Genomic DNA, 205538 nt, shown 5'->3' with positions numbered 1-205538 from the left:
CCGTGAGTTTTGTACATATTCGACAGGCAATCGAGGTATTTTTCAGAGGAAACGATGATTTTCTATCTCCCAAACCGGAACAGGTGGTCCGTTTAATCCGCGTCGAATACCTTCGCGATCTCTCGTACCAAAGTCAATTTGTTCCGAGAAATCGAGGCGACAGGAAAGTACGATTAAGACAGGAAATTCGATCGAACTGATACTGACCGTAACGTTTCATAACCCTCTATAATCTGACGCAGGTGTGTCAAACTCGATTACGTAGAGCTGCTTGACCCTTTATCCGCGCCATTTTAACGCTGAAAATGTCCCCCCGGTCAGAGATGGGTAAAATTATTCGTTATTTAATGCAAAATGATCATAAAATAACATAAAATAATCGCATAGTTATATTTCCATCGAGCAACGATCCAAAGGAAGAATTTAATTGTTAAATGGAATGAACGTTACGAATAAATATTTCTGTACAATGGTTGCAATTCGTTATCGTTCGAATAAAATTCTGTCCATCTCTGACCTCGGTATAGGAATATTTTGTTATAGAGAATGTTTTTACATTACCTTCATTTAGTGATTTTAGCAAATAATTACTTGCAAATATCAAGTAAATTATTATTATTATTTTACGATGAATTATGAAACACCGGCATAGAAAACATTCCAAATTGTTCGACTCCTCCAGTATGCTTATACGTTGCAACAAAGGTTCTGTTCCGTAGGAATATATCTTTAGCAAAGTTATTTTTTAAAAATTGAAAAATGTACGTAGAGGAACGTACGGGATTGCAGTGTGCATCGCTGCACGTTATAGTAATATTCCTACAATAGAATTACGTAACAAAGTGTGTGTTGAATAGCCGTGCGTGTAATTTACAGTCTAATGTAATTAGTTCTAATGTGTAAACGAATGGATGGGTGGTCAGAGTGTTTACGATTCTATAAACGCAAGACAAAGTATTTCACAAGAAACATCACGCCTGATTAACTTTTTTTTTTATGGTTTCGAGAACCAAGAAACGGTACTTTAAAGGTCGCTAAGGCATTTTTGCATATTTTTGATCGTGTCCATTATGAATGACATCGACGTGCATTCGTTCATGTGTAATAATATGCTTCTAACACGGCATTTGATTTTTAATGTGTAACATAAAACAATACGTGGCTGTTGTCAGGTTATCTCTTGACAATGATGCATTGTTTTTTGCGAAAAGCCGTATGTAATCGTGTCTACTAAATATGCACTCTAGGTAAAGCGTGTAAAATAAATGATAGTTCGAATAGAAAATTCTAGTAAAATAACGGATCGGACGAGCATCTGTGAATGACGAGTTTGACATGGCCAACCTGACGATATTTTCCAAGTTTTCTAATTCACCGAAAGGTCTAAGCGTCGCTCGAAATCGAAATCCGTCACTTTCATATTTTATAGATATTTTTTTAGGAATCTTTTTACATAATGTTTGTATTACTAAGGAAACATCTATATCTTACTAGATCTTCTATAGACCATACTTGAGAAGTAAACTTAAGTGTGTAACTGTATCGTTAGCTGTAGTTGCCGGCGAGGGCAGTCTCAAGTATGCACGTCGAGTGTGTCAAAAATACGATCAAAATTAAATTACGGGGCGTTTCACGATCGATAAAAGATCCTTTTCTCTTATCGTTTATGAAACTTTCCGTCGCGGTGGCGGATTTCGATTTTACAATTTGATTCTTAGTTTCTGTACAAAGCAACGTCCGCGAACGGCTATGTATCCTTCTTCTCCGCGACTCTGTAATTACGATTTATTTCGAGTAATCAACAACTCCGATTATACAGGGTTAAATTAAGGGACCATTCTACCTTGTAGGCACGAAAAATACATGTCTTTTGTGATTTTTTTTTTTACGGGCTATTAAAGAGCGATTAATTCCGGTTTTCGTAGATACATTTATTATATATTTAGCTATATTTACGAATTTTTGCAGCGCATAATATCTATTGATTACGCTGTGTTTGTTGATCAACAAACAACAGTTTTTACGAATGGCGCCCGACTGTGTATGTGATATCTTGCGAACAAGTTGTCCAAAATCCAAAATCCAACGATATTCTTAATATAGATGAGTGTGATTGTAGCATGAACTAGGATCTTTTCAAAAAAACAAAAAATGGCAAAATGGTAGCTATTTTACGAAGAAATACTGAATATTTTCATATATTCGGCTGCCTTTTTGTTAATAAAAGAAAAACTATTGCATATATCGCAATTATCCTAGTTCATGCTACAGGGAGACCAGTTCTAAAGATACTGTATAAATTACCTGTTGATATCTTGAATAGTTTCTTTGTTATCACATACGCAGTGCTGAAAAATGTAGTTTCGAGGAAAACAGCTTTTAATATTTGGTAGATATATTTTCGAGACTACGTGCTAAAAGAAAATGAAAAAACAATTCAATTTTTTTTAATCACACAAAGCAGAAAGGCAACTTAAAGTTTTAGGTCAGTTCATTTAAGTACATTTAAGTACATTTCAGCAGGCTATAACTTTGTTAGTTTTTCAAATTTCAATTTAATATTTGGTAGATATATTTTTGAGACTACGTGCTAAAAGAAAACGCAAAAAAAAAACTCGATTTTTTAAATCCCACAAAGTAGAAAGGCCCCTTAAGCATACACGGTCTCCATACTTGTACAACGAAATTGCAAAGTTCAGTTTAAGCGCGAACAAAGTTCCAAGAAAAAACTACATAATCCCGACGCGACACGCATAAAACTTGCGATGTTGAAAACGATCAGAGCCCAACGATCGAAGAAAATAAAAAGGAAACAAGGAGAATAATGAAATCAACAAGAAAGCGGAAACGGTAGTTAAGGGAAACAAAGATTAATCGAAATTATATAAAGGACTAACGAAAAGACGTTCCAACAGTTGTACATAGATTAATTGCCGTAGGATCGATCGAAAACCAATGTGACCTGAAATTAACGCGTTGTCGTTCGCCGTGACGACGCGAGAGCGACCTGTTTCGAGCGTTTACGAAATATCCTAAGCGGGATCGAAATCAATTGGCCGCATCGATTTTTTGCTCACCGTCGCGTATCGAACGATAGAAAACGCGACACTGGCTGGAAGTACGCGATCGAGACACGGGCCCCGGCGGCCATTTGTATTCGATCCAGCTGCAAACAGCGTTTGAATTAAGCGAGCGTTTTGTCGGTACTGTTAACATTTGTATAAACATTAGCGTGTACGCGGACCGCGAGACTGGCGTCCGCGATGGGATATTGAAATTTTCTATCGCAAATGAGAACAAATAATAATTAATTGGAACAAACCGATAGCACGTAAACGTAAAGTAAACGCGACGCGGGCTGACGCGTTGCAATATACCACTATGTTAACAATGAAGATTAATATACGATAATATTTAAGGAACTTCAGACGAGTATATGTCAGATAAAAAATAAAAACAAAATGTTATCGTTGTGTCTTCATAGAAAAAAAAAAAGAAATATGATTGACTCGTCGACGACGCGAATCCTCGAATCGACGACCCCTTCGCGAGTTCCTTCTTGGCTTTATAGTTGATCCGGAGGGATTCTGAAAGTCTAAAACCGTACCTAGAACTACCGAGCTTGCGACATCGAGACGATCCCTTATTTTCGATACGCGCAACGTTTACGTTCCAGCGAGACAGATTCATCAGGATAAGTTGATTTTCGATGGACGAATCGTGGACGATGCTTTCGAACGACGATTGTGATCCGTTACAGAACAACCACGATACTTATGTGCCCGATCGATGACCAATTCCACAGTACTGACGTACGTAATGCTTTCTTGCGACGGACACGCATCTCTTTGCACGTGTTTAGTACGTAACTTTCATGAGGATTTACCATATCGGTCTGTAGCGATTCGACCCTTTTGTAGTTCCAAAATCGGTAAAACTGAACGGAACTCTGCCGTTGGCTGTCTCTCAATTTCCGGAGCAACGGTATTTAATATTTTCGACAAATACGATTGAGTTAAATGTGGCATGTCGAGTCTAGACACTACAGAATCGATCCACCGTGCACTGTTTATTTGAACCGAGCAAAAATTTGGTAATAATTTTACAAAGTCCAGTGTCAGAGTTAAAGGAACATTGTTCTCTGATAAATCAGATCAAAATGCAAGTCTTGCTGAAAAACGTATGAAAACACGACGAGGTTGCGATAAACGAAAGGGACGATTCATCGGGAAATTTCTTACTTCGTAATTCGATCAAAGATTCGTAGACTAGAGTTTAAAATCGGTAATTAGAGACACGAACGAGGGATGATTGTCCAAGTAAAAGTGTAGTGCATCTATTTGATGTATGTAAAAGACTTCTAAAAGTATCCTAAAGTCAGTTTCTTGCGCAGGCGTTGAAGTCACTCGTTCGACTCTTACGTGTTTTTCGTTTGTAGGAACTGAAACGCAAAAGGGAAGAACAAATTCGGTCTCGGCTCAAATTGTTACTCGTTACTGTAATTATTTCGTTAATTGATAAATGGACGACCAAACTGTGCAGGATCATCCAGAAAACAATGTTTACGATTGAAACTTCTTCTAGATTTCAACGTGCACTATCGACGCGAACTAACGTTTACAGGTTGCATCCCCCCTTTTGATCGAACGTAACGCATACTAATCGCGACGGAAACTGTTTTCATTTTGTCGAAACTCGAACATTGAGGGCCCGGCGTTAACAGTGTCGTTGAGCTCGTTTTAACAGTAAGAATTAAATTTAATTCTCGACCACGAAAGGAACTACGAACGGCTGTACGAAATGTAAAATAATAAGAGCAGAAAAACAGAGAGAGAATGTACCTATATCTATTCTATACGTGACACGTTGTCACGCGACGCGTGCATGTAAATTTATTATAAATAAATTATTATAAAGCAGCAAACACTTTTACTGACACGTCAACTGTTACGATTTATTCTCTGAACATGCACTCCCTTTGATTCGACTATTTAGATTCGTGCGTGTATATGTATAATAACGTGTGCGATCGATAGATTTCGTTACGAAACGATTTTCCGTTTCTTTTATAGAAAAACTGTGCGCGCATAGACCTGTCTAAGTAATTTATAAATATAATACTTTGAATTAACAAATGTACACGGGCTGTTTCTTAAAAGAATTCAACGAAAAAGTTTCGTTTCATGATTTATTTCGTTGGTGTGAAATGAAAAAAAAAAACAAAGTATCATATTGATAAACTTAAAAATAAAGAAATAAATTTTACATAATACAGTTAACTACAATTTATTCTTATCTTCTGCAATATAGAGAAGGTTTTATATTGTATATTTAATTTTCCATTTGATTTTAATTTCAAGCTTTGGCCTGTGGGTGACTATGCGGGGCAAATAAAACACGCACGCTGTTACTAGGGGTCGTGTCTTTTTATTTCATACGGAACCCCCGCGACTCTATCCGTTATCCAACTAACACTTTTCGCGTTTTCGAACCATCAATGCCCGGTATCCCGATCGCGGACATTAACTTGAGACTATATGTACGTCAATTTAATCAATAAACAGTGTCTAAAGCTTATTATTATAATAACTACAGTCTATAAGTGAAAGAAAGTGTGACCCATCGGTGGTACATGATTTGCAGAACCATCTATGGCAAAACGCCCAAGTTTGTCGTGGAATAGTTCGTTATTTTCAACGATAGATTCAGACTCTATGCCAAATTAAACTAATATCACAGACGAGGTATATGAATAGACCTTTCACCACAGACGAGATATATGAATAGACCTTTCACCTTATGGACTTTCGCCACAGACGAGATATATGAATAGACCTTTCACCTTATGGACTTTCGCCACAGACGAGATATATGAATAGACCTTTCACGTAATGTAATTTTTCGGCCGAAGTTTCTGGGGTCCCGGGACCCCATTACCATTTTCGTGTCACTCTCAACGTTATCAACAGATTCAGAAATTAACACAAGATTAACGATGATCAACAATGACTAGCTTATGGTCACTAGTGGTCAACAGTGAGGTTGACATCGAGGTCAGCATTCCAGTGAGGAGCCAGAAATGGTCAAGAGGTGGGACCAATCGAAATAGTTTCTTCGTAGACAAGCCAGTCTTAACTGTTAACTCCAGCTTTGGCTCTGACTGGTCTCCCCACCCTTCCATCACCTTAGACGTATAAGCAGGGTCACTGCGAAAAATTCTTCAGTCGCGTCGCGGATTCGGGAGTGTACAAATCGCCTGAAGTGAACCGGGGACCTCTGCTGGCCGCTGCTGACCACTACTGGCCAGCGCTGACCATGGCTGACCAGGGATGACCAATACTGACCACTACTGACCACTAGTGACCAGTGCCGGACGGTGATGACTACGGTAAGAACTGTTTAAAAATTCTCTCCCCTCTTCTATTCTATCGTTTGATACCAATTTCGTTTCAATGAATTGATTTTGCCTTGCTTGCCTAACTGACGTTGCTATAATATGAATATTTTCTTATTTTACAGCTGATCCAGTGGTAACTACCCTATATACTGACAACAAGTAGTAAGTCCACTCCACTTATTTATATTTTATTATTTTTATTTGTTTGTTTGATGTGAATTCAACTTTATTTATGTATCTGACTGCTTTGATATGTATAATATTGCAAGATATAATAATGTAATATTATATTCTTGCTCGAATTCTCGTAACATTCTACGGAGATACTTTGTTTGATTTTTCCATTTCGTTTGATTGTTTGGTGTTGATTCAACTTGGTGTCTCGATGACACTGATGAATATAACAATGCCCCTTTTGACATGTATAACATGGTGTCAATGCATATACCATGTTTGCTTCGATGACACTGATGAATATAAGATGTTTATTTTTACGTTTCAGCTTAAATTCTTGTAACATATTACCAATATACTCTGTTCAATTCCCTTTAGCTAGGTGATAGATCATTTTTAAGTGTTTAAGAACCTCTTTTTTAATACCTCAGCTTACAATGATGTTTCAGAGAAGCGATAAGTCTACCGGGCCAAACATGAACAAGACGTCTCAAAGATGTGATAAGTCTACCGGACCTATGGACCTTGGACCTTTTGGCACGCACAGTTGGAAATTAAATCGTAAGGCAAGGGGTTAAACAAAATAATTGCTCGGTACAATTAAACTAGACTTAAGCTTCGACTGGTTGTATACGTGCTACCTTTGGCAAGTGTAGTGACCGCGGGTATGAATGTTACCCGTGAATAGTAACACATGTATATTGTTTTATCTAAGTATCTTTTGTTTAAAATTATAATCTTCTTGCACACCGCGATTTTCAAGATGACGAGTGTCATAGTAGATTCATTTTTAATTTGACACTGATTTTAAAATGAATATATAATGAGTACATATACATATATGAATAGTACAACTTCCTCTCGTTCGCTTGTTCTCTGGTTCTCGCTTTCCGAGATTATGTCTCGACCGAAAGGATCGGAGAGTTTTGCTCGATCACCTCTGTTTGATAGAATGAAACATGTGACGCCTGTGTAGTAGGTGTGATAGCTCTTACCGCTTCAACCCCGGTGCAGCTTGGTTCAGCTTAAGTGGGGCCTCGCCGAGCGCATATATTCTCCTCTTTATACGGAAAAGAGAATGACCTCCGGCGAGAGTTCCTGACCCATATCCGTTCTCGAGTACTAAGCGGGTCCTGTTGTGACCGTGTGTCCTCCAGGGCCCGGCGGTTGTACGTAGAGAGGCCCGATAGACGTGGGTCAGGGGCGCGACTTGCTTTTCTGATAATCAAGGCCGGGGGGGATCAATCTGATACCCACACTCACTGCACGCTTATGAGCACGTGTCGCGTCGCGTTTTATTCAAGCGTGCGATGCTTTTACACGCCGCAATTTTCAATATGACAAATATCGTAATATCGATCGAAAGTAGAGTCATGATTTTAATATCATTTATAATACTTATAATTATATTAACTTTAGAACGAGTGTCAAATTAGTAGCTTCCGATTGTTCTTTACATTCTTCGATAATTAAATTCATTTTCATAATTTAGTCGACGACTTTGGGTATCTTCGATATCGAGGATACCCAAAGTCTTTCTTTACTTATTAAAATATATCATTAGATTTACGTGCAAGAAGATATTTCGCGATAAATATATTTTAGAGTCAAAGTAACCTCGTATATTATCTACTATTTTTACTTTGTCACTGCACTTGCCTGTAGTTGTAGTATTTGTAGTTTTACTGATTCAGTGTTGTTCTCTTACTAATCTATTAAACAAGTTTCTGTTACAGAGCATATTCCTATGGAAGTTTTAGGTCTATAAAGGTAACAATTAAGAATTCTTACAATTTTGTTTGATATTGCTTTGTTCGTGTTTCAGGAAATCATCGTGGGATAAATAGAAGATAGAAGAAAGAAGAAAGAAGAATGTATTTCATGTATTTTGTTTCAAATTGCTCAATTTATGTTTTAATAATTTAGGTTTATAGTTAGGTAGAATGTAACAGTATGTTTCAGGAAATCTTCGTCGAAGGATCAACAAGGAAGAATATATTTACTATGTATTTTGTTAGATGATTAGATAGGTAGGATGTAAATGAATTTAGATTTATAGTTAGGCAGGAGTTTGATTTTCTATATTAATCATTATATCAGGCAGGCAATATTTTGGTCTATTTCTCTGTTTTGTTGATGAGAATTTAGAAACAAATTCTTTCTCAAAAATTCTTTCGTTGATTGTTTACATCGTTGATTGCACTTTCGTTTGTTTCTTCTTCGACCAACGATTGTTGGTCACAGATTTTTATTAATGGAGGGTGGTTGGGAATCGGTTAGGGCGGGTCTCCATTCGCAGCAACCTCCTCGTGGTGAGACCTGGGTAATATTATTTAGCGTTTAATTAATAATCGTATCACTCTTAGCTGGGTAATGCAATTATTAATTAAAAACTAAATATTATTAGCAAATTGGCTGCGATCCGCTTTGCATAGGTCATCATAAATATAGAGCTTCTTCGCTAGGCTAGTTTTGATTCTCATTGATTCATCAAAGATTCTAGAGTGTTGTCACAGATGTGGTATAGAAGTAGATCCTTCATCCAATTTATTTTTGCGGCCTATTTTTGTGGGGTCTCGAAACCACATTACCATTTTCGTGTCTTTTGCAACGTTACCAACAGATTCAGAAATGAATTTTAATCTCTTCCATAGTCACCTCACATGTATTTACGCAACCACAGACGAGATCTGTGGCCGTGTCTACCACAGACGAGATATATGAATAGACCTTTCACCTTATGGACTTTCGCGGCCGAATCTGACTGCCATACCGACCTGAAAATTCGGAACTGATTTTAGCGGCCTCTTCTCATGGATGGCGGTCAGTTGAGAAACTAGGCACTGAATTAGTATTGATGGGCAGTCAGCTGAGTGTGTGCCTAAATACATGTGAGTTGATTATGGGAGGGATTGAAAAAGACAGTGCAGTATTATCAGACGGCAGACCCGTGCCCAAAGGGAGCTGCCCCACCACTTACACACACTAATGCCAACCTCCTTGTATATGAGTTCTGGCGTTTCGTATCTCTTCGAGGATTCGAGAAAGGCGGCGAATATCAGTCTATCCTTCTTGCTCTTAACACAGCCGAAATTCGATCTCGCATAATCTCGAGCCGAGATTCTCGACTGCCCAGGCATTTTTGACTTTCCGACCTATGTAGCCGTATACAATGTATAAGCAAAATACACAGTCTGATTAAACTGATTTCGAGTCGCAAATACGTTTCTGCCGAGTTATTTTTTTAATAAATGATGTATTACAATTTAAAATAAAAAATAGAGAATTTGCGGTGTACGTATCAATGAAATACATCCTTAGGAATTTTAATAATCTTGAAAAAATAATAAAATTTATGTAATTTTATTTTCTGTCTCACTTCCTCTTGTGTTAATTTCTGAATTTGTTGATAACGTTGCGAGTGACACGAAAATGGTAATGGGGTCCCGGGACCCCAGAAACTCCGGCCGAAAAATTACATTACGTGAAAGGTCTATTCATATATCTCGTCTGTGGGCGTGTCTACCCCCTTTAAACCTTCAGTCGGTAACGTAGAGTGCAACCCCGACCATAGAAATCGCACCTGTCGCCACAAAATAATGATATAGTCAATAATTGTGTGATAAATCTCTCTACTAGTCCATACTATGATAATGATAACCATTACTTTATTTTATAAGATACAAATTTTGTGAAAAGAATAACGGGTAATCTATGACCATTATTATATTTAGCTCACATTTCTGGGAATTCATAAGTACTCTTATCTCTTGTTTTGTAAGTCAATAAACTTTTAAATTCAAAGATTAATCCATTAAATGAGTCTGGCACCTGTAGCCTTCAGAATTACTATTTTTTTATTTTTTTTATTTTGAGCACTATGTGAGGATAGCCAAACATTTTTAAGGCCTTCAAAATAGAAAAATAGGAACGATTTCCGAACAGGTTTTTTTGTAATGTCAACAAAAGATCATTGCAATTAATTAATTTTAAAAATGGCTACAAATAAATTATTAAATACAAATATATTATTTTATAATGATAATATTCAGAATATATACTTTTGTAAATACTGCTTATTATACACTTTTTGTATTCTTTATGCTTTAATATATTGTAATGCTTGCTGTAAGTTCATATTTAGAAATATTCTAATGTATTTACTATAATACTGACATATCAAATATATGTTATTTAACCGAAATATTGAAAATGTTAGTCACATGTATCAAAATTAATTTTAGAAACATAATGAGATATATTTAACAAATAATAACGTAATTCTGGAACTAATAATATTTATTTTGTACTTTACATGTGACCTGTATACGTGCACCCCCTACTGTTAATTAGGTGTACTAGTGACGCCAATGGCGGACGAAGCCCGTTTGAGACGCTAAAATATGTTTCTCGAACTCCTATTTACGCACAAATTTCATTACAATTGTGAAACAAGTAAAATTAATTCGTGATACTCTTGAAAATTCATTGTTTTATTAGTGACAAAAAAGTGGTGATATTGTTTGTTTTAAGCGTGTGTTGGCAGGTGTAACTGTGTGTGCACGAAGGAGACGCTACGAGAACGGACATAGAAGGTACGTTCACCTTTATCCTTTTGAATCTTTATTTTTATAGTATTTAAATTTCACGTCTCTTAATACACCCTATTTTTCACTTTGAAGTAATTTAATTGGTGATATGTATGTAATGGGTTCAATTGGAATTCGGGAAAGTATGTATTCGTAAAAAAATAGCATTATGTAGGTTTTTTTCAATTAATTTTTCAGTTGATATAAACAAAAATATAAATTATAGTGGTAAGAGAGAGTTCAAATATTTCTTAGTAATTATCATCTTAAAATAATATGCGTGTAATATTATCTGTTACTTAAATATACGCTAAATATTCAGTTTTATATAGTATACATTATGTGCTTAGAATTATGTATATTACGATTTGTGCAATGGATAAGTTATTAAATAATTACATGTAAATATTCTAAGAAACGTTTTATTTTACATTTTATGGATAACCACAATAAGTGTTGCTTTTATTATCGTAACAAAACCATCTAAACACAAAGGGGATTTATATATATTGTCAAATGTGTTTTAAATTATATATTTGGAAGATGAAATTTATTTAAAGCATTATATTTATTCCCAATTACAATTTCATACGCACTATGACGTTGTTAAAGTAATTGTCACATGGGTTTCCCAATTTCCCAACTTTATTATGCGACTTGAGACTTTTCCTTATCTGTATGTTATATGATTATTAAGAGATACATCAATACTACTTCCTTTGATTAAAAAAATGTGTGTAGGAAAAACCTAATGACATACTTAGAAACATACGTAATATCTTTTTTTTACTGAAATGTTAAATTGAAGATTAAAATTTAATTAAGCATGTTGTGCGAAACGATTGGAAACCAAAAACAGATATTATGAAGAAACAAAATTGAATCTTCATGGAATTCAAACCTTGGTCATCTAGATTGTAGTTCGGGATATTATAATGTCGATTGTAACTACAGTTAAAATCCGTTCTATGTTAATAGTTACCTCAAAATTTTAAAAGTTTAAATTTTTACATATTTGAAGCCATTTTTTATGTTCATCATTCTCTATACTTTACTCTCTGTCCTATCCAAAAAACGCCTGTCTAAATCGTAAACACCCCTTGTAAGATTTGAATATTTAGCATAGTAAGCATGCAGAAATATTATAATCGCATTTGTTAATCATACATGTTTGTACAGATCAACTCAATGCATTTAAGGCGGTGGTCGTAAAATTTTGTCAAATTTCCTCTTTTATTTGTGTTTAAAATGTATAGAGAAAAATTTTTGTTACATTGATTTTAATTAATTCAAAATTGAGTTATATTGATTCATTGAATATAAATGTATCGAATTATTAATAAATGATCCCAATACTAAATTTTAGTCTAAGAAAATTATACAAATGTTACTTGGATTTCTTTAATTTCCTATTTCGTAATAAATTATTTGTATTGTACAACAGGGTGAATGTAATTTATTTAATTTTGCAAACATTTAATTTAGATAGGGATCATTTATTAAGTAAGATAAGTGGTATATAGTATAATCTCTTCAAGGTTAATAGATGTCATTGGCCAAGATCAGTTAACATTTTAGTTTGCTTTATACCAAGCACTTTGTCCCTGAAAATATTAATACACATAGTTAAGTTTTGATAATCATTGTATTCGTAGAAATAGATATTTTATTTAAATTGTGAAAAAAGAATTTTTGCAATTATTGACTTAAAACATTCCTTTTCCAAGCTAACAGGTTTTTTTTAGAAGCTTACTTTCTTGTCTATTTAACCTTTTGCACTCGATCATCTACCACTAATTTAAACAAACTTTCTTATGAATAGTATGATACGCATAGTATGATAATTTTCCGCATATGTATTTTGTCCTTTACAGGGTGTTCGGCTACCACTGGAAAAAATTTACATGAGCGATTCTGGAGGCCAAAATAATACGAAAATCGAGAATACCAATTTGTTGATAGGGGCTTTGTTAAAAAGTTATTAGCGTTTGAAGTTTCGCCCATACTGAATTTTTTTCTCGAAAATGCACAGGATTTCGGAGATATGTCTATTGACCAAAAATGATTGCAATTGACCCCTGTAACCGAAAATAATTTTTTTAGAACGATTTGAAATTTTTTAATTTTGTCGAAAAAATTCACACCTCGAATTTTTTTCCAGAAAGTGAATAAGATTTCGGGGGTATGTCTATTCATAAAAAATGATTGTAATTGGCCCCGCAAACGAAAATAATTTTTCCAGAGTGCTTTGAAACTTTTCAATTTCGCCGAAAAATTTAGGCACCTACTCGAATTTTTTTCTTGAAAGGGAGTAGGATTTCGGGGGTATATGTATTCACCAAAAATGATTGTAATTGACCTCCGTAACCAAAAATAATTTTTCCAGAATGATTTGAAACTTTTTAATTTAATTTTTTAATTACTTTTTAGCGAAGCCTCATTCAAGAAATTTATACTCTTGATTTTCGTCTTATTTTGGCCTCTGGAATCTCCCATTAAAATTTTTCCCAGGAGTGACCGAACACCCTGTATAATCACTTTAAAAAAATGTCATTGTGTTCCCTTAGAAAGTAGATCCAAATTCTTTGCTAGGTGTCTCTTCAAATGGAACAGCCGAGTGTAAAGGGTTAATATTGTAATAGTTAAACAATTCAAAAAGTTATTAAGTATCTAGTTAATCAATGTGTAGAACGATAGAATTGTCGTGGCACATTTCGGACAATCGTTGTTGATTTCAGTTAAAAGGCGCGCCCTTGAACGATCAGTTCGAGGAAAGGTCGATTCGAGAGAATCGGGTATAATCGTCATAAAGGAGTTTGTTTGTTTGTGATAAGATGCCTGGCTTTACCACAGGGTAACAGATACGATAACAGGCTCTATGAAGCCCATATATGTGACCAGTTGAAATGGGAGCATAGCGTGTCTCTCGATTTCTCCGTTCGAAACGTTCCTGGAATCCTCTCTGAAATATGTAGTCCTCGATCCATCGATGAACGACCCATTCGGTTCTATACAGTAACCTTTATGCTTCTAGTCTATAATTTTTACCTTGCAGAAAGCCTTCTAATTTACGTGGTTAGAATGCAACGTTATAAAACCAATCGTAATCCTTGGAAAACAATAATTACAAATTGCTTGGAAATATTGCAATATATTTAGAGTTGCTGCAACAACCGTAACATTCAAGTACTTTGAAATTCGAGCGAAGTAAAACTCATTTTATCACGATGAACTGAGATCTCGACTGATCAACTAATTTTTAACTTAAATTTTTTGTACTTCCCTGAATAATCTGCTTAAAATGTTCCAGCATATCACCTTGACTATTCATTTTCTTGTCGAGTATTAAAACAGTTCTATTTTCACATTTCACGCATAAGTGAAAATGAAACAACAGTCACTGCTGTTGTAACGGTTACATTATCGGACTCCAAAATTGAATGGGCGCTTTTAACCTCTTGACGTACTATTTAATCCCACATAATTTGTCAAACCTATATTATTTAATTTTTTTTTAAATTTGTTCGTACAAGGAATGCCCACGAGAAAAAAGTAGATTTGTTTTATGAATACTTTGTAACTGTAAAAATGTTGTTGATTTTAATACATAAGATTCTATGACGAGAGAATATGATTGTGAAACTTGACATCAAGAACTTATAACGAGTCAGACTCGTCATTGTACGGCAAGGGGTTAATCGTGACCAAGTGTAAAATTTGAAAGATCGTATATGTGAATAAATTCTACAATAAGCAGTGTTCAACACTCGATCGATTTTATAAAATATTGAAACACCGAGGGAGGAATCGAGGAGCTGTTAAAGTCTCGGAGGAGCGATTTCTGTAGAATTCAAGTTACCACGAAATCTCTCCCGCCAAGGGTTCCATAAATGCACAATAGGACATATGTCCCTTAATAACGAAATGGGTCTCCACTCATTGTTCCGGAAACATAAAAGCTTTCTGGAAATATTACGATCAGAAAGACACGCGTGGAGCTTAACGTATTGTTACAATGAGAATGTAGCAATGTATGTACTGTTATTTGTCTTCCAAAGACTTTGAAAGAACTTAATATTTTAATACAATTACGTTTTACGAGTTCTTAAACCGAACACTGACACATTTAAATATTTTATGCGAAGATCGCAATTAGAATAAACGTTGATCATTTAACGGTTAATAATGTTGTGGTGCACTTAAAAGGTGTTCGTCCATCACAGGATATGAATGCCTGCGTTAAAGAAACGACACATGGTCTGTTAGGATACATGTTTCAGTCGCATGACTCACTGCCAGGTGTTCCTCTTTCGCGCCCTGAGTAGCGTCAGCAGGCAACGTTTTCCTTATGGTACAGGATTCCTTAACATTCATAGTTTACGAGTATCAATTTTGCTAATTATAATACATTTTCCATTAATAGTTCTCGCAAATATACATATAAGACAATATTATTCCTACATCACATTTAATTATTTTTTTAACGCAACTGAGTTTAGTAACTTTTTTGTTAAAAAAGTTGGAGGTTCAATTTTTATTTTTATAGATAAATTGTTATGTATAAAAAAATCTTATTCAGAATTGTGCTTAATTACCTTCTTGCAGTTAAATTTTCCAAGTAAATATATTTATTATTGTTGTAATTAAATGGCATAAGTTTTGCATTAATGTCATGTTAATTTTGAAAGCATACAAATTATGCAAATTAGTATAGTTGTTAATTGATTTAAAGCAAATTTTTTAAAATTTGTTCAAAATACACGATATACTATAAAATTGTTCTACAGTGACGTACACAAAATTACGAATACAATCTTATTTTCGAAATATTTGAACAACGTTCAACGGTTTTTATATAAACGTATATTACCAAGAAAAGTATCAAAAAATGTTCACAGCAAATATCGTAAAATTCTTGAAAGAAGATAAGTTTTTAGATAAGATTTCAATATTTTCAGCGAAATTGTCTAAACTAATAAATAAAACTAAAGTATATTGGATTTAGGAGATCGGAGAATTCATAAAATGTTTGAAAGGATGGTTGGTAGAGGGAGTAACGTATTTTGTTAAGAGAAACTCGTATTGTGCGACCAACTGGATTCTTACGGATTTATTCTTGGAAACGAACAAGAATAACGTGTCTTAGGTACGCGCCTGCCCCAAATCTCTCTGTTTCCGTTCTCTCTAGGCCTCTGTGTGCCTTCTTTTCTTTCTCTCTTTCCCTCTTTTTTCGTCTCTTTCCCTATCAGAATTCTACATCAATCGTCAGATACGTCTATCACTTTCTCTTTGTTTCTTTGCATCTTAATGAACGTCCTCCGAGAGAATTTGAAAACTCTAGATACATATTCAAAAGAAGTTCAATAAACAAAAAATTAATATTAATATTTTACTGTACGCATTAAGCGTTATTATTTCTAGGTAAAACGATATTGTAAATAGAGGATAAATATACAATTTTTTTTTACATAAATACATACGCTATAACAAATCTTATTTATTTTAACATACTTATTAGATCAATATCCTTCTTTTTTTCTGAAATTGTAATTTTCTTTGTCTTGCACACGTAAACAGACTATTTTAATCGCATTGCAATTTTACAAAAATTATTAAAACTATTTGGAACTGTTTTTATTATACTAAAACATTCCTTTGTCTGAATAACAGTTTATGAAATGTTTGCCAATATCGAGAGTATCAAGAGGTGGGAGTCAGTTTGGCAGCAGCAATCGATTGGCGGCCAAGATCGTAAGTGTGCGTCGTCAAATTATCGGAATTCGTGACGTTTCGACGAGAGGCCCACGGAAATACGAACTCGTAAGCGAGAATGATGACGTGATAGCGCAGACGAGTCGCACGTAAACCAGTTAAAAGGAATCCATTTTTCTGCGAGGTATGTGCGACGGAGCACATGCAGTAGCGATGGCTTTAAGTCTTAGCACTAGAAATGCATTCGTTTATTATAAAACTGGACATGCCCTGTTACAGTATCACGTTGTTATCATTCGTTATGTAACGAAATTATTTTAATTTATAGTAATACTAGTTGCCCGCAAATACCCATTATCATAGAGTTATTTGACTCTCTGTTATCAACATATCATTATTGACATTCTACATAATATTATAAATAGAAAATGTAGAAAATACGTATCACTTGTTAGCAGTTCGTGTGAATTGTTTGAATAAAAATACTAGTTTGCCAACTCTAAAAATTACTGATAAACGAATGAATTTTGCTTATAATAATAATTACGGTATTGGCAGTAATGATGATACATATATTTGGACATCATATCTGCATTTTGGCAATTACTTTTTAAATATTATACGTTAAAAAATTGAATAATAAAATTTTGTTATCCTAATTGCTTACCGCATGTACATTTAATTATACAATAAATTCTCATGAAAATATATCACTAATATTTGTACCTGTATCCATTTGTGCCATACATATGCAAAGCTTTAGTATGAAACTTCAATTTGAGGAATGCAGTTGCTAGACAATTTTATCAAATTTATATAATATTCGGATCCAATCATAAAACTGTATCACTGTGTGATTTGCTTCATAAATATTCGTTTGACATTAACAGTGTATGCAATTGAAGATCAGCTTGTGTTAATTTTATATTTGTTTAAAAAAACTTTTTTTTTTTTAATATTCAATAATACCATCCCATTTATGTATACAGTTTTTTAAAATTGCTATTAGCTATACAATTTGTTAAGCTACTTATAATGATGTATACACATTTACTGACAAAATTGAACGTACACCTAAGTTAGCAATGATGATTGCCAAAAAAATAAACAAAAATGAATATTTTCAAAAGTAAAAACACAATATACATATATTGTATTTGGATAAAAGCAAATTTATACATTTATCACTAAACGTAAAAATCCTATTATTTCATCATCACAAAATTGAGCGTGCAGTTTTAAGTATTCGAAAACTGAGTTTTGTTTTAATAAATAATCGTTTCGCGAAAGTCGAACGAGTTCAGCAAAAATAACACAATTCCAACAATCAAGCACAGCGGGAGTTCGATTATGTTATGGAAATGTATGCCAGCCAACAGAGTTGGTAATATTGAATTTATCGAAACAACCATGGTATCAAAACTATTGAAAACACCGCCACAATCACTGGATATTACTCCAATTGAGCTGTTGTTGCAGGAATTAAAATTAAAATTAAGTTAATTGCAGATTAGCAGTAGATCAGACGCAAAAGCGAAGATTGAGGAAATATGGAAAATTTTTCCGAGTTTAACAACAAAAAACCTAGTCGAGTTGATGCCTAGACATTTAAAGGCAGTTATAGATGGACAAGGTTACGCAACAAGATATTAAAATTACGTTTAAGTTTGTTATTTTTGTATAATTTAATATTTGTACGCTCAATTTTGTGATGATGAAATAAGAGCATTTTTATGTTTAGTGCTAAATATAGATAAACAGTTCATTTTATTAAAAATTCATTTAAAGAATTGATCGTTAAAATATCCAAATACAATATACATAAAAAATGTTCGTTTTAGTTCATTTTCTCGCCAATCATCATCGCTAACTTAGGTTTACGTTTAATTTTGTGAGTAACTGTAGTAATAAAATGCTTTAGAGTATCAAGGTATTTACAATTGCAATTTTTTATAAATATGTTGTTTGCTACAGTTAGTTTTGAGCAAGAGGAATAGTTGCATTTTCTTTGCTGTTGTCGGTATTGTAGCCATTGCTAAAAAGGTGTTCTTAATGCTGCTTCAACGAGTTTTCCACGATTTCCACCACCACTGGCAGTTGGATCACGTGTTTACCCCCAGTCCGCCTCTCTGCAAGAGCAATTATAGATTCATTCAGAGGTAGCAGCGCCAGTGCTGTCCCGACTCTCGTGACATAGGGATTATTTTTGTGATCTGTTAACATTTCATTTTTCGAACGTTAGAAAATAAACGTGTTGTGGGAAAATTTGTACTACTCGTTATTGAGGTATCCTTCGCGTTGCCACGCAAATATAAAAGTTCGAGTATTTCTATTGTGATTCGAGGGAAAATTATTTTTAGCATTACTTCGAACTATTTTCAAAACGTGAGGTGAAAGTGGAGGTGTCTTTTTGGAGAAAGTTTCTTAGGGAGATTTCTTCCCGATTGACGTAAAATTACAGAAATAATTTCGGTAAGCAAGCTTCTCGGAAACTCAGTAACGTTTCTGTACTCCTTTTTGTGACAGTTCAGCTGTGTTGTCATTTTCCTCCTCGAACTTTCGTTCTTGATAAATTGTGCACAGGTTTCAACGATTCAACTATGTTATTTTAATGTATCTTGCTATTGTCTGCAGTACATGCCAGCGATTGTTTTAAAGGTCATATTTCTTAGAATGACGTAAACTTAACGTCCATTAAATAAATTCTATGTTTTAGCAAGAAAATATGTTACAATTTTATGTCCTTTATATAATATTTCTATTCCTAAAAGATTTAAGGTTTCAGTAAATCCATAACAACAGGAATGAGTCACACCGTGTTGTTTTTTAGTCTGATCTGTTTTTATACAAAACAAATTTTTAACAGACAGTAAAAAAACCTGAAACCAAGACCTTATGATTTTTCAAAACGTCACACGACATCCTAATTTTAAAATACCGACAAACTACCTTTTTGCTAAATTTTATTTGCAAAGAATATTTATTAATATTTTCAGTAGTTGTAGAAAGTGTCGTTACAATATTATGCTGAAAATATTCAAGAAACTTTAGTAATTTAATTTAATAACATTTTCTATCAAACTGTATCTACTATTGTTCGAAAAGAGTTATTGAATCTATTTCAATATATTCTTTTCGAAAAGATCATTGTAAATAATAAATCTATAAGAACACAAAAATTACACTCATTGTTATAATTCTGTTTTGTTGTGATAAAAAATGTTAACTTTATTAATGACCAGAAATTGACGTTTTAAATATTTTAATAACAAAAGACGATCATACACGGAAGCAGGTTCATTTCCCCGAAGCCTTGTAAAATAAAATTCACGCTTATCTGTAAGAGATAAAATCCGTGTTACCACTCATTCGGGGAACCTCTTCTCATTTATACTTGCTGGAAATCTTGCCGATAACGAGGCCAACTACAGTATCATTCAGTAATGATGACTGTTAAATTACAGTTCACAAGAATCTATTTATTTTAATCGCATACAATTTCATTCGATCGTTCTTGAAATCTCGGTTATATTTTTTTTCATTTAGAGATAATTATTTTCACACGCGTTTAATATTTCTGCATTCATATTTTTTAACTGTCAGGCTGTCATTTTTAAATAACTATCGTTTGCCATTGCTGATCATTTACGTAAATTTTACATTACAACTAAAATTATGTAATTTCAATTTGTGATTTGTCTTTTTAAGAACTAAAGTTATTAATAAAAATTGTTGCAATTTCAAAAAATTACATCTATAAAAATATATTAACCTTTGCCAATGTGCGTCGAATTAAGCATTTAGTTTTCATCGAAAGTTATTAATTTGTCGAGGAATTATTTGCAGTTTCAAAACTGTGTGGCGACTGAATATTTATGATTGTATTTAGAAATTAACGTTGAAAATTGGTAATAACGTGGAAACTTGTAATGCTAAAATCATGTCGATGTCATCCAGTGTTGTCCGTCGATCGTGATTCCTGAACAGACCTGTAACCCAAGGGCCGTAGAGGCATCGATGAAGTTGACCAGTAAAATTAGCATTCGCTACGGCGAACTGTATTTCGCTGGCGTACACAGGTCATCAGCCCAGTTCGTCGTTTTCCAAGAAGACGAATTTCTAGCTAGACCCCTCGAAACAGGGTAGGCCCCCGAACCCTTCTTCCGATTTATGATGCTTTCAAACCACCTTGTAACTACGAACGTGCATCGTAAAACTCGTTCGTTGTTTCTTCTTAAAATTTATGTACTTCTCCAGTCCTCGGTTATCGATGCATATACATACATATTTCAGCAGAATAACCATTTATCAATATTAATTCGTCGACTTGATAATTTTTACTCATTTATATGATAATTTTAACGCGCTATGTAATATTTATACGTTTTGATTATGTTTGTTGTAACGTCTTTTCAACAATTTTGTTATTTAATTCAAATATTAGTTTATTTGTTTGTAATACACTTCTTGTTATACTATCAACACGTTTTCTTTTAAATGTTTCTTAATCAATTAGTTGTATAGATACGTATTTTGTTAAATACTTTTATTCGTTTTTCTCTCTATTTAAAAGTGTATAAATATATTAGCTGCTTTATAATTATCTCATTTATAATTTGTAGTATATTGTTTTTAAAGTATATTCGAAGTATAAGGAGAAGTATTCGCATGAATTTCTTCTAATTTTGTGGTCCTCCGTCAGGGCCTCGTTCTATTTCCTCAAATAAAACTACGACGTTCACAATTCCGCGAAGCCCCTCTTTGCTCGAAGATTTTTTTATCTCTCCTCTTTCGTCATTTCCACTCTCTTTAGCATTCCAATGACAAAAGGGAACTAAAGATAGGACATAGTGATAAATAAAAGGTAAAGATTAATGAATATTAAAATGCAAATGTTAGCCGGAGAGTATCTGTATAAATTTCAAACACTATAAATAGCCGATAGACACGATATTTCAATGACCGACATATTTAAAAGAGAAACTGAAAATGAGAACAGATCGATAAATATTTCGAAGGCAATTTATAGAGATTTCTAATCCATTTATTGCTATTAAAATGTATTCTGATTTACTTGAAACGGTTACATAACAATGAGATACAGCAAAAGTAAAAAATGTGTATATAAAAAATTGTTATGTAAAAATGGAGAGAAGAAGGCAAAGTGGATAATTTGTAATGAAAATAAGAAACGATGTGATAAGTGGTCTCAGAAAGAAGTTCAGGAACTTAAAAGCTAGATTGTGAATGATAGTACATATTCAGCAATAAATGAAATAGTTGGTTGCTATTAAATGTGAACAGCAACAGCAGATTTATCGTTTCATTACAATGTTAAAAATAATATACTCTCCTAAGGTCTTATGTGTATACATATCTATATATCACTGTTGTTTAATTTTTATATTGCGTATCAATCTTGGATTGACGATTATTATTTCAGAGAAGTCTCGACAACAAAGTTAGCTTGCGTCATGAAATGAAACAATTCCGTATTTGATTACTTCACGTTTCTACGAAATAATATTTGACGATACCTGTAATTTACGACCATGAACAATATTTGATCAGCATTGTTCGTACGCAGTATTTAACTGCGATGAAAAATATAATTGTACTTCAATTATTATGCAAAGAAATACAAAATTGGTTGCTGATTATATATAATACTTTTATATATAATAGATAATACTTTCCATTTAAATATTAAAATTATTAAAACGTTGTGAATACCGATTATATGGCTGTTAAATGAATTTTGCTTGGACTTGTCAATTTGTGATGAAATATAACTCAAAATTTTATTATTGATGCAACATACTTCTTGAAATGAAAATAGAATATATTTGTACCTTTTACCAATAAATAACTAAGTATTATTTACATCTTTCAAATTAAATTTAAACCTTCAAAGTTCAAAAATAACCCGAAATTTACTTAAATATGTAAGAAACGAAAATAATTTTCTTGTCTTACATCTAGTATTTTTAATAATTTGAAAATCGACACGTTTTCTTTACAACGTTACTCCAAAATAAAAGTAATATGTTTCAGAACTATATAATCAAATCTCTAACTAAGTATATATCATTTTTCATTTTTCGGTATCTTTTTCTTTCATCGAATCAGACGTATTATAATTTAAGTTCGACTATTTCTTTTGCAATTGGAGTCGAACGTCCCAAAAAAATCTTTATTGTTGTCACACGTTCTTATATTTAATTTACATCGTAACTTTGTCTATTGATTTGAGAATCAAGGGACTCTGAAGAACATCAAGAATCTTTTGGTAGAAACGTTTACAGGGTTCCGAGTAATACCAATTTGTCGATGACGCGATGTGAAATCGTTTCTCCAAATCGGCATAGACAGCCGTTCCTTTTATTCGACACAATGAATATTTATTCTTTTGTTAACCGTGACACGACAATTCTGGTGAAAGTGTTTCATATAGCGGAATATTGCGTTGCAAGAAAAATATTGATTCCTTTTTATGATCTTATTCCCGGCAGCGACTGGCTAAAAGTTTATTATCAATACAATAACATTTTTCATTTGTTTTATGAAAAATAAAATTAACACAATATTATTGGCATGTTTTATCATCAGGTAAACTTCAAATTTGTGTAAGATATTCACAGTAAAGTTTTTTCATGGCAAAGAATATTTATTTTGTGTATAAAGACATATTCTACAAAAAGAAAAGACAAAGTGACGAAATAAGAATAACCAAAGATTATAGAGTTACAGATATTCACATTTAAATTTCATTCCAGTGTTTGATAAAAATTGTTTCTACAAAATAAAATTATTTCGTTTTATCGTTTAAATTGATATTTTATAAGTAATGCGTTGTGAATTTTTATTTTATTATTTATTTTGTAAATTATTTAAATCGTTAGATTTTTAATTTACTTCACATTTTCAATATATATGCTTATTCAAGTTCAATATGTATGAGATTCATCTCGCCTGAAATGAACAAATATTTAGAAAAAGCTTTGAATATGTTTAACGAATACAAGGAAACCAGTAGTCGGGGAAGTGGAATGAGGTGGTTGGTTGCGAGTGAGAGTGCGGTACGTGGTAGGGTAGGGGGAGGGGGGAGCAGTGAGAGTAGTAGTGGGGAGTGCGAGAGGCCAAGAACAACTTCTAAATGGGGGCTTGGCCTTCTAACGTTGCGAAACGTTCGTGGAAAAGCGGCTCTGTGCCGCTTTACTAACACTCGGATGTCTCTATGCCACGTGGCCCATTAAAACACAATGAGAAAGGAAGGCGACTGTGGTGCCCGCGACAATGTCGAAAGAGATTCGTCTCTATTCCTGTCGAGATCACCGGAGAATGCAACACCTGGTCATAAACTCTGAACCGTGGTGTCGTACGTGGAAGTTGGAACACAATGTTTGGTCGATTTCTTAAATAACCCCGTGTGATACTAGCAAGGTAAACGTACTCTTATGTCAACAAATGATTCGAACGGTCGTAAGATATTCATGAAAATTCGATGTACGTTCGTTAGTCGAATCTTTCGTTCCAATATCATTTTACAAGCATACGCAGTGTATTCCTTTCTCTTGTGTAGCATGGAATGTACGAACGTGCAAATTCCTTTTGACGGTCAGAGATGTGTTCATGGATAATTATCATGAATTATAAATAAAGGCAATTCTCTATTAACAGTTATGTGATATGTAACGTAGTTAATGTCGTCGTGATGCAGAAAGCATTTGTAATCGTTTGACGCCAATGGCCATAGCGGATACATTGGTCGGCTGATACTCCGACTGCATCGAAAAACTTTATAATCTTAAACTGTTATTTACTAAAAATGTATCACTGGATTTCGAGAATAAATTTTTATACCTGTAAACAATATTTTACACAGTTTATTCGAATACTTATGGAGTTTCGATAATACCATCTGGCATTTCAGTCGCGCAACAACTAAAAGTTTGTCGAGAAAGAGATGCATATGGCGTGTCATATTTTAAACAACAAAAATTAATACTGTATAATATACTATTTAGTGACAATATATCGTGGGCCAAATTTTACTGAAACTTGACTGCGCAGGTGATCGTTAATTTGAGCTATTTTCATAAATTATTACTTGTCAGTTGTAAAGAAACTGAATATAATTGATTTGACTCTATTTGAAGTCTTTTGTTTACTGCGCAACGCAGAATCTACAGCTGTTAATGAACATTCCTAGAATACAAATTACTGGCACGAAACGTTTTATTCTTGGAAGAACCCTGACGTACATCATTCTAAATTTAATTTACAAATCGATCGAATATAGTAATTGACAGAGATATTGAGAAAGGAATATTTATTTATTTTTTTAAGTCGGTTTTAGTTTTCGTTCTTCGTATATAAAATAAATAATTAATTTTCATTTATTAAAAAAGATTAAACATTTGTAAATTGAAATATGTGTTTAAATTCACGGAAGCTAGAATTATATGTATTAAATGTATTTCAATTTCAATAGTGAATGTTAAAAGCTAAAAATCAAATACGATTAAAACGAAAATGAATTTCAAATTAAAATCGAAATACGTAATACAGTCTAAATTCGAATAACATTTACTGGTCGTATTAAAATCACAAGTATAGTACATATCTGTATTTTTAGTTGGAATAGTTGTTCATGGAAAATGACTTGCGTAATGCATTAAATTACGTACATTATCTGAGTCAATTACAAATAATTATGTATAACGAATGGCTGAAGTATAAAAAGTAATTCTGTTCCTTTATAAAATTAGTATTTATTTTCGTATATTTCGTTATACATTTGAATAATTTTTTTATATTTTCGTCGTATTTAATTTAAATTAGGTAATGAAACAGACATTTAGTGATTAGTGTACATGTATATTTTACTATATTTAATATTATAATTTTATCATTTGTTTGTATATCACATTAAAACATTCCAACACAATGAAATATGCTTCAACCAATTAATAAATGTTCTTTATTCGCAATTAGTGCATTCATTATAGTTTTCATCTTCTTCCATAGTAGTCATTATTAGAACTGGATTTGTTTGCAGGACCAGATTTTTGTACATAGTATTTAATTTGAAGAAAATTGTGTAACAAAACTTAATTTAAAGATTTTGTACTAATCCACTAACGTGTAATAAATATCTTTAAAGTTAATTTTTAATTCACTTTATAATATATTCTTTACATACAAAAAATATACCTTTTAGATGTTAGGATAGAGTTCATGATCAAATATTTTTTAAAAGAAGTTTTACATGTAACCTCATATGCTATTTTTAACAGTTCTAAGAACTTACGTGTGATCAAAATCTTATATATGCTTTTTTATTTCAGATTCAAGACTGTGTTATGCTAAAAATAACATAACTGCACAAAATGCTGACAGTGATGTGTCCAAACTGTCGTCACCGGTTTCCAGCTCCAGGTTGTTGCGAGCCTCAAAGAATGGAAAAAGATAATGCTTTAATTCATCCAACAACCTGTTACTATGGTGGCCTTTTGGTTCCTAAGGGGTACACCAGTGGTGGTGGCTGTTTCATAAATGCTCCAACTATTATTCATAGTCAACCTATTATAAATTCCTTTAACTATCCATCGATGGCATTAGATTTGGAAAAACCAAGAACTGACAAACAAAAGAATGGTGTCCTCCAAAGATCTGAAAAGAATGCTCGTATTCTTGGATTTCCAATAATTAATGAAGATATTGGAAAGAATCAAAATTCTGGGTGTCAAATCACAACAAGCAGCGAATTAACTGGTGGAAGTGTAACAATAGCGACACCAAGCATACAGTCTGGGGGTTGTTTAATTCAAAGCACAGATTCTGGAATCCTTATGCAAACGCCGCACGTAGAAATCCGTCCAAAACTATCTGGTGGTGGATGTTTTGTGCAAAATACATTATCAGCTGAAAATCAAGAAGTTTCGACCACACTTCCAGAACCAAAAGAAAATACAGATTGTAATGACAGAATGATTTTATTACCGCCAAGTGGATGTCAAGAATTGCCAGGAACTCGAAGAAATATCCTACCACAAAAGACAGAAGGAAAAACTACAGCAGCAAACCTCACAGGAGGGAGCAATGAAAAGCCAGTTCTCTCAAATTTTCAAGTTACCAGCATGCCAATGATGCAATTCCAAACCAAAAGTGCTCAGAAAAATGAACAAGAATTAGAGCAAGGAAAAAACTTAAATTGCTGCTGTAATCACGTTCAAAATCTTTACCACATTAAATCGAATAGCCCTCGAGTTTCTGAAAATCGTAATTCCATGCTCTTAGACTCTGATTCAGGAGTTCAAATTCAAGTGAATGCAACTGTACAGATACCTGCAAATTTAGGACAGTGCACAGTGAATATCACTGCATCTACCACAAATTCCCCTAGTTCCTTATCAAGTATAGCTTCAAGGACTAGAAATAATTTTAATGGTGGAGGTTTGGTACAGGAAAATGAGGTTCAGAATAATGAAGAAAATTTTGAAGACAGGAGAGACAGAACCCCAACTACACCAGTTTCATGGATAATGCCTTGTCCCTGGAGTTTTGATAGTTACATGATAGACAGAGATGCAGCTAGACTTTGCGAAGTTAAAAGACTTCTACAAACTTGTGGTTGGTACCATGAAGGGCTTAGTTGGCAACAAAGTGAAAATTTATTGAAGAATGCTGCAATTGGACGATGGTTAATGAGAGACAGTTCCGATATCAGATATACGTTTGCTGTATCTGTACAAACTGCTAGGGGGCCTACTTCTGTTAGAGTTCACTATTTTGTGGGACAGTTCCGATTAGATGCTGAGCCGAGACTTGCTTTCGCAATTCCACTCTTTGACTGTCCAATCAAAATGCTAGAATACTATGTAGAATATTCAAAAAGCGTTGATGAGCATAGAAAGGAGGTTTGGGTAGATTATAGTGGTCAACTTTATAGTGAAATTTATTTGACAAAACCTTTAATTAAGGAAGTTAGGTCTCTTAGTCATTTGGCCAGACTCGTTGTTAATAGGTGCAAACTGTCGACTGAACACTTGCCACCACTAATTAAAAATTACCTTGCAGAATATCCGTACACTCTTTGAGAAATTATTTTTAATGTTATTCTTCTGATTTCTGGAGTTATCTATTGACTTTTTCAAAGTTTTATAATTTATTTAATAAATTAATCAATGACATAATGTTAAAATTAATATATATGGACAATATTTATACAGAAATTCAATAATTGAAATGCTTGGAGATAATATTTCTATTTCAGTTTTCGTAAATTAGTAGAAATAGAATATTTAGTAAAATAACTTAGATTAAAGACATAAATCAAATTAAAACTATAGTGCAAATTAATAGATATATAAAACGTTAGTTCCAGAAATCAGAAATTCTCAAGAATATCTTTATTTTTATATATTTTAGAATAACTCATGTCGGAATCTGTATTGGCAATGTAATTTAAAATACTAAGTGTAACTAGTGGAATTTTCGAAGTTACACTTCTCTATATCTTATTTATCGATTGAAAACTGTTTACAATATTTCATTACAAGAAGTTCTGTAACGTTAAGTTAACCAACGAGTTTGAAAGTTAGATGAAGGTATGTAATTTTTTTCGTAGTCAGCAAAGCATAATATTAAAAGATTGATTATTTAACCGAGTTCATCATTTGAAATGTAATCTGGGAATAGAATACCATTTACATATTCTGCTCAGATTAATCAAAATTTTAGATAAGTTTATTTTTTCATTACCCTTAGAAGTCGAGCCGCTTACGAGAAAACGTAAGTTCGTGGCTAAATATCATTTCATATATAATATCTTACATTTCTTAAATTATTTAAGGTAAAATGTTCCAAAGAAAAGCATTATTTGATCTTTTTATCTGAAGATGTTTTGTTTATAAAAGAAATTACAAATTTTGAGAATTATTGGATGCCTCCAATACATTAGAACTTTTCGTGTAAATGTAAAACTCAGGACAAATGGCTTAATTCACCTATAATAAAGCCTGATTATAACAATAGAAATTCATTTCAATGTTCTATGAATAATTGCATTAGTAATTTGTTTATATGCGACGAAAGATTTATGGAATCATGAATTCAGCTTATGGATCTAAGATTTCTTTTAAATTTCGTGTCACTACAATGAATATTTGGACATGAGCGGATACAGTTTGTACTCTAAGGGTTAACGATTAAAAAAATCGGTTTTAAGTTTTCCTTATATTTAAAATGTTTTGCGATCGCAACTTTTTGAAAAGCGAGTTTATAAAACATTAAGGAATAAGTATATAGACATGAAGTGGAGTTATGCATGAATTTTTCTGTCGTGAAATTATAATCGGAATTATATTTTAAGAAATATTTGAGAACAGAAGCATTGGACGCTATCTTCATAATACGATAGTTTTAAAACTTAAAATATGTATTAGTAAGAATTTCACGTAGAACTCGGTCGTTTCTGATATTTTTGAGCAATGATTAGCAATATATGATTAGCAGAGTTGCAAACCATTGCTCTAAACTTAAACTGTTTAGAAACAGTAAGAATGATATTAAATTGGCTTCAACGAAGAAATCATGAGGCAGTATTAGGTTGGATGCAGACGAACGACTTTTCCCGTTGTGGGGTCGCAGCGTTTCTATGGTTTTCCTTGTCTTGCAATTGAAAACAACCAAAATAGCTATAAACGCTGATCTTGTCTGACTTCGTTGTTTTAATTGCAAAACAAGGAAAAACATAAAAACACCGCTCGTCTGCATCGTGCCTTAGAAGTTAACGAATCAGCTTGATTCTTCATTTGTCAATAATGGTGGTAACGGAATCAGTGACGTAGCTAAAGTTTGTGCCACCCGGGGCGGCTCTTGGGTTTGTCTTCTCCTTATAAGAACACAATACATATAAAACATTCTGAAAGAATTAACTACAATTTCTACAAAGTTATTTTTCTTGCCTCTTCATTAATAAAATTTTCAATGGCGCGTTCAAGGTCTATTTCGCCTGTCAATCGAAGCCAAATCAATGTCAACTAATGCCCCAACCCAACAATACTTACCAATATACTCTTAAATCACTTAACTAACAAAATATTAACGCTTAATAAGTGCTGCCCCAAAATAGTGCCACTCGGGACAGACTGCACCTCTAGCTACGCTACTGAACAGAATAAGAAAGCGAGTAATCTTTTAAAAATGAATTATAAATGTACAAAATAATTCCATGGGGTGAAAAATTGATAAATAATAATTTTTTATACACTTTCTGATAGTTCGTCTAAATCGTCTGTAAACTATAAAATGCCACTTATAAGGAGAAATCTCAATGCTTACTACTAATCTTTTAACGAACTTTTGCATAATGATAGGGCTTGAAATGCTAAAGCTAATGATATATGTTTCCAAGGTGTAATCGATTAATAGTTTAAGAAATGTTTAACGTTAAAATTTTGATATGGTCGATGTATTGTTTTATAAACAATATTAAGAGTTAAGTGTGTAGCATAAGTAGTGTTAGTATATGGCTATCAGAAACCTGCTTTCATAACTGTTTTTATTATACATATTTTAGAATCTACATTTAAATATTAGGTAAAGAATCTTTTAAAAGTCCAAATTATATTTGATTAATATTTTTATTGCCATTTTTACCAGTTTAGATCATATTTATCATAAACATACAAAATAAAGGAATTTGAAAATATCTTACAATATGTAGTCTAAATGTAAATTTTATCACCATAACTAAAATATGTGTAAGAAGAAATATGAGATGTTCATAGTATTTGAAATTTTCATGTTTATAAACAAAAAGAGCATTGTTCTGGTAAGCATATGGCTATATTAATTGCGCCACGTGCTTATCTTTTAGTGCTGCTTATAGAAGACTAGGAAAGACCCTCTTAAAACTAAAATAAAATATCTCTTAGACTATTAACCTTCTGGCGACGGGTCACGTATAACCCATTACTTAGAACTGTTTTATCTCAGAGTCGGGCTATGTGTTTATATTATGCTACATAATTACAGTGCTATATAATTAAAAAATAGAAGTCGTTTACATCGTTTACACAAAAAGCTGTGCTCATGTGTCATCTGCGATTCAACGACTAGCTTTTCATCAACGACTTTGAGTTGTTACATTGATGTTATTCTTCTCTACTTCGATGTAAATCGAACTTTGTAAACATCGTATTTATCGTTAGTCTCAGCATTTCAAGCTTTATCATCGCGCTGAAAGATCGTTAAGATGTAAGCGTCACACCTCGATACCTCTCCTTATTAATATGTCGTAAATAAACGTCTGACTTTTGTAAATATTGAATAAAACAAAATGAATATTTTATTACATGCGATTCGTGTAAAGAAGCAAAGATAACATGGAAACAATGAAAATGATGTAAGCTAGAAATCTCACATTCATCTAGTACTATATAGTCCGATAATAATAAAGTAAATATTGAATGATTATTCTTCATATTAAAGAAAATTTGTTGTGTAGGAAGGAAAATAGTTAATAAATTAACGATACCCTAAAGAAGGAACAAAACTTTGCAAACGAATCAAATGCAAAAATTAATTTAATCTTGCTGTTTATCAGCGAATTTGTTTAAATGGGAGCGCACAAACGCTCAGTTGTATGAGAAGAAATTTTAGATGTGTGTGCGTTAAAGAAATCTTTGTATGGGTGTATATAAAAGTAAGGAGTATGATGATCGAAATGTCGATCGTTCGTAAAACTACGGTTGATATATTTTTGTAAGCAAGAATCAACGGCTTTCTCAAAGCAAATGCGATTTTTCTAATAGGAAATGTTATACAGGGTGTTTAAAAAATCGTGCTCCGTTAGATACAATTATTCGACGGAATTGCATCATTTGAAATGTTTACTATATCACGATGTTGCATTTTTCTGTAGAATTAATTGCTTTTTACTTGAGACACCCCGTATAAATTTATATAGGATTGCTTGTTCATTGTCTCTATATTAGAGATAATCTTTAAATTGTCAATGTACCTACCCTTCGTAGACCACTTCCAAACAGGAATACTTAATACGAGAGAATTACCTCTTGTATTAATAGTGGAATATACTTTTTAAAATATTTATTAGATTCTTGAAAGATAATGTAAAATTGATTTATACTTTACATACATAACCTAAAATTGTTTTGTAGCAAGTTTTTAGTTCTTGGGGCGTCTGTTCACAAATGTCAACAGGTATTGTGAGTAGCGGGTAATTCGCGGTAGAATATTTATAAATGCAGTCTTCTGTAAACTACAGACAAACTAAAGTATATGGTAAAGTCATCATATGCTTTGTTGCGCAAACTGTAATACTGCCTGCTGGCCACAATAGAATGCGGATGCTTTATTGTTTAACGAGTACTAATTACTAATATTTTACGATTTTTGTGTTATTTTGTAGTTGGATTGCGAAGGGTTATTTCTTTTCGATTTTTCCAATTCTAAGAGTCGAATCAAAGACGTATGTTTATCGTTGGAAACTGCCACTCAACGAATCCTACGGTTTCATGTTTTATACTGCGATTATAACAATGTATAATATGACAAGTTAAATTATTAAATAATTATTTATTACCAGGAAATTGTAATCAAATTTTATTTACATTCTGTATAATCAAATTTAGCTCCCTTCTAAATATACTTTGACGTAATTTATTATTTAATTAATCAATTTAAAGCTACTTTTTTCTGTAAATTTATAATTTTACACTAGTGTGTATATAAAAATATAATTTAGTTTAGTTTAAGTTTAGAATTCGCAGTATCATTTTCATTCTACAATATTAAAAGTTGTGGTTGTTATAGTTTCTTGTTTAATGATTCTTCTAAAAAAGATGCCATTGGCTTTCGTACAGAGGGAAAAAAGTAGCTTCATTAGGAAGGGTGTACTTTAAGCAGGAACTAGGAAGAAATCAACATCTTGATAAATAAAGAAATGGCAAAAGGTTAAATTTTTAATTTATATTTTTTAGCTTTTTCTTCTGCTCAGGATATTACAAAAAAAAAATAGTAAAACTTAATTTTTAAGAATCTCTAATTCCGGCAACAAAGGCGTGTCTGTTAGACGTTCTCTCCGAATGGGAGATAATGGGAATAAAAAAAAATTTCTTTTTTTCCAATAATTAAAAGATGATCTGGAGGTCTTAAAACGTGTATTTCCGTAAAATAAATTTTACAAAATTTTTTTCATTATGGATACTTTGCTTATGTACGCCTACATAGGTCGGAGAGTAAAAATGCCTGGGCAGTCGAGAATCTCGGCTCGAGAATCCAAATCGTATGCCGTTGACGGGAGGTCGGATTTCAGTTGTTAAGAGCGAGAAGGCAAATGTGAGCCTTTCTCTCTCGACTCCCACGAGGCGGTCCGAAATTACTTCGAGCAGCTTCGGAGAATCGAGAAAGAGGGCATGCGTCAGTTTGCCTTTGTCGACTTTCCGAAACTCCACGAGCTCACGTACGCGTATCTGGTATGTTGAGTAGGGCACCCGATGGTGCTTTTCTGGCACTTCTGCCTCTGGCTCATGTACACGTGGCTCATGCGGTAGTGTATGCCTGCTATCCTCACCACTCCGTTAGACGCTAAGGAAGTTCGTCGTCACTATTGTCAATTTCGATGCACTCAATTATGCCCGATCTGACCACACTGGGCCACACTGATGGCAGTCAGATTGGGCCACGAAAGTCCATAAGGTGAAAGATCTACTCGTATACCTCGTCTGTGACCTTACGTTGAATGAGATTCAACCTGCCTTATGAAAATCCAGAAGGGTATATCAAAACTCGCCCGACAAGATTTTCACAGAGAGGCTGAATGCCATTTCCAATACACAATGTTGTGCACAAAAATCACCCTTACACGAGAATACACGCCCCACGATTGTCCACAATGTCCACGAGTGTCCACAAATAAAATACATAAAGGATATAAAAATAATGGGAACAAAACAGCAGCAATATAGAAAAATTTCAATAATTATGCAAGTTATTATTGTTGTTCAAACTATATATATATCTGCTGTCTCCGTCGCTGCGTAGACGCTAAGGAAGTTCGTCGTTTCTAGTGTCGACGACGATGCACTCAATTATGCCACTTCTGGCCATAGTGGCGGGACGCTGTTCGGCATCTCTGACTCCAATTACCTCTATATAAATATTGTTATGAAGTATTTGATTACATATTATGCATTAATTATTCCCTTCCTGAATATATTTTTCAAAAATACATTTTTATTTTTTTTGTGTGACTTAAGTAAAACAGTTCTGAATGGATAAAAATAACCTGTCACTCATTACCGGTAATTAGTAGTAACTATTCTCAAAGTAAGTGCAGAACATGTTTTTTTTATTCGTAATTTGTACATAACAGGCCATATTTTTCAATGTGTTTTAACACTTTGTGGTCAGAGTTAACATCTTGTTATAGTTATTTCATGCCTAAATAGTTATTTTCGCAATTATTATACAGGATTTCAGTGTTTTAACTTTTCATGATCTAGACACGGATATGTTTAAACTAATATTATCTATCGTAACTAAAACATATGCTAATGTATAACAAAACAGTATTTTTATTTTCTCACAAGGAATATCATGGTACTATTCCCTTAATTTTTTTACTAAACCTTTTGAAGATGTTTGTGAAATGATTTTTAATAAAGTTATAAAACAATTTAATCCACCTTTTCCCAATTCTTAAATAAAAAATGTTAAAGTTTTTCTGGTTTTACAGATGCAGTATATACTATGTATAGTAACACATTATTGGAGGTGGGCTGAAACCTAATTTTTAATTTCACATAACCTAAATGTGAAATTATTACAAAGGAGAAATATCGAACAAAGAATTATTCAAGAAACCCTTTATTCTAAAAAATTGAATACTATAATGCTACAGAAAAATAATTTAATATAAAATGCAACTATAATGCAGACAACTTCAAATGTAAATATTAACAAGATTGTACCACTTAAAACGGTTAATATGGAGAGTCCATCAATTAATGAAAATGAAAATTCTTCTGTTATACAAAACTCACCTAGTTCAGACTCAGCGAGTACTGAACAAAGTAATTTGACAGAAGCCTCTACTCCGCAAAATAGTTCTCCAAAATTAGGTAATCGTAAGAAATTGTATACTGATACAAATTCACCAATTGATATTGCTTATCCGATATACAATAATATGAATAGAACATTTGAAACTAAACAAGAGTTACATCCTGCATTACATAACAGATTAAGCATTATAAGAAGGTATAGAATTTACAGAAGAAATAAGAAAAAACGCTTGTATATCTTTAACAACATGTTCTCCTTTCTCAACAATGTCAACAATGATAAGCAATTTGTTGCAAAAAAGAAAAGACCCATAAAGAATCGAAATTATTCAAACGAAATTATACCAGCATTAAATGTTTCACAGAAATGTGGTGCCTCGCTGATCACAAATTTTAAAATTGTAAATAATCTTGTAACTAATCACAATTTAACAGAAAGAAATTATCAGTGTACGGATAAATATTTGTCAACCAATCAATATCTAAGTACGGAAAATAATAAAGTAAGTAAATTCAACAATTCAGAATTGAATTTGAAAATATTTAATACAAAACAATGTCAACAATCTCATGATGCAACAAAAAAAATAACAGTTCGTTTAAAACGACTATCTCAAGACGACATACAGAAATACAAAAAGTCAAACGAGGCAGTGACAAGTTCAAACAATTTAAATTTGGTAGTCCGTTTAGAACGACTATCCAATTGCGATGTACAGAAGCACAAAAAGTCAAATAAGAAAGTGCCAAATTTAAGAAATTTAAATGTTGTAGTTCGTTTAAAGCGACTATCCAAATCTGATGTACAGAAGTACATGAAGTCTAATAAGAAAACAACAAGTTGAAGGAATTTTAGAATTGTTACGTTAATTTCAATAAAAAAAGAGTTGTAACAAAACCAATCTCATGAATTTTAGTCACCACAATCTCTGATGTATTTTGGTGATAAAACTACATCTTCTTCAATTCAGACTTCGCTTTGACCGGCTATCAAACAAAGATTAGCTGATAGATCATTTTCCAAATTATCTTATTTTCATAAAACAGTAAAATGATTTAAACGCTATTTGTATACGAAATTGTGATTTTCTTACATACTATCTGCAAAGAATAATACATTATTAGTTTTGTACAAATAGAGCAAAAGTTGAAATATATATTTTATGGAAACCATACCTTTTACTTAGTGTGACCATAACTTCTAATAATATTAGTGATATAATGTATTTAATATTTGAATAACAGTTTAAGAGTTGTACAAATGCTATATCGAAAAGCTGTTTTTTAATGTTATATTTTTAATGTATTAAAATACTTGGTTTTAATTGATTACAAATGAGTACATATTTATGGCGTGGGTGTACACCCCCGTCCATAGATATGTGGATGTTTCCCACCTATAATTCATAAATAATATACAATGTGAATTATTACGATAAAACGATGTATGTTAACAAATTCTATTTTAATTATATAATTAGTAACATATAATAGTATTAAATTAAGTGATTCGATTATTTAAGAATGTATTGCGGTCTAGAATTTCGAAAAAATCGAGCTTTTTTTATTTCATTTTTTTAAAGTGTACTATTTAGCAAATATACACACATATGTACAAAACCATTTGCTTCAGTTTGTGCAAATGTCGTATGTGTAATGATGCAACACTGTAGCGGCAGGTATCCTTTTTCCTCTACATCGTTTTCGACTTCTATTATTTGCTTGAGAAACCCCGCCTAAAAAGATTTGAATTCTCGAGCCGAGATTCTCGACTGCCCAGGCATAATGAAAAAAAATTTTGTAAAATTTATTTTACGGAAATACACGTTTTAAGACTCCCTGATCATATTTTAATTATTGAAAAAAAAGAAATTTTTTTTTATTATTTCCATGTATGAGCGTACATATGTACATATATTATTAATACGATTTGTCAAATTCAAAATACTTTAAGATTGAAAATTAATAAATTAAAATGAGAGTCCACTCTTTGCCAGTATTGTACACGCTGTGGTATTTTTCAATAAGAAGAGTTCTTATTTTTATAACATAAACAAAACAGTAGAATTAATAGTTGCGGAAATTAATTAATAATGATTTTCCTCGATATGTTTTGAGATAACTGTTAGAAAATCGAAGTAAGCGAGCATTAATTATTTTTTCACGTTTTATTGTAAAAATAATTTTACTCGAAGTTAAAATAGAAAGCAAAATGGAAGTATGCTTTTTTTAAATAAGTTTAAAATTAACAACTTTTTAATGTTTAAATCTGCCACTTTTATCATTTACGGAAATTATCTCAGATCGTTAAAATTTATTTATGATAATGATGATGAGATTGTAGATTATTGTCCAAAGTTTAAACGTGTTAAGTTTACGTATGTTCGATTACATATTACATAAATTTAATCGTCATCGCATTAATATCACACTTTAAATTGCAATTTTTGAATTCCTATAGTTTGTCAATCAAATAACGTTTAAACTATTTCAAGAGGTTGATCAAGTTAGTATTATAATTTAAATATTATCTAGAAAAAAATATTTATTTAATTTTAAACTACAAAATTACTTAAACAACGGTGGCAAAGCAAGAAGAAACTATCTGTACCATTTTAAGTATAAATAATAAACCTAACCTTGAAAAGTATAGTAAAATGCTACATTCCTCTAAAAGATATTACTATTTTAAAGTAAGGACACATGAATATTGAGTTAAATTTAACACAATTTATAGAAAGCTAATTTATGCATATATATACTAAACATGAAGTTTAACATTTTACTTATCCATTACGTATTTTTCATTTTATTTATTTTTTTTTCAAAATAAATGAATCGTTTAGATAATTATAATTTATTAATTTAAAAAAAATATAAATATTAATTTTGCACATATTAACATTGGCTATCCTGTTAGGGAATTATTTACTAAGCCGTAAACCACTCGCATCGGAAAATATTTCCGGATTGTATTAATATAAAATTTGAAATTTTACTTGCAATATATTACTACCAAGAATTAAAAAGTTTCTAAAACCGACTGTTTCGTAACCAGAATCGATATAACTGGTTTCAATCCCTGGTCATTGCTCCCTAATATGCTTGTCAATTCAAATTTACAAATTTTTATAATAAGTACACCTATTCCTTAAACATGTCTATATAAAATAATAATTTTTGTAATTATTTAACTTTATGTACATTTTATTAAAATAAGATATGTCTCTAGCATGGCTGCAATTAATTTTAAAACACTTAATGACGACGATGTCAATGAATTTTTCAATTCTTTTGATACTGTACTTACCGATTGCGATGGTAAGTCTTATTCGATAAATGTATTTCTCTGTAATAATAAAATGTAAAGTAATAATAATTGTACATTTTAGGTGTACTTTGGATAGATATGAGACCCATGAAAAATGCTACGCAAGTTATAAGCACCTTTCTTGAGCTTGGTAAAAGAGTTTTTTACGTAACTAACAACAGTACAAAGTCTAGAGAAGAGTTTGTAGAAAAATGTAAAACATTAAATTTCGAAGCTACTAAGGATAATATTTTGTGTACTGCAAATTTGTCTGCCTGTTATTTACAAGATTTGGGTTTTAATAAGAAAGTTTATATTATAGGATCGAAAGGCAAGAATTATATTTTTGTTGTATCATTATAACATTGTACAACCGACAATGAATATTATATTTCAATGTATAATAAGTATTGTAATTATGATAATTTGTATTACAGCTATTGCAAAAGAATTGACAGAAGTTGGTATTTCACATACTGGTGTAGGACCAGATTCTATCATCGAAAACGTTCCATATAGAGCTTTTAAAAAAGATCCTGAAGTAGGTGCAGTTATAGTCGGTTTTGACGAGCACTTTAATTACCCCAAGATGGTAAAGGCAGCCTCATATTTAAACGATCCTAATGTACATTTTATTGGCACAAATACAGACGAAAGATTCCCTGCTGCTAACAATGTTATTATACCTGGTACTTATAATTTACAGTACTTCTCGGTTCTGCGCATATTTAATTAAAATTCTGATAAACAAATCTCTTATTACAGGTACTGGAAGTTTGGTGCGATGCATAGAAAGTTGTGCGGAAAGAAAAGCTGTTATAATGGGCAAACCAGAATCTTATATAGCAGATTTATTGAAAAAAAAATATAATGTAAATCCTAAACGTACATTAATGATCGGAGATCGGCATAATACAGATATACTACTTGGAACTCGTTGTGGCTTTAAAACATTATTAGTCTTAACAGGTGTTAGTAAATTACATCATATCACTAAATGGAAACGTTCAAAGTGTCCAGAGGAAAAAGAATACATTCCTGATTATTATATCAATACAATTGGAGATCTATTACCGTATTTAGAAAAGTTCAAGTGCAAAACTATAACACCTAGTACCTAAAAGTAACCTAATTTCATAGTATGATTAAAATAATATTACTAGAAATAGTTATTGGATTCCTTATTAAAAATAATACGTAATTTATTATACGGGTATTAATTACATACTGTGATCGCATTTATTTATGTCGAAAATACACGTGACAAAGTATGAAATAGTGTGTGTGTTAATATATATATATAATACACCAGAAATATATGTATGTGTAATTCTAGTTTGACGAACAGATTGTTTTGTTTAACCTTCTTCCTCGTACAAAACTGTGTTTTTTTTGTTTCATTCCATCAAATGTTATATGTATGTATCATTTTATTGCTTCCCCTTAGGGTTACAAGGACTCCTTATCTTACACTCTTCTCTACAAACCTTCCTTAATCTAACTTATCCTACTCTTGCACTACCGCTCCGCATGCTTCTCCCCCTCTCTCTCGCTCCGCTCGCTCTTAGCCTATTTAGCCTACTTAGCCTACTTATCCTACTAGCCTAATCAAATGTTATATGTTGAATCTGTTTTTGAATATGTGATTTAAATAAATTAACAGAATTATGTTTTACATCGAATACGTTTTAGTAGCAATTAGTAAATAATTTAAATCTGAAATAAAGGTTATCATAAGTAATAAAAAGTGTCACTTCGTTCCCACAGTGGTACTAATATAGTTTAATAGTCATCAATTGTATTTATTGGTAGTTATGAATGGAAAAGGAACAATTTATACGTCCTATTACGTAATAGGCAAACAAGGTCATGTAATAATTCATACTTTATCTAGGATCTTTTCAGTTGTGCAGTAGTTGATGAAGTGTGTACTTTGTGTGTAGAATAGAAGATAGTTTTATATTGATTTGAAGAATTGTGTTTGTAATTAATTACAAAATGGCAACAAAAAACATAACATCATTGTCTAAAGAGGAATTCAAAAATTTAATAGATTCAATTGATGTCATTCTGTCAGATTGTGATGGTGAGTAATTATTTTGTGTAAAATAATTTTTCTGATATAAGTGAAAAATAATAAATATTACATTATGTTATTCTTAATGCGGTACCTTCAAAATTCATTGTATTTAGTAAGTCAAGAATAAAAGTTAACAGAAAACAATTTTATGTACATGTATAATGTTGTAAGTGGTGTTTTAATCTCAGTAAACTTTAGGCGTGTTATGGAGAGAAACCGAGGTAATACAGGACTCACCTGAAACAGTAAATAAATTTAAACAGCTGGGTAAAAAATTCTTTTATATAACAAATAATAACACGAAAACTAGATCCGAATTCGTAGAAAAATGTAAAGGACTTAAGTATTATGCAACAATGGTGAGTAAAATTTATTTGTTAAGTTTTGCAATTAAAAAGGATATTTATTATACAAAATACTTTATAATTATGTTTTAGGAAGAAATAGTGTGCACATCATTTTTGGCTGCAGTGTATCTCAAAGAAAAGAAATTTGATAAAAAGGCGTATGTAGTCGGCAGTATAGGTATTACTAAAGAGTTAGACGAGGAGGGTATCAAACATACTGGTATTGGAGTGAGTTTCCTACCATAAAATCCGTTATCTGCTTTTAATGTAGATTGACTATGTAATGAATTTACTTTTTTATTACAGCCTGATGTTATGGATGGCGACGAAGTAGAAATGGTACAAAATTTCAAGCCTGATCCAGAAGTTGGGGCAGTTATCGTTGGTTTTGATAAATACTTTTCTTTGCCCAAGCTTGTAAAAGCAGCTACTTATTTGCAAAATCCAAATGTTCACTTTATAGGCACAAATTGTGATACAGAAAGACCTTCGCCAAATAATAATAAATTCCCAGGTTGATATACACTCATTTAAATTGATTTTATATAAAATTCAAATGTAGATTCATATAGAACTTAGAGAATAATATTTGCATATATTTTATTATGCAGGAACTGGCTGTTTTATAAAGACTATAGAAGCAGCATCAGATAGAACAGCAATAACGCTTGGAAAACCAGAATCTTTCGTGAGTGAATATATAATCAAGAAATATGGTTTGAATCCTGCAAGAACACTCATGATTGGCGATAAGTAACTATCACATACTATAATGATTATTTATAATAGTGAGTGATTCAGTTCTTAAAAACGTAATTATCTTATTTCAGTCGGAACACCGATATTCTTCTTGGAAAACGTTGTGGATTTAAAACACTTCTTGTGTTAACAGGCATTACATCACAAAACGATGTAGATGCCATGAATTCACCTAATGCGGATTCTAAAAATTTAATAATTCCGGATTATTATGCAGATCAGTTAGGTGATGTGCTAAAAATGATTGAAAAATCTTAATGATGTTTGATGCAAAATCAACAGTTTCAGCACAATTCGATAATATTTAGACAAATCTTATGCATTAATCTATTCAAATATGAGATATATAATGGGTCTGTCTCTCTTTGTTTCTATTTTTTAATTAGTTATAAATAACATCTTTAATTTGACAATTTGATATAATTATTTAAAATTATTTCTGCTTAAATAGAAATTCCTTAGATGTGTGTACTGAACTTGATGCAAAAATTATTTCATTTTTATGACAATATTATACAACAAATGTGTTCCTATTATCTAAAATAGAATTATTAATAGTTACCGAAACATTAATACAGTATTTATTCGTTAAGAGCTCCGCTTGACTTACAATATAAGAATTCGGTACTCTACTTGCGAAGGCAAAAGCTAGATAGAATAAGAGCAAGTCAGAGAGTCTGAAAACGGACGAAAAGTTCGCAGCATGCAAAAGACGGTACTCAAACGGCCTACAGTGGGGCATTCGCATGCCAAACGCGGTAAAAAAAAACATATTACGACCGAAATGTACGTATTTATCTCTTTCCTCGCACAATTCCATTAATATAATTGCTCTTGTTATATGTTTTCATTATCTTTATGTGTTGTAAAATACAGCACATTTAATTCACTTGAAGCTTTAACATTTTCTACAATAACTATTCTAGATAACAATACAGTATTATGGAAAAATCAGGTATATATGTTACCTTTTATAAATAATTTACAAATTATTATACAATACAATATTTCTACATTTTAGTGTGTGTGTATATACATATATACAATGTAAACATGTATATGTATATACTGTACCAAAGCAACGATTTGTCTTTGTAACTTCTCCAGTAACAGTCAATTTCTAAATTTTTTTTATTTGAGGATATTAGTCTGAAATTACTTTTTTCAGTGCTTGGCATGCAGTTACCCCACTGTGTAACAGAACGAGACAAAATGACGGTGCTTCGTCTGTCTCATATTATTTCTTGCTTGCTTTCAATCTCTCTAATTTTATCCTATTACATCACGCTTTTACTTTTGGCAAGTAAGTAGCAAGAAATGATACGCTTGAAATCATGTTCTTTATATGTTAACAGCTCGCGCTGGTCTCGAGCCAAATACAGTACTGTATTTTAGTTTTTCTTATTAAACACAACGTGATATAGTACAAATATATAAAAAGATTTGTAATGTTATTTTTCTGGTTCTCAATTTCTATTTTTGTAATGATATTTAGAAACAGAAAATTTGCCAAAGAATAACAGTATATATACATTTATGGTTATCGTTCAAATGATCATTTTATCGATAATTCGTGCGCTTAAGTGTTGCAGTGATACGATAATTGCATGCATTGTATGTGTAGTGAATGACCAATTGTGTTAATTATGGTATAAATTTGCGTACAATTTAGTACTGTGAAGTATTATTTATGTAATCGTTTTCATACGTATCTGTATATTGTAATGAAAAAATGCGATTTTATTTCGTTTGAATAAATAGAATATTTCTTAATTAGTAAATTGAATAATATTAAATGTTTCTTGCCCTTGAAATAAATTAAAATCTCGGAAATAACGAATATTGCGATAAAGTTTATTTACATTATCGTTCTGACGAAGTAATAAACGACAGAATCAGTGGTGTTCAAGCTTTCGATTATATTTTAACCAATTAATAAATTGAATTGCACAATTTAATTACTCATTTAAACAACCGAAAAGGAGTCAGTGTGTTAATATAATTGGGTTTTACGTAGAAACCAATATATGATCGGTAAGAAGACAGATTTTTTAAAACATTAAAACTATTTTCGGATCATAAAAGACGATGCATTTGCATTGTATGGAAAACACTGTCGCAAACAAACTGTACGCTACTGCAGAATTGTAATTCTTTTGCTGTTTAGTTTGTAGGACATACGAATGAGACAAACTATTCAGTCAAGTGGAAATATACAGGGTGTTCGGCCACCCCCCGGAAAAATTTTAATGGGAGATTCTAGGGGCCAAAATAATACGAAAATCAAGAATACCAATCTGTTGATCGAAGCTTCGTTAAAAAGTTATTAACGTTTAAAGTTCCGCCTGTAGAACGGCAATCTATGAACAGCTGCGTGCGCGTGATAGTGGTTCTCATTCAGCATGAGAAACACTACTTACTGACGTATCGACAGTTTTACAGTTTTATGAATGAGAACCACTATCTACAGGCGAAACATTAAACGTTAATAACTTTTTAACGAAGCTTCGATCAACAAATTGGTATTCTTGATTTTCGTTTTATTTTTGCCCCTAGAATCTCCCATTAAAATTTTTCCCAGGGGTGGCCGAACACCCTGTATGTTTATACGTATACTATTTGTATATTCTCTCTAATTATACTATATTCCGACATGATAAGCAAGAAATTCAAAAACACGGACACAGACGAGGAGATGTTTCGTACGCCGGAACCGGAACGAAGAATTTCAAATCAACAAGAGACCATTACTCAACTTTTTTTAAATATGCCTAATCCAGCTGAAGCCGAAATCGAGAATGATCTTCGGAATGATAGTATATGTATATAATGTTTTTATGGACTGTTTGTAACAAATACAATAAATATTAATGATAAATAAGTAGTCGTTGTTTGAACCATTGTTCCTGATTTTATTTATCAGTGACAGAGTTTATTTATAGTAGTAATATTTATAATAGCATCGACTTTACCGATTGAAAGATTTTCTACAGTTTGGATGTATATTACAATGGATTGACCATTAAGTGTTTTATTAACCATATTTATATTGCAATTATATAAATTATTGTAACGGTTATTACATTAATATTTTCACTGCAGTAGTTAAATGAATATTATGTAAATTACAAACTTGATGCCACATAGTTTTGAGCGTTCTAATACAATGATAATTATCTAATCAATTTCAAGTTTCTTGAAACTTCCTTCGACTCCAAAGAGATCGGTCGCTGTTTTCCCTTTACCCGATCTCAATGACTCATTAACACGTTTCGTTCGTTCTTCCTCTAGGAACCAATCACGATTATCTTCGAGCATTTTGATACCATATGTGTGCAGTTCTAAGGTTGGTCCGGCTTTTCCACCAATTTCATTTGGCAGTGCATCCACAGGAATAAATTGTGCTAAAGTCTCCAAGCTTGTGTGCGTATGGAACTGAATATTATACAAATATATGTAATCGTATTCATTGATGATGCAATTTATCCATTATTCATTTTTCTATACATATCAGGGTGAGGCACTTAGGACCAGCCACCCGAATAACTTGGCTGCTATTGGTGACAGGAAAAAATGCATCAGGCAAAAATTATTTGGTATCGAGGGGCTGATGTTACTAGTTTTTTAATAGGTGGAGGCATCAAGGTGATATGACGGTCATCTCTGTTTTTTAAATGAAACGGTATGTTTTTTTACTTACATTCTTATAGACTATTTCAAGACGAATACAATGACCTGGTCTGGGTTAAGCCAATTGTGATGGAAAATAATTTACTTTGAGGAAATGGTCAAGGACCGTTGATTTATTTATCTATCAGTAATATACAACTGATACAAGTGTTCAAAATAGTGACCTTGAACATTGATGCATGCTCTTAAGCGTTGCTTCAGTTGTGTTTATCGCGACACAAGCTCTCCTTACACGCTCTTTCATATCTTCTTTGGTTGATGGTATTTCATTATACACTTGCTGTTTTAATTTTGGGTAATGAGCTGTTTTTGATTAAAGTTTTATTTATGGACAAAGCAGCAAGTGGATAATGAAATGCCAGCAACCAAAGAAGATATGAAAGAGCGTAAGAAGAGCTTGTGTTCATTAATGTTCAAGGTCACCATTTTGAACACTTGTGTCAGTCGTGTGTTACTGTTAGATAAATAAATCAACGTTGCTTGGTCATTTCCTCAAAGTAAATTATTTTCCATCACATTTGGCTTAACCCAGATCAGGAATGACCTTTCCATAGGGCAGTGTATTCGTCTTGAAATAATCTATCAGAGTGTAAGTAAAAAAACATACAGTTCCATCTAAAAAAACAGAGATGACTTTCATATCTCCTTGATGCCTCCACCTATCAAAAAACTAGTTTTTGCCTGATGCATTTTTTCCTATCACCAATAGCAGCCAAGTTATTCAGATGGCCGGTATTAAGTGCCTCACCCTGTATATTGAAATTGAACAAAACAATGAAAAACAAAAAATGGAAATAAGAATATTCACAGTACGTAATAATATGTATTATAACGTTATACGTTACCATATCCAATAATTCTTTCTTCATGAATGGCTTCATCATGCTGAGTATCACGTCCATCACTGGTGTAATGTTCATGAAGTGAAATCCTTTTAGGCGAACTGGCAGTCCTTCTTGCAAAAAGTAAAGGTACTTCTTCAACCCCATAGGACTCAATCGAGCAGCATGGCCGAAGACAACATCCTTTATGTCGAACAGTATTACGTGCCCCGGCATTGTACCCTCCTTGCATAGCCATAAATCTACGATCATGCTCAAATATTTCATTGCATCGTTGTAGACGTAATTCGAGGGATCGCGATCGATCAATGTCCCATAAAGAATTGCGTAACCCTCGTCTGTTTTCTTATCCAAAACCTGGATGGTTCTACGGCATATTTCGAAATCGCCAAAATTAGGTAAATAGTTGCATGTTGAGACGGACTTATTGATTATCGGTATCTTAATCATAAAATTGTTAGGTGGATGCTAAAGTTTTAGTATATTTATCGTTAAATAGTACACGAGTTATATCGGTACCGTGAAACATCGTGCATGTAGCTGCCAATTAAAGTAATATATAACGAGGATAATTGTTGTCGTGAGAACGAGAAACAATGACTATAAAAGAAGAGAACAACAAATCGCGTTTTCTTCTATTATATATATATCGCTATAAGCTTTTGGTACCAAAGTTCAATTCTTAGTACATTCGATGTTAAGTATCAGGTACGATATGCGAATTTATTTTAAAGTCATTAAATGAAATGAAAAATAATATCTTTCTTCGTTTCTTTCGAGAACTTGTGGGCCACAGTTTGAGAAACACAGTTCCAGAACATACGCTCCTCTGTGAGAGTCATCTCAATTAGCGATGAAACAGCAATTTCTCAAATAGCAATTAGACGTTTCGATTATATACAGCTCACGTCAGAATTTCGAGGCGAAGTTGCATTATTTAACAATTACCGTGGTCGAAGAAAAACATAAACAGTATGTAAAGTATAGATATAAAATAGAATTCTTTACAGACATTCACCTATTGAATTACATAATTACATAAAATATTGTAATTTTGTATTGCTTATCTTTTTTCTGTTTTTACATTATGTTTCAATTCACGAGGAGTTGCGGATAGAAAGGACGAGCTCGACAAAGACGCGTTCTAAACATTTTTATTTTACTCAAATGTATTGGTAATTATTTATATTTTTATTGAGTTCGCGCTTATGAAAAATGGTAAAACGCAACGCGTCATATTTATTGAAAAGTTTAACTTGACCTACTTCAGAAAAATACATATTTCAATGATCTCAGATGAATAATAAATAGTTAGATAATAAGTAATACATTTCTAAAATAATACTCACACTGTTTGAAAGGCTTTCCTCAAATCTTTCTGTTGTAAGGGATCTCTGTTCGAAAAAAATTCGGGTACATGTGACTTTACCGTATAATACGTTTCGATAGTTGCTTTTGTGGGTTCCATTCGATAATAGTTACTATGGAAAAATAACGCCAACTCGGCGTCCGATATTTTTGGTAAATGAGGCTGTTTCTTGTACCAATCCCTCAATGCTTGTATATCTTCTTCTTTTAAGTCCGGATTCTTCTTCAATTCTTCTTCGTACGTCACTGGCTTTATTGTAGGCATCTTGACTTACTTAAAACATTATATACAGTTTTTAGTTTAATTTTCACAAATTTAGAACTTGCGTTGAATTTCGTGAAAACGTACATACTACTATAATTATTACATGATGCTAATTCGAATTGCTATATTTTTATTACGAACTCGTTCTAAAAATAATTGAATAACGATTCCTAAATAATTGTTTCAAAACTTGTCGCAATTTATGTAATATATTAATATTAACAATATGTTATACATTTTAAATACAGTGGTAACGATGTTTCATTTTTTTTTTCTTTTTTAATGAATTTATCAAATTGATATTTTTACCTTTGTACTTTTCTAAACCCTTCGATTGAAACTAAAACGAAGTATAAAAATTATAGCACTTCTGTACCGGAAGAATATGATTTCGAGATGTTCGAGCCAACAGCTTGAATATGACTGAGCTCTACGTACATTTAAGCACTTCGAGCTCTTCAAATGCGAAAGAATGATTTAATACCATACAATCGCGTGTAGCGTGACAGCGGAGATCATCAGACATGCCGTGTCAAATTGCATATTTAAAACTGACATGAAAATCGTTGTATGATAATAAAGAAAATGTTGCAATAACAAATATATTTTCCTATGGTTGTGAGTAAAATTACGTATGCAAGGCGGGTTCTAGAAACTAGGACAAACTGTAAGCACTTTTCCAAGCAAATGTACAAAAAATTCGTAAATGAAAAAATATCGAATTCTTCGCGCGAAACCACCTTTGGACTTGTTTTTTTAAAAATTAAACCGTGTATTTGTTTAACATTAATCGATTCGAAATTTTGCTTATAAAAGTGCTAATGCATAACTATTGAAAACGTAACATCTTACGAAATATTTTATATTTTATATTTGCATTCGATAGTTCAATTGTCATCTTGAAATTCTGTTGATCATTCTACATCACGTAACATCGATGACCATGAAACACATCAGGTAGGTAATCGATGTGATTTGTAAATAGTTTCATTAGGTTTATGATACGTTTGCGTCTTGGGTGCACTTGTTTCCCAGTATTTTCGATACAAGTGGCTTCAAAACTTAAGAAAATTATTGCAGTAATCAACCATTATATTCTCGCTGCGAAGTGTATACTTTTTAATATTTGCCCTTTCAAGTTTTCTTTCCTCTTTTCAAAAACAGAACCTTGCGTTTTTATTAATTTAACGAAAGACGGAGATGCAACTATTCTTTTACTCTCATAAAAGATAGTGTTATTAGTTTTTAAACATTTACTCCTACGACATAGTCTGCTACCAATCTCTACGGGGTTGTCTAGATAGTCACCTTTACTATACTGACTGACCACTGAGATCACTGAGTAAAATGTTAAAAAGATCATGCATCAAATTGTTAAATCAAGAAAGCTTTAATCTTCCGCTTCGTGATGGTTGTAATGGTCATTGATTGTTCGATGGTCAACAGTGGTTAATTTATGGTCATTGATGGTCAGCAATGGTTAGCTTATGGCCATTGATGGCCAACAATAAAATTCACCAGCCAAAATAGTTCTTTTGCAAACCAAACAGTCTTAACTGTTAACTAATTTTGCGACTCCCCACCCTTCCATTATCTTAGAAAGGGGTATAAGTAAGGCTACTGCTGACGAATTCTTTAGTATTCCTGGGACGTCCAGGGGGATCGGATCTCGCGAGTCGGGAGTCTACCTCTGGCCATTAGGGAATCGCTAACCGTTGCTGACCATTGATGGTCACCAATGACGGTTGCTGACCACCAATAACCACTCATTAATATTTGTTACAAGTAGTAAGTTTATTTTATTTGATTGTTTGGTGTCGATTCAACTTTGTTTGTCTATCCAATTTTGTTCGATTATTGTGAATGTTTCTTTTCTCTATTTCTACTTCTGCATTATTTATCGAATTGGTATGATTGTTTTAATATGTATAACATTGGTTTTAAATGATAATGAAGTATTGTGTTGATCCATGTACCGTGTTTCCATACTATTTCATGAATTTTTATGATACTGATCACAATACAATTTGTAGTTTTTCGTCATTGCTCAAATTCTTGTAATATTTTGCTGACATACTTAGTTCAATCGATTGGTATTTTTATGTCGACGTTATGTGTGAAATTGTTTTGATGTTGTCACTAGATATATGTATGATAATAAAATTTTACCCAATGAGAAATTTCTCGTTTCAAAGAATTTGTTGCTTCTTAGGCTGATGTACCTAGCATCATCGTCTGTCGATTAATTAAAATTTTCACTTTGTAGTTATTTCTGAAAATCTTGTGAATTTTTAACTGAGTATACTGCTAATAGAATAGGACTTATAATAATATGTATCATTTAACTTATTAGCATTTTCACTTTTTTATCGTGTGTCAATTTTCTACATTTCTTTAGGTATGTTTAACATCGAGGAAATAATTGTATTCTGTGTATGAAATTTCTCAATTTCGTAGCTTGTCCATCTAATAAAGACTTTTCTACGTTTGCTAACTTTACCAATTTCAGTAATTCAATCGACTACTGGTTCTTTTATCAGATCGATAATGATCAGTATTCGATCCTTTCTTTTGATAAAAACGCAAAGATCGAACTCGCTGTATCCAAAACCAAGAATCCGTCAGAATAAAAGTTCTTCGTAACTGTTTTCAACCTCTGTTTCAGAACATCCAATATGGCGGAGCCACGTGGCTGACCAGCGTACACAATCACCTCACTTACCTTCAAATTAATAATATGTTTTAACCACAGCTTTCGATTCTGGGCCGATAATCCGTTGGTTTTAATATTAGTAGGCGTAAAAAGTAAACACGACGCATCTGAAACACTACGCACTGGATAAACTTAACTTTAACAAATATATGCTTTTATTGTACTATTCGTATACAATAAATACAAATTTTTTGTAAGATCTGCTGGACGAAACAAAAGTCACTTAACGTATAGGAAATAATCTTAACAAATTATGAACCATTATTAGTTCACCATAAATTTCTTCTTTGAGCGAGCGAAATTTAAAAGTTTAAATTGATTTTAATCTATTTCAAGTTTCTTGAAAGTCCCTTCGACACCGAAAAGTTCATTCGCAGTCTTGCTTTTACCGATACGCAAAGATTCGTCCACCGCGGCCAATTTTTCTTCTTCGATGAACCATTCTCGTTTACTATCGATTTCCTTTATTTGATCGCTGTGTATTTTCGATATCGGTCCCGCCTTTCCGCCGACCTCGTTCGGGAGCACGTCGAGAGAAATGAACTCTTCCAACGTTTTCAAGGACGAATGTAAATGTATCTGAAATTAATAGAATTTAAAAAAAATAGTGGCCTTGATTTTTTTACAGTAAAAGTATTTTTATTTTTAATTTTTCATATTGCTGTTTCTAGCTTTTGTCCGAAACAGTTTTTTGTCAGACTATTAGAAGCGTCACGCGCAAAGAAATTGAACTTGTTACGTGCATTGAACAAAAACTAAATTAATTTCGACAAATTTGAATAGCTTGTGTCGCGGATCTAATTAATGCATTTCTCACCATGTTCCACAATTCGCTCTTCATGAAAGGTTTCGCCATGTTCATCACCAAGTCCATCACCGGTGGAGTGTTGATGAAATGTATCCCTTTCAAACGAACAGGTATCGCTTCCTGAACGTACATCACTAGCTTCTTCATACCCATAGGGCTTATTCGACCCACATGACCCAATGACACGTTCGCCGAGTCACCGATAAAAATGTATCCGTCGCAGGTACCAGTCTTCAGGCCCACCAAATCGGACACCATGAAGAACGACTTGGTGACATCTTCGAAGGAATAGTGAATCGGATCGGAGTCCACCAATTTTCCGAAAAGTATCTTATGACCTTGTTTCGATAACTCTGGTAGTCCAGTGATGACTCTGCATGAGAGGACCAGAAGCTAATTAATTTAAAACTCAATATTTAGTTTTCTAGTGCGTAATTTTCTGATGTTCTAAACATTCAACATGGCGCTGAAGAGCGTGTTGCACGTGGGATGAACAGAGTTGGACGTGTTGTTGCAAATTGACACCCAAGAATAAAATCCATACAGTTAATTTGGAGTCAAGATGGGCCCCATCCTCGGAGATAAGCCTTTGAGAGGGCTGATAATTCTAGGTCACGGTAGATTGATGAAACCAGAGGGTAGATAACTGTTTAAGGAGGACTTTGAACCGCTGAGTGGCAAGCAGACTGCGAATCTTTATGCAAATTCATGTTTTTTATTAATATCAACCCCTAAATATAACAATTCGTATCTTACTTTAATTATTTCTTATAGTTTTGTATATCAAAATTAAAATTTCTCGTAAATACATAAACATCCGCAGTCTAGTGTTAAGTGAAAGCTTGTAAACTCAAAGGTGTGGACATACAAAGCTGGAAACCTGTTTAATCGTATTAGCGTAGGAGGAAGTTCGGTCATCTGGCTCCGTCAGGTGCACAAACTCATAATGAGGAGCAATTGAACGCAAAAGCTTTACTAGTAGTTAAGAAACTGGTGTTATGTTCGATTGTCCAAGTCTTGTCCTTGTTTGAGTTGCTGATAAACTACAGACTCAACCAGACAGGAAAGACCCAAAAAAGTCCTTACCCTTTCTATCTCCAACCATCGTAAGATATCCAAATAACGTAAATATACGACGATGCGTATTTGTGTGGGAATCAATGGACGAATGAATGATTCTTTAAACATTTATCAGTGATAATCATAAACAGTGATCGAGTCTGTCGTGAGTAACTGTGGGAGCGCAGAGTAATGAGCGAGCTAGGACGCGAATAATAAGTCTTTCATTAGCTATAAGTCAGGACTGCACAACTGGCCACAGGCTATCGCGTTTATTCCGTTTGCTTCGTCCATAGCATTATAGCTAATCGTGGAATCTGTACTGATAGCGGGAACATCTTTTAAGCGAATCAGTTCGTAACTGGTCGACGATATTAAGCAAAAAAACCAATCGTATTTATAATTAGGAGAACTTACGCGAGATTGAAAGCCTGACGCAATTCTTTCGAGCCCAAAGGGTTCCTCATCGAGAAAAACTCCGGAACGTGAGATCTAATAGTGAAGAAGTTCTCCGCCGTGGTCTTCGCCGCTTCCATGCTGTAATAATTACTGTGCAAAAACAATATCAGGTGCAGATCCGAGACCTTGGGCAGGTGTTGTTGCTTGTCGCACCATTCCCTCAGCATCTCTATATCCGAAACCTTTATTTCCGGATTCTTCTTCAGTTCCTCCTCCAACGAGAACGGATAGGGCAGGGACAGCATCCTCTTGGTAGCCATAGCTCTTGGAATCACGCTGCAAACAATAGACGCGAAATAAAGGATCGCGTCTTGATAGAACCGAGTTTTTTGTTTACTAGTGTCGGTGCTCGTGACGATCCGCCGGGTGTCCTTGAATCGTTAAACTTTTAACTAGTCATCATTGAACCGCGACCGACACGCACTCCGAACAATATCCGTTCACCTGATGCGGAAATACAGTTGTCCACGCAACGTACGATTCCTCCGGCGGCTGACAGGACAATCCCGTTTTTCCTGGCGGTCGGCCTAGACTCTCGGCGAAGACTGACGTCTTGATTTTAATTCATATCACAAATTAATCGCTACCTGAACCGGTGTGCGTGAAGTTACGGAAGCAAAGCTGACCCGTTCCAACGTTTCCATTAAGTCGCGTGTACGCTAGTTACGCGGTTAGCAACCGCTCCTTTGCTAATGCTAACTGTATCCCACTCGTTCTCACTGCTTCCTGTTCATTCTAACTACACTACCGCTCATAAGTACGTGGACACTTCCTTAGTTCTTATATCTACCTGAAAAAAATTATGATATCTTTGGTAAATTTGATTACTTTGCGTGTATTCTAGCTCGTACAGTATTAGAGAAGATATTTGAGTAATAATTTATTAAATATCTCACCGATAACTATAAAAAATTATTATATTTCCTTTTCGTCTACGTATCCGCCGCGTGCTTTTATGACCGCGTTTACCAGTCGTGGCATCCTGGCTACTAACTTTTTCATTATTTCTATATCAATGAGGTTCCACTCAGAATGTAACATTTCCCACAAATGTTTTTCTGTCTTGGGACATCGTTTTCGAACTTGTCTATCTATGTGATCCCATAGTTTTTCTATGGCATTCAAATCGGGCGATTGGGCTGGCCATACCATCATTTTCACTTCAAAATTCTCTTGCAATTGCAGTAAATAATTTCTACATATTGTAGAAGTGTGCTTCGGGTCATTGTCGTGCATAAATGTAAAATTGTGGCCAATTATGCGATGTCCAGATGGAATTGCATGTTCTCTCAGAATGTTCAAATACCATTCTTTTCTTAAAATTCCGTTTATTTTTACTAAATCTCCAGTCATATTGTTCCCAAAGCATCCCCATACCATCACAGAACGACCCCCATGCTTAACTGTGGCCACTACACAATTGTCATTTAGTTTTTCAGAAACTTTTCGGCGCACAAAAACACGTCGCTTGGAGCCAAACACTTCGAACTTCGATTCGTCAGACCATAACACCTTGTCCCAGTCTTCCAGTGCCCAATTTTTATGGCATTTAGCCCACTGAAGCCTCTTTTTCTTATTTTGTTTTTTTAACAATGGTTTTTTCACTGCAACACAGCCTCTAAGACCGCCCTCCTTAAGACGCCTTTTCACTGTCGAAACCGAAATTGTGCGGTCCCTATAATTATTAATTTCTGCAGTTATTTCGGGGGCTGCATCTTTCCTATTTCTTTTACTTATACATAGTTATAATATGACGATCTTCTGCCTCACAATGAAACTTTGTACACTTATAAAGCAGCCAAAAATAATCGACACGTATGTTTTTTTAGCTGCGGTAACTCGAGTTTAAGGGGTGAAACCACCCCTTGAAATTTTGGCTCGAAACGGCTATCTCGAAAACGGAAAGACATACAAAAAAATTGTTAATGGGCGAGGTTGATGGTTTCTTATGTACAATAACATAGTGTTAAAAAATTTAAAAAAATACAATTTGTTTATAACAAAAAAAAATTTATTAACTTAATTTTTCATTTTATTGATATTTTCATAATGACAAAAAATGACGAGCATTTTATTCCAAATCCATTGGTATGCGATTTTTTAAAATTGCCTCCTACAGTTTTGCAGATTTTGATGATTTACATCTTGCGCGCACATCCATTATGGTAGTAACCGTTCTAACTTTGATTTTAATGAAGCACTGTAGGCTTGCACTAAATCAAAGTTAGAACGGCTACTACCATAATGGATGTGCGCGCAAGATGTAAATCATCAAAATCTGCAAAACTGTAAGAGGCAATTTTAAAATATTACATACCAATGGATTTGGAAAAGTTCGGCCACCCTTGGGAAAAATTTTAATGGGAGATTCTAGAGGCCAAAATAAGACGAAAATCAAGAATATCAATTTGTTGATTGAGCCTTCGTTAAAAAGTTATTAAAAAATTAAATTAAAAAATTTCAAATCCTCCAGGAAAAAATTATTTTCGGTTGCGGGGGCCAATTACAATCATTTTTGGTCAATACATATACCCACGAAATCCTACGCACTTTCGAGAAAAAAATTCCTAATCGAAAATGTAATTTATGGCCAGAAATGTTGTCCGAAAATTTCATGCGGATCTTTAAAATGTCATAACTTCTGAACGGATTGAAGGATTTTAATTTTCAAAAATGCAAACGACGCGTATTTTAATCAAGAATACGTAGAAATCGCAAAAATATGCAAAAAGTTGATCCTTGACCCCGCAAAATGAGAAAAACCCCATAAAAATGGTCCAATCTTCAAACAGCCTTAATTCCTACAATAGTGAATATATTTCAATGAAACTTTTTTCTGAAGTAGAGCTCATAGGTACCTACAAAAAAGTATTGGCCAACTTTTTTGTAGGGCGTCAAACAAAATTATTAAAAATGAAAAACGAATTTTTAAGAAAAATCTTGAGGTGCCTAAATTTTTCAGCGAAAAAAAAAAATTTCAAATCGTTCTAAAAAAATTATTTTCAGTTGCGGGAGTCAATTTCAATCATTTTTGGTCAATATATATACCCCCGAAATCCTACGCACTTTTGAGAAAAAAATTCGAGAATATGTGAAATTTTTCAACAAAATTAAAAAATTTCAAACCATTCTGAAAAAATTATTTTCGGTTGCAGGGGTCGATTACAATCATTTTTGGTCATTACACATTCCCCCGAAATCTTGGGCATTTCGGAGAAAAAAATTCAGTACGGGCGGAACTTTAAACGTTAATAATTTCTTAACGAAGCCTCCATCAACAAATTGGTATTCTTGTATTTTTCCCGATTTTGTCCTCTAGAAGTAGTGCAAGCCTACAGTGCTTCATTAAAATCAAAGTTAGAACGGCTACTACCATAATGGATGTGCGCGCAAGATGTAAATCATCAAAATCTGCAAAACTGTAGGAGGCAATTTTAAAAAATCGCATACCAATGGATTTGGAATAAAATGCTCGTCATTTTTTGTCATTATGAAAATTTCAATAAAATGAAAAATTAAGTTAATAAATTTTTTTTTGTTATAAACAAATTGTATTTTTTTAAATTTTTTAACACCATGTTATTGTACATAAGAAACCATCAACCTCGCCCATTAACAATTTTTTTGTATGTCTTTCCGTTTTCGAGATAGCCGTTTCGAGCCAAAACTTCAAGGGGTGGTTTCACCCCTTAAACTCGAGTTACCGCAGCTAAAAAAAAATACGTGTCGATTATTTTTGGCTGCTTTATAAGTGTACAAAGTTTCATCAAAATCGAAGCCGGACCGTTCGCGATGGTTCCTTGTCAGTTGTTTTTGTGGATCTTCCAGGTCTTTTTACAGAGGAACAAACTCTTGTAACACTGAACCTATTGATGCTGTAGCTCACACAAGACTTCGAAACTCCTACTTTTTCGGCAATATTCCTTATAGAATACCCTCCTTTCGATAAAGTAACTATTTTCGTACGCATTTCGACGCTTATTTCGCTTCTTTTCGTGCCCATCGTGCTCTTCCAAGTATTTAAACTGAACTGATCTAGGCAGATCACCAGAGTGATCGCTGTGCTCTTATCTAACAGTCTTTCGTTTCGAATTACATTTCCAAATATTTATGCTACCCTGAAGAAGGCAACAGACCTCGCTCAAGTGGTGCAGCCATCGTAAACTGCGAGAAAATAGCCTTACAAACCGTACGCACGCAACGAAATATAACGCAGCTTTCCACCCATCGGATTGACTTTTATTTATTTAAGTAAATTGCATAACTAAATTGTTAAATTAGTACAACTAGAATACATTACATACATATACCTAATAGAATTTAGCAACAAACATTATTTAATAATCGAAATATACATTATATATCACAAATTTCGTGAACGCGTTAAGTGTCCACATACTTATGTGCGGCAGTGAAAAGTATCGATACTAGTAGTCTTTACAATCGCGTGTAAATTGAGAATAAAAGACCGATAGTTTATTAAGTTTTAGATACCGCTGGTTCGGTGTTGATCGACGCGTTGCAAGAACTACCTTGACTCGACCTAGTGCAAGAAGAGGAGAGAGTATTGCTACCGCAAGGGAAGGTGTTGCTGAGAATCGAAATATGTCAATCAGATGTATTTAAGGATTATACATTCTTTAACACTTTGACTGCCACGTCACCCATATATGGGTGGCGGAACTTTTGGAACTGAAACAATTACAATTCTCAAGTTGAAATGTTAAAGAGAATAATTTTGAACAGGCTTCATAAGTTTTACCGAGGTTACGAAAGTAACAAGTACGACAAGTTTTAAGTTATGTAATTTACAATTGTCTAAAATCAAAGTTTCGATCTCATAAATAATTGTACGGTTTTAGACTGGCAGTCAACGTGTTAAACTTTTACGTAAAAGCTTAGGTCTTGATTCAGTTAGCTCTAATTGGGCTCTAAAGTAGATTGAAACTGATCCTAATTTTATCAAACAAATCATCTTTATTCAGTACGCAAAATTGTCAGAGAAGAGATGCTAAGCCTTGGGACAATAGTCGAGAGACTTTCGACGTGCAACTGTCGTCTGGCCGCCAAGACCTTGCGTCTCGACGCCATTACAGTTTCTCTGTTGGACCACAGTGGCATCAGAACTACCGACAATTATGGTATATTTATTCGTATCAAAGAAATTACAGCGATAGAAACTTAAAGAAATGTATAATGCAATGGAAACAAATATTTATCCTTTCTCGTTATAAAAAACTGCGATTTTGCAAGAATTCAATTTGTATTAGACATAACGAATGGGCCATTTTACCCATTTCAGTTGTTTTGGTGTTAAGTCTCTCGTTTATTCCAACAAACTACAAACCGTTTTCATTATTAGTGAGATGAAGTCTGACTTGTGCGCTAGAGTCATCGAAAATTCGATTTATCGTATTCAATCTACCAAACGCAATTGTGGTGGTCATTTAATGGCGAAAACACAGTAAGCACCAGATTATTATAGTAATTCATTTTATTTCAATTCAAAGTTAAAATATTTCACAATGAATAAATAAAAATTGTTCTCCTCGGTCGATCGAATATCTACTGTTCGAATAAAATTTTGTTCCTTTTTTCTAAAATAACTTCACGTCTGTTCGCGTTAATTAATTTTCACGGGGGTAGATCGGAAATTATGAAAGCATCCGCCGACATGAAAGAAGTATTCACAGACACGAAAGAATCGCGATGCTTTCTAATTTAATCATTTTCTGATCTAATTCCCCCCGTTGGTTTCATTTTAGAAACGTACGTTTCTGCCGCATGGCCACCCATGAAATGTTTCGGAAGGCGGCGCACTATACAATATACGTAGTACTCTACAATATTGTGTGAAATAATGTGAACACTGGTTATTGCATTAGAAAAATACTTTATTCGTCATAAAAGCAGCTTTATGAAAAAATACAATATGGTACGTTGACTTTCTAATAAGGAATACAGGGTGTTCGGCCACCCCTGGAAAAAATTTTAATCGGGAATTTTAGAGACCGAAATAAGACGAAAATCAAGAATATCAATTTCTTGGCTGCGGCTTCGTTAAAAAGTTATTAACAATTAAATTAAAAAATTTCAAATCGTTCTGGAAAAATTATTTTCGGTAGCGGGGGTCAATTACAATCATTTTTGGTGAATACATATACCTTCGAAATCCTACCCACTTTCGAGATAAAAAATCGGGTAGATGCAGAAATTTTTCGACAAAAAAAATTTTCAAATCATTCTAAAAAAAATATTTTCGGTTGCGGGAGTCAATTACAATCATTTTTGGTGAATAGGCATACCCCCGAATTCTTGCGCATTTTCGAGAAAAAAATTCAGTACGTGTGGAACTTTAAATGTTAATAACTTTTTAACGAAGCCTCCATCAACAAATTGGTATTCTTGATTTTCGTCTTATTTTGGCCTCTAGAATCACGTATTAAAATTTTTCCCAGAGGTGGCCGAACACTCTGTATATCCTTCTTTGAGAAAAATGAATTTTTCTACCCTTCTCGGCATGGCATTAATTAACTTCTGACAATTTTTTAACATTTGCTAATCGAGGAACCAAACCTAGTTTACTCTGCTTCTGTTATTTTTTTTTATTGGTTTAATCCATCTGAAAAACTCTGGCCTTGTATACATTCCTCAGATTCAAATCGAACAAATTTCCAGGCGAAACCAAATAACTTGGTCTTTTCTCTCGAAAATACCGCTGCATAAACTTCGATGCGTGTAATATATTTTTAGAATTTTTATTTGCTCCAATTTATAGACAAAAGCTAGCAGTACGTTTGATAAAAAGCGCAATATTATTTCGCCCCCAATTTGCTAATTGAATTCATTAATAAGACTTATCTGGCAGATCTTACCATAATTATAACATTAATTATTTGATAGTTAATTACACATAACATTCACCCACTTTGTTCCTTTTTACAAAACTGTAATTCCTTTCTCATTTAATAACGAGCTTCGATAGTATCTTTAATATTAATAATATTAACGACATTGATTTCAAAATTATTTGTACCAGATTTATAGTTGAATTTAAAAATTGTATTACTTATGTAACACGTTCATTTCATAATCGTTTTATGAATACATAAATAGGATATACGGCGTAATAAAAGTACAACGTGATTCATCAATCTTATATTTTTTTTTTTTATTCATTCCATTTACAGCCAAATACATTTATACTAATTGACTTAGTACAGTCTTTGAGGTGGTCCCATGGAAGATTTTATGTGAAGCGAACGCACGTTCTGCCAATGTTTCTTTAGCAATGAAACCAGGAAGTTAATTGAAAGGTGTACATTTTGTACCAATTCATCCGGAGACATTTCCACGTGTCCTACAGCTACTGATAGACACAATACCTGGGAACAAATGCATTAAATTACAATTTTTATAATATAATACTTTGTTTAATATTAACTATATGTTATATTAAACATTTAATTGTTTAATTGTTTTTCTGCTGCAAATATCCGCGCACAAATATACTTATTAAAAGTAGCGACTGACGCCCATGTAAATGGACATTTACTCTTTATAAAAATTAAAATTATTATAAATACAAGATCGAGCGCAAATAGAGTTGAGTTGACTGTTTATACAAGTTACATTGATATATAATTGCTAACAATTTTTTAAATTACAAAGCATACCTTTTTCATTTGAAACTTTATTGTAGCTTTCACTTCATCAATTTTTCCAACCATTGATTCCTGGTGCGACAAAAGACCAGGGAATTTACCAGCCTTGTTAAGACCAGGACCAAGAATACGTGGAATCTGTTTGATTAAAGATTCACTGGCCAAGAAAGCATCATACTTCTTAGCTAAAAAAAAATAGAAGATTGGTTAACGTTTGATTTATAACATCAAAACGCGAAATTAAGAATAAGTTAAAAACGTGTCTCAACACGGATTGAGGTATGAAGCATAGAAACGCAACACCCTCACCTAGTGAAGAATTTAATCTTCTTCCATTCGACAACCACAGCTATAAGGATATTTAAGTAACAATGGTGCTTTTTTGGAAGACAAAATACCGCATTTATAAAATTACGATTTTCTAATTACCTAGTTTCTTAACAAGCTTTTTGTTCTTGTTCAATTTCTTCAATGCTTCAGCATCCATATATGGAATATTATTAGCTTTAGCTTCGTCACAATGTTGCTGATCACCCAGAACACAAACTTGCATTTTTGGCCTTGGTATATTCTTCAATCTTTAATAAAGACAATTTAGATAATTACTTGCAATGGCAGTGTCTTTAATAATATTATATTTTTATATCTTTAACAAAATTTAGCCTTGATTCGGATATTATAAAACAATATACAAAACACTATATTAGTCAATTGATTTTTAAAGAGTTGCAAATACAATCATCAAAGTCAATGTTCTCAGCAATGTAACAAATGATCCACATAAATCATTCGGATAATACATGCAATAAATTGTACCATCACAGAACATGGGTTTCAATAATTGAATCAATTTAATTTTCACCACATTATATATTAACTTACCAGCAGGACCATAAGTCATGATCCTGTAATAAAAATAATGGTAATAAAACCTCCCCAATTTATTTAAGACCCTGGGTGAAGGTCCGCTTAGGTAAAACCCAGCTTCCTGACTTTACATGAGACAATCTTTCCGGGTATTAGCGAAAAAAAGGAACTTTACTAATAAACATTAAATGCCGAAAAGAATCCTCAATGTCAGGTAGAAACATACTTGACGGTGCCTGAGAAACGTTTGTCTTTTTGCGGATCATAATTCTTCAAACCAATTTGGAGTTCCACAGTTTCTAAGAATTTCCTTTTTTTATCTTGCGAGTTTTGAATGACAGAGTTTACACACTCGTAGAGTGTTTCACGCGATACTTTGGACCTGTTGGATAAAATCATTTTCCTAAGTAAAGTTACAATTACAATATTTCAAGATAAAAACAAATATAAAACGATAGAAATTGATAAAAAAAATCATATTATGTAATTTTATAAACAATTTTGCAAAATATTACGAACAGGCGTACGGGTACATACAAGATTGTAACAAAATGCAAGGCACCACGAGGTACGAAAATTAAACCACTATAATGTCCGAAATCATTTTTATCTGATAAAAATATTAGTAACCACTTTCGAATTATATATTAAGAGAAACATTTTTAACAAAAACGAACAACTAACTCGCCAGATTGTTAAAATATGGATAGATTAAATACTCACGTCATTTCAACTGTGGTAGAAGACGAACACCGGACTAGACAACCGACCGATAGCCCGTCTCAAACCGGAAAGAAACGTTGTTATGCGGAGTGCGGCGTGTGGCCAGTGAACAGTGATGGACATTCGTGGGAATTTTGATCATGCGCACTGAAGCGCTTCAGTGCGCATGATCACTGCCGTATACACTTCACTAGAATTTAGGGTACCGTTGGATCCCAGTAAGGAACAAAATTTAAGGAAGTTACAGGGAAAGCGACAAAAACAAAAAATTTCCTCTTAATCTACGTGAGTATAGTTAGAGAAATACGTAGGGGATTTTCGATAAGTTAATTTTTGTGTGATTGGCAAGCATTTGAAGTAGAAAGTTCAATTTTGTATAAAACATGGGAATTCCCAACATGCATCTCCTTTTGCGCTAAAGATACATCTATGGTAGCGGACGACAAGTAGCTGTGACGTCAGCTTACGAATGCGCAGAAAGGAATCCTACGAGGGAAAATTCCAGTGCGCATGACCAAAATTCCCACGATGTCCATCACTGCGTGTGGCAAGAAGCAGATATTACGTTTGTACAAGGAATTTATCTGTGTAGATAGGAACACGTACGGTTATTTTAAGATCTCGTATTGTAGTTCATTAAATTGACACATGTGGCGCACCAGTAATATGCAGGATGAACAGTGATGCCAGATTGAGCACCGGGTGCACTATTCACACTATGCCAGATCACGCGTACGTGAGCTCGTGGAGTTTCGGAGAGTCGACAAAGGCAAACCGACACATGCCCTCTTTCTCGAAGGCTCACATTTGCCTTCTCGCTCTTGGACAACTGAAATTCGACCTCACGTCAATGGCATTTCAGATATCACTTCTGATACATCTGGCAAAGTATAACCATTACTGCTAGCTACTGCCAGCCTCTCGTAGCTTCTGCTGGCTTCTGCTGGCCACTGCTGACCACACCTGATACTTTCGACAACGTATAACGATTACTACTGGTTACTGCCAGCCTCTCCCAGCCTCTGTTGGCCTCTCCTGACCTCCGCTTATATTTCGGACAACGTATGACAATTACGACTGACTTCTGCCAACCTCCGTTGGCCTCTGTTGACCATTGCTGATCTCTACATGCCTTTACTGGTGGCTAACTTGAGTTATCAGGTAATGTCATAAAATTGTTTTACTTAGTTATACCCTTTTTTACCTGAAGTATAAGGTACGACTAAATGTACTTTTGAATTTTCCTACAGTCCTCCGATGGCCTCTGCTGACCGCTGCTGACCACTTCTGATACTTCTGACAACGTATAACGATTACTACGGGCTACTGCCAACGTCTCCCGGCCTTTACTGGCTTCTGCTGGCCTCTGCTGACCGCCGCTTATATTTCTGGCAACGTATAACGATTACTACTGACTTCTGCCAGCCACCGCTGGCCTCTGCTGACCGCTGCTGACCACTCCTGTTACTTCTGACAACGTATAGCGATTACAACGTGCTATTGCCTGCCCCTGCTGGTCTCTGCTTGCCTCTGCTGTCCCCTGCTGTCCCTTGCTGGCCACTGCTGACCAACGCTAACCTTTGTTGACAATTTCTGATATGATGTATATATATTAAAGCCTTGTATAATGTAAATCTATGGCAATAAATTATATAATTTAACAGAATTCTATGTGTTCTCATCATTTTTACCTTTCTTTTCCTCTCCAAATCATTGCCTTAGTTTTAAGAGACCGTTTTTCCGGTTAAAATTGGATTCCCAAACTGTGAACCAGCTGGAAAGTCCTGAAACGACTGGAAAGTACTGAAACAACCGGAAAGTCCTGAAACGACTGGGAAGTCCTGAAACTCCTTTGGAAGTCCCGGACCAGCTGGAAAGTCCTGAAACAATTGGAAAGCCCTGAAACAACTGGGAAGTCCTGGAATTTCTTGGAAACCCTGAATTTTTAGCAAAGTTCTGAGTTTCAGGACTTCCTAGTGGGTTCAGGGAAACCACGGAGTTTCAGGGAGTCTTATAACTAAGGTAATGATTTGGAGAGGAAAAGAAAGGTAAAAAATGATGAGAACACATAGAATTCTTTGTAATTATATCATTTATTGCCATAGATTTACATTATACAATGTTTTAATACATATATATCATGGCAGAAGTTGTTAACAAGGTTCAGCAGTGGTCAGCAGTGGTCAGCAGAGGTCAGCAGGGGTCAGCAGGGGACAGCAAAGGCTTGCAGAGGCAAGCAGAGACCAGCAGGGGCAAGCAGTAACATGTAGTAATCGTCACACATTGTCGGAAGCATCGGTGGTGGCCAGCGGAGGCCAGCGGAGGCCAGCAGTGGCAAGGAGTGGCAAGCAGAGACCAGCAGGGGCAAGCAGTGGCAAGTTGTAATCGTTATACGTTGTCGGAAGCATCAGGGGTGGTTAGCAGTGGTCAACGGAGGCCAGCGGAGGTTGGCAGAAGTCAGTCGTAATTGTTATACGTCGTCAGAAATATAAGCGGAGGTCAGGAGAGGCTGGGAGAGGCTGGGAGAGGCTGGCAGTAACCAGTAGTAATCGTTATACGTTGTCGGAAGTATCAAGTGTGGTCAGCAGTGGTTAGTAGTGGCCAGCAGAGGCAGACAGAAGCCCGCACATGTTGGCAGAGGTTAGCAGAGGCCAGCAGAAGCCAGCAGAGGCTGCGAGAGGCTGGCAGTAGCCAGCAGTAATGGTTATACGTTGCCAGATATATCAGAAGTGATATCTGAAATGATATACATATGTACGCTCACATATAGGAATAATAAAAATGAATTTATTTTTGTTCAATAATTCAAATATGATGAGGGTGTCTTAAAACGTGTATTTCCGTAAGAAAAATTTCACCAAATTTTTTTCGTTATAGTACCTTGCATATGTGCGCCTACATAGGTCGGAAAGTAAAAAATACCTGGCCAGTTGAGACTTGGAATCGTATACCGTCGACGTGAATCGAGAAAGGGGGCATGTGCCAGTTTGCCTTTGTCGACTCTCCGAAACTCCACGAGCTCACGTACGCGTGATCTGGCATAGTGTGAGTAGTGCACCCGGTGCTCAATCTGGCATCACTGTATGTGCATTACCGTTTTCTAAATGCACGTTGTTCAAAAAGCGACACATCTGGTTTACTAATATACTGCATGCTATTTTGTCCTAACCTTAAAAGTAAACAACTGTAATCAGTGTGGCCAGATCGGGCATAATTGAGTGCATCGAAATCGACAACAGTGACGACGAACTTCCTTAGCGTCTAACGGAATGGTGGGGATAGCAGGCATACGCTACCGCACGAGCCACGTGTACGTGAGCTCGGCGCTTGCGCACAACTTCGGGAAATCGATAAAGAACGCTAGTGTGAGCCTTTCCTTCTTGCTCTTGTAAAAGACAAAACAACTGAAATACGATCTCGCGATAAGTGGCATACGATTCCAAGTCTCGACTGCCCCAGCATTTTTACTTTCCGACCTATATGTAAGGTATAAGGAAATTTATAAAGTATCATAATGAAAAAAATTTTGAAGTTTTTTTTTAGCGGAAATACACGTTTTAGGACCCCCTGATCATATTGTGACTATTGAAAAAAAGACATTTTTTTTGTTCCTCAACGACTAACAATAAGTGAATTTCAATAACGAAAAAAATATTTCGAAATTTTTTTTTAGCGGAAATACACGTTTTAGGACCCCCTCATCATATTGTGACTACTACAAAAAAACATATTTTTTTTTTGTTCCTATGCTATTGACATGATTGCGTCTAAACGGCTGAATGAATTTCAATGAAACTTAACATTTAAGTTTTATGTTCTCGTTTTAAGGTCTCATTATATTTTAAGCGTGATCAGCTCCCATATAATGATGATTATACGTTTTTAGTTTTATAATTATTTCGATACATACACATCATTTGTAACAAATTTTTAAAGCGATTTATATAAATCTTAAGAAGGATTAAGATCAAATATATTTTTCTCCTATCTTTCCTAGACAGGAAAAATTAAACGAAATCTTATGCCTTGCATACCTACCTAAACCACATAAAAAACGTATTCCACAAATATTTTAGAATAATGTTGTTCAAAGCAGTCTTACTCGTAAAGGGTTAATTAAGGGTTAATTAAAATGAAAAACCACTCTTAGCCAGTACCGTGCACGCTACAAAAATAGATTACTACTGACTTTTCCCACTATGTTTTTTAATAACCGTATCAAATTGTTACACACAATCAAATGTTATATATTTGACTTAACTTTACATAACAAAATAATTGTAACGATAGGTAAAAGAATAACGTGCACGCTACCGTTCAATGGAAACCACGGGAAGGTGGTGGTCACTTCCATCAGGAGGGAAATGTAAAAAATTGTTATTTCTTTGTAACATTATCACATGCCGTATATTAAAATGTTTTTATTAATGTAATGAAATTACAATATAATGAAAAACTAACTCGTGAATGCATTAATTTTTATTAATATACACACGAGCCATAAAAATGGAAAAATGATATAATTGTTTACATTTCCAAAGGATGGGATGTCGGGATAGGACGTTTGCGATTAAGCTGGCACGTTATGTCGTGCATTGTTGCTCTTACGGTACCGTGACGTAAGTGTAACAAGGCGCGACATTCTACGTCATAGCCACACTATCTACAGCAAGCAATTTCACTAACTAAAAATATACGGCAAAATATAAGCAAATAAATGAAGAAAAAAAATGATAGTTAGAGCAAGCAGAATAGTATTTACAGCAAGCGAAATACGTAAAAAGAGTAACAACACGAGACAAATTGAACGACTATTTACATATTAGCGATGTCCAAAAAAAAATATTTTGGACATCACTAACAAGACTGCGGTTGCAGTGTAAGCGCTTTCGCGTGACGTTATGGCACATACATGCATCACACCTTGTTGCGCCTACGTCACGGTACCGTTGACGTAACAAGACCAGTCTACCGCGACGTCGCATGAAAATGTTTATACTGTCATTGCAGCCTAATAGTACGAATTTACTAAAGAGCTTTTCTCTGGAGAGAAAAATCTCTCTAGAGAAAAGCTCTGTAGTAAATCGGTACCTTAATTTTCGTCATATGACGTAGCGGGAAAATTCTCAAAGTTATTGTCATATGTTGCGTTTAATCTTAAATTACACTTTTGCTTCTTAGCAAATCTATGATATAAATTTTTGGAATACAATAGAGCTAGATGATCGTCATCTACCTCCATGGGTTGAGAGTTTTCCCTCTGCGCCTTTAACGAAGATTTCACAACGCAAATAGAGTTGACGCTGGCCGAAGAAAGTTTATTCCGTTTCTTTGTTTTTATGTCAGGTAACATGGAAAACAATCTTTCTGCATCGGCATTGGAATTTGGAAGTGATCTAATTGTATTTACTAATTCAGGAAATTTAATTTTATAGTCCAAATTTCGCGTTAATAAAATTGTTTTCCAGAAACCATCGAATTTCATCTCGATAAGCGTCTGTCTACCTTTCGTTGTAAATTCCAAAGGCAATACTGACCATTCTGTTTGCAGTCCTTCTTCGTCGAAACCGCCGAATTTCTTAGCGATTAAGAGAACATTTCTGAAGGAAATGTCTCTATTTGTATCATTTAATATAAAAGTTGGTTCAAAAACATACAACATGCTAAGAATTGCTCGACGAAGACATGCTCGTTTGCAGCTGTAATATAAAACATTAAACAATTTTTCCTTACGGTTTCTACGATGTCGGACTTGCCTTCTGCATTCAGTTGATGCAGAAAATTAAGACACTCTGTTCCTAAATTTATACTATTAAATGGAAGTTGATTTTCGACTACAGAAAAATTCATCATTCTTACTAAATCTATGTGTTTCAAAAGCTGCGGTTTCAGAAAATTGCGTAATATATCGCATAAAAGTTCTGCCGCAGTCTTTTGAAGCAAATGAATTCTTGTCTCTTGAGTTTGAAAGAAAATGCTAAATTTATAAAAAAACTCAAGAGCGTAATTTAGAAAATAAAGATATGCTTTGGCCTCTGGATTTTGCATCGAGATTAACAGACGTTCCCCGGACTCTGATTTCTCGCTTATTGTCAATTCTTGCAAAAAAAGCAATACAGAGTCCCAATTCTCTAAAAGTGTAACTACGGATGTATAATGCGATAACCATCGCGTAGAACACAATTTTAAAATTTTTCTGTCGGTTGTTTGAAAACATTGCTGAAATTCGCGGAATATAGCCGAACGTTTGGGACTACTGTATATGAAAGTTGCTACTTTTCGTAACAACTCCTCGCATATGTCTGGAATGGTATTGCACGCTTCGCGCACTACCATTGCAGACAGATGACATGGACAGCGGACAGTCAAAAATTTGTCCCTGCATTTTGTTGCAAGCTTTGTCATAAAGGACGAGTGTCGCCCTGTCATGACAGCAGCGTTGTCACATGACAACGCGACAATATTTTCGAACGGAATTTCTCTTTCTATCATGGCAATTTCAAATGTTTTATATAAATTATCTGCGTCACAATTTCTGGCATCAAGATGTAATAATTCTACCAATTCCGTTCGAACATCCAAAGTCTCGGGTGCAACATAACGAACAAGAAACGTCATCCATTTCTCGTTGGTCGAGTCGGATGTTTCGTCAATATAAATAGAAAATTTAGTGTTTTGTAAAACACTAGAAATACGTTTTGTTTCTAAAGGATACAAAACGTTTGATATAATATTTGAACACTTTGTTCGACCGAACGACATATGTTTCAAGACATCAGGATCTTGCCCAATGTCTTTGAAAACTTCAAGAATCGTCTCTGCGGTTCGATACGGAATATTTTTTTCGGCTATTAATTTGGCAAATTTGATTTCCGCGGATTTTATCCTTTCATCCAACGACAGAGGCGATTCTTCGGATTGCGTCGTAAAATTATTATTCAAATTGTCTGCGTTATCGTTACTCTTTTTATAATTCTCAATGTGACACTGAGAATCTGCATGATTATAAATCGTCGATAATCGACATGAAAATTGATTGTTGCAAACCGAACAGAACCACGAATAAGGGTCGCCATCGACTTTATGCAACCATGGCTTGAAATAATCATTCTCAAGCCATTGAGGCATAAAAGTCCTTTTAGAAGTACTATTTTTTTTATGACACCCAGATTCTCCGTGTCTATACACGTTTGAGGAACCGCAAGAATAAGACTTATTGCATAAAGTACAATAAAAACGACTTCTATCATGGGGTACTGCACGTATCCATGATTTAAATCTATGATCATTTATCCATGAAGATAAAAAACCGCGCTTACACTTATTCTTCGATTTCACAACCGTTTCCATGATATAAAAGCAGAAAAGCGAAAGAACAGAAAATTACAGAATACCTACGCGAAAGCTTTTTTTCAATTTAAATGTCTCAGAATGACCTACGGCACGTACGAAATAAAGTTCTATTGAATGAATAGCAGTATATAGACGACAATTTAATATATTTCATTTTGCAGAAATGAATTTAGAGGGGAATCAAAAAAAAAGGAAAGAAGAATATAGACGTTCTAATATATGGCATGTGATAATGTTACAAAGAAATAACAATTTTTTACATTTCCCTCCTGATGGAAGTGACCACCACCTTCCCGTGGTTTCCATTGAACGGTAGCGTGCACGTTATTCTTTTACCTATCGTTACAATTATTTTGTTATGTAAAGTTAAGTCAAATATATAACATTTGATTGTGTGTAACAATTTGATACGGTTATTAAAAAACATAGTGGGAAAAGTCAGTAGTAATCTATTTTTGTAGCGTGCACGGTACTGGCTAAGAGTGGTTTTTCATTTTAATTAACCCTTAATTAACCCTTTACGAGTAAGACTGCTTTGAACAACATTATTCTAAAATATTTGTGGAATACGTTTTTTATGTGGTTTAGGTAGGTATGCAAGGCATAAGATTTCGTTTAATTTTTCCTGTCTAGGAAAGATAGGAGAAAAATATATTTGATCTTAATCCTTCTTAAGATTTATATAAATCGCTTTAAAAATTTGTTACAAATGATGTGTATGTATCGAAATAATTATAAAACTAAAAACGTATAATCATCATTATATGGGAGCTGATCACGCTTAAAATATCATGAGACCTTAAAACGAGAACATAAAACTTAAATGTTAAGTTTCATTGAAATTCATTCAGCCGTTTAGACGCAATCATGTCAATAGCATAGGAACAAAAAAAAAATGTTTTTTTGTAGTAGTCACAATATGATGAGGGGGTCCTAAAACGTGTATTTCCGCTAAAAAAAAATTTCGAAATATTTTTTTCGTTATTGAAATTCACTTATTGTTAGTCGTTGAGGAACAAAAAAAATGTCTTTTTTTCAATAGTCACAATATGATCAGGGGGTCCTAAAACGTGTATTTCCGCTAAAAAAAAATTTCAAAATTTTTTTTCATTATGATACTTTATAAATTTCCTTATACCTTACATATAGGTCGGAAAGTAAAAATGCTGGGGCAGTCGAGACTTGGAATCGTATGCCGATTATCGCGAGGTCGTATTTCAGCTGTTTCTCTTTTACAAGAGCAAGAAGGAAAGGCTCACACTAGCGTTCTTTATTGATTTGCCGAAGTTGTGCGAAGTGCCGAGCTCACGTACACGTGGCTCGTGCGGTAGTATATGCCTGCTATCCCCACCATTCCGTTAGACGCTAAGGAAGTTCGTCGTCACTGTTGTCGATTTCGATGCACTCAATTATGCCAGATCTGGCCACACTGACTGTAATAGCATGTTATTCAATGGCATGAACGTTTTACATCTTATAAGATTTATGTGTGTTAAGCTAGATTAATTTATAGCAATTACTGTGAATATTATCAATTATCGAATTGTAATATATTACTGTTGAAGTGGATGTACAACATGCAGAATACAAATTATAGTGCGTAATGTTGTATATTTTATTGTTAACGATAAATGTTAAATAAAGTTATTTCCTATAAATTCTAATTAACATTTTTACGAATACAACAGAAAATAGGGGTGACAAAAAGAAACTCTCTTGGATCTACAGAAAGAAAACGAAATTACAGAAGTCTAATAAATCAACAGAAAATAGAAATAATGATACAGACGAAAATAAGAAGCCTAGAATTATTGTGCGTAATTTATCGTTTAAGGTTGGTATTTTTTATAATAATAAAGTGTGAAAGTTAAAATAATGTATTTGTATTGCCATATTTATGTTTATTACCTTGTGTTATTAGGCAACGGAAAATGACATCAGAAAGTTTTATGAACCATTTGGTCAAATAGAAGAAATAAATGTTCTAAAACGTGAGGATGGTACCTTAGTAGGATGTTGTTTCATTCAATTTAAAAAGTTAGAGGATGCATCAAAAGCAATATTTAATACACACAAGAAAGAATTTCATGGTAATATTTTACTCTGATTATTTATAATAGAGTCAATCTGATAATTATCTTGTTGAAGGGAATATGGTACTGAATGTTTTGGAGTAAATAAATATTTGTTGTTCACTTTTAGTAAATTATTATTTTAAAATTATAAAAATCTAAATACCTATTAAAATATATTTTTAGGTAGAGTAATAAGCAGTAGTTGGGCAGTTCCAAAATCTAAATATTGTGAAAAATTGCAAGAATTTAAAAAAAATTCAGAAAATACAGAAAATTACAATGCAGAGAAATATGAAGAAAAAGAACAAGAAGAAGAAGAAGAAGAAGAAGAAGAAGAACCATTTAAAAGGGAGGAGTTTATAAAAAGAAAGCAAGAAAGGAGAAAAGCTCTGAAGGAAAAAAATCGTAAAAAAAGAGCAAGGATTGTGATAAGAAATTTGTCTTTTCAGGTAAGAGATGGTTCTAAATGCATTGTGTCTAATTCATTCCCATATATTCGTATCATTCGTTATTATCATTTCAGGTGACAGAAGAAAACTTAAAAGAACATTTTTCTCAGTACGGAACAATAGAAGAAATAAAGCTTCTAAAAAGAGGCGATGGGAAACACGTCGGATGCGCATTTCTGCAATTCGAACTTGTACAAAGCGCAGCAAAGGCCATACATTATGCCAATTTGCAACCGCTTTTAAATAGACCTATCGTCGTTGATTGGGCAGTGCCCAAGAATAAGTTTTCTAAGGACGATTCAGAGAATGTAAAAGACGATGTAGAAGTAAAAATAGAAAAGGAAAGCGATACGGAAGAAGCGCACGAAGAATTAGGTAGGTGAGTAATTTTTTTGTTACTACGTTATAAAACTATTTTTTTACACCGTACATCGATTTTTTTTTTTTTATGTTATAGCAGTGATAAAGAATGTGTAGATGCCGCAGGGAATAACGAATCCGATAGTGAAGATATAACATCGGAAAATGAGGACGTTATTTCAGATGAGAAACTATTGGAAGATGACGAAGTATCCGTAGATGATCAAAAAGAAGATATGGATGAACAAACAGAAACAAAAGATGTAAAGGAAACAAAACTTCCACGATACGAGTCTCACGACGTTTCGGAGGGGAAGACCATATTTTTAAAAAATTTACCATTTTCTGTGAAAAACGAACAATTGAAAAATTACATGCAACGATTTGGACCCGTTTATTATGCACTTGTATGCATGGATCCGCTCACTGAATATTCAAAGGGTACGGCTTTTGTTAAATTCAAGGTAAATATTTATAACGGATGTTTAATAGTTATTTTAATATACGAATTTTCATAAAAATTTTATGACAGAATGTTGAGGATGCTGACAAATGTCTGTCAGCAGGAAAGGAGTTAGAAATAGAGGATCAAATAGTCGAAGCACAAAAGGCGATAGACAGAAACGAAATCACCAATAAAGCAAATTTGAAGCAGGTTAAATACAAAGATTCCAGAAATTTGTATCTGGTGAAAGAAGGAGGTAATGCAATATAAAGTTTCGATTATACTTCGGTAAGTCAATAAATTTTGATTTTTTAGTTATATTGGCTGGAAGTCCAGCTGCTTCTGGAGTATCAGCAGCAGATATGGCGAAACGATTACAAATAGAACAATGGAAATCACAGATATTACGAAATTTTAATATGTTTGTATCGAGGGCTCGACTAGTGGTTCACAATATACCACCTACTTTGGACGATGCTAAGCTCAGAAAAATTTTCGAAAAATATGGCCCAACAAACGCAATTATTAGAGAGGTATCCTTAAATCCAAATATTGCATACATGTTGATTGTACAAAAAAAGACTAAGAATTGATTTTATAAAGGCACGTGTCATGCGAAATCTCAAAGACATTGATACGAAAGGAGTAGGAAAATCGAAGGAGTATGGATTTGTTTCATTTACAAAACACGAAGACGCGCTTCAAGCTCTGAGAAGCGTAAATAATAATCCGAATGTATTTACTCCAAAAAAGGTATGCGTAGCAAGTAATTTTGTAATATTTCAAATATCTTTTTCACAAATTCTTGAATTTAAAACTATACAATCTTGTCTTTTCTTTTAAAAAGAGACCGATAGTGTCTTTTTCGATAGAAAATCGGATTATGGTGAACGCTAAACGAAGAAGAGTTGAAAAAAGTCGCGAGAACAATCCTCTTTGGTCGGGAAATAAAATAAAAAGGAAAGGAGAAGACACAAATGTAGAAGTTTCCACGAAAAAGTTGAAACCTGGGAAAGCAGACGAGTTGAACAAGAAACCATACGCTGGAATGGTTGGGAAACCGGGCGAAAATAAATTACGTTCGAAATTTAAGTTGAAAACCCAAGCAAAGTTACATAACGAGACGGTGAAGAAAGAGAAAAAATTAAACAAATCTTCTAAGAAGTTACAAGAAAAAAGAAAACAGAGGAATGAAAATAAAAAAGTAGTTAAGGTAAGCAGCACTGTAATTATATCAGTGTACCACCTATTAACGCGAACTAGAATTATTGATAGCATTAATCGCGTGTTTCTCTTTACAGCCAAAACAAAGAACAAAGACAAACGCAGCTGACGCAAATTTAGATAATCTTGTAAATATATATAGGGACAAATTACAATCTATAGAATTGAGAAAGTCTAAATGGTACGAATCACAGGATTGAACTATTCGTGTATAGTAAACATTAAAAAGCTATTAAAAGGTTACTTGTCTCTGTTTGTAATGTAAGAATAATAATGTTTCAATATGTTTAAGTTTCATGTAATTATATTCAATAGAATTTTCGGTAAAAAAATTTGCTACGGTCTTAATTATACGTCTGACAAAATAGACAGTGTCTAGAAACATAAGGAAAAAAGTAAGTATTTATATTTAGTTTCGAGTTTCGATATCTCGCAATGTTCCGGTTCCGGATCCGGATTCGGGTTTTGGGTTTTAATGCAGAGAGAACATTTATCGATGTTAATTGAATTTGTAATAAGTTGTATGTAAATAATCATTTAGAAAACCCCTCTGGCCAAATTAAATGCTTGTGAAGTTTGATCTACTTTGTAAAACACTGGTTGACGTTCTGTAGGGGTTAGGATATATGTCTAACGCTTTGAAAGAAATATCGAATGAAAGTAGACAGGGATCTGCGTGGTAAATTACACGTAACGAAGAGTTCTTTCAAAATACACGAGTTTCGATAAATTCAAGTTTCCCCTCTTTGTGATTTCCTCCCACTTCGAGTTGTCCCTTTCTTTGAGACGACTATCATGCTTGAATAGTGTTTAACAGTTGGCGGGAATCGTTGAAGAATAAAAGTGTATCTCTTACCTTAGTTCTGATCGAGAGTGTTCCCATTCGTAAAGTATTCATTGTGCGCGATACACGTACCCAGAAAATCGACTATAAAACTCGTTATGCGTGATAGTTAATTTTAAACAACGTGGTCGAATGTCATACAAACTGGTTAATAAATTAATTTACCCGAATTTTATCTTTACCGAAATCACTGATTGCGATAGCATGTTCGTGTCATTTGAGAACGAACGTTTCGAACGACAGCACGTAGACTTATAATTGTGTCGTATTAAACTTTAGTTATAAGCGAAGAAGAATTTCGTTCGTATTGTGTAAGTACCAACAGATTCGTATTAAAAAATTACGTTTTACAAGAACATTGTTAGGGAAAAGTTAAAAATTATCCTTGGGGTAGTAAATTGATATAATCGCATCGTTCTTTCGTCGCGAATGTAAATTGCATTAAATAAATAATACAGTTGCAAATTAAGCAGAGTCCTTAACCTTTTCGCCGTTGAATTGATCGGCGATCAGGAATTTCTTTAACGCTGAATTAACTTCACAATTTATTTGTTAATAATCGTACATATACTTATTACTAGAACTACCGACAATTATAGTGTATTTATTTATACCAAAGAAATTAAAACACTAGATACACAAAGAAATGTGTAATACAATAGAAATAAGTGTTTATTCATTTTCTTACGGAAAATTGCAGTAAATTTTCAAAAATTCGGTCAAGTAAATTTATTAGAAATTATGACTGGGTCATTTTGACTACTTTTGGTAGTTCTAGTGTTGTATATGAAAGTTAAAAAAAAGTGAATGAAATATAAAAATTTATGATTGTACTTGTAAATACGAACTTTAATTCGATTGCACGAAAGGATGGTTGATCAAATGAAGAGCATTGTGTCATTTAGATCGCAAGTGTCAATGACGTTAAGTAAACGCAATAATAATTAGAGTATTTACGAAACAAAAACTTGGCCAAGGTAACGTTACCGCGTGTATAATAACGATGCAATTAATTTCTACATTAATCTACTGAATATCGAAATGCAAAGGTTGAACTGATTGGTTAATCTATTTGAATAAAATGGTAATGGACAGAAATTTTGTCGTTTGTCTGTTTCCTTTCATCTCTGCGTAGAACTGGGAAAGTTCAAGGTAGAAAGTTCGAAACTAAGTATTGTCTGACGACTTTTTATGGTTAACATAGAATAGAAGCTGTAAGGTATCGCCATTTATACTTCGAACGGGCTATAATTTTAAGGCCCATTAAAAATATGTCCTGATCATTAAATTTAAAAAGAAATAAAATTTAAGTGCAAATATTTCAAAGTGTATTATAAACTTAATATTTCAGTTAAAATTTGTTTGTATATTTGAAACAGCTCGCTATTTAAAAATAGCGTGACGGTACATTGCCGTCAACCGACTGCAAAGTGTTAATTATGCCAAATACAGAAAGTAAATTGTACATTATAAGTAATATCCTTTTTCCTGTTGCTCGATCAAGATCGAGGGTCGTTATGTTAGGACATGGTACCGATTCTGTTCCAAAGAAAAATAAGATGGCGTCAGGACAATGAAACTAAATTATGACTGTATTTTCCTTCTTCGTATTCGTTCATTCGTAACATGTACGTCGATTGATTTCTCGTTGACAGCGTGTTGCAAGACCAGGTCAAGTGTCGTAAGAAAGGATCGTAGGGTATAATTGAAAAATGTCGTAAAACGGAGTGCACTTACATAGAAGAATAGGGACGTAAAGTTTATTACCACTCTTTACGAAAATAAAATACTTAAATGTCTTCGGTCGATCAAAGGTTACAGCAATTTGTAAATACATAATAATTGCTTCGGATCCTCTCTCTACGAATTTAAAAAAATAAATATTACATTCTTTGAATTTCCTAATCTTGCAAAAGATTTCTTTATGGGAAGCGAATAAGGTTCTTCGCTAAATATAAGTATATTTACATACCCGTACAGATATTTCTCTTTTATCATTTAAGCATTTATTAACCTTTTGGATCTACCGACTTGGCTATAAAGACTTATACATGGAGGCAAAGAGTGTGGGAATTGTTGATTAACTTTCTTTCTACTATTTTTCATTTCGATATCGAGTCGAAAAAGATGCTTCTCCATTTACAATCAATTACTCTTTGATTTCATTAATTTTTCTGAGATAAAAGAAACGGTAAGAAACTTTTATTTAAATTTGGCAAAGATAGAGAAAGTTATGTTGGGGCGTACACTCGAAAGGAACGTGATTCTCTGACATACGAACATCAGAAAAAAATATTCTTTTTTTTATTTTATTAATTATATATTTTTTCAATTTTCAACTATATAACAATGAAAATCTATTTAAAATATTTTCACCTAAAATATACACAAAAACAATTATGCAGCAGTTTCTATTCCATCGTTTCTCTAGCTGTGTATTCGCTTAAATAACCTACTGTTTTATTTTTTCTACGTTAAATGAATATACGCGCTTCGTTTAAAAATCTCATACCTTCAATAACTCTGAATAGTGGAAGCAGATATCTTCAATAAAAAGAACATAAGCAGTCTTTACATATAGTTACGAATTGTTTTTGTGTATATTTTAGGTGAAAATATTTTTAAATATTTTAAATAGATTTTCCTTATTATATAGTTGAAAATTGAAAAAATATATAATTAATAAAATAAAAAAAAGATGTGCCTTAAACGGGGCGCGAATTAGTATCAAAAAGTTTGCAGTGTATCCACAGTTAAGCACCTTACTCACTGCACTATCGTACCTCTTGCAAATACTGCTGATACTTTTAAATATAACGCACATAGTACCTTTAATTTGGTGACTTATTTTTGTTTTTCTATTCTATACATCGTTCTATTCAACATAGAATTGTTTAAAACCATAGAATATGGTTATCCATTAAAGGGAATACAAAAATTCAAAGTATAAGTTGCTGTTTCACGCGAAAAACGCCGAAAAAATCGGTTTTTGATTTTTCCTACTACGGCACATCCTGCCAAAAAATCTGAAAAAATTCAGGGACACAACCAATGACAATATGCGTTTACAGTAATTATATAAATCCAGTGTCTCGAAAGCTTCAATACGAAATCGGTATTTTTCTGCGTTTTTAATTTTTCACACCTAGAATTTGGAATCGCAAAATCGGAAAAAATTTTCAAACACGTATCTCAATAACCACAATGCACCAGATTTTTTTCATAATTTTCGTACTCGATTAAATAGGGGAAATAGGCACAAATTCGTTAATGCGGATTTTCCCAATAACTACCCTTCCGAATAAGATAGAGGGTTGAAATTTGGCACAGAATATTTTTTTCTGATGTTCTATAGATGGATCCATCGTATGTGAAATTTGGTTCGAGGGTACATTTGACCCCCTTATTTGGCTATACCTTTTACCGTGATCTCTTTTTGTTTCAGAATAAAAATGAGCGGTAATGTCGCTAGATCGTTAACGCACGGTATCAAACGGACGACTCAAATTCTTCGAACGATAGAAACTTTGGCAACGGAGATCGAAGAACAAGATTTGTCGCGATATCGTCCTTATTCCGACATTCCTGGACCAAAGCCCATTCCTCTTTTGGGCAACACGTGGCGATTCATACCGTTCATAGGTAGTTTTCATTCGACACTGTCCGAATATAACTTTCATTACCATTAAGACTCACACAGTCGTGCAACTCTGAATAAATCGAGTTAAAGGAAACCGTGGGGCATTAAAATTGTATAAAAAGATACCATGTAAAACTAGGAATACTTATTTGATAATAAACGCGCAGATCTAATTGTATAAATCCGCCATACTATGATTTACAGTAAAATAAATCATACGTGCATACATCTTCGCGTAAAGAGAAATTAGGGAGAGGAGAACTTAATATTTAATATGTAAATGCACACGTACTTATAAAATATGTATAAGAACATAAACGAGGACGCAACCTGTATCCACGAATTCGTATAATTCGAGGACGTGCTGCACGGTGAAAAAAATTTACATATACCAGATACACAGTACTTAATTACTTTCTATTTAGAAAAGATTGAAAGAAATGCGTGGGAGGGAATTTATGGAAGGCTTCAACTCGTATATTCGTTTAAGCATTCCGTTTGTCTTGGATCTCTGCGTTAATACGAATGCATTCGTTATTGCGACTACATTTTCGCAAGTACATTTTTAATAAACCGTATGCCCGTTTTACCAGGTGATTTCCAGATTCAGGCTGTGGATCAAGTGTCGAAGAGACTATACAAAGAGTACGGTGACATCGTGAAAATGGAAGGCTTGATCGGCAGACCGGACATGGTTTTCATTTACGACGCGAACGAGATCGAGCGTATCTTCAGGCAAGAGGATAGGATGCCGTACAGGCCGTCGATGCCTTCATTGAATTATTATAAACACGTGCTTCGAGAGGAGTTCTTTCGCGGAAACGCCGGTGTGATCGCCGTGTAAGTTTCAAACTGATCGTTTAAAAAAAAACACATATGCGTATGATTCCTGTAAACGGTTAAAAGTAAAAGCGACGATACGTATGCAATCGGACATGGGTGATCTTGGTTTTACTATATTTACGAATCCCATTTGGTATAATGGGCAAACATTGACATTGCGAACGATGTTACTGAAAGTATGCGCTTGGCAAACTAGTAAAATAGCAAATATTTGTCTCTTCCGTTGAATACACGCGCTTGGAGTGTACCGGGAGTGCGTTAGAATATCGCTACTTTCATGTTAAATGGTTTGCATTATCCTCGATACTTCTCTTTACGAATCGTCGTTTATTTATACGTTTCAATTTTCAATATCCCACTGATTTCTGTTACGGAAACTAGGGTGGACTTGCGTGTTACGCACGCTGTGCACGTTTCGCGACCCGGTTGAAAGTAAATCTTGCGCAAAACATGGGTGCACAGTTAGGTTGTCGCTTCCTGCATGACAGCTAGTATTGCAATTCCCCCGATACATCCTGCTACGACCAGTATACGTTTACCAAAAAGTGCATCGGTGTTAGATTTCGGTTCTATCGCGCGACTCTGATTTCTCTTTACACGGTACATTGACTGAAAGCTATTATAGGAAAGGCTGTTGGAGTAAATCGAAACCGTAACGCGACACTAGAACTTGCTAGGTTTAAAAATAATAAAAGAAAAAAATAGTTTCGCGATATAATATACGTGACTTTTTCAGACACGGCGAGGATTGGTACAATTTCCGTAGCAAGGTGCAGCAGGTGATGTTGCAACCGCGAACAGCAAGAATGTACATTTCTGCTATGGAGGAGGCGAGTTTGGCATTCCTTCAAAGGTCCGCCGTCAAATGTTGTTATTTAAAGTGCTACCTTTCATTCTTCCCTGCTACTTTTTCTTTTCCTCGATGACATCGGTGGCCTGTTGCTAAATCGACCTCGTCGTGTTTTCAGAATAACGAAAATACGAGACGATAACGACGAGGTGCCCAGCGACTTCCTCAACGAGATCCACAAATGGTCCCTGGAGTGTGAGTAGAAAGCAACGAGAAGTGGAACGCACTTTGTCGTTCTAAATCTCATTCGGTACTAATTGAATTGGACTGTTAGTTTGATCTGGTATGCTTATGCAGACGTCTGGTGCAAGATTGAATATGAAGAATAGTTAGAGTCTTAATCTTCCAGATAATTTCTTATTCTTCATTATTGAGTAACATAGAGTAGCGTAGCGTGTAGCAATGGAACATCAACTACTAGGGGCTATTTCCGTCATCAGCTGTTCGCTGTCTTCGTTGAGCGAAAGGTGTCCCGGATTCGAACCCCTGTTTAAGGCGAACTTACTCCATTCCTTCCCTAATTGCACAATAGCGAAAATAACCGTACAACCGAGAAATCGGCGCGCAGTGTTCCTTGAAGAAATTTCCTCCGACTCGCTTCCAACAGACTCTCTGTGGTTACACGAACTCATTAAACGTGTACTTTCCACGCGATTTTCTAATTAGAAGCAACGATTTAAATCTTGCCCTTGTCTTGTTACGCAAGATACAATTTTTTTTTAAACCCGACACTCGTAGTTTTGCGAAGGGTAGGAGGCTATATAAATTCTGTAAGAAGTGTCCCTTCCTAATTTTAAATAAAAATGATATTTTGGAATTGTCTTTCGTAGCCATCGCGCGCGTAGCGCTGGACGTTCGATTGGGTTGTTTGGACGACGACGCGAACATGGAAACTCAGAAGTTAATAGACGCAGTCAGCACGTTCTTTGTGAACGTGGGAATCTTAGAACTGAAGATACCGTTCTGGAAACTGTTCAATACGCCCACGTGGTTGCAGTACGTGAAAGCGCTGGACACTATCGTGAGGTAAAATAAAATTCAACGGACTTAAAGACAAGGAAAGATAATTAATTCTGATTCTCAGCACAACTTCGAAGTTTACTTCCGCTGCTCTGTCGAGGATAAAGGAAGCAACCGACTCCGATAAGGAGCCATCCCTTCTCGAGAGAGTGTTAGCATTGGAAAACGACACGAAGCTGGCCACTATACTGTCTCTTGATTTATTTTTGGTTGGGATTGATACTGTGAGTGTCTTGAAACGTGTCCTAACCGCGTTCGTTCATAAGTTGGAACTTGAATAAATTCTGTTCGTAGACTTCAAATGCTGTGGCATCGGTGTTGTATCAATTAGCACTTCACCCGGACAAGCAAGACATTGCTTTCAAGGAAGTATGCGACGTGCTACCGAGCAAAGACATTCAGCTCGAGGGGAACCACTTGGATCGGTTCAAGTATTTGAAAGCTTGCATCAAGGAGACTTTGAGGTTCGCGCGTTAACTAATCCTAATCCTTTAAAGCGTTAGTTGTAACCGTCGCTTCTTAATCTCTTTGATTGCGGCCGGGTCGAAACAGGCTTCTACAATAATAATACCTTCTTCCTTTCTTCCGATCAGAATGTATCCAGTTGTTATTGGCAATGGCCGATGTATGACCAAAGACACAATAATCAGCGGATATCGAGTACCCAAAGGCGTAAGAAACGATTTTTTTCCCCTCCTCCATACTTTTACTATTACGTTTTTCAAGGGGCAAGGAGTTTCTTTAACGACTGCTTTATTTGCCCGATCAGGTTCAAGTGGTCTTTCAACATTACGTGATAAGCAATCTTGACAAGTACTTTCCACGGAGCAAGGAATTCCTTCCGGAGAGATGGCTGGAAACTAACGGCGTGCGTCATAATTTTGCGTCACTTCCTTACGGCTACGGGAGAAGAATGTGTCTCGGTAGACGTTTCGCCGACCTCGAGATGCTGATCGTCATTAGCAAGGTAATACGCATGCACAAAATGAATCATTTGTAAAGTTAGCTCCCCGTTTAACACTTTGACTGCCACGTCACCCATATATGGGCGACAGAAATTTTAACAGTAGAACTGTAATAATGAATTCTCAAGTTGAAATGTTAAAGAAAATAAATTTTAATGAAGTTACGAAAGCAACTACTACGACAACAATTTAAGTTGCGTAGTTTACAATTGCCTAAAATGAAAGTTTTGGTCCCGTAAACAATTTTAGGATTTTAGACTGGCAGTCAACGTGTTAAACGCGTCGAGCATAAATCCGCCGCCGCATCTAGCGACCAACAAGAGCTTTGAAACGAGAACGACGCCATATTCGGCGAGATTTCTCCGCGTTCTGAGAAATAGTTTAATAACCGGGAATTGCAATTCGGTGTAACGCGCGGAGCTAGTAAATGACACGGAAAGAGAAACCGTCTACCATTTTGGAGTTTTATTGCCGACATACCCGATGCTTACCTTAAACGTAGATCCCCGTTAGTTTCACGGCGGTCACAGTGAATGGCCGCGAACAATAAAAGTCCTGCCCAGCCGACTGAATGCTTTACTCTTTATTACGGGGACACGCTAGGACTCCTACGGTGTCATTAATCTGTCACTTCGATGCCGCGATAAACCGTAGAATTACCTGAGTTTCGCGCAGACCTCGAGCCTACTTTTCCTTCTTAACTTTAATTTCGGCAATTAAAATGTTTACAAAGATTTGCCGGACGTACAGCGACGGCTATTTAAAATTGCACGCGATAGTATCCGAACGTTTGTTAACCAAACTGTCAACGAATGAAATTCCCACGTTGTATACAAAAATAAACTGTCTTTAATGAATCTATCTCAAACCCCCATTAATTACCGAGGCCACGATGGTCGGGAATGAGCATAGTAAAACGGTATGAGAGCGTAAAACCAACAATAGAATACAAAATTCACGAGTTTCGCATTCTTCTATATTTTGTATATAGGTAACATGCTTGGTACAATCTATAAAAAAGTACAAAAAAATTACGTTCTTATTACTATGCTAATATTTCTGGAAATCATTTGGACAAACATACTAGAGCTAATCGCTACGATTTATTTTGATCGTTCGATAATAACGATTATTTGTTTCAGATTTTGCAACGCTATAAGTTAGAATATCATCACGAGAAACTGGAGTATTATATAAATCCTATGTACACGCCTAAAGGACCCTTAAAGTTGAAATTCGTCGATAGATAATAGACTATAGGGACGCTTCCCGTACTATACACGAAATGTGTAGTATTTGTTTCATATGTACATAAATAAAAAAGTGAATTCGTCCACGAATGTCTGTTGCGTGCCGCATCCACGTGAAAATATTCGGTATATCCAGAGAGCACTTTGATCATTGTTCCCATCCCTAACGGGAAACATGAATTTCGATTATCTTGGTATCAGTTTGAATTTAAGTTCACCGTCGGGAGCGTACATAAACGTGACCTTGTACTTCAACGGTTCATGATGATACTCCAGCTTGTAAGATCGTATCAGCTGACAATTAACGAAAAGGGCATTATTCGCACACATATTAATGATATTCTTAACGTGATAAATAATAAAAATCTGTATTTCTAGCATTAACCATCACAAATAACTAACGAACACTAAATAGAAATCATTTAGAAAATATAACGAGAGAATCTATTAGCAATGGCAAAGAAAGGTACTTTTACATACCTTAGAAAGCAGCACTTGCATTTCTAAATCGGCAAATCTTCTACCTAAACACATGCGAGCGCCATGACCGAAAGGTAAAGACGCGAAAGGATGCAATATCTCGTTGGCGGATTGTTTGATCCACCTCATCGGCTTAAACGTTTTGGCGTTTGTTACGTACTCCTCCATGTTTCCAGTTACAACTGTCGGGAATACAACTTGTACCTACGATGCATAATGTTAACGTTAATATTTAGAAAACATTTTTACGCTGGATTCGCAAACATCGATTGCACATGTTTGTATCGAAACCGAGGTAATGGTACCAAGTCGTAACAACCGTTAGGGTCGTTACGAGTTCATTACTTACTCCTTTCGGTACTCTGTAGCCGCAAATTATGGTGTCGTTTTGCAATGTTCTACCGTTTCCAATGACGGTAGAATATACTCTGCAATGTAAAATTGTAAATCGTATTTTTATAACTTGGTAGTGTAATTTAAGTATACAAATAAATTTTTTAAAATATTCCTGGGTCTATGGAAATTTACTACTCGAGTAGTTTATAAATATTAATTAGTTACTTCATACCTGAAAACTTCGCGGATGAAGGCTTTCATATAAATTGCCTGATCAAGATGGCTCGTAGTTAGAGAAACGGATGGATCGGGAAGAATTTGCACAAGTTCTTGATAAATTTTTTCCTGCTCTTCCGGTCTAGTTGCTAGTTGATACAATATCGAACATACGGCCATCGATATCTGCAATATGATATTACTAATTAATAGACACGAATATTTTTCTTATCGTATTTTCCACCTACTGTGTCTATCCCGACCAAAATTAAGTCCAAAGCGAGAATGTACGCCATTTTGGGATCAGTTTCTTTGGCCAAGATCCTTTCCACCAAAGACAAATCGGATTCATCCACGGCCTGTTTAGTTTTCAGCCTTTCTATCGCCGCGTCGATATATTTCATACACACTCTGAAAAATATTGAACAAAAATCTATAATTATGTTCAAATTAGGGGAATAATTATAATTCAACTCACTCGACAAAGTAGTCCATATTGCGTAGATATCGAGTCCAAAGAGGCGTGGGTATATATCTCCAATAAGGAGCTTTCAATTCGAGCACGGCCACGTTTCTCAAAGCATATTTTGCCGCGTCGATGATTTTCTGTGGTTCTGAGTCCGGAGTCAGAGTCCCGCCTAAGCACCCTAATCTAACGTCAAGAGCAACTCGACCTATACCTGTGCAATTTTATTTTACCAGATAGTATCGTAATATTTGAAACTATACAAGACGCGATCTCATGCATATAAATGTAATTGCTTAACACGATCAAAATATCTATTCCAATGACTTTATAATTCAAGAATGTATTTCAGCCTGTTATGTAAATTAAATATTTCTTTTAAGTTTGGTTCTTCCTATTAAACTAAAGTAAATTGCTTGGAAATATTATGTCGCTTGTCCTAAGCAGTGTGCTTTATTGGATTGGATAAATTTATACGAACATTCTAAAGCCCATTTGTGTATCTCGTTGTCAAAATCTCCTGGCAGTTCTCCATCCTCTCCTACAATTTCTTCGATCCTAATCAAGACGATTCGTTATTTTATTCATAAGTTAGTTATGTACAACTTTGAGCAACGCGTTGCTCAAAAGATCTGACATTTTTGTTAAACGCAGACCCGCTCTCGGGGCTCCAAGGTTTCACGCGCCAATTAAAATTAACTCCAAGATACAAGGTCGCTCGAAATACCTTTTTATAAAGTCGACGGTGACCACCTCGATCGGGCTTATGTACTTTCTAACCGTCTGCGGCTGAAGAACTGGTTTTTGGACTCTCGTCCGGAATTCACGCCAAGGTTCACCGTGTCTAAAAACATGCATATCATACATTATGTCATTCGTGATTCGCGCGATGCCTCTTACTTTTATGACGAACGATGACGGCACGTTTGAAGGTCAAGGAAAACAAGATATAGAATTCGAGTAATGCAGAGAAAAAAAATGACAATTCTGTTTCCATTCTTTATCGACTATTTGCAAGTCAACCTGCTAAACACTGCGCGTGCAAATCTGGCAAATACATATCGTAGCAGCTGAGAATAAGCTAACAAGGACATTTTCCAGTTTCGAGCCTTGAACTAAATAATTCCGCTTTGCACCCAGACGATAATTGAACAGCGAAACGTGTTTCCCAATTTGGTCGAATCCCCGTGTAACACGACATCTTTCAGAAACGTGACCGCCGTGTTGTACGGGGTTGACTGTACGCGTTTTTTTTACTCACACTCCGACAACTCCGGGCAAACTCCCGAAGAAGTCCTTCCTGACGACGCTCTTGTAATGCACCAAACACGGCATCGACGGTCTGAAGGGCGTCGGTCCTTCCTGTCTGTAGATCTTCTCGATCTCGTCGGCGTCGTAAACGAACAATAGATCCGGTCGACCTATTAAACCGGTCAAACGAACGATCTTTCCGTATTCGTCGTAGAACATCTGCGACACTTTGGCCGTGTCGGAGATTTGGTACTGCCCGATCACCGGAAACAGCCGCCAGGTATTTCCGAGGATCGGGATCGGTTTTGGTCCCGGTATCTCCTCGTACGGTCTGGCCTGGCTCACGATATCGTGATCCAGCACGCAATCCCTCGTCGAGGTCACTGCACCTGCACCTAACGCATAGGAAAACTTACGTCAAACGCTTCCTGCATTCGCGATCGAGTTTAGATCGATCAAATCTTGCTTTCTTCCAACTTTCAAAACTACTTCACAGTCAATCGCGGTTACAAACGAGGCTACGGGGACACAAACTTCCCTTGTTGCTCGAACTAACTCTGCTGTCCAAATTTGAATCGTTTGAAGCGATTAACTATTGCTTTATAACTTCTGCGAGTAACTGTACGCTATTGTAGATCGTGGATTTAACCGCGGTTTGTTGTGCGTTTCACGTGCTGTTTCGAATAATTGGGGAATCACGCGGCTGTGGGGAAATCAGAAGAACGTGTCGAGCATCGAAAACGAAATGAATTCTTTAACGCTCGATCGTCGGTTACACTTTTTACACGTTCTGCCACGAACACGTAATACGATATTTGCTGACCGTACTTATGCTAGGTGTTAATATCCGAGGATTCGTTTAACGTCTTGTTAGGTCAGTTTGTATGCTGTGAAACATGCGAACGCACGGTATATGGGTCAATTCAATGGTGTTTTTATCGATCGTTTTATTCCTGCAGCATGGAAATTGGGCTACATTCTATAATAATGATTTTCAGGAATTATTATGCTTCGAATCCATCGTTAGATTTGGGGATATAATAATGTTAGAGATCGTTCGTAAGAGAGTGACGGTATTTTATTACCTGAGCACAGAGCTCGTCGTAGGATATCCTGACCTTGTGAAAGTCGACATTTAAAGATGAATAGCATCTGGCGATTCATTCTGCGGAAAAATAAAATCGAAAGTTAATCTACGAATTTCCATACTTTTCCATACTACGATATCTTCAATATAATTACCAATACCCTTTACGTTCATTACAGGAAACGTTTAAATATATCAAACCTCCCGTATTTAGTCCTAAGAACTTCCCCTAATTACAGACCCAATCGTCAATACTGATTACCCTCCAACTGCTACCTGCTATTTAATCCCTGCAATAATGGTCACAACGGTACCCTTACCTGGAACAGGCCCAAAAATTGTCCGTTTCCTTTTCCACGTCTTCTTCTGTACCGTTATCGAGGAGTATGTTTCACAGAAAATAATAATAGCATGTCGAGCCTAATTGCGTTTACCATTCAAAATGGCACTAACCAGAGATCGTCGCGCGTTTTTAACACCTGCGACCGAGGGACGTGCGACGCTTAGGTATACAACCAAACAACGCGGATGCACCCACTAGGTGGTGATGCACTCTTTAAAGAAGTCCTATCGTAAATGGGCCCACATAGTATAGCTACCTAAGGCGATCTCCCCACCTTCGATGGATCTCCCTCCAATGGATTAACGGTCCGAATTCTCTGCTCCGCGATGGTACACCCGCTGTTCGAGGAGTCACTTTCACAAGGTGAACATGCTCGAGTTCAATTTTCACTGACTTTCTCATTCGGCAAACGGTCAGGCACCCTGACAGTCACGCGAACATTCCATTTTACTGTAAATCGTCATATTTTTACGCCCATTTTTGACAATCCTTTAACAAGTAACTATCTCACGCATGACGAAATATTGATTGATATAAATAACTATGCTTCGTTTCTGCCGAATCGTATATGCGTGAGCTTTGTTCAAAGCATACAGATTTGCTTTTAAAGAAAATAACGTGGTCCCTGTATCGTTCGGTTGCGTATTTGTCTAATGTATATACCTCGCGGATTCGAATATTTATTTTAGGGTCGACGACAGTAAGAATACCTGCAATAAATCCCCCGACGCTCGTCGGGATCGACAAACAGTCGGTTCCGAAGATTTATTGTCTCCGGCGTCGCAGGTCATTTCAACGCAGCTTATAGTCTCGATTGACCGTGATTATCCTTACGACAACCTGGATTCTTCCATACCATAAATACATACCTCTCGAATTTTCCGGAAATTTTGTACAATGTTTCGGTTGGAAATAACGCGGAATTTTTAGAAATTGTCTGATATTGGCCTTTTTCCAATTTTTCTTTTCTCGTTTCTTTAATAAGTTCTTTTATAGTTTTGATAATCAGGGTCCTTCGTATTTTCGAGCCATGGATGGCTAAAGAACTCTTACACGCCTCGAACAGTTCTATTTAATCCAGTTAGGAGAAAGATTGCTCCTAAAATACTGCCTCCTACAATTCTTCATGGCGGACACTTCTAAAGATTTTCGTTTTCGTACGTAACACGAATTTTGCAATTACAACGTTACAATTTACTCGTTAGAGCGGACAATGATATTCGAATGCATAAGTAGTGGAAAGGGTATAGCCGAATAAGGGGGTCAAATGTACCCTTGAACCAAATTTCACATACGATGGATCCATCGATAGAACATCAGAAAAAAATATTCTGTGCCAAATTTCAACCCTCTATCTTATTCGGAAGGGTAGTTATTGGGAAAATCCGCATTAACGAATTTGTGCCTATTTCCCCTATTTAATCGAGTACGAAAATTATGAAAAAAATCTGGTGCATTGTGGTTATTGAGATACGTATTTCAGAATTTTTTCCGATTTTGCGATTCCAAATTCTAGATGTGAAAAATTAAAAACGCAGAAAAATACCGATTTCGTATTGAAGCTTTCGAGACACTGGATTTATATAATTACTGTAAACGCATATTGTCATTGGTTGTGCCCCTGAATTTTTTCAGATTTTTTGGCAGGATGTGCCGTAGTAGGAAAAATCAAAAACCGATTTTTTCGGCGTTTTTCGCGTGAAACAGCAACTTATACTTTGAATTTTTGTATTCCCTTTAATGGATAACCATATTCTATGGTTTTAAACAATTCTATGTTGAATAGAATGGTGTACAGAATAGAAAAACAAAACTGAGTCACCAAATTATAGGTGCTATGTGCGTTATATTCAAAAGTATCAGCAGTATTTGCAAGAGGTACGATAGTGCAGTGAGTAAGGTGCTTGACTGTGGATACACTGCAAACTTTTTGATACTAATTCGCGCCCCGTTTAAGGCACATCTTTTTTTTATTTTATTAATTATATATTTCTTTAATTTTCAACTATATAACAATGAAAATCTATTTAAAATATTTAAAAATATTTTCACCTAAAATATACACAAAAACAATTCGTAACTATATGTAAAGACTGCTCATGTTCTTTTTATTGAAGAAATCTGCTTCCACTATTCAGAGTTATTGAAGGTATGAGATTTTTAAACGAAGCGCGTATATTCATTTAAAATAGAAAAAATAAAACAGTAGGGTATTTAAGCGAATACACGGCTAGAGAAACGATGGAATAGAAACTGCTGCATAATTGTTTTTGTGTATATTTTAGGTGAAAATATTTTAAATAGATTTTCATTGTTATATAGTTGAAAATTGAAAAGATATATAATTAATAAAATAAAAAAAAGAATGTTTTTTTCTGATGATCCATCGTATGTAAAATTTGGTTCAAGGGTACATTTGACCCCCTTATTCGGCTATACCTTTTATTCGTACCATTTATAATAATTGTAAAATATTAAGGGGCTCGAGTAGGAACCTTCGTACGAAGGAAGGATGGGGTTCTCCGCGTTGCCAAAAATTCCCGGGGGTCGTGCCACTCGTGACCTTGGAGTGGGGGGGTCAATAGTGTCGCTTGTCTATATTAAAGGACCCGCAAGGGTAAGACGCTTGTTTGTGATAAACTGTTGACGCGAAATGTTGTCGTTCAATGCCTGTGCATCGATTCCTAAACGACCAGCTACATGACCAATAAAGTCTGACATACGTATTCGCAAACACGCGTGTAAAGCAACAGTCGTCCGTTGAAAGTTTAACAAATTGAGTTTCAACACGGTATCGTGGTTCTCCGCGGTGTTTAATTAAACAATGGCAATGTCGACGATGTGGATCAGAAACAACATGATCTTCTCCAGCAACCAAAGCGTAAGTGTTACGTGTAGTCGTTTTGTGCAGTTAATAGTGATTTAACGACGAAGAGAAGAATTTTATATATTATTCATACTTAATAATTTTCGATCCAAGTATTTCGTTTCCTTTTATTTAGAAGTCGATGAATCTATTTCTGACTACCTAAAAGATACAAATATTTAATGTAATCTTTAATCTAACCATTTACGTGTTTATTACATCGATTAGTGTCACGATTAATTTTTATTTAGTAACAGCAGTTTGAAATATAATTATTTGTCCGGAATATTGAAGGTAATTACTGTTTGTATCATAGCGTTAACTCTGTTTATAGGGTCGTAGCTATCGAATACATAAACATCTTCCGTCTAATTGAAACAGACCGTACGAAATTCAAGGAAACAGAAATATTATTCCTTCTACACGATATCCGTATAAATAGCGAAATACTGTTTTAGATAATGGGTGTACTATTGAAAATAAAATATTCACAGGACTTTGATTTTCAATTTTTTCAACAGGATAGGCAATTAACGGAAGCTGAATTGAAAGTTAAACGATCGCTGCAGAAGCTTTCCATTCCGGACTGGTATTTGAACAAGCGTTCGAATCCACCGAAAATACTCAGCAACATCGTTCCAGTGGAGTTTCGTCAATCGTCCTGGAAGAAACTCGGATCCAGGGATTCCACGATCAATTCGACGTCCACCAATCTATCAGGTATTTATAAATATCTTTAAAAGCTTATAAAAAATGAAGAACAGTGGCATTGTAGTACTTACGTCTTTCGATATCTAACGCGAGTCCAACGTCCAATTTCAGATTCATTTTCGTGGACAGAGGGGTGCAAGAACATCGAACCTCCGAACAAGCCTGAAATGAACACGCCCCCGCGACAACAAAAGTCCCCGGAAGCGAAACACCGGAAATCACCGACGTCCAAGTCCCCGACCGCCAGAAAAGAGCAACAGTCTTTCGGCACGACGATCCCGGAAGTGAGGCTACTGTCGAACAGCAAAACGTTCCCGAAAATGTCGCCATCGCGAAAACTAGAAAATATAAACATCGTTTTACATCCTGGACCACCAATTAACATTTCCAGCCACTTGGAAAAGGCAAAGGGCACCGAGAAGCCCAGATTCCGCGGCTCCGCGTCAAAGAAACAACCAACGGACGTCGCGAGCAAGAACAGCAACAACGATTGTTCGTTCAGGAACAGCGACTCGACAAAAAGGGACGAAACGTCGCGAAAGTCGCCGACGAACGAATCCAAGAACAGTCCTCGATCGTCGAAAATCGCGGACGAGGATTTGATAACACCGAAACCGAGAGCGTGTTTCAGAACGCGAGCCACCTCCACTCCCAGATTCACTCCGGCGAATCTCTTCTCGTCGACCATCATCGAGGAGAGTCCCAGAGAGAAGAAATCTCCGTCGCGCAGTATCCTAGAGAAGTCCTCGATCTTCGAAAGTAATTCGTCGCCCTCCAAGGCCAAGAAGCGATTGGAGAATGCTCGAAGACCGAAGAAGCTGTCCGAAAGTTTGCTCCAGAAGACCTCGATGTTCGAGGACCTCTCGAGAACGGGACTGTCCAGCGACCTGGAGATGTCGAGGTTCGGTGGATCGCACCCGATTTTTGAGAAGAACGTTAGTTCGATTGGTTCGATCCGCTCCGAGAATAACGGCCCGGCTCTGTTGACTACGAGGTCCTCGATGGTCCGCGAGCTGGTGAAGAAACTGGAAACGGCTCGTACTCCGGAGAAGACGCCGGTACCGACCTGGAAGGGCAGACGTTCACTTCCGGAGAAGATGCCCGATCGCTTCAAGACGCCGGTTCCCGCGCTGAGGAGGACCAGCCTCGGCGGCAGGACCGCGAACTCGGACTTGGAGTCGCCATTTTCCAAGTTCCTGGTCTCGAAGCGGAAGTCCGTAGACTTGGAGAAAGTGGTGAAGAACAAGCTGGCCGAGGAACATCCTCGAGACAAGAGCGACGTACGTAGGATCATCGAGATACTGATGGAGAAGCTGTCGAAACCGTCCGCGCCGTTGCATTGCGAGGACGCGGAACGGAACCACAACTTCGTGAGGAAGGTGGTGAACGCGCTGGAGAAAGGGGATCCGTCCATTCTCGAGGAGATGACGATGGGCGAGAGGAGCCGCGAGGACAGCGGAAGTTGCAGCGAATCGGTCTCGTTGAAGGACACGGACAGCAGCAGCGACTACGACCTCAGGTCGTCGAGCTTTAGAAGCGACAAGACCTTCAACCACGAGTTCAGGACGTCCAGGAAGTTTTCGGAAGCCGAAGAGATACCGCTCGAGGAGGAGTCCGTGTATTGGATACCGGTGACTAGGTGCAAACTACCACGGACCAGCTCGCTGTTGAGCCTGACGTCCAGGTTGTCCTCCAACGGATACTCGCCTTGCATCAGCCCTATAAAAAGCGACAGCGAATCAGGATCGCTTCCATGGTGTTCAACATTTAAAAGGGCAAACGCTCTGTCCAGAAAGCTGTTCAAGATCGACGAGACCGTGGTGATCGACTCGGGATACTCCGACAGGTCCGACCAGTCACCGGTTCGATGCTCCACGGCGGACAGCACTTGGTCCGAGTGCACGCAGATCGATTCCAGCACGGAGATCGAATCCATTCGATCGAAGAAATCTTTCAGACGCAGATCCATTCTTGACAACACGTACCGTGTTCGCTGTTAAGTAAGTTGTGTATCTCTATCGTGGTCTAAGATGATTCAAGATCTACAACATTGTAATCCATTGTTAGTAATAGCTAGGACACGAACGTTCGGAATTGAGAGCTCTAGTACCGCGTGTAGCATAATTTTTTAGATGTTTATTCTAATCACGAGTTGCGGAATGATACGTTTGGTTAATCTAGAAAATACTGATTACCGTGGCGAGCACCATTCAATTCTATTTTGTTACCTACCATTATAAAACAACACAAAGTAAAATAATCATACAAATAGTCGGATTTTATTATTATTTTATTTTATGTACATATCTGTATTATCTTTCTATTTCGCGAGCCACTGTAATTAGACGCGCGAACAATCAAAAAATATTTGTAAGATAGGCATAGTTTTGAGCAAAATGTAGGATACTCAATGTTTTGCAAATATTTTAATCACTTCTTCGATTATGCGTAAACTGTCTATTATCACGATACAATCGATCGAGACCTTTGTGATATTAGAATTCTCTTACGATACTTCCCTTGAGTACAAATGTCTTTGGAAACATTTTTTTGTATTCCTTTGTACTTCTTCGTTTCGAGGAGCGTTCCTCGTAAGTTAATGAATGTTTTTAAATATTCTATACTTGTTATTTTTATCTCCTTTACTTGTTGCAGAACTGTTTGCTACTTTAACGTTCCTTTTAAGAAAGAACGGCGAACTATCGCGTTGGATTGGAAACAGTGCGCGTTCCTTCTGAACAATGCGTCGTTCGAACAAGTCCTGACCAGAATTTGTACATTGTAAATAATAATAATAATACACGCTTGTGTAGTGTTTGGATAAAATTGTATCTACTATTGTTAAGAATTTTGAAATGCATGGTGTTTCATAGAAATTAACTCTAATCGTACTGGGGTGGAACTTTGAGCCGCGTGTTGCGTTTGAATAATTGCAGAGTCTGTAAATAAATCTATATAATAATGACATTCGTCGTTGCTATATGAATATTGCACAGACCCTACAATTGCTCTTTGTAAATGGCCCAAACCGCATAGTAATACAATTAGGGTTGAAAACAATATAAAACGATCGACGTAAATACATAATGAACATAGTTATAGCGTGGATTTTAATGTAGACTTATGGTGTGAATCTGGATCCGAATTTGTTACTGACATAGTATAGCGGAATACTATGCTGGTAAGCATGACTTCGCTTAAAGTATGGTGAATCGACAATGAGCGAAGAGTACCCTAACTTGAAGCGTTGTAGTCTGTAGAATGAGAGTAGAATGTAGTGTTAAGTTTGAAAGATCAGTTACCGTTTGCGCCGAAAAGCATTTCTTACTTAATAATGTTAATTAAGCCTACTGTTGAATGTTGATGTTAATTAAGCATTTTGCAAAAATATTTGAAACTCTATTAAATGAATAATTGCATCGAAGTTATTTTTGTAAATCGTGTCGAGCCATCTTATTTCTGTGGTCAACAGTTGCGCGCGCACATACTATTGTTAACAGACTCATGATACGAACTCGTGTGTCGAATTGTTAACTATCATTTAAAATTCCAGACACACGACTGTTTCTTATGTAGCGTGCGTATGAAAGCACACGGAATTTGTATGAATAAATAATCGCAAAGTTCAATTCTTTTGTTCCATATCCTCAAAGTCAAATTATAGATACATGGTGTTCTGGAAAAAATTTTAATCGGGAATTCTAGAGACCAAAATAAGACGAAAATCAAGAATATCAATTTCTTGGCTGAGGCTTCGTTAAAAAGTTATTAACAATTAAATTAAAAAATTTCAAATCGTTCTGGAAAAATTATTTTCGGTTGCGGGGGTCAATTACAATCATTTTTGGTGAATACATATACCTTCGAAATCCTACCCATTTTGGAGATAAAAAATCGGGTAGATGCAGAAATTTTTCGACAAAAAAAATTTTTCAAATCGTTCTAAAAAAATTATTTTCGGTTGCGGGAGTCAATTACAATTATTTTTGGTGAATAGACATACCCCCGAAATCTTACGCATTTTCGAGAAAAAAATTCAGTACTGGTGGAACTTTAAATGTTAATAACTTTTTAACGAAGCCTCTATCAACAAATTGGTATTCTTGATTTTTGTCTTATTTTGGCCTCTAGAATCCTCCATTAAAATTTTTCTCAGGGGTGGCCGAACACCCTGTATAAGTATAATCTTTGTTCGAAAGAAAAGATTAGAAAATATTTTAGGCTGTTGCTATAACCATCGGTTGTTTACGTTGCACGTATAGATCTATTATGATCATCGTGGCAGTCACCGTGTTGATGGAAAGAAGTTGAATTCATAATTACTTAATCATGTATAACATTTATTAACATCCACATGCATTATTCTTTCGCATATACTTTACGGATATATTACACAAATACTGAATACTTTTATCACTTAAGCAATTCTTTTAGAATACACTCTATTCCACATATTAAACGTTTGAAAATAATATTATTTTTTATTTTGCTCGCAGTGCATTACAAAATACTTTAACTATATGTATTTGATGATATAAGTAACTTTATCACGATAATTCCCAATAATCACTGATACAATTTGTTGAAACTCTAAGAATTGTTTTGAGAAAGCACAGGAAAATAATTTAACGACGAGAAATATATGTTCATCGACAAATATAAGAAACACAAACGTTACATTCAAAATCGTAAAACCGATCCACGAAATTTGGCGATATCTATGGAAGAAATTCGTGACTGTTAACGATTGGGAACCATTGGTTTATTGAGATCACACTTGCAGTTCTGAGATCGTGTTCAAGAATAGAGACAATTAGATTGTCTGTAGAAAAATATAGAATAGCAATAAAATCTATCTTCTAATGAAATACTGATTTACATCTTGAAAAAGATGTCAACTTCGCTGTACAATTTTGCATTATCTTTTTAAATACCAACTTCAATCATTCCGATACATCCGATCAAAATTAAATCTATTTTTCGTAATGAATGCTTGGTAAACTAAAAACATTAGGTTTCTCTATTCAACTATGCTGCTTTCGTTTTTAATATACTCGCTTATTATCACAGAGTTGAAACTCGAGCGAACAGAATTCAAACATAGATTAAATTAAGTTCAAAGTGAACCTATATTTTAACAAGAAAATATTTATAGGAGATTAATACCATAGAATATTTTTATAACAAATTCTGATAATTATTGTTCGCTTGCTGTGTGTATTCTAACACGTATCCACCTCAGCGGTGGATTGCGGATACAAAACAATGAAAAAAGTCCATATAACTACAATGCTGGAGAGAAGTATTAGCACAGCATAGCTGTTAGTATACAAATGCTTACAATTACTAAACAAATTGTTAAAAAAAAAAAATCTGACGTATTCGTAATATCTAATATCTAATATCTATCACAATTTATTACGTAACAAAAAAATAATGTAAATAAAGTAATACAGAAGATAATAACGAAAAATATATTGAGCATTTTATGTCATCAGTGACCACCATGATCGTTAACGTATTAAGGAGGTCTTTTTGAAGTTTTTTCTACCCTTTTTGCAGAGAAACCATACAACTTTTTCGGATTATCAAAAACTCAGACAACGTTTGGGCAATGTTTGGATAACATAGTTTTTTAGACGTTTATAATTAATGTTTCATCGATGTGATAAAATACCGTTTGGTCACAACGTTCATCAAATTTAGTGGTGGCGTGATGATAAGGCACTGGTGTTCTACGCTAATAGACCCGAGTTCGATTCCCAATCAATATAATTGATTTTTTTTTTTAACGATCCAAATTAATTAGATCTTACTTGTGAAAATGCATATTACGAATGTATACACGCTTCTTGCCTATAATATGTATTTTTCTCTTTTTATACATAATATGTAACTTATCATTTTTAATTTTTGTAATATTTATCTTTGAAGTTAGGAAAAATATAGATCTTATTTCCATTATGATATTATGAATTTACGAATAATATCCGTCGCTCATAATAATTGATGTCTGAAGTTCTTATCTACTAATTCATAATTAATGTAATTTAATTACATTCTTTTTGTAATTATATCCTAATTGCAATTACAAATTACATAAAATTCGAGAGAAATGTCCAGGACATTTCTAGATACGGAAAACAGGTGTGATATAGCGAATGACTCGTTACACGTGTAATGGGAATCTCTAGTTTGTATGAACTTGCGTCGTTGTTTTTGTATCCTCGATTTACCGCTACAATGGACCCCACATGTTAGAATCCACTTTACATCAGACCTGGACAAATTTTATTTAAAAAAAAAAATCGATATAAAAGTATCCAGGTCTGCATTATACATACATATTGCCTTTTCTATCTGCTTATTTTAAATAGAATTCTAATGTAGTTACAAACCCAAACATAACGCAGATACAATGGCAGCACACTTTCCCTTTCTTTCTCTCACTTTGACAATAATACATAGCATATCTTACAATGTCCATGTGAAGTTAAAATATAATGCGGAAGCATTACAATTACTAATTGAAAGAATAAATTATTTTAAGAATAGTCTAAAGGATCAAAAGGTTAGTTAACCCTGTACAATATTTATAACGAACAAGTAGAAATACATATTTCCACACATTGAATTTCAAACAATCTAGCAATATATTTAATCGCGTGTAAATAATAATAATTAGTAAACAGATATTGGTAATTATATAACAAATGTAAACAGTCTTTGCCGTAATTTCATTAGTTAGCAAATACTGTGGCTCTCTTTGCAGGAACTTATTGAATTGTAATGTACAGTTACGTGTAAATGATTTCTAAATTTAGATTTTTTTTGACAACATAAAGAGAAGCAAAGTACGTTTTCGAAATAAATCGTATACATACACTGGCACAAATCCATGAAATTGATCGTGGTTAATCTTTGACACATAACAAATTAAATGCTTCACATTTAGTAGGTACAGACTATTAAAATTTGTTATCAACATACTTTCTATGATTACACGTTTTAATTCACTGACGTTTACGCAAAAGCGTGAAAGTTGTTTAACTACGTAATAAATAAAATTTAATAATTTACTACATTATGGTAGTGAATTGTTACACCATGTACAAATTAACCATGAGATGACCAAATCGCTGCTGCAGACCTTGAAGATAACAAAAAGAGAATAATGTTAAAGTTTTTACACGACATTATCTTGTAATTTACGCTGCAGAAAAAAAAACAGATAGCATGCTTCGAAATCAATGTAACTTTTGTTCATCGAACATTACAAGTTCAATTTTTATTTTTATTATACTCCTATCTGCGAGAAAATTGTAAACGATGGAAAATATATTATTGATTGATTGAATGAATAAAATTTGAAAGGAAACGACACCAACTTATATTCCAACTCAATAGAATTTTTGGATTCAGTGAAACGTAAATTATCCGAACTAATAGAGAGACAATTTCGATAATGGATTGTTCCGATAATCGAGTTTGTTATGCTATATGTATATACTTGTATGTTCCATTCGTGTTCCGATAATCGACGTTCTACTGTGTTTTGTATGTTAATAATACGTAAAATATTCTAAGCAAGATAAGTAATTAATGTATTATAAACCTCTAAAATTTTGATTCAATGCATACCTTAGACATGATTCTGGCATTGCGTTTATTTGGTGCCATAACATTATTGCTAAGAAAATGCTCCAAGTGCGTAAAGGACATAACACGGTAGCTAACGTCCCATATGCCAACCAAAAGAAATAAGCCATATTTGCTTGCATTAGAATCAATAATATTATTGGTGTGTGTTGCCATAGAAGACAAACCTTCGATAACGACTTATTATCGGGTTTGCTAATAGTTTGTAACCTACAGAAGCATTTACCTTTTCAGTAACTATATTATTACACACATAATAATAAGTATCAGTCAAATGTAAACAATGAAACATAAACCATGTACAGTGAAATCTCCGTATCCGCAGATAATAGTGAACCTTCCGAATACTAAGCTTTCACTATATTGCATCTTACCGTTTATCCACCCTGTGTGCTAAGATTAACATGAGTGGTAAATGGAACGAAAATAATTGGAAACACCCATAAGCATAGGTAAAGGCACCGGGAAGGTAAGAATTTCCAACAAATGTTCCCCAAGCAAAAATTATACCGGTATGATCATCTATTACTTCACCAATGGCCCAAGGACCTGCAAAAATAAATATTCCATTAGAAAGACAATATTTATAGTGTATCAATTAATGGTAAAAAATGAATCATAGATTACTTACCAACGGTTAAATACAATGCATATAGTACCACTGGGAAAAAAAGGCGGTCAACGGTAGACAAGACCCACAATTTTCTGAACCACGAGTGAAAAAACTTTGTTCGAAATCGTGGTCGATGCATCTGCTTCCCTAATCAAAGAGATATTTTTATTTCCTACTTATATCTAAACATTTTAAAATTCGTTTCAATATTAAAATCAATGTATTTGCATTGTACTTACTTTCGCATAATATATGAAGGAAACGTAATAGACACAGGGGAACAACTAAGAAAGCCAATACTGTCCCGAATAAGAATTGAAACTGGGGGAAAAAGAACAGCATATTTATAAGTTGATCTTCAAATACAATTCTTGTATTTACTTACAATGTTGCTGGCATTGGACATGAGAATTATTCTGGGCAAAATACTGAATGATAAACGAGATCCATCAAGAGCAAATGGTTGAAACAATATTTTCTCTCTGCCATCGATATCTACGACTCGTACCTGTAATTAATTAATTTTATTGCCGAAATAAACATTCAGTTCAAGATTCCCAGACCCAGACCTAATGCAAAAGAAAATAAACACATTTTACTGAACTCGAATAGTGTGTATTCCATCTCTGTACTTTGTTGTATTCCATATTGAAGTATAGAGCGGCCCTTTAACGTGTTTACATTCCAACCAAGCAACATCATCCAGTTGAACTTGAACATCCTTTATTGGTACTGTTGAAAACGCCAGTACTCTATGAACAATAATACATGTTCGAATAAAACTCAACAGTGATATAACATTTCTATGCAATTGCAACGATATTCTATCATTCGGAATTAGCATTTTTTTTTTTTGTTTTTTCCCTATATTACGTCAAGTTTTGTTCCGAAGGCCAATGAAAATTAAATTTTTAAAAATAATTAATTAATATTCTTAATAGGAAACATATTTGAATATAAAGATGCATACCTAATGTGTGTAGATTTAAGAATCGACATTAAATTTTCTTTCCTGGGCATCATATACAAAGCATGTTTAGGATTGGTAATCAATACTACAGGCCATTCATCATGCTTCACATCAATAAAAGAGAACTGACCATGATCTATTGCTGCCAGACGATACCTAGAAATAAGCATGAATACAATAGCTATTCAATTTGTCTCTTTTTCTAAGAAAAAATAACACTCATTATAGACAGTTAAAAAAAATAATTTTGTGTGTACATTTTGGATCTGTCATTTTTGTTATTATTTTAATTTAATAAAAATTGTGTATGCAAAATTACTTGATCTGTACTCTATAGTCAACGAATGTCGGTACTCGAATTAAGTTAGAAATTAAGAATTTGGTATTCAATTTTAGAGTACTGTGATAAATATAAAATACAGATACTTTACATTCTGTTATCTTTCCAGTCTGCTAATTCTAGTTCAAGGAATCCAATTTGCTGTAGCGTGTACATATTAGGTACCGCTCCGCCAAGCATATGATAATGACCACAGAGATATACCATGCTTTCCTTGTGCCTGCCTTAAAGAATATTTTAAGATAGTCTTGGTTTTTTTTAGAAATGTGTTAAATTTATTATAATTTTAGAATAGTATATAAAAGAAATATATATTCCACTATTGCTTACCTATGAGATTTCTAACACCTGTATTTGTTTGAGAAAGTATACATGAAGTGGGATAGTGACCAAACCATATTATAAAATCTGCATTATTTTCCTGAGACTTATTCACTAGCCCATGTATACTTCTAATTTCTTGTTCATCTAATACACCAACAAAATTAAATGGTCTTCTTGGACCAGGTTTTAAGCAAGCATCTATCGCAATAAATGTGTATAATTCAGAACCAGTATTTATATTATACATATAAGACCGTGGGTGTTTTTTCCCTTGGATAGAATAGTTGGAATAATAATTATTTTTTGATTCAAGACTAACCACATTAAAGTTATCTGAAATCACATTGAATATAACATAAATATACAAATTCTTTATTATCAAAAACTGTGAAATTATGTCCAGTTAATTATGAAATGTACCATGATTGCCTCTCACATCTAACCATAAAGTTTTCTTGGTAACTTCTGTGTCATCTAAAATACGTTTGTAATGTTCCCATTCTTTTAATATTTGCTTTGATCCTGTTTCATCTTTGGCTTTTGCATCTGTGAGGTCCCCTGTTGCATTATGCCATTACATTATAGCAAGCATAAATGTTACAAATAAAATTTCTATATGCTAAATAAAACTTACCCGAAGCAAGCACAACAGATGGTTTAATGTTATCCACGGTCACATTACAGAATTCTTTTAATTCTACTATCCTAAATGGATCTTGAAATATACTTATATGTATATCTGATATCTAAGAACAATAAAGATTCTACTCAGACAACGTACAAAACGTAACATGAATTTTTCCAACGAATAATTTAATTTCCGAATACCTGTCGCGTACCTGTAAAAACCAGATCAAATGGTCGAACGACGTTCCAATGCTATAAAACTTTGGCCGTGACCATTCTGTCCTCACGTTTTTGTTAGACAAAGTATCGTCTAATACATGCGTATCAACATTGATCAGATCGGCAACATTCGCTACAAGTATCGACAGTATTAGTACAAAGACTAGAAGGACAACAGTGGATTTCGTTATTTTCATTTCCAAAGGGCCTCCGCAAATGCTTTACACAGCGATTTCCTTAGCGTTATCAAAATGACATGTACTTTTTTAGTAAACATTCGATCTTTTACCGAAGCCACCTGCTGTTTGTGTGCTTTTGATGTTTACAAAGTCCCTACGTCATAGGTTATATTCCGCGGCACGTGTGACACTTCGAACGACAAGATATATTGGAATAGGAAGACAATCTGGAATCTCGGTTTCTCATAATATTAACATTTTTCACGACCGATCGACAATCGTTCATCAACATGCATACACTGTTAACTCTCCAATCATTACAAAACGTCGAGGACCAAGATTCGCGATGTTTTGCGCATGACGGATCTACGCAGTGGTACTCATCAATGATTCTACTCAAACTAAAAATGTCGAACAATCAGGAGCGTAACAACGTTTTGCGAAGCTGTAATTAACGAATTAATGGATGTATAAAACGTATAAATATTTATAAAGCTAAAATACTTTCACATGCAAACACTAAAATATCCCTTGGGAACTTTACATTTACAATTATATCTCTAATCCGAGACCTTGTTATCAAAATTTAGACAATCAAATTTTCGCGGTTCAACATTTTGCATGCAGTTTTTAAATGTCGAGTACGTTACGTAATTAAGTATCCGAAATGTGCTCAAAGCAGGGTTACGATTATTCGAATATTTTAGTATTCAGATTAAGTATTTGAATTTTATTGGTATTCGAGTACTATTGATAAATTTCGAATAATTGCTTTACGTATGTTAATTCGCAGGGTTCCCTTGAGAAGGCGATACATTCCTGAGCAGCCTTTTTAAAATTAAATTATCATTTCAGAATTGAAAACCACTGAACCACGATAATTTTTCTTACTCGGCCGAGAACATCCGTGAGTGTTCGTGAGTGTTGCGTGTCGTGCCAATGTGTCTCGCTTAGGAAAAATAAGGGTACATACTTGCATAGTGCTCGGTAGTGACATATGTGACTAATTTTTAACCGAACTATATAATACGCTTATCCGTAATGTTCTAATTTTTCTCTTCTGACAGCGTCCATTCTATTTCCAATCGTACGTTCCTATCTACACTTTAATATTCTTACTATATCGTTACATTAAACGATTTTCTCGTAGAAATGACTGCATTCCCCGCAAAACGAATTAGACATTATACGCGTATATAACCTATATTCTTAACACATATATTGATTCAATCGTAACCCTTCCATAGGAAATGTACGTACATTCCATCATGTTAAATTTTTTGATTTACGTAAACCAATAAGTAAATATATATATATATATATATATATATGTATATATGCATATCTATATACGGATACGATAAATTCTATTAAAAAAAAAGTAATATTTATTGCTATAAATAAATGACATGTTTTGGTGCCGAAAAGAGATTTAAATTGATTTATATTAATAAGCTTATAACAGAAGCGATGCGAATATTTGTTTCGATGTGATATGCAGCAGATTGTGCCATTGATTAATCTTGTTCCACTAAAAATTTCATTCTTTTTACAAGTATTATTCGTTTTCATGCAAAAATAAAATATTACGTCGAATATGCTTTCTATAATAACTTGCGTACGATAGTTTGTATTGTTCGTTTACGAAGCATGGAATTCGAACGTGAAATTCCTTACAGTATAGAACATTAGAACGTGACACGAATAAATATCTTCGCCTCGATATTTACAATTAATCCATTGAAATTTTAATGCTCTTGTTTCGCTTAATTTCTGTTTAGTTTTTAAACGGTCGTACAACGATTAATCCGAATTTTGTACTTTCTTTCGAACGAAATAACTACAAACGAAAACTGTTTCTGTATTGTGAAAGAAACAGGTTATTTAAACTTGTGATTTTTTTCAATGATACCAGAGCGAAATACGAAATATTGTAAATATTTTGAAATCTGTGACCTCCAATAATTTTCCTGGGGTCATTTTAAAGAAATTGTGTTAATAATCTAAAGATTAAGCAGTCCCATATTTATAAGAAGCAGTGTATATTAGTAAATGAAGTTATAATCTGTTTTTCTTTTGGTTTTGATATTACAGATGGCATCTAGCGCGCTTGAAGAAAAAATCAATAAAATTAGGCAACAAAATGAAGAAATTAGAAGAAGATATGAGGTATATCTATCTGTTGCGTAAATATAATTACAATTGTATTGTAATATATTTTTAAAATCATTCGATATGTAGCTGTACCGTGTCACCTTATACTCAATGTACACTTAGCATTTATATTTGTTCTATAAATCATTTTCATTGTCAGGAAGTGGAAGAGGATAAAAAGAATGCAGCAAAATTAAATGCTTTGGTGCAAATGGTGCCATCGTCAGACTGGCCAGAAAGAAGGGAACCCCCAGAATTTTCAAATCCGCCTAAAACCAAACAAAAACCAGTCAAAGAAAAACAAGAGTACATACCACAATCTCACATTATCGAAGGAAAGAAGATACACACATTTGCTCAAGTATGTAACAAGATTTCATACAGAATTTATTAAAATGTATTGTATATAATCACTGCAATTATGTTAAACTTTTGTTTAAATAACTTAATAGTTTTTGCACTTTTTATTCAACTTTTTAAAAAAATATAATATATTATAGGGAGAAGGGCCACCACCAGATCCTAAATACAATTTTCTGGCTGATTCAGAGCGAGAAGAACCAGGCATGGAGCATGCAAAAGAAACTTCTGGAAATAGATCTCACAATAAAGTAATAAGAGGCAGTTTCAGGAAGAAAACTGGTGGAAGAGAGAGCACACAGAAAGTGTGTAATAATATTGTTTTTGTAAATTTAGTTACTTTTGTAAAATATAAAGAAATTTAACTTTATGCAGGATAATAAAGTATATAAAGGAAACTACAGGGATGACTCTCAACCAGGATATGATGCATGGAGAGCAGAACGGAATCGTATCGACGAAGATCGCATCAGCAGGCAAAGAACGGCGGAAGGCAATTGGCGCAGAGAATGGGATAATGATAAAGTATGATCGCACCTTCGTTCTATTTGGCAAAACATAAATAAATATATGTAAAACATAAATAAAAATTTTAAACATCACCAATTTCTTAAGACTTCTAACAGTATATCGTATCATCTGAGACACGGTTTTCAACTTCACGTTACAGATGCATATTATAGACGACGTAACGAAGAAAACAACAAGGCCCGTATTGGCAGACTTTACAAAGAAAGATCATAAAGACTCTGACAGGAGATACTATACGAATAGTATGTATCATCTGTAATTAATCTTCCTTGCATTGTATGAATTGCATTAATAAATCATATTCTTTGTAGATAATGAATATGCTAATCATACCCGAGGCGGAAGTCGCGGTTCTCATCGTGGTTCGTCGAAGAACTTTTACGGGAATTACGAGAACCGATCTCACAATACATACGATCAACATAGAAACAATGCAGCGATGCCAGCAAAAATTCCATTGTCTCCAACTTCGGAAGGAAGAACAGTTACTGCAACCGATAAAAGTATCAAGGTTACAGTTAATCAAAGCAACGTATCGAAAGGTCCGATGATGAGCGTCAAAGGTATTTTGTTAACTACATTTTATATAATCTTTTGCTAAAGTATTGAAATACATAAATGTTTGCCTTCTACCGAGAAAACATATGGTTTCCATTCTCCCGAATTTTGTTAGTTTTTTTCGTTAAAAAACCCAATATTTATGAACTACCAGTAAAAATGCTCGTGGTATTTATTTTCTTTTAATTGCCTTATGTTACTATAGTTTGTAAATTTTAGTGAACACGCCAAATATAGTTGGAACTGGGAGAGTCGGGCCACGACAGAGGTCTCGCGTTACGTATAGCAGCTATTTGGATACCGAAGCACCAATGTCAGAAGTTGAACCTTTCTTTCGTCAAAAGTCATTTGAGGATAAGTCAAAGGGAACCTATTTCAATAATCAGAAATCTCCTAATGTAAAAAGGTCTCAGTCTCTGAAAAAGAAGGACGGCGAATCAAAGTATTTATATAATCCGAGGAAAGAAATGAGAAAAGAAGATAGTGATACTAATTCTCAGAGGCACCATGAAAGCGAGGTTAGATCTTACGCGCAGAAAGATTTGCAAAAATCTCATTCTGCTAAATCGCCGAAGCTCATGAGAAGAAACGCAAATGCAATGAAACAGGATTCCTCGAACGAGAATGTCCCGAGCAAATCCGAAACTCGTGAATGCTTGAATAATGATTCAACGGAACATGAAAATAACGTTATAATTGAGAATAGCGAGACGTTAGAAACATTCAAATCCGCTCTAATGATTCATCATACTAAAGTATCTGATACAGACAGTGAAGAACAAACTGTTAAAAATGAGATTACAAGCGATACAGCAGCAAAACAGGAAACGGAAGAAACTTCTTTGACTACTTTGTCGCATATAGAAAATTTTGATGGTACTACCAAATATGATATAAATATAAACAGTCTCGAGAACGTAAGTGATTATTCGCAGTTGCTTGTAAATAATTTAACAGACGATTTACAAGAATGTAATATGTCTTCCGAGGCGTTGGTTCCGAATAATGTTAAGTGCGAAAAGGAACTTCTGCCAAATGAAAGCAATAACGTCTCCAACGATATCGTTGAGCTAGGAGAAGAAGCATTTTCGAACAAAGATAATCAGCAATCATTGGAACAAGTCAGCCAGGAACTTGTGCCAAACGAAAGCAATAATGTCTCTGACGATATCGTTAAGTTAAAAGAAGAAGGACTTTCGAGCAAAGATGATCAGCAGTTATTGGAACAAGTCAGCCAGGAACCTGTGCCAAACGAAAGCAATAATGTCTCTGACGATATCGTTAAACTAGGAGAAGAAGCACTTTCTAGCAAAGATGATCAGCAGTTATTGGAACAAGTCAGCCAGGAACCTGTGCCAAACGAAAGCAATAATGTCTCTGACGATATCGTTAAACTAGGAGAAGAAGCACTTTCTAGCAAAGATGATCAGCAGTTATTGGAACAAGTCAGCCAGGAACCTGTGCCAAACGAAAGCAATAATGTCCCTGACGATATCGTTAAACTAGGAGGAGAAGCACTTTCTAGCAAAAATGATCAGCAGTTATTGGAACAAATCAGCCAGGAACCTGTGCCAAACGAAAGCAATAATGTCTCTGACGATATCGTTAAACTAGGAGAAGAAGCACTTTCTAGCAAAAATGATCAGCAGTTATTGGAACAAATCAGCCAGGAACCTGTGCCAAACGAAAGCAATAATGTCTCTGACGATATCGTTAAACTAGGAGGAGAAGCACTTTCTAGCAAAAATGATCAGCAGTTATTGGAACAAGTCAGCCAGGAACCTGTGCCAAACGAAAGCAATAATGTCTCTGACGATATCGTTAAACTAGAAGGAGAAGCACTTTCTAGCAAAAATGATCAGCAGTTATTGGAACAAGTCAGCCAGGAACCTGTGCCAAACGAAAGCAATAATGTCTCTGACGATATCGTTAAACTAGGAGAAGAAGCACTTTCGAGCAAAGATGATCAGCAATCGTCGGAACAAGTCACTGAACAATTTGCAAATAATAACTTTGATGATATCATAAATGAAGATACCGAACAACGAAGTGCACTAGCGACAACCGATGCCGCTATTCTTTTGGAGATCGAAACATATTCTGTGATAGGAGCTAAGAATCAATCAATTAACAACGAGTTAATAGAGGAAAAAACACCGATCGTAGGTGAAAAAATAGATGAAAGCGTTGACAACTCTAATATAAACTTAAAAAACGCTGCAAATTCGAAAATAAATGCGGATAATATTCTTAGCGACGTGAACGTGAATGGAAATTCGACGGAAATGAATAAAGAGAAAACAGAAAAGATACAAGACGTGGAGGAAGAACTGTAAAATATTACAATAAGAAAACAGTATCAGTTATCAATAATACACTCAAATCGATTATATCGATACATTTTTTAGTATTGAAAACATTGTCGTAGCTCGCTTCTGTCGGAAATATTCTCCCGATACATAATCAGGAGTAGATTTTACGACAACGACAGACATCGTCACATTTCCTTTTAATTATTAGAATTTAAATTGTTACTTTTGAATTTCTTATCGTTCTTAAGCAATTTTCGAAAGCAGAAGAAAACTAACGTTTAATTTATTGATTCATTGTCGTCCATGAGAATTAGAAATATCGTCATAAATTGTTGAGTCTGTTGGTCAGGACTATTAAAAGATATTTTAGATACTTTCAAGACTACGCTTTCGGAATTCGCTGATTAACTAAGTGATACTAATTGCGCACAATCATATTGATGTTACTTGTTTAATCCTTTACGGCTTTACTTCTATCATTTTCCTACGATACTGTCGTTATAAACGAAAAGCTGTTTTTTTTTTCTTTGTTAAACACGTACTAACGAAATAATGTATGAATCCAACCGAAGTGTAATACTCTTTACGTTGTAAAAGATTTACTTTTATTTTTCTATTTTTGTGGGATGAAATTCCGCAAAGGATTTAACGCACTCAAAGTTAATTGTTACAGCGCTTTCGTGTACGTAGAAAACAAAATTATGACTTAAATTTCTGATATTTTGTATAAAATTCTACGACAATAGATCGCACTTGAATAATATTTTTATAATTGGCTATAATGATTAGCTATATATTAGACATTTATATGTGTATATCTTTTAAATATCCTAGAAGGAAAAAAAGAAGAAAAATTAACACGTCGATATCCCGAGAACTGTTGATTCAAAAGCAACAGTCACGTATAATATTCTAAACGGTACACTATGTTTATTTGATCTTAAATAAGGATCAATGTTATGATACTTTATAGTCTATACATATATATACATATTTATTTACATCTTTTTACTAAAAGATTATTTATTGTATGTTTCTTTTTTTTTTTATTATATAATATTTTTGTTAAGTTCTTGCTTTATGTTTTCAATTTTATTTACGACATGAGTAACTAATCGGCTAATGTATAAAAATCGCACCGCCACATATTAAGTAGAAAAGAAGGAATTATAAAAATAACTGAAAGATGAAGATAATTATGACTTATGGATCTGTCTATCTATGATCTTGCTTTTGCAAAAAAAGAAGAAATTAGCGAAATAAATTGTTAACCTTGGAAGTTTCTTTAATGAAATGTAACTACGTTTGCGTTTAAATTTTTAAATATTTCCACGCGTGAAATTATACGCATAAAATTTTCTTTTTTCTTTTCGATCGCTAATTTTTTTCAGCAAAATTGCATTATTTTCATATGTTAAGTGCCATCGTGATATTTCTTTTTTTTTTTTTTTTTTTTTTGGGGGTGCCATTACCGTTTTAAAACTGTTCCTCAAACATCTCTTCGCTATAATCCTCGATAAGATCGTCAGATTCTGTTACCAAAATTGGTGGTGCATAATCCAAAGCCTCCATCGAGTTTGTTATTCTCAGCCACAGTTTTCTATTTTTAAGATTATTCTAATACATGAAAAAAAAAATAAACAATAAAAGTTGTTAATACAGACGCATTGTCTATTCTTCTGTGGTTTGCAACGCCATTCAATATTGAAAATGAAACTTTTAATAAATTAAATAATGTTTCGAAATACGACTCACTTTTATCATTTCCCTATAACACTGACAAAACTCGTCGTATCTTCTAAGAGTCATGTTTAACAAACACAAATACCCCCATATATCTGGATTGCGATTATCGATTCGATTCGCTTCCGACAGTGCTGTTTCTGCCTCTTGAAACTCATTCAGCTTGAGCGAAGTACATATATTTAAAAAATTATGTTCTATCGATCGAAGCGTTTTAGTTTATTCAAAGAATTGTCTCTTACTTCGTAGCAGCTTATGCCAGCACCTAACCATGTTTGCGAAGTTGGTGAGAACTTGCATGCGCTCAGAAAAATTTTTTTCGCGCGTTCATAGTCACCAGCTTCGAAACAATGATACCCCAGTCTAAGAAATTATACTTATTAATACATTATGGGTTTTTCAAGTCATGGAAATGTTTAATGCGATTAAAATAGCATTAGTATTGTTGTTACCTCACTTCCACTAAATGCAAATTGTTAGGTCTATCAAACAACATGCGTGTAAATTCATAGCATTCTATAGCTTGTTCCTTGTTACCCAATTTTAAGTAGCAGTGACCCATTAGACTACCGATTGAATAATCCTACGAAAAATCGACATCAAGAATGAAACGAATCTATAGAATTTTAAATCGCATAAGTCAATGACACAAACCATTCCGTACGTGCATTTAATTTCTTCTAAATGAGAAAGCGCGTCTTCGAATCTACCAGACAAATAATGCTCCACCGCCATGTAGTACAGGAAATGAGTAGATCTATTAGAATTAGACATTTCCTCTGCCAATGCAATTCCTGCAAACTGTAAACGACCGGAATACAATATTTCAAAGAAGAAGAAATTAATGTTGGTAGCAATGTAACATCAATCAGTCCAGGTATATTGTTTTCAAAACTAATTTTTAGCTATAATTAAATATACTATACTTTATGTTAAATATGTTTTACTTCGCAGAGATTCAACTTCAATAGAAATTTTGTCGTCATCATGTAGACATTATTCTCGGGACAATGAAACGTGAACCAAGCGAGCGGTTCTTCGGTAAGTTTTATTACTTGATTCTTGTCTCTTATACATTTCTCTGCTACACGAAGCGTAAGATCTACTCCTGCAATATTGACAAACAATTGGATCTTATTAAATACATAGTTACATACACATTAAAAGCTACTTTACAATTCCACTGTCTGTAAAATGCCAGAGCGATGGAGGTTACCTGGATAATATTCTGTTCGCAAATAGAAAAGATGCAAAGTGGCCCAGCCCTCAAAAAATCTTGGGTAAAAATCTGTGATGGCTCTGAAGAATATTTCTGCCTGTTTGTATTCTTGTTCTTCGAACAGGATCATCGCGTAAAATAGTAATCTATAATCACTAGAATTTACTGTTTGCTCGTGATTAAAACTTATGTCTTGGGAATAATCAAAGACCAAGGACTTGCTTACGCGAACACATATTGCCTATTTAATGCGAGCGCTTCTAAGCAGCATTGTTTCGCGCGTTCGGTGTCACCGATCTTTTTAAGAAAAATCGCATACTTCGTCCAAGGTTCTGGGTCAGTCTTATACGTCGTTATTACCTGCAGAAAGAACGAACATTCAGTAAATTTTAATAAACCCAATTGTTTTAATTCAATAGTATAATCCACGCGGGGTACCAAAACATTATTTTAACATGTTTAGAATATTGCCTAGAAATAATAAAAATTTCGCATAAAGGTTGTGGGACAAGGAAAAAATTTTACTATTATTTTATGTTGAGTACATTAAACGGCAATATCTCGAACGTGAAAATATGCAACGCGCGGCGTGTGTCCTTTACTATTACAGAATAAACTGAGCAAAGCGTTTACTGTCGTGTAATAACGTTTCGCTTTATCCAAGTCTTCAAGCTCGTAAGCCTCTTCGGCGTAAAAATACAACAGTTTCGCATTCACGACGTGTGGCAGATCCTGAACGTGTCGGCCTTCGACGATTTTATTGATAGCTATGTGCATCTGTTCGACCAAGTACGTGTACACAGATGCGATGAAATTCTGCGAATAAAGTCGTTCGATATAGAAAACAGTATTATGTTCGCATATACAGATATGTGTATGTATATAGGTGTAAGTACTTGAGTTTTGTTGGAATCGATTAGGTTCAAAGGCATCCGGAACCTTTGATCTAGCAGCATAGTGACTTTCGCTTTCAATGTGTTACGTATAGATATATATATCCCAGTTTTATAAAGATATTGCATAAAGCACGTTAACTCGTCCTGAAATTTGCATATTTAACGTATTATTTTATTTTTCGATTTTAATTGACGTACACAGTGACGCTTGGTTAGTACAGTTAGGTCACCGACGACCCGCAACTATTTAAATCGTTTCGTTTCGTTTTGTACAGCGTAATAGATTTATCGATTTACCAATTTAGAATCGTAGCAGTATTTTCTCGGTTCTTTTTCTTCGTCGGTAGTCTTTCCAACGATTGTGAACGGCTCGGGATTCTTTTCATTTTCATCGCGAAAATCCTAGCTTGAAGAAGTAAAAATTTCCAATTGTAATATTTAAATCCCATTGATTGACATTTAACGATTTTCTAAGCATCTATATTTTATTCCTATGTTTTAGTATTTTATATTTTATACAATTCATACTCGATAACTTTCCGTGATAACCTCGGCCAATTTTTGAACGCAACACGTGTACTGTTGTTCTGCCACGTCACCGGTGTACACGTAGGGCGTTTTTTTTTCTATTCTCGGAATCAAAAGTTTCATCCTGTGAAAATATCATCCAACCTTACCTTTAATTGTATTGAGTTATACAAATAGTATAAAAATAAATAAATAATATAGCAACGATGGAATTTATAACGGTATTCACAAATTCGAGAAGTCTTGCATGATTCTACAAGAAACGAGAGGCCGATAGACTTCGATTTCGATTACAATAATGGTAGGTTCTCCAGTTTCTGACATCAACGGTGTGCTCGAGGGAACTTCCGCTTCGGATTGTTCCGACTGTGAATTCTAGAATTCAATGATTTCGTTACAAACAATTAAGTACACCGTCGTCATTTTTACTTTTGACGTTTTATGTTTCTTTTCTTTGTCCTTTGTCTCTCTGATCCGCGTTTCCGGAACAAAGATATTATTCTCGAGACCAACTTTTTCGGATATATCCGTGACATTATAAGTATACAATTGGCCTACGATCCGGGAACTTCCCTCTGCAAAAGGAAGAATTTTTCTTTCATGAACATTTCGTCGACGTCTTCGTGAATTAGTTTAAAAAATAACGCGGTTTACTTCCTGGGAAAAGAAGCTCCGAAACATCGACGTAGCACTGGTATAGTTGTGACTTCGGTAACGAGCTGACCTTAGACTTTGCCGAAGAGTTCTTCTCGTTCATTATGAATTGGAACGGCCAATATTTGTACCTTCAAATTTTGAATATCTTCGTTTACTAGATTTAATAGCGCTTTTAAGTAGCGCGTAATTAATACCTCATAATATGATTTTGCATCGCTTCGATTCCCGTTTTCCATAAAATACATCGATGTACGGCGTTCCATTCGATTCGTGGCGCGTCATTGCACACCATTTCCTAAAATACCAATAATAATTTTTAATATAGAATGTATTCTATAAGAACATCTATTGGCATAGACATTCGGAAATTCAATAATAATAGTACCGCCAAATTGATCTGCTTCTTAAACATATTCTTCACTCCCATAAAATCACAGTCCAGTTTATACTTGGACAGTCTGGATCTATTTTCAAGATTGTTCAATGTATTCCAACGCTTGGTCCTTTCGACGTCACGGAATTTCATCCATTTCCCATGCTCGAAAATTACATTTTCAGGGACCTAATATCAAACAATGAGTTTGTTAAACCACAGATTTATGAGCGGCAGTATGCGACAACCATCGTACCTCGGCATCTATGTACGCTATAGTGCCAGCTTTGTATTCCAAATTTTCCGTGAACGATTCTGGCAGATTGTAAATACTCTCCACCGTGATGTTAAGAAAATTCACGTTTTCGCTCGTTCGAATCAACGGTATACCATCTTGTAAAACATTTACCGTCAAAAGGGGGAGATTCTGCCACGGTGTTAGCGTACCGTCGTAAGAAAACTGTGGCGTTTCTAGTATCAGTTTCTCAGTGAAATATCGTTCGCCTAAAAAATTTGTATATTTTCTAACAAACGATCGTTACTTTAAAAAAATCACGGTCACCAAGTTTAACATTTTTAGATAAAAATTAACAGTAACAAGGTTCTCAGCACCTAATACTATCGGCATTAAATCGAGATTACAGATTCCCAATAATCTCGGCGTAAGTGTAGACGCAGACTTGGTAGTGAATATCGATCGTTTTTTAACTTCGGTGATAGAGACGGTAGAACGTTCTTCCTCTTCGTTTTCTGCGACATACTCAACCTTTACTGCAAGTAAAACATTACTTGCAAATAAAACAGATAAAATATACGTATGGTCTATTAAAACGAATAATTTTAATTTTTACTTAAAATTGGAGTCGATACAATTGAATCAAGACTTTCTCGGTCGTTTATAATAACTGGCAAGTAGACTACGAAATCGACGTCGTGAACTGATAATTTCTCCTCGCAATTTGCTTCCACGAATATAGGAGTACTTTCACCCAAAATAATTCCATTATGCTCCACTTTGAATGTCACCTGTATGTCGTCCTTTCTAATCTAAATTTTTCGAAAACTGTGACGTTATACGGAAAATGACGATTAATAAATAATTTTAAAGGTACAAAATTTCTGTCTAAAACAAAATAAAATTTTTAATTCGACTTGAAAGTTACGTTACAAATTTGAATAGCCAACGTTACATTTACGATCATTGGAAAACGAGTTTTTAATTTTGTTTATAAAACAGTTCTCGCCGAATACTTACTATATTTTCAATGGTATTTACAATTATTTCGAGTTTCTTCTCTGTTAACGAACTTTGTTGCAATAACGAATGCTCCATTTTATTGAAAAATGAAATCCTGATAATTAATGTAAAAAGCACCACGGTTCGGTGCTTCTGCTGTTTGAAAAACAAAAACAAAAAAAAAAACAAAGAACAAACTTCAAAAATTCACGATAAAATATGTGGTCGCATTATAATATTAATTTTATTACTTAATAATATATAATTTGTTCAATAAATTAGTATTACACGTATGCGCGATGTATTTATGATTAAATACGTACGATATATAAATACAAACATTATAAATAATTTATTACACTACTACGAGGGACGGTCAATCAATTGCACGGTTCGCTTGGTTATCACTTCAGTTCATAAAATATGAAATTGGATCGAATTCACCCATTCTGAGCAAGTTCCACGTTGTTTTATCGATTTGTACACAGCTATTTATGTATTTACATCGAAAACAGCGTCGTTTCTTTTGCGTTTATAAAATTTTTAATTGTATATTCAAATTATCTAGTATTTATTTTAAATTATCTCAAAAACCTTTGAAATGGAATCATTGCCATGAGCAATGTTTTCCTTTCTTCAAGGAAAATCATGTATAATTTTCTTCCTGCAACTCCTTGTAGAAGAGTTGGTGAAGTAAGAAAAGGTAAAAATTCTTTGAGATAATCTGCTTGAGTTAAAATTTTCAAGCTTGCCAACAAAAAACTTATAATTAATTGTTCAATAAAACTTAATATCGTTTCTTTACGTATATCACATTTTATTTTATTAACAGTATATAAAGACGAGCGCCTCTTCAAATGGGAAAAGGTGTAAAATAGAGTAACGATCTGTGAAATTTCTATATCCGAAGTTAAATTTTTATCTAATTAGTTCTGTATTACCAAATTTTATAAAGAACGCATTAAGAGGTTATAAATTGATGGTGCTTCGAAATCGTGTAAACTATTTGCACAGGTCAAGGCACTAAGATTCCAAGTTCAAGTGTCATGTCAGCAACAAATTTTATATTAAATCGAAAATCATAAAGAAGTATCGATCGATTAAATTTTTCGTTTATTATCATATTTAAAAAGTTTGTCTTTACACATTCTACTTTTACTATCTTCGCTATGCCTTCAGAGCAATGGCTACACTGCGTAATATAGGAAAGTTTATTTACACAATGTGAATTTCTTATATTCAGAGTTTCTTCGATTAAAACATATTTTCCGAAGAGAACAATTTTATAAAATGAAATCGGCAAATTCCTGAAAAATCTGAAACCGAAATTCGAAAACGAGTGTTAAGACAAGGTAGAATCTCATCCGGTACGAAAAATATATTCATAAAAATCCACGTTATGTAAATAAGCGTTTCTCATTTGAACGTAACGCGCGAGTATACTGCTTGTTGCACGGTATAAAAAGAAATGTACGAATGTACATTTGAGTATCAAAACGTTACAGACGGATATCAGTCGACTAGCAGTACGATCGTATTTTCTTCTTTTGCATGGCTAAACGTGCGATTAAATTCGTAGGAAAAAAAACCATAGATTCGTACCCGGAGAGAAATATCAGTGAGTGTGGAAAAAATTTCTCTCCGTGCGCTTTAGGTCTCGTCTAACGCGCTACTGGACGCGAAATAACAGTTCGAATTGACGGGCAACTCGATGGACGAAAACCGAGTGGCGCCACGCGTCTCGAAATCATTTCGATCTTATCGACCGCACGATCATTTTCAACGGAAACGATCAACTAAATTAAAGGGTCTTCAAGGTCTTCTCGATGTGCCTCAACGTTGTTTCCGGCACAGCGTCTGTCAACGCTTTTTGAAATCCTTCGTAGATCATCAGACATCGAAACATCCTTTTCGTATGGTTTCTGTGAAATTAGAATGAAATAACATTTCTTATCGGGGGAAAAAATCTTATCCTATGATTTTTCTTTTTTTTTTATTATAACAGTCAGGATCCATGGTAATACATATCATAAAAGACGTTTATGGTACTCCTTAAAACAGCCCCCTAAACATAAACCTGGATTATCCTTACACCCACTGCAAAAGTAATTAGTGTTTTTTCGTAATCCTTTAGCAAAACATTGTCTACATCTTTTCCTTTTTATTCTGTTTTGTTCGTCTCTTGATAACATTTCGGGTAAATGCTCATGTTGCAACAAAGTAGGAGGTATATTTTCTTGATTATTTTCGAATAAGAATGCATTAATAATGCATAGACGAAAATTGAAGAAGATTATCTTCTTTGTTGAAGGTGAGTATTTCGAATACAGAAAAAAAGAATTTAACAATAAAGTTTCTACAATATTTATCCATAATTTAATGTACCATTTAAATGTTCTTCTAACACAACTACAATAAAACAACATTTGATCCTTCTTGTAGATATCATCCATAAATGCATTATACTTATATAATGCTAAGGGCTTTTTATATTTTTCTTTTTTTTTATTTTCCAATTCTATAAAATCTGCATTAAATTCGCTCGAGATAAACAAAACGTCTTTTTTATCTTGAAATTTACCCATCATAATATTGTTTTTGTGACGAAATATCATTTCACCTTTTGCAAGCTTTGCCTTAACAACATGTATATTATTTCCATTTCTGAAGTTTTGTAAAGTGCCTGTGCAATAAGTTTTGGCATCAAGTAGTTGTTTAGATAATTCGAAACTGGTATAGAAACTATCCATATAGACAGAATGTCCTTTTTGTAGAAAATCTTCTAGTAAATGTAGAACTACTTTTGTTGCGTGTTTCTTGCCACCGCCATCGATACCGCTTCCTTTATACGCGTTGATTCGAAGAGTTATTCTCGAACTTTCTGTTAAAACATATAATTTGACACTGTATTTATATCTTTTACCAGGCATGTAATCTAGTTTGCCTCTCCAAGGAACTTGTGTCTCATGTATCGAAAGTTCTTTTAATGGATAATATACTTGTTTCATTTTATTATTGAAGTAATCAATAATTGGCTGTATCTTGTTCAAACTATTATTATCTTCGTTGTTTGAAGAGAAATGCAAAGAACTTAAAATTTCTTGAAACCTGTTCCTACTCATATGTTGCAAGAAACAAGTGAAATTAAACAGCCTCTGTGTACTCCAATAATTTTGTAATTGAGGACATTTAATTGTGCCCATATGTAATAGCAGACCAAGAAATATTTTAAACTCTGCTACTGTTAATTCTTTCCATTGATCACCTTTCCTGCTCTCTCCATATTTATTTGTTTCAATAACAATATTTGAGAAAAACGTCTTATCAAATAGCAGTTCAAAGAAATTATAAGGATCTGGTCCACCGGCTGAATACTTCAAACCAGCATCTTCTTGAAATTGAAATTTCTTGAATTTGCCATTGCACATCCATTTTCCATCATTTTCTATCACTTCTATACATTTATTTAATTCTTTACTCTCTGATTCACTGTTACTCTCACTTTCATTATCCATTTCTTCAGATATTGTTTCACTATCTTCATTATCTGTCTCTATAGGATTTGTACTCATGTTTTCCTGCCAATTTATTTCACTATCATCGCTATCATATATATTCATTCTCTGTCTTTTAGTTCGTTTAAGTGCCAATATAAAATCTTCACCTTCATCTTCACTGCTTAGAATTTGATATGTCGATGGTCCTGGTTGTGGATTATCCATTTTTAACTTGATCTTACAATTTATAGAAGTTTTGCTTTTTATACACCTTATTCTGCGATTCGTTTTTCTAATAGTATGACTTTCTAACAGTATGATCACTCTTTAAAATCTGACTGTTGCCACTGATCTCTGTACATGACCCACATGCTGCGTCATCGGTTAAATGAGCGTTGCATGACTCATGTGCTGAGTCATCGGTCTCTAATGCATTAAAGACGGGACGAATGTAAATAGTACTACTCACGTGATCTTCACGTGATTAAATTCCCATTGGTTTGCTGTGCAAACGCGTTTGTACGAGCCAAGGCTGTGTTATACTGTAATAGACCGAATGCTTCGTATTTTGTTGTATCGTGTTATTTTTTAAAAGTAGTTTTACTTATCTTATTTTTAATAGCGTTTTTATATCTTTTCTTTTAATGACAATTTGCATAAATATTTATTTATCGAAGATCTCTCTACTAATACGTTCCTGTCACAGATACTATGTGTGCACGTGACTCCGTTTAACTTGCACTCTATCTACATATATCTTGCATTTACAGGGTGATTCTAATAACTGGACTTTAAAGAAATCTCATGCATTTACCTGGCGTCCAGATTCCCATCGATCAACAATCTTGCACCCGTGTTGAGTAACTTATCTTTCACATCTTTTGGCAACATCATGGTGTGTTCTGGTCCAATTCGATCGACTATAGAGGCCAAAAGTCTGGCTGTCGTTGCCCTCACGATAGCGTTTTGATGACTAAATAAAGAAAAAGAATGAATTTATAACATGATCTTCCGATTCGAAGATCTTGTACCGAAACCGATATACTACCGAGTATCGAAATAAGTACCGGAATTATTCAATACATCGATATTTGACCAGAACTTTTATACAAAGGTCTGAAACAATTATTTTCGGGACTTATACAAGCCCTGGTTAAGGGAATCGTGAATTTTGTCATTAAATTTTGTCGCATGTCATAAGTCAATGCTGTCCAACATAAATTCCTGAAATTCTCCCTCTCTGTATCTGTTACTACAGTTCAGTTCTGTAATACGACGTGTACATATAGTGGGAGAAAGTCGTGTAAGCGGCGTAAGATATTCCACAGATAGCACTGCTTAATACTTTCATGGCCGCTGTCACGCATGCGTGATTTCATTCTGCCCAGCGGTTATCGGCCGGTGTCACGTATTCGTCACTTCGCTTACGCGGCTTTCTACTATATCGCTATTCACCGTAATTATCTCACGTTTGTTTAAGTTGAACTTTATTTCATAGATACATTCGTGCTTTTGTATATATTTCTTTTCAACAATCCTTAATAGCCTTCAATGCCCCACTTCAATCAGTCTAAAACTGTATTTTTTCTCGTTCATATTGCGTCGCTAACTTTTGTATTGTATACTAAGAGTTTAGAAAAATTTCAAAGTATCTTGAAAAATGTCGAGGGATACAGAAGAAATATATGCTGACCCCTTGTCGGATATTGATAGCGATACAGATAAAGTATCAATGTATAGTGATGAAGATTCCGATAGTGACAGTGACATAATGAGACGTGTTAGATCACAAGCACTACCATCATGGAATGACTCTGATGAAGATGAAAATAATCCAGATGATGAAAGTAAATGGTTGGAAATTGACATTAAACCAGAGTTTCACAATTTTATTGGACAATCTGGTGTACAGATACCTACAGAAGATTTAAATGATGTAAAAGCAGTTACAAAACTTGTTATTGGGGATGATTTAATGAATTTATTTGTTACAGAATCAAATAGATATCGTTATCAGAATAGCAGTAACAGTAGTACAGGTAAAAATAAAGAATGGACTGATATAAGCATTACAGAAATGAAGCAATTTCTAGGACTCATTATAGTAATGGGATTTGTGAAGAAATCTGAGAAAGATGAATATTGGTCCACAGACCCATTACTCTGTACACCAATCTTTGGAAACACAATGAGCAGAAACAGATTTCGCCAGATATGGAGATATTGGCACTTTAGTAACAATGATAATTGCCAAAATAGACTGGACAAAATTAGACCTGTTCTTACATATGTGACAGAGAAATTTCAAACAGTATATAAACCACAAAAAGAATTGTTTCTTGACGAAAATGTAATACCTTGGGGAGGAAGGCTCTCATCTCGTAAATATAATCCTGCAAAACTGATCAAATATGGCATACTAGTGCGAATGGTTTGTGAAGCAGTCTCTGGTTATATTTGTAAATTAGAAATATATTGCGCACAAGGAAAAACATTGCAAACTACAATTTTTTCCACATTACACCCGTTCTTAAATTTATGTCACCATATATATATGGACACTTACTATAATAGTACAAAAATTACAGAAAAATTGCTGGAATATGAAACAGGCGTTTGTGGAACTATAAGAAAAAACAGAGGTGTGCCAAATTGTTTGAAAAATGTAAATTTAAAAGAAAATACAACAGCGTACCGCAGGAAAAACAATACCCTTATTCAAGCATGGAAAACAAAAAAGAAGCTTGTATACATGATTTCTACAATACATTCTGCTGATATGGTTGAGATTATAAATCATAAAACACATGAAAAAATGTCTAAACCTATATGTGTGGCAGAGTATGATAAATATATGAAAAGTGTGGATCGTGCAGATCAATACCTTTCATATTATCCTATTCTTCGTAAAACAAAAAAATGGACAAAAAAAACCACATTGTATTTATTAAATTGTGCACTTTTTAATGCGTATATAATTTATACAAAACTATCAGGAAGCAATATGAGATATAAAAAATTTTTATTTGCTGTTGCCCGTGTATGGCTTGATTCTACACAAGAAACAACTGATGTTTATCCCAATGATCCAGAACCAAGTATGTTAAATGTCTCTATAATATTTGTACAAGACACACTGATTACTAATTACAATTTTTAAACAGGTACTTCTACTAAAAGAGCACCCAAATATGAACCAACTGGTAGGCTATGTTCAGATATGAAAAAACATAGAATTGTAAAAATTATGGGCCAAGGGAAAATAAAAAATCCCAGACGGCCCTGTAGAGTATGCACTGCAGCAAAAAAAAGAAGTTCTACAGCTTTCATGTGTTCATCTTGCGGAGTTCCTCTGCATGTAGGAAAATGTTTCCAGAATTATCACACACTATCAAAATACTAAGCTAATCAGCTAGCAATACTTATTTTCGTTACAAATTATGCAGGCGAAACTCGTCATTAGATAGAAAAAGTCCGTAGAGAAAAAGGTTATGGAACATTATTATACGGTTTATATTAAACACCTCTACTTCATACGGTGCTAGTTGTAATAGTTTCTAATTAAGGTGATTACGATGGTTTTTTTTTATATAGGACGATATGAAATAAATTAAAAAAGAAAGGATTAATATCATATTTACGACTTGACGATATGAAACCTAACCACACTACCAAATCCACTGTCATGAGGTTAATGGCTTACTTGAATGGCGGCCGGTTCAAAACGATTTTCCACTTTCTCAAAGTCCAATTCTAATTTTTCTTTTTTCTATAGTAGTTTCTTTATTCCTAGCATTCATTATGATAAAAACCTATAATTATTTAACTCTTCAGGTACGACATAACTTTCAATTTTATGTGATATGATAAAATTTGTCTTTAGGAGATAAAATTTGATTCGTAAACATAGAAATATATAGGGTTAAGGGGGTAGGCACGGCACGTGACCTCGCCGATTCGGCAGGTCGGTATTACAGCAGATATTCTATGCACAGAAATGGTAATACCATCAGATACGCTGCCGCCTAAAGAAATCAGAGGCAGCTGCTTGCTATTGCCATATACCATTCCGAACAGTGTGACCAATCGACAATAGTAACGGCGAACTTCCTTAGCGTCTAACAGAGTGGTGGGGATAGCAGGTATACATATCCTACTAACCCAGCCCTCGATTCTACGGCTGTATTTCGTTCATTTTTTCCTCGACTTTCGACGTTTATATTAATAAATGTGAACAGAATCTCGTTCGATTTTGACCAGAGCGCACTGCATTGGACCTTCCTCTTTCGAATGAGACCTCATCCGACCCAAAAGCTGCTCATATAAGGGCAAAATCTCTTATTTCGACATAATTGAGTACATCGAAATCGACAGTAATGACGGCGAACTTCCTTAGCGTCTAACGTAGTGAAATAAAGAACGCTAGTGTGAGCCTTTCCTTCTTGCTCTTGTAAAAGAGAAACAACTGAAATACGACCTCGCGATAAGCGGCATACGATTCCAAGCCTCGACTGCCCCAGCATTTTTACTTTCCGACCTATGTAAGGTACAATAAGGAAATTTATGAAGTATCATAATGTAAAAAAAATGTCGAAATTTTTTTTTAGCGGAAATACACGTTTTAGGACCCCCTGATCATATTGTGACTATTAAAAAAAAAGACTTTTTTTTTTGTTCCTATTACATATAAACGGCTGAATGAATTTCAATGAAACTTTACATTTCAGTTTTATGTTCTCGTTTCAAGGTCTGATTAGATTTTGAGCGTGATCAGCCCCCGGATAATGATGATTATACGACTTTTAGTTTTATAATTATTTCGATACATATACATTATTTGTAACAAATTTTGGCAATTATTTAGAAAAGGGGGAGGTCTCACCGATTTTGATGATTTTTGAATATGTTGTAAAAATCAACATTTTGAACAACTTTTTCCTATACATATAACCACCGCTGGCCTTATTTTTCGAGATTTTTCTTCAAAAAGATTGCTGCTACTGCAATGAATTTTGTCTATATGTACATGTCCGTGACTCTGTATGCGTCAGTCCACGACTTTTTTCCTCGACTTTCGACGTTTATATTAATAAATGTGAACAGAATCTCGTTCGATTTTGACCAGAGCGCACTGCATTGGACCTTCCTCTTTCGAATGAGACCTCATTCGACCCAAAAGCTGCTCATATAAGGGCAAAATCTCTTATTTCGAAACCCCCTATTTCGGGCCAAATTGTGTCGGTATACCGCGCGCTGCATTGCTCGTGCCTACCTCCTTCGGTGTCTTTCAATCATCGATTCATTTTTGCTCATTTATTATTAACAATAAATCCAATATAGAGTCTCCCACGAAGCGGGATCTATGCAGGTGATTCAGTATTGGAATCGTACAACTCTTTTAGTAGCCTAACCCATACCTCGATTCTGCGGCTGTATTTCGATCATTTTTTCCTCGACTTTCGACGTTTATATTAATAAATGTGAACAGAATCTCGTTCGATTTTGACCAGAGCGCACTGCATTGGACCTTCCTCTTTCGAATGAGACCTCATCCGACCGAAAAGCTGCTCATATAAGGACAAAATTTCTTGTTTCGAGAACCCATATTTCGGGCCGAATTGTGTCGGTATACCGCGCGCTGCATTGCTCGTGCCTACCTCCTTCGGTGTCTTTCAATCATCGATTCATTTTTGCTCATTTATTATTAACAATAAATCCAATATAGAGTCTCCCACGAAGCGGGATCTATGCAGGTGATTCAGTATTGGAATCGTACAACTCTTTTAGTAGCCTAACCCATACCTCGATTCTGCGGCTGTATTTCGATCATTTTTTCCTCGACTTTCGACGTTTATATTAATAAATGTGAACAGAATCTCGTTCGATTTTGACCAGAGCGCACTGCATTGGACCTTCCTCTTTCGAATGAGACCTCATTCGACCGAAAAGCTGCTCATATAAGGACAAAATTTCTTGTTTCGAGAACCCATATTTCGGGCCGAATTGTGTCGGTATACCGCACGCTGCATTGCTCGTGCCTACCTCCTTCGGTGTCTTTCAATCGTCGATTCATTTTTGCTCATTTATTATTTACAGTAAATCCAACACATACTCTCCCACGAAGCGTGTATATAAATGAAGAAGACTTTCGCGGCAATATTTTATTTTAATCAACATGCAACCCCACTCTAAAATCTTCCACAATAATGTTTCCAAAAAAACTTGATTACTATGCATTCATTTGAAAATTTTACTGTACAAAATAAAGTAACATTTATTTTCGTGAATAATGTAGGGTATGAAATTGTAGACAATAATGTAGCGAAAGGCTGCAATACTTACTTTGAATATTCGCTCAAGTAGAGAGGTAACGCGCGCGCGCTCTAGCCGGATTGGAAACATTTGAAAACCTGGAAAGTATTGTCAGACTCCAAACTCGCAAAACTATTGGCCGATTCAAAACTTGATCGATTCCGAGATCCATATGGAATCGATAACTTTCTGTAGTAATTTGTGCTTGACGATTATTAAATATTAAATGTGGGTAATTATTTAGATTACGGACGGTAACACCGATTTCGGTGATTTTTGAATATGTTATAGAAATCAACATTTTGAACAACTTTTTCCTATACATATAACCGCCGCTCAGCCTTAGTTTCAGAGATTTCTCTTCAAAAAGATCGCTGCTACTACATACAATGAATTCTATCTATACGTAAGTACATGCTGTGGCAGCGTGTGTGTAAGCGTTCAATCGCCGATTGTTCATTGTTTCTATAGATGCATCGAGGCGGCTGACAATGGGTGTGCCTAACGGCAGCCGGCATAAAAACATCTAACCCTTATAAACCTAATTATTCTACCTAGTAACTAATATAATGGATTAGGTCTGGGTTAGATTTTCTTATACCGGCCGCCGTAAGGCGGTCGGCCACGTATTCATTTTCTATTTCAATTTTCTCTATTGATATTATCAGAAGTGGGAAACATTTCATTATTCGATCATTAAAATCATATTGTCGATGGAAGAAGAATTCAGCTAAATAGCCTACATAATGTATTTGGCGAGTTCCATACTTCGGAATATTCGAACCATTGACAGCAATACAGAACTAGATTTAGCTTCACACATTGTGCATTATTTCTTGTCACAAACAAGAGAAAAAATCGGCGATCGTGGACTGACGCATACAGAGTCACGGACATGTACATATAGACAAAATTCATTGCAGTAGCAGCAATCTTTTTGAAGAAAAATCTCGAAAAATAAGGCCAAGCGGTGGTTATATGTATAGGAAAAAGTTGTTCAAAATGTTGATTTTTACAACATATTCAAAAATCATCAAAATCGGTGAGACCTCCCCCTTGTCTAAATAATGCCCAAAATTTGTTACAAATAATGTATATGTATCGAAATAATTATAAAACTAAAAGTCGTATAATCATCATTATCCGGGGGCTGATCACGCTCAAAATCTAATCAGACCTTGAAACGAGAACATAAAACTGAAATGTAAAGTTTCATTGAAATTCATTCAGCCGTTTATATGTAATAGGAACAAAAAAAAAGTCTTTTTTTTTAATAGTCACAATATGATCAGGGGGTCCTAAAACGTGTATTTCCGCTAAAAAAAATTTCGACATTTTTTTTACATTATGATACTTCATAAATTTCCTTATACCTTACATAGGTCGGAAAGTAAAAATGCTGGGGCAGTCGAGGCTTGGAATCGTATGCCGCTTATCGCGAGGTCGTATTTCAGTTGTTTCTCTTTTACAAGAGCAAGAAGGAAAGGCTCACACTAGCGTTCTTTATTTCACTACGTTAGACGCTAAGGAAGTTCGCCGTCATTACTGTCGATTTCGATGTACTCAATTATGTCGAAATAAGAGATTTTGCCCTTATATGAGCAGCTTTTGGGTCGGATGAGGTCTCATTCGAAAGAGGAAGGTCCAATGCAGTGCGCTCTGGTCAAAATCGAACGAGATTCTGTTCACATTTATTAATATAAACGTCGAAAGTCGAGGAAAAAATGAACGAAATACAGCCGCAGAATCGAGGTATGGGTTAGGGTACTAAAAGAGTTGTACGATTCCAATACTGAATCACCTGCATAGATCCCGCTTCGTGGGAGACTCTATGTTGGATTTATTGTTAATAATAAATGAGCAAAAATGAATCGACGATTGAAAGACACCGAAGGAGGTAGGCACGAGCAATGCAGCGCGCGGTATACCGACACAATTCGGCCCGAAATATGGGTTTTCGAAACAAGAAATTTTGTCCTTATATGAGCAGCTTTTCGGTCGGATGAGGTCTCATTCGAAAGAGGAAGGTCCAATGCAGTGCGCTCTGGTCAGAATCGAACGAGATTGTGTTCATATTTATTAATATCAACGTCGAAAGTCGAGAAAAAAATGAATGAAATACAGCCACAGAATCGAGGTCTTTTTAGGTTACTAAAAGAGTTGTACGATTCCAATACTGACCAGAGCGCGCTGCATTGGACCTTCCTCTTTCGAATGAGACGTCATCCGACACAAAAGCTGCTCATATAAGGACAAAATCTCTTATTTCGGAATTGCATTCCCACAAGCGAGTTCCGCCATTACATGGGTAATAGCAGAGCAAGTCACGTGACAAATTTAGTTCAGGCAGTCGCTACGAGATGGCGCCTAATCAAGAGGGCTGTGAAGGTGAAACCATACCAAAGTGAAGCGTTAGCTTCGATACATAGGCCCGTCGCCCCCCCCCCGAGAAAGCCAGATGCTGACAACCTAACCCATACTTCGATTCTGCGGCTGTATTTCGTTCATTTTTTCCTCGACTTTCGACGTTTATATTAATAAATGTGAACAGAATCACGTTCGATTTTGACCAGAGCGCACTGCATTGGACCTTCCTCTTTCGAATGAGACCTCATCCGACCCAAAAGCTGCTCATATAAGGGCAAAATCTCTTATTTCGACATAATTGAGTACATCGAAATCGACAGTAATGACGGCGAACTTCCTTAGCGTCTAACGTAGTGAAATAAAGAACGCTAGTGTGAGCCTTTCCTTCTTGCTCTTGTAAAAGAGAAACAACTGAAACACGACCTCGCGATAAGCGGCATACGATTCCAAGCCTCGACTGCCCCAGCATTTTTACTTTCCGACCTATGTAAGGTATAAGGAAATTTATGAAGTATCATAATGTAAAAAAAATGTCGAAATTTTTTTTTAGCGGAAATACACGTTTTAGGACCCCCTGATCATATTGTGACTATTAAAAAAAAAGACTTTTTTTTTGTTCCTATTACATATAAACGGCTGAATGAATTTCAATGAAACTTTACATTTCAGTTTTATGTTCTCGTTTCAAGGTCTGATTAGATTTTGAGCGTGATCAGCCCCCGGATAATGATGATTATACGACTTTTAGTTTTATAATTATTTCGATACATATACATTATTTGTAACAAATTTTGGGATTATTTAGACAAGGGGGAGGTCTCACCGATTTTGATGATTTTTGAATATGTTGTAAAAATCAACATTTTGAACAACTTTTTCCTATACATATAACCACCGCTTGGCCTTATTTTTCGAGATTTTTCTTCAAAAAGATTGCTGCTACTGCAATGAATTTTGTCTATATGTACATGTCCGTGACTCTGTATGCGTCAGTCCACGATCGCCGATTTTTTCTCTTGTTTGTGACAAGAAATAATGCACAATGTGTGAAGCTAAATCTAGTTCTGTATTGCTGTCAATGGTTCGAATATTCCGAAGTATGGAACTCGCCAAATACATTATGTAGGCTATTTAGCTGAATTCTTCTTCCATCGACAATATGATTTTAATGATCGAATAATGAAATGTTTCCCACTTCTGATAATATCAATAGAGAAAATTGAAATAGAAAATGAATACGTGGCCGACCGCCTTACGGCGGCCGGTATAAGAAAATCTAACCCAGACCTAATCCATTATATTAGTTACTAGGTAGAATAATTAGGTTTATAAGGGTTAGATGTTTTTATGCCGGCTGCCGTTAGGCACACCCATTGTCGGCCGCCTCGATGCATCTATAGAAACAATGAACAATCGGCGATTGAACGCTTACACACACGCTGCCACAGCATGTACTTACGTATAGATAGAATTCATTGTATGTAGTAGCAGCGATCTTTTTGAAGAGAAATCTCTGAAACTAAGGCTGAGCGGCGGTTATATGTATAGGAAAAAGTTGTTCAAAATGTTGATTTCTATAACATATTCAAAAATCACCGAAATCGGTGTTACCGTCCGTAATCTAAATAATTACCCACATTTAATATTTAATAATCGTCAAGCACAAATTACTACAGAAAGTTATCGATTCCATATGGATCTCGGAATCGATCAAGTTTTGAATCGGCCAATAGTTTTGCGAGTTTGGAGTCTGACAATACTTTCCAGGTTTTCAAATGTTTCCAATCCGGCTAGAGCGCGCACGCGTTACCTCTCTACTTGAGCGAATATTCAAAGTATGTATTGCAGCCTTTCGCTACATTATTGTCTACAATTTCATACCCTACATTATTCACGAAAATAAATGTTACTTTATTTTGTACAGTAAAATTTTCAAATGAATGCATAGTAATCAAGTTTTTTTGGAAACATTATTGTGGAAGATTTTAGAGTGGGGTTGCATGTTGATTAAAATAAAATATTGCCGCGAAAGTCTTCTTCATTTATATACACGCTTCGTGGGAGAGTATGTGTTGGATTTACTGTAAATAATAAATGAGCAAAAATGAATCGACGATTGAAAGACACCGAAGGAGGTAGGCACGAGCAATGCAGCGTGCGGTATACCGACACAATTCGGCCCGAAATATGGGTTCTCGAAACAAGAAATTTTGTCCTTATATGAGCAGCTTTTCGGTCGAATGAGGTCTCATTCGAAAGAGGAAGGTCCAATGCAGTGCGCTCTGGTCAAAATCGAACGAGATTGTGTTCACATTTATTAATATAAACGTCGAAAGTCGAGGAAAAAATGATCGAAATACAGCCGCAGAATCGAGGTATGGGTTAGGCTACTAAAAGAGTTGTACGATTCCAATACTGAATCACCTGCATAGATCCCGCTTCGTGGGAGACTCTATATTGGATTTATTGTTAATAATAAATGAGCAAAAATGAATCGATGATTGAAAGACACCGAAGGAGGTAGGCACGAGCAATGCAGCGCGCGGTATACCGACACAATTTGGCCCGAAATAGGGGGTTTCGAAATAAGAAATTTTGCCCTTATATGAGCAGCTTTTGGGTCGAATGAGGTCTCATTCGAAAGAGGAAGGTCCAATGCAGTGCGCTCTGGTCAAAATCGAACGAGATTCTGTTCACATTTATTAATATAAACGTCGAAAGTCGAGGAAAAAAGTCGTGGACTGACGCATACAGAGTCACGGACATGTACATATAGACAAAATTCATTGCAGTAGCAGCAATCTTTTTGAAGAAAAATCTCGAAAAATAAGGCCAAGCGGTGGTTATATGTATAGGAAAAAGTTGTTCAAAATGTTGATTTTTACAACATATTCAAAAATCATCAAAATCGGTGAGACCTCCCCCTTTTCTAAATAATTGCCAAAATTTGTTACAAATAATGTATATGTATCGAAATAATTATAAAACTAAAAGTCGTATAATCATCATTATCCGGGGGCTGATCACGCTCAAAATCTAATCAGACCTTGAAACGAGAACATAAAACTGAAATGTAAAGTTTCATTGAAATTCATTCAGCCGTTTATATGTAATAGGAACAAAAAAAAAGTCTTTTTTTTTAATAGTCACAATATGATCAGGGGGTCCTAAAACGTGTATTTCCGCTAAAAAAAAATTTCGACATTTTTTTTACATTATGATACTTCATTTTCCTTATTACCTTACATAGGTCGGAAAGTAAAAATGCTGGGGCAGTCGAGGCTTGGAATCGTATGCCGCTTATCGCGAGGTCGTATTTCAGTTGTTTCTCTTTTACAAGAGCAAGAAGGAAAGGCTCACACTAGCGTTCTTTATTTCACTACGTTAGACGCTAAGGAAGTTCGCCGTCATTACTGTCGATTTCGATGTACTCAATTATGTCGAAATAAGAGATTTTGCCCTTATATGAGCAGCTTTTGGGTCGGATGAGGTCTCATTCGAAAGAGGAAGGTCCAATGCAGTGCGCTCTGGTCAAAATCGAACGAGATTCTGTTCACATTTATTAATATAAACGTCGAAAGTCGAGGAAAAAATGAACGAAATACAGCCGTAGAATCGAGGGCTGGGTTAGTAGTATATGTATACCTGCTATCCCCACCACTCTGTTAGACGCTAAGGAAGTTCGCCGTTACTATTGTCGATTGGTCACACTGTTCGGAATGGTATATGGCAATAGCAAGCAGCTGCCTCTGATTTCTTTAGGCGGCAGCGTATCTGATGGTATTACCATTTCTGTGCAGAGAATATCTGCTGTAATACCGACCTGCCGAATCGGCGAGGTCACGTGCCGTGCCTACCCCCTTAAGTGCCAACAATTAACAAAGGATTGTGGATTAGCACACTGTATGGATATTGTACTTGAAGAGTTAAACTATTCAAATGATAATTAATTTACCTAGCACCTCGCTGGACAATCACACCGATCGTTTTATGAGGCGGAAGATACTCGGTCATGCGATCTAGAGCTGCATTGCTATCTGCTCGAAGAAATCGATTCGTGTCTGCTGTTCTGTGAAGCAGTGGTCCAGCTATGTCATCGAAATCCTGTTGGAAACAAATTCTTGCTAAAATGTAGCGATGGACGATAATAAGAGACGAAAATGACGATTAACAGTGACACGACAAAAGTGAATCAATTCTAACCCATAAAGTTCATTCTCTAATATTTAACAAGTTTGTTACGCGAGTCATAATGTTAATGAGTTATAATGAATTACCTGATCTATGCCGCGGATTTGCGAAGTAAAAATGTCGCTAGCGGCTAAGCAGGCAGCACGCGCGACCTGTGATCGAAGGCTTTTTATTTGCCGGCCTAAAAGTCGATTTATCGTCGCTGTGGTGGAAATGTCTAAGTACTCCGGTTGTTGCTTCGTTATTTGGGATAATGCCTTTAAGCCTTTCATAGTGACTTCCCTAAAACGGTGACCATAATATAAGTCTAAGGTTTGATATGCAGTTGTACCTCTAATTGTTTTAGAGATATAGCTTTTCCCAGTTGCATGGGGCACTATACTTTATTTGTAGACGTCGAGTACAAAAAAGATCAATTTGACACGAAACTGCGCATTTATTTATTTTAGCGATTTACCATTCTTTACTCTCGAGTTGAGCGAAACATTGTTGCACTATGGGCTTCATTTTTTCCGGCTTTACCAAACTTCCTTTGCTTCGGTATTTTCTCATCATGCGAGGTACTTTTGACGGCATTCGTTTGGTCAGATTAATCGGTTCTATAGTTGGAGTCTGAACATGGACATTGCAAATTTTTATATTATGTATGATATGCGGTATACGGTATTTTAGAAGATTTTTCTTATAAGCTCTTATACCTCGATTTTTAAAATTCCCGGTTCTGTGTTCGTTTCACTGGAACTGTCCCGACTTTGTCCATCGTCCAATAACGTATTACTCACGTTAGATTCGTTAATGAACTAGAATCGAATGTTTCAATCAATAGTGAAACACGAGTAGAATATGTATTTAATTTTATTGGAAAATTGCATACTCTGTGGGTATTATCATCATCATCGTCATCATCATTATCGTTTTCGATTAATTCAGCAGCAGTCTCTAGATGATTTTCAACATAATTGGCAGCCTCTGTGGAATGAGGTCTGGATGCAATAATGATCGTTTGTGATTCCATACTTTTCGATTCCCTGCGGGACTGACTCGGCTCCACTGATTCGACGAAGTCATCATCCGCAACGGGAGAAACTGCTCTCTCTTCGCTCGAATCTGCCGACTCTTTGTTTTCTAAGTCGAAACTCTATAAAGGGGTAAACATTTGGTTAATTACAACTTACAGTCCAACAATCATTTAGTTTCGATTTCAGTTAACTAACCAATTTACGCGAACTGCTGCACGAGTTACGCCTCGGTGACTTTAACGCTTCGAAATCGTTGGAACTCCGGCTCGACGATCGACTTGATTTTTTAGGGCTGCCGGATCTCCTCGAAGGCGATGTTTGCACTTCCTGAAAATCCGCGTGCAGATCGTCGGTAGACGCTTGTAAATTCTCACTCGTCAATATCCGTTCGTTCGATAAAACGGACACTATAGATCTTCGTCCCGCGCTCGCTCTCTCTTCCGTTCCTTCGGCGTCGTCGGAAGTACTGAATTCGCTACCGTTTTGATTTTCGCGACACTGCGAGTGTTCCGAATTCCGGGACGATGAGCGACTTTGGTTTCTCGATTTCGTTTCCTCCTCGCTGCTGCAGTCTTTGGAAGTTTCATCTTCGTTCGACGTGATCGTCGGCTCGGTTACAAGCTCGACTTTCTCATCCAACGTGATCTGAAAGCGAGGAAATTATTTCCAATATTAAAGGAAGCTTGCGATCGTGTTTGCCAATAATACTTACAATAAAATCGACTGTGTCCTGTTCAGGGGGACTCGATTGACCAGTAATAATGTCGAAAGCCGAGTCCACGTTAGGCCTTTCGGGACTAGACGATCTGCTTTCGCTGTCGTCTTGAGTATCGTGATTTTCTTGTCCGACGTGTTGCGCGCAATTATTTTCTAACGTATCCGACGACGACAGTTCCTGATCGTCTATCGAAAAGTAAACGAAATAATAAGAAAGTAATTCGTAACGAATAATTATATTCTAGTGGAATATTTTACGAATTTCATGTGACGATATTGTAGCGTTTCAAGCTTATTGTAAATTACATGGAAACCGAGATCTCGATCGAACTGCTTTTAGATAGGCTTGTTCGAGCGTGGTATGAACGTTACAGGCAAAATATTGATTTCGTCCCTGCGTTAGGTCTAATGCTTTGCTCGTCGTCCGAGGTTAAGAACCTCGCGTTCCAGTTAGTGTACTTTCGATCGCACTGGCTACTATCACAGGTCATTTTCTATCACTTTAACGATCAAAATTTTATTGTACGAACGCTCCAACGACTGTCCAATTGACGCCACGTACATCGTAGTCTATAAACAAATAACCGACTCCAGCGAACGCTACGTTCAAATCAATCGAGACTAGACAGCATTGTTCGTCCTTCGCGAAATCACTGTCGAGGTTGAATTTCATGCTTGTGTTGCGTGTAAGAGAATCGAGCAGAGTTAGGGGCTTTTTATTACGACCACCCAATTGATCCGAAAGATTAAACTCTTATTACTTGTACATAATTTAGTTGGGATATTTCAGAGTTTGCATTTAGGATAAAGATTCATAAGAATTTTTAATTTTAAATACCTTCGATTCGCGTCTCTATCGTATCCGGCGTCTGCACTCGGTAGCTCTCATCCGGTAAGAAGTGATGTTTGTTCTTTTCGTTGTACTCTTCTTCGTTCACAGCTTTATCTCTAAAACAAGAAATCGAACGATTCAAAATAATAAGCTTGCGTTTATTAGTCTCATGGGGCTCTCGGATGACTTCTAGAATGATTTCGAACACCGGCAAAGTTCGAATTTTTTGTAGTTTGCTTTTGATTGAAGGAAGCTACATAAACTATTGATGCTCGAGGTCGGTCGCGGCTCCGAAAGTCCTGCAAGGGTTAACGTCGCGTGGAAGTTTCTCTTGGCGCGCTTATAGGACTATCTTTCATGCATCAAATATGACGCTGATGAATGTCGAGGACAAAAGTGTTACAAACTCGCGTAAATACGATCGAGTGACACACGTGTGATTTCTTAAACTTCGAGCCTACGGTTTACGCGTTTAACACTAAATTCACGGAACTCGTAAATATTGTTTGTTAGTAATTTATGTTGAATTTCATTGATGTAACTGTCGACATGGAGGATTTCGATAGAAATATGTAAAAGGTGGTGGGAATGCTGGCGAATCTCTGTCAACCAAAACGTACATCGTATCGTTGCTGTTGTTTAATGTTAGTGGGATCACAGGCGTCGTATGAGCGGTTGTAACGATCGTTGAAATCGAATCTTCGTCCTCCCTCGCGACTCCCACCGATTGCCTACACCTAAACGCGCAAGGACAATAACGAAGAACCGCGTCTGCTATTTTGTATTCCCTTCTTCTGGATTTGGCAGTCTTTTCGTTGAAGTTCTGATCCTTTTCGGGCGAATTGGGGTCTCCGTCTTTGAAGACCGTGACCTTGTCGTTCTCCTTGGCCTCGTCGGGCCAAGTACAATACTTGAAGATCATTCTCGGCGTTGTTCCCTCATCGATCGCGATCGGGAGTCTTTGGTTTCGGGTAGGTGGTACCATTTACACAGTTCGCGAACATTATTCCCACGCAATTAGGTCGTTTCATTCTTCGCGGTTCACCGTTGTCGCGACTTAATCGAATGTTATTGTACAGTTAGCCTCTGACGACGGTTCTTGACACTCTCGTACCATCGCGTGTCACTTTTTTTCGGAAACATTACTCGGTTATTTGCCCCTCTATTACCCTGCGCGATTATAGTGATTAATATTGTTCTTAGACGTACAAATTTATTTGTTACAACGTTTATACAGTCTTTGAATTAACGATAGACGTTCTATCGATTATTACAGGGCAAAATTAATGGTGCAAATAGAGTCAGATAAGATGTGTATTGGAGGCTTCATTTTGGGGAAAAGTGCGTTCGAAAAATCAGTTCAGTCATCAAACAACCGTGAATAGTTTGCGCGATTAATTCATTCAGAAGCATTGTACGATGTTCGGCTACAGGTGTCAGACGTTGTAAAGGCTAATTCTACGTGCGAAAATAAAACAAAAATTAAGATAAAAATTAAACTTGGTATTAAACGGCCGAATAGATTTTAATAAAACTACGATACATCTACTTTTAATCTAACTGTTGGAAATATGTTGCTTGTAATTTTTTTATGCGTTACAGGACTATAATTTAAATAACCTTTCGTAATTTTAGAAACAAAATTTAAATTGCAACGCGGAAACAGAATTTGAATTTATAATTCCAATCGTACGCCTCTGAAACGAGATTCAAATTAACAATTCCATAACCGTTATTCCAAATGGATTTCATTACCATGCAAATTGCAAATAACAAAAAAAAATCGTCCCCTAAAACATTTCTAATTTCGCGAGTCTAAACGTATGCCAATTAAATTTCTACCTCGAACTTCTAGAGGTTGTTGTGCATTTCACGTTTATCTTGCTAAGGTTAACGAATGATCGATTAACAACCTGTTATGAAATGGACTATATCTGACGGGAGGACTGTAATTTAGACAGTCGAAGTTTCTGAACTTCGCGACACGAAATAGATGCATTTTCACGATTCGTAATAGCCGTTGCAATTAGTTGCCATTGCTACGATCACGGTAAAATTTGTTTAAATCGCGTATATTCCTTGCAACGATGCTTCTTCGGAAGAGATGTATGGTATGCTTCCGGCATATGAATTATTCCGATCTCTAAAAATATATACCAAGAAAGTTCTCGATATTTCTAGACAAAGTAGCAATTCCCTTTACTATGCTTCAGTTTTCTTTACAATCTTCTGAACCAACGACGTTCGATTATTCGTTGGAACCCGCTATAGTACATTAAATTACTTCGTAGCATTTCCATTTCCATTAAAAGTGAAAACTTTAAAGCATTCCTAAAACTAAAAGTGAAATAAAATTGATATATATATATATAAAATACAATATTAATTTCTACAACTTTATGTGGATGGAATCGATGCACATTACATATTAACTTCGTTAAATACAAATTAATATGCAATATACGATCCGAAGAAGGAACGAATTGCTGGTATTTACGATCGTGAATCGCTGTCAGTAACATTTAAAAGCGCACGATATCGGTTCGAAGAACAAACTCGATCGCCGATGGACGGTTTAATCGCAGAACTCACGGGATCGTTGATAAACATGCTTCCAAAGTATTCGAACGCGTTTAAGCGCGATCGAATGCAACGAGTCTATGCAACACGAAACGAACATTAATTTTCCTCGTGACGAGTAATTCCATCGTTGACGACTATTTTCGAAATAAATAAGTTCTCCAAGTTTCTTCGACGATCACTTTCCACGGTATTCGCGAAAGCAGAAAATCCAAAGGGGGCGAACAAGCGGAAACGAGCGTAATTTGCGACGACGCGACAAATGACGAGGTACGCACGACTGTGCCCCGTATAGACGTCGAGCGTCCCGACGCTGACCGCTGCCCCTTCCTTCCAGGTAAACCACCCACCTCCTCCCCCCCTCCTCCCCTACCTTTTCTCTCTTTTCCCTTCTACCATTTCACCTGTAACCACGCGATACCTTATCGAATGGCTATACACTGACCGTAACCACCCCCATCCCCCACCTACTCGGACGTTAGGGTGGAAACTTTACCTAGGCGTACGCGTTCCGAGGTGAAAATGACCAGGTGTTATTGACTGTTGCTATTTATTTCCCCTGTGCTGTCTTCTTCGCAGAAATGTTCGACGGCCATACGAATACCATGCGACATTTTTTATTAGGTCGTAGAATATTTTGAATATTTAGTTTTAAATTCGTCTTATCGGGCATGCAGATTCTACGTCGAAGTACAGCGTCCGCTGGAATTCTCCGGCTATCTTAATCGGGAGTTTCAATTAATATGCGTTTAGTATTCCTCGTTTTACTTGTTTAGAGCTCGGCGAAATCTAATTGCACTTTACGTGACTTCTCACGCGACGTTCGTAAATCAAGGGAAGAGAAACGAGATCAAGAATGTCTTCAGCATATCGCTTGCCCGTTTATTCATTCCATACGATTGTATTTTTAAGCGGTACCTCGTGCATAATCGCGACCCGTTGGCGTGCCCGTTCCAATTTTAACTTTAACGATTTTTTAAACAAAAGTCGATTTAAAATATATAAATAAAGTAAATTTCTCCGTTGTTAACCGGTAGTAATAAGGCATAAATTGTGTATACATATATAGAAATGAGTATCGCGCTACTGTGACGATAATACCCCCATAAAATTGACTGCGTCACCAGTTGGAGATAAGAAAAGACCCGTAGCAATATAAGCCATAAAATATGGTCTTCTATAGTTCTTCTCTCTTCCGTTTTTTTTCTTTCTACAAATAATATCCTGTACGAAGCCACGTTGGCTTCGAAAAGTAATCAATAACGAAATAGTTATATCGTTTGCTTACGATATTGGACTGTGGTAATAATTATACGCAACTATCTACGAATAGGTAATACAATATTCAAAATAATATTCATGCTTCTTTATATTTGTTCCGTACGCCAGCTTTTCAGTTACCGTACGAATATTATGAACATTGTCTTGTATATTGATCAACATATACTATTACAGTTGAGTTTATTTTAGGATACAATCGATCTCACGAGATGGCTGATAAGAAAAAAAAACCAAATAATATGTCTTGTGCGTGATCACGTACTTTTTGCCATCGAATCGATATTATTCTACTAAGAAATCGGTTAGAAAATAGTATATTACTTACATGTCGTACATAGACACCGCGTGCACTTCGTTTGAACCCGTTCTGGCGAATTGCTGGCGATGGTATAATTGCGATGGAGACAACGAGCGTAACCTTCTTCTGTAAGGAGCGTCGACGCATATCGCAGGAAAATGTTCGTTCGTCTGGGCGTCCGATGATATCAACTCGACGTCGTTAATTTTTTGCGCGGCCGCTTCCTTCGTCCTACGATAGAATCTTGCCTGTAACGCATTACGTGTCTGTCAAAATTACTCGATATCTAACTAAAACAAATGTTTACTTTTCATTGGCATGTTTAAAGTGCCAACGCAAATGTAAGGTACTAGGCACATCACGATCGACACTAAATTTACGGGCACTGATCGCACGTATATTTATTGATACCTTTCATGTTGACGATTATCTTACGATACGATTTTTCTTTAAATTAGAACATATATTCATGCCATTGCATCAATCAAATTCAACATAAGTTGTTAAAATATAATATTTATTCGTTCTGCAATTTTAAATATGGAATCAGACATCCGTCAAATTGACGGCTTCCGTAAATCTAGTGTTAAACACAGTTTGAAGCCAGTGATTGATGCTTACTCGCGATGGCGTGTTTCTATCGTTAATATCCTCTCTCTGGTTAAAATCTATCTTATTGTAAGTACGTGTCAATGGCGTAGGGGCCGTCTGTAACGTCCGAAAAGAATTTTCGTCCGCGAACCGTCCCTCTCGTTGCGTAATCGTGTTGTACCTGCAAAAAAAAAATGAAAAATATTAAAAGACTATTTTGTTACACGAAATAAATGCAGAATCACCCAGAATCGTTTCTGCGGATGAAGTTTATACGTACATATCGTGCATAACAAACGTTTGTTGCTTGATGCTTCTTGGCAACGATGGTTGATTACGTTCGATGGAATTCGAACGACCATATCTTGACCCGATGTCGGATCTCCTTTGACACCTATCCTTCTCCAAAAATTTTTGATAAAGCTTAGGGGCAACATCCGAAAACTCGCGACTCGTGTTCTCCGAAATATTCTGCAACATTAAATACGTTCTTAATTACCGCGCAGTTAACACTAACAATCATTTTTCCTAAATTAATTTTTTGTAACTTACATTGCAATCGGTGTTAGCGAAATTTTTAATCGAATGGTAGTAATGCGTGCTCGTACTGCTCTCCGGTTGATTTCTTTTTCTTCGAAACATAGTCCCTCTGGAAATGTATAGTATTAATCGTACAAACGGCGGTTAAATTTTTTGTTTAATCATCTATCGACGTTTTACTAACGATTAATACCTGACGTTTTCTTCTTGAGAATTTACGTGCCTGATGTCCTCTACGGCGTTTCTCAATAGTTTCCTCGATTGAGCGGCAGTTGATTCTATATTAGTAGATTTAAACAGCACTGGTATCCTGGATTCCGTTTTATTGGTATTTTCCTGTAATGCACGCTGCGTTATATTTTTTACGTTTTCTCACGCAGAAGGAAAACATTTCAAGAAACTTACGCTTCTTTCGAAATTCTCTTCGATAATATTCTGATAATTCGTGGATTCTCTTGTGGATGATGGAAGTCTCGTCTGATTCTTTGAGTTAAAATTAGAGCTAGTACCTTCGCCTAAACATGACAAGTTACCAAAATACAGGTTTTGCTGTCTAAATTAACTCGTTTACAGATCATATTCACTTTAAAAAAAAAACGATTACCATTTCGGACATTGGTGTTTACACCTCGAGTCGCTTGCTGGTTAGTTTCATCTTCGCATTGAAGGTCCTAAAAACGATACGCGCTGCGTTTATATCTTCTAAAGATATACTAGGTTCGTAACAATTAATAATAGAACAGTGTGAGATGTATAACCTGAAATAGTTTTAATAAATGCTTGAAATTTAAGCTGGACATGATATCGACTGGATATTATACGAGACGTTGACTGCCATCGGTACATTTCCACGATAAAAAAATAAAAATAAATCGTCGTTTCGAAAGGATTTTCTCGCACCGTTGATCCGATAAAGCGACCCCGTAAAGAACTTGAAAAATAAAAACGAAACGGATGATTTCGGTACACCGACTTGAAAGTCGTCGACGAATAACGCAAAACGATTAATCGTTCAAATCTAACGTAGGGTAGAATTTACAGTCTGAGAAACACCTTGTTTCCTTATTATTTGTTCGCGAGTCGTTTGTATACAATTATGATTTGCTCGACGATAAACGTTAAAAATACTGCTACTTATCCGGCGTGCGACTTATTTATTTAAATCGTAAATGCAGGGTGGAGAGTTGAGACTGTGATTTACAGATTACTCGAAGCTGCTTCGATATAATACGATTGTACCCTCACGAACACTGTTGACCTCGGAACACGCGAGAAAACGTCAACCTGGTCTTAAGCTTGCCCGGCTCCTTAGGCTTGCATTTCGATAATGGCCTCATCAAAATTGTTAATTGCCATTTGCATTTAACGCGACGATAATACACATACTGGAGCTATTGATTTGAACTCATTACCCAGCTACCGTTCATTGACGTCAAGAATGATAAAAATAGAACAGAGTCAGATTGTCCTAATATAATACTTACGATCGGTAGCGTAAATTTTATAACAGTCATACCTGGTCTTCCGTTGGAACTATTTGCCAAACCACAGGTTGATCCGACTTTGGTCGCATGCCCACTCCGAGAGCGACAAAATTAGGTCTATCAATCCATGGATTCTCACTGTAGTTTGCATGTTCGCTCCTGGAATAATTTAATTCGACGATTTAGTACTACGAGTTAAAGTCTTAAGAAACGTAATAATCCTCGAGTAAAGTTTTATAATCATTTCCTTGATATTATCACGTGTATTACGTTTCGAATATAAAATCTTTCTCGGTAATAAATTTTTCGTCAATAAACCTTAATTTGATAATAGTTAGTTGGGGTACAGTGATTCAGAGGCACGATATAATGCGGTATACACGTGTTGTAATAGTTATTGTAGTTTGAAAAAAACTTATGAATCCATTTGCAACGATGCCTGTGCAGTTTTATGATTCAGGATATTACCTTGGATGTTTTTCTGTTTCCGATTTCGTCGCTATAATTTGTCCTTTTGTGCGACCGATGCTGGGCGAAACCGAACCGCTTCCGGCCACGATCCAATCGACGTCAGGACCTGAAACAATTTTTATCAAACTCCTTATATATCTTCCTGTAATTTCCTTGCTTATCTCTAGAATTTTTAATTTCCAAAATGAGGATCGCTCAAGTAAAATAACCAACCTGTGGCTATTTGCACGGTGGGCGAAATTTGCAAGCCGTACATAACGAGACCATCGGCGGAGACCAGAGGCAACGATTTCCGTGCAAGCCGTGCTCTGATGGCAGACATCATCGCCTCTCCGTCGTGATATCCTTCCGACGCGCGTTTTCCAGCTGCTAATACTTCCTGCAAGCAAAAAAGTCCCTCCTAATATACTGCTCGACATAATCAGAAGATGTACAACATCTGTTACGTGACAATTCCCTCTTAACAAACTATCCTTCGACACCAACAGGAATAAACAAGTACCTCAGATTCGTAAATTTGCGCCAGGACAGCTAACGTATCCAGCGCAGCCTGTCGAACCCTGCGACGTCGATCTCTGACCATCTTGGCCACTTTATTTGCCACGGTGTCCACTTTGAATTCCGTGCTTGGGAACGTTACCAACGAGAAGATCAACAATTGCAGGGTGTTCTCCCTCGTCTGCGATAAACATAGTTTAACGATTGTTGGAGTGCAAAGGGCGCGCTTAAATATGGCTTCGAGAATTATGGATGTCACCTTTGCGTTTCTGGCATTCAAGCATTGTGGCTGCAGAAGCTGCTCCAAGAGAAGGGCCGGTCTAAGCCTCAGCATCGCGATCCTGGCCAGCTGAGCAGCGCTCGGGCCACCTTGTCTCGCTAAACCCCAGGCCAACTGTGGTAGTCTATTCTTCAGGGCGTCCTCGCTCACACCAGCTACGACTACCTAATACGATATTTGATAATTGAGAGTTAATAACTTTATGACTTTGGAAAAAATTGCTCGATAGCGATTATATTGGGTTGTTCAGGTGTGCATCCGGGCCCACGACTTCTCGAGTCCCCGACCGATCCATTGTTACAAAAGTCCTACGAAAATCAGAACCCCTAAAAGCGCAACATTTGCAGAGCACGTGAGTTGCCATCAGCCACTTTACCATTTTTTTTTTTTTGGACACACATTGTTTTCGACACCAGGGACCTCCGAAACTTTTCTCGAACGGAAGATTCCTACGCCGTGCACTTCCCCTTAGAGTTACAAATAATCACACCCACTACCACCGTCAACCACCAATCAGTCAAAATTTGTACACCCCCATCAGCAACATTTTCCACCGATAGCAACAGAACCGAGATTATGTAAACCGCGTGCACAGTAAAAAATGTCACTCTTTTCTTTGAAAAATCAACCTGAACATTCGAAATAAAGAACACACGAAATCACTGTCTCGGTGCATTACTTATACGAAATCTGCTCCGACGACATTAATTTGCCGGGTTCGCGACTTGAGAAATTTACGACTTCTTACAAGAAAGTTCGCGATCATATCCGGTACATGGGTTCCAGTTAAATAAATTGTTGGTTTTTCTCTCCTAAAAGAGAAAGTTTTGTATTGGAAAAACCATCGACGCGTATGTTGCGATTCGCGTTTCGTGATACAAGTCAAGAGGGTGCAGCTGTGTCCCTTCCTTGGCTTGTTTGGACAAAGTATAGGGCTGATTGGGTCTGAGGGTACGGGACGAATTTTTCGTCACTGACCTTTTCTTTCTGTATGTTTCTTTCAAACCGTGCAGACGCGCCTTCCAAGTGTTTCTAATAAAGCTTAGTTAAAAGTTATATCGTCCTAATTGTTTTTTTTTATTCCACTACCTATTTCTAATATAAATATATACAGAGAGGTCCACGCAATTGTTTCAAGTCATAACTCCGTTATTATTGCATTTACGAAAAAATGCCAAAGGAGAAAGATAAATGGTTCGAAGAGCACTACATCTGTAGGCCTTTAAATTTTGTTTAGATGCAGCAATGCATGTGCAATTAACAATTGCATCATTTCTTTAAATAGAAATGCATATTTTTTTTTTACACAGATCGATTCTTCTGTTCATTCTACGTAAAAAATAATTAGGGTATCATGGCAAAAAAATTATTAGATCTCGAGATATTATCAAAAAATGTCTTTATCGAAGAAGATACTCAAACACTTCATGACTATGTTGTAAAGGTAAACATCCTTTCGACATTGTTATCATAACAGAAACTGATTTGTACGAGTAAGCATTTCATCATTAAGTAGCAATTCACATATCGTAACTCGAATACGAAAACTAAGAATTTGAAAAAGTGCGGTTTCTAAAAAATAAGTTTTGCAATAACGTTATCGCAACAAATACATCGATACGTTGGCCAGCCCGTTCACCTGATTTAAGTCCCCTTGACTTTTTTCCGTGGGGTTATTTGAAAGATAGAATTTATTCAAATCCCATAGATTAATAATAATTAAACGCAGTTATGCAAACAATAAAAAAAACGTTATCAGAAATGTTTAGAATGTAATGGAGAAGCGTTTGAGCATCCTCTTCAATAAAGACATTGTTTGAAAATATCTCGAAATCTAATAATTCTTTTGCCATGGTACCCTAATTATTTTTTACGTAGAATGAACAGAAGAATCGATCTGTGTAAAAAAAAATATACATTTCTATTTAAAGAAATGATGCAATTGTTAATTGCACATGCACTGCCGCATTTAAAAAAATTTTAAAGGCCTACAGATGTAGTGCTCTTCGAACCATTTATCTTTCTCCTTTGGCATTTTTTCGTAAATGCAATAATAACGGAGTTATGACTTGAAACAATTGCGTGGACCACCCTGTATATTTTACATTGTGGTGTGGACGTTGCTGTTTTTAAATCACCGAAGAAATAGTTAAGAAAGCAATGGGCGATAATAAGTTAGCATTTAGATGGGTCTAGAGGTGCGAATTTACTGGTTGCAAAGGTACCTTTGCCACTGCGAGGCCTGCAGCAGCTACCCGACAGCTCCTTTCGCTGCCCAACACCGCATGCAAAAGAGATCCTAATCGCGGCTCTATCGCGATCAGCGCTGAAGACGTTCGCAAAGCCGATGCTACTCTCTCCAAGCCTCTGACACGAGCACGCCAATCTTCCTGAAACGAGATCGAATCGCGATTAATGGACCCGACACTCGTTGACTGTCGCGATATCGACGTATCATTGAAACGTATTTATCGTGCGCGCCAAAGAGTTCCGTAAGTTCATTGGAATTACGAAAAGTCAATGATATTGATCACTTCCGTGTAAATAGAGCCGAATCGGCAAGTGAATGCAAATGTTAGTGCATTGCATTCGGACTTGCTGCAACGATCGATAATGTTCGCTCGTCGGCTCCTGATTCTTATTCAACGACATCGCATATAAATGATAATTCCCGTACGAAAATTTTCGTGAATCGTGATCGACATATATTTTTTCCACGTCGATCGTGTTATCGGATTCCTCTGTTAACGTGCTGCGATAAGATTTTACTACTACAATTATAGATATAATTGCGCCGTCGTAAACAATTTTTATTGCTTATCAATCGACCCTCGTAATACCGATTCCCCGTTATTCGAGTTCTCCTCGGGTCTCTGACCGTTCTCTCGTGTCATCGCGAACAGTTTCGAACGAATACGAAATGCAAAACGCGGATATTACGAGGAGTTTTGAAGACGCCTCACGAGGCATTAGTCGGCGAGATTTAAACGACGCTGAAATCGCAATGGATTTGCATATACATCGAAACGACGATTTACTGGACCGACATGGCACGCAACGCGTTCTCTAATTATTTTCTTGTTACCCGCGAGCCGCCGTGCGTTTCCCTCTGCGGCTTCGATGCATATTGTGACACGGGGAAATCTCTCTCGTTTTTCATTCGCGGAATATTTATAGTGATCGCGCACGAGGACTGTTTCACCGTCGCGGCGCCACGTAGAAAACGAAACAGCATGCATAATGCATAATCGTAGCCGTTTCACTGCCGCGAAGATACGAACATCGCCGGGGTAAAATGTCACCTGGAAGTGTGATCAATCTACTTAATTAGACGACACGGGGAAAACACCCTAACAGAACGGATGCTCAAAGATTCCGCGGGCAAAGAAAACGAGGAATTAAAACGTCACGTTGACGCACGTTTTTCTCAGAGGAGAACGAACACGCTACAAAGTCGAAAGCATGGGACCAGCTGGGCTTGTTATTCATTCTTCGCGTAGCATGGACGGGGACAGATTTCGCGATTAATTATCTGTACAGGGTGTCCCACGCAACTGGGACAAAATTACATCTCTAAATTATCCAGCCCTTTCTTAATTTCTAAATATTATTTGATTACTGTTTTCGATCGTATCTATTTCCTTTTTTTTGATACCGATTCGATTTCACAATTTTCTACGTGAAAAACCGAGACGACGCAACCTTTCTACGTACAGCGAGGGAACGTAGAGGCGTTGAATCATTCATTTCCGTGTGAAACAATTTGTTTTACTTCAAAAAGGGTAGATTGGTCGTCACGGACGATCGATATTAGCGATCCTATTCACTTTTATAGTTCTTATTATACACAAAGCACCTGGCCACATTCATAGAGAAGCGTACGGCAGCCTTGAACTTCCGTTGAATGAAAGGCAGACGATTTCACGGTCATGAGACGTTCAACATTTCTCTCCGATAACGATAATCGCATAAACCATTCATTATTTTCGCTGAGAATACTATTCGTCAGCGTCGAATTACTAGCACGGCAAGAATATATTCCTAACAGTTTGTGGATGCCTGGTGTACAATTTTTGTATACTATTTTAACGAGTAATTTATTATCATTTTTTTAACGAAATATGTAGTTTCTAGTAATTTGTATTCTATTATTTCTGTTCGTCGATAGTATCGTATATGCTCGGTTTATAAAGAGTTGGATCGTAATAAAAATAAAAATTTCACCGCAAAGCTTCTCGCTACGGGTTCAGAGTACTATAGATCCTTCACTGTCAGAGCTCAACAGGAAACCGGTCAGTCAGTGTCTCGCCAGAAGGAAGAACGAATATTTACCTCGTTCTTCTCGCGAATGCACGCTTTTTCTACGAATTCCAAACCTAAACTACCCGTTTCGAGAAATGATTTAGCAGGGCGGAAATTCGTACGACGAGTTACAAACAATACTATCGTTCGTTCTTCTGATAAACGTGCGCGCCATGTTTAAGAACCGCCGGAGAGTCGTCGGTCGATTTTTGAAATGCATCGTCGTCTGCGGTTTGATGTTTTTTCTTTTAAAATTAACTGTTCTTCTCGTCGGCGAAGAGGATAAGCTGGTACCTACGATGGACGAATTGAAAAAATTAATGGTACGTGTATTGGAATACGTTAATCTATTACGATTAATATAATCTTTAAGTCCGACGTTTTAAAATTATCAACAAGCAAAGCATACCATTGATTCGAAACAGTATTATATTTTCCGAGGTTTGAATATTCTTGTTTAGGTCGAATCTGAAAATGACAATTCCCAACGGTTATTAACAGTGAAGAATACTTGCCGAAGATACAATCTCGGTGTATATAAAGAACCTGATAAACTTGCCGGCTTCAAGCACCCACCTGCGCCGCAATATGCTGTTTTTTATATAAGCAGGTTCGTTAGTATTCGAAACTCAATGAAATTCTAAATGGATTTAATAACGAAATGACGAGTACTATTAAACGTACGAAACAAATTTAATAACTTCGTCAAAAATCGAAGTTTTAATTAACTGCCCCGCTGCGACGTTATTTGTCAAACAGATCGCACAATCTATCATACTGTCCAATTTACAAAGCCGGTAGCACAACATGGATTTACAACTTATGTCTTCTAATGAACGTGCCCGAGCACGAGTTAAACAATGGAAAGGAGCAAATATCGACCATCGCAAGAAGGGTAATACCGGAACTCGAATATCCAGCAGCCGACGAGGTAAAGCTAAATCATTCTAAACACGCGTCGAGCTAAACATATTGAGCATTCGCCGGTCGACTCGGGAAATTAACTACACGGTCGGGTAACGTGACTGGAACCAAACGATCTTAAACAAAATTGGTACCGAGTTAAGGGGCCTTTCTACTTTGTGGGATTTAAAAAATCGAATTTTCTTTTTTGCATTGTCTTTCAGTATGTAGTCTCAAAAATATGTCCACCAAATATTAAATTGAAATTTGAAAAACTAACGAAGATATAGCCTGCTGTAAAGCTGTTTTTCTCGAAACTACATTTTTCGGAACTGCGTATGTGATAACTAGACTGCGGATCTTTATGCAAATTCACATTTTTATTAATAGAATTAATGAAACGGAAGCTTCGCAGAGGGCTGTCTCAACCCGTAAATATAATAATTCGTATTTTACTTTAAGTATTTCTTATATTTTTGCATATTAAATGCATTCTGTAGTTTTTTGAGGATTAAAATTTCCCATAAATGCATAAACATCCGCAGTCTAGTGATAACAAAAAAACTATTCAAGATATCAACATGAAATTTACACAGTATCTTTAGAACTGGTCTCCCTATAGCATGAACTAGGATTATTGCGATATATCCAATACTTTTTCTTTTATTAACAAAAAGGCAAGCGAATATATGAAAATATTCAGTATTTTTTCGTAAAATAACTGCCAGTTTGTCATTTTTTGTTTTTTTGAAAAGATCCTAGTTCATGCTATAACCACACTCATCTATAGTAAGAATATCGTTGGTTTTTGGATTTCGGGCGCCGTTCGTAAAAACTGCTGTTTGTTGATCAACAAAAACAGCGTAATCAATAGATATTATGCGTTGCAAAAATTCGTAAATATAGCTAAATATATAATAAATGCATTTACAAAACCCGGAATTAATCGCTCTTTAATAGCCCGCAAAAAAAATTATGAAGAAACATGTATTCTTCGTGCCTACAAGGTAGAATGGCCCCTGAAGGGAAACGTAGACCAAAGATAATAAGTCTTCAAAGATTTGATAGGGGAAAAGATTATCGATAAAAAGAATTGATTTTTCTTCGCGTAAAGGATAGTCGTCGAGTCACGTGCACGTGACAAACAGCCGTTAAAGCGTTAACAAAAGAAAACTGATGTAGGCTCTAAAAGCAACGAAGAAACTGCTCGTGGTAAGGCACCCATTTGAGAGATTACTGAGCGCATATCGCGATAAGCTGGAAAACTCCGTGGCTGGAAGGGAACACGGGACACTTCACTTTTATCGGAAATACGGCGTCAAGATTGTTCAAAAGTACCGCGGTGAGTCACGGCAAAATATCGATCGTGATATTCCTTTGGTCGTGCGAACGACTAACACAGAGTTCGTCACTCGTTCGCAGACAGGAATTTCACGGAACCGCGAGAGGATCAGGCGATCAAACGTGACGGTGTACCTCCGCCGGCTGGAATCGAGCCGACGTTCCGTGAATTTGTACGCTATTTGATCAACACCGACTTGGCTAGTTACGGGGACGATCATTGGATGCCCTATTACCTCTTCTGTACGCCGTGCATCGTCGATTATGATATTATCGCGAAGGTATGTTTAGATAACGACCCGTCAAGTGTCCTAAGCTCGGGTCCAAGTCGCGGCAATGAACGAGGGAGGTAGGCGTTCCAAGAATCGAGTACATATTCTTCATCCATTCGATCGATTCTAGTCCCTGTTTTATTTATGCACGGATTCGTTACATTTACGACGCTTTACAGGTTGAAACAATGTGGCGAGACCAGATTTACACGATCCATAAATTAGGCCTGCAAGAGGTAATTAAGCCAAGATGGCGACATAGCGGTGGTCACTCGAATGCATCGAGGATATATTTCAGTCAACTGAACAGAGATATGGTGCACAAGCTATACGGAAAATTCAAGCTGGATTTCGATCTTTTCGATTACTCGCCCAACGTTTATTATCGATACGCAACTTCCGTTTAAATTTTTTAATTAAAAAAAAAATAAATTGGACAACGATCTTGCCAGTTAAATTTCATTTTCATAAACGGCATTCTCTGTAAAAGAAACATCATAGATGGTTCGTAGACCCTGAGCGTTGTGTCGATCAACAGGATAACGTATAATGAGTTCGCAAAGAACCGTCTCGATTTCAATCGCGCTACCAGAACTTTTATACATCAGCGCTTCGTCTCGCTTTTCCCTAGTTCTTTCACCCCCGTTCCTTTTATTATATTTTTACTCGTCATTCTTTGTATTTGTAGACGAGTAAAACTTTCGAGAACGTCTTAGCAACGACACGTAGCCCTGAAAATTAATATAGTTCTTTAGCTCTTAATGAGTTATTCGTCACTGTTAACTTATTCCGAACGGTAGCTCTAAGGGTAGATTCAAAAGAAACCTTTGCCTCTATCACACTTTTACACAATTATGCAATTAGTCTCTGCCATGATACATACATGCTTGTTTCTAATTTGCATATCAGAGACGTTACAATGATAAAAACAATAATTTACAAACCTGTTTTGATTCCAAAAATGCTTCGAGACGGCGCCGAGGGACGTCAGAGTTAAACAATGCCGTGGTATTTCGTTTATCGTCGCGTTAATTAATGCGAGTCAAGGGGGAGCCATCGACTTCAGGACAGATCGTTCTGATACATTACAGCGAGGTAAGTAGGTCAATCGATTTTGTCAGCAAAAGTTCGTCGCGTGGCGTAACGTGATTTAAACTCCATCAATTAGGTCCACGTATGTATGCTTATCGGCTAAACACGTTTCTTTGTTTTTGCCGTCGAGTCTTCCGGCAATTTTTGTGCAGAACGCGTTCGACGTGTTCGTAAAAAATATAGAACGGATTCGATTGGCGTCGTTAAAACATCGAGAAATATTTTATGAACGAGAAGATTAGCACTAAACTTAATCGCGTAGACACAAAGTATTGCCATCTTGTATCGATCAGTGTTAGGAATACGATAGAACCTCGATTATTGCACGAGAATCTCCCTCGTTTAATGGTATCGACAAATGGAGGGGAGAGGTCGCTGAACACCGAATGAAATTGGGGTCGTAAGAAGTGACTGACTGTGCAGAATACAATCGAAAATCGAAGAAATCACGCAGATCTATCAAAGGAATTGGCTAACAGAGAAAAGAAAATTATTACACGCAAAATAAAAAGCCAACCAAATACTTTGGCTAGAAAACTCGTTGAAAGAATGACCATTCGATGAGTGAAAATTGGGAAAAAAAAACGTCACATCGCTTACTTTGTTGTGCAGATCCTCCAGTATTTCTTGATCGACCAGTCCCAATTCCTCCCAGCTCAATTCCTCCGACATAGTACCCGCCTCGCCAACATCGTTAACAGCACTGCCATTTTTCTCGATCACACTTGCGACCGTTTTATCTTGATCGCCATTCGTGGTTCGTTCGCCGGCATCGCCATTGCTCTCCCCGGTCGTCGCACAATTCTTCAATTTCGCAGCGTCCCGATTCGAAGCATTACTTTCGTCAATCTTCGAATCCCTCGCGAAAGATCCCTCGGCATTGTCGTCCTCCACGAAAGAACCAAACGTATCGTCCACTTTCTCTAATGGAACTATCTCCTCGGCGCTCTTCTTTTGCACGTTCCTAATTTCCTTTCTATCCTCCGACTCCGAATTCTCGGTTTTATTTTCGCTAAAAGCCTCGAAATTCGCTGAACTCCCAATACCCTGTCCACTCTGAACCAGCTTAACGGCTTCCTTCTTCGCCTCTTCGACTCTACCAGCGATCGGAGACACCCTAAAATTCTCGTTTTCCCCGTCCTTGTCCCTCTCTTCCTGTCGACTGTTCCTCCTCTTCCTCGGCTGTTCCACGGGCTTGTTAACGATCGGGCTGCTGGTCCTCGCGAGTATACTCTTCTTAGGGCTCAGCTCCGCGTTGTGCGTGTAAATTTCTCTCTTCGGGCTGCTAGAGACGGACCTGGCCGCTCTGGATGGCTTGCCAGATTCTTTGCGAGGACTACACGGCTGCGAGGATGGTCTCTTACGGGTGTTGGGCATCTTCGTCGCCGGGGAGACGGGGACCGGAATCCTGGTCTTCGGGGTCGCTTCGAGGGACTCCGTGTCGTCGCTGTCCGGGGTTCTAAGTTTAACTATTTCACCCCCAAAGTGCACCCTTCTCGGAGTCTTCCGTCTATCGGGGGAAGCGTCTTTGGTCTCGGCGTCGTTTCTCAGGTCCGTGCCGCTCTCGTCGTCCTGCTCATTCTCTTCCAAGATGGTCATCGTGATCGCCGTCTCTTCGTTGAATTTAATCTCGGTTTCCAGCACCACCCTAGCCGCCGGCATGACTCCGTTGTTAACCTCGTCCTCCTCTTCGGCGATGCCGGACGTGTCGCTGTCGCTCTCCCACTTCCGGTCCGGGTCTTTCGTATCCCCTTTCTCAACGCTTTTACCGTCGACGTCTATCCTCTTCCGAGCCCTCTTCGCGGACTTGACGTTATAGATCTTCGACAGGATCTCGATGTTCCGTTTCAGCTTGTTGTCGTAATCCTTCAAGTAGTTCTCAAACTCCTCCGTGCCCACGACGTCGTGGATCTTCATCAGCGACTTCAGTACGGCTTCCTGGTGCGGCACCTGAGCCAACCGGGACGCCAGAGCGATCGTCGTGTCCTTTACGAGACGTTCGCTGGGCGACGGGCTGCTGGACGAAGGGAACAACAAGGACGGAACGCTCAGAATCACCCCCGTGGTGACGTTCGTTTGGAAGGAGTCGCGCACTTCCGAACGGTTCAACCCATCCTGAAGAATCTGCAAGAAAACGTGCAAACCGATCGATGCGTGTATCGAATAGTGGGTGGGAGGAGGTAATCTACAAGGTCACCGCGTGCTCGGCGCTCGATTTATGCTCGTCCGAAATTTGGACGAGCGGATAATTGGTAATCGATTTAATCGTCAGCGGGTAACCTTGACGAAAGAACGAACGTCGACGTAAAGAGAACAACCGGTGGAACGCAGAATGAGTCGACTAACAAGAAAAGATACCAATCTGGATACTCGGAAACTTACTAAGCTTTTGGGAATGTGTAAAGCATACGTAACAATCAGCGAAATTTCCATGCTTCGTAATTGTACAACCCTGTTATTGAAACGGGGAATCCCACGCGTTTTGGGCGAAACAGAGACGAACAAAACAGAAGATTTAAGACTAAAGACCGTACCTTTTTGATCGTATTTTCCCTGTCGCGACTATGAATGAGAAAAACCCGTAAGGCGTCCAAAGCACCCTTGCGAACAGCCGGCGCCGGGTGGCCCAAATTATTGACCAGCTCTGGCACCACTGGTTGCATGACCTTGTCCACGATGTCAGCGTTCAAAGTCGGCAACACGTCTATGAGCACGCGAAGAGCGTGCTGTCGCACCTCCCATTCCGGATCACGCAGTCTCTCTGATATCTCCAGGAACGTGAGACGCGTGTCGACCTCGCTTGGAAATTTCCTAGTGCGCACCTGTCCGGGACAAATCGAAATTAGTCGGTCGTCGTTATACAGAACGACGGTTAATCTTGAAAAATGAAAACGCGTTACCCGGAGTTCGTGGATCTACAATTAGATAGAAAATAGTTAAGAAAATCCATCTTTTTGTTCTAGAGCATACAAAGTTTTGATATTTTATAAACCTCCAAGCCGATCATTTTGATATTTTATTTATCAGACTTGAACCGCAAACATGGTCGGTCGCAATACTGGCATTTCGATTGATCAGGTAACATGACTATACCAACCACGTGCTCCCAGAGAGGAGTGAGCTGTACAGGTTGCCCGTTCGATGAGGTCAATGTCATCTTTCGAGGAAGTCGTTGACGATGACCTCGACGAGACGGACTCGCAGGAGCTGAGTAGAAATCGAAAGGCGACGATCGGAGAATCGTCGAGGAATCCTTTTGGGGCTGCAGAAGCCCCGAATTCGTCGATCCTGTCATAGATGACGAGTTCTCGAAGCACTCGGACATACCACCCTACGTCTCGTCCCTGGAGAACCTTCACCATCGCCCTTGAAAATCGCTTTTCTAGTCCTTCGCCGTTCATCGGGTCACACGAGGATCAACCTAATCGACAGATTTACTAGATATACAGGGTGTTCGGCCGACCTTGGGAAAAATTTTAATGGGAGATTCTAAAGGCCTAAACAAGACAAAAATCAAGGATATTAATTTGTTGATTGAGGCTTAGTTAAAAAGTTATAGAAACATTTCCGGCCACACAGTGTATTTTCGGTAAAGAATTTTTTTCTCGAAAGTGCGTAGGAATTCGAGGGTATACCTATTCACCAAATATGATTGTAATTGACCCCTGCAATCGAAAATAATTTTTTTGAAACGATTTAAAATTTTTGTTTTTCGCCGAAAAATTTAGGGAACCTTGGGTCGATATTTCCTGAATATTCGTTTCTGATTTTTAGTAACTTTGTTTGACGCCCTACAGAAAATTTGTCTAATACTTTTTTATAGGTAACTACGAGTTCTACTTCAGAAAAAAGTTTCATTGAAATATATTCACTACTGTAGGAGTTAGGTATGTTTGAAAATTGGACCACTTTTATGGGGTTTTCCTCATTTTACAGGATCAAGGAACAACTTTTCCAAAATTTTCAGAATTTCTACATCTTTTTCACTAAAATACGCGTTGTTTGCTTTTTGAAACATTAAAATCCTCCAATCCGTTCAGAATGTTAACAGAGGTTTTAGAAATTTCAGGGTACCATTTCTAGCCTCACAATTTTTTTCTCGAATGTACGTAGGATTTCGGGGGTATGTGTATTGACAAAAAGTGATGGTAATTAGCCCCCCATAGCAAAAAATATTTTTTTTAGAACGATTTGAAATTTTTTTTTTGCCGAACAATTTACGTACTTACGAATTTTTTTTCTCAGAAGTGAATAGAATTTCAGGGGTACATCTATTCACCAAAAATGATTGTAATTGACCCCCGCAATCGAAAATAATTTTTTCAGAAGGATTTGAAATTTTTTAATAACTGTTTAACGAAGTTCAACGAAGAATTTCAACAAATTAATATTCTTGATTTTCGTCTTAGTTTGGCGTCTAGAATTTCCCATTAAAATTTTTCCCAGGGGTGACCGAACGGCCTGTATATAATTCTGTAAATGAGATTGTAAGAACAACTACGACAGCTGATACAATAGTACAAATTTCTTACAAGAAAGGTGAACAAAAGAAGAAACAAAACTAATTACGTACAGTAATTTCAATGATTTCTATAACTTTAATTTAGATTCCAGGCGAATCAATATGTTCAGCCTTAGGTCCTGACTTCCGCGTTAATCGATCAACGATATTCCCTTTCCTTCCGGCACATGCATTACGTACAAATGCATAAAATGATTGACATTAGTACGACTTTAACCACTTAGCAACTGACGCATCCCCAACTTCCGGTTTCAGTTACAGAATCAATCACAGTAGTCACGCAACGTGTATCAATATAAATTTAAGCATCTCTAGTGCACATAGGAACATCTTTTTCCCCTCGAATCGGTTCGATCGTTTACATTTTACACAAATCGCAAATACAATTCGTTGTAAAGAAAAACATACATCATTAGATAAGTAATTCCTTTTTGGTAGTGTAAGTCTTAAACTTCGAAGTATATATTATTCTTAACCAGGAATCCTAACTATTATGTATAGCGAAAATAAAGAAGAGGTTTTGGTTGAAATAGGTACGCATAAAACTACGGTCTCGGGTCTTGAAGAATAACTTTCCAGTTCGCCGTCTGTATGCTCGTTTAAACCTATCGTGAATTAAACGAGTAAAACATTTTTAATCAAGCAGTGAAATTTTCGGCGCATAATTTTCGTTTCGTTCGTTACGAACATTTATCTGGCCCGGTAGCCGATATTTTTAAGAGTAAAAAAGGAACGAATCGAGGCGAAGTCGCAAAGTTTATCATCGAATCTCGCGACACGAACCCCGCATAAAAGTAGTACACACGAAAGGCGATTGCATAATCCAAAGAAAACGTGCGTGCGTCTGGAAAGTCCGGAGAGGAAGGGGTTGTCCTCTTACGAGGCCGCATAGGGTGAATACTTATCCATCGTACTTAACTTAACTCGATCTAGCGTACTTTTTTTATTCGAGTAGTCCTTTTTATTCGAATGCAAGACAGACTGAATATTCATTGTAAAATTGTTTAATTACTACGTTGATTGCCACGGCAATTTACCAAGTCTAGAGATGTCCTCGACATTTGTTCAAATTGTAGTATAAAATGGAGAAATATTCGATAATTCAATGGTGTACCTCTTATTTATCTAATGATAGCAGCATTATGCCATTATGACAGTGTTTTCATACTACATTTGTACATAGTTATAAATTCCATCTGTAATGAATTAGCAATTGCTATTAAATAAATTATATACAGTAAAATTTGGAACATTAAATACTCTCGAAAAACAACTTCAATCAAAGTTCCTCATGAAATTACCTAGTATACCTACATATAATCGGTTTATCATATTTCAGTACACGACCATTAAGAGCGAAAATCGATATAAATCAATAACATCGTTAAAATCTGATTTACGTTGTCAAAAATGAAATTACGAACATAACTCTTTTACTGCCCGTTTGGCGCCTTTTTACCAATACACTTTCCTTTCAGCTTATTTATCACGTGATCGTAAATCTGTTACATCCACGTAAATCGACAACACTATCGAAATTAATTTACACAAATGATAATATGTACATAGAGAGAAATGTGTATTTGCATCGCTATAACCCTTATCGTTCGTGGACTAGTAAATAATAATAAACAATCTTGGTTGATAAATTACATAAATCTTTTTACTCTAAATTGTCACAATCGCGGTAACATTGTTTTGTACATGAAGAGTATACAGTCTATTTCGTTCGACAGCAATATATATTTTCTACGCGTATGAATACTTTTAATTGCAAAATGAGCCCCTCGAAAATCAAACTGATTAACTCCAAGAAACATGATACAGAAGTTGATGTTACAAATATTATGTGAACGTTATCTCTTAAAATTTTGTTAAAATTAAGAAATTTACAGGAAGTAGAGTTAAACAATTCGGTTTCTAAAAGGTTCAAATTACAATGCTACTAAATTATTACAAATTAATACGTTTGAACGTACAACAATAATTGACTTACTCGTGCCAGCGTGCACAGAATGGACTGTACATTTTCACTGCAACGGCACACATATCACAGTTTCCACATCTATAAGCCGGTTCACTGTATCGTACGCGTTTTTCGTTTCATTTCGAACACAGATTCGATGACAAGCGGCGCGACAATCGAAACAATCATCCGACAGGAAATTCACTCGACGACGGCCGACATGTGACTGCCGCTACTCGATTCTCGAAGCAAGGTGGTTTTGCAGGTAATATCGACCACCCTCTCCCCACTTCTCTAAAAATGATCTTCTACAGGCGCATATGTATATTCTAATCACCGACGGAACCACAGAAACAACGGTCCTCGGTAAAGGTAAATACGATCGACAGGGACAGGTACATCCAATCCATCTTTCGTAAACTGGACAAAATGGTTCGGTCGATATTTCACAAATCAAAGTTTTCCCGCCAATTAAAATTACGTTACGTTTTGATATCATCGGTTCGAAAACTTGCGTCTATACAAATAACAGAAACATTGACTAATGAGTTTACTGTTCGAATAATTGGTTTCTTATGGAAATATTACAACAGGTACAAACTTCGGTTAAATAATATCGAAGCTATACGCGTTCAAATAGTAGTTACCTTAAGTTAATGTTTTCATAGGGTCTATTCTAACGGTGCACTCATATGCACGAACGTTGTAAATAAGAACGAACCGTTCAACGGCAAATGACAAAATAATGTATGTTTTAGTCATTAAAACAAAATATATAAAACATGCGTTGTATTCAAATTAATTTTAAACAAATAAAAAAGGAAATGTACAGTTGTACGACTTCGTTACGACCACACCTTGCTCAAACTTAGTTTTATTTCTTTTTAAGTAATGATGATTTCAATGTGTCAGCAGTATTTCGTTTGGGTGTGAAAGCACATGTTGTTTTCAGTTTGAAATCATTTTAATAACGCGTAAACATTTATAACTTTATGTTCTTTTTTCAACGAAAACTATCAAAATAAACGCATGCATTATGTATTTTCTTCTAATGGTTAAATAAACGTACATTATTTTACTATTTATAATTAAATATGTACATATTAATAGAGCACGTATAGAAACACTTAAAATTTTTTCTCGAATATACACAACTGTACCTTGAACTGCGTCATAAAAATTCTTCGATTATTGCTTATAACGTGACGTTTGTTTATATATAAATATAAAATAACCTCGGAAAGAAGGGTATGTTTTACGCTCTTATGATTACGTTTTTTTTTGTACTACAAACATTTTGTACTGGATTTTGTGAATATAATATCACTGCATAGCTCACCATAGCAATGGAAAGCACTGTATTCATATGAATAGGAATACTGAATATGAACCAACTTAAAATAGCAGTGAACACCAGCTCTAGTGCGCTTGCAAAAGTCTTTACTATCGAATTCAAATTTTTCAAGAAGAAACTTGTAATTATTCCAATTCCTGTATTATTCAGCATAATTAAAATAACTTTCGGTTGCAGAAGTATACTGGCATCAACATTACTAAACATATCAGATATGTCACTTTTCGAGATAAAGATTACTAGAAGAATAATAAGATTCCAAAAAATACTATCACTGTACATAAATACATTCTGTACAAAAATATTAATTTTCGCTCTGTCTTTAAGTAAATATTCAGTGTATACTCCAGCCAGACAGGAGCAAATTGTCTGAAAAAATTCAAATATTAATGTTTAATTTTATCAATGGTACACGATAAGCAATATAGTCAAACTTACCTGAACAAATATGAAAATTATATTACTATTTAAATTAAGTTTGGTATTAAATATACTGGCATCAAAATCCAAATCTATGTGTTTTACCATGCATCCAATGGTTAATATTATTAGCGAAAACCATTGTTTTACAGACAGTTTTTGATTAAAAACAACCTAAAAGACATAATGCTTGTAAAAAATATATTTTTACTTTAACATAAGATGCAAAGAAAATTTTCTAGAACATACTTGGAAAATAATTCCTGTCACAACAACACGAAATTGCAATAAAATGTAATAAGTTGTTGGATCAAATGCAGCCAAATTGATAAATGCCAGATTATTGTATAAACAATATAGAAATGAAGGTATCATGTACAGTAGTAGCACTAGAATAAAAAAATAAAATATTAAACATTATTCTTTTCATATATTCAATACGTTATAAAAATATAATTATTATTTGGAGGAATTGATTAAGTAAAGTTTTATTCGTACGATAGTAACACAACAGTCCAATATTAAATTAATTGAACAGCTGTTCAAATATGTTTCATACAAAGGTGACTAATTACTGATATATCTTATCTTGTACTCAGTTTATTTTACGTATTTGCTCCACTAGCTGAAACCGCTTAATTATTAAAAAAATTTCATTGTAGATTCAAAGTATGATTTTATAATGATGGAATAATTTTAATTTTGTGGATAATACCTACTTACCTCTTTTATTCTCTCCTATGCTTTCACAAAGATTTGCAATACTATTACTAAAAGGAAAATGAAAATTAAACTGTTCCAATATAAAATTCATACTAATAACAAAATTTAAACTACATAGATTGTTATACATACTCTTTACAATACAAGATTGTTGAAGCAATCAACTTCAATACTTCTGTTATCAACACCACCATAATAATATTGAATTCATAGGATCCATTTCTCTGTGACCAGGTTACAATAATACCTGAAATAAAAATAATCTTGCAGTATATGTCATATGTCAGAAGTTAATTGTTCAATTTGATTAACTTCAACATTAATATGAAGAACAACAAATATAAACAAACACTTTATAAATGTTCAAACTTATACATACTAATAATATTGTAACACTCACGTTCAAAGCCGGTAAAATAATATATGCTTTGTTAACGATAATTACATGAAATTTTATATTCGTTCTATCTGAACGTCGTTATTGCTTCTGTTTAACAATTACTAGCTAATATATTACATGGAAAAAGAATAAATATAAAAACTTAACCACACATATATACCTTGATTTACGTAAAGTGCCATATACGAAATAAAAATGGCGGGACTCCATCTTCCCGGGAATAACTCTCCCCAATTGATGGAACCCATCGCGAACTCTTCTTACTCAATCTTGTTATGTTAAGGACATTCATTCGTGAAGCACTTATCACGATAGTTCCTTCCCACTGGAAAAGCTTGATAAGAACTGAAATCATAAACCGTGATAAGCGCCCATCATTCGCCCTGAAATTCAATTGAACACTACACTTCGTTCGACGAGAATAGGCAGCATGTGTCTATCAGTCGACTGTGAACATGTACGTTCAATCTGCTTCGTCGCTTCAACCAACTTTAAATAATGTTATTATTCTTCTGCATAATTATATATTTTATTTTACAATTTCTTAAAAACACTTAAACGCATTCGTAATGCATTACATAAAATTTATTTACATATAACTGAAAACTTGTATTTAAGTGCTTTACAATACACTACAATTTTTTAAAATTCTAATCATTTTTGTAGTTAATAACTATCCCGCTATTTGCGTTCATTACTCATTGTGGAAGCACCTAAATAGAAAATTTCTAATATACACAGAATTCGTTATACATACCATGAAATATATTACAATTTACTATTGTTACAAGTATTAACAATGCTGATAATATCTACAAGATTTAAGGTTTCGATAGGTTTATTAAACATGTTTCAAACTATCTATTTATTACAATTTGAAACACAGAATAATGTTTAATTTACATTAAAAAATAATTTCCTTTATACTATACCAATGAAATTACAACCATGTAAAAAAATCTATTGGCAATTTATATATAAATTAACTATTATTGCAAACAGTATTGCCTGAAAATACAAAAAGGCAGTGCAACAATGTGCACAAGAACTTATGACATCAATTTTTTTAATTTGCTAGTACTAGTATATTTCTAGTAATTAATAGAAAAAGAATTGTACCATGTGATTGTTTAAATATATATATATCAGAAAAAGACAGGGATATTTTTAATACGACAGATTTTTGTATGAATTATACACATATTTTTGAAAGATCGTAAATCGTAAATTTTTAAAATTCTTCGAAATAGAATCAGGCAGTGTAATAGGTATGCCAGCAAAATGATGATATTGTTTATTTTTCAATATATTTTGTACCTTTTGTAAATATTTTATAAAGACATGTATTGCAATACTATATACTATAAAATGCAAGTCTGTAATCATTTATATATGTATATAATATTTCTCGAATCATATTACATTAGGACCAATTATCAGTTCGTTATGAAGTATAAATATTACATATTAATGAATCCCGAAAATGCTGTGATAGCGTGTGATTCGAAGTTTTTATGCATCCCGTCAAAAAAAGAATGAATTTTTAATGTTCATACATATCGACACCACGTTATGAATCATATTTATATAGAGAAATCAGCAATATCCTTATCCCATGGCACATTACATTCCATCATATATATTCATATCAATGAATAATTTGCAGAGTCCATTACCTTTCCTATTCTTTTTATTGTAAGGCCACCGTTTAGCCACATGTGAAAGAAAAACTTACCTCAGAATTATTAACGCTTATTATGACATTATTGGATAAAAGAAATGCTAAAAATGCTTTTCATAGAAATTGTACGTTTTTAAAAACTGTAAAAAGTGCATGAAAAACCGCAAGCGTAAATATAATTTATGAAAGTAACGGCTTAATAAAATTACCAAAATTGTTAAATACAGCTACAAATCATGTTTGGCTATATTATTATTAATGACATCATGTGAATCAGTTTTATATATAAAACGCTCGAGTTACTTTTAAATTTGTTCTTCTATAGACTATTCTCTGTAATTATCTTAACATTACACGTTGTATTTGTAGTACCATTTAATTAAGGACATTATAAACAATCAAATGAATAAAAATGTTCGTTCTTACATTTGCTTTAGAATACTTTTTCTAAAATAAATTCAATCTTATCGCATCTGTACACATCGTACCTAAACCATTGTACATATTATAAAGCTTATTAAGATGAATTTAATGTTTTTAATTGTTTCAAAATCTGTTGAGTGATCAATTTAGTAGCCTCGCTTGCATTAGGAATAAGAAATTTATCCATATCTGAAATTACTGTATCGTAATATTGTGTTGTACCGTATTTAAACGTGATCAAATCCGACTGTTGCTTCTTAGATGTTATTTTAACAATACTTGTTAATGGACGTTTGACAATTACATGTGCCGCGCCTTTCCTTTCTGGTATTTCCCGGAGCACCACGAGGTGAGTATCGGTAACCAAAAGTACACTGAAAACATTAATTAAAAATGTACATCTCTGCTTTTATTTATTTCAATTCAATATGTTTCAATTTTACTAAATTATTCACCTATCACAGAGATCTCCGTTAACTTTCACTTCTTGACATTTAAAGGAATGTAATAACTTTGGATCCTTCATCCAATGTTGAATAGATACTACTTCAATGGGTTCTTCGCTTTCATTATTTGTCATTGTCATATCTACAACACAACATACGCATACAATACATCAGTGTGCTTGGTCGATACGTTAAAATATTTTATCGCTCGAACAACTAATTTATTTTAGACTCGTGTATTTAACAATTGAAAAAATATAAAATAAGATATACCTAATTCCTGATCGTCGTCTATGCTAAATACAGGGCCCATTTTCTTTTGCCGTTTAACGTATTCTAAGTCTTTGCCATTTCTATTATCCACGTTATTATGAACACTTGCTGATGGATTAACAATATAATCAAATAACTTTCCTTTCACTTTCTTAATCTTTCCCAAGAAGTCGGAATTATTATTCTTGACTTTAGCAGGACTTGTTTCGTTAGAATTTGTTTCAGATATATTAGCATTGCATACTAAACAATGTTGTGAATTATGATCAACGAGACTAGAAACAACCTCATCGCCGAAATATTCGTGTATAGCTGAAACAAAATACAAATACCGTTCAAAACGATACGATCGATTTCTATTAATTTTATAACCTCAAATACAATTCTCTCTTACCTTGATATCCCGCCGTAACCATGCTAACATATTGGGTATGCTTTTGTAAAAACGATGCAACCACCATATGTGTATAACGATCTTCTTCTTGCCTACCACTTCCTAAGAAACAAAGATGTTCACCCCCGGCTTGTGATCCAACAGCTAGTGCTTGTCGTTGTGCCTGCAACAATCCTTGCACCGCTGTAGCAAAAGCAGCAGGTTCTTGAAGCATCTGAAATTTTATTTTCAGAATTTAATAAAATATTACCACAAAATCGAAAAAAAAAAAAAAAAAGGAAACACGAAACATACTAAATTACAATCTAGATGAAATGCAGTGGGCAGATGTCCTGCATTGTACTGCTCCGCTGGTCTACAATCCACTAGAAAAAATCTAACCGATTCAACGGAAGTGCTAGATGCGGATGGAGTTTCAATAGAATTTTCAACCAATTCTTGAGCTGATACAGGCAAACAGAGCGCATGCGATATATATTTTTCGTCAAAACTCTCCCCGAACATAATAGGATCTAAGTCCTGTTTAAAAGACGACGGTGTCTTCATTGCATAATATTGTGCTAATGAGCAAAAATCTGTTACGTCTTCTGCTTCCACGGCCGAAGGCATAGCAGCTATTGCATCGATTATACTCTGCTTATCATTATCTTTCATACTTAAAATTTGCTCCCTGCACAGAACAGTAAGTTTTGTAAATTTTATAAAAAAAATATATATCTATGGAAGTAAAATATCTAAGTGTAAATTTCATACTTCTTACCTAGCATTTATTACCATGATAAGCGACAGAAATAACATAAAAAACGGGTCGACTTGCATAAAGTATAAATCCCACATCGTGCAAACAGCCGGTAGCGAACAAACGCCAGCGAAAAGAGTAGTCACCCATCCTTTTGTATATTGATCAGGAGATACTCTTTTTGTATCCAAAAAAGAACATAATTCTGGTTCATGGTAAAGTAATAGTAATCTTAGTACAGAACTGTATGTTTCACCTCTAGAAGTATACAAAAAAAATAACTGCATTAAGACGACATTAATACATTCGTTCCTATTAAAATAATCTTAAGCATGAAATATTGTACCTAGGAATATAAATATCTATTATCGCTTCAAATAAATTATATGTTTCACTACGCGGAAGTTTTAAAGCTATTAAAGGACCCAGCAACTCTATCCATCCATTTCCTCTTTTATATTCTTTCTCTTTACTTTTACAATAAAATGTTAAAATAGACTCTAAATCAGAAACAACGGAAACTTTATCTTCGTCATCATTTCCTAACTTTGCTGCAACAAACATAGTACAATTATAATATTTTCATAAACCAGTTTCGTACATGAATCATTGCATCAATTAAAGATAAAATATTTCAACTTACCAACTAATTGTTGACAATCATCACGAATAATATTCTGTTCAGGTAAATCAAAGACTTCATTAAAATTATTTAATTGATTACCCCGATCCATAACATCTAAACAGGCCTGCCATACATCAGACCTTAAATTCGTAGGAACCGATTGTCCCTTGCAAATTGCATATATATCGGATGCAGATGGTGGTTCAGTATCGAGAAGAGCTGCTTCCAGCTCCAGAATCCTAATAGATTTAACTTCTTATAGTAAAATAGTAATTCATCAGATTTAATATGGAATGATTCTTCTGTCGAATGTCCCAAAAGTAACCAATACCATAGCAATAACCTTTGATATCACTATAACGATTCATTAAGCAAGTTACAACTTCTGAAACATTGTAATGACTATGGAGTCAGCTACTTTTAGGACTACCAATGTAAAAATTATCTTATATACTTTTAACTTTTTTAATTTCATCATACAGTTTGTATCTGTTTAACTTTCTATGGATAGACATTTTGGGACACAAATATTATGAAAACACAAAAAAGTAATATGCATCTAAAAATTACTGTATTCACTGCACAAATATTATTTAATTAAATTAATTTGTGTTCATTTATGGCAACAAGATTCTAAAGAAATTTTCTAAAGAATTAAAAAGCAAAAGTATGATGTTCAATATATGCAGACATCATCTGCAAAGGATTAATATAATTAACAATGATTAATTTCATGTTGGCTTTCCTTCAAAATAATATTTGCATAAAGTAATTATCTGTAAACATACGCTCAGAACAAATATTAATTAACTTCTCTGAAAACGTCAGTTGCATGTTTTTGCCAACCAAAAATAGATTAAGATAACATTTAAGAAACAGAACGATACATCAAATTTGCACGCAATAATATGTATGTTTGCTTATTTTTAGTACGCTAATATTTTCTAATATTCGAGGAAACTGGTGGTGGTACAATACCGTAGTAATTTGAACTTAAATTAGGAGAAAACTAGTTGAAATGTAGAGCTGATGGAATAAGAATAATCAAAATTCACGGGTAGTAAAATGATTTCACCTCGGTTTAAAAAGATACGAAAAAATTTTTAAATCAGCTCACCAGGTGTTTTCATCTTCTTGTAGTGCCATTTTGGTAAACGTCACACTCTTATAGAGATGTGTTAAATAACGAATGTTACATGTACGTTACAATTTTCTACAATGTAATAAACGTTTTCGATCACTTAGCATTCTTTTACGGATTTCATCGCTTTCATGACATTTCTCGCGCTTTGCGTTCTCTTTGAAATTCAATGATCTATAGATATCACTGTGGACAATACTTCGCTCCTGTTGACAGACCGTTGCCATTTTTCAAGGAAAGTTTCGTACATGCGCTAAAAGAGGCGCGAATATTAGACGGCGTATGTATTTACTTTGGCAATTTTCTGTTAATAAATCTAATAAACATAATCGATATCAAAGATTTAAAGCCAATATTGTATCAGTAATGGTAATCTCTTTGATTGATGATACCCAAATATTTAAGATTTATTTTAACAATATTGTACGCTAACCCAAGTTTTTCAAAAACGGAGACTCGTCCTGAAAATTTGTTTCTATATTTTCAACTTATTTCATCTGAAGAAATCATTCATTATTAGATTTTATCGCGTATTTTGAAACATATGAATGTTTTACCCAACTATACTTTTTTCTCGTGAGTCATGACTCATGAGTCGTGACTGTTAATCTAGTTCAGCGCCATTTGCGTAACGGAGAAAATTCATACTAAATGCATCTTTGGAATGCATGAATTCCAGTACAGTTAGATTGCGATTCCTGTGGATCTTTACTTTCTGCGTTTATTGCACAAATCCCTGATCTTTCCTTCTTTTCGGCGGATCGCTACACGTGTTGGTTTTTGTACCGCTGCTCGAACGCCAAGCCCGGGGCTCCCCAGTCCCCGCGCGGCACCAGCCATCGTTGTTTTCTAGGACGGCGTGGCGATCGCCTCCCTAGATCCGCATGTGGCAACGCCATCACCGCCCAATCGGAAAACCGCGCCGCACTCTGCCGACACTGCGACGCCACACATCCAGAGATGCTAGAAATGCACCATCGGGTGCCCTACTCACACATGCCGGATACGCGTACGTGAGCTCGTGGAGTTTCGGAAAGTCGACAAAGGCAAACTGACGCATGCCCTCTTTCTCGATTCTCCGAAACTGCCCGAAGTAATTTCGGACGCCTCGTGGGAGTCGAGAGAGAAAGGCTCACATTTGCCTTCTCGCTCTTAACAACTGAATACGATTCGTATGCCGTTGACGGGAGGTCGGATTTCAGTTGTTAGAGCGAGAAGGCAAATGTGAGCCTTTCTCTCTCGACTCCCACGAGGCGTCCGAAATTACTTCGGGCAGTTTCGGAGAATCGAGAAAGAGGGCATGCGTCAGTTTGCCTTTGTCGACTTTCCGAAACTCCACGAGCTCACGTACGCGTATCCGGCATGTGTGAGTTTGCACCCGACGGTGCTTTTCTGGCACCTCTGCGACACATCTATGCATCAGCTTCTTTGGGGATTCGTCTGCAAGTGACCGCGGTGATATGCTGGCGTGGTTACTGGACTTCACGTTAGTTCTTACTGTTTATTTCCGTGTCAGTAAGATTTGAAGAAAATCACGGGAAGAACGTAGCTCGTATCTCGCAGAAACAGTGAAGTATTTGTAAAAAATGACGGGTGTAAGTGGAGCAGCCAGCATAACCGGCAGTCCGTTGTCAAAATGGCAACTCGCACTAGCTGTTGGTGCGCCGGTTGCCTTGGGCCTCGGTTATATATATTACAAGAACGCCAATAAGCCAGTATCGAAACCTAATCGTGGTAAATTGAAAAGCAACTCAAAGGAAAATGGTACATCGGCTGCTGACAAACAAATCTCTATCGATGTTGATTGTCCACCGAATACTGCAACCAATTTTGAAATTGAGGTTAGAAATATTTTTATCGTATTCCGAACGATAAATCGATTAGTGCAGATACCTACTTATAATCTAGATTTCGAATATTTTCAAAGTACAATGGTCAACGAAAGTATCCGAACTCTTAGATTTGTGATTATTAACACACCAAACGTATACGTTAAACCGATGTGTTTAAAACAATATGATGTCTATATCTATATGTAGCAAGAGGTAATAAGGCTTTTCTGAAAATTATAAGTTTAAGGGTTTGAATACTTTCATCAGCCACTGTTTACTAGATACTGTAATTGTACTGTAATTTAGTTTTTCTTTTTTTTTATGTATTAAATTACAATAGATTGGAATCTGAAATGATTTCTATATTATACGTCTGTAACTACAAAAATACCACGTATCAAAAGTGAATGTATTATATATCATAGTCACCATTGGAGAAAGCTCAACGATTTAAAAACAAAGGAAACGATTATTTCAATACTGGAAGATACGACGAAGCAATAGTGCAGTACAATAATGCAATCGATACCTGTCCTGTGGAGAACACTGATGATTTAGCTACATTTTACCAAAACAGAGCTGCTGCCTATGAACAACTGGTAATATTGTTTTTATTATTAATTGATAATTATACAATTGTTATAATTATAATGGTATGTTACAGAAAAAGTACAGTGGAGTGAAAGCAGATTGCACAAAAGCTTTAGAATTAAAACCAAGGTATGCAAAAGCATTATTACGTAGAGCACGAGCATTGGAACACTATAATGATTTAGAAGCAGCTTTAGAGGATGTCACAGCTGCTTGTTTTGTGGGAGCCTTCACTAACAAGACGGCGGTGGTAATGGCAGACAGGCTCTTGGAACAATTAGGTACACTATGTATTAAATAATAAATTTATCATTAAAATAAATATAAAATTCTAAGTATAAATATGAAACTTTTCGAACTTCTTTTCAGGTAAAAAGCACGCGATTCAATATTCGTCACATATGAAGCATATAATGCCTAGTAAACATTTCATTAAAAATTATATTAATAGTTTCCATTATGATCCTGTTTTTACAATGCTTCAAAACGACGACGACGACAACAGTAATATATCTCCGTAAGCATTACAAAATATGTATTATTTGTTATTATTATTCAGAGTTTTATAATAATTTATATTTTTTCATTATCGACCTCTCACAACCATTTGATTTTTAGGAGTTTCGCAAAAATTTTAAAATGTGTAAAGGAGCAAAAATATGACGACGTAATACCACTTTGTACAGAAGAGATCGATAGTTCCGATCCAGATACATTGCCACACAAAATGCAAGCGTTACTTCTACGAGCTACGTTTTACCTTTTACAAGCGCAGTATGACGCTGCGATCGAAGATTTTGGAACAATTATAAACAGCGACAATGTTTCAAAGGACATTAAAGTAAATGCCTTAATAAAACGTGGTAGTTTGTATATGCAGGTAGAACGTCCTGAGATAAGTTTGTCCGATTTTGATTTGGCCGTCGAACTCAATCCTGATTGTAGCGATATTTACTCGCTCAAAGGACAGGTAATCGATTATTATCGATAAGTTTATATGCGACATTATATATAAAAATTAATTATACAAAATCATGATACGATTGCAGGTAAATATGCGTACAGATAATATTGAGGAAGCCAGAGAAAACTTTAAAAAAGCTGTTGAACTTAATCCCAATTTTGGGGTGGCATATGTACAAAAATGCTATACAGACTATCATTATGGCATGATGAAGAAAGACATGGGAATGGTAGTAGATGCTTTGAATGATTTTGAAAAGGCGTTTGAAAAATTCCCAAACTGCATCGACTGTTACATTCTATTTGCACAGGTATAAATAAATATATTACACTTTATACTTATTAATATAAATATAACAATAACTATAAATTTAATACATATTTTCCTAATGCAGATATTATCAGAAAAAGAAGAATATTATAAAGCAGATACTTATTTTGCTACAGCAATGGAGATAGATCCTAATGATGCTCTAATCTATGTACATAGAGGTTGGTTACAATTGAAATGGAAAGGTGATGTGAATAAAGGTATTGAATATATCAATAAAGCTATACAATTAGATGATAAATGTGAATTTGGATATGAAGCCTTAGCAACGATTGAAGCTCAGAGGCAAGTTAATACTTTTAAAATGTATATATTTATTTGAAAATTTGTGTTATCTGTAAATTTAAATTTTGTACTTACAGAGGAAATCTAGAAGAAGCAATACCATTATTCAACAAGGCGTTGGCGCTCTGCCGTACCAATACGGAGCTTATACACATGTTCAGCTTAATAGACGTCACAAAAACGCAACTTGCATTAAAAGAAAAAGGTTTTGAAACATTATTAAATATACGGACTGTTTCATAAATTTTCATAAAAGCTGTATCGATTAAAGTCAAAATTTCAAATAAAAGATATGTATAGTTACCAGAAGTAAAGAATGAAATTTTATATAAGATTTTAATAGAAATTTCATAATATCACGCTTGTGAATTGTTCTCACAGTTGTATACATATATATTTTATTTAGTTGAATTTAAAAGTCTTGCTTCATTTGTTAAAGAAATTTAAAGTATATGTTTACAACCGGTTGTCATTATTTTACGACTGTTTCTTCGTTTCGATATTTTCTAGAGTAAATTTAACCAGACAAAACTTCTGACAATTGCATTTATATAATACTTGTTTTATTTTTGTTAGATATAAGGTACAGCGATATGACGCCTGTTGTCGATTTAATTATTCAACGTTACAAATTTGTATTAACATGTACTTCTACAAAGATCATGATCATGAAAATCCTATTTGCAACATTTATTATTTACCTATGTTGTGAATCAATCTAAAATTTGTATTCGTATTGTTATTTGTGAATCAAATTTGCCCAATTTTGCCTTTGGTTTGTGCAACCTACTACGTTCATCCGGGCAAGTAACAAAGCCCGTAAAATAGAGAGCTGTTTCGTTATAAGTTGCTCTTATCGAACAGACGACTTACAACGAGATAATATTGTACTTTGTAGATAAAACATATAAAACATTTTTAATTGATCCATGTAAAATTCATGTATGTCAACATTAATATTATTGTTGTATTATTACATATTTTATTTTATTATATTACAACCTGATACTCAGTATCATGACATCTATAACTGTAGGCCAATATGACTGGTAAACTGGAAAGGAACATATTTATTTCCTGAGAAAAGTACAATACTATTTACACTGCTTGCAACGATTATTAAATGTACAATTACATTAATAATAAATGCGTCACCTTGAAAGTACTTATATATGTATAAAAAAATTCTTATATAAAAAAAAATCTGATGGCCAACATATTGTCTTATTATGAAACGATGATACAGTTTTATAAGATGATGATATATACATATATATGTATTTATATACCCTGGTTTTAAACATGTGCCTTCTCAAACATCATAAAATATCGAAGCAAGAGGGTACCTTATGACGAATGCCAATAAACTGCAAATAATCTACAACATTAATGGTATTTTAAAAATTCTTACATAAGGAACCATCGAATGTTAATTTTTTCTGAATTATCCTACAATTTTCGAAGCCTTACCTGAATTAACAATAAGATGCATGTGAGCGTAGATTCTTTAATTGGGCCAGTTTTAATTAATACGAAATTAATCAAAGTGAAATTATTGCAAGTAACAACGCCTCTCTCGTCTTCTCGCCAATTTACGATATATAATTTTCTAAATATCCACGTTACGAGTTTACCTAAAAGAAAGTTCACGCGCTAATAAATTAATAAATAGAAAATACAAAGAAATTAACTTTAAAAAATATATAAAATTTTTAAAATGTATTCTCATACCAATAACACCAATATCTTTTTTATTAAATGATGTACTGCTGATTTCCAATTTGTCTATTTCTTTATTGTATCTGTAAACAAACGTGCCCATAAACCGATTTGAACATCGGTTTAAAAAAAAAACTGTTTATTACAATACTTACTTCGGTAATCTGTGTCTAGGGCAGGGAACAAAGTGAAATAATTGCGGTACGCTATAAAGGAAATTAATTATTTGTGGAATGAAAAATAGTAAAGTTGTCTTGCTAAAGTGTCCGATAATGCCAACAACAGCAAACGTCATTCCAGATAAATAACAAAACGTATCACCTACAAATATCTGTGCTGGGTACCTTGAACAACGAATAATTACATATTTTTTTTTAAATGCCTATCATTGTTTTGTAGTTTTTTTATTCAAAACAAAGTTATACTCGTCTAATTATGAACGTAGGAACGCTCAATAATGCGTTTTAATCGTAGGTTTTCAAATGCATTTTGTATATGCTGTTGAAGTTGGACAAAATTGTACCGTATCTTAGAACAGGTTTGACGAACTTCCCCGCCGCGGGCTACACAACTTCCCCTTCAGCGATTTCCCCACTATCAAGAATGCAAACGGCGAGAATAACGGTGTGTGTGCAAAGTTTGAGCGTGATAAGGATGCATGTGGCTGTGTTACGAAAATCAGCGATCAAGTAGGAGGAAAGGGCCCGTAGACCACAAGTAAGTACCTAGTCAGGTCTGCTTGGCATATGACTGGTTGGGAATCATAGTGGTGTAAGTCACACTGGACTGTTTCTCATGAAACGGTGTTTTGCGTTTATTGTTTTTACAAAATTTCATATACATATACACTTGTGTCAATGATTTTTGTGACTCGCTGTATATGTATAGTCTGTCCGCTCTCAGGCATTGCTATAGTTATACACCGCACTGTATTATATGAGAATTATGGCGCTCATAACAAATGAGTTAGGGCGGTATGAAACGCGTGCGCCTTAGAAGGATCCGCGATCGCGCTTGCCGACGATTCAGTAAAAGAGTGTGTGGGAGAAGCATTCGGGCGTGGTTTTTCAGCTCGTCCGCTCTCAGGGAGACAGCCTAAGAAGGCGAAAGGATTTCGATAGATCGGCGGCGGACATGTACGAGCTAAGGATCGGACTCGCTGTGGAGAGTTGAAAATATGTGGCATTATGCGGAAACCAATTTTACAAGTAGCAAAACGTCGAAGGTCGGCTAGAAGACACGCTGTTTCGTTTACTGAAGAAGTTTATTAACGAGTGATCGTGGCCATTTAAGAATTAAATGGCACGCCGGGGAGCGGTGACGTCCCGGTTTAAACGTCACGACGAAAAGGCGTTCACATCAACGTTAGCCTCAGACTATATCGTGAGTTTGTACACAAAATTACGTAAAACCTTGATATCCGTCGATTAACATTTGAGAAACTTTACGAATGCGGAAGGAGAAACTATATAATAATTTTTTCACATGCAGTTCTCGTGTAATGCGCATTTTTTCAACGCGTGTAAAGTGATTTTCGTTGTTTTACTAGTATGAAAATGATTTTTAAAAAGTAGCTAACTTACGTACAAGTGGAAGCGACAAATTATACATATGAACTTGAATTAATCACTATACGATGTATCATCAACAAGTTAAAACTTCGTTCCGTAGACACGTACATCGATTATATACACACTTTTGGATGGGCCTCTCTCGTAACAAAAATGTTGCAATCGCAATAAAATTTTTATAAGACTATAAAATGAGCAACTGACAAACTAAAGCGAAGACGGCAGTGCGATGCAGCCCCGCCTAGATGGGAAACTAGCCTTGCTATATACACTGTTAGTCTTACAAGTTCTTATTGTTATGATTTATGTTGCTACAACTCCGCCTTCAGAGTTAACTTTATCGACGACACATACCTCTGTCACATTCGTAAAATTTGAAGAGCCTCAGGTAAGATTTCATCGGCTATCAAATATTATATGTAACATTTTATCATTTACTTCTAACTCGTACAATATGTTACAGGAATCTCAAATTCAACAAATCGATCGTATAAAGTTTCCCATCTATCAGACAATCAACAGGGAAGTAGTACTAAAAGATGTCAAAACTTTTGAGCTGTTTGATACATACAATCGTACCATTTGTTGGAAATACGGGGTGAATAATCAGAAAATGAGAAATGGAGAAGATCTCCAAAAATGCATTTGCACTCAAGGATGGCATGGATCAGACTGTGGTCAACCAGAAGTTGTCTGGAGGGCAATTATGGCATCGAAACAAAATATTAAACTAAGACATCGGAAGATAGCTAGACGTATTATTCATACATTTTTTCTGAATGAATATAATTCAGCAACTGCAGAGGTGATAGTAGAAGAACTATACAATGTAGTGGATCTTTTTGTAATCTGTGATTTCAGTAATGCAGAGGATAATTTTCATCATAAGCTACTTAAAGGTTTATTGCAACAAGAACAGAAAAAGATTTTATATATTAATATAGCAACAAAGGTGCACAAGCCGTTAAGAGTAGTGTCTATGTACGTCTGGGAGAAAATAAAGACTGTAGTACGAAATTTAAAGGACGACGATATTTATGTAACGACTGAATCGGAACAAATATTAAACTCCAGGGCATTAATGTTCCTTAAGGTATATAATGGATGGCCCCAACCTATTGGTTTTAGATTAAGATGGTCCGTTTATGGATTCTTTTGGCAACATCCGCTTAAAACAACGATAACGGTTGGTGCGTGTACAATTGGATTAATGCGGGAAGTTTACCGATCGAATTCGATCACGTTGGAACAACTAGAAGGAGACTTAAGTGAAAGAGATAGTCTAGGTCTAGTGATAGGAGACTTAAATCATTATGGTGGATGGTATTGTTATCTGTGCCAGGCACCGGCAAATATTATAACTAGTCTGCACAATAAAGTTAAATCCAAAGAAATTCAAATAAAAAAAACTATTGACATACCATTCATTGAGGACCTAATAGGAAGCGGATTGTGGTTAGACGGGAAAACTAATCTCCTAAGAGTCTCTAAATCTCGGGACCTCTATTTTGCGCCTGAAACAATACTTAATAATACATGGAAGTACGACTGGCTGGTAGAAAATTTTTATGCTAAATTAGACTATTATTGACATACTGATCGCACCCGACTGTGATATTAATTCATACTCAATATTCAATGTAAACTATACAATATTGTACTGAATTTATATACCAAAATAATATGTTGATTGAATTGTGAATAATAAATGATTTATACGTATAAGTTACAAAGAAACCAAGAATCTGTAATTGTTTTTCTTATTCAAATGTAGACTTTAAATCAGGCATGTCGAATACAGTAGTGCCTACTTAAGTGTCCGCACTCGGGACCGGCCGCGAACGTTTAAATGGGCATGGTTACTTCTCAGAATTCAACGGAGATTAGGAAAGGGGATAAGTGCGAGTGAAATACGATAGCTTGCACCCGAAACCATATATGTACCTACATATTGTATACAATGTATTGATAACGACCGGCGTCAAGTTACGTTCGACACGCTCGATGTTCGAAGCTGCTTGGCTTCCAAGAATTGATGGAGATAACCGCGGACGTTTAAGTGGGCACTACTGTACATACCCCAATTCATTACATTTAATAAGTCATTTAACTTTTTGCAGAATGTAATAAAAAGTAAACTATCTGGAAGGTAAAGTTTAATTGATCTACATATGGTCAAGATTAATTTGATACACGGATCATGTTGCCAATTAACTTAAATATCATTATATCTTTCATCGATTCTGAAGTTAATATGGGTTTAAGGTTTGATACCAAAGTTTAATATTTTGGTGTCTGTAAGATAATGGCAAGTATTTAAAAAGAACAAAAATATGAAGTATAAATGGAAAAATGTGGAATACCCTGTACATTAGTTTGCCTAATTTATGTATAACTTACCAATTGAATTTAAGTAAGCCCAATGAAGTAGCTATATATGGAAGCATAAAATATAATGAGAACTGATGTGCTTTCCAAAGGTCTCCTGATAGTTCTATGATATTGAAAGCAAGAATGCTTATTGAAATTATTAAGCTTTGTCCAACTTCTAAACCATTTATGCCAGCCAATATATTTATTGCATTTGTGCAGAATACTGCCAACATCCCCATGTATATATAGTAAAATATCCATAGATCCACAGACATACCAAACCAAAATCTTAAGGGTTTTGGCACAATTATTAATGTAGAATTGAAATTAACGTAATACACCATTAAAAGTGGCAAGGAGGCAATAGTTGGTAGCAATAATTTGTGCCGCCAACGAAGATCCAAAACATCATCAGCAAAACCCAAAAGTAGCATACAACATATTGAAAGTAGAGCAGCCAAAAAGTCCATGAACTGTAATTCAAATTTAGTAAATTATCATATTTTATTTGTAAGACTTAACCATAATTAACTTATTTAATATAAATATGTCCTATGTAATAAATTATTCATTGCATACCTCGTTATAAGGGAAGTTTACACGATTGAATATATAATTTGTAAATGGTATAGGAATAAACAGAAAGAGTGTTATAAGAAAAAGGCATCCACTGACAACACCAAATGCCTCTGGTCTGTAAAAAAATTCCAATGTGCAAGTTACCTGAACGCTGTCCGCTGTAGGCAAAGGTGGAACAAGAAAAATATCATGTGACATCAAAACTTCACTTACACTTTTTCACCACCACTTTTATTCATATCAATCCCGTATAGGTTAGCTTTAATAAACATATCTTTTATCCTCGGTATTAAACGTACGGTTAAAAAATACGCACTGACTGACATTGCGAGGTTAACTAAGAGCGGAAAAATGAAATTCCAAGCGTTCTCGTTGTGCTTCATATTGAACGTTTCGAAAAAAGAATGGCTTTGAAAATACAAAAACAAAATGTAGATACCACAGCGAACGATCGACGTGGTCTCACGCAAATATTACCAATTATTTGTTGTCTTTAATACCAGATAACACAGGTGCAATGACGTCTTTCGAAACAGCAAGCAAACAGAAATTTAAACGGATCGCGCGTGTTTATGGTTATAAGATAGAATAGAAAAAAGAATCGATTGTAAAATTATATTCGGTTTGGCGTGTAAAATTTCAATGAAATTAAACGAATAACGAAATAATAACGTTAAACATTTCGGTTTATTCAATTCTATTCTATATGTGAAGTATCTAGGTATATTTATTAATAAATTAGTATATTATATTTTACGTTACAGATAAAAATTTCGATTTTTATACTGTCGCGAAGGTTCTCACGGATTAAAGAAATTCCAAAGGTAGAAGAAAATTTCGTTTAACTGTTTTATCGTAATTCTATCCTCTGTTTTTGATCAATATTAATTTCTTTTTTTATCAATATATGTATAGATTGGCTTATGAAGTGTACGTGTGTTTTTTCTAAACATGAATTAGATAATATGGCTTTGTAATTATGAAATAATTTCTTAAGTACCGATCATTAATTTATAATTCTTTCTTTCAATAACGTGTCCTCGACTGTGTTGACATCGTTTTTCATATATCTCGATTCTAAGCAGAAAATCGAATATTTTTAGTTACTTTTCGTAATCACCTAACCTAAATTTGTCAAATACAAACTATATTTGTTTTCATGTGCAATTTATATTACTGATACAAAGTTATACGTGTACTACGCATAAAATTTCCATCTAGTTTTATTTCTTTTTTCCGACATTAGTACCGTAAATCTAATACCACATTTTTTTTTTCTACTGTCAGTTGCTTATTTCGTGCCGATGGATAGTCAAAAGCAAACAGACGAGATCATTGCACTAGGAAGTATTTATAATGCAGAAGAATTTTCATACCACGAGGAAAATGGTACTTATCAATGCAGTTTCAAGATATTCATAAATCTTCCTACGAACTACACGGTAACTTACAAGGATTCTAGACAGCCAGAAGAACCTTTGCAAAAGATCAAAGTATCGCATTTACCACCTTTAACGCTGCACATCATTTTACCCGAAGATTATCCTTCCATATCGCCGCCGAGATTTACTTTGGCTTCGTCATGGTTGCGTATCACGTTATTAGCCGAATTGTGTAGAAAATTAGATGATCTCTGGGAGGAAAACAAAGGACAAGAAATTTTGTTTATATGGATAGGCTTCATACAAGATGAGATCTTGGAATTTTTGAATATACAAGAAAGTGTTAATATAAATCATGCGTATACACGTTATAAGAAGACTTTGGAAAAGAAACAAGTCATTCAGGAAAATGAAATAATAGATGTAGAGAAACTATGTGTTATCGAGAATACAAAGAAGGAAGTGAAAACTCTAAATAAAACTCAATATTTGAGTAAAAAGAATGTTGTACACAAATGCTATGATAAGCGAGCTATTTTAGATTGCCCCATTGATAGGAATCCTATTCAAGCATTGATTGATTACAGTGAAGAACGCGAACACATTGAATTCCAGAAAAGCTTCTACACTTGTAAGATATGTTTTGTGGATATAATGGGAAAACAATGTACACAGTTTTTGCCATGTTCTCACGTATTTTGTAAGGAATGTATAAGGAGTTACCTCAGGGTAAAGATCAAAGATGGAAATGTACGAAATATCTGTTGTCCTGATGAAAAATGTACTTCCGAAACAACTCCTGCTCAGGTAATCTCTTTCCTTCATTCTTTTATTTGCAGAATTAAAGTTCAATTAAATACTTTATGCTTACCATCATTTGTTAGTTTAGTACAATTGTATTTAGAGTTTTATCAAAATTTTCAGATAAAAGATCTAGTAAGTACAGACTTATTTGCAAAATATGATTCTATACTACTGAGTGTCACATTAAATACTATGATGGATATAGTATATTGTCCAAGACGTAGTTGTCAATATCCAGTTACTCGTGAACTAAATGAACAAATGGCAAATTGTCCAGTGTGTCAATACGCATTTTGCATTTACTGCAAAATGGTGTACCATGGTATAGAACCATGTAAAGTCTACTCTGGTATGTTAATCTTCTGATGTATGTAAATTTGACTAATACTGTTTTAAAACCCTTTATCTTATCCATAAATTGTGAAATATACTGTACATGTATTTTTATGTAATATATATTTTATAAGTTTTAAGCTACATATGTATAAGTAAAAGAAATTACATTGTAGCTGAAACACAACGGTTGGTAACTGAATATCAAGAAGCCTCTAATGATAAGAAGCTTCAGATGGAACAGCGCTACGGTAAAAAACAGCTTCAATCTTTAGTAGACAATGCCATGTCTGAGAATTGGATTAAAAGTAATAGTCAGAAGTGTCCTAAATGTAATGCTGCTATCGAGGTATTATAAACTGTTTATGTTTGCATAGAGAGTGAAGTATTTAAAACCGGCGAAAATAAAATTTAAGAGGGACTAATTAAAAATTGATCATCATCCAAGCTGTGGCCAAATCCTCTAGGACAAAGTTCTATTCATTCATTATGATATTAAAAATGGCATAATTCAATAATTATACAAAATCCTTCTTCAGTAAATTATTCCGGTGGTCTGTTTTAAATACCTCATTCAGCATATTTATATTTTACACAATGAATTGTTGATTAACACAAAGTTATGTTGAGATGCACTTACTGACTTTTCAGAAATTAGATGGTTGCAACAAAATGGTATGCTGGCATTGTAACACGTTCTTTTGTTGGTTATGCGGTGATATTCTTAACCGTGAAGCGCCATACGAACATTTTCTAGATATGGGTTCGAAATGTTATAACATGTTACATTACGGAATATTACATGAGGAAGAAATTGAAGAAGATAACAATTTCTTTGAATTTCCATATAATTTGAATTACGAGTCGGAAGACGACAATTAACATCAGGAGTTTGTAATATAAAATTGAAATAAACAAAACAGTAATAATACATTCAGAAATTTAGCAGCCATTGTTAATTTTCGAACGAATATGTTCATTTTTTACTCATTTTTGCAGTGCAAAAAAAGTGAAACATTTCCATTGGAATCGACCTCTAATTGTATAATTCTTTCTAGAAATCCTGTAATTTTTTAACGTCTCGTATATTTATAAGTGTTTGTGCCTGTACAAAAAAGAATGTATGTATATTTTCGTTAAGTTTATTATATAAATACCATGCAAAGTTTAGAGCATTATTTTGTAAACTGTTTTCTTAAAGTAATCTATTCTTTCGTAAAAAATTTGTATATGTTTGAAAATGGCCGGTTTGAACAAGATGGGCCGCGTTCTTGGCCGTCACGAGGTTTCGACCGGCACGCAGAAAATCGACGCGTGCGCCCAAAATTGGTTTTGACGCATCGCGCAGTGGGAGCGGCAGCGATTCTCTCTAGCACAAAGCGTGCCCGTCGTGGCGGCCAAGAAATGAGCTAATTCTTGAACAGTATAAAATATGAATATGCGATTTTGAACCGTATCGAACCGTATATTGTATCTACGAAAAATGTAGTACGATTAATGATTTAAGGTTATGATTACCAAGTAATTGCACAATAATTATTCAAGTTTACCGATTTATAATTCCGATTATATGGTAATTATAGTCATAAATCGCAAACAGAATATATTTCATCCGATTGTTTTGAACTACGATATAAAATTATAAATATTGTAATCTATACTCTATAGCAAATTAATAAATAATTATCTTATAGAAAGGTTTCGCATGTATTAAATTTACGAATGTGTTATTGATAGAAATTCACTTTCTTTATTGGAAAAAAAGGGTGTATCAAAAAGTCATTTAATATTCTTCAGCACCCTCTCCTTCACCTTCAGCAGAATCCATTCCAACTTCTTCGTAATCTTTCTCGAGAGCAGCAAGATCTTCACGAGCTTCAGAGAATTCACCTTCTTCCATACCCTCGCCAACATACCAGTGGACGAATGCTCGTTTGGCATACATCAAATCAAATTTGTGATCGAGACGAGCCCAGGCCTCTGCAATAGCCGTAGTGTTTGACAACATGCAAACAGCACGTTGCACCTTTGCAAGATCACCACCGGGCACCACGGTCGGAGGCTGGTAATTAATGCCAACTTTGAATCCAGTGGGACACCAATCAACAAACTGAATGGTGCGTTTGGTTTTAATAGTGGCGATTGCCGCGTTTACGTCCTTTGGTACCACATCGCCTCTGTACAACATACAACAAGCCATGTATTTCCCGTGACGCGGATCGCACTTCACCATCTGGTTAGCTGGCTCGAAACACGCGTTCGTAATCTCTGATACAGAGAGCTGTTCGTGATATGCCTTCTCCGCTGAAATGACTGGTGCATACGTTACCAATGGGAAGTGAATTCTGGGATAAGGAACTAAATTAGTTTGGAATTCAGTCAGATCGACGTTAAGAGCACCGTCGAATCGCAGAGAAGCTGTAATGGAGGACACAATTTGGCCGATCAGTCTGTTCAAATTCGTGTAAGTAGGTCTTTCGATATCTAGATTACGACGACAAATATCGTAAATGGCTTCGTTGTCAACCATAAATGCGCAGTCGGAATGTTCAAGCGTGGTATGCGTGGTGAGAATTGAATTGTACGGTTCTACAACCGCGGTAGAGACTTGTGGGGCAGGATAAATAGCGAATTCCAATTTGGATTTTTTGCCATAATCAACGGAAAGACGTTCCATTAAAAGGGAAGTGAATCCAGAACCAGTACCACCTCCGAACGAGTGAAAAATGAGGAAACCTTGAAGGCCAGTACATTGATCAGCCAATTTACGAATTCGATCCAACACGAGATCAACAATTTCTTTTCCAATCGTGTAATGACCGCGAGCATAGTTATTTGCCGCGTCTTCTTTGCCGGTGATCAACTGTTCCGGATGGAATAGCTGACGATAAGTACCAGTGCGTACTTCGTCTAAAAAATAAAAAATGTTTTGATTAAATTTCATATATTATCATTTAAATTTGATATAACTAAAGTTACAAATGAAATCAAAAATATTTACCAACGACTGTAGGTTCCAAATCAATGAAGACTGCCCTAGGTACATGTTTTCCTGCGCCTGTCTCACTGAAGAAGGTGTTGAAACTGTCATCACCTCCGCCAATAGTTTTGTCAGATGGCATTTGACCATCAGGCTGGATGCCATGTTCCAGGCAATATAATTCCCAACACGCATTACCAATCTGTACTCCAGCTTGTCCAACGTGAACCGAGATACACTCACGCTAAAATAAAATTATAAAATCTATTAAATCCATTCGAAACAAAATTATTAATTTATGAGGATAAAACTTGAAGCTATTAAATTATTTAAATCATCGTACGAATAAAATATAAAAATTATATAAATGAATAAAGTTAGAATTATCGTAATTAAATAATTAAGTTAAAAAAATGTTTAAAAATATATAATATATGTAACTAATATAGGAAGCCGGCCGGCACTTAACCGTTACAAAATGGCTGCTTGTTCCTACGCTGATATTACTTTTTTATCTTTACATCCAATATCGATAAAGAAAATAAAAAACTTACCATTTTGTATTGTAAAGTGAAGCGTCAAAATTCGTAAAAAATAAAATATAAATGGATGAGAAGGCGTCGACAGTTGGCTAAAGCAAGTAATGGAGCTTTCGCTAACAACTATAACGTTTCCACCCAAGTTTCACAGACAGAATGCTTCTAAGGACGTTGCAACGGGTATTTATACCCTCGGTAATCGGCTTCTTCAACGCGTTCTGATTGGTCGTCGATGGCCTCATTCCCTTTCGTGATTGGTGTTTTTTCGACCGCAGTACCCACGAACGACTGAACGTACGGACCTTATACGGAAAATATAGTCCCAATAATAACGACATAATCGCTTATTTCATTGACATTAACGCAACATATTCATTCATTATCTCTCACGAAATTAATATCAAAACGAATTAATTTTTAATCGTAATAACTCGACTACAACGTGAAATAATGTAGGCAATTTTGACGAAAATGCAGTCGCTATGGGCGATGGTTTCTTCCATATTTGGATCGTACATCTTGATTGGTGACTCACGTAATTTATCTGCCAGTTTTGTAACAAAACATGTATTACGGCACTATATTGATAAAAAAAATAATTAAACTTGAATATATTATGTTGTACGAATTAATACTTTAAGGTACCTAACTATTTTCATTACCTTTTCATTCTTTATTAACCGATTTCTGTTAATTGCACACATGTATGTACATGTATGTATATATATGCCATGTACATAATTTATAATTGATAGATGTGTCAAGTTCTGATTATTGCTCTGTGTTCAGATATATCATTTTTCTGTGAAAATAACTTAGTTTATATGTCAGCTTGCAATAAGAAACATAATGTCTGACGTGATTGCCATTTTCGTATTAAACTACGTATGAATATTGATTTATATAAATTTATTTCGTATAAGAATGATCAAATTCGTAGGATTCATTGATATGTAATTATTATTTAATGTTTAGTAGAGAAGTTAAATATTACAAAGTGCATTTCTGAAACAATATTCTGTGACTGTAACACATTAAAATTAGCCCATTTAAAGTATACTGATAAAATATATCGCTATTATTCATTTCTCATTGTTAAAGTTTAATGCATGTACAAAAATTAAACGAAGACATGCAATTTAACAAACTATAAGGGGTTTGCAATATTTGGATTGCATACACCCATATTAAGTATTGATCTCGTCTCCGTATACTGGGTGTTCCAAAAGCATGTTGCTACAATTAAAACTACAATGTAGCGCCAACGTTTTTATAGTATTAATCGACAGTAACGATTCTGTTGTTAAATTTATTAAAAAAAATATTTGATGAACGTAATAACTAAAGTTAAAAAAACATGCTAATGAAAATGAAATAATACTATGAAATATTTTTGAGATCGGCGCATTAACTTCGGTAGATTGATTATGCGATGAATTGAAGTTGATCTACTTCCTCTCCATGAGCACAGACCGTATCCGCTCTCTACTCTTGATTCTGCGATCTTACCTTACTGTGGTTTCTGACCTCTTTAAAGTTTCATAGTTCTTTCAGTCTTAAGAAACTGTTCAACTGTAAAATCATGTGATAAACGTAGTTTACATTCTTGTATTTTAAAAACGTATATAGAATAACATCTAGTTTTACTATTTAAAAACAGTATGTTTTAACGAAATAATAGTTTCCGTTCATATTCTACGTGAATGCATAAAGAACAAGGACCTATATGTATAAGCATGTATGTATGCATCTTGTCATGGTCGAATAGGACAGCTGGACGACGGTTAAGTGTTTCACTGATGCATACATATACATATGTATGTATGCAGGTACTTATATTCCCTCGTAAGACTTAAACGATTTAATAGTGTCGATTAACTAAAGATCGCAATTCATTGTGTAAGTATAGGGACGAATATAATAAAAAATCTATATAAATATTAGATCGGTACTTCAACAATTTTTTAAGAAATACCATAACTCATGCGTTCAAATTTTTCAAAAGAAACTAAATCGATAGTTGACACTTTACAAACAAGTTATACATATGTATGTATGTAGTTGTAAATCAGTGCTGTTCAACGGCATCTTGTTTTCCGTTTTACTAGTAAGGAAACCATAATTTTTTGTTACGATTACAAAATTTGTCATTAATGATTACAAAAATTAAGTGCTGTTTTTTTCATCATATTAATTGTACTTATAAGAGTATGTTAGATTTTGGTTTGTACAATTTATAAGGTTTATTTGATATTTTAAATAAAACAGTTTAGGTTAACGGTAACTGAATAGGTGGCAGTAAATGAGTCATTTACCCTTCGCATGTTTCTACAAATGGAAACGAATTACATACTATAATATTATATACCTGCACATGTAATATACATACGTACAAAAAGTTAGGTTACGTACACACGAAAAGAGCGTTACAATTGCTAGGCAACCCTTCAATGTAAACAAATAAATGATAAACGTATTTTCAGTTGTGTTCACATTTTCGTGGTAAACTGAAATAGTTTTTAACATGTCTACTCAGGATATTGATTTTATTAAAGGATATGCACAACACGAAGAAAATAAGAAAGAGCAAGATTTAAGTGTCTGTTACGCATATCCTATTATAAATAAAATAGATAAAACTGATGTTTTAACAGAAAATAGCAAAAGTCCGCGGGAATTAAGTCAGAAATCTACATTAATCGAAGATGGATTATATGTTTCCGATAGTCCTTTTATTTATAATGACGTTGAACCTTCTCAGTTTAATAATTTGAATATTTTAGAATATCAATCTAAACGTAAATTCTGTGGGAAACTTGTAGAGATTGTAGTTCGCGAGGTCAACATTAATACTTCAGGAGATCAATCTGATACAATTGAAATCACATTCATCTACTTATTATTTAAGAACAAAATTATATGTAAAGCAAACAGCCCATTCAATAGAAAATTACACAAGTTATTGATTAAAACTTCGGAATGTAATAATTTTTCTATACAAGTATATGCCAAAGGTGGGCAGTCTAGTATATTACCATTGCCATTACCTAAACGTAATGTTGAAAACAATAAAGTGGAAATAGATTTTGCAATAAGCAACAATTTTGGTAGAATATATGCTGGAACAGTAATGTGCACAATTACTTTAAGCGATTATGGTGAAAAAGAACAAGAATCCTACACAACACATCTTTATAAATTAAGTAATGACCCAAATGATCCACAAAACATTATGTCCTTGCTCAGACCATCCAAGAATCTTCTCAGAAAAGAAGTAACATATTTTTTATTAGAAAATCCAGCATTATCTTTCAATGTTGATTCTCAATCTGCTATTTCTAAGAATGTTCAAGTAGAAGAAGCAAAATCACCAGATATAGTTGTAATGGAACAATCTGCATTTTCTTTACTTGATATGCCATTTAGGAATCTATTTCAAACTAATCGACCATTAGAACCATTATCTAGTACTCATAGACACAATGCAATAGAAAGAACAGTTCTGGCTGTTACTATACTGAGAGGAATAGAAATACCAATTAGGGAAGAATCTGCACTGGTGCAACCATTCATTGAAGTTGAATGGGGTAATACGATTCATGCAACATCTGTGGCAGAAGGCCCAGCACCTGTATGGCAACAAACAATGCATTTTGAGTTGCCAAAACAAAATGATGAATACTGTATAAAATTTCGTTTATATGATCAGCATCCTGTTTGGGGTCAACAGTGGTTAGGTGAAACTAGAATTCCTCTTGAACATCATAGAAATCATCAAGAGCTTGAACGATGGATTGTATTATCACCTTTATTTAGTCCATTGTTATTATTTGGTTATATACAAGCTAGCCCTGGTCAATCGTATACTCGCATTTATGTCTTAATTAAAACAGAACATCTGAATAGTTTAAAGTTTGTTGAAAGTACTACCATACATACATTGTTGAAGGGAATTCCACGGTGCCTTGCCACACCATACAAAATTAATGGTTTGGAAAACCCAAAGGATGTGGCAAGATTAGTGATGCTTTTATCACCATTGCCAGCTCATTATGGACCAATCACACCTCGTCAAGCATTAAACATAAAGAAAGTCGATCACTATGGAAGAGCAGCACTACTTGCAGCACTATTACAGAGTTTTGGTTTACAAATATATGTTTTATTAGGTATGTAACAGTATCATGTATTTTTAATTTAACAAATTTTAATTATACAATCGATACAATAGGGTCATCACAAATAAGTAAATGGACTGCATTTGTTCTAAGTATTAGTGAAAATGGAATATACACGTTATGGGATCCAGAAATTGGAAGTTATCATAAATTGGATGATAGTCATTGTCCCTTAACTAAGGTGTCTCGTTTAATTAATCAGTTTGGTGTTAGTATAATAGATTTGACAATAAAATTTAAAATAATATACATGTTTAATATTACGAATAATATATTTATAGATATGGGAAAATTTGCAAAAATCTATTTTACCTCATAATCTCAAGTATGATGTAAAATCGAGTAAAGACTGGCGACCTATTGATTCTATTATTTTAACAAAAACCGATCATACTGTACAAACGTTAGAATTAAGTATTACAGACGAGGAGGTGAAACAAATTAAAAAAGCGACCGCGGATATAGAACAACGCTTGAAAGATAAATTAGCCGATTGGCGTAGCACAGCTGGCATAACAACAATATTTAATCGACATGCAACGACCCTTTTACGAAATTTTATTTCGAATATAGAACCTTCCTCGGAGCCACAGTTAGATAAGAGAGATTTGAAACAGTTATACAGAGCTTATCATGTTCATGGTTTTGTATTAAATAAACGTGAATGCGGTATAGACGATTTGACCGAACAGTTGTACGCAACAAAAATTCATAACATAACCGGTCCTGTTGAATTTGCTCTAGTGTGTCATATACAGCTATACATTGGAAAAATCTGTTCAATGTGGTTGGCTGTTATAATTCTTAGAAGTCGAGATTAAATCATTCATATGTCAGTGTATTTGTTTATTACATACTTATATACTCCATTAAAATTGGTATTACAATGTATACAAAGGAGGATAAATAGTTGGTATTTATCACAAAAAGAAATTCTTCAAAAAGTATTGCTTCGGATACAAACTTCTAAAGGTGTACTTTTATTAAAATTTTTCATATAAGAAAATATGTGACAAAATGTCACATAAAAAGGTAATAATGAAAGTTCTTTAGAAAACGCTAGTATGCTACGATTTTTTGTCAGCAATCGTTTCGATAGACACGTGGAACTGTTAAAGGTAATATTTTTAATAAAAAAGTACAAAGTTTCGATAAACGATATAGTCAAAGAATACTACAATTTTTTGTAATTATGTAGCTTTCTTATTATCGAGTTATTTATATTAATAATGTGCGTTATTTGTACATAAAAACAAAAGTTTATTACACGCTATTGTATTATGAATTTCTCATAAAAAAATTTGAACTTTTACAATATTGACTTGTGTAAATGTAATATCAACTTCGTGTAAATGTTTTCAGTTCTCAAAAGTATTCTATTTTCAGCATTACATTTTCTGACGAAAATTATGTATAAGCAACAAATATATTTACATAGTAACAATTTTTAGTTCAATTTCAATACATACGCATATTATAATGATAACATACAACATACTGTACTTAAAACATTATTAACATCCTTTTGACATCTGATTTTATTATCTGTTGTTTTACAGTTTTCTATCTCGAATGGAAAAGGTTTGATGAACAAACACCGTTGGGAATAAATATAATGCATTTCGTTTGATCTTTTGCATTGCGCAGCAATGCCATTTTTATAACAATTGTAATTTTTCCTTACATATTGCGACAATAATAAAACGTATTAACAATACTATATTACTTAAGGGTTGTAGAAATAGTTGAATCAAACAGACGCGTGCAAACAGATACGATTGACTTTCGGACGATCGTGATCGTATATCCTCCCAGTTGTATTTTTACTCGAAACTGGGTATACAAATTTTTCATGAGAATGTCAGGCATGTTCCATTTTTACGAAACTTTGATTTGTGCGACATGTTTACGTTTCTCAACGAACGTAGAACAATTTTGTTGTATTCAAATTTCATTGTTCTAATCTGTTCCGTTAAAACGACTAAAATTCGTTCATTATGTTATATTTACGTTATGTGTGTGTAATTCCTGTGTAAAATCATCGTAGAAAAATGTTTACTTATATAAACGTTTATCAAACTAATCTAATTTATCTAATCGATAAAATTTGAATAAAATAATTGACGCGAATTCGTGAATGTTTCCATTTTTTAAACAAACAGATCTTTGAGCAAAATTAACGACGAATGTATTTTATTACTCTATAAATGCCTAGGAAAAATTCATTAAATAATAAGACTCTTCTATAGATACAACGTTAGGCATGTGATTTGCAAAATGCATATGATTTTTTTTTCACAACGCGTGCATCTTGATTAATAGTTCACGGTTGTGTTAAAATGTCTTTTTTTCTCATTTATTTGAAAAGATCGTTCGTAAGATATCTTTATAGGATATTTCAAAAGTATATGTAAATACTTAAGTATTATTACTTAGTATTAAGTATTTACGTGTATTTCTGAAACACTCTCTACATATATCACGGTACGATGTTAACTAGACGTCGAATGTGCAAATGTAGGTAACTTACAACCTTAACGTGACCGTCAACACTTGAATTCTAATATTACATCTACCGCGTGAAAACAAAATCTAAAGACAGCCCCCGCCTCGACGATCCTTTTTTATTATGTTTCTTTACAAGGCAGATTTTAACCGTCGACCATCAAAAGATTGCTTATTTTAAATTTACGTTACGCAACGCTATCGTACTCGATCACATTTGATCTCACAACTCTTCTTTTGACGACTAAACTGCTATGCAGGATGGCCAAAGGTACCTATCCGTTTTGGCGAAACAGAGTAAACCTCAAACGAATATCATAATGACGCGATTAACCTCTTCTCGTTCTATTTAACTCGACAAAATCCGGGCCCAAACGGTAGGCGTCAACGTGCGGTAAACAGAACAGACTGTCACTAAACTGTTTTGTAACAGAGATTAGAAGAATCGTGACCAACTCTTATGGCGTACCGATAGGAACTAAAACTCAATCACGATCGTGATTTGCTGTCCGCGAGCCTGGCTCGTGATGTTTCCGTTTGGCCCGACCTTCTATTCGTAAATCTGGCTCGTCATATTCATGCTTGGGCCAAAATCTTCATCACAAGTCAGACTCGTTAAAGTACGGGAAGGGGTTAACGAGTCTGGCTCGCTAAATGGCACGGGAAGAGGTTAATATGTTTACTTTGATGTCTACGTGCAAGTATTTGGACTGTATTTCTATTATTTTTATAGTAACGCATTGAAGGAATCAAACTTGTGGACATTAGAAAAGAAACGACAAAAAATGTCATAAATCGACGACGAAATTCGTGAGCCGTTGAATAAATTCGAAAAATGTACGACGACAATTTCGTACTTGATATTGAAGAAGTTTTGCTTCCAACAAAATGGTTAAAAAAATAATGGTAATTATTTAGAGAAGGTGGGGTCTCACCGATTTCGATGATTTTTTAATATGTTGTAGAAATCAAGATTTTGAACAACTTTTTCCTATATTTAAAAATCAAACGTTAGTATTTTCTATAAAAATATACGTATAATCAGATCTTATAGACATTTGTTTGTCTTTTTGCCCTGCTTTACCAAAATAGAGAAGAACCTTTGAGACACCTGATACACTCGACTAACTTGTATTTACAATACCTTGGAACAGTGATTCGCCTAACTTTGTGTTGCTGATCCAAGAGTAAACAAAATCGCAGGCCGGTAAGTTTACAATCGCATTATATTAGTTCGCTAGAGAAATCCGATATTTCTGAAACGTTACAGCGTTTCAAAAGTCATCTCGATCACGAAAGTATTTCGGTTTCGGAGGTAATCGTTACCAACACCGATATCTTCGTGAATTTCTATATTCATTTCTCTTCTCTTCGAATCTTTCTATAACTTGCGGCTCGAACGACAGTGTTGGTTTAAGGAAGAACTTAGGAAATGCGTTGTTCATTGAGTCTTTTTAGCCACGCCGTTCGCGTGTCCATTAGCGTGACCATTTGCGATTTTTCCGTTGCAAATTGCTCCGTCGGTAACTTCCTTCTTCGATTGTAGTTTCGCTTTCAGTTTTCCTAACTGCCTTTCCGCGTAAGCTTGCTTGCCCTGTACAGTCGATGTTTAATGTTAATTAATTGTGTATCGTGTACGAAAGGTTATTTGTAATTTTAATTATCGATTGCTTTTTAATAAATTCGAGGGCTATTCGTTGAGACCCTAATGGTTTAATAACATGAAAATGAATATGCATTTACTGCAATACGGTAATGCAGTTTAACTTTTTTAAGATCTAGAAGCCAACAGTGTAAGTTAAATTTATTAACTCAATAAAACAAAAAGTGAGGAAAAGTAATTAAAATATAAAATTTTTAAAAATTCAAAGAGTTAATCGACTAGCTTGCGAACGGATCATGTGTGTAAATGCGTTGATATATCGTAGGTGTCGCCACTTTGGAGTCGTTACCTTTGCGATGTACGCTTTGGCGTAGAAGTTGCCGAACAGAACGATGAAGGAGATCATGTAAATGACGAGAGCGTATTGCATCCAAAGCGGGAAGTCGCATCCCGATCGAATACCGTTGATGCCGAGGATTAAGGCAGTGGTGAACTGTATCAGTTGAAGAATGGTCAGATATTTTTTCCACCAAAGATATTTAGCCACGGATGGTCCAAGCGCCGCCAATCCGTAATAGGAGTACATGAGGACGTGAATGAAGCTGTTCACCATTGCTGGCAGGAAAGCTGCAAGATAAGTAAATTGTCAAATCACCGATCACCCCATCCAATCACCCGAGAAGCTTGTTTTCTCACAAGTACGTTCGAAGATGAAAGATTGCCCGCGCTTCAGTAGCAAAAAAAAAAGAAGCATTTCATGTGAAAGGGTACTTACTCGATCCACTCGGGACCCATTTGATACCAATCCACCATAACGAAAACATGGTGGAGTGGTGGTAGACGTGAAGGAAGCTTAACTGATTGTCCTTCTTCCGTAGAATGAAGAAGAACGTATCACAGAACTCTAGAAGCTTGCTGAAGTAATACCACCAAACAGCATGAGCGATCTACGCGAAAAAAGAAATAAATTTAAGAAAATTATCATTTATTTTCCTGACCATTATCATCAGAGCGTATATGTACACGGTAAGGAACATCAATGGTAAAAATTTTTTAGTAGATCGTTAGTTACTACTGCAAATAATGTTATACGAAAAGTTAATTTTGTACATTCTTCCGAAGGGTTAACGATCGAGTATGTTTCAATATGCGTTGTTAATAAGTTTGATAAAAGAGAGTTTGTTATTTGTAGGCCTAATGTTTTTAACGTACCTGCAATTCGTCAGGACGCGTCACGTGCCTGATTGGTTGGCATACGTAGCTGTAACGTAACCTAGTAGACGCTACGAACAACTGTAAATAATAATTGTAAAAATTAATACGTAAATTGGGGATAAGAGTGAAATGCGTTGAAGTTATTTGAAGGGTGAAAATGAGGCAAATACCTGAATGGCGATGTACGCATTGAGACAGGCCATCGTAAGGTTATAGGGTACGAGAGCCCACGTTAGCTTGAAGGCTTTTCGATTTCTCATGATTTTCGGCCCGGCCCATACAATGAGCAGGTACAGCATCGTGTATATCAAAGTTGGTTTTGGTGAGTCGACCAGCAGCCATCCTCTCGTTCGTTCATCTATATGCCAAGACAAATTGTACGTTTTAAGGTTATATTGATTTTTCACGGTTCATCAAACTTTCAAATCGCCGTACTGAAAAATTACAAATACATGACATATCAGGTTTTGCAATTCGATCACAGAACTGTCCGTATGAATAAATCACTATACGCGGCTTCCTTTCGACAGCCATTTAGAATAAAATTTCGCTCATCTCTATTTTACGATAATATTATCACAAAATTCTAGTACCGGTGACGTAAACATCGTTCGATTAAATTTATATTGTCAATTTTGAGATAAATAAAATGTTCGAGCGTACTTTCTATGTAAATTCGTTCGAACCGGTCATAAATTTAAATAATTCGACACTGGATTTTTCGTCGATACATCGAATTCTCTTCGAAGTTTAATTTATCGATACGTACGAATTCGACAAATTTTTTATAAATTTCATCGCCGAATGTAAATAGCAAGGCATTGTAGCTTACCGGCAAGAGATAGCGTCCAGAGGTAGTAATCGTAGGCGTCATTTACTAAAATCGCTGTGGAATTAATTAGGTTTGCCATTGCCTGGAACAGAATCATAACAAGATTTATTTTAGAAACAGTTCTGCAACCGTTGAAAACGAGCGCAGCGCGAGAATGTTTTTAGCGACGGTAAACTATACATTTTCCTTATCTTTTATTTATATTTAATCGTGTAGCGTAGCAGTAATTTGTCGTATTTATTTCAAAGTACAATCGATAGAGAAAGATAATGACGATTACAATGTAAACGGCGGAGAGTAATATGCATCTTGCAACTGTTTTTTTATCGATAAATTATGCTAATCAATACTACTTATATTATTGTGTGGTTCTTGAGTGCTGGAGTGCTGTTATTATACCTAACTTCAAATAGATATTTGAACACTTAGCGCGTCGCGTAGAGTTTTGATAAATATTTGACTACGCGCCGACGAGTATGTCGGCAAATATTCGATATATGTATAAAAATCGCTGCCTGCAAAGACAGACGAACGCTGGGTCATATCGATCCTTGATAAAATTTTCATTTTATTCAGGTTTCCGTTTTCTGGAATTTTATTATTAGTAGAAACTATAAGAATTATTCGAGAGGCGTGCGTGAACGTAGAGATAAAACGGAAAGTATAATCGACGAATTAATAAATGCGTACGAAGCTTTCTTCGGTGTGGCGCGATGCACTATCATTAGCCCGTCACTTAATGGTTATTTCTTCTACGTGTACATTATCCGGTCGTTCACTCAAAGATGGAAGCGTCATGTGTAACTTTCACATTACCGTGGAACCTAATGCCATATCACGCGCTATCTGCGGGAAAACATGTTTCGTACAATCTTTCCGTGCAGCTTGGATTTCGATTTGTTCGATGCTCCACGATCACGGCTGCTGGAATGTCTACTTTCATTTGCGGTCTGGCTATTGCCATGATCTTGTGGCAAGTGCAAGTGCACGTCCCCCTAGCAACGACTTAGCTTTCATCTAGTTTCGGATTTAACTGACACGCGCTGCTAGACACACGCACACACACGAGGTTGTACCGTCTAACCGGTTCGAATCGTATCGTTCGAACGCGTAGAGATTTAAATGAAGAATGGAAGAACAAATTATGTCAAACGTACTAAGATTTTACAGATTGTAAAGGACCACATTCTACGTAGGAACGGCATTTTAAATATAATCCCGTTTGGATCGATTCATTTGAATACTAAGAAAATGTTTCATACAAAAGTTATATCGTTAACGGTAGAGGGCATATGAATGCCAAGGTATACCTGCAGTAGAATGGAGAAAGTCCTTTGAGGTAAATATGTTGAGGACGAGATTGAGAAAAGTGAAAGATAACTATAATAAGTAGACGACAATTTGAAGGACAGAAATTACGACAGCCTGAGGGGCAATACTATAAGTAGAGGTTATAGAATTCACGTGCAATCGACTTTTCACGGAAACCAGCACAACAATATTAATAGAGGACAATTCGGAAGGCAATTGGACAGTCTCGAAGTGGTACTGTTACTAACGTTTCGACGCATTTCTTTCGAGCTATTTGAATTCGTATAATTACGGATCATTTTGAAGATAACTAAACACAAATGAATTGAAACGCCAGTAACTTATGAAAGACTGTATAATTGTCTTCCTTACATTCGCGTAATGAATTTCTGAAGAAAGCTTCCATGAAAGTCCAATTGCACGATACAGATTTTGAAAGAAAGTTAATTATCATAAGAGATATTCTAACTTTCAGTTTTCAGACCGTGCACCATTTCAATCGTGTTTACAAACATCAGAGGTTCGTTAATTTGTATAGAATACTCTATTTGTTTATTATTTGAAGATTCTCGTGAATAAAATTATTTCTCAAAAATATAGTTAGTGACTTTTTAGACACAAACTGATAGAATTTTCTATTTTCAAAGCAATTAGAAGCGATGAAAAAGCAGTGAGGCCATTTTAGCAATTAATTTGAGTAAAACGTTGGCTTCTCTGTTACTAAATCATCCGAGGTTGTTGCTGTGCAATACATTTCATCGACGTTATCTTCCCAATTAGTAGTCGCGAGTCAGCCACGATGTGATTCTTTATTGATCTAAACGTACATACATCATTCTTATACAATGACACTGGTTTTCCAACAGCCCGTCCACGATGCGAGAATGATTCCGGTGAAAGTTCGATAAATCAATTCATAATCTCTGAAAGCTAAGTGAAATCATCCGTGAATTAGTTCTTTTATTCGGTATTGTAACGACTCGTTGATTTGCATTTTAATGATCGACGCACGATAGGAGATATTTATCATTAAAAGACAAATTAATAAACGAATACGTATATTTCTCTTTTTCAATATTTCAATTACGCAAATAATTTTTGTTTTCTGTAACAGGTAACGTTTGTTATTCGAGTGGAATAATGGATTTCGAGATGACCCAGTGCTCAAGTTTGGGTTCGTTCGAACCAAAGGTAATATTAATGGAAAATTGTTTATGCAAACCTTGTACAAGACGAATTACGTTATGTTTTATGTTCAAATTATAACGACAGTGATAAAATAAAACGTCACCCATTAGACCACTGTGAGCTCCCACGCGATTTACCACCCCGTTGGTTATTCGGGGCCCCTTAAATCGTAATAAGTAACGAGGGAGCTGTACGAACTCGAATCCTATGCGGAAACGCGGTACGAAGAGTCAACGAACCAGTATTGTATAAACCTCCTGGATCAACAAACAGCAATAGAACGTGGCTATCAACGATAGGATAAAAAGCATAGTCTATCTATGTATACATAGGATAAAACGTTAAGAAGCCCAGCTCTTAGAGTTCAAGGTCCAAACCTTGGGAGTTCGTAGCATTCATAGTTCGAGTCGCGACCCCCAAAGCTCAGGACTCGGGACTCGTTTTACCGATACTACATCGAACCGATACCGTCCAAGCCAGTTTTGGATGGATAGTAAAAAGAATGATAAATCTTACCTCGGGCGATGCCTGGAATCGTCAGGCACCTACAGCCGGAATTGGCCACTGAGCTTCTCTCTCACCTTGCTCGCGAACGTACGGACACAGATACGAGAGGTATAACGACGATCGAACGGTACTCGAGGCGCACGACGGATCGCCTGCACGGTGTCAAAGGAACATGACCCGTTGTGAATCTAACCGTGTATCAGGTGACACCAGCCACGGTGTCGCCTGCGACTGAATACGAATAATATTAATCTCCGTCGGTTCCCGTATTCACTGCGACGAAGAAGGATCGTGATACGAGAAGGTCGATCGGCAAAGTGGCAGCGCTTTCTGCCAGTTTCGCCGGACCGCTTTATAACTTTGGTCTGCGGAGGTTTCGGTATCCACCATCGGTGTCCTACCGCGGTGGTTGGCCTGTACACGGTGGTGGTACGATTTCCAAAGGCATAAACGCGAACGAGGCCACAAGCTGGCCGGGTGGTGGGATCGATCGTGGGGATAGATCGTTCAGGAATCGGTCAAGACGAAACTATCGACCACCGCCGCTCTGCTGCTGCTGCTGCTGGATCCTCTCTCCCTCTCCGTCACCTTCAAACGATCCACCTATGAACGAAGGAATCCCCCTCGACACTTGCTATCCGTTGCCCACCACTTAGGCTAGGACGAAAACGGCCATCGGCGCGGGGGGGCCCGTTTGTGTAACACCGGCTACACGGCGAAACATCAACGCGTGTCCTCGATTCCAACGGACCCAGAACGAGAGAGGAGGCGACGGAACGACTGTGTACCATGGGCATTTTGGATGCTTCGAACGACACTGCGCGATTTCGGTACTTTCGATATTCTCGGTACAGATAATCGGGTTATGCACGAACGCGTTTCCTGGATTTTCAAGTTCAGTTTCATCGATCAGCTTTTGGGTCGCGACACAGTACAGGCATCCCTCGTATAATACGATACAAGTTAGGCCATGCAAAACAATATACTGGTACAAAACGTAAGGTTACATTCCAAAAGTTAACAAAAACATGCTATTTTTGTCATAACTGAAAGTTCATTAACTTTAACGTTTGATGCTGATGTAGTCGTTGTCATGTTATATATCTCCTTTTACAATATCTTTTCTGTGACATAAGTCTTCTAAGAATAAGTAAACATTAAGCAGAAAGCTGTATCTTATAGTTTCAGATCGAAGGTCGCGTCGTGTCTGAGAAGTTAACCCCTTAACGCTCGTGCCTCTGACGTGTACGGTCGCAGAGATTCAAAGATGGCGGACCGGAAGTCACACCTGTACGTTTCAAGCCCGTGTATCTTTGTAACGAAGCTTTGGATCGAAAAACGGTAAAGTACTTTTCGATATATATCGGCACGATGAACCCTTTCCATCCCTCTTCTAAGAGACCACAAAGAGATGTCTAATAAAATCCCGCTAAATCGATACTGACCATATTTATATCAATGTCAAACTGCTACCGATTGCATGAATGAAAAATAAGATCTTAGGCGTTCGATTCGCAGTTAGCGATAGGTTACCTAACTGAGGAGGAATTGAGGATAATTAAAAGTAACATCAAAATTTCGTTTAATGGTTCATAAATAGTGACAAGATATCGGTTGTAAGCACCTTGTCAACAAGAAAAAACTTGTTTATACTATCACAGAAATGCAAGTAAGACACATCGTCGGTCTTACTTTATCAGTTGAGAGTTTTTTGCTCTGTGGTGTGTGATTTTAGAAAATGACACGAGGATCATGGTGCGTGTCTAGTGATGGCCATAAGAATACTTCTAATGGCTTCATACTAAAACTTAAGGTCTAAACTTCGATCGGTTATTTGTTTTCTTACGTGTTAATTTATTAAACACATAACCATGTGTCGAAACGTCGACTGATTTATTAAATTATCATACAGTACTCTTCGATTTTCAAATAAAGTTACACAATACGTTTATAGAATAATGAAACAATAATTCGACGAAACTTCTGGGCGTTAGGTTTATAGAATACAGTCGAGTTTGGTTGTAACGAGCAAAAAGTCATAATGGATGTTAATTTTTATATCAATAACCAGTGTTCACGGTTGTTCAATAATCGAAGTATATATATACTTTGGTATTCTCTGTATTCCAATCATCCACTGTACGAAAAATAGTTTACTGCGTGGCGTTTTCGAATAAAATTTTCCTGTTCGCTCGTCTCCGTTTGTGTATAACATAAAGTGTGTTGTATCGGATACATGGTAATACAAAATATCATTAAACGGCTAGTTTGCATTCTTAAACAGGCCTAGCATACAAGGAATGCGTTTGTTTATGAGAGGCGGCGTCACTTATGAAATGACCTAATAGAAAGCAAAACGGTACTTTAACGAAGCAACGGACCAGCTCTCGAAAAGATTTATGACCCGGAGAGTCGATCTTAAGTACCAATATCCAGCATCGAGATCAGTTTAATCGAATGACCTTGACGCGTATTAAGAAATTTTAACGAATACAATGCGCAAGGTGCAGAGAAAAATAGTTTCAGTTTCAAATTTAAAGACCAACTTTAGTTTTTGATTTTTCTAACTTCTTTTTTATCGTTTGACACTCCATAACTCTATAGTTCACGCACAATTTGTAATGTGGTTCTATTGTTTATCAAATTGTTAGGCAGTTACCTCTCAATTAATAACTACGACAATGTGCGAGTACATGATTGTATAGTTATCAATGTCATCGACATGTAAACGGTACACGTTACAAAGGATCGATCTTGCGTACACAGTTGCTTTCTCTATGTGATCGAAATCTGGTATCTATACAAGGTGTCTCGAAAATTCCAATACTATTGAAAACGTGGATTCGTAGAAATTCTTTTAAACAAATATATTTATTTCAATCAATTAATTATAACTATCTTAGCATCGATCAATATATTTCCGTCCTCCGTAAATAATATATATTTATGTACTTCGATCACCGACCTGTCGAACATACAGTTTCGCTGCAATAAATAATATTCAAACGATCGAGAATATTTTACGTTCTCTAACCTGACGCAACCTCTTTACACGATGATCGTGCAGTTAAATTTTTAATTGGTGGAAAACTGTATTTCCAGGATACTTAATTTGAAATATGTGAATAGCAAGAATTAAAAAATAAACTAGTGAAATTAGTTATTGCCACTAGCAGGCGTTAATGGCTTAACGAGATGCATCTTGTGTCATTTATTGCAGAATATTATCGAAACAAACACTGTTTAAATTTACTACGTTGTCGTTACGAAAGGTGTGAACGTATGTACGTACGATGTAAAAATTAATAGGAGGAATATACAAGGTGTCTCGGAAATACACGATACTTTGGGGGGTGCATTTTTAGGGACGCTAAAATAAATAAAAATGTGTTAGTTTTGTTAATTGACTAGGTGATACGTGAGATTCATAGAATTCTCGTGGAATTTTACGACGCGAGGATGTAAATATGGATCCAAGAGAAAGCGATGCATGGCGTAAAAGTCGTCTGTCTTCTTCGAGGGACAGATTAAAACGGGTCAGTGGTCAGTTAGCCGTGAAACACGTTTCCAAATATTCGAATACATTCACCGAAAAAACTTTGGCCTAACGTTACCTTTCGCCTGCATGTCGATCGTCGCTTGCACCTAATTGGCTCGTTCGAAATTCGCAGGTGGACGTGAAATTCTTTAGTCACACCAGGGCTGGTCGCCTATAGGGGCAGGCTCCAGCTGTTAAATCATCTTCAAGTTTAATAAAGTCATCATGGGTGGGTCAAAAGTATTCCACAGATAGATTGAAGCGACGTTTGAAAAGGTGGCTTCCATAACTGTAGGACCAGAAGACAAATTACACGGTTTGTTCCGAGAATGCCATAGCGTTTTTTTGTAAAAATATCATTTGTGGCACCATTCATCGAGATCAGAGTCATATTCTTTTGAATGAAGATTCGCTTATAACTGTACGAAGCAAGTGTCGTTAACCGTGGCGCCACGAACGATCAGTATCTTTTCGTTAACTATGGCGCAAGAAACTAAGACATCAGTTTGTGCTACTTAATGGCTTGAAAATATGTCGTAGCTCCAAACTATTCGTGGTATTCTGATTTGGACAATTTCTTTCTATTGCAGAGCCGTCTGGAAACCGATTAATTTTCGTTGGGAACGTCTCTTCGTCAGATTACAGGAAGCGTCTAAAAAATCGTGGCGACAGTTACGTGCCACGCCTTGTATACTCTGTGCTTGAGGGTTTGGCCTATTTTTCGTCTCTAATTAAAACTTTTTGTGGCGAGTACACTTGTTGGTTCATTCAGAGTTTTCCGGCCTATAATTAAGCGTTTCGTGCGGTGTAAAGCAAACGAAAGATGGGCTTTAAACGTATGGTAAACGGACAAGGAAAATCGCGATTCATTTTTCGGGATTGTCGAATCTCTGTGATTTTTAATCGCATCTTTACGAACGTCGACTCTTTCTTTTTAACATTTTTTACTCGCAAAGTGAAATCGATGCACATGCACGACACCGATTTTATATTTTTCTTTTTCTTAAAAAATATGAATATGTATGAAACTATGAATGCCCTGTCATACAAGAAAAAATGTAGTTTCATGTAAATTAGTATGACACCTCTGCGATAGAAATATTAGTACCATTTGTTAAAGAATGACGTAAGAGTTCTTTAAGACTCGAGGCTTTAGACACAGTATATCCGTTAGGCAAATAGAATCTGAAGAACTTTTGGAAAGTGTTCTTCAACGATTTTACGCTGAATTGCTTTTCAGGTATTCTTTTTACAAATTATGCGTTTAATTGATTCCAGGGCGAAACAAATTGGAATAAAATAGTCAAGGTCTTTTAAACTTGACACGACATTGTCCCAGGGCTGTAAAAGTCAAGACAGAAGGCTTGTTTGACCTTACGATCGATTGGCAGGAGGAGACGTGTCTCTTCCAGAGGCCACCAAACGGACGCGAAGGAAAACCTGTTCTTGATTGGCCTCTCCGCATCATTTAGTGGGCCAACTGGTCTGAATCTTTCGAGTGGGGCTGCGTCAACAGGTAGATGTTCAGTCTTTACGATCGCCTCCGTGTTCCTCGATTCACCCTTCTTATTGTGCCCACGGGAAAAAGTTCTTTCCCTTCTCCCGATGGAGGAAAGAAGAAAAAGGACCAACGAAATCTGGCCTACGAGCGGAGAAAGCGAGCCTCTGGTTGCTTTCGTCCATGCACGTACTCCTGCACGATGCCTGCGTGACTTTTTTTTCTGCGTCACCCTTCGGTCCGCGACTCATTTTTGCTCCATCGTGGAAATCTCGGTCACGGAAACCTTCGTCGACGGACGTTTCTCGTACAATCTTCGAACTTGCGTTTTAACCCCTCGGGTACGACGCGACTTTCAATCCCCAACAATACGATAAAACTGGTTGTGTAAATTTAATTAGTGATGTTTCAAAGAGTTCTCTCCTAGAAAATAATTAGCTACTGTAGCTACTGTTGCTGCTGCAAGCTTATAGGAAGATGTCAACGACTATAGAAAATGTGGAAGACCGTATAATGTAACCTGAAATGCGATAACATCCATATCAAACCGGTTCAGTGTACAAATAGCAGTTCAATGTCACCGTTTTGAACCCATAAATCAGAACTTGAAACACGAGGATGCAAATTTCTGTACGTTCCATCGGAAACACAATGTCTGACCTGAACCAGGCTACCTGAATGTCGTCGCTAATTGGGACTGTGGAATTTAAACATTGTCAAAAGACCCCGATATTCGCAAGGTTATTTCTTCGAGGTTTGGATTAGCTACACACCTCGTAGATTCCAGTAGCTATCAATGGTGTTTCGATCGATAAAAATTTTTGTTTCTCCGAGTTAGGGAAATGTTGAGGTAAACCTCGAAGAATAGAGAGGTATCGATAGATGTTTGGATAGCCTGGAGCAAACTTTCTCCGTAATTTCCGGTCCTCTCTCCCACGCGGAGTCGTGAAGCAGGTGTCGTGCCAGGTATCAATGCAAATAACTGTTATTAGCCTATGAAAAGCCATACATATACCAAAGAACCCAATTACGAATATCTTACTAATTTTGTCACACGAGTGTTGGCAAGCCTCTTATCCACCTAATTTCAATCAAGGTCATAATCCTTCCATACGCTTTAACACTTTGACAGCCGTACGCTTTTCACGATTTAACTTAAACTTTTATCGTTTCTGCAATATCAAAATCGCGATACAAATTTACATCTAAGGTCTTTTAATACCTTGGACATCAATTAATGTTGGCATGTATCGCGTGACCTTCCTATCTTTAATACTATAGAATCACTATACCGATATGTACAATCACGTGATCAATTTGTCACTCGTCCGATAGAGAATAGAAAGCTGCATGGACTGTTTCAGTGACGCGGCGATCTAATACAGTGATACTTAAACTTCTTAAGCTCGTTGTCTCTTTTTCACCGTACCCCTTTTTTTCAATTATGACTAATTATAATGCAAAACAATGAGCAGTAAAATTTCAGTGTCGATAGTTTTATGATTTAATAGCATCGGGTTAAACGACTGTGATTTTATGATGTTTAAATATGATGTCTACGAAGAGTTAGAGTTACAATCGCATAGGAGGATTAACCTTGTTGCAACGCTCAATTTTTCTTTCTATGGTTTTTTTTTGTATTTGTAACTAACCCGGAAGACCCATCCTAATCGCGTGATGCAATGCTTGCAATTAAAATATCGGCAATTACGTGCACAGTTAGCAATTTTCTCTGTAAATAATTTACGGGTACAAGGAAAATCTCGTTAAGATTACGACATCGTGTTCTACCTTTTCGAAGATGTAGGACCACGGAATGCCACGCGTTACACGACCTCGTTCATCCAGGTGAAAGAAATATGTTTTACGTTCTCCGTTTCTTGCGTCAGTAGCGTAACTAAGGGTGTACATTTGTGGCTTTGAGAAGCAATTAATTATTACTATAACTCGTAACTCAAGGTGGCCGTTTTCTTAGAGTCCAAGCTGTCAACTATGACTCCTTCGATAACAAAAACAGAATACGGATTAGAATTGACCCACCTTTTTCGACGAACCGTTAAAAAGGCTATGCCATAAATGGGCCCCAGAGTTACTGGTCACGCCACTAACGAAATGATTTATTTTACGGCACTCAAACGCGCTCCAGTTCAATACTTTTTATCGTTACACGTACTTACGTACACCAACCATCGTGTAAAACATTTATGTTTTGTTTAAAGAACAAGATGAAAACCATAGTCGCCGATATAGGGCATGATATTATTCTTGATTTATTCCAGTTTCTGTTCGTGGGTCATATATAATAATTTACGACACAGGCAAGAACTTGCCTTTCATATACAGGGTGGTCTATTATTTGTTTCGAAGGGGCAGGCGTAAGAACGTTTATAAAATGTAATGTGCAATGTTCATTCTCGATTGTATTACGATTATTAGGTCACACTGTGTATTTCCATAATTTCCGAAGAATTGGGAGAACTTGTTTCTTAATGAACAAGGATCTCGAGCAGATCTCCGTTTTAGAAATTACAATCGATCTTTATCTCCACCGGGAACAGCTGCCGTATTTACCTTTTCTCCCGAAGACATTTCGGTCATCTTGATACTATAGTTGTTGACACACATTTTGTTGAATCGTCATCACGTATCGCGGAAACGAATGTTGCGGAATGTTGGCCGCGCGTACATTTATGAAATAATATTTGACGTGTTCGTCAAACATTTGTCGAACGTTAAGAGTGTTCCGGGAAACGAATATGCCCCTAAGCGTGAACGTTTCTTTGTTTGAAAATCGTCAAACTTGGCTCGTTATTAAAAAAAAATCGTACGAATCCACGCTGGCGCTTGTAATAATCCGAAGAACATTGTTGCATCCTCGTTTCGCGTATCTTTCAAACGAGTGTCGGTTGCCCGTTTTACGGAATTGTTAGATAAAAGACCTGGTATTTGTCGACACATCGTCAATTTTGCAATTACAAGTATACTACGTAATCTTTACTTTCGCCTTCTTCGTTGATACAGGCCGAAGCACCTAATCTTATCGCCTCGGAAATCTCAGTTTCCTTCGATAATACGTAAATATGCTCGACGAGGAATTATTTGATCTGGAAAGGCAAATATTTTCATTGGCTAATTAATTTCCACAAGATTATATTTTATAATTAAATTGTTTAGTAATCAAATTTCATCGATTTCTTTCGCCGTTCTGTATACAAACGTATTTAAGTACTTATTTATTTTTTATCCGAGCACTTTGTTCACTACGCAAAAACAAAAACAAAACGTCCGTACAGGAAGTGTACCAGACACGGTGAAAGGTTGAAATTCAACGAATAACGCTGTTTTACAACCTAACCCAAATAAAGATATATGGCCATTAAAAAAAGCAATGCTTTACGAGATAATTTATATTGTCTAGCACGCGTTACAACGTTTTATCATAAATATTTGAACGTTTTAATTTTTAGTTTCTTATTATAATTTTTAGATTTTTCTAAACATTCCTAGAATATTTTAAATACTGATATTATCTAAATTCACGAAAGTCTACAGTGTTTAATTATTGTACGAAACGTTGGTTAGATTTTATTTATATGCGTTTCTATTATATTATTTTCCACGTACTCCAAGTATAAAGTAACGTTGGAGAGAGTGCAACGTAAATTTCTAAAATTTGCATTCTATAAAACGCATACTAGTATGTCCCAGTTAGATCGCGACTATACTATACAATATTAAGCATGCTTAACGTGTCAACATAGGCGGACCGCTACATAGCAATAAATTAAATTTTTTTTTTTAAACATTAATGGACACATCAGATTTTTACCCTTATTAAGCCTCATTAACTTTCACGCGCCATCTCAACGCTCGAGGAGAAATCCAATTTTCTACCGTATAACTCATAAAAGCTAAGCATAGGTCTCGCGAACCAATTAATCGCATTGTTTCCCGCATGAACAATTATGTTAATAATTCGAATTTCTTTCTCAGTTCCGTGCAATTTTTCAAGACCACGTTATGCAAGATATTACGTCCCGATATTAGAACGACTTCATTATAGACGCAATGTCGCGTACCAGGCGATTCTAAAAACTAGAACAAGCTATAGCTCTTTTCCAGACAGAGAAATATTTGAATCCTGTAATGGAAACTCTTGTCTCGCGATACAAAATTGTCCTCTCTAATTTATAACTAGACTGCGGATGTTTATGCATTTATGGGAAATTTTAATCCTCAAAAATCTACAGAATGCATTTAATATGCAAAAATATAAGAAATACTTAAAGTAAGATACGAATTATTATATTTAGGGGTTGAGACAGCCCTCTGCGAATCTTCCGTTTCATTAATTCTATTAATAAAAATGTGAATTTGCATAAAGATCCCCAGTCTATTTATAACATACTAGCTTTTGCTACCATTTTCGTAATTAACGTCCAAAAAAAACCTTCATAACGACACCCATACCGATATTTAGGCGTATTTACACCATTGCAACGGTTTAGTGATAAGATAATAATTACGTACTTACATGTTTCATTTGAAGTTTCTAGATCCATTTACGGAAATAAGGCAACTTTAATGCGAATTAAGTGTCCCATACAAACATTGCAACCCCTTTTCACCCTTTCAGAGGTTGAATTAAATCCGACCACAAATAAAATATTCCTCATACAAACGTTGCAGCCCCTTAGGGGTTGAATTTCGGAATATCCTTTCTTATTTCTTGTATACATCATAAAGGAAACCTCTGTGCAAAACTTCAGCTTTTTATGTCCAAGGGCTTAGCCTGGGCGTTGATTAGTCAATGAGCCAGGCCTTTCATTTTATATAAATATATATATATAGATAGATAGATAGAAGATAGACTACAAAAGAGAAGTGTGGATGAAATAACTAACTGTGCCTATTAATTTTCTAATCTATCGACAATTACATGGACAATTTTTTCAGTTCGCGTCGAATCTGTATACGATCGCTGTTCGCTGCTCGCGCGAGAATGGACCAAAAGCTACCTAATCGTGGCTGACGGTTTCGAAACTCTTATCGCGAATCGTATCTAAATTATCTCACGAGTAAAACTGCTTTCCAGCGGCGCGTTCCTATGATAGATGATGGCCGTCGAGGACTTGTCTGCGAACGAAGGGAAAAGTTGTCAGATAGAGAGTGGTTGCACTACCTTTCTCCCTCATCGCCGAGCCAGGCCCGTGTCTATCGTAATCATCGGAATGCACCGAGTCGTCAGCCGTGAAACTGTTAACGTTATCATTCAACGATTAACGGATGGCGGGCGAGGGAAAACGACCGTAGCTGATAAGAGCGTCATCCGAGAGTTTCACAAACTGTCATTTGTCAGGTAATCTCGATAAGATAGGGAATCTCGAGGACAAAAGTACGACGAAACGTATCGATATGAATCAGAAAACGAGGATACAGTAGCGTACAAATATCGAAGGCTGCCTCTATTAATGATCGACTGTCTTCGAATTTTTAGAATTATTACTTCGCTGGTGAGGATTTCGTGTCTCATAAAACAACTACTAATAGCATTACTGTCGTAAAAACGCATTTTTATAGGTGGAAACAAGAATTTCTCGCACATCGTAAACATCACCCTCGGGTACAATCTTTATTGCTCCGTGCAGTACTCACCGTATAAGTTTCGTGATATGAAATTAGCTTTACCTATCTATGTATACCTTTTTAATATCTGCACAACGAAGTACAGTAAATTCACGACAAAGTGGGTTAGTTGTTCGAGTGATCGTGCATGCCTTAGTTATCAGGAACTTGGCATTGGTATTTTTTAATATTAAGAAAGCGAATTGCATTTTATAGGATAATATAATGTTGTTAATTCCGTGCATGACTTCCGTTTCAAGCATTTTTGGCATTAAGTACCTCGGTTTAAAAACCCGTTATCTTGACCCTTTTCCAGTTTTCAAATGTGCCGGCACTGCAAAAGACTGTATAAATTCTACAATCTGATAAACTTTTTTCATTAACCAGTCCCGTACAATACAGTTACATTTACGTGTGTTGTTATCAAAAGCAAATAAAAATTTTTTGATTATTTCTAGCATTATTGATCGGCTGTGCAAGATTTCTGTATCGATCTTCTCGGATCCGCTGGCGTCGAGCATCCGACACTATTAAATTTCACTTTCTGAGAGTATCTAGACTGGAAATGATACATCGTACATGACTTGCAACATCTCGTTATCGTTACAGTTAACCCTGAGTGGTTTAACGATCAGTGGTAACCGTAGAAAAGGAAACTTGACGAAAAAAGAAGAATGATCGAAGGAAAAGAGCAATTTCGCATAAGCGTTCAGCCGACGTTAGTTATTGGAAAAGTATAAGTCGTACGGCCGAGGACTAGTTTCGATGCTTTTTATTTAAGAAG

At 35.3% G+C, this 205538-nt stretch overlaps 27 protein-coding genes across 43 annotated transcripts; 14 read left to right on the top strand and 13 right to left on the bottom strand.

Annotated features, from left to right (window-relative positions):
* Positions 1-19056: 19056 nt before the first annotated feature.
* Positions 19057-28088, top strand: LOC122401452. 2 transcript variants are annotated; one of them, XM_043403580.1, is made up of 2 exons: positions 19057-19344; positions 26223-28088. In XM_043403580.1, exon 2 carries the CDS (start codon positions 26265-26267, stop codon positions 27972-27974), a length of 1710 nt encoding a protein of 569 aa, XP_043259515.1. In that variant the 5' UTR covers positions 19057-19344; positions 26223-26264; the 3' UTR covers positions 27975-28088. The 2 variants fall into 2 exon arrangements, with proteins under 2 accessions (XP_043259515.1, XP_043259516.1); XM_043403581.1 differs by lacking the exon at positions 19057-19344 and adding an exon at positions 23997-24315.
* A 5962-nt stretch (positions 28089-34050) lies between these two features.
* Positions 34051-36743, top strand: LOC122401466 (protein PFF0380w-like). 2 transcript variants are annotated; one of them, XM_043403608.1, is made up of 2 exons: positions 34051-34233; positions 34643-36743. In XM_043403608.1, the coding sequence occupies exon 2, from the start codon at positions 34838-34840 to the stop codon at positions 35813-35815; it is 978 nt and encodes a 325-aa protein (XP_043259543.1). In that variant the 5' UTR covers positions 34051-34233; positions 34643-34837; the 3' UTR covers positions 35816-36743. The 2 variants fall into 2 exon arrangements, with proteins under 2 accessions (XP_043259543.1, XP_043259544.1); XM_043403609.1 differs by lacking the exon at positions 34051-34233 and adding an exon at positions 34366-34506.
* Positions 36744-37319: 576 nt separating this feature from the next.
* On the top strand, positions 37320-39798 carry LOC122401464 (glycerol-3-phosphate phosphatase). Of its 2 annotated transcripts, none has more exons than XM_043403606.1 (5): positions 37320-37476; positions 38203-38291; positions 38363-38611; positions 38718-38969; positions 39046-39798. In XM_043403606.1, exons 2-5 carry the CDS (start codon positions 38204-38206, stop codon positions 39399-39401), a joined length of 945 nt encoding a protein of 314 aa, XP_043259541.1. In that variant the 5' UTR covers positions 37320-37476; position 38203; the 3' UTR covers positions 39402-39798. The 2 variants fall into 2 exon arrangements, with proteins under 2 accessions (XP_043259541.1, XP_043259542.1); XM_043403607.1 differs by lacking the exon at positions 37320-37476 and adding an exon at positions 37548-37663.
* A 160-nt stretch (positions 39799-39958) lies between these two features.
* On the top strand, positions 39959-43592 carry LOC122401462 (glycerol-3-phosphate phosphatase-like). The gene is made up of 6 exons (XM_043403603.1): positions 39959-40366; positions 40559-40719; positions 40798-40935; positions 41014-41221; positions 41319-41460; positions 41538-43592. The coding sequence occupies exons 1-6, from the start codon at positions 40279-40281 to the stop codon at positions 41722-41724; spliced, it is 924 nt and encodes a 307-aa protein (XP_043259538.1). The 5' UTR covers positions 39959-40278; the 3' UTR covers positions 41725-43592.
* An 879-nt stretch (positions 43593-44471) lies between these two features.
* LOC122401463 (alpha-tocopherol transfer protein-like) lies at positions 44472-48043 on the bottom strand. 2 transcript variants are annotated; one of them, XM_043403605.1, is made up of 4 exons: positions 47941-48043; positions 47348-47640; positions 46002-46365; positions 44472-44901 (listed from the first exon to the last, which is right to left on the bottom strand). In XM_043403605.1, exons 2-4 carry the CDS (start codon positions 47629-47631, stop codon positions 44644-44646), a joined length of 906 nt encoding a protein of 301 aa, XP_043259540.1. In that variant the 5' UTR covers positions 47632-47640; positions 47941-48043; the 3' UTR covers positions 44472-44643. The 2 variants fall into 2 exon arrangements, with proteins under 2 accessions (XP_043259540.1, XP_043259539.1); XM_043403604.1 differs by having other exon boundaries at positions 47348-47636; positions 47941-48041.
* Positions 48044-50492: 2449 nt separating this feature from the next.
* LOC122401457 (alpha-tocopherol transfer protein-like) lies at positions 50493-53221 on the bottom strand. 3 transcript variants are annotated; one of them, XM_043403590.1, is made up of 4 exons: positions 53115-53221; positions 52629-52946; positions 51162-51525; positions 50493-50923 (listed from the first exon to the last, which is right to left on the bottom strand). In XM_043403590.1, exons 2-4 carry the CDS (start codon positions 52928-52930, stop codon positions 50666-50668), a joined length of 924 nt encoding a protein of 307 aa, XP_043259525.1. In that variant the 5' UTR covers positions 52931-52946; positions 53115-53221; the 3' UTR covers positions 50493-50665. The 3 variants fall into 3 exon arrangements, with proteins under 3 accessions (XP_043259525.1, XP_043259527.1, XP_043259526.1); XM_043403592.1 differs by having other exon boundaries at positions 53008-53197; XM_043403591.1 differs by having other exon boundaries at positions 53095-53192.
* A 6595-nt stretch (positions 53222-59816) lies between these two features.
* LOC122401428 (60S ribosomal protein L10a) lies at positions 59817-62175 on the bottom strand. Its single transcript, XM_043403545.1, has 5 exons — positions 61925-62175; positions 61428-61583; positions 60764-60912; positions 60347-60519; positions 59817-60055 (listed from the first exon to the last, which is right to left on the bottom strand). Exons 1-5 carry the CDS (start codon positions 61927-61929, stop codon positions 59885-59887), a joined length of 654 nt encoding a protein of 217 aa, XP_043259480.1. The 5' UTR covers positions 61930-62175; the 3' UTR covers positions 59817-59884.
* Positions 62176-70717: 8542 nt separating this feature from the next.
* Positions 70718-75643, top strand: LOC122401441 (RNA-binding protein 28). 2 transcript variants are annotated; one of them, XM_043403567.1, is made up of 11 exons: positions 70718-70873; positions 70966-71111; positions 71199-71367; positions 71536-71801; positions 71876-72180; positions 72262-72625; positions 72694-72862; positions 72922-73139; positions 73210-73359; positions 73454-73819; positions 73908-75643. In XM_043403567.1, the coding sequence occupies exons 1-11, from the start codon at positions 70846-70848 to the stop codon at positions 74028-74030; spliced, it is 2304 nt and encodes a 767-aa protein (XP_043259502.1). In that variant the 5' UTR covers positions 70718-70845; the 3' UTR covers positions 74031-75643. The 2 variants fall into 2 exon arrangements, with proteins under 2 accessions (XP_043259502.1, XP_043259501.1); XM_043403566.1 differs by having other exon boundaries at positions 72259-72625; positions 73908-75415.
* A 2386-nt stretch (positions 75644-78029) lies between these two features.
* Positions 78030-83242, top strand: LOC122401559 (probable cytochrome P450 301a1, mitochondrial). Its single transcript, XM_043403760.1, has 11 exons — positions 78030-78040; positions 78120-78316; positions 78908-79154; positions 79894-80010; positions 80126-80202; positions 80838-81033; positions 81092-81251; positions 81322-81491; positions 81621-81699; positions 81797-81994; positions 83135-83242. Exons 1-11 carry the CDS (start codon positions 78030-78032, stop codon positions 83240-83242), a joined length of 1560 nt encoding a protein of 519 aa, XP_043259695.1.
* Positions 83243-83371: 129 nt separating this feature from the next.
* On the bottom strand, positions 83372-87164 carry LOC122401538 (probable cytochrome P450 301a1, mitochondrial; the record flags this gene model as incomplete). Its single annotated transcript, XM_043403739.1, has 10 exons — positions 83372-83536; positions 83723-83926; positions 84072-84150; positions 84291-84460; positions 84523-84685; positions 84753-84954; positions 85222-85298; positions 85468-85584; positions 86002-86380; positions 87077-87164. Coding segments are annotated over 10 exons (1587 nt in total), but the record flags the coding sequence as incomplete, so codon positions are not given.
* A 3081-nt stretch (positions 87165-90245) lies between these two features.
* On the top strand, positions 90246-93235 carry LOC122401558. The gene is made up of 3 exons (XM_043403759.1): positions 90246-90302; positions 90809-91007; positions 91110-93235. The coding sequence occupies exons 1-3, from the start codon at positions 90246-90248 to the stop codon at positions 92996-92998; spliced, it is 2145 nt and encodes a 714-aa protein (XP_043259694.1). The 3' UTR covers positions 92999-93235.
* A 2235-nt stretch (positions 93236-95470) lies between these two features.
* LOC122401438 (transmembrane protein 62-like) lies at positions 95471-102269 on the bottom strand. The gene is made up of 13 exons (XM_043403563.1): positions 101744-102269; positions 101539-101650; positions 101325-101462; positions 100911-101237; positions 100672-100804; positions 100241-100396; positions 99875-100022; positions 99656-99778; positions 99510-99591; positions 99289-99417; positions 99032-99206; positions 98640-98867; positions 95471-98148 (listed from the first exon to the last, which is right to left on the bottom strand). Exons 1-13 carry the CDS (start codon positions 101945-101947, stop codon positions 98115-98117), a joined length of 1989 nt encoding a protein of 662 aa, XP_043259498.1. The 5' UTR covers positions 101948-102269; the 3' UTR covers positions 95471-98114.
* Positions 102270-102805: 536 nt separating this feature from the next.
* Positions 102806-109288, top strand: LOC122401529 (putative histone-lysine N-methyltransferase 1). Of its 2 annotated transcripts, none has more exons than XM_043403717.1 (8): positions 102806-102894; positions 104024-104098; positions 104244-104444; positions 104584-104748; positions 104819-104968; positions 105114-105216; positions 105286-105537; positions 105752-109288. In XM_043403717.1, the coding sequence occupies exons 2-8, from the start codon at positions 104024-104026 to the stop codon at positions 107866-107868; spliced, it is 3063 nt and encodes a 1020-aa protein (XP_043259652.1). In that variant the 5' UTR covers positions 102806-102894; the 3' UTR covers positions 107869-109288. The 2 variants fall into 2 exon arrangements, with proteins under 2 accessions (XP_043259652.1, XP_043259653.1); XM_043403718.1 differs by having other exon boundaries at positions 102879-103016.
* On the bottom strand, positions 109275-114593 carry LOC122401557 (cilia- and flagella-associated protein 70-like). The gene is given in 19 exon segments (XM_043403758.1): positions 109275-109461; positions 109600-109749; positions 109830-109950; positions 110040-110170; positions 110242-110388; positions 110535-110695; positions 110804-110952; positions 111033-111166; positions 111440-111622; positions 111703-111846; positions 112231-112354; positions 112460-112805; positions 112885-113015; positions 113082-113182; positions 113273-113449; positions 113517-113764; positions 113873-114031; positions 114112-114307; positions 114516-114593. Coding segments are annotated over 19 exon segments (3021 nt in total). The 3' UTR covers positions 109275-109320.
* A 133-nt stretch (positions 114594-114726) lies between these two features.
* Positions 114727-155985, bottom strand: LOC122401523. 3 transcript variants are annotated; one of them, XM_043403710.1, is made up of 27 exons: positions 155884-155985; positions 152463-152786; positions 151900-152187; positions 149966-151489; positions 143681-143845; positions 141435-141620; positions 141180-141356; positions 140891-141056; positions 140675-140783; positions 140239-140365; positions 139327-139393; positions 139128-139237; positions 138916-139058; positions 138735-138831; positions 138463-138653; positions 138213-138363; positions 137619-137839; positions 133439-133548; positions 132596-132786; positions 132079-132528; positions 131739-132002; positions 131563-131664; positions 131322-131476; positions 130951-131146; positions 130629-130777; positions 118809-118967; positions 114727-116419 (listed from the first exon to the last, which is right to left on the bottom strand). In XM_043403710.1, the coding sequence occupies exons 2-27, from the start codon at positions 152688-152690 to the stop codon at positions 116299-116301; spliced, it is 5847 nt and encodes a 1948-aa protein (XP_043259645.1). In that variant the 5' UTR covers positions 152691-152786; positions 155884-155985; the 3' UTR covers positions 114727-116298. The 3 variants fall into 3 exon arrangements, with proteins under 3 accessions (XP_043259645.1, XP_043259647.1, XP_043259646.1); XM_043403711.1 differs by lacking the exon at positions 114727-116419 and adding an exon at positions 118403-118536; XM_043403712.1 differs by lacking the exon at positions 118809-118967.
* Positions 116461-118234, bottom strand: LOC122401524 (piggyBac transposable element-derived protein 4-like). Its single transcript, XM_043403713.1, has one exon. The coding sequence runs from the start codon at positions 118217-118219 to the stop codon at positions 116525-116527; it is 1695 nt and encodes a 564-aa protein (XP_043259648.1). The 5' UTR covers positions 118220-118234; the 3' UTR covers positions 116461-116524.
* LOC122401525 (piggyBac transposable element-derived protein 4-like) lies at positions 118828-121511 on the top strand. Its single transcript, XM_043403714.1, has 2 exons — positions 118828-121092; positions 121159-121511. Exons 1-2 carry the CDS (start codon positions 119655-119657, stop codon positions 121395-121397), a joined length of 1677 nt encoding a protein of 558 aa, XP_043259649.1. The 5' UTR covers positions 118828-119654; the 3' UTR covers positions 121398-121511.
* On the top strand, positions 145931-148999 carry LOC122401526 (carbohydrate sulfotransferase 11-like). Its single transcript, XM_043403715.1, has 6 exons — positions 145931-146080; positions 146219-146367; positions 146517-146688; positions 147843-148002; positions 148083-148282; positions 148453-148999. The coding sequence occupies exons 1-6, from the start codon at positions 145931-145933 to the stop codon at positions 148678-148680; spliced, it is 1059 nt and encodes a 352-aa protein (XP_043259650.1). The 3' UTR covers positions 148681-148999.
* Positions 155986-157092: 1107 nt separating the features above from the next.
* LOC122401528 (UDP-galactose transporter senju) lies at positions 157093-159136 on the bottom strand. The gene is made up of 6 exons (XM_043403716.1): positions 158911-159136; positions 158483-158597; positions 158351-158397; positions 157877-158016; positions 157646-157801; positions 157093-157576 (listed from the first exon to the last, which is right to left on the bottom strand). The coding sequence occupies exons 1-6, from the start codon at positions 158996-158998 to the stop codon at positions 157109-157111; spliced, it is 1014 nt and encodes a 337-aa protein (XP_043259651.1). The 5' UTR covers positions 158999-159136; the 3' UTR covers positions 157093-157108.
* A 298-nt stretch (positions 159137-159434) lies between these two features.
* LOC122401440 (TBC1 domain family member 23) lies at positions 159435-164689 on the bottom strand. Its single transcript, XM_043403565.1, has 9 exons — positions 164449-164689; positions 163350-163570; positions 163053-163257; positions 162728-162964; positions 162262-162637; positions 161968-162181; positions 161574-161885; positions 161310-161442; positions 159435-161228 (listed from the first exon to the last, which is right to left on the bottom strand). Exons 1-9 carry the CDS (start codon positions 164475-164477, stop codon positions 160949-160951), a joined length of 2007 nt encoding a protein of 668 aa, XP_043259500.1. The 5' UTR covers positions 164478-164689; the 3' UTR covers positions 159435-160948.
* Positions 164690-165918: 1229 nt separating this feature from the next.
* LOC122401532 (mitochondrial import receptor subunit TOM70) lies at positions 165919-168852 on the top strand. Its single transcript, XM_043403727.1, has 8 exons — positions 165919-166313; positions 166730-166903; positions 166969-167176; positions 167265-167412; positions 167514-167865; positions 167945-168169; positions 168254-168474; positions 168552-168852. The coding sequence occupies exons 1-8, from the start codon at positions 166059-166061 to the stop codon at positions 168715-168717; spliced, it is 1749 nt and encodes a 582-aa protein (XP_043259662.1). The 5' UTR covers positions 165919-166058; the 3' UTR covers positions 168718-168852.
* Positions 168853-168977: 125 nt separating this feature from the next.
* Positions 168978-175213, bottom strand: LOC122401534 (UDP-N-acetylglucosamine--dolichyl-phosphate N-acetylglucosaminephosphotransferase). The gene is made up of 7 exons (XM_043403731.1): positions 174930-175213; positions 174717-174831; positions 174165-174610; positions 170349-170537; positions 170206-170276; positions 169945-170108; positions 168978-169852 (listed from the first exon to the last, which is right to left on the bottom strand). Exons 1-7 carry the CDS (start codon positions 175097-175099, stop codon positions 169787-169789), a joined length of 1221 nt encoding a protein of 406 aa, XP_043259666.1. The 5' UTR covers positions 175100-175213; the 3' UTR covers positions 168978-169786.
* Positions 170401-174104, top strand: LOC122401533 (beta-1,4-mannosyl-glycoprotein 4-beta-N-acetylglucosaminyltransferase). Of its 2 annotated transcripts, none has more exons than XM_043403728.1 (2): positions 170401-171576; positions 171865-174104. In XM_043403728.1, exon 2 carries the CDS (start codon positions 171994-171996, stop codon positions 173353-173355), a length of 1362 nt encoding a protein of 453 aa, XP_043259663.1. In that variant the 5' UTR covers positions 170401-171576; positions 171865-171993; the 3' UTR covers positions 173356-174104. The 2 variants fall into 2 exon arrangements, with proteins under 2 accessions (XP_043259663.1, XP_043259664.1); XM_043403729.1 differs by having other exon boundaries at positions 170402-172152; positions 172228-173578.
* A 166-nt stretch (positions 175214-175379) lies between the features above and the next one.
* LOC122401531 (E3 ubiquitin-protein ligase RNF14-like) lies at positions 175380-178829 on the top strand. Of its 5 annotated transcripts, none has more exons than XM_043403724.1 (5): positions 175380-175437; positions 176004-176905; positions 177023-177251; positions 177412-177584; positions 177887-178829. In XM_043403724.1, exons 2-5 carry the CDS (start codon positions 176021-176023, stop codon positions 178115-178117), a joined length of 1518 nt encoding a protein of 505 aa, XP_043259659.1. In that variant the 5' UTR covers positions 175380-175437; positions 176004-176020; the 3' UTR covers positions 178118-178829. The 5 variants fall into 5 exon arrangements, with proteins under 5 accessions (XP_043259659.1, XP_043259656.1, XP_043259658.1 ...); XM_043403721.1 differs by having other exon boundaries at positions 175410-175540; XM_043403723.1 differs by lacking the exon at positions 175380-175437 and adding an exon at positions 175643-175646.
* A 133-nt stretch (positions 178830-178962) lies between these two features.
* Positions 178963-180903, bottom strand: LOC122401530 (tubulin alpha-1 chain-like). Its single transcript, XM_043403719.1, has 3 exons — positions 180770-180903; positions 180237-180459; positions 178963-180145 (listed from the first exon to the last, which is right to left on the bottom strand). Exons 1-3 carry the CDS (start codon positions 180770-180772, stop codon positions 179019-179021), a joined length of 1353 nt encoding a protein of 450 aa, XP_043259654.1. The 5' UTR covers positions 180773-180903; the 3' UTR covers positions 178963-179018.
* A 2375-nt stretch (positions 180904-183278) lies between these two features.
* LOC122401477 (coiled-coil and C2 domain-containing protein 2A-like) lies at positions 183279-186100 on the top strand. Its single transcript, XM_043403624.1, has 3 exons — positions 183279-184923; positions 184986-185140; positions 185214-186100. The coding sequence occupies exons 1-3, from the start codon at positions 183279-183281 to the stop codon at positions 185751-185753; spliced, it is 2340 nt and encodes a 779-aa protein (XP_043259559.1). The 3' UTR covers positions 185754-186100.
* A 191-nt stretch (positions 186101-186291) lies between these two features.
* LOC122401429 (elongation of very long chain fatty acids protein 4-like) lies at positions 186292-194216 on the bottom strand. 2 transcript variants are annotated; one of them, XM_043403548.1, is made up of 7 exons: positions 194103-194216; positions 191088-191169; positions 190426-190613; positions 190253-190333; positions 189816-189987; positions 189390-189667; positions 186292-189031 (listed from the first exon to the last, which is right to left on the bottom strand). In XM_043403548.1, exons 2-7 carry the CDS (start codon positions 191164-191166, stop codon positions 188879-188881), a joined length of 951 nt encoding a protein of 316 aa, XP_043259483.1. In that variant the 5' UTR covers positions 191167-191169; positions 194103-194216; the 3' UTR covers positions 186292-188878. The 2 variants fall into 2 exon arrangements, with proteins under 2 accessions (XP_043259483.1, XP_043259482.1); XM_043403547.1 differs by lacking the exon at positions 194103-194216 and adding an exon at positions 191904-192217.
* Positions 194217-205538: the final 11322 nt, after the last annotated feature.

This window comes from Colletes gigas, unplaced genomic scaffold, assembly GCF_013123115.1.
Source record: "Colletes gigas isolate AHSC1104 unplaced genomic scaffold, ASM1312311v1 Colletes_gigas_Sc00025, whole genome shotgun sequence".
Lineage (NCBI taxonomy): Eukaryota > Metazoa > Arthropoda > Insecta > Hymenoptera > Colletidae > Colletes > Colletes gigas.
The sequence above is the reverse complement of the archived record's forward strand: the minus strand, read 5'-3'. Positions and strand labels throughout refer to the sequence as shown.

Coding starts and splice junctions, on each gene's coding strand:
- LOC122401452 (XM_043403580.1), top strand. CDS start 26,265: ATGCTGACAGTGATGTGTCCAAACTGTCGTCACCGGTTTCCAGCTCCA.
- LOC122401466 (XM_043403608.1), top strand. CDS start 34,838: ATGCAGACAACTTCAAATGTAAATATTAACAAGATTGTACCACTTAAA.
- LOC122401464 (XM_043403606.1), top strand. CDS start 38,204: ATGGCTGCAATTAATTTTAAAACACTTAATGACGACGATGTCAATGAA. Junction 38,292..38,362: donor TGTACTTACCGATTGCGATG/GTAAGTCTTATT, acceptor TGTACATTTTAG/GTGTACTTTGGATAGATATG. Junction 38,612..38,717: donor TTATATTATAGGATCGAAAG/GCAAGAATTATA, acceptor TTTGTATTACAG/CTATTGCAAAAGAATTGACA.
- LOC122401462 (XM_043403603.1), top strand. CDS start 40,279: ATGGCAACAAAAAACATAACATCATTGTCTAAAGAGGAATTCAAAAAT. Junction 40,367..40,558: donor CATTCTGTCAGATTGTGATG/GTGAGTAATTAT, acceptor AGTAAACTTTAG/GCGTGTTATGGAGAGAAACC. Junction 40,936..41,013: donor TCAAACATACTGGTATTGGA/GTGAGTTTCCTA, acceptor TTTTTATTACAG/CCTGATGTTATGGATGGCGA.
- LOC122401463 (XM_043403605.1), bottom strand. CDS start 47,631: ATGCCTACAATAAAGCCAGTGACGTACGAAGAAGAATTGAAGAAGAAT. Junction 46,366..47,347: donor AGGAAAGCCTTTCAAACAGT/GTGAGTATTATT, acceptor AATATGCCGTAG/AACCATCCAGGTTTTGGATA. Junction 44,902..46,001: donor AGAAAGAATTATTGGATATG/GTAACGTATAAC, acceptor TATAATATTCAG/TTCCATACGCACACAAGCTT.
- LOC122401457 (XM_043403590.1), bottom strand. CDS start 52,930: ATGGCTACCAAGAGGATGCTGTCCCTGCCCTATCCGTTCTCGTTGGAG. Junction 51,526..52,628: donor CGTCAGGCTTTCAATCTCGC/GTAAGTTCTCCT, acceptor CCTCTCATGCAG/AGTCATCACTGGACTACCAG. Junction 50,924..51,161: donor AGAGCGAATTGTGGAACATG/GTGAGAAATGCA, acceptor TATTAATTTCAG/ATACATTTACATTCGTCCTT.
- LOC122401428 (XM_043403545.1), bottom strand. Junction 60,520..60,763: donor AAAGCTTGTTAAGAAACTAG/GTAATTAGAAAA, acceptor ATTTTTTTTTAG/CTAAGAAGTATGATGCTTTC. Junction 60,056..60,346: donor TAAAGTTTCAAATGAAAAAG/GTATGCTTTGTA, acceptor ATTTGTTCCCAG/GTATTGTGTCTATCAGTAGC.
- LOC122401441 (XM_043403566.1), top strand. CDS start 70,846: ATGTACAACATGCAGAATACAAATTATA. Junction 71,112..71,198: donor TGCGTAATTTATCGTTTAAG/GTTGGTATTTTT, acceptor TTGTGTTATTAG/GCAACGGAAAATGACATCAG. Junction 73,820..73,907: donor AAAATAAAAAAGTAGTTAAG/GTAAGCAGCACT, acceptor TTCTCTTTACAG/CCAAAACAAAGAACAAAGAC.
- LOC122401559 (XM_043403760.1), top strand. Junction 81,252..81,321: donor TTTTGGTTGGGATTGATACT/GTGAGTGTCTTG, acceptor TTCTGTTCGTAG/ACTTCAAATGCTGTGGCATC. Junction 81,492..81,620: donor TGCATCAAGGAGACTTTGAG/GTTCGCGCGTTA, acceptor TCTTCCGATCAG/AATGTATCCAGTTGTTATTG.
- LOC122401558 (XM_043403759.1), top strand. CDS start 90,246: ATGGCAATGTCGACGATGTGGATCAGAAACAACATGATCTTCTCCAGC. Junction 90,303..90,808: donor TCTTCTCCAGCAACCAAAGC/GTAAGTGTTACG, acceptor TTTTTTCAACAG/GATAGGCAATTAACGGAAGC. Junction 91,008..91,109: donor GACGTCCACCAATCTATCAG/GTATTTATAAAT, acceptor GTCCAATTTCAG/ATTCATTTTCGTGGACAGAG.
- LOC122401438 (XM_043403563.1), bottom strand. CDS start 101,947: ATGAAAATAACGAAATCCACTGTTGTCCTTCTAGTCTTTGTACTAATA. Junction 101,651..101,743: donor ATTTGATCTGGTTTTTACAG/GTACGCGACAGG, acceptor TATTGTTCTTAG/ATATCAGATATACATATAAG. Junction 100,397..100,671: donor GACTGGAAAGATAACAGAAT/GTAAAGTATCTG, acceptor GCTTATTTCTAG/GTATCGTCTGGCAGCAATAG.
- LOC122401529 (XM_043403717.1), top strand. CDS start 104,024: ATGGCATCTAGCGCGCTTGAAGAAAAAATCAATAAAATTAGGCAACAA. Junction 104,099..104,243: donor AAATTAGAAGAAGATATGAG/GTATATCTATCT, acceptor TTTCATTGTCAG/GAAGTGGAAGAGGATAAAAA. Junction 104,445..104,583: donor AGATACACACATTTGCTCAA/GTATGTAACAAG, acceptor AATATATTATAG/GGAGAAGGGCCACCACCAGA.
- LOC122401524 (XM_043403713.1), bottom strand. CDS start 118,219: ATGGATAATCCACAACCAGGACCATCGACATATCAAATTCTAAGCAGT.
- LOC122401525 (XM_043403714.1), top strand. CDS start 119,655: ATGTCGAGGGATACAGAAGAAATATATGCTGACCCCTTGTCGGATATT. Junction 121,093..121,158: donor TCCCAATGATCCAGAACCAA/GTATGTTAAATG, acceptor ATTTTTAAACAG/GTACTTCTACTAAAAGAGCA.
- LOC122401526 (XM_043403715.1), top strand. CDS start 145,931: ATGTTTAAGAACCGCCGGAGAGTCGTCGGTCGATTTTTGAAATGCATC. Junction 146,689..147,842: donor AATATCCAGCAGCCGACGAG/GTAAAGCTAAAT, acceptor AAACTGATGTAG/GCTCTAAAAGCAACGAAGAA. Junction 148,283..148,452: donor ATTATGATATTATCGCGAAG/GTATGTTTAGAT, acceptor GACGCTTTACAG/GTTGAAACAATGTGGCGAGA.
- LOC122401523 (XM_043403710.1), bottom strand. CDS start 152,690: ATGTCCGAGTGCTTCGAGAACTCGTCATCTATGACAGGATCGACGAAT. Junction 139,394..140,238: donor TAGTTCCAACGGAAGACCAG/GTATGACTGTTA, acceptor TATCGTTTTTAG/GACCTTCAATGCGAAGATGA. Junction 137,840..138,212: donor ATAGAAACACGCCATCGCGA/GTAAGCATCAAT, acceptor AATGCGTTACAG/GCAAGATTCTATCGTAGGAC.
- LOC122401528 (XM_043403716.1), bottom strand. CDS start 158,998: ATGGGTTCCATCAATTGGGGAGAGTTATTCCCGGGAAGATGGAGTCCC. Junction 158,398..158,482: donor ACAATCTTGTATTGTAAAGA/GTATGTATAACA, acceptor TTTTCCTTTTAG/TAATAGTATTGCAAATCTTT. Junction 158,017..158,350: donor CATAGGAGAGAATAAAAGAG/GTAAGTAGGTAT, acceptor TTTTTATTCTAG/TGCTACTACTGTACATGATA.
- LOC122401440 (XM_043403565.1), bottom strand. CDS start 164,477: ATGGCACTACAAGAAGATGAAAACACCTG. Junction 161,886..161,967: donor GGTTACGGCGGGATATCAAG/GTAAGAGAGAAT, acceptor ATTTTGTTTCAG/CTATACACGAATATTTCGGC. Junction 161,443..161,573: donor AGACGACGATCAGGAATTAG/GTATATCTTATT, acceptor GTTGTGTTGTAG/ATATGACAATGACAAATAAT.
- LOC122401532 (XM_043403727.1), top strand. CDS start 166,059: ATGACGGGTGTAAGTGGAGCAGCCAGCATAACCGGCAGTCCGTTGTCA. Junction 166,904..166,968: donor CTGCTGCCTATGAACAACTG/GTAATATTGTTT, acceptor GGTATGTTACAG/AAAAAGTACAGTGGAGTGAA. Junction 167,866..167,944: donor TTTACTCGCTCAAAGGACAG/GTAATCGATTAT, acceptor ATACGATTGCAG/GTAAATATGCGTACAGATAA.
- LOC122401533 (XM_043403728.1), top strand. CDS start 171,994: ATGCAGCCCCGCCTAGATGGGAAACTAGCCTTGCTATATACACTGTTA.
- LOC122401534 (XM_043403731.1), bottom strand. CDS start 175,099: ATGAAGCACAACGAGAACGCTTGGAATTTCATTTTTCCGCTCTTAGTT. Junction 174,611..174,716: donor TAAACTTCCCTTATAACGAG/GTATGCAATGAA, acceptor TTTGAATTACAG/TTCATGGACTTTTTGGCTGC. Junction 170,538..174,164: donor GGCTTACTTAAATTCAATTG/GTAAGTTATACA, acceptor TCGTTGTTCAAG/GTACCCAGCACAGATATTTG.
- LOC122401531 (XM_043403724.1), top strand. CDS start 176,021: ATGGATAGTCAAAAGCAAACAGACGAGATCATTGCACTAGGAAGTATT. Junction 177,252..177,411: donor ACCATGTAAAGTCTACTCTG/GTATGTTAATCT, acceptor ATTACATTGTAG/CTGAAACACAACGGTTGGTA. Junction 177,585..177,886: donor AATGTAATGCTGCTATCGAG/GTATTATAAACT, acceptor CTGACTTTTCAG/AAATTAGATGGTTGCAACAA.
- LOC122401530 (XM_043403719.1), bottom strand. Junction 180,146..180,236: donor TTTGGAACCTACAGTCGTTG/GTAAATATTTTT, acceptor TTTATTTTTTAG/ACGAAGTACGCACTGGTACT.
- LOC122401477 (XM_043403624.1), top strand. CDS start 183,279: ATGTCTACTCAGGATATTGATTTTATTAAAGGATATGCACAACACGAA. Junction 184,924..184,985: donor ACAAATATATGTTTTATTAG/GTATGTAACAGT, acceptor TCGATACAATAG/GGTCATCACAAATAAGTAAA. Junction 185,141..185,213: donor GTTTAATTAATCAGTTTGGT/GTTAGTATAATA, acceptor ATATATTTATAG/ATATGGGAAAATTTGCAAAA.
- LOC122401429 (XM_043403547.1), bottom strand. Junction 190,614..191,087: donor CTGGACGCTATCTCTTGCCG/GTAAGCTACAAT, acceptor CTTGGCATATAG/ATGAACGAACGAGAGGATGG. Junction 189,988..190,252: donor CGCGTCCTGACGAATTGCAG/GTACGTTAAAAA, acceptor TTTTTCGCGTAG/ATCGCTCATGCTGTTTGGTG.